General features: G+C 41.4%; 4 protein-coding genes, 1 long non-coding RNA gene and 8 other non-coding genes across 14 annotated transcripts; 10 read left to right on the top strand and 3 right to left on the bottom strand.

The window, feature by feature from the left end:
- The first annotated feature begins 19514 nt into the window (after nucleotides 1–19514).
- On the top strand, nucleotides 19515–44008 carry fcrl3 (Fc receptor-like 3). 2 transcript variants are annotated; one of them, XM_012969453.3, is made up of 9 exons: nucleotides 19516–19904; nucleotides 21316–21333; nucleotides 22351–22617; nucleotides 24485–24745; nucleotides 26332–26607; nucleotides 29435–29533; nucleotides 38954–39094; nucleotides 42344–42424; nucleotides 43827–44008. In XM_012969453.3, the coding sequence occupies exons 1-8, from the start codon at nucleotides 19853–19855 to the stop codon at nucleotides 42409–42411; spliced, it is 1182 nt and encodes a 393-aa protein (XP_012824907.1). In that variant the 5' UTR covers nucleotides 19516–19852; the 3' UTR covers nucleotides 42412–42424; nucleotides 43827–44008. The 2 variants fall into 2 exon arrangements, with proteins under 2 accessions (XP_012824908.1, XP_012824907.1); XM_012969454.3 differs by lacking the exon at nucleotides 29435–29533 and having other exon boundaries at nucleotides 19515–19904; nucleotides 43827–43858.
- Nucleotides 44009–50052: 6044 nt separating this feature from the next.
- Nucleotides 50053–70923, top strand: LOC105948220 (Fc receptor-like protein 2). Its single transcript, XM_018096587.2, has 13 exons — nucleotides 50053–50626; nucleotides 55049–55309; nucleotides 56402–56662; nucleotides 59528–59818; nucleotides 59974–60252; nucleotides 60407–60688; nucleotides 62277–62579; nucleotides 63444–63584; nucleotides 64383–64410; nucleotides 65654–65736; nucleotides 67259–67330; nucleotides 69634–69659; nucleotides 70711–70923. Exons 1-13 carry the CDS (start codon nucleotides 50491–50493, stop codon nucleotides 70816–70818), a joined length of 2271 nt encoding a protein of 756 aa, XP_017952076.1. The 5' UTR covers nucleotides 50053–50490; the 3' UTR covers nucleotides 70819–70923.
- A 17881-nt stretch (nucleotides 70924–88804) lies between these two features.
- LOC108648322 (Fc receptor-like protein 2) lies at nucleotides 88805–107237 on the top strand. The gene is made up of 13 exons (XM_018096589.2): nucleotides 88805–88847; nucleotides 95296–95316; nucleotides 95899–96159; nucleotides 96401–96658; nucleotides 97497–97778; nucleotides 97945–98235; nucleotides 100845–101147; nucleotides 103414–103551; nucleotides 104271–104298; nucleotides 104622–104704; nucleotides 105333–105386; nucleotides 106269–106294; nucleotides 106767–107237. Exons 1-13 carry the CDS (start codon nucleotides 88817–88819, stop codon nucleotides 106860–106862), a joined length of 1872 nt encoding a protein of 623 aa, XP_017952078.1. The 5' UTR covers nucleotides 88805–88816; the 3' UTR covers nucleotides 106863–107237.
- Nucleotides 107238–119752: 12515 nt separating this feature from the next.
- trnaa-ugc lies at nucleotides 119753–119824 on the top strand. Its single transcript has one exon. It is a non-coding gene; the product is annotated as a tRNA-Ala (tRNA).
- Nucleotides 119825–120275: 451 nt separating this feature from the next.
- trnan-guu lies at nucleotides 120276–120349 on the top strand. The gene has a single exon. It is a non-coding gene; the product is annotated as a tRNA-Asn (tRNA).
- Nucleotides 120350–121199: 850 nt separating this feature from the next.
- trnam-cau lies at nucleotides 121200–121271 on the bottom strand. The gene has a single exon. It is a non-coding gene; the product is annotated as a tRNA-Met (tRNA).
- A 1953-nt stretch (nucleotides 121272–123224) lies between these two features.
- On the top strand, nucleotides 123225–123296 carry trnam-cau. The gene has a single exon. It is a non-coding gene; the product is annotated as a tRNA-Met (tRNA).
- A 6995-nt stretch (nucleotides 123297–130291) lies between these two features.
- Nucleotides 130292–280135, top strand: LOC100495229 (Fc receptor-like protein 3). The gene is made up of 12 exons (XM_031891842.1): nucleotides 130292–130310; nucleotides 131180–131479; nucleotides 131889–132149; nucleotides 133017–133298; nucleotides 159302–159592; nucleotides 209647–209922; nucleotides 210226–210507; nucleotides 232210–232500; nucleotides 274497–274787; nucleotides 276479–276751; nucleotides 277941–278240; nucleotides 279373–280135. Exons 1-12 carry the CDS (start codon nucleotides 130292–130294, stop codon nucleotides 279549–279551), a joined length of 3045 nt encoding a protein of 1014 aa, XP_031747702.1. The 3' UTR covers nucleotides 279552–280135.
- trnay-gua lies at nucleotides 149004–149089 on the bottom strand. The gene is given in 2 exon segments: nucleotides 149004–149039; nucleotides 149053–149089. It is a non-coding gene; the product is annotated as a tRNA-Tyr (tRNA).
- trnan-guu lies at nucleotides 150109–150182 on the top strand. The gene has a single exon. It is a non-coding gene; the product is annotated as a tRNA-Asn (tRNA).
- Nucleotides 166703–168574, top strand: LOC116406658. Its single transcript, XR_004219725.1, has 3 exons — nucleotides 166703–166764; nucleotides 167229–167254; nucleotides 168294–168574. It is a non-coding gene; the product is annotated as an uncharacterized LOC116406658 (long non-coding RNA).
- trnay-gua lies at nucleotides 201351–201429 on the bottom strand. The gene is given in 2 exon segments: nucleotides 201351–201386; nucleotides 201393–201429. It is a non-coding gene; the product is annotated as a tRNA-Tyr (tRNA).
- trnan-guu lies at nucleotides 202233–202306 on the top strand. The gene has a single exon. It is a non-coding gene; the product is annotated as a tRNA-Asn (tRNA).
- Nucleotides 280136–288358: the final 8223 nt, after the last annotated feature.

The following is a 288358-nucleotide window of genomic DNA, read 5'->3' as shown; positions in this document are numbered from 1 at the left end:
TGCCATACTATGCTTGCCCTCCCCTGTCTATGTGTGCCATACTATGCTTGCCCTCCCCTACCTATGTGTGCCATGCTATGCCTGCCCTCCCCTGCCTATGTGTGCCATACTATGCTTGCCCTCCCCTGCCTGTGTGTGCCATACTATGCTTGCCCTCCCCTGTCTATGTGTGCCATACTATGCCTGCCCTCCCCTGCCTATGTGTGCCATACTATGCTTGCCCTCCCCTGCCTGTGTGTGCCATACTATGCTTGCCCTCCCCTACCTATGTGTGCCATACTCTGCCTGCCCTCCCCTGCCTATGTGTGCCATACTATGCTTGCCCTCCCCTGTCTATGTGTGCCATACTATGCTTGCCCTCCCCTACCTATGTGTGCCATACTCTGCCTGCCCTCCCCTGCCTATGTGTGCCATACTATGCTTGCCCTCCCCTGCCTATGTGTGCCATACTATGCTTGCCCTCCCCTATCTATGTGTGCCATACTATGCCTGCCCTCCCGTCTATGTATGCCATACTATGCTTGCCCTCCCCTGTCTATGTGTGCCATACTATGACTGCCCTCCCCTGCCTATGTGTGCCATACTATGCTTGCCCTCCCCTGTCTATGTGTGCCATACTATGCTTGCCCTCCCCTGCCTATGTGTGCCATACTATGCTTGCCCTCCCCTGTCTATGTGTGCCATACTATGCTTGCCCTCCCCTGTCTATGTGTGCCATACTATGACTGCCCTCCCCTGCCTATGTGTGCCATACTATGCTTGCCCTCCCCTGTCTATGTGTGCCATACTCTGCCTGCCCTCCCCTGCCTATGTGTGCCATACTATGCTTGCCCTCCCCTGTCTATGTGTGCCATACTATGCTTGCCCTCCCCTGCCTGTGTGTGCCATACTATGCTTGCCCTCCCCTGTCTATGTGTGCAATACTATGCCTGCCCTCCCCTGCCTATGTGTGCCATACTATGCTTGCCCTCCCCTGTCTATGTGTGCAATACTATGCCTGCCCTCCCCTGCCTGTGTGTGCCATACTATGCTTGCCCTCCCCTGTCTATGTGTGCCATACTATGCCTGCCCTCCCCTGCCTATGTGTGCCATACTATGCTTGCCCTCCACTGCCTGTGTGTGCCATACTATGCTTGCCCTCCCCTACCTATGTGTGCCATACTCTGCCTGCCCTCCCCTGCCTATGTGTGCCATACTATGCTTGCCCTCCCCTGCCTATGTGTGCCATACTATGCTTGCCCTCCCCTATCTATGTGTGCCATACTATGCCTGCCCTCCCGTCTATGTGTGCCATACTATGCTTGCCCTCCCCTGTCTATGTGTGCCATACTATGACTGCCCTCCCCTGCCTATGTGTGCCATACTATGCTTGCCCTCCCCTGTCTATGTGTGCCATACTATGCTTGCCCTCCCCTGTCTATGTGTGCCATACTATGCTTGCCCTCCCCTGCCTGTGTGTGCCATACTATGCTTGCCCTCCCCTACCTATGTGTGCCATACTCTGCCTGCCCTCCCCTGCCTATGTGTGCCATACTATGCTTGCCCTCCCCTGTCTATGTGTGCCATACTATGCTTGCCCTCCCCTACCTATGTGTGCCATACTCTGCCTGCCCTCCCCTGCCTATGTGTGCCATACTATGCTTGCCCTCCCCTATCTATGTGTGCCATACTATGCCTGCCCTCCCATCTATGTATGCCATACTATGCTTGCCCTCCCCTGTCTATGTGTGCCATACTATGACTGCCCTCCCCTGCCTATGTGTGCCATACTATGCTTGCCCTCCCCTGTCTATGTGTGCCATACTATGCTTGCCCTCCCCTGTCTATGTGTGCCATACTCTGCCTGCCCTCCCCTGTCTATGTGTGCCATACTATGCCTGCCCTCCCCTGCCTATGTGTGCCATACTATGCTTGCCCTCCCCTGCCTGTGTGTGCCATACTATGCTTGCCCTCCCCTACCTATGTGTGCCATACTCTGCCTGCCCTCCCCTGTCTATGTGTGCCATACTATGCCTGCCCTCCCCTGCCTATGTGTGCAATACTATGCTTGCCCTCCCCTGTCTATGTGTGCCATACTATGCTTGCCCTCCCCTACCTATGTGTGCCATACTCTGCCTGCCCTCCCCTGCCTATGTGTGCCATACTATGCTTGCCCTCCCCTGCCTGTGTGTGCCATACTATGCTTGCCCTCCCCTGCCTATGTGTGCCATACTATGCTTGCCCTCCCCTATCTATGTGTGCCATACTATGCCTGCCCTCCCATCTATGTATGCCATACTATGCTTGCCCTCCCCTGTCTATGTGTGCCATACTATGACTGCCCTCCCCTGCCTATGTGTGCCATACTATGCTTGCCCTCCCCTGTCTATGTGTGCCATACTATGCCTGCCCTCCCCTGTCTATGTGTGCCATACTATGCCTGCCCTCCCCTGTCTATGTGTGCCATACTATGCCTGCCCTCCCCTGCCTATGTGTGCCATACTATGCTTGCCCTCCCCTGCCTATGTGTGCCATACTCTGCCTGCCCTCCCCTGCCTATGTGTGCCATACTATGCTTGCCCTCCCCTGCCTATGTGTGCCATACTATGCTTGCCCTCCCCTATCTATGTGTGCCATACTATGCCTGCCCTCCCGTCTATGTGTGCCATACTATGCTTGCCCTCCCCTGTCTATGTGTGCCATACTATGACTGCCCTCCCCTGCCTATGTGTGCCATACTATGCTTGCCCTCCCCTGTCTATGTGTGCCATACTATGCTTGCCCTCCCCTGTCTATGTGTGCCATACTATGCTTGCCCTCCCCTGCCTGTGTGTGCCATACTATGCTTGCCCTCCCCTACCTATGTGTGCCATACTCTGCCTGCCCTCCCCTGCCTATGTGTGCCATACTATGCTTGCCCTCCCCTGTCTATGTGTGCCATACTATGCTTGCCCTCCCCTACCTATGTGTGCCATACTCTGCCTGCCCTCCCCTGCCTATGTGTGCCATACTATGCTTGCCCTCCCCTGCCTATGTGTGCCATACTATGCTTGCCCTCCCCTATCTATGTGTGCCATACTATGCCTGCCCTCCCATCTATGTATGCCATACTATGCTTGCCCTCCCCTGTCTATGTGTGCCATACTATGACTGCCCTCCCCTGCCTATGTGTGCCATACTATGCTTGCCCTCCCCTGTCTATGTGTGCCATACTATGCTTGCCCTCCCCTGTCTATGTGTGCCATACTCTGCCTGCCCTCCCCTGTCTATGTGTGCCATACTATGCCTGCCCTCCCCTGCCTATGTGTGCCATACTATGCTTGCCCTCCCCTGCCTGTGTGTGCCATACTATGCTTGCCCTCCCCTACCTATGTGTGCCATACTCTGCCTGCCCTCCCCTGTCTATGTGTGCCATACTATGCCTGCCCTCCCCTGCCTATGTGTGCAATACTATGCTTGCCCTCCCCTGTCTATGTGTGCCATACTATGCTTGCCCTCCCCTACCTATGTGTGCCATACTCTGCCTGCCCTCCCCTGCCTATGTGTGCCATACTATGCTTGCCCTCCCCTGCCTGTGTGTGCCATACTATGCTTGCCCTCCCCTGCCTATGTGTGCCATACTATGCTTGCCCTCCCCTATCTATGTGTGCCATACTATGCCTGCCCTCCCATCTATGTATGCCATACTATGCTTGCCCTCCCCTGTCTATGTGTGCCATACTATGACTGCCCTCCCCTGCCTATGTGTGCCATACTATGCTTGCCCTCCCCTGTCTATGTGTGCCATACTATGCCTGCCCTCCCCTGTCTATGTGTGCCATACTATGCCTGCCCTCCCCTGCCTATGTGTGCCATACTATGCTTGCCCTCCCCTGCCTATGTGTGCCATACTCTGCCTGCCCTCCCCTGCCTATGTGTGCCATACTATGCTTGCCCTCCCCTGTCTATGTGTGCCATACTATGCCTGCCCTCCCGTCTATGTGTGCCATACTATGCTTGCCCTCCCCTACCTATGTGTGCCATACTATGTCTGTCCTCCCCTGCCTATGTGTGCCATACTATTCCTGCCCTCCCCTGCCTGTGTGTGCCATACTATTCCTGCCCTCCCCTGCCTGTGTGTGCCATACTCTGCCTGCCCTATGGCACACACAGGCAGCATAGAGAGACACAATGCTGGATGTGTCAGAGGGTCTGAGGTGTGAACAGGAGAACAATGTGGGTGATTACAGCCTGAGCCTGAGGTGTGAAAAATGCAGGGGGAAAATAATAAAGGCATTAAAAGGTGTGAACAGTACAGGGGATTACATGATTAAACAATACAGGGGGGTTACAGCCTGAATCTGAGGTGAGAACCATGCAGGGGGGGGGCAGTTAATCTCAGTACTGATACCATTTAAAGTTTACACAAAGTTAAGCCATCAAAGCAGCCAGACAGGTGGGGGGCCACACAGAGGGGGGTCGCGGGCTGCAGTTGGACAGCACTGGTATACTGTATATACTGTCCGGGGGCCACAGTCTGCCAATGACAGTAAATAGAAGCAGATAATCCAACAAGGAAACCGTATATTGGTCCATACTTCCATCTCAGTATATTGTTTCACTAATTGCCAAGGTACAGTTGCAATAGTCAATAATAGTGATGAGCGAATCTGTTCCATTTTGCTTCGCCAAAAAATTAGCGAATCTTTCAAAAGATCCACAAAACAGCGGAAAATTCGCGAAACGGCGAAAATGCTGTGCGGCAAAAAAAATTGCCGACCGTGGCTATTATTTAGTTGTGCGGCTATTATTTTGTTGCCCGCGGCTATTATTTCGTTGCGCGGCTATTATTTTGTTGCGCGGCTATTATTTTGTTGCCCGCGGCTATTATTTCGTTGCGCGGCTATTATTTTGTCGCCCGTGGCTATTATTTAGTCGCAGGGCTATTCTTTTGTCGCCCACGGCTATTATTTCGTCACCCGCAGCTATTCTTTTGATGCCTGCGACTATTCTTTTTTGACGCCGGTGACAATTTTTGGGCGTGCGGCAAATTTTTCTGCAGCAAATTTTTTCATCCGTTTTGTGAAACGATCCGCCAATGGCAAAATGTGGAATTTCGCCCCAAATCCATGCCTGCCGAAACATTTCGCCCATCACTAGTCAATAATACAAATAAAAAATGGGGTTAATGTGCCCAATCTGTGTCTCCACCTGGATTCCAATCTCAAGAGTTCCAAATCTCTGTCACCCCCCCTCCTATTTGGAGGCAATTGGTCAATTATCAAACTTGTGGTAAAGAATGTTTGGCCTTTAGAAAGTGTTTTGCAATAGGTTGATCCACCTCACCGGGGGTCAGAGCGGATCTGATAGCGCCTGTGGTTGTTCCAGTTCAGTCAGTTAAATAGCTATACTTTTCCCCAAGCTGATCCCCCTCTCCTTTCAAAAGAACATTAAAGCAGTGGGTGCCGCCATCTTACTGGCCTTTCCCAGTCATCTCCAGAATTACTGTACTATACATGAATTAGTCTAAAGTGTTCAAATGTTAATTTACTGTGTATGTGCAACTGTAAGCCTCTGCCTCTTTGTGTTATTCTGTAGGAGCTGCAGCCAGACCGGTGCTTTCCTTCTCCCCAAACTGGGCCCCGATACTCACTGGTGATTCTGTAACTCTGACCTGTAACGGGGCCCGTCCTGCACAAGGGAATGAGAGATATACCTGGTACCGAGGCAGTAACCCAATACCTGGAGTGGAACAGCAGAACTATACTATCCAGGGGGCCCAGAGAGAACACAGTGGGAGGTACCAGTGCCAGAACGGTACCAGTGAGAGAAGTGCCCCCCTCCAGCTGACAGTTAGTGATGGTGAGCTACCCACCCCAGCTCTGAGAGTGCCCAGAAATGATAAGGAATGTGATGCTACATAGAAATGTCCCAATTCCCCATTTATTTCCCTATAGTTCCCTTCTCTTTATTGCACCAACCTCCCATCTGTATATCTATTTACCCAGTACAGCTGCCAGTTAGTGAGGGTGAGTTACCCACCCCAGCTCTGAGAGTGCCCAGAAATGATAAGGAATGTGATGCTACATAGAAATGTCCCAATTCCCCATTTATTTCCCTATAGTTCCCTTCTCTTTATTGCACCAACCTCCCATCTGTATATCTATTTACCCAGTACAGCTGCCAGTTAGTGAGGGTGAGTTACCCACCCCAGCTCTGAGAGTGCCCAGAAATGATAAGGAATGTGATGCTACATAGAAATGTCCCAATTCCCCAGTTATTTCCCTATATGTCTATGAAGATTTTCATTCATCCAGGTCATGGTATATCTAGTATAAATAAATCTAAAGCAACTGGACTTGTTTGGTAATCATTGAAGACGTTTCACTACTCATCCGAGCAGCTTCTTCAGTTCAACTGACTGGTATGGGAAGCCCTCAGCATATATACTCTTCCACTAATCCAATACAACTGACTGGTATGGGAAGCCCTCAGCATATATACTCTCCCACTAATCCAATACAACTGACTGGTATGGGAAGCCCTCAGCATATATACTCTCCCACTAATCCAATACAACTGACTGGTATGGGAAGCCCTCAGCATATGTACTCTTCCACTAATCCAATACAACTGACTGGTATGGGAAGCCCTCAGCATATATACTCTCCCACTAATCCAATACAACTGACTGGTATGGGAAGCCCTCAGCATATATACTCTCCCACTAATCCAATACAACTGACTGGTATGGGAAGCCCTCAGCATATATACTCTTCCACTAATCCAATACAACTGACTGGTATGGGAAGCCCTCAGCATATATACTCTCCCACTAATCCAATACAACTGACTGGTATGGGAAGCCCTCAGCATATATACTCTCCCACTAATCCAATACAACTGACTGGTATGGGAAGCCCTCAGCATATATACTCTCCCACTAATCCAATACAACTGACTGGTATGGGAAGCCCTCAGCATATATACTCTTCCACTAATCCAATACAACTGACTGGTATGGGAAGCCCTCAGCATATATACTCTTCCACTAATCCAATACAACTGACTGGTATGGGAAGTCCTCAGCATATATATTCTCCCACTAATCCAATCACAATGGCACTTTGTAACTCTTCAGAGAGGTGACATCTGAAACTCACAGAGGTGTGAATGCTGTGGAGTTACCCTGAAAGGATTACCAAAGTATCATGCAACTCTTCAAACAGGTGTTACTTGTTAGAGTTGCATGAATGGATGTGTGAGTTCTGAAACTGCCGGGGTACAGATGTTAGAACAGCATTGTATGTAGCAGACAGATGGTGTCTTACATTGGTGAGACAAAGCAACTGCTCTCCAAGCGAATGGCTCAGCATAGGAGGGCGAACTCTATAGGCCAGGACTCTGCTGTATTTCTACACCTAAAACACAAGGGACATTCTTTTGAAAATAGCAACGTCCACATTTTGGACAAAGAAGACCGCTGGTTTGAAAGAGGTGTAAAAGAGGCCATTCATGTCAAAGTGGAGAAACCATCCCTTAACAGAGGCGGGGGACTTCAACACCATCTGTCTGCTACATACAATGCACAAAAGGAATGTGATTCTACATAAAAATGTCCCAATTCCCCATTTATTACCTTGTGCTTTTCCTGCAGTGCAGATTAGTAACCAGTTCACTGTAGAGAAACTGCAGTTTTATTCTTTCCTAATTCCTGTTATAATTTCTGTAACTTTATGACAGTTTCCCGAGTCTGTGAGTAAATGTGAGTGCAGATCAGGTGACAGAAGGAGATCACATGACCATAACATGTGACACAGAGCTCAGCCCACACAGAGAGACTACAGAGCTGCAGTTTGCTTTCTACAGAAATGGGCACAATGTGCAGGGATTCAGTTTATCCAACCAATATGGAGTCCCCTCAGCTCAGCTGGAGGATTCTGGGAATTATACCTGTGAGGTACAGACTCCAACCGGCAGTGTGAGGAAGAGGAGCAACATGGCGCATATCCACATACAGGGTGAGTTGTCCACCTACAGCTGCCCAATGAGAGAGTGAGAGAAAAAATCAAGAAGATTCAATATCAGTTTGTTTTTGTTCATGGATTCTTTGCCTGAGCAATCCCTTTCATTACAATACAAAGTGCAAATATCAACTAAATCATATTTAAAATGATTTTTTTATGGTATTGCATTTGAAAATAAGGGGATTTGTTGTATAATTAGTATTATGAGCATTTACCATATATTTGGGAGTTAGTATTTTAATACTGAATAAGCTGTTGGTGCCTCCCACTCCTTCTGTCTCTTGAACAGATAAACAGTCTGCAATCTAATATACAGGTATTGGATCCATTATCCGGAAACCTGTTATCCAGAAAACTTCAAATTACAGTAAGAACAGCTCCCATCGACTCCATTATAAGCAAATATTTCTAATTTTTAAAATTGATTTCCTTTTTCTCTGTAATAATAAAACAGTACCTGTAATTGATCCCAACTAAGATATAATTACCCCTTATTGGGGGCAGAACAGCCCTATTGGGTTTATTTAATGGTTAAATGATTCCCTTTTCTCTGTAATAATAAAACAGTACCTGTACTTGATCCCAACTAAGATATAATTACCCCTTATTGGGGCAGAACAGCCCTATTGGGTTTATTTCATGGTTAAATGATTCCCTTTTCTCTGTAATAATAAAACAGTACCTGTACTTGATCCCAACTAAGATATAATTACCCCTTATTGGGGGCAGAACAGCCCTATTGGGTTTATTTCATGGTTAAATGATTCCCTTTTCTCTGTAATAATAAAACAGTACCTGTACTTGATCCCAACTAAGATATAATTACCCCTTATTGGGGGCAGAACAGCCCTATTGGGTTTATTTCATGGTTAAATGATTCCCTTTTCTCTGTAATAATAAAACAGTACCTGTACTTGATCCCAACTAAGATATAATTACCCCTTATTGGGGGCAGAACAGCCCTATTGGGTTTATTTCATGGTTAAATGATTCCCTTTTCTCTGTAATAATAAAACAGTACCTGTACTTGATCCCAACTAAGATATAATTACCCCTTATTGGGGCAGAACAGCCCTATTGGGTTTATTTCATGGTTAAATGATTCCCTTTTCTCTGTAATAATAAAACAGTACCTGTACTTGATCCCAACTAAGATATAATTACCCCTTATTGGGGGCAGAACAGCCCTATTGGGTTTATTTCATGGTTAAATGATTCCCTTTTCTCTGTAATAATAAAACAGTACCTGTACTTGATCCCAACTAAGATATAATTACCCCTTATTGGGGCAGAACAGCCCTATTGGGTTTATTTCATGGTTAAATGATTCCCTTTTCTCTGTAATAATAAAACAGTACCTGTACTTGATCCCAACTAAGATATAATTACCCCTTATTGGGGGCAGAACAGCCCTATTGGGTTTATTTCATGGTTAAATTATTCCCTTTTCTCTGTAATAATAAAACAGTACCTGTACTTGATCCCAACTAAGATATAATTACCCCTTATTGGGGCAGAACAGCCCTATTGGGTTTATTTCATGGTTAAATGATTCCCTTTTCTCTGTAATAATAAAACAGTACCTGTACTTGATCCCAACTAAGATATAATTACCCCTTATTGGGGCAGAACAGCCCTATTGGGTTTATTTCATGGTTAAATGATTCCCTTTTCTCTGTAATAATAAAACAGTACCTGTACTTGATCCCAACTAAGATATAATTACCCCTTATTGGGGGCAGAACAGCCCTATTGGGTTTATTTAATGTTTAAGTGATTTTTTAGTAGACATAAGGTATGACAATCTAAATTACAGAAAGATCCCTAATTCTGAAAACCTCAGGTCCCAAGTATTCTGGATAATAGGTCCCATACCTGTACTTGTTTATTTGTTCTCTACGTGTTCTTAAAATATTAAGTATAACTGCTAATGATTGTGTCTGTACTAATGATAAATATGCAGCCAACAGATAACCCTTTGTGTATCTCACTGGGATTATTACTACAGGTACGGGACCTGTTATCCATGAAATAACCCCAATAGGATTGTTTTGCCACTAATATGAATTTATATAGTTTAGTTATTATCAAGTACTGTGCTCTTTTATTATTATAGCAAAAAAAAGTTGTTTTATTTCCTATTTTTTGGGGGGCTCCTAGTAGTTATGGGTTGGCTCAAAGCATAATGATGATGGTCATTACCAACGTGCTATATGCTTTATTACTCTACGGATTCTACTCCACATCTGGCATCTAGTATGGTAGGTACCAACATTAAAACTGGTTGAAATAATATATTTAAGCTAAGGGATATGGGCAACCAGCTATTCCTAATAATGGAAAAGTAATAGAAAAAAATCTACAAAAATATATTGGTTAAGTATTAATTTTGAAGGAACAGTTTTCTTTAATCAACAATAAACTCACAACTGAATTAATTTTATTTCCAGAGCTATTTAGTGCCCCACATATAAATGTCAGCCAATACTATTTGATAGAAGGAGATCACATGACCATAACATGTGACACAGAGCTCAGCCCACACAGAGAGACTACAGAGCTGCAGTTTGCTTTCTACAGAAATGGGCACAATGTACAGGGATTCAGTTTATCCAACCAATATTTAGTCCCCTCAGCTCAGCTGGAGGATTCTGGGAATTATACCTGTGAGGTACAAACTCCAACCGGCAGTGTGAGGAAGAGGAGCAGTGAGTTGGATTTAGAGTTACAAGGTGAGAATTTAGAATGTGACATCCCTTCTCACTCATATTTGTATCACTTTAGGGTTGTCAGTATTTACTGGCCTACACCTGCTATAGCCTGTAAACTTTGCTGGTAATACCCTTTCCATGCGACACTGACATTACTGGGCGGGCCTATGATGAGGTGATCAGTGATTGGCCAATCGCCGTGTCAATCTTTAAGAACCCTGCCCTGTTTTCTGAATTGCGAAAACTGGGCAGGAAGTTTTGACCTGGGCAACCCTACTGAAAACCAGGCTGTCTGGGTCAAAATCAGGTGCAACCCTACACCCTATGCACCCATGTAAACCGGGATCTGCCCCAATCTTACCCCTTCATACTCCCAATCCATGCCTTTTCTGTAGGGATGTGCCGAGTCCAGGATTTGGTTTGGTATCCGGCCAGGATTCAGCCTTTTTCGGCAGGGTTTGGATTTATTATTATAACAAATCTTTTTTTAACCTGTGACTCCAGACTCTGTCACTCCATTTAAAGGATAAGTAGACCTTAAAAATGGAATTTAAAATAGCTCAGGGTGCTTTTAAAATGTTTGCAACCCTTTCTTGGCACACTGTGCAGGAATTGTGTTGCACTCACTTCTTTGGGCTGTATGTAATTGCTTACTACAGGAGATTGTGTTCCCCGGGCATAAGAGGGTACTGGGAACTGGGATTTTAGCGCAGTGCCGCCCCCTAGTGGACACTGAGGAGCACACCTCAAGGGGATTTCCACTAGGAAAATAATCACGCACAGTTTGCAGCAAAGATAAACTTTATATAACAGTTGAAATAAATCAATAACTGTAGGATGCAAATTATATTACCCTGCTATGGGAAACTGTGGTTTAGCCAAACCTGTAGCCCAGCAACTTAGCAGACCTTATGGTCTGACACACAGTGCCAGGCAGAGTACAGGTGCTGGTTACTCACTTGTGGGTTCTAGTCTCTCTATCTCTCTGGCTGGAAATGCAGCAAGGCTCATTTATAACCTGCTAGACCCACCCCTGATTTTTGACTCCAAAGTCAGGATCCTTTTCTCCCAGAAGTGCACTGGGGCTCCCAGTCAATGATGATGTCACAGACAGAAAAACAGGGAAAAAGTTCTATGATCCCTTACGTGTTCATTCATTTTTTTTTAGTTTCAGATCTGTTGAAATTGTTATTTATTGCCAATATAATGAATTTTGTAACAACAGTGACACCTGCTGGTCAGTTCCTGTAACAGTACAGACAGAGAGATATATCTTCAGAAGGAAAACAGAGAAGGGTTCTGATGTTGCTTAGGAAAGAGACCAGAAGCCTTAGATGCCATTTCCCATCTCCTTAACTTACCTAAACATTTATGTCCCTTTTTATAAAAATATTTTCATTAATATATAGAAGTGCAAGTCTTATAGATTGAATTCAGCACAATGACAATAGATACAGTATAAGAGCTTGATATAGTTGACTTTATAGTTGAGTTTATAAAAGGGAACCATAAGGCTCACATTAAATCCCTCGTTTCCATTGTGTTTGTGTTGAATTCACCCACCTGTCCCAGTTCAACTCAGGGTTCCCCCTGTAATGTACCAAAAAGAACGTAGTCACGGCTAGTACTGGTGCCTAGTTATGTAATATGGTCTGACTTCCACTTATTATTAAATAGAAGAAAGTAAGTAATGAGTGAACAAGGGTTACAATCTATGCTCCACAGGGAGCTTTTAGTTTCCCTTGAGAGAGCGGTTTAAGAAAATACCCCACCAAAAAGATTCAAATTCCTGTTCCCCAGGGCCAAACGATCGGATTATTATTTTTTTTACCTAAATGGTCCCCGATATCGCCCACCCGTAGGTGGGGATATCGGGGGAAGATCCGCTCGCTTGGCGACATCGCCAAGCGAGCGGATCTGCTCGTGTATGGCCACCTTAACTTGTAAGTGGCCGTTCAAATTTAATTGCTGATTGGTTGCTATGGACAACATCACTGGAGATGTTAGCTTACACACTATAATAAAAATGACTCTAAAATGTATTTTATGGAGATTCCCAACAAATAAAATACCTACAGTGCTACAATACAATATTTTCAAAATGCTTCAAAAAGAAGCTTACTTTGGACTGGAAGGCCACAACAGCCACTAACAGTAAGTTGGCCTCATAAAGGTATAGCTACAAAGATATCCTACAAATGAGTGTCAGGGGTCTTTTGAACAGCTGTGTGCTTAATATACATGGATTACCATGGTATGTGATTAATTAAGTGCATGAAGGTATTTATGGCTGTCACCTTGGCGCCTGTGGAACAAGCCCCTGACTGCATTGTGTGTGTCATAAGAGTCATAAGTAGTAATTTAATACCACCATCAGTGGTGTACTTCATTGGGACTTACCCCCGAGAGGCTGCTGTTGTGGGTTCCATGGTCCCCAAGGTGAGAGAAGAATTTATTTACCAAACCCTAGATGGGGACAATTAAGAATAGGGACTTTTGAATAGTGACCCTGGTGCTGTGACAATTAGAGCGCACTGCCAGGATAGTTATCAGTTGTGGTTTGCTGCAAAAGAACTCATGACATCGTTCTTTTACTTCTACTACTTTTACCACTGTTGTAGTTCAACAACACCATCCTCAACACCTCTTCCACCTAGCAAAGGCCCATCCTGTGGAACCCCAAGCTGTCACTAGCTGGGCATGTGGGCTAATCTAGCCAAAAATGGCTAACAATATATTGATAATGGGTGAGAGCAGAGGCCCTCTTGTTGCTGCCTATATGTACCCACTGTGGGCAACTGCAAATCACTTATTGGGTAAGCAGGGCATTACCCCACAGGCAATACAGTGCTACTTGTCTGCTTATTTGCATTTACAAAATCTCCTTAATCTAATTTTATAAAACCCCAGGGAACTCCTATGACCCAGGTGAGTAGGCCAGGGAGATGTATTGGCTCCCTGTCTTTGGGGCACATTTGCTAAAGAGCAAATTTCTAATACCTCCTGTACCTCCCACAAAGATTTTCTTTTTTAATGCTCAAATGATTATAAATAAACGTTATTATCTTAACCCGTTAATTGTTTGTGGTTCATTAAAGTCGTTAACATATCGATACTGTTTGTCCAGGTATTAAAGGAGACATTTTCTAAAAAGTTCATATTCAGTTATAATATTCATCCTCCCTCAAAATGTGAAATGTTGCAGAAAGAAAGATGTTTTGAAAGCATTTTACCTCCTAAAACTGTAAATATATCAGCGCTGCATACACAACCTCTCTAATCAGAAGCCAGAGTGAAATGAAAGGTGGGAGTGTCCTTCAGTCTCCCACAGGAAGTGGTCACAGCACTGACTGACAGGCTTTACTCAACAGTAGCAGGGAAAACCCCTCCCTCCTTCTGTGTCTCTCTGCTTGTGCTGCTGCTGGGGGGGGAGGGGCATGAGTAGAGCAGGAACAGAATGCCTGTGATGTTGCTAAGCCCCGCCCACCCTATGCATATTCACTGCACTTTAAGTAGCTGTTGCTCTGTTACTGAAGTCTATGAGGGCCGGTGGCCCCAGCCACATACTGAACAGTCTAAACTGGAAGCATAAGGTCTGGGTAGAGCACAGTTTTCAAGCAGTTATGGACATATTTGAACCCAAAGGTATTAAAATAAAAGCACTCTATTTTACATTATTTTACATAGTTTAGTGCATTGTAAACATGTATGGTATATATCCCCTTTAATGCACATAGAAATGTCAACCCCTGTGTTGCAGTTTGTTAGAAATAATGTATTAATGTTGTTGACTTTGTTCTTACTGCAGCCGACAAGAGAGCCTTCCTTTTGGTTCTGTGGGTATTTATGAATATAATTGGGCACTTTCCCCAAGTTCAGTCACATCATTAATAAATACACACACTGCCCTGTGTATAGGCACTGATTTCAATTAACACTAGCTCACATACGCTAGCGAATGTTCTCTGACTGATAGAGCCGCTAGGGAAAATTCACTAGGAAAAGTGAGCACTGGCAAAAATTTGCCGGCATTCACTCGCTGCTATGAAAATTAGCGTTTTATTGAATACGCGGATTCCTCACTAGTGATGAGAATTTGTTTTTGCTAGGCAGGGATTTATGGCGCTTTATGGGATTTATGGCAAAATAGAAACCCTAGGGACCCTAACCCACCCCATCTCCACCCAAACCCAGCCCACAGATTTGCCAGATTCCACCTATGACATCACTGAGGGGGCGGGGCAGGAACGTGCCTATAAATAGACGCTGCCAGACTTGGAAGTGGGGCTCAGTTAGGTCATGGGTGGGTAGGGAGGCAGAAGGGGTCGACCCATACCCACCTGCCCCACCCACAGGTAAACTCATGGGTTGTGGGCCGGCCTGCACATCACTGACATGCGTGTCCTTTTTTTTGACACGTGTGACAATTTGTTGACACGCACGACAATCTTTTTTTTTTCCCACTTCTTCATTTATTTTAGGAAGAACAGTTCCTTAAAGGGGACCTGTCACCCAGACATGAAAATCTGTATAATAAAAGTCCTGTTCAAATTAAACATGAAACCCAAATTCATTTTTATATTAACACATCCCAACCCATTATAAAGGCATTTAAAAATCACAGCTGTCAATCATATATTGCTTGCCCCGCCTCTATGCCTTAGGTATAGAGGCGGGGCAGACAATAACTTTAGCTTTCCATTCAGCACTACCTAGATGTCACTGCACATCTCACTTCTCCCCTCCCTCCTTACCATCGAATTGTGTAGCCAGTGCATGGGCATCAGGTCCCCCATTCGATCACATAAACAAGATTTTGGCAGGATACAAAGCTTGCCTTAATAACAGTGTCCACAAAATGGCAGCTGCCTGCTGGCTGTAACTGAGTAATTCCAAGACGGAAGGAAACAAGATTTATATTATTTATATAGAGTAAGTAAAGTTTATTTTGCTCAACTAACAATATAGAAAATAATTTGGACTTATTTCTTAGGGTGACAGGTCCGCTTTAAAGAAAAACAACTCTCCCAATAAAGACTTCTTTTTTTCCCTTATTTCTGATGGCAAATCTCTCGGATCAGTGATTCTCCTTGTTTCCATGCTGCATGGTAACCGAAATGATTTAATAAGGGAAGAAAAGGAGAGAAATAGGATTTGCTGTTTTGCAGTGACTGATACAGGCAATCATCTCCTGCACCACCAGTATTATCACTCTGGGTTGGCTGGAACTTGATGGATTCACAGGGAAAACAAACAAAAACAAACCTTCAAAGAACCAGTAACACCAAAAACTGATACTTATTCATTTGAAATACCAGTAATTTCTATTAAGTACATTGCAGTGAGTTTGATATCAGCTCTTGCAGGGGCGGGCCAAGCTGCCCAGGTGCCCTAGGCAACCTGGTCGGCCACCTCGCCCCTGCACCTTCCTCATTCGCACCCCCCCTTTGACGCGCATGCGCAGTTGAACGCGGGGGGGGGTTCGTGGTGCGATTTGATCATTGCCCCCACTGCATAAGGACAAGTGGCGGAGGCTGCCTGGCGCCCCCCAATCAGTGCGCCGTAGGCAGCTGCCTCTTCTGCCTACCCCTAGTTCCGGCCCTGAGCTCTTGTGTCTGAAGTTATCTTAATTACATATGAGTGTAGCCCACTTTAGTTGCAGTGCTGCTACTGCTGATACTTTTGGCACTACAGGAGCCCTGAGCCCTCGCTTACTTGGGGGACAAGTGTAACTTTACTTGATGGCTTGCCTCCACCCAGGGTAGGGACAGATTAAACTGTAACTCCCCTCCCTGAGAACTTGATACTGTACTGCAATCCTTAGTCAGGGACTCCCAGCACTCCCGGTACCTTGCCCCCTCCCTTTGGGGTAGCTGCTTACCAGGCAGTCAGGTTCCTCCTTGTATGAAGAGACCAGGACACTAGAATGATGCTTAACCAGTGGAACTTATTTATTACTTGCAGACAGACAGGCAGGTTACACAGGAGCACTCTTATATGTCAGGTTACACTCTCCTCCTTGGAGACCCTCTCTCCCTGGGGCTACTCGCGGTACTTCCCACCAAGTGATCCTCCTTGGGAGCTCCCCCCGGTACTCATGCCAGGAGACCCTCTCTAGGGCTCTCCCCGGTACTCCCACCAAGTGATCCTCCTTTGGGATTCCCCCCCGGTAATCACACCAGAAGACCCTCTCTAGAGCTCTCCCCGGTACTCCCGCCAAGCGCACACCCCCCTGAGACCTCACCCTGGTACTCACGCCCGAGCACCCACTGGATTAGGCAATCTCCTGATTTTAACACTGTTATCCCTGACTCCAGCTATGAATGCTGGGGGATCTTAATCCCTCTATCTCCTGTAGGGGCGATGTCTGCCCACTACTTAACCTGTCTCCCACTCCTAGAGTGGTCTACCACTTCCCAGATCTACTATCTAATACAGGCCCGTTATAAGCCTCTGTCCAGAGGGAGGTCCCGGGCTGGAAAACCAGCACATGGCTGCATTCCCTTATATAATCTAATGCACCACCCAGTGGCTGTTAACTGAAACTGCAGGGATACTCCCTGTTAACTAATTACCTCCCAAACCACCCTTGGGAGCCTGTGCTAGGGGAACCATCCTAGGAAGCCCAATTTTGGAGATCCCTACATGTAGATATTCATTTTTTTAAAAAAAATTGTTTTCTAGAAATGATGCAGAATCACAAAAAGTGGCGACTAAGTGATTGTTACTTTTAAATGCATAGAGGGCATTTTCATTTTCTCGTGTTGCTGGCCCCTTAAACAATACAGGAGAAAAGTAACACAGAATAAACCTTTGCCCAAAGACAATGGGAAGATGCTGGGCATCTCTATAGTTAAAAAATACATTGAGTGCAGCCCAATCACATATATATATATGGTGAAGGAACTGGGGTATATACACCCGGGTCAACGATTACTTAGGTACTTGTCTGATTTTCATTCATGGGCTTAACTCTTATGTTTAGTAACTTTTTAACATGATTTAGCTAGCATATCAGATTTTCATATTTTAGGGCTGATTCACTAAAGTGCATTCATTTTTATCGCACGCTTTTTTTGCGTTAAAATTGATGTGAAAATTAACGCGCAATTTGCTACAGTATTACCACATGCGTTAAGTTGCACATCGCATGCGTTAAATTTTGCGCTAACACATGCGTTAATTTTAACGAATACGTTAATTTGCACCCAGAAATAACACTAACGCATGATTCACAAACACTTAGACGCGCTAAATATCGCATTTGTCTGTGCGAAGATTAACCCCTACTTGAGGCAGGCGGTAATTATAGAAAAGTACAGTTAATGAGCTTTTGGCAACACAATAAGGACTTTGCAGTGGGATTTATTCAAATCTGTGTTGGCCCCAGAGAGTGATCGGTGACCCGTAGCAGGGCGTAGGGAGGCAGGGGCATGACAGCGATGGGGGGGGTAGCAAGCCACTCCCAGCTAGTTTGGGGATTGGTTGATTTGAATGGCTGTGGGTAAGGGTTATAAAAAGGGGGTCTGTGCTTTCCCGCTCTCTGTTCCATTTTAGGCAGTACAGGAGAACGCCCACCCTCCCTCCCCAAAATAGGTGAGTTGGTTTTATAGTTGGCTGGCGGGGTAGTTGAGTCCGGGAACCAATGGTGGCATGGTTATTGGTGGTTGGCACGCCTGGCACCTTAGGGGTAAGGAGGTGTGTCAGGAAGTGAGTTTGCTGAGGAGTAGGTGGTCCCGGGCTAGGATGGCAGCTGGCAGCGCTAGTGGCGTTGTGCAGTTATTGGTTTGTTGCGGTTGTTTGTTATACAAACGTTTAAGTTATCATATGTTCATGATATGTTTATTATACCTTCATATTATGTTTGATATGTTTATATATGTTTATGTTATGCTATTTGTTTATGGTATGTTTTAAATAAAACTTCAAATGTTAATAAATGTTCTGCGCCCCCTTTTCATCCAAAATCTGGTGTTCGTGTATTTCTTCTGGGATTGGAGGGATAGAAGGGATGGTGTTAGATTGGCAAGGGATGGAGTAAGTCCCAACGATGCGTCTGTCATGATGCAGCCGCCAGTTTGCAGGGAAATGGGCATTTTCAGAACGGTAGTTTTCCGAAAGTAATGACATGAGACATGACATGAGAAGCACTGCTCTATGGGTTATACCTTCAGTTCCCAGAGTTAACCAATTACAATTCTTTTTTAGTCTTTGCCAAAACACACATTGGCTTACTCTGATCCATGCTGAGCTCTCAGGGCACAATATGTGGATTATTTCAAAACACAGATAACTAAGGCCCAAGATAAATACACAAGGACAGGCTGACCTTCCCGCCAGTTTATAGTAAGATTATTAATACAGGCCAAAGGGCTCGTCAGTAAACAGCACAGTCATTTCACATCTCAAAAACACATTTTTAGAGAGGAAAATGGCATTTCTAAATTTGTGTTAGTCGTAGCCCCTTTCCCTGTAGTACCCAGGAACTAGCTGCTATCTGGGCTACAAATGGTTACTGTGCTGTTAGACATTTCTGCACAAGGGGAGCCCAATAACAATTGCCCTAAAGCAACTGAAAAAGAGCGTAGGCAGAGACTAATGGAGGTAGGGGCAGTCAGGGGGGCTGGACTGCTATGAAACAGGCGGGCTTTACACAAAAGGGTTTGTGTTATTGGAGGCTGGGGTCAGGAGGCGTGGCTATGGATGGAGGGCACCACAGGTGGAGGGCACTAGGACCCAGAGGAAGCTGCTAGGCAGGGAGCACAGTGGGGAGGGACAGATGGGGGAATTCAGGGAACCATCAGGGAACATCTGCTTTCATTTCCTCCCATATAAACATGGACTGGCACCCACCCAGCCTGCATGGAGACATATCAGCGACATGACTGACAGCCCCCTTGCTAATGGGTTTCTCATTGGTCAATGCCAAATATTAAGTTTGGGACAACAATTAAACAACTAGGGGGCAGTGGAATTGTTTTTAAATAATGTAGATACTTTCTATTTCTGATTTTCATCTGACATTTTTTTTCTTATTATTGGCCCTAAAGTAGTGTTGACGTCACTATTATCCCTCCCCCAAACTGAGGGGCTTCCAGGGAAACGAAACTGCAGGAAAGTTATATACTGAGAATAGGGACAGGTCTCCTTTATAGAATGGCAGGTACAATCAGCATGGCACCTCTGTACTTCGTCTTCTTCTTCCTCTGTGAGTATCGATTTATTGTCTTTTCTACTGTTTATCTGCCACAGTGTTTTCTGTTAGAAACCCTTACTTACCCTTATTCTATTCTACTAATTCCCCCCCGGAACTATAGCGGCGTGACTGTTACCCCAATGTTTCTATATATCTGTAACCTTGTTATGGGCTAAGGGGGCCCAGCCTGAAGGCCAGTTAGGGGGGGATTTGGGGTGAGTGCTTATTTGTGCCCTGGGTACCCCTGGAACTATAGCAGGGTGACTGTTCCCCCAATGTTTCTATATATCTGTAACCTTGTTATGGGCTAAGGGGGCCCAGCCTGAAGGCCAGTTAGGGGGGGATTTGGGGTGAGTGCTTATTTGTGCCCTGGGTACCCCTGGAACTATAGCAGGGTGACTGTTACCCCAATGTTTCTATATATCTGTAACCTTGTTATGGGCTAAGGGGGCCCAGCCTGAAGGCCAGTTAGGGGGGGATTTGGGGTGAGTGCTTATTTGTGCCCTGGGTACCCCTGGAACTATAGCGTGGTGACTGTTACCCCAATGTTTCTATATATATCTGTAACCTTGTTATGGGCTAAGGGGGCCCAGCCTGAAGGCCAGTTAGGGGGGGATTTGGGGTGAGTGCTTATTTGTGCCCTGGGTACCCCTGGAACTATAGCAGGGTGACTGTTACCCCAATGCTTCTATATATCTGTAACCTTGTTATGGGCTAAGGGGGCCCAGCCTGAAGGCGAGTTAGGGGGGGATTTGGGGTGAGTGCTTATTTGTGCCCTGGGTACCCCTGGAACTATAGCGGGGTGACTGTTACCCCAATGTTTCTATATATCTGTAACCTTGTTATGGGCTAAGGGGGCCCAGCCTGAAGGCCAGTTAGGGGGGGATTTGGGGTGAGTGCTTATTTGTGCCCTGGGTACCCCTGGAACTATAGCGGGGTGACTGTTACCCCAATGTTTCTATATATCTGTAACCTTGTTATGGGCTAAGGGGGCCCAGCCTGAAGGCCAGTTAGGGGGGGATTTGGGGTGAGTGCTTATTTGTGCCCTGGGTACCCCTGGAACTATAGCGGGGTGACTGTTACCCCAATGTTTCTATATATCTGTAACCTTGTTATGGGCTAAGGGGGCCCAGCCTGAAGGCCAGTTAGGGGGGGATTTGGGGTGAGTGCTTATTTGTGCCCTGGGTACCCCTGGAACTATAGTAGGGTGACTATTAAAACAACTGGACAGGAAATATGTCCAAAGGTGGCCATGTTAAGATCCTTCATTTTGGCTGACTTTCCCCCTATGTTTGAAGTAAATAAATACAGGACTATTGTTTCAAAGGGGAAATTTAGGCATTATAATACTCCTTTTAAAAATGTACAATATAGATAGAAGGCTAAATCCTTGTGTTTACCTCCGTGTTTACTTTTATTACAGTGGTTACAGCAAATGAAGGTAAGTGCTCTCAAAAATGTGAATTATATTAGACATTCCTTTGGCAATTAGTGATATCTCTATACAGGCATGGGACCCCTTATCCAGAAACCTGTTATCCAGAAAGCTCTGAATTACAGAAAGCACGTCTCCCATAGACTCCATTTAAATCAAATAATTCAGAATTTTAAAAACTGATTTCCTTTTTCTCTGTAATAATAAAACAGTACCTGTACTTGATCCCAACTAAGATATAATTACCCCTTATTGGGGGCAGAACAGCCCTATTGGGTTTATTTCATGGTTAAATGATTCCCTTTTCTCTGTAATAATAAAACAGTACCTGTACTTGATCCCAACTAAGATATAATTACCCCTTATTGGGGCAGAACAGCCCTATTGGGTTTATTTCATGGTTAAATGATTCCCTTTTCTCTGTAATAATAAAACAGTACCTGTACTTGATCCCAACTAAGATATAATTACCCCTTATTGGGACAGAACAGCCCTATTGGGTTTATTTCATGGTTAAATGATTCCCTTTTCTCTGTAATAATAAAACAGTACCTGTACTTGATCCCAACTAAGATATAATTACCCCTTATTGGGGGCAGAACAGCCCTATTGGGTTTTTTTTACACAGCTTCATATTTAATATTCTCATGTTCCAGTGTCTCTTTAATGCTGGATAGATATAAAATGCACAACCAGAAATGATAAATCCTACCTATGCATTCCCAGAATTTGTTGGGCAGTTGGGCCAATTTTGACCATACTTGCCTGAAAGTCTTTCCATGTATGGTAGGTTACAGGTTGGAACAAACAAATATAACAATGGAATGTGCCCATTCATATGTATGGGAACCACCGGTCAGGTCCATAGAACAATCAACTGGATGAAGTGGGGGACTGGCCAATGTATGTTGCCCCTATAGAGTGATTGAGAATTGGAGAATACAGTCGTCTTAAGTAAAGTGACCTGAATGTCCACAATGTGGGAAGAGCAACTGCAGGGCTTTTTCTTCTGTCCTGTTTCAGGATCTTCCATCAAACCCATTGTGAGCATTGATCCCAATTGGGCCACGATATTCACCAAGGAATCCGTAACTCTCACCTGCAACGTGGATCCCCCCGGACCTAAAGACCAGATCTATTACTGGTACCGAGATAATCAGATCGTCCCTATGTATCTTGGAACAAACATCGTCAAAATTGACCGTGCCAGTAAGGAACATGGAGGCAGCTATCAGTGCCAGACAGTTACCAGCGATAAGAGCGATCCTGTCAGGCTGCAAGTTACTAGTAGTAAGTAATAATGAGTATAAAACTGATATTTTTACCCCCCCAAAGATTATATGGTTGTTTTGGGTTGATCTGTCTATATTTGGAGTTCATTGATAGTTACAAGAAATGCATTTGTTATGGACTAATATATGGCATAATGGACTGCTCCCCTTCTTCTTCAGGGGGGGTATTTGTTCTCATCCAGTGGGATCTATTTAAGAGTGTGTGTAGTGGTGTGTAAGGTTCATTTGACAAAGGGCAACTATTCTCTAAACATGTAATGTTTAATGGATAAGTAAACCATAAAGGGGTAGTAAACCCAACCACAATGCTCTTCCACTACCCCCCTTAAGTTATCTATAGAAGTTGCCAAAAAACATAATTATAGATGCAATAAAGTGCGAATTCAGTTGACCAAAAACTGCATTGTCAATGCAAAATAATTGACCAATGAGAATGCTGATTCCCAGCACTTGCTGGTACCTTACATATAGAGATAATGATGGCATTTTCCCCTCATTATATGGCACAGGAATCAGACATGGGGATAAAGGGACAGACTTGTTCAGTGCTGGGAAACTGTGCTTATTGCTCCCAACTCCAATTGCAGGAACAGAGAACAGGGAGCCGGATTTACTCACATCAGCTGGGATTCTCATTGGGGGATTTGTAGTATTTTAAAGCAGTTACTGGCTGTGGAGATATGGGCAGGCGGCAGCCGGTTACATCACTAGTGGTGGGGATGGGGCATTGGTGACATCCGTGGGCAGGTCGGTGCTTTCATGGGGCGGGGCTATGATGAGGGGATGGGGCTATGGCATCAATTTGCCTGGTTTTCCTAATTTGAAAAACCAGGCAGGAAGTTTTGACCTGGACAGGCCTTCTCAAAACCAGGCTGTTGGGGTCAAACCCGGACAGGTGGCAACCCTACCTCAACCTTTATTTTATATTACATTATTCTGGAATTTGTAGTCCAGCAACAACTAAATAAAGCTTTTTCCAGACTGAAAAAAGCAAGGAACCAGGGCCCACCTATTTATACTTGAGGAACAGAACTTATACCTGAATCAATAAAAAGGTTCTACATGGTGAGGTTGGGGAATGCCTAGTCAGGTGATATTGTCTTGAGATACCATCAGGGGTGGGCCAAGCTGACCGGGCGCCCTAGGCAACCCGGAAGGCCAACTTCGTGCGATTAGATCGTCATTGCCTCCGCCGCGGCGACAAGCAGTGGAGGCAATAACAAAGTAGCACTAGGGGTAGGCAGGAGAGGCTCCTGCCTGGTGCCCCTCAATCATTGTGCCCTAGGCAGCTGCCTCTTCTGCCTACCCCTAGTTCTGGCCCTGGATACCATTAATGTATTTAAGAGCAGATTGGATTTTTAGAACATGCAAAGCATACAGGGCTACAGTGACTTTTAGGGCTGTAATTGTATATTATAAATATATATATATATTGTATTGTTTATAAAAAGAAGTCCACAAATGTGTTTGTATTAGGGTTTCCACCAATACAGGCTATTTTCTCTGGGCAGGGGGCGGGTGAAGAGGTGGGGCAGGGATATCATGGGGCGGGGAAAAGGTGGGGAGTGACATCACTGGGCAGGGCTATGACACGGTGATTGGCCAATTTCGGTGAGTGCTTCCTGGTTTTCCTAATTTGGACAACCGGGCAGGAGGTTTTGATCCATATGGTCCTGCCAAAAACCGGGCTTTCCGGGTAAATATCGGACAGGTGGCGACCCTAGTTTGTATGTTTGTGTATGTTTATGTGTGTCTTTGCTCTTGGATCAGGATTGGACTTTATATACATTAGTTTTTGTTCAAGGCAAAGTATCTATGACTTGTTTGTGAGTCAGTCACTTACATAATGTTACTTTTGGTTTCAGGTTGGCTCACACTAAAAGTACCTGGCATTCTATTTGAAGGGGATGAGTTATCTGTGGCCTGTGCAGGGTACCCTGGGTATTCTGCCAGAGACGCTGTGCTGTACCGGGGCAATGAGGTTATAGCCTCCTCCCCCTCTGAGGCTGTATTTCTGGTTGGAACGGCAAACATGGCAACGAGTGGCTCGTACAGATGTACCCGACAAGTGAAAGATGGCGTCATATATTATAGTTATTCTAGTGAAGAAATCATTTCTGTGAAAGGTAAACTTAGATAATTACCATTTGAAATACAGGTATGGGATCTGTTATCCAGAAAGCTTCAAATTACGGGAAGACCACCTCCCATAGACTCTAAGTCAAGTTCTGGAAGTAACATTGTGCCCGTGGTTAGAGCAGAAAGAGAGAAGATCCAATGGTGAGACTGGTTAGAATGTTCTTGTTTTGGTGCTGAATAAAGTTTTCAGTGGAGGGGTAAAGCAATTTTTCACTTTTGTCAAAATGGTCTCTTACAATACAGGAAACTAGTTATCCAAATAGTTCCAAATTATGGGGACACCATCCCCCCTTGACTCCATTATAAGCAAACAATTCAAAATTTTCAAAGTGATTTCACTTTTCTCTGTAATAATAAAACAGTACCTGTACTTGATCCCAACTAAGATATAATTACCCCTTATTGGGGGCAGAACAGCCCTATTGGGTTTATTTCATGGTTAAATGATTCCCTTTTCTCTGTAATAATAAAACAGTACCTGTACTTGATCCCAACTAAGATATAATTACCCCTTATTGGGGGCAGAACAGCCCTATTGGGTTTATTTAATGGTTAAATGATTCCCTTTTCTCTGTAATAATAAAACAGTACCTGTACTTGATCCCAACTAAGATATAATTACCCCTTATTGGGGCAGAACAGCCCTATTGGGTTTATTTCATGGTTAAATGATTCCCTTTTCTCTGTAATAATAAAACAGTACCTGTACTTGATCCCAACTAAGATATAATTACCCCTTATTGGGGCAGAACAGCCCTATTGGGTTTATTTAATGGTTAAATGATTCCCTTTTCTCTGTAATAATAAAACAGTACCTGTACTTGATCCCAACTAAGATATAATTACCCCTTATTGGGGCAGAACAGCCCTATTGGGTTTATTTAATGGTTAAATGATTCCCTTTTCTCTGTAATAATAAAACAGTACCTGTACTTGATCCCAACTAAGATATAATTACCCCTTATTGGGGCAGAACAGCCCTATTGGGTTTATTTCATGGTTAAATGATTTTTCATTAGACTTAAGGTATGGAAATCCAAATTACGGATCATTCTGGATAACAGCTCCCATGCTTGTATTTATTTCATGGAGGAAAAAATCATAACAGATTTTGGGAAAACATTGCATTTTGCTGAAAATTGAAATGATTACAATTTAAGCCAAAAAATTGAACCTTTTATATACATACCCTATAGTTTGTGACTGTGAGCCGGGACAGGGATCCAGCCATGAGTGCTGCATATAGATATGATTATCACATAATGCTCGTGCAATGGGAACCAAATTAATAATTTAATAAACGTTTTGGGCAAGATTCAAATGAGTAAAAAAACATCAGTTTAAGGTTTATTGAATCTGGGAAAATCTGGAACTGAATTAGGAGATAAGCTCCCATCTAATTAAAGTTTATATAACTCTTATAAAATATAAAGAAAACATGATAAAATCAGTTTATATGAAGAATTGTTATATGGACGCTATTCAGTGATTGGGTAATTATATCAATGCCAATAACAGGGATATTAATCAGTTTTATTTGACATGATTATTTGACAGTACTTTTTGTTTCTAGAGCTGTTCTCCAAACCAGTGATGAAAGTCAATCCAAATCATCTGACAGAAGGGGATCACGTGACCATAACATGTGACACAAAGCTCAGCCCACACAGAGAGACTACAGAGCTGCAGTTTGCTTTCTACAGAAATGGGCACAATGTGCAGGGATTCAGTTCGGTAAACACGTTCCATGTTCCTTCAATGCTCCTCCAGAATAGTGGGAATTATGCCTGTGAGGTCAGAACAAGAAACAACACGGTGAGGAAGAGGAGCGATGAGATCAAGGTGGCAGGTCAGCAAATCTTTACAGGCACCTTATTTTAAGGGATAGAATTTTTTTTCTCCTGCACCTAAAAAAAGTGCTTGTGAGGGGACATGATTACTCTGTACAAGTACATTAAAGGGGATTATAGGCAGATAGGGGGTTTCCTCATGAGGAGGGCAGTGAGGGGGTTGGGGAATGCCCTGCCGGGGGATGTTGGGTAGGGGGTTCCTCACGGTGAGGTCAGTGAGGGGGCTGGGGAATGCCCTGCCGGGGGATGTTGGGTAGGGGGATCCTCACAGTGAGGGCAGTGAGGGGGTTGGGGAATGCCCTGCCGGGGGATGTTGGGTAGGGGGATCCTCACGGTGAGGGCAGTGAGGGGGTTGGGGAATGCCCTGCCGGGGGATGTTGGGTAGGGGGTTCCTCACGGTGAGGGCAGTGAGGGGGTTGGGGAATGCCCTGCCGGGGGATGTTGGGTAGGGGGTTCCTCACGGTGAGGGCAGTGAGGGGGTTGGGGAATGCCCTGCCGGGGGATGTTGGGTAGGGGGATCCTCACAGTGAGGGCAGTGAGGGGGTTGGGGAATGCCCTGCCGGGGGATGTTGGGTAGGGGGATCCTCACGGTGAGGGCAGTGAGGGGGTTGGGGAATGCCCTGCCGGGGGATGTTGGGTAGGGGGTTCCTCACGGTGAGGGCAGTGAGGGGGTTGGGGAATGCCCTGCCGGGGGATGTTGGGTAGGGGGTTCCTCACAGTGAGGGCAGTGAGGGGGTTGGGGAATGCCCTGCCGGGGGATGTTGGGTAGGGGGTTCCTCACAGTGAGGGCAGTGAGGGGGTTGGGGAATGCCCTGCCGGGGGATGTTGGGTAGGGGGTTCCTCACGGTGAGGGCAGTGAGGGGGTTGGGGAATGCCCTGCCGGGGGATGTTGGGTAGGGGGTTCCTCATGGTGAGGGCAGTGAGGTTGGGGAATGCCCTGCCGGGGGATGTTGGGTAGGGGGTTCCTCACAGTGAGGGCAGTGAGGGGGTTGGGGAATGCCCTGCCGGGGGATGTTGGGTAGGGGGTTCCTCACATTGAGGGCAGTGAGGGGGTTGGGGAATGCCCTGCCGGGGGATGTTGGGTAGGGGGTTCCTCACGGTGAGGGCAGTGAGGGGGTTGGGGAATGCCCTGCCGGGGGATGTTGGGTAGGGGGTTCCTCACGGTGAGGGCAGTGAGGTTGGGGAATGCCCTGCCGGGGGATGTTGGGTAGGGGGTTCCTCATGGTGAGGGCAGTGAGGGGGTTGGGGAATGCCCTGCCGGGGGATGTTGGGTAGGGGGTTCCTCACGGTGAGGGCAGTGAGGTTGGGGAATGCCCTGCCGGGGGATGTTGGGTAGGGGGTTCCTCACGGTGAGGGCAGTGAGGTTGGGGAATGCCCTGCTGGGGGATGTTGGGTAGGGGGTTCCTCACGGTGAGGGCAGTGAGGGGGTAGGGGAATGCCCTGCTGGGGGATGTTGGGTAGGGGGTTCCTCACGGTGAGGGCAGTGAGGTTGGGGAATGCCCTGCCGGGGGATGTTGGGTAGGGGGTTCCTCATGGTGAGGGCAGTGAGGTTGGGGAATGCCCTGCTGGGGGATGTTGGGTAGGGGGTTCCTCACGGTGAGGGCAGTGAGGTTGGGGAATGCCCTGCCGGGGGATGTTGGGTAGGGGGTTCCTCATGGTGAGGGCAGTGAGGTTGGGGAATGCCCTGCTGGGGGATGTTGGGTAGGGGGTTCTGATGTTGTGATGGCAGATTCTGTTAATTCTTTTAAGAGGCTATTGTAATACTAAAATCTACAGATAGTTTTGTATGTGTATATATACATATATATTTTGCCCTAGGGGTCATTTGGAGTGGTTGAATCTGATGGACTGTTTCAGTGATTATTGTGCCACTGTTTTTAGCACACAATAGCTCACTTAGGGGTAGTGTGTGTGCCCTTCCCATTTTGTTTATTTTGTCTTTTTTCAATGCAAATCTGCCTCATTATATCTTCAATGACTGTTTCACTTGGCACAAAAAAATCGTGAAACCAATGAAAAATTTACCAAATGGCGAAATGTTTTTTTTCTAATTTTTATACCACATCAAATGAATTGGAGTCACTGTGTGTGGGTTTTTTTTTCTCATGTTGTTATTGGCACAAAAATAAATTTTTGGTGAGAAGTTGTAAAAATGCTAATGCCCTTTTCATATGGGTTTTTTTTCTGATGAAACAAAATGCAACCTGAAAATTCTAAAAGTGACATTTGTGTTTTGTTCAAAACAAAACACAAGGTAAAATTGTAGCACGGATCAACAAAAATTTTCACTGCTAATGGAAACAGCCAGACTGTACCAGAAACAGAAAACTTGCTCATCCCTACCAGTAACCCATAGTAATGAAATATTTGTGCTTAAGGGAGAAGGAAAGGCTACTAAAGAGTTAATCCCAAGCTGCAGGCATACCTTCAGTTCTCTCAGTAGTGCCCTTAAGTCTCCCCATATTTCACCTGTTCAGATGATCAGAAGCCAAACAGGAAGAAAAAATGCTGAGCTGGGTAAAGAAAGTTCCCATAATGCCTCGCTCCTGCACCTAGACCAAGACCGGTGTACATGCTCAGATAGTAAGACTGTGAGTCAGCTTCCTGGTGATTGGCTCAGATCCACATTCCTAAGGGAGGAGGGAGTTCTTAGTATTCTTGGGGGAGGGGAGAGAGGAGAGAGCTGTGTGTCTCTGGCAGAGGAAAACAAACAGACAAGAAATCCTGTTTCTTTTGATAGAGGACTCTATCAGCTTATGGCTGTATTTACATAGGCCTTTCTGATAAAGCTTACTTAGTTTTTACCTTTCCTTCTCCTTTAAATAGCTGGTGATTTTCCTTACTTTGTGCCTACTGGGGCATCACTTGATAGTTCCACGGATGAAGGAAGGGATGTCGGGCAGATGCCAGTGGTACCTGGCGCAGGTCAGTTTGGGATTTGGGGGGGTTAGATCAATGGATTTGGAGCACAAGGTCATTATATACAGTATCAATATTTTAACCTTGTCTTATACCTACATGAGTTATGAGTTAATAGTCCGTTATTCCCCAGGCATTTGTTCTCATTGTGCCTTAAACACAAAATACATGAGAACAAATACTTAACAAAGAAGTAGCATATTAATGGTGCACATAATATTTTGGTTTGGGGAAACAAATAAAGGTGCCCCAGTAGCCCCCCATGTTTTATTTATAGAATATAAATGTCCCACTATTCTGTATATATAGAATATAAATGGCACACTATTCTGTATATATAGAATATAAATGGCACACTATTCTGTATATATAGACTATAAATGGCACACTATACTGTATATATAGAATATAAATGGCACACTATCCTGTATATATAGAATATAAATGGCACACTATCCTGTATATATAGAATATAAATGGCACACTATACTGTATATATAGACTATAAATGGCACACTATACTGTATATATAGACTATAAATGGCACACTATACTGTATATATAGAATATAAATGGCACACTATCCTGTATATATAGAATATAAATGGCACACTATTCTGTATATATAGACTATAAATGGCACACTATACTGTATATATAGAATATAAATGGCACACTATCCTGTATATATAGAATATAAATGGCACACTATACTGTATATATAGAATATAAATGGCACACTATCCTGTATATATAGAATATAAATGGCACACTATACTGTATATATAGAATATAAATGGCACACTATCCTGTATATATAGAATATAAATGGCACACTATACTGTATATATAGAATGTAAATGGCACACTATCCTGTATATATAGAATATAAATGGCACACTATCCTGTATATATAGAATATAAATGGCACACTATCCTGTATATATAGAATATAAATGGCACACTATACTGTATATATAGAATATAAATGGCACACTATACTGTATATATAGAATATAAATGGCACACTATCCTGTATATATAGAATATAAATGGCACACTATCCTGTATATATAGAATATAAATGGCACACTATCCTGTATATATAGAATATAAATGGCACACTATACTGTATATACAGAATATAAATGGCACACTATCCTGTATATATAGAATATAAATGGCACACTATCCTGTATATATAGAATATAAATGGCACACTATACTGTATATATAGAATATAAATGGCACACTATCCTGTATATATAGAATATAAATGGCACACTATCCTGTATATATAGAATATAAATGTCACACTATACTGTATATATAGAGTATAAATGTCACACTATACTGTATATATAGAATATAAATGTCACACTATACCGTATATATAGAGTATAAATGGCACACTATACCGTATATATAGAATATAAATGTCACACTATACCGTATATATAGAATATAAATGGCATAAACTGGACAATGTGGAGTGCCAAAACAAATAAACCTTCTCTGCTTCTAGCTATAGACGCAGAGAAGGCATTTGATAGAGTTAAATGGGATTTCATAGACCTAGCCATATCAGCCCTAGGAATTAAGGACAGGTTTAAAGAAAAAATAATGGCAGTCTATACAACACCCTCTGCACAAATAAGGGTCAACGGCCTACTCTCAGATCACTTTGATATAAGTAACGGGACAAGACAGGGATGCCCCCTGTCACCCCTACTCTATGTTCTAGGTATGGAGTATTTCTTAAATGCCATTCGGCAAAACACAGACATAGCAGGACTAGAGATAGGCCAAACAGAATATAAAGTGGCAGCATTTGCCGATGATCTCATGTTAATAGTAACAAAACCGATCATAACACTACCCAATATTGTGAAAGAAATACAAAAATTTGGAGAAATATCCAACTATAAGATAAACATGGATAAAACTGAAGCTTTAATACTGAATTTACAGAAACGGGAGGAAAATAATCTGAGAGCAACCTTTAAATTTAAATGGCAAGCTGAAAGTATAAAATACTTAGGTATACAGATCCCAGCTAATCACCACAAACTATTTGAACTTAACTACAAACCACTCTTAGAAAAAACTCGAATCACCCTAAGAGAATGGAACCATAAGAGTCTATCATGGACAGGCAGGATCAATTCCATCAAAATGTCAATACTACCTAAATTTATATACCTATTCTCAACTGTACCAATAGTAATCCCCCAAAGCTATTTTACACAACTCAAGGTATTACTGGATACATACATAGGATAAGGTAAAAACAAAAGGATAGCAAGAGCAACACTACATAAACCCAAAACGTTAGGTGGGTTAAATATGCCAGACTGTGAATTATACTATCAGGCCAGTATTCTTTCCAAAATCATAGAGTACAATAAGGGCAACTCACTGATGCAATGGAGAAAAATTGAAAATGTATGGGTAGGAGGAATTCTGGAATCTCTGCCTTGGAGGAAAAAATTAACAATAACAGATCCAATCCAAGGAAACGGATTAATAGAAGCATGCATAAAAACATGGTCTGAAACCAGAAACAAATACAATTTATCCCCTTATCCATCCCCACTAATGCCTTTGGTCAATAATATTGAATTCATCCCCAGCACTATTGACAAGGGATATGAAACAGCATTTGGCCTAAGGGACCTAAAACTGGCACATATAATGAAATCAGCAAATGGGAAAGACCCAGCGATATACCAAAATAAAGCAAATTGGGCTCAAATTGACCACTGGAGATATAGACAAATTCTAGCATGGATGAAAACCCACTCACTAAGTGACACAACTAGATCTAGAGAATTGACAAAATTTGAAACATTATGTGCAATGCCCTTTCCCATACGACATAGTTTAGCTACCCTTTACAAAATACTAATAGAAGAAAAATACAAAACATTACCCAAATATACTAAGGCATGGGAACAAGACCTTAATATAACACTTACGGAAGAAGACTGGAAACAAATTTTCAGAACTATAACGAAAGGCTCAGTGAGCAGCAGATTCCAGGAATCCTCCTATAAACTAATTGCTAGATGGTACAGAACGCCAGTGATACTACATAAAATGGGACTGACACCAAACGATTTATGCTGGAGATGTAACCAAGCAACAGGAACACTAGAGCATTTATGGTTGACATGTACCAAACTTACCTCATTCTGGAAACAGGTGAAAGAGATCTGCGAAGAAGTCACGGGAAGCCAGATAAATACAGATGCTCCAGCGATACTCCTTTTTCATCGGTATGAACCTACAGACTGGACCAAAAAAGATCTCACACTGAAACTACTTATGACAGCTAAATCTACAATTCCAGTACACTGGCGTTCAGATAAAATACCTTCAAAAGAACAATGGTTTAAAGTAGTTAATGAGTTGTGCCTAATGGAAGAGCTGACAGCTTCTATTAGAGACCAATATCAGGATTATTTCGCAGTCTGGCTACCCTGGAAAGAATACATCAACAAAACATCACAAATTGAGAATAGGTAATATGAAAAGAGATAAAGACACCATAAACTAAGTAAACACTAGAACACAACCGAGATAGCACGAATAGAGATAAATATAGAAGGGAAAAATAACACACAACTACCGAATTTATAGGTTATTCTTTTTTTTATTTCTTTTTGGTTGTTATGTATAAAACTGCAATGTGAAAGGCAACAAATGTATAACATATGTATAAATATGGAAAGAAAGTATATGGAAAAGACAAGAAATCTAATGTATAACTGTACCTTTCTTTGATGTTAACACTCAAATAAAAGCTTGAATAGAAAAAAAAGATTAAAAAAAAAAAAAAGAATATAAATGGCACACTATCCTGTATATATAGAGTATAAATGGCACACTATCCTGTATATATAGAATATAAATGGCACACTATACTGTATATACAGAGTATAAATGTCACACTATACTGTATATATAGAATATAAATGGCACACTATCCTGTATATATAGAGTATAAATGGCACACTATACTGTATATATAGAATATAAATGGCACACTATACTGTATATATAGAATATAAATGGCACAATATACTGTATATATAGAGTATAAATGTCACACTATACTGTATATATAGAATATAAATGGCACACTATACTGTATATATAGAATATAAATGTCACACTATACTGTATATATAGAATATAAATGGCACACTATACTGTATATATAGAGTATAAATGGCACACTATACTGTATATATAGAGTATAAATGGCACACTATACTGTATATATAGAATATAAATGGCACACTATACTGTATATATAGAATATAAATGGCACAATATACTGTATATATAGAGTATAAATGGCACACTATACTGTATATATAGAATATAAATGGCACACTATCCTGTATATATAGAATATAAATGTCACACTATACTGTATATATAGAGTATAAATGGCACACTATCCTGTATATATAGAATATAAACGGCACACTATCCTGTATATATAGAATATAAATGGCACACTATACTGTATATATAGAGTATAAATGGCACACTATCCTGTATATATAGAATATAAACGGCACACTATCCTGTATATATAGAATATAAATGGCACACTATACTGTATATATAGAGTATAAATGGCACACTATCCTGTATATATAGAATATAAATGGCACACTATACTGTATATATAGAGTATAAATGGCACACTATACTGTATATATAGAGTATAAATGGCACACTATCCTGTATATATAGAATATAAATGGCACACTATCCTGTATATATAGAGTATAAATGGCACACTATCCTGTATATATAGAATATAAATGTCACACTATACTGTATATATATGTAGCCCACTTTTATGAACGTTTGTGGCACTACCCGTTGGAGCACGATACTTTGGCGCTACAGGAGTCCTGAGACCCCGCTTACTATGGGGGTTTACAAGGGATTCTCCCCTAAATGGCGTGCCTCCACCCAGGGATGGTCTTGTGGAACTATATTCCTCCCCCTGGGAAACGATCAGGATACAATGCCCCTTTGGGACCCACGTACTCCCGGTGCGATGTACTCACTCTTTGAGTTATTCCTTACCGGCGTAGTAGTGGTCCTCTGGGCGAGGTAGATATTCACAGCAGACACAGTTGTATATGAAAGGAATGCTATGGTTTATTCAGGCAGAGACCTCTCCAGGAGCAGCATATCATTTATACATATGGCAGGGCATATCTCCTTACTTCTCATTGAGAACCTTTTCCTGTTGGTACTACCTCACGGGTTTCCCAATGTGCTCCCATCTAGGTGCTATCCCCGGTACTATCGGTGAGACCCTCCCTTTGGAGTTCTCAGTACCCATGCTAGGAGTTACACCACAAGGACCCACACCGGTACTAGCGTATGGCACCCTCAGATCCGGACTCCTGGACTAGCGGGGACTTGATCCACCTACCTAGCCACTTAATGCCCTGCACTCCAGCAGATGTAATGCTGGGGGGTCTTAACCCCACTACCACTCCTGGAGGGGCAATATCCACCCATTCTAGCTTGGTGTCCTACATGACACTCCTAGAATGTCCTATTACAAGAAACTACTATCTAATAACTCTATCAGGGGAAGCTCCTGGTCCCAGGAGCTATCCCAGCCTAAGGTGGCTCAAGATGGCTCCCAGCACATGGCTGCAACCCTTTATATGGGCCTATGCACCACCCGGTGGCCATAACCCGAACTACAGGTATACTCCCTGTTAACTATGTAGAACCCAGTCATCCCAATGTCCCGGTTTAACTAGCACCAACCAGTGGCCTAGTCTAGGGGTGTCTGTCCTAAGGGCCCATTTTTGATAAACCCCTACATATAGAATATAAATGGCACACTATCCTGTATATATAGAGTATAAATGGCACACTATCCTGTATATATAGAATATAAATGGCACACTATCCTGTATATATAGAGTATAAATGGCACACTATCCTGTATATATAGAGTATAAATGGCACACTATACTGTATATATAGAATATAAATGGCACACTATCCTGTATATATAGAATATAAATGGCACACTATCCTGTATATATAGAGTATAAATGGCACACTATCCTGTATATATAGAATATAAATGGCACACTATACTGTATATATAGAATATAAATGGCACACTATACTGTATATATAGAATATAAATGGCACACTATACTGTATATATAGAATATAAATGGCACACTATACTGTATATATAGAGTATAAATGGCACACTATACTGTATATATAGAGTATAAATGGCACACTATACTGTATATATAGAATATAAATGTCACACTATCCTGTATATATAGAATATAAATGTCACACTATACTGTATATATAGAATATAAATGTCACACCATACTGTATATATAGAGTATAAATGGCACACTATACTGTATATATAGAATATAAATGGCACACTATACTGTATATATAGAATATAAATGGCACACTATCCTGTATATATATATAGAGTATAAATGTCATACTATCCTGTATATATAGAATATAAATGTCACACTATACTGTATATATAGAATATAAATGGCACACTATACTGTATATATAGAATATAAATGGCACACTATCCTGTATATATATATAGAGTATAAATGTCATACTATCCTGTATATATAGAATATAAATGTCACACTATACTGTATATATAGAATATAAATGGCACACTATCCTGTATATATAGAATATAAATGTCACACTATCCTGTATATATACAATATAAATGTCACACTATCCTGTATATATAGAGTATAAATGGCACACTATCCTGTATATATGGAATATAAAAGGCACAATATACTGTATATATACAATATAAATGTCACACTATCCTGTATATATACAATATAAATGTCACACTATCCTGTATATATAGAGTATAAATGGCACACTATCCTGTATATATTGAATATAAATATCACACTATACTGTATATATAGAATATAAATGTCACACTATCCTGTATATATAGAATATAAATGGCACACTATACTGTATATATAGAATATAAATGGCACACTATACTGTGTATATAGAATATAAATGGCACACTATACTGTATATATAGAATATAAATGGCACACTATCCTGTATATATAGAATATAAATGTCACACTATACTGTATATATAGAATATAAATGGCACACTATACTGTATATATAGAATATAAATGTCACACTATACTGTATATATAGAATATAAATAGCACACTATACTGTATATATAGAATATAAATGTCACACTATACTGTATATATAGAATATAAATGGCACACTATACTGTATATATAGAATATAAATGTCACACTATACTGTATATATAGAATATAAATAGCACACTATACTGTATATATAGAATATAAATGGCACACTATCCTGTATATATAGAATATAAATGTCACACTATACTGTATATATAGAATATAAATAGCACACTATACTGTATATATAGAATATAAATGTCACACTATACTGTATATATAGAATATAAATGGCACACTATACTGTATATATAGAATATAAATGTCACACTATACTGTATATATAGAATATAAATAGCACTCTATACTGTATATATAGAATATAAGTGTCACACTATACTGTATATATAGAATATAAATAGCACACTATACTGTATATATAGAATATAAATAGCACACTATACTGTATATATAGAATATAAATGGCACATTATACTGTATATATAGAATATAAATGTCACACTATACTGTATATATAGAATATAAATGTCACACTATACTGTATATATAGAATATAAATGGCACACTATAATGTATATATAGAGTATAAATGGCACACTATACTGTATATATAGAATATAAATGTCACACTATACTGTATATATAGAATATAAATAGCACACTATACTGTATATATAGAATATAAATGTCACACTATCCTGTATATATAGAATATAAATGGCACACTATACTGTATATATAGAATATAAATGTCACACTATACTGTATATATAGAATATAAATGGCACACTATAATGTATATATAGAGTATAAATGGCACAATATACTGTATATATAGAATATAAATGGCACACTATAATGTATATATAGAGTATAAATGGCACAATATACTGTATATATAGAATATAAATGGCACACTATACTGTATATATAGAATATAAGTGTCACACTATCCTGTATATACTGTATATGGGATTGCTAGCCTTATTCACTTTTAGAATTTTGGCGATACGTTTAAACCTCAATTCCTGTTAATCAATTACATTGTAGCATATTCATACATACCTCACAACTGTCTGCTTTTCGCGGGATAGTCCCGATTTTTATGCCTTATCCCGCTGTCCCGGAATTTCTCTTGAATGTCCCGCTTCGTCTGATGTTCTCTCTAAGGAGTTTGGGATATTTCGCCTTCTGTGCCGGAAAGAGCCGAAGTCGCAGGCAGCACAAGGATTTCCTACACCTGATGTTTTATTAAACTGGATACCTCTGACAGGCTAGATCAGGTTCCTCTTTGCTTAATGGCAGACCCAGAGCATTTTTCAGTATTTGATCAGTGCAAGATTATTGCAAACAGTTTGATTTCATGAGTTATATTACATTGTTTTAGGTTAAAAGGCCAGTCATCTGGGAAAATTCAGGACAGTAGCAACCAACAGGGGTGGGCCAAGCCGACCGGGCACCCTAGGCAACCCAGTCAGCCACCTCCGCCACCCCCCCCACCCCCCCCCGAACGGCGCCAAAGCGCGGGGCGGGGGGGGGGTGCGATCCGATCGGTCATTGCCTCCGCCACTATGACAAGCGGCAGGGGAAATGACGAAGTAGTACTAGGGGAATGGCAGGAGAGGTTCCTGCCTGGCACCCCCCAATCATTGCACCCGAGGCAGCTGCCTCTTCTGCCTACCCCTAGTTCCGGCCCTGGCAACCAACAATGAAAAAGGGTCTGTTTATGTAAAGTGGATGTGGTGTGTGGGTGTGACCACAAAGTGGGCATGTCCAATAACTACACACACCCACTGTTTTTGTCCCTTTTTCTAATTTTCAAATGTTGGGAGGTATGTATTCATGAGTGAAAGTAAGTTAGGATCATTTGAATGATGTTCAAAATGTTAATAATGAGAATAATGTTGAAAAAGATAATAACAGAGCCTTCCTATAAGGAAACAATGGGCAATGGCTCAGAACTGTACCAGATGGAGATGTTCTCTATACCAGTACCAGGCTGTCTTCTACTGGGGCAGTCATTGTTAAAAGTAACATTGTGCCATAACCATAACTTTACCTTTTGAATTATTATTATTTTTTGTTTTTTTAACTACCTATTCTATCATAACTAACAATATGTTTTATTTTCTTTTAATAGAGAGGAGCTACGCACCAATGGCGGTAGAAGTCACGATGGCTGTGCTGATATCCTCTCTCGCTGTGGCTCTCCTTGTCTATGTTTTTAAAAGGAAACTCAGCCCATATTTCTTTAACCATCACACTGGCCCAGCAAGCTCAGGTAACATCACATCATCACTCCCCTAGATGCAATGAGTTCTAAAATTTAAAAAGTTGAGAGAGCACTCTGATTATAAACACCATGTTTTAAACAAATAATTATATATGCACTCACACAAAGATGGAACACATGTTGTTTGGAAGCCCACTAATCACTATGGCACAACAACTGCATTCATTTTAAAAGGTGGGATAAGTATCCGCTTAAATGGACATTTTGGGGCCCATTTATCAATGTACGATTGAGTCTCAATTCAAAAAATTTGAATTTTTTCTACGTTTTAGAACTGTGCGTATTTTTTGCGATTTTTTTTTCCGTTAATTTCTGTGACTTTTTTGTACTTTCTGACAATAGCAAAAAATTTTATTTGTCGCGCCGAGTAGGAAAGTTTGGGATTGGAGCTGCAGAGTGCCATTGAGCCCTATGGGAGACTTTCCTTGGGCCGGGTTGGAGCTGCAGAGTGCCATTGAGCCCTATGGGAGACTTTCCTTGGGCCGGGTTGGAGCTGCAGAGTGCCATTGAGCCCTATGGGAGACTTTCCTTGGGCCGGGTTGGAGCTGCAGAGTGCCATTGAGCCCTATGGGAGGCTTTCCTTGGGCCGGGTTGGAGCTGCAGAGTGCCATTGAGCCCTATGGGAGACTTTCCTTGGGCCAGGTTGGAGCTGCAGAGTGCCATTGAGCCCTATGGGAGACTTTCCTTGGGCCGGGTTGGAGCTGCAGAGTGCCATTGAGCCCTATGGGAGACTTTCCTTGGGCCAGGTTGGAGCTGCAGAGTGCCATTGAGCCCTATGGGAGACTTTCCTTGGGCCAGGTTGGAGCTGCAGAGTGCCATTGAGCCCTATGGGAGACTTTCCTTGGGCCGGGTTGGAGCTGCAGAGTGCCATTGAGCCCTATGGGAGACTTTCCTTGGGCCGGGTTGGAGCTGCAGAGTGCCATTGAGCCCTATGGGAGACTTTCCTTGGGCCGGGTTGGAGCTGCAGAGTGCCATTGAGCCCTATGGGAGGCTTTCCTTGGGCCGGGTTGGAGCTGCAGAGTGCCATTGAGCCCTATGGGAGACTTTCCTTGGGCCAGGTTGGAGCTGCAGAGTGCCATTGAGCCCTATGGGAGGCTTTCCTTGGGCCGGGTTGGAGCTGCAGAGTGCCATTGAGCCCTATGGGAGACTTTCCTTGGGCCGGGTTGGAGCTGCAGAGTGCCATTGAGCCCTATGGGAGACTTTCCTTGGGCCGGGTTGGAGCTGCAGAGTGCCATTGAGCCCTATGGGAGACTTTCCTTGGGTCGGGTTGGAGCTGCAGAGTGCCATTGAGCCCTATGGGAGACTTTCCTTGGGCCGGGTTGGAGCTGCAGAGTGCCATTGAGCCCTATGGGAGACTTTCCTTGGGCCGGGTTGGAGCTGCAGAGTGCCATTGAGCCCTATGGGAGGCTTTCCTTGGGCCGGGTTGGAGCTGCAGAGTGCCATTGAGCCCTATGGGAGACTTTCCTTGGGCCGGGTTGGAGCTGCAGAGTGCCATTGAGCCCTATGGGAGACTTTCCTTGGGCCGGGTTGGAGCTGCAGAGTGCCATTGAGCCCAATGGGAGACTTTCCTTGGGCCGGGTTGTAGCTTCTGATGAAGTGGCGTTTGAGCCATGAAACGCGTAAAGCTGGGGGGTCTGAGTTTTTCAATATGGTTTTAATCCAAGTTTTGAATAAAGGATATTATTAGGGGCAGATTCACTAATCCACGAATGCTCTGAGAGTATTTTCGCCGACTTTTTTGTCGCTTGTGCAACTTTTTCGATGCTTGTGCGACTTTTTTGTACTTTCGTACAAAAATTTTGTGACTTTCGGATCTCCAATACAATATTATCATGACTAATGTGATTTTTTCGTAAGCATTTTGGTGATATTTGCGATCTTCAGAAATTTTCGTTTCCAATTCAAATTTTTCCCATTCAGGATTCAAACTCCTATTTGATGAATATGCCCCCTCTTGTACAAATACAGATATTGGGTCAGACTGATTAGAACTGCTTCTCATAGTTTCCCACCTGAAAACTCCACTAAAGTCTATGGTAAAATCTGTAATTTAATTAGGAGAACATTTCTAACCTGGCTGAGGATTTCTGTTTCAATCATTCCTTGACATACACATCCCTTAAGTATGATAGCAACTATATCTGAACATACACGGTGGTGGACATTAGATGCATATGTTCTTGGAATACATTTAGGAAAACCTATGAAATAAAGATAAAATTTAAATTTTCTCTGCTCCGGAATTTCAATAGAATGTATTTTATTGACCTCTATGGGTGAACAGTGCCCCATTCATTGAAGGTTTGAAATAAATATATTAATGATGGTATTTTAGGAATGAAAATTCTAGTCTAAGGGGCAGATTTACTAATCCATGAATCCGAAAGGGAAAAAATCGTAACGGAAATGAAAATTTTGCGACTTTTTCATCGCCGTCGCTATGTTTCGTATGTGTCGTGACTTCTTCCTCGCCGTCGCGACTTTATCTTTTTTTGCGCAACTTTTTCATCGCCATCACGAGTTTTTCGTATTGAGCGATAGTAAACGGCGGAAAAACCAATCTGATTTTTTTGCAATGGCATCAAAAAAGTAGCGGAAAATATACGAAAAAGTCGTGACGACGCTGAAAAAAATTGTGTGGCAAAAAAAATTGTGTGGCAAAAGTCACAAAAATACCAATCATTATGAAAAAACACATTCGGACGCCTTCAACTGTTCGTGGATTAGTAAATCTCCCCCTAAGGGGAATATAAGACTTTTTTGTATATTTTCCGTGACTTAAAAAAAAAAAAAAAATCGGATTGGGTTTTCCGCCGTTTACTATCGCTCAATACGAAAAAATTTCGCCGGCAACGAAAAAGTTGCGCAAAATACGATAAAGTCGCAACAAATACGAAAAATTGCGACTGCGACCAAAAAGGCGCACAATTTTCCTTTCCAATACGATTTTTTCTCTTTCGGGATTCGGATTCGTGGATTAGTAAATCTGCCCCTAGGAGTTGAGAAAAAAAATATTCAGTTTCAGTGTGAAATGATCTAAACGCTCTGAAATAAAAAAGCAAATAAAACTGATAAAATTTGATAGATATTCATATTTTAGCCTTTCAGAAAGAGTTTTAAACAGAGGCTAAGAAGTTATTCCCATTGGCTGTTATATTATTAGAAGATGCACAACAAGGACTATAATAAACTTGACTTTGCTGCTAAAATTATGTGTTTCTCTCTACATTATTGTAGCTTCAGTGAAAGCCAGTGAAAACAGAAAGGATATGAGTTCCAGGTACACTGATCTAACGGTGGTCTAACCAGCTCCAAAAGGTCAGTCCAACTCAAGTTCTGGAAGTAACATTGTGCTTATGGTTAGAGCAGAAAGAGAGAAGAACAATTTTTCAAAGTGATTTCCCTTTTCTCTGTAATAATAAAACAGTACCTGTACTTGATCCCAACTAAGATATAATTACCCCTTATTGGGGGCAGAACAGCCCTATTGGGTTTATTTAATGGTTAAATGATTCCCTTTTCTCTGTAATAATAAAACAGTACCTGTACTTGATCCCAACTAAGATATAATTACCCCTTATTGGGGCAGAACAGCCCTATTGGGTTTATTTAATGGTTAAATGATTCCCTTTTCTCTGTAATAATAAAACAGTACCTGTACTTGATCCCAACTAAGATATAATTACCCCTTATTGGGGCAGAACAGCCCTATTGGGTTTATTTAATGGTTAAATGATTCCCTTTTCTCTGTAATAATAAAACAGTACCTGTACTTGATCCCAACTAAGATATAATTACCCCTTATTGGGGGCAGAACAGCCCTATTGGGTTTATTTCATGGTTAAATGATTCCCTTTTCTCTGTAATAATAAAACAGTACCTGTACTTGATCCCAACTAAGATATAATTACCCCTTATTGGGGCAGAACAGCCCTATTGGGTTTATTTAATGGTTAAATGATTCCCTTTTCTCTGTAATAATAAAACAGTACCTGTACTTGATCCCAACTAAGATATAATTACCCCTTATTGGGGGCAGAACAGCCCTATTGGGTTTATTTCATGGTTAAATGATTCCCTTTTCTCTGTAATAATAAAACAGTACCTGTACTTGATCCCAACTAAGATATAATTACCCCTTATTGGGGGCAGAACAGCCCTATTGGGTTTATTTCATGGTTAAATGATTCCCTTTTCTCTGTAATAATAAAACAGTACCTGTACTTGATCCCAACTAAGATATAATTACCCCTTATTGGGGCAGAACAGCCCTATTGGGTTTATTTCATGGTTAAATGATTCCCTTTTCTCTGTAATAATAAAACAGTACCTGTACTTGATCCCAACTAAGATATAATTACCCCTTATTGGGGGCAGAACAGCCCTATTGGGTTTATTTCATGGTTAAATGATTCCCTTTTCTCTGTAATAATAAAACAGTACCTGTACTTGATCCCAACTAAGATATAATTACCCCTTATTGGGGGCAGAACAGCCCTATTGGGTTTAATAAATGTTTAAATTGTTTTTTAGCAGACTTAAGATACAAATTATGGAAAGATCCCTTATCCAGGAAACCCCAGGTCCCGAGCATTCTGGATAATAGGTCCCATACCTGTATATACTGTAGAAAGTGGTACTGATGCTGAGCTCTTACATATGACTCAAAAAAGTTTGTTTCTGCCCTTTTAAATATAATTTTGCTTTTCCTTTGGTGCAGGATGAGAACTGTGTCGTTTATGCCCCTATGAAGAAGAGAAAAACACTATCCTGGCATCCCAGGAGACTCAGTGCTGCTTCTTTCTTTATTTCTTTGGGTTTTTTTTTTTTTATTAAAAAGTTTTAATTTAAAGGTATTTTTCTTTGAGATACTGTAATAAAAATAAAAGAAGTTTCCTATTACTCTATAAGAATATTTAATATTATATAATACAATCTAGGGGGCTCATTTACTAACCAATCCAGAAATTGTTGCAAGGATAGTTGTGGGTGTCAAAAGAATAGTTGTGTGTCCAAAAATTGTCACAAGAGTAGTCGCGGACATCCAAAAAATTGTCGCAAGAATAGTCGCGGGTGTAAAAAGAATAGTTGCGTGTCCAAAAATTGTCACAAGAATAGTCGCGGACATCCAAAAAATTGTCACAAGAATAGTCGCGGGTGTCAAAAGAATAGTTGTGTGTCCAAAAATTGTCACAAGAGTAGTCGCGGACATCCAAAAAATTGTCGCAAGAATAGTCGCGGGTGTAAAAAGAATAGTTGCGTGTCCAAAAATTGTCACAAGAATAGTCGCGGACATCCAAAAAATTGTCACAAGAATAGTCGCGGGTGTCAAAAGAATAGTTGTGTGTCCAAAAATTGTCACAAGAGTAGTCGCGGACATCCAAAAAATTGTCGCAAGAATAGTCGCGGGTGTCAAAAGAATAGTTGCGTGTCCAAAAATTGTCACAAGAATAGTCACAGACATCCCAAAAATTGTCACAAGAATAGTCACAGACATCCCAAAAATTGTCGCAAGAATAGTCGCGGGTGTAAAAAGAATAGTCGCGGGCATCCAAAAAATTGTTGCAAGAATAGTCGCGGGTGTCAAAAGAATAGTCGCGCATCCAAGGATAGTCGCAGGCATTGATTTTTTTTCTGCTTGACATTCTTGCCATTTTGTGAATCTTTTGAAAGAGTCGCAAATTTTTCGGCAAAGCGAAATGGGACAGATTCGCTCATCACTAGTAGGGTGCGATTACCTCTTTTGAAATGTTGGAACTTGTGGTCAGGGTCACCAGTCCAAATTAGTGTGAAGGTCCAGACTCTGGAAGGGAAAGGATGATGGCAATCTAACTGGGGGTATTGACTACCCAGACATTTTAGGGGTGTAACAGTAGAGGCAATAGATCCAACTTAGGATCCAGGTGCGTAGAGGTTCCTGTAGGAGCCTCCCTAACAAAATAGTAGAAATCTTAATGAAAGGGAGTCAGACTGGTGACTGTAAAGGTCCCCATACACGCAAGGTCGCCAAGTGAGCAGATCTTCTCCCGATATCCCCACCTACGGGTGGGCATTATCGGGGAAAATTTAGGCTAATTCGATGGTTTGGCCCTTGGGTGCCCCGGTGGCCAGGTCCGACCCTAAAAAAACAGATAGTGTTTTTTATGGATTTCCAATGGGACTTGAACTGATAACAATACAACAATTACTGATTCAGAGGGGAACTAAGGATAAGCATCTGCACCAATGGAAAGGGACCTGCACTCTGAACAATCACTAGGAGAGGTGCCTCAATAAAGGGCTGTAAGTTACCGTGCAGAAACCACCATTTAGAATTTTCAACGCTTTTAAGTACAAGTGGGAAGTTCTGTTTTGAAGTTTGCTGCATATAGGGAATTGTGGTTTTAGCACTAAAAATCATGTTTTTTTACATGAAAAACTGAAAAAATGTGTGGTTTATTAAGCATAAATCCTAGGCAAATTGTAACCATATATATTTAATTAGTGGCTTTAGTGGTTTTTAGGGTTTTTTTTTTTATTCATTTGTACCTGCATGAAAATTCTTACAAAAAATAAAAATTGGAGGTTTTCAGATAACTTTTGTTTTTGTTCTATATTTTAATTTGTTTGTGCTTTTTCAATTTGCATAATTTAATAAGGGGCTTATTTCTCGATTTTCAAGTTTGTGAATTTAAGTTTGTTTTCCAAAATCAACTAAACTTGTATATCGAATGGTCACTTATTTATTAATAAGGAAAATTCTTCGAATAGAAAACTTGATTATCGTGATGGGTGAAAAAATAGGCAGGCATGGAATGGCGGGAAATTTCCACGTTTTGGCGTATTTTTTCAAAATTTGCCATGGAAAAATTCACCACACGTCCAAAAATTGTCACCTGCATCAAAAAATTTTCTTGCCCCAAAAAGAATTGTCTCTTTCATCAAAAAGAATTGTCTCTCATCAAAATAAAATTTTTTTGACACGTACATTTTCGCCGTTTCGCAAAATCTTTTGAAAGAGTGAAAAAGATTGAATAGAATTGTCTCTCGCATCAAAAAGGGGTCTCAGAGGTCAGTCTCCCCCAGCGAGTCAGGTCTGTCAGGCTGCTGCCTTGTGTTACACTGTTTCAGGGGTCAGTCTCCCCCAGTGAGTCAGGTCTGTCAGGCTGCTGCCTTGTGTTACACTGTTTCAGGGGTCAGTCTCCCCCAGCGAGTCAGGTCTGTCAGGCTGCTGCCTTGTGTTACACTGTTTCAGGGGTCAGTCTCCCCCAGTGAGTCAGGTCTGTCAGGCTGCTGCCTTGTGTTACACTGTTTCAGGGGTCAGTCTCCTTCAGTGAGTCAGGTCTGTCAGGCTGCTGCCTTGTGTTACAGTGTTTCAGGGGTCAGTCTCCTCCAGTCAGTCTCCTCCAGCGAGTCAGGTCAGTCAGGCTGCTGCCTTATGTTACATTGTTTCAAGGGTCAGTCTCCCTCAGTGAGTCAGGTCTGTCAGGCTGCTGCCTTGTGTTACACTGTTTCAGGGGTCAGTCTCCTTCAGTGAGTCAGGTCTGTCAGGCTGCTGCCTTATGTTACATTGTTTCAAGGGTCAGTCTCCCTCAGTGAGTCAGGTCTGTCAGGCTGCTGCCTTGTGTTACATTGTTTCAGGGGTCAGTCTCCCTCAGTGAGTCAGGTCTGTCAGGCTGCTGCCTTGTGTAACAGTGTTTCAGGGGTCAGTCTCCCCCAGGGAGTCAGGTCTGTCAGGCTGCTGCCTTGTGTTACACTGTTTCAGGGGTCAGTCTCCCCCAGCGAGTCAGGTCTGTCAGGCTGCTGCCTTGTGTAACAGTGTTTCAGGGGTCAGTCTCCCCCAGCGAGTCAGGTCTGTCAGGCTGCTGCCTTGTGTTACAGTGTTTCAGGGGTCGGTCTCCCCCAGCGAGTCAGGTCTGTCAGGCTGCTGCCTTGTGTTACACTGTTTCAGGGGTCAGTCTCCCCCAGCGAGTCAGGTCTGTCAGGCTGCTGCCTTGTGTTACACTGTTTCAGGGGTCAGTCTCCCCCAGTGAGTCAGGTCTGTCAGGCTGCTGCCTTGTGTTACACTGTTTCAGGGGTCAGTCTCCTTCAGTGAGTCAGGTCTGTCAGGCTGCTGCCTTGTGTTACAGTGTTTCAGGGGTCAGTCTCCTCCAGTCAGTCTCCTCCAGCGAGTCAGGTCAGTCAGGCTGCTGCCTTATGTTACATTGTTTCAAGGGTCAGTCTCCCTCAGTGAGTCAGGTCTGTCAGGCTGCTGCCTTGTGTTACATTGTTTCAGGGGTCAGTCTCCCTCAGTGAGTCAGGTCTGTCAGGCTGCTGCCTTGTGTAACAGTGTTTCAGGGGTCAGTCTCCCCCAGGGAGTCAGGTCTGTCAGGCTGCTGCCTTGTGTTACACTGTTTCAGGGGTCAGTCTCCCCCAGTGAGTCAGGTCTGTCAGGCTGCTGCCTTGTGTTACACTGTTTCAGGGGTCAGTCTCCTTCAGTGAGTCAGGTCTGTCAGGCTGCTGCCTTGTGTTACAGTGTTTCAGGGGTCAGTCTCCTCCAGTCAGTCTCCTCCAGCGAGTCAGGTCAGTCAGGCTGCTGCCTTATGTTACATTGTTTCAAGGGTCAGTCTCCCTCAGTGAGTCAGGTCTGTCAGGCTGCTGCCTTGTGTTACATTGTTTCAGGGGTCAGTCTCCCTCAGTGAGTCAGGTCTGTCAGGCTGCTGCCTTGTGTAACAGTGTTTCAGGGGTCAGTCTCCCCCAGGGAGTCAGGTCTGTCAGGCTGCTGCCTTGTGTTACACTGTTTCAGGGGTCAGTCTCCCCCAGCGAGTCAGGCCTGTCAGGCTGCTGCCTTGTGTTACACTGTTTCAGGGGTCAGTCTCCCCCAGGGAGTCAGGTCTGTCAGGCTGCTGCCTTGTGTTACACTGTTTCAGGGGTCAGTCTCCCCCAGGGAGTCAGGTCTGTCAGGCTGCTGCCTTGTGTTACACTGTTTCAGGGGTCAGTCTCCCCCAGCGAGTCAGGTCTGTCAGGCTGCTGCCTTGTGTTACAGTGTTTCAGGGGTCAGTCTCCCCCAGCGAGTCAGGTCTGTCAGGCTGCTGCCTTGTGTTACACTGTTTCAGGGGTCAGTCTCCCCCAGGGAGTCAGGTCTGTCAGGCTGCTGCCTTGTGTTACAGTGTTTCATATACCAGAGCCCCCAGGGCAGGGGATATAAAGGGACAGATAAACACTACTTCTAATATCAGTTATATATTAATAATTCAAAAACCATTATAGATTTCTAATGAATTTATGTTGCAGGGTTACTTAGAATTTTTTCTCTTTTATTAGGCAAAAAATTATATTCTCGTTTGACTTGTTCTTTAATAAAAAAGCAAGAAGAACAGACTTTTTTTTTGGAAAAAACAGCTGTCTGTATTCAGTGATCACTTTTGAAAACAAATGTGAGATTGTTGGTTTCTATTCACCTTTAGAAGCCACATTACTTACAGCTCAGCTTATTGGCTGTAGGAAGGAAATAGAAATTAAAAGAAGGAAATGAAGGGTGTTATTGTGTCCGTTGCTTTTGCATACAGGGTATAACTACCTGCAGGTACCATGTCCCTCCTGGGGCTGCTCATCTGCCTCTGTAAGTACAACTTTATTTTACTGTTTTATTTAGTTAGTCTCTAATCTGTACCCCCTATTGTAAAGTATAAGGATATTAGCAGTCACTGAGGGGTTCTGTGCCCATATAAAGGCACAAGGCTGCAGGCTGAGTTATACAGGGAACTCTGAGTATCACTCATGTATTATAAGGGATAATGTACCCCCTACTGTAAATGATAAGGATATTAGCAGTCACTGAGGGGTTCTGTGCCATATAAAGGCATATAAAGGCACAAGGCTGCAGGCTGAGTTATACAGGGAACTCTGAGTATCACTCATGTATTATAAGGGATAATGTACCCCCTACTGTAAATGATAAGGATATTAGCAGTCACTGAGGGGTTCTGTGCCCCCATATAAAGGCACAAGGCTGCAGGCTGAGTTATACAGGGAACTCTGAGTATCACTCATGTATTATAAGGGATAATGTACCCCCTACTGTAAATGATAAGGATATTAGCAGTCACTGAGGGGTTCTGTGCCCCCATATAAAGGCACAAGGCTGCAGGCTGAGTTATACAGGGAACTCTGAGTATCACTCATGTATTATAAGGGATAATGTACCCCCTACTGTAAATGATAAGGATATTAGCAGTCACTGAGGGGTTCTGTGCCCATATAAAGGCACAAGGCTGCAGGCTGAGTTATACAGGGAACTCTGAGTATCACTCATGTATTATAAGGGATAATGTACCCCCTACTGTAAATGATAAGGATATTAGCAGTCACTGAGGGGTTCTGTGCCCCCCATATAAAGGCACAAGGCTGCAGGCTGAGTTATACAGGGAACTCTGAGTATCACTCATGTATTATAAGGGATACTGTACCCCCTACTGTAAATGATAAGGATATTAGCAGTCACTGAGGGGTTCTGTGCCCATATAAAGGCACAAGGCTGCAGGCTGAGTTATACAGGGAACTCTGAGTATCACTCATGTATTATAAGGGATAATGTACCCCCTACTGTAAATGATAAGGATATTAGCAGTCACTGAGGGGTTCTGTGCCCCCCATATAAAGGCACAAGGCTGCAGGCTGAGTTATACAGGGAACTCTGAGTATCACTCATGTATTATAAGGGATAATGTACCCCCTACTGTAAATGATAAGGATATTAGCAGTCACTGAGGGGTTCTGTGCCCCCCATATAAAGGCACAAGGCTGCAGGCTGAGTTATACAGGGAACTCTGAGTATCACTCATGTATTATAAGGGATAATGTACCCCCTACTGTAAATGATAAGGATATTAGCAGTCACTGAGGGGTTCTGTGCCCCCCATATAAAGGCACAAGGCTGCAGGCTGAGTTATACAGGGAACTCTGAGTATCACTCACGTATTATAAGGGATAATGTACCCCCTACTGTAAATGATAAGGATATTAGCAGTCACTGAGGGGTTCTGTGCCCATATAAAGGCTTTTATTTACATAATGTAAGGACTTGTTTTGCAGGTTTTTTTAATGAATGACTGAATGAATGAATTACAACAATATTGGGTACCATATAACTATGTGAATGTGTTTCTTATACCTTAATATGTCAACTTTACTCATGCCAACAACTTTAATAGTGATTTGGCAGGATCTCCATCTACAAGTCCAATTCCAAAAAAACTTGGGACAATGTGTAAACAATTAATAAAAACAGAATACAGTGCTTCGATGGATTTAAGAAGGTCATTTAAGATGGGTGAGGTCTGACAAATCAAAATCTTAACTTTTCATCTTTTTGGAAATCGTGGTCCCCCTGTTGTCGGTGTATAGTTGAAAAGACAACATCCTTGATGGTAGGGGGGGTGCATATAACATATAATGCTGTGCATAATTCAATTTATCTCATCTTAAACATGCAATGTATAATATATATAATACATATTTTCTGTTTCTTACCTTTACCAGTCATGACTATGGAAAATGTAGGTAAGTCTCTGATTAAAGATTAATTTTTTTTATGTTATGTTTATATATTCATTTATACGTTGGTCTGCTTATATATATGTGTATCTGTGTGCCGACACTTCGAAATTTCTTGTCTTCATGAAAATCTAAGATTTATTTACATAGTTACACAGTTAAGTTAGGTTGAAAAAATACCAAAGTCCAAGTTCAACCCCTCCAAATGATTCCCAATATATATATATACACATATACAGTGGTGTGAAAAACTGTTTGCCCCCTTCCTGATTTCTTATTCTTTTGCATGTTTGTCACACTTAAATGTTTCTACTCATCAAAAACCGTTAACTATTAGTCAAAGATAACATAATTGAACACAAAATGCAGTTTTTAAATGAAGGTTTACGTTATTAAGGGAGAAAAAAAACTCCAAATCTACATGGCCCTGTATGAAAAAGTGATTGCCCCCCTTGTTAAAAAATAACTTAACTGTGGTTTATCAATTTCAATTTTCAATTTCAATATCAATTTGTGTAGTCACCCCCAGGCCTGATTACTGCCACACCTGTTTCAATCAAGAAATCACTTAAATAGGAGCTACCTGACACAGAGAAGTAGACCAAAAGCACCTCAAAAGCTAGACATCATGCCAAGATCCAAAGAAATTCAGGAACAAATGAGAACAAAAGTAATTGAGATCTATCAGTCTGGTAAAGGTTATAAAGCCATTTCTAAAGCTTTGGGACTCCAGCGAACCACAGTGAGAGCCATTATCCACAAATGGCAAAAACATGGAACAGTGGTGAACCTTCCCAGGAGTGGCCGGCCGACCAAAATTACCCCAAGAGCGCAGAGACAACTCATCCGAGAGGCCACAAAAGACCCCAGGACAACATCTAAAGAATAGGGATGTAGCGAACATCGCCAAAAATGGTCGCGGACCCGTTCGCGGACTTTCGGCAAAACTCGCGAATATTCGCGAACTTTGCGAACCCCATAGACTTCAATGGGAAGGCGAACTTTAAAACCTAGAAAAGCCATTTCTGGCCAGAAAACTGATTTTAAAGTTGTTTAAAGGGTGCCACGACCTGGACAGTGGCATGCAGGAGGGGGATCAAGCAAAAATTTATCTGAAAAATACTTTGTAAAAAAAACGGCAAAAAAAAACGCAAAAAAAAACGCCAAAAAATAACGCCAAAAAAAAACGCCAAAAAATAATGAAAAAAAAACGCCAAAAAATAATGCCAAAAAAAAAAACGCGGCGAACCCAAAATGGCGAACATCGCCGAAAGTTCGCGAATTTGCGAACTTGCGAACACCCGATGTTCGCGCGAATTAGTTTCGCCGGCGAACAGTTCGCTACATCTCTACTAAAGAACTGCAGGCCTCACTTGCCTCAATTAAGGTCAGTGTTCACGACTCCACCATAAGAAAGAGACTGGGCAAAAATGGCCTGCATGGCAGATTTCCAAGGCGCAAACCACTTTTAAGCAAAAAGAACATTAAGGCTCGTCTCAATTTTGCTAAAAAACATCTCAATGATTGCCTTTTGAGAAAATACCTTGTGGCCCGACGAGACAAAAGTTGAACTTTTTGGAAGGTGCGTGTCCCGTTACATCTGGCGTAAAAGTAACACAGCATTTCAGAAAAAGAACATCATACCAACAGTAAAATATGGTGGTGGTAGTGTGATGGTCTGGGGTTGTTTTGCTGCTTCAGGACCTGGAAGGCTTGCTGTGATAGATGGAACCATGAATTCTACTGTCTACCAAAAAATCCTGAAGGAGAATGTCCGGCCATCTGTTTGTCAACTCAAGCTGAAGTGATCTTGGGTGCTGCAGCAGGACAATGACCCAAAACACACCAGCAAATCCACCTCTGAATGGCTGAAGAAAAACAAAATGAAGACTTTGGAGTGGCCTAGTCAAAGTCCTGACCTGAATCCTATTGAGATGTTGTGGCATGACCTTAAAAAGGCGGTTCATGCTAGAAAACCCTCAAATAAAGCTGAATTACAACAATTCTGCAAAGATGAGTGGGCCAAAATTCCTCCAGAGCGCTGTAAAAGACTCGTTGCAAGTTATCGCAAACGCTTGATTGCAGTTATTGCTGCTAAGGGTGGCCCAACCAGTTATTAGGTTCAGGGGGCAATTACTTTTTCACACAGGGCCATGTAGGTTTGGATTTTTTTTCTCCCTAAATAATAAAAACCCTCATTTAAAAACTGCATTTTGTGTTTACTTGTGTTATCTTTGACTAATAGTTAAATGTGTTTGATGATCAGAAACATTTTGTGTGACAAACATGCAAAAGAATAAGAAATCAGGAAGGGGGCAAATAGTTTTTCACACCACTGTATATATGAGTGATGAGCAAATTTTTTCACCAGACATGGATTCTCAGCAAAATCTTGCGGTGTGGTTGTGTCCAAAAATTGTGCTTATCAAAGAAGTTGCATATTTCACACATTTTCCCGTAGTTTTGCACTTTTCGGTGAAGTGGAATGTAAGAGATTCGCTCATCACTACATATATATATATATATTTATAAGCCATGCATATCTAGTAAATTATAAATTCGATCCTTACAGACCTTAGCAATGTCATCAGTTATAATCGGTGCTTAGTGATGTCATCGGGATATAGTCGGTGCTTATTGCTCATTTCTGTCACATGACTCACTGAGCGTTCCATGATCTGTATAAGAGCAGATTGTATGGACATGTAACTCCTTGGTGACTTATAATATCCCTATATTGTACAACTGGGGGTACATAATTTTTTATAACACACAAGTTTCAGTGAGTCATGTGACTCACATGACAAAGCACTGATTATAACTGATTACATCTCTAAGCTCTGTTTGTAAGGATATCATTTAAAAGATTAACAGAGCTACCTATATACTCACATAAATATATAAACAGAACAATCATATTGGGTTTATTTAACGGTTAAATGATTCCCTTTTCTCTGTAATAATAAAACAGTACCTGTACTTGATCCCAACTAAGATATAATTACCCCTTATTGGGGGCAGAACAGCCCTATTGGGTTTATTTCATGGTTAAATGATTCCCTTTTCTCTGTAATAATAAAACAGTACCTGTACTTGATCCCAACTAAGATATAATTACCCCTTATTGGGGGCAGAACAGCCCTATTGGGTTTATTTCATGGTTAAATGATTCCCTTTTCTCTGTAATAATAAAACAGTACCTGTACTCGAACCCAACTAAGATATAATTACCCCTTATTGGGGCAGAACAGCCCTATTGGGTTTATTTCATGGTTAAATGATTCCCTTTTCTCTGTAATAATAAAACAGTACCTGTACTCGAACCCAACTAAGATATAATTACCCCTTATTGGGGCAGAACAGCCCTATTGGGTTTATTTAATGGTTAAATGATTCCCTTTTCTCTGTAATAATAAAACAGTACCTGTACTCGAACCCAACTAAGATATAATTACCCCTTATTGGGGCAGAACAGCCCTATTGGGTTTATTTAATGGTTAAATGATTCCCTTTTCTCTGTAATAATAAAACAGTACCTGTACTCGAACCCAACTAAGATATAATTACCCCTTATTGGGCCAGAACAGCCCTATTGGGTTTATTTAATGGTTAAATGATTCCCTTTTCTCTGTAATAATAAAACAGTACCTGTACTCGAACCCAACTAAGATATAATTACCCCTTATTGGGGCAGAACAGCCCTATTGGGTTTATTTAATGGTTAAATGATTCCCTTTTCTCTGTAATAATAAAACAGTACGTGTACTTGATGGTAACTAAGCTGCATGAATCCATATTGGTGGCAAAACAATCCTATTGGGTTTTCATGTTTAAATGTTTTTTAGTAGCTGTATGGTATGGTGGTCCAAATTGCAAAGAAATACCCTTTTTGGAAAACCCCAGGTTCCAAGCGTTCTAGGTTCCTACATCTATATTTAACAAGATGAGTTCCTCAACCAAATATATCTTTTTTTTTACACAGATGCACATCACGGCTGGTTTGCTTGCAATAGACAAAGTGTTAGGTACAGGAAATATAATTTAGTAAAACAGGGATTGCTCTGTATAAATATTGTGTATATATATATATATATATATATATATATATATATATATATATATATATATATATATATATATATATATATATATATATATACACAATATTTATATATATATATATATATATATATATATATATATATATCCTATATATATATCCTAAAATAAATTAAGGCCAACTTACAAATGGATTTGAATCTACTGATACAGTTGGTACATAGAACACACACAGCATTAAACTCCCTGGATATGGTCTGTGCCAAATGCTAAAGTTGAGTTTGCTCCATCTGTGCTTTGTGATTTTTAGTGATTTTTATTTGCTACTAGATTTCCCATCAGACTCAGTTATTACTTGTTCCATTGCAGGGGCTGCTGGCAGAGCCACAGTGAGCTTCTCCCCAAACTGGGCCTCGGCATTCACATCTGAATCTGTAACTCTGACTTGCAATGTAGCTCCCTCTGCACAAGGAGACCCCCCTTATTCCTGGTATAAAGATGGGGTACGGATGGGAATAAGGGAGCAGAACTATACAATAGTCAGTGCCCAAGTGAGTGACAGTGGGGAATATCAGTGTAAGTCCCGTAGCAGTGACCGGAGTGAGGCCGTTACACTGACAGTTAGTAATGGTAAGTTTAAAAGCACAGACAGTTCTTTGTGTATTGCCATTTTTCTAATGAATTTACTTATTTCTTAACAGTTTAATATGAAAATCCTTAGGATTTGGTAAAATTCCTTTTCCCTGTTGTAAGCTTGCAGCATCCATTTCAGGCACTTTTCTTCACATTTAAAGGAAAACTATACCCCCAAACAATGTAGGTCTTAATAAAAATATATTGCATAAATATGCAGGGTTGGACTGGGCCGCCGGGACACCGGGAAAAATTCCAGTGGGCCCTGGCCCTAGTGGGCCTTGGCAGGCCAGACCTGACCCTCGCTGGCGCTCCCTCTGCTCAACCGTTCCTCCTCTGACGCGTTACATTTACGCGCACTCAGGGGAGGACATCTGGTGGGGGACCCTGCGGGGGGTTAACTCAGCCTGCAGCCTTGTGCCTTTATATGGTCACAGAACCCCTCAGTGACTGCTTATATCCTTATCATTTACAGTAGGGGGTACATTATCCCTTATAATACATGAGTGATACTCAGAGTTCCCTGTATAACTCAGCCTGCAGCCTTGTGCCTTTATATGGGGGGCACAGAACCCCTCAGTGACTGCTAATATCCTTATCATTTACAGTAGGGGGTACATTATCCTTTATAATACATGAGTGATACTCAGAGTTCCCTGTATAACTCAGCCTGCAGCCTTGTGCCTTTATATGGGGGGCACAGAACCCCTCAGTGACTGCTAATATCCTTATCATTTACAGTAGGGGGTACATTATCCCTTATAATACATGAGTGATACTCAGAGTTCCCTGTATAACTCAGCCTGCAGCCTTGTGCCTTTATATGGGCACAGAACCCCTCAGTGACTGCTAATATCCTTATCATTTACAGTAGGGGGTACATTATCCCTTATAATACATGAGTGATACTCAGAGTTCCCTGTATAACTCAGCCTGCAGCCTTGTGCCTTTATATGGGGGGCACAGAACCCCTCAGTGACTGCTAATATCCTTATCATTTACAGTAGGGGGTACTTTATCCCATAGTGTTTATTTGTGTGTATTTGATGAAAAAATCAATATATGTCTTTCTACATTTTTAATTTCCAGGTTACCTCACCCTGAAAGTTCCCCCCTTTGTGTTTGAAGGGGATTATTTAGAGGTTTCCTGTGCCGGGTACCCTGGGTATGAAGCTGGGACTGCGAGACTTTACAAAGGAAATGATACAATGATAGGTTCCTCAAGCACTGGAAGTTTATGGATTGGAGCAGTAGCCATGGCAACAAGTGGTTGCTACACGTGTTACAGACGAGTAGTGCACCATGGCTATTCTTATGAGAAAAAGAGTGATGTGTATATATCTGTAAAAGGTAAAAACTTGATTTCTTTTTACAAACACAATCCTTCTGGGGTTCCCCACAATTGCTCCCACCCTTTGGGCAACCAGTTTAGTATTAACCCCTGGCTCACAGAAATAAACACAAATTCCTTGCCACTTACTTTATTAGCGTTCCTTCCTGAGTCCAGGGTTAATATTTAACTGATTATATTACCAAAGTCAAAAAAATTAAAACTATATATTTTTACATTTACACTTGGCAGATATTGGTTGACTTAGAATTAAATTACTTTTCTGTAACAAATATCCTATTTTTATGTTTTCACAAGACTAGAGAGCCATGAATAGGAGTGCGACCTGGCTGGTATTTTACCAACCTAGGTGGTAAAACACCTGCCGAGGCAATGTAGCTGCCAGTAACTCTGTAATATCCTAAATTCAGCCCCTGGCCCGCCCCCTTAACCCTCAATTCACCCAGACCCCGCCCCAAACTTACCTTTCCTCTTCCTTCTTCTTACCCGATTCTCCATGCAACGTCTGTGATGTCATATCCCCACCCCTTTGGTCACTGCCCACTCCCTCCCACATCGCAGCCCACCTCTTATGTTTCTACCCCCCCTGTTGGCCAGTAAATTCATATTAAAAAAGGGGCAACTGTAGCCATTAATGGAATTTGACTCCTGTTTATTCTACAGGGTTTATGTTACCTGCTGTGTAAAGGTCCCCATACGCGGGCCGATAGTAGCTGCCGATATCAGTCCCATAGACCGATTCGGCAGCTAATTGGGCCATGTATGGGCACTCCCGACTGGCCTGCCCGACCGATATCTGGCCTAAAATTGGGCAGATCTCGATCGGGCAGGTTAGAAAATCTAGTCGGATCGGGGACCGCATCGGCTCGTTGATGCTGTCCCAGGACCGACTTTGCCTATGCCCGTTATTATAAGTCGATACCCTGGATTCTCCTGATATCGCCCACCCTTAGGTGGGGATATCGGGAGAAGATCCGCTCACTTGGCGACATCGCCTTAACCCAGCTGCCCCCATTGCTACACGGCAGCTTATTACAAACTAATTACAAATTATCTAAATCCAATTTAAACAAGAATAAAATATGGCACTTGCCTGCAATCTAACCATGTCTGCAAGCAATCCACGCATGTCTGTTGGACCCACCTTCCTGGTTTACGTATTTTTAGTTAGATAGGAGGAACATGAATTTGACTTTAAACAAAAATTACATGTAACCCTATTTTGGCTACGGTTGTACTTTTAACACGCAATCACCTGCATGTGGCACTACAGGAGCCCTGAACCCCCGCTTATTATGGGGGACAGGTGTAATATAAATGAATGGCGTGCCTCCACCCAGGGTAGGTATAGGTAGAACTATATGTCTCCTCCCTGGGAAAACTCTATGAGGTCCTCCTTGGACCCGGACTCCCAGCAACTCCCGGTACCTTGCTCCTCCCTTGGGGTAGCTGCTTACCAGGCAGTTGAGGATCCTCAGTATATGAACCACCAAGGCACTGGTTAAAATGGTGAACCAGATGAACTTGTTTATTGATGCAGGCAGAACACTTCAGAGGATGTCACACAGACGGCTCAAGTCACACACTCTCTCTCTTTGGGCTACCCCCGGTACTCCCGCCGGATGCTTCCACCTAGGAACTCACCCCGGTCCACGCGTAGGGCCCCTTCACTGGGAACACTCCCAGGTGCTGACTTGGCTCCTCTTACTACTCACTACAGGCCCTTAACTCCAGCCATGAGTGCTGGGGGGTCTTAACCCCTCTCTCTCCTGTTGGGGCTATCGCTGCCCGTTCTCTCTAGCCTGCCTGTCACTCCTAGAGTGACCTGTTACAGTACCTCCTGTACTAGAACACAAGCCTGTTATACGCTTCTTTACAAGAAGCAGTCCCAGGACGAAGACCTGCTGAAACTGGGAGTCATTCCCTTTTATACTTTTAGCACAGCGACATCTAGTGGTGGCTGTTAACTTGCAGGGAAACTCCCTTTTCACACATAAACACCCAGGACCACCTTTAGGTGTCCAAATCTCATAAGGCCACCCTCATGGTGCCTGTCTAAAGGGGAACTAGTCCTGGAGGGGCCCAATTCTTTGGGGTCCCTACATACACAAAAATAAACAAGGGCATGGGATGCTCAGGTAAAAATGTTTCTTAGATACCCCTTTCACCATGTCATGGGTAGTAATGGGAAATATATAAACACATGGGGTGACTATTGACCTACACTACTTTGGTGTTTTAGGCAGGAGGTGTGCCTACGGCAAACAATATGGGACATATCAAACTGTAGAACTGGGCTTGCCACAGGTTGCCAGAGAGAAATTGTGCTACTCTCTATTCATTACAATGGGATTTTTAAATTAATATTTACGGGGGGTGAAATTCCTATATCAGGGTGAATTTTTGAATAATATATGCCCCACAAATACTATAGAAATCAACAGAGTGATGGAATTCCACTCTGACAAACTGTGGAGAGCTACATTTTCATTTAAAAAATAAAAGCAAAAAGAGGATGGAAGGGTGGAAGTTTGGATACACCATGTTATTAGTGATGAGCGAATCCGTCCCTTTTCACTTTGCTGAAAAATTCACTAAACTGAGGAAAAATTCACGAAACGTCAAAAAAATTACTGAAATGCGGGTACCCTGTGACTTTTTTGACACAATCGCGCTCTTTTTGACTAGACTGCTCCTAATTCTTTCGGTGAAACTCTGCATTGCGGTAAAAAAAATATGAGAATTGTTTTCATTTGCACCATCTGTAAAAAAGCCCCATGTCTTTATTGAATTATTAGGTGTCATACAATAATGACCAGTAGTTTTTATGTATTATTTTTTAACTTTCCTCTTTCCTTTCCTAGAGCTCTTCTCAAAGCCAAAAATATCTGTGAATTCAGGTTCCCTGGGTCAGATTAATGAAGGGGATCCAATTATGTTCAAGTGCGACACCAACCTCAGCCCACGCAGAGAGACTACAGAGCTGCAGTTTGCTTTCTACAGAAATGGGCACAATGTGCAGGGATTCAGTTTATCCAACCAATATGGAGTCCCCTCAGCTCAGCTGGAGGATTCTGGGAATTATACCTGTGAGGTACAAACTCCAACCGGCAGTGTGAGGAAGAGGAGCAACATGGTGCATATCCACATACAGGGTGAGCACAAATGAATAAGAAAATCACTTAGACTGGTAATATGCATGTATGTCCACTAACTCTTTGTATCAACTATAAGAATATGTATAAGAATTTTCATATAAAAATACAATCCATAGAAGAATATATAAATATATATATAATTTCTTTTCTAGAGCTCTTCTCTTACCCACAAATAAAAGTGAGTGCAGATCAGGTGACAGAAGATCACGTGACCATAACATGTGACACAGAGCTCCGCCCACACAGAGAGACTACAGAGCTGCAGTTTGCTTTCTACAGAAATGGGCACAATGTGCAGGGATTCAGTTTATCCAACCAATATGGAGTCCCCTCAGCTCAGCTGGAGGATTCTGGGAATTATACCTGTGAGGTACAGACTCCAACCGGCAGTGTGAGGAAGAGGAGCAGAGAGGCACAAATCCACATACAGGGTGAGTAGGAATATATATATTTTAAATGCTCTAATGCTGGTAAAATGCCTGAAAGTCCTCTGTAAATCCAGTCACTACGACTGAGAATGTACTAAAAGAGATTTTTTTTTAAATAAAAAAACATAAAAGTACAATAATATATTTTCTTTTGTAGAGCTCTTCCCTTACCCACAAATAAAAGTGAGCCCAAATCAGGTGAGAGAAGGAGATCACATGACCATAACATGTGACACAGAGCTCAGCCCACACAGAGAGACTACAGAGCTGCAGTTTGCTTTCTACAGAAATGGGCACAATGTGCAGGGATTCAACTCATCCAACCAATATGGAGTCCCCTCAGCTCAGCTGGAGGATTCTGGGAATTATACCTGTGAGGCACAAACTCCATCTGGGAGTGTAAAGAAGACAAGTGACCCAAAAAGTATCCAGATTAAAGGTGAGTAAAGCCTTGAGCTGTCAAATTTAGCAGTAATTTTCCTATGGAGAAATTCTCAACTAAATGTGGATGAGAAAGTACAGTAAATGGAAAAATGTTGCCAAAATGTTTTCCTTGTGTTTTTCCTACACCAGATATATTGGAGTCAACGGGTGTTTTTCTCAAATCAATTGCAATGGACATTTTATTCTTTAGTTTTTTCCTATGCAAAAAACATGTTCTAGTATTGCTATTGGCATTTTTTTTTGGTGCAAAAATAATTTTTTTTCTGGTAAAACAAAATGTATGGCAAAATTCTAGCAGGGATTTGCAACATTTTTTTGACACTGGCAAAAAATGAAATTTTGCCACAAAACTATACAAGGTGAAAAAGAGACCTTGTGTCCCTAATCTTTTTGTGCGCAAAACTATGAAAAGTTATGTCTTCTAAATGGGACAATACCAACTCTGTATAGTTTTATGTAGATTGCTGACTTGGATAGTGCAGTACATTACCCGATTTTCAAAGCACTGCTGCAGAAAACATTAAGTTTACCTAAAAAAACCATATACTGTATATACTCGAGTATAAGCCTAGTTTTTCAGCACCCAAAATGTGCTGAAAAAGTCACCCTCGGCTTATACTCGAGTCGGGTGCCATGGGTCCCTCTAGACTAGCACCCTCTGTCCTTTGTGTGCAAATTAGGCCCCCCGCAACCAGACCCTCCAGTGCCCTGGCCTAGGCTCCCACTAGCAATACTTATTCCCCCTTACATCTCCTCCGGGACCGGGTCTGCTGCCAGTTTGCCAATGCACAATGAGCGTGGCGTAGTACTCATATTGTTTTTGTTGACCCTCTTCTCCGCTTACAGAGCTAGTTTACTGTTTTTCTTTGAAATAAATATTGAAAAACATATACCCCACTGATGCCTTAATTAATGTAATTTTATTGGTATTTATTTTGATGAAACTTAGCAGTAGCTGCTGCATTTCCCACCCTAGGCTTATACTCGAATCTATACGTTTTTCCAGTTTTCTTAGGTAAAATTAGGTACCTCGGCTTATATTCGGATCGGCTTATACTCGAGTATATACGGTATTTTTGGAAGGTACACTTTCTAAATTCTCCAAATTTGAAGTTAATGGTAAAAAAATATATATTTTGCTACTCAAAACTACCAAACTGCATTTTACCTGCCATCGGTCACTAGGCTCCAAACTAAAGCATCATAAATTTGAATGGCATTGGTCCTCTGAATAGTTTTATGTCCAATGTGCACAGTATTACCAAAGTATGTGCCACAGCAGCCAACAAAATGACACAAAAATGTCATGGGCAAAAACAAGTAATCATGAACAATGAACAATCACTAAAATACATTAAAAATTGCTGAAATTAAACACAAAAACACCGGCAATAAACCACTGTGTTAAGGCAAAAAAACACAACAGAGAAAGAAAAAGTGAAATGAATGTGTGTACACATGGCAGAGTGAATCATTTGCTGTATAAAAAGTGCCATTTAGAAATAAAAAGTATACAATATAGAATCCCTTTAAAACTTGAATAAAAACTGTCATCATGTATGACAATCTTTATGTTCTAACAGAACCAGTGGCAGATGCCAGAATTACCCCCGGGGAGGATGAACTTGCAGTGATAGTAGAAGACAATCTGTGCTTGACCTGTTCTGTAGCAAAAGGCACTAATCCTCTGTTCCTTTGGATTTATAATAATGAGACGATTGGCCATGAATCAGTACTGTACCAGGTCCGAGAGTCTGGGAAAGTGATGTGTATAGCGTCCGCTCAGCTTCAACATGCTGGGACCTACTGGTGTCAGGTCAGCAACAAACTTTGGGACAACAGGATCTTCACTGTTACCAGCAACATTGTCACCATAAGCATCTCAGGTGGGTTCTGCCAGGGTTGGAATGGGGGTGCAGGGCCCATTGGAGCTGCCACCCCAGGGGCCACCGTTGTGGACCCCACACCTTCCAAGGGACGCTGCCCGCCCAACCCCCTCCCCTGAATGCTTGTACAATATAGTTACTTTTGGGTGTTCCAGAGGAGGGAGAACAGCAGCCACCAGGAGCTTTGGGGATTGGGTCTGGGCCACAAACTAGAATTTTCCACAAACTAGATTCTCAATTAATAATAAGCTGAAGTGATTCTATTGTGCAGAAGCCAGGGTCGGACTGGGCTGGTGGGGCACATGGAAAAAACCCGGTGGGCCCTGCCAGCTCAGTCTGACCTTGGGTTCTGCAGAATAGAATCATTTCAGTTTATTATTAATTGAGAATCTAGTTTGTTGAAAATTATTTAAAGAAAAATAAGATTGTGTTCGTTATCTCTATCACAATTTTTACACTGATTTGCTAAGGATGCACCAAATCCAGAATTGGGTTTGGAATTTGGCCAAGATTCTGCCTTTTTCAGCAGGATTCTGATTTGTCCATGCCTCTGGCCGAACTGAATCCGAATCTTTAAAACCATGTGACTTTTGTCACATAAACAAGGAAGCTGAAAAAAGTTTGCCACGCACACAGTGTGTGGTTGTGTTTAATGCTTAAATACTGTATGTCCAGTGCATCCCTACTGATTGCATTGTCTTTCCACAATCAGATTTTTTTTTTCTAAAAATTGTAGAAAATTTGTAAAAATCTTGCCACCTAAAACCTGGTAAACGTTTTATTTTTGTACTAATAAAGAGAAGAATATTTGGGGTACCTGTACTACTTTACTGACTAGATATGTCTTGTTCTGCCTCCCCAAAGAGAAGAGCCACACAGTGATGGGAATAGGAATCACACTGGCCTTCCTGGTTCTGCTTCTTGTTACTGCCATTGTGGCCTTCACATACAGGAGCAGGACGGCTTCATCCTTCACCAACTGTCGCTTTTTCCCAAGAAGCTCAGGTAATTAGCTGCAAAATTCTGCATTTCGCCACAGGCCATTTTTTTTTTTTTTAAAAACTGCTACAAAAATTTGGAGAATTGCTTCAAAAAAGTTGCAGTCAGATCAAAAAAGCTGCAGTTGTGGCAAAAAAAGTCACAATCTTGGCAAAAGCAAGAAAAAAAAACCCTGGTCACGTACATAAAAAAGTCAAGCAGTGGCCCCATTTCGTGAACTTTTTGCTGTTGCGCAAATTTTCTGGAGAAGCAAAAGGTGGACAAATTCACTCATCGCTCGCTACTGACTGTTGGGATTCAGGGCAGTTACTTTTTACCCATCTTAAGGGTGAAGACACATGGAGCTACTAGTAGCAGCTACTTGTAGTGGCTACTAAAATAGACAATGCTGATCATTTACTGATAACAGTCTCAACATGTGTTTTAGCAGAGGCAATTCTCAGTATTGTCTACGGCAGGGGATTTTTTGGTGTTTAGTAGCTCTGTGTGTCTTCACCCTAATGGTTACAGCAAATCAAAAACTTATAATTAGTGAAGAGCAAATCTGTCCCGTTTTGCTTCTTCCAAAATTTCGCGAAGCTTTGAAAAGATTCGTGAAATGCAGAAATTGCTGCTCGTCAAAAAAAATGACTTTTTGTGCAACAATTTCATTTGACGCACATCATTTTTTTTATGCTGCAAATTTTTGCACCCATTTTGTGACACAATCCATGAATGGCTAACCGTGGAAATTTGCCACCAATTCATGTCTGCCAAAAATTTTTGCTCATCACTGCCTTTAATATTGGTGTTGTTTGTTTTCAGGTGGCTCCATTACTAAAGCCCAATACAGGTGAGTTGCTAAAGACACACATATAAGTATAAATGAATAGTATTTCAAGCAACTGTAGGGACCCATACGGTTAATATGCCCCTACCATTTCCTATATCTTCCTGTTACTGGGCAAAGACCCATGTATGCAGTTTGATATTAGCATTCTGTGCCTTATTGGTTTATTGGTTTGCACTCTAATATAGTGTTTAGCAAAGGGGCTAAAACACTATGGCTGCATCTGTTGACCCAGGTGCAAGGTCCACTGAGCCCAGGATCAACAGGGCCCCTGTAAGCCATCTATCCTAGAGACGACATCGAAATCTAGTGATGTCAGGGAACAGGGATCCCGTGAACAAGGATTAGCAAGGACAGGATAACATCTGTTACAGCACTTTCTAGGAAAGTGAGATAGTGAGATTAGTTAGAAAGAGCAGTTTCTGGCTCCAACCAGGAGAGGTTAGCTGGAAGTATTCTTCCCTACAGGCACTGTTGCCTTAGTATAGGACCATGGTTAAGATGCAAGATTCAGGTTAGTTCCTATCCCTGATTCATAGTCAGCTGTTTGGGATCTTTAACAGCTACGGTATTCATCCTGAGGGTCTGAGATACTTGTCCAGACTACTCTCCATAGTGGTGCCATGCAGTTTGGCTGTCTTTACCCTGCCTGCTCTCAATATCCAAACCAGGAGCTTTTTTGCTCCAGATAATCTCCTCTATATGGGAATATGCTGTGACCTGAGCTAGCCACTGAATTTCCCTGGACTACAGCCAGTAATGCCAGAAGGTGATAACCTCACTGATCTCCTCGGAGGGGCCTCAAGCTGCCCAACTAAATAACAGAGTGACTATCAAAAAATCTAACTGAATTATCTAAACTGGCTCTCGTAGCTACCTCTTAGTGAGGTGAAGTCCAAGAAAGAAAGACCTCATGGTTTGAGCATCATTCCCTTATAGTGCAGAGCACCTCCACCTAGTGGTCACTGCTGAGCTGCAGAGGAAACTCTCTTTTAACCTGGAAAGAATAATTATAGTACACACACAATTAGGACCACCCTTAGGTGTCCATATCCCACAAGGCTGCCCACTGGTATGCCTGTCTAAAGGGGAATCCAGGTAAAGGGGCCCAAATCTTGGGGTCCCTGTATATACTTAAAAACTTCATAAAAATATGCCATCTAAAAGCTTTCAAAGTTAATGGGAAGCTGTCCTAGGCACTTTTTTGGTGACTACCATGATTTAACAAATGACACTGTATTTACAGGAGCAGTCAAAGAAAATATACTGAAGTGCAACAAGAGCCAAATGATGTGACACCCAGTGCAGGACAGCCAGAGTATGGCAACAGTGAGTCTACTTTAAAACAAATAGTTTACAAACTAAGTTTTGTCAAAGAATAATGAGTAATATTGCCCTTATTGTGCTAAAGTAATTGTCACATGTTGTGCTTATATGGAGGTTCCAGTTCATATGGCTGGGTTTTATGTATTCTCTCAAGGCCAGTATCCCACAAGACAAATCAGCATCACTTACCCTTTACTGAATAGCTCACATTTACTGTCCCACAGCTGTGGGACACCTAGGGCTAGGTTAGCCTTTTATTGGCTAACTGGGTAGGTAAAATTGTAAGCTTCCAGAGCACCAAGCTGTAGTTTTGCAGGATATGGCTTTCAAATGTTGGAATCTAAAGGACTTCTGTACACTAAGGGGCTGATTTACTAACCCACGAATCCGACCCGAATTGGAAAAGTTCCGACTTGAAAACAAACATTTTGCAACTTTTTCGTATTTTTTGTGATTTTTTCAGCGTCTTTACGAATTTTTCGTTACCAATACGATTTTTGCGTAAAAACGCAAGTTTTTCGTAGCCATTACGAAAGTTGCGTAAAATCGCCCGATTTTTTCGTAGCGTTAAAACTTACGCGAAAAGTTGCGCCTTTTTCGTAGCGTTAAAACTTAAAAGGTGCGAAGTTTCGCGTAAGTTTTAACGCTACGAAAAAAGCGCAACTTTTTGCGCAAGTTTTAACGCTACGAAAAATCGCCAGATTTTACCCAACTTTCGTAATGGCTACGAAAAACTCGCGTTTTTACGCAAAAATCGTATTGGTAACGAAAAATTTGTAAAGACGCCGAAAAAATCGCAAAAAATACGAAAAAAACGCAAAATACCGATCATTACGAAAAAAACGCAATCAGACTCATTTCGACCCGTTCGTGGGTTAGTAAATGTGCCCCTAATTCTGTGTTTACTAATGTACAGTATGTCCCTCTTATCTCCAATGCAAATTAGTAGCCCATGCTTGACTGCTGAGTGGGAACCTGCAGACCAACTATGGTCATTTTTAAAAAATAACCTATTATCCTACCTGTATAGTATTAGTTTTAATTATGAGAGGAAACACACAAGTTTGGGAAGAACATACAGAATCCCTTGCAGATAGTTCCAAAGCTGGAACTGGGCATCTAGCAAGACAGTAATAATGAGCCACCATGCTGCCTTTGCCATAGATCTAGAGCAAGAAATGTAGAATGGGTGTACTTTGTAACTTTGGAAATCTCTGCTTTATGTATTTGGGAATTACTAGGGCAGTAATAAGAACAAAAATTGTCCCAACGGTAAGTCCAGGAAAGGCCCAGGTGCTCTAAGTCTTCAGCTAGGGGTGCAAACAATCGTATGGATAGAGAGCAGGCAATGAGCAGTCTTCCAAGCCGGTATAAAAATAAATAAGTAGAAACATATTTATGTACAAGCAGAGGAACCCTGGCAACTGTCATTTTCATTCCATATTTTGTTAGTCCTTGACTTGCCATATAACCGTAGCATTTCTGCCCACTAATAAGTCTATGTAATTCTTTTTGTTTCTTTTAGTACTTACCCAAGGCACCTCCCATGGAAACAATGAGGGTTATGTTTACATAGATATTAACCATAAACCAATAGGTATGTCATTAGTTGGTTCATTCTGAATTTATTGATTCTTCACTGTATAACATTGATACACCCAGAACTAAAGACTTGAAAATGCCAGTACCATCATATTGTTCCAGTACCTACGCCATTCTCCAATAATCCTTTTTCTTTCTTCATACCATACTTTGTGTCCATTGTTTTGTGTAATGACGCCCCATGGGAGGCATCACTGTCAGATTTTATCCTAAGTCTTGGCTACAGTTTAAAAAGCCATGTGGTCGACACCATTGCCCTAAAGTTCTTGCCATGGTGTATTATGAAGAGGGCACATAGGTACAGTACAAAACTACTAAGACAGAAAGTAAAATTTCATAGTAAAATTAGTTAATTTCTTAGTAGTTTGCACCGTGCCGATGTGCCCTCCTCATCATACATCAAGAACTTTAGGTCATGTATAAATTTAGATATTTAGTTGTACAAACAAAAAAATTGTTACATCTCATAATATAACTAGTAGGGGACATGGCTTAACAATACGGGATAGTCTGGCAAGAAGTCACTGGGCATAGGCAAAGTTTTTTAGTACTTAAATTTGCAAGGAGAAAACTGCAACTTTTTTGAGATCCTTCTTTTGTCTCAAAACTTTAGAGGTTCAGACACAGGTTTTTGAGCAACAACTCAAAAAATTTGAGGGTTTTTTGTGACCTTTCTCACAGCAACTTTTCCTACTGGATTTTTTTAGTAAATGACAGTCGAGGAAATGAGTTTAGTCAAATTTAAAAAATGAGAAATTATAGAATTTTTGTAAAATGAACACATTCCTTTGGAGTTATGCTTAGAACAAGGTACCTACACTATGGGGCCCATTCTTTAAACAATTATGAGATAATTTCGTATTTTTTTCTAACGTTTTTTCTAACTTATAGAACATTTTGGAGTGTATGCAAAAAGTTTGAGTTTTTCGTGGTTTTCGTTAAATTTCCACAAAAAAATCGTACTTTGTGCAAAGAATACGAACATTTGGGAATTCGTTAACGCTTTTGGTTACACTTCTTTTCACCGGATCGGTCAAGTGCCATTGAGTCCTATGGAAGGCTTCCAAAGCCAGACATGAAAGGCATCAAAGCCAGAAAGGTTTTCATTGCATAACAAACTTTACGGCACGAAAATATTGTGACTTTCGGAATGCAATTCTGATATTTTCATACGAACAATAAAATGCATTTTCGAGACATTTTAGAACTTCAGAAATTACCGTGGTTACTCCAAATTTATATCATATTGTGTTTTAAGCCCAGACATCAAGGTGTTTTTTACTTGAATTGGATTATTAGAGCTAAAAGTTGCAGGGAAAAAATGCTGCAACTTTTTAAAAATTTACTAATTTTCTACATGCCTAAAAATGCATATCCAACAATTTGTTAAGTTAAACTTGCCAAGATCATGTAAAAGTCAATGGCAAGAGTCTTCTTTTCCTTGAAGATTCTACTATCACAAAACTTTAGAGGTTTTGGATTATAAGTTGTTGCTCAAGAATCAGCGCTAAAAATCCAAAACATCTAACATTTCGAGACAAAAAAAGGATCTTCAAGTAAAAGAAAGGGACATCTGCCATTGACTTTTACAGCGAAAAATCCGATTTGAGAAAAAAAAAAACTTGATGGTTAGTAAATGGGCCCCTAGGTGTAAAGTGGGCCGTGACATGCACTGTAGCTTTAAGACAATACACTAAGGGGCTGATTTACTAACCCACGAATCCGACCCGAATTGGAAAAGTTCCGACTTGAAAACGAACATTTTGCGACTTTTTCGTATGTTTTGCGATTTTTTCGGCGTCTTTACGAATTTTTCGTTACCAATATGATTTTTGCGTAAAAACGCGAGTTTTTCGTAGCCTTTACGAAAGTTGCGTAAAATCTTGCGATTTTTCCGTAGCGTTAAAACTTACGCGCAAAGTTGCGCCTTTTTCGTAGCGTTAAAACTTAAAAGGTGCGAAGTTTCGCGTAAGTTTTAACGCTACGAAAAAAGCACAACTTTTTGCGCAAGTTTTAACGCTACGAAAAATCGCAAGATTTTACGCAACTTTCGTAATGGCTACGAAAAACTCGCGTTTTTACGCAAAAATCGTATTGGTAACGAAAAATTCGTAAAGACGCCGAAAAAATCGCAAAAAATACGAAAAAATCGCAAAATACCGATCTTTACGGAAAAACCGCAATCGGACTCATTTCGACCCGTTCGTGGGTTAGTAAATCAGCCCCTAAGATTTTGCAAGCAACATTTTGTAGTTGTTTCAGAACTTAACGTCTAAAACATTTTTTTTTTTGCTTTAGGTTCCTCACCTCCTATAAATAAAAATGTGAGTATTTGTACAAATTATTATTAAAATTCAGACACAGATATTCTTCATAAGTGAACACATGAAAAATGTGAATGTAAAATATTGGTTTTTTTTTAGCTACAATAAGATTAGAGTGGATACCACGCTGTGGAACCAATTTGACTGTAATACAATTGTGAACCCAAGATTTGCCCTATTCCTATATAACTATAAGTTCACAGTTAAAGGGCACCTGTCACCATGAAATGGTTTCCCCCACCAGTGGTGCAAACTATTGTTTCTAACATCTGGAGTGCAAGGTTTTTAGCCTGGGAAACATTTTCAGGGCCTTTAACCTATCTTAGGTATTGTGTACAATGCCCCACACAGTGTGAAAAGTGCAAAATGTAGACTGCAATTGTCCATTTTCTTCCACGTTGCACACTGCGTTGGGAATTGTGCAAATAGCCACAAGACCTGCAGACCTTGCCTACCCCTAGTCCAGACCCTTATCCCTACTGCCCCCCTCCCCCTCACCCCCTCAGCCTTAACTTCTTTTCCCCATGTTCAGTGTGTCTGTGCACTCTCATGCGAATGCTTGGCCCAGCGTTGGCCCTGACCATTACTGCTCTTGTGCCGCTTTGTGCTCTTGCACCCAGGGCCGGATTTCTCTTTGGTGCGCCCCGAGGCCGCCCCTGTGGGAGTCCCCCAGTGCGCATGCGCAAACGTGCCCCCGGTGCGCATGTGCAAGCGCGCCCCCAGTGCGCATGCGCAAAGCGCCAGCTCCCCATTGCGCCAGCGCAAAGCGCCAGCGCATGCGCGAACGCTCTTTTTAACTCCCATACGGAGCAGTGGGGAGAGGTCCCGACTGCTCCGTATGGGAGCAAAATTAAAAAATGTTCTTGCGGCGGGGTGGCATGCCGCCCCTAAACTTCTGCCGCCCTAGGCCCGGGCCTTTGTGGCCTCTCTACAAATCCGGGCCTGCTTGCACCCAGAAGTAATATGACCCCCTTTTCTTTACATTTGATAGGAGGACAGCATGCACTACATTCTTTAACATAATAATTTCTTATTTTGTGTTTTTATTTAGGATGAAGGTTCTGTTGTTTATGCTATTGTGCAGAGTAAAGCCACCAGAACCTCTCAGAACCACGGGGAACCTGGTGCCACCATTTATGAGAACTTCAGTGCCAAATAACTTTAGGTACCACTTATTGGGCTTGGAGAAGTCTATGGGGCAGATTAATCAAAGTACGAGTTTGAATCCCAAAATGGGTAACATTTGGATTAGATTCGATAATTTCTGATGATTGGAAATGTCACGGAAATGCTTATGAAAAAATCATAATAGTCACCATCGTATCGTATTGGCGATCAGATGTAGAAACATGGAAGAAAAGACAATAAGAAAATAATAATAATTATAATAATAACTACAGAAGGAAGAACTTTTACAAACAAATCTTCCATTCAAGCAGTACCAGTAATGCCCAGCAGGAGGAAGAAACCCTGATGCCAATACAATAAAGGGGATCTGTCCCTTGTTCCCTCCATGCCAATATATTTATTGTCTATTAAATTATGTTTTTATTAAAAAAAAATACAATAAGCCTTTGCGTGTATTTACTTGTGTATTACTTGTTGCTGGACTACAGCTCCCAGCATGCCTCACCCTTCATTATATGTTAGATTATTCTGGGAATTGTAGTCCAGCAACAACTGTGTAAAGTTTGGTTGAGCCGTGCTGTGCAGCAGGGTTTAGTTCCCCTTTAAACAATGGGCCAGATTCAATTTACTGAAAAAATTTTGGGTACCTGGAGTCGGAGTCGGCAAAAAATGAACCGACTCCGACTCCGACTCCTACTAAATTTAAATGGGAATAAAAAAAATAAAGCAAGTTTAAATGTCCCAATTCACAAACAGTCATAATGAATTACTTCTCTGCTATAAGAATAAAGCCCAATGCACACAGTGCATAAACAAACACGTTGAGTGACCATGAAGCTTTTCATTGACTGTATGAATGTATAAAATACAATAGCATATTAAAAACAGAGGAGTCGGAGTCGGAAGTATCAGAAACTGAGGAGTCGGAGTCGGAAAATTTATCTACCGACTCCACAGCCCTGCTATATATTAGTGTAGTGGCACATTGGCTATGAGTATGCCTTCCTGTTCCCATGCTATATATTAGTGTAGTGGCACGGTGGCTATGAGTATGCCTTCCTGTTCCCATGCTATATATTAGTGTAGTGGCACGGTGGCTATGAGTATGCCTTCCTGTTCCCATGCTATATATTAGTGTAGTGGCACGGTGGCTATGAGTATGCCTTCCTGTTCCCATGCTATATATTAGTGTAGTGGCACGGTGGCTATGAGTATGCCTTCCTGTTCCCATGCTATATATTAGTGTAGTGGCACGGTGGCTATGAGTATGCCTTCCTGTTCCCATGCTATATACTAGTGTAGTGGCACGGTGGCTATGAGTATGCCTTCCTGTTCCCATGCTATATATTAGTGTAGTGGCACGGTGGCTATGAGTATGCCTTCCTGTTCCCATGCTATATATTAGTGTAGTGGCACGGTGGCTATGAGTATGCCTTCCTGTTCCCATGCTATATATTAGTGTAGTGGCACGGTGGCTATGAGTATGCCTTCCTATCCAGGTCATATATTAGTTTAGCAGCATGGTGGCATCAGTATGTCTTCCTGTCCAGGCCATATATTAGTGTAGTGGCATGGACACTTATGTCTTCTGCTTGGCTTGCTCAGGGAACAAGGTAGTAATGAGGCACAGGTTGCCCTGCTTGTCTCATTTTATGCCAATCACCCTCAGAGATGGTTACCATAATGGGTCAGCATATAGCCCAAAATCAGAGCTGTTTTGTTATTGCAGTACCCGTATACAGTAAGTGAGATTCTTGGAATTAGGTTACCCTTGTGGAGGGTTATCATTCTAGTAGGTCACCTTGGCATGATAGCAGCCATTTAAATCATTATGGGATAGAGTGCTACTAGCAGTAAAGAGGTCAGCATAAGCACATATAGGGCTCATGAATGTCTGACAGGGCCCATATGGTTTCTGCCTACAGTACTTTCTTCATGATGCAATTTTTTCTACCTTGTGGGTTTTATGTTGCATTATTTTATAGATACTGATATGTATAGAGGCCTGTTTCTCTGCTATGGTCTAATGCCGGGATCCCCAACCTTTCTTACACAGCCACAGTCAAGTGTAAAAAGACTTGGGGAGCAACACAAGCACCATAAAAGTTCATGGAGGAGCCAAATAAGGGCTGTGATTGGCTATTAGGGGCCTCTATGCACTCTATCAGCTTACAGGGGGCTTTATTTGGGAGTAAATCTTGGTTTTATTCAACCAAAAGTCAGGAATTCAAAAATAACTCCCTGGTTTGGGGGCACTGAGAGCAACATCCAAGGGGTTGGGGAGCAATTTGTTGCCCATGAGTCACTGGTTGGGGATCACTGGGTATCTTCCACTTGTATGAATTTTACAGCTGCCAAATGCCTCTAAATTAGTTTAGTGGAATTGTGGGAGTTGGTTCCCATGGTGTGTTAGGCACTGTCCACCAAACCAAATAGTTATGAGTTGGGGGTCACACTCACTGTTTGTGTTTCTTTGTGTAGCTCTGGGTCCTAGCAGGATCTTCTTACTGTTCATTCTCATTTGGATTTGAGATTGGCTGATCCTATGAGAAGTCTCTGATACATCACTAGGTTCTGCTCTTGGAGTCATTAGACAATGGATAGGTTACTGTGAAGTTCAGTAAAGTTATTGCAGTATCATCCAGAAGTCTTCCAGGGCCTAGTTTCCCTCCCAATTGGACATTAGCTTGCTATGCCCCGCATAGTGCTGATATGGGGGTACGACCAGGGAAAATTGTATCATACTTACCGTGATTTTCCTTTCCTTTCCATGGGACAGATTCGCTCATCACTAATGATAAACCTTTCCCACTGAATTGAATCTGCCCCATTGTGTGAAATCCATAGAAGCCTTTATGAAGTCACTTTTTATAAGATATCTATGGTTTAAATAATGCATGGAGTTCTGAGACACTGACTTGGGACAGTTATTCCCCTGAGGCACTATGGGTTCTGCTATAGATATTCTCCCACCACTTTCATTATTAACAGATATATTACACACTGAATGTTCTGTCTGTGTAAAGGAAATAAGTTGCAATTCACACTTGGGTTTGTTTGTTTGGCATCCTGTTCATCTTCTCACCAACGTCAGAGAAATGTCAAATACAAAAATTGGTGTAAAAACTCTGAGAAAGTGCTGCTGAGAAAGTGTGTGAGCAAAATAAAGGCACATAGGTTATATACAGCAGTAGCAAATGAAGCTTCATTAACAGAAGCCTGTTGTAAATGACCTATGGCCAGAAGGTATGGGAATTCCAAAATGGAACCAACCCAACTGCCTAGTTGGCATAATGATGTGCCAGCATCTTAACATGGGCACACGTGGAAAAGAGATTATCTCAATGCTCAGCAATGGGAGTTGAAACTGCTACAAATCATTTTCTGCATTATTAGGGGGCACATTTACTAAAAATTTGATCCTTTTTTTTAGAAATTCACATAAACTTAAGTCTTTGGATTGAAAATATTTGATCAATGATGCATTTATCAATATTCACGATCATTTGTAAGCGGATCGTATGAAACTTTGAGAATGTATTTATTTCTAGAGAAAGTATTCATTCTGGGGGTATAGTTCTCCTGTTAAGTTGCCCTTGAAAATGTGTGTAATAAAAAACAATTATGGGATTTACTTCTCCTTAAAAATGTGTGAAGGCTGTCACTGACTATTCTATTTCTTTGTGCTTTCCCATAGGAATCAATGGGTCTCAGCATGCTCAGTCATTCTCTGGCGTGCTTTTTTTGTTAGTTTAAAAAGGTCACATAATTTTTTTGAGAACAAAACAAAACAATTGTACACTGCCAAAAACACATACATAAATCTCAAAAACACAAATAAAAGAAAATACAAATAAGCACTCACCCCAAATGCCCCCCTAACTGGCCTTCAGGCTGGGCCCCCTTAGCCCATAACAAGGTTACAGATATATAGAAACATTGGGGTAACAGTCACCCCGCTATAATTCCAGGGGTACCCAGGGCACAAATAAGCACTCACCCCAAATCCCCCCTAACTGGCCTTCAGGCTGGGCCCCCTTAGCCCATAACAAGGTTACAGATATATAGAAACATTGGGGTAACAGTCACCCTGCTATAGTTCCAGGGGTACCCAGGGCACAAATAAGCACTCACCCCAAATCCCCCCTAACTGGCCTTCAGGCTGGGCCCCCTTAGCCCATAACAAGGTTACAGATATATAGAAACATTGGGGTAACAGTCACCCTGCTATAGTTCCAGGGGTACCCAGGGCACAAATAAGCACTCACCCCAAATCCCCCCCTAACTGGCCTTCAGGCTGGGCCCCCTTAGCCCATAACAAGGTTACAGATATATAGAAACATTGGGGTAACAGTCACCCCGCTATAGTTCCAGGGGTACCCAGGGCACAAATAAGCACTCACCCCAAATCCCCTCCTAACTGGCCTTCAGGCTGGGCCCCCTTAGCCCATAACAAGGTTACAGATATATAGAAACATTGGGGTAACAGTCACCCCGCTATAGTTCCAGGGGTACCCAGGGCACAAATAAGCACTCACCCCAAATCCCCCCTAACTGGCCTTCAGGCTGGGCCCCCTTAGCCCATAACAAGTTTACAGATATATAGAAACATTGGGGTAACAGTCACCCCGCTATAGTTCCAGGGGTACCCAGGGCACAAATAAGCACTCACCCCAAATCCCCTCCTAACTGGCCTTCAGGCTGGGCCCCCTTAGCCCATAACAAGGTTACAGATATATAGAAACATTGGGGTAACAGTCACCCCGCTATAGTTCCAGGGGTACCCAGGGCACAAATAAGCACTCACCCCAAATCCCCCCTAACTGGCCTTCAGGCTGGTCCCCCTTAGCCCATAACAAGGTTACAGATATATAGAAACATTGGGGTAACAGTCACCCCGCTATAGTTCCAGGGGTACCCAGGGCACAAATAAGCACTCACCCCAAATCCCCCCCTAACTGGCCTTCAGGCTGGGCCCCCTTAGCCCATAACAAGGTTACAGATATTGTAACACATTGGTGCAGCCCAAATCGAGATTAAATTGATGGTTCTTCACAGTAACCTTGTCCATGGCTGGAGCCCCCCTATTAATATGGGTACCTCTTTGGCATCATTCGCCAAAGAAACATGCCTTTTTACAGTATGTACCAAGGTATTTTTTCATTAACTTAAAAGAAATCTATCACTTTTTTGTTTAAAACAAAAAAGATTAGTTTACATCCTTTTTAAACCAGTGTCTGTGTTATTAGACTGACTGACATTTTGAAACTGACAGCTACTAGCACACAACTTCAACCTATTCAACCTGCTATAAATACACCTTACATATGAATTCCTGTTGCCCACAAATGTGCTCCTATCACTTCTGTGCTACTAGGTGGCAATATGCCAGTTCAGCAGCAATATTCTGCCTGGGGAATATCATAGTGACTTCTGTCTCAGTACAAGGAAGTCGGTGTTTTCTCTCCGCATACAGAGCAATGGGCCACAGAACAAGATGTGGTTACCAGCAATTGATATGAGTTTGACCATTGTGGTTCCTTCTCAGAAATCTATGGTTATTAGAATTTGAACAAGCAGAGTACCCAAGGCTATTGTGATACTAATATCTACAGTTAGTACTAGTGGTTGTATTTATAGTTTATGTATGTGCTAGTATAGATAGGTAAGTATAGGGTGTGGGTGCTGGGTTTACTTGGAAGGGTTGAACTTGATGGACTCTGGTCTTTTTTCAACCCTATGTAACTATGTAACCCTGGCCATTACACTTGATTGGGGGGGTGTCCAATGAACATTTTCAATGTCAATTGATATACTGCACCTTTAAAAAGCAACTTATTCCTATAAAGTCCCTTGCTAATTATAAGCATGGCAAATAGTGCTTGACAATATGTTTTGTCTATTCTTTTAATTAAAGGAGAAAGGTAAAATCACTGGGGGAGTGCCAAAATGTTAGGCACCCCCAGTGACAATAATCACTTACCTTATACCGGGTTGGTGTTCCTGTTTGGCGCACCAACCCAGTGATTTTTACCTTTCCATATTTTTCCAATTATTGGCAGTAAAAAAAGTGGGAATGGAAAATTGTTTTGTTTCCCTTGAACTCCCTCTATCGCTCTCAGTTTTGCCAGTTTTATTGAACTTTGTGCATTGCCTTCCACTCTTTGTATTTCCACAGGTTTCTTTGTTCTGCATGGAGCACAATGTACCTGTGGCCACACCCATGAATACAGGGGGAGGAGACTTGCTCAGGGATGTGGATAATGGCAGGGAGGGGCATAAGTTGTTTATGCCACATTATCATGTTGGTACCAGTATTAAATCTATGTTACCAATGCAAGAAGTCTGACTGGTAAAATGGGAGAGCTGGGGGTACTGGCACTGGGTATCTGAGGGAACAGGCCGGTACCGGGAGTAAATGTATGTTACTAATGCAAGGAGTCTGACTGGTACCGTGGGAGAGCTGGGGGTACTGGCACTGGGTATCTGAGGGAACGGGCCTGTACCAGGAGTAAATGTATGTTACTAATGCAAGGAGTCTGACTGGTACCGTGGGAGAGCTGGGGGTACTGGCACTGGGTATCTGAGGGAACGGGCCGGTACCGGGAGTAAATGTATGTTACTAATGCAAAGAGTCTGACTGGTAAAATGGGAGAGCTCGAGGTACTGGCACTGGGTATCTGAGGGAATGGGCCAGTACCAGGAGTGAATGTATGTTACTAATGCAAGGAGTCTGACTGGTAAAATGGGAGAGCTGGGGTACTGGCACTGGGTATCTGAGGGAAGGGGCCGGTACCGGGAGTAAATGTATGTTACTAATGCAAAGAGTCTGACTGGTACCGTGGGAGAGCTGGAGGTACTGGCACTGGGTATCTTAGGGAATGGGCCAGTACCAGGAGTAAATGTATGTTACTAATGCAAGGAGTCTGACTGGTAAAATGGGAGAGCTGGGGGTACTGGCACTGGGTATCTGAGGGAATGGGCCAGTACCAGGAGTAAATGTATGTTACTAATGCAAGGAGTCTGACTGGTAAAATGGGAGAGCTGGGGGTACTGGCACTGGGTATCTGAGGGAACGGGCCGGTACCGGGAGTAAATGTATGTTACTAATGCAAGGAGTCTGACTGGTACCATGGGAGAGCTGGGGGTACTGGCACTGGGTATCTGAGGGAAGGGGCCGGTACCGGGAGTAAATGTATGTTACTAATGCAAAGAGTCTGACTGGTAAAATGGGAGAGCTGGAGGTACTGGCACTGGGTATCTGAGGGAATGGGCCAGTACCAGGAGTGAATGTATGTTACTAATGCAAGGAGTCTGACTGGTAAAATGGGAGAGCTGGGGGTACTGGCACTGGGTATCTGAGGGAACGGGCCTGTACCAGGAGTAAATGTATGTTACTAATGCAAGGAGTCTGACTGGTACCGTGGGGGAGCTGGGGGTACTGGCACTGGGTATCTGAGGGAAGGGGCCGGTACCGGGAGTAAATGTATGTTACTAATGCAAGGAGTCTGACTGGTAAAATGGGAGAGCTGGGGGTACTGGCACTGGGTATCTGAGGGAACGGGCCTGTACCAGGAGTAAATGTATGTTACTAATGCAAGGAGTCTGACTGGTACCGTGGGAGAGCTGGAGGTACTGGCACTGGGTATCTGAGGGAAGGGGCCGGTACCGGGAGTAAATGTATGTTACTAATGCAAAGAGTCTGACTGGTACCGTGGGAGAGCTGGGGGTACTGGCACTGGGTATCTGAGGGAAGGGGCCGGTACCGGGAGTAAATGTATGTTACTAATGCAAAGAGTCTGACTGGTACCGTGGGAGAGCTGGGGGTACTGGCACTGGGTATCTGAGGGAAGGGGCCGGTACCGGGAGTAAATGTATGTTACTAATGCAAAGAGTCTGACTGGTACCGTGGGAGAGCTGGGGGTACTGGCACTGGGTATCTGAGGGAAGGGGCCGGTACCGGGAGTAAATGTATGTTACTAATGCAAAGAGTCTGACTGGTACCGTGGGAGAGCTGGGGGTACTGGCACTGGGTATCTGAGGGAAGGGGCCGGTACCGGGAGTAAATGTATGTTACTAATGCAAGGAGTCTGACTGGTAAAATGGGAGAGCTGGAGGTACTGGCACTGGGTATCTGAGGGAATGGGCCAGTACCAGGAGTGAATGTATGTTACTAATGCAAGGAGTCTGACTGGTAAAATGGGAGAGCTGGGGGTACTGGCACTGGGTATCTGAGGGAAGGGGCCGGTACCGGGAGTAAATGTATGTTACTAATGCAAAGAGTCTGACTGGTAAAATGGGAGAGCTGGGGGTACTGGCACTGGGTATCTGAGGGAACGGGCCAGTACCAGGAGTGAATGTATGTTACTAATGCAAGGAGTCTGACTGGTAAAATGGGAGAGCTGGGGGTACTGGCACTGGGTATCTGAGGGAAGGGGCCGGTACCGGGAGTAAATGTATGTTACTAATGCAAAGAGTCTGACTGGTAAAATGGGAGAGCTGGGGGTACTGGCACTGGGTATCTGAGGGAACGGGCCAGTACCAGGAGTGAATGTATGTTACTAATGCAAGGAGTCTGACTGGTAAAATGGGAGAGCTGGGGGTACTGGCACTGGGTATCTGAGGGAACGGGCCTGTACCAGGAGTAAATGTATGTTACTAATGCAAGGAGTCTGACTGGTACCGTGGGGGAGCTGGGGGTACTGGCACTGGGTATCTGAGGGAAGGGGCCGGTACCGGGAGTAAATGTATGTTACTAATGCAAGGAGTCTGACTGGTACCGTGGGAGAGCTGGGGGTACTGGCACTGGGTATCTGAGGGAAGGGGCCGATTCCAGGAGTGAATGTATGTTACCAATGTCTGACTGGTAAAATGGGAGAGCTGGAGGTACTGATGTTGGGGTGGAAATATGACGTGATTGGTGTTGCTGAAACTTGGTTGAACAAGTCACATGACTGGGCTGTTAATATTGGGGTTACACATTGTTTTGGAGGGGCAGGGGCAATAGAAAAGGAGGAGGAGTGTGTCTGTTCGTTAAGCAGGAATTAAAAGATCTAGTGATCTCTAATGGCCCAGAACGTATAGCAAATGTGCAAGTGGTTGAACCCCTGGGTAATAGTGTCCATAATGTTATTTCATTTGATGTTTGGTGCAGGAAACAAATTTACATGGGGGCAACAAAGACAATGAATTTAGAAAGGCAAATTTTACCCCCATAAGGGCAGCGCTTCAGGGCATAGATTGGGGCATTATGTTTTCTGATAAAAACACAGAGCAGAGGGCGGAGCCAACACCCGATGTGACTAGACGTCTCCTAAAAGAGCTCCGTGCAGGGGAAGCTTCTAAACACCTGGGGCAAAGCCTAACTCACGGGCAACCCACACCAAACAACCTCTAATCGACCCACAATATGGGCAAAGCAAAAAAGAAAGCGTCACCAATGAAAATGACAGCGTTTTACCCGAAAACAGGTTCGCAAGCAGACGCATACTCCTCATCCCAAGATGGCGCCGACTCTAACAGCAGCAGTCCGGTGCGCACCACAGAGGGTACAGGTACAGTAGCGCAAAGCTTAGCGACCACAAATACACAACCCAACATTACTCTGCCTATACTAAAAGACTTACTTACCTCACTTAGATCGGATATCCAGGCCGATTTTAAAAGTGCAATGGCGGAACTTAACCATGAGGTTAGGCAACTAGAGGGCCGCACCGACCACCTGGAAAATAAAATGGCAGAACTTGTAAGCTCCCATAACGAGCTCATAGACGCAAACAGCACATTAGAAAATGAAGTAAACAACCTAACAAATAAGCTGGCTGATATAGAGGACAGAAACAGGAGAAATAACCTCAGAATAAGAGGGGTACCGGAGCAAATAAAAATGGAGGAGTTAAACCACTACCTCACAGAAATGCTCCAAACTATACTGCCACAAGTAAAATCTGAACATATGCTAGTGGACAGAGCCCACAGACTACCCCGCAATAAAAATGCACCCCCCGGTGCACCCAGAGAAGTCATATTAAGACTTCACTTCTACCATGTAAAAGAATTAACGTTAAATGCCTTCCGCAATAAACCAGAATTGCCAGACAAATATGCTACACTCCAATGCTACCCTGATCTGTCTGCACATACTATGAAAAAACGCAAAGACTTTGCACAAGTAACAGCAATACTGAGAGAAGCAGACATACCATACAGATGGCTATTCCCAGTAAAGCTAAGAGTAGTATACAAAGACACGCCATACATAATGGATACTCCACAGCAAGGGAACCATCTGCTAAAACAGTGGTCACTATTACCTCCACAAGAAACACCGCAAAAACAACCACCAAAAAAGCAAAGACTTCAACAGGAATGGCAAACTAATAAAAACAACCACAAGAGGGCCCCAAATATAGGCACAATACTAGAGCAAGCTGACCAGGAAAACAACGAAAACACCTGAGCCTCAACACAAACTTAGAATGCTCACAGAACAATGCTATGACCCCATAAGGATACCATTTACGCTATCCTCCCCTGCACCAGCGTTAATAAGACTATCAGTCGCACCCCCCACCTTGGCTTGAGAGAACCAGAGAATAACTTCAGACACAAAGCAAAAAACTAGTGTCTACAATCAGGAACTGGTTAAAACCGAGCCACACTATACGATACCGGAGAAGTATTGTTGTAAATATGTTTAAATGTGTTATTAATATGTTTTCTTTACTCTCAACCCCCTCTACTCTATTTACCCTACCTGCTCCTCCTACCCCCTCCACCCATGCCTACACCAACATCTCCAACTATGCTGACAACAAGGAGCTCAATGACAGCGAGCACAAAGAAACCACCAACAGTCAACCGACCCCAGAACCGCGACAGACCAACACTCCCAAGGCCGGTGAGTACAACCTATGCACCACAAACAATCCACAACCATGGCATTTACAATAACCACTCTAAACGTAAATGGCCTGAACAGCCCCAACAAGAGATCCCAACTCATACACTGGGCCAAACGAGAAAAACCGAAAATTCTATGCATACAAGAGACTCACTTAATAACAGGGCAACCAACCAGACTCACAAATAAAGAATACCCTAACCAAATATATGCAAATAGTCCCATAAAGAAAAAGGGAGTAGCAATTTGGTTCCACAAGTCACTGACTCCACAAATAACCAAAGAACATCCTGACCCGGAAGGCAGATATCTTATTATACTAACGCAAATTCAAGGTCAACATTACACAATAGCCTCAGTATATGCCCCAACAACAAAACAGTCGACATTTTACCGGAAATTCTTTAGAGAACTAAACAAACTAAAGCAGGGACGCATAATAATAGGAGGTGACCTCAATATACCTCTACAACACCAAGTAGATACAAAATCAGAAAAACAAAAGAATGTGAGGCCAGAAACTTCTACCCATGCTTTAAATCTAAAGAAACACCTAAAAAACCAAGCCTTATACGACGCTTGGAGAGAATGCAACCCCAAAGAAAAAGACTTCACATATTTCTCCTATCCACATACAAGATACTCGAGAATAGACTACATAATGGTCGACAAAACCACTCTCCAGCAATTAACCAAAGCACACATTGGAATAAGAACCTGGACAGACCACGCTCCAGTTACAATCTCCATTAAACTCAGCCAAACAAACCCTTCAACCTCACATTGGAGACTAAACGAATCCCTATTAAATAACAAAACAATAGTACAAGAATGCAGCCAAATATTAAAAGAATACTTTTCACTGAACTCAACTCCAGACATCTCGCAACCTACTCTATGGTGTGCGCACAAAGCAGTCATTAGAGGTCAACTCATCAAAACCGCATCCCTAAACAAGAAACAAAGGGAACAAACAATGCTAGACCTTACTAAACAACTAAATGAACTGGAAACACAAAATAAAGCACAACCCAGGCCTCAGACAGCAAAACTAATCAGATCCACAAAGGGAAAAATCCACGAACTAGAACTAATCAAAATAAACTTCCAACTACGAAAACTGAAACTCAACTATTATACAAAAGGAAACAAAGCCTCCAAACTTCTAGCAAAAATTCTACAGTAAAAACAACAATCCCAATCCATAGACCACATACTGGATAACACAGGAGACAAAATCACAAACCCCAAAGCAATTGCAGACGCCTTTGCTACCTACTACTCAACTCTATACAACCTGGAAAAAGACCCAAACACTCCACAACCACTACAACAAGAAATACAAACCTTTCTCCTCAAAGCCAAGCTACCGCAAATATCCCAAGACCACCTCGACCTCCTAAATGCCCCTATACAACCAATGGAAATACAAACAGCAATACATACAACCCCAACAGGGAAAGCACCAGGCCCAGACGGACTCCCTACCATATATTACAAAACATTCCAAGCAATCCTACTTCCGCACCTGACTCAGCTTTTCAATCAAATCTTCCAACAAGGAAACTTCCCAGAAGAGATGCTAAAAGCCACTATAACCACCATACCTAAACCAGGGAAATCCCCCACTCAATGCCCAAACTTCCGCCCTATCTCTCTACTTAATTGTGACCTAAAGATCTATGCAAAAATACTAGCAAACAGAATAAAAGAGATATTACCCACAATAATTCACCAAGACCAATCAGGGTTTACAAAAGGCAGACAAGGTCCAGACAACACTAGAAAACTATTATCACTAATAGAAAAAGCTAACCACCAAAAAATGCCTGTAATACTGCTTGCCCTGGATGCCGAAAAGGCCTTCGATAGAGTCCACTGGCAATACATGACAAATACACTTAAAGCCTTCGGACTCCAAGGAAATATACTACACGCAATATCGACACTGTATTCCAAACCCACAGCACAAGTCACCAACATGGGATTCCTCTCCAATCCATTCCAGATAACCAACGGGACGAGGCAAGGATGCCCTCTCTCCCCACTAATTTATAACATAGTCCTTGAACCTTTAGCCAAAACAATCAGAGACTCTACAGAAATAACAGGAATCAAAGCAGGAGCAATTGAACACAAACTAGCACTATTTGCTGACGACATCATCCTAACCCTGTCAAACCCAAAACAATCAGTTCAAAATGCCTTCAAAATTCTAGAAAACTACAGCCAAATCTCTTACTACAAACTAAACATAACTAAAACACAAGCCCTCCCACTAAATCTACCCAAACCAGAGCAAAACAACTTGAAAAAAGACTATTCCTTCCAATGGAAACAGGAAACCCTAACCTACCTGGGAATTGAACTAGCAAACAATATCCCCAATACGTACAGCAACAACTACCCAAAACTATTAAAGCAAATACAGTCACAACTGGAAAACTGGAAACCACTATACATATCATGGCTAGGTCGAATGGCAGCAATAAAAATGATGATTTTACCTAAATTACTTTACCTATTCAGAACCTTACCTATTATGCTACCCCAAACTTTCCTCCGGCAGACCCAAACAACAATAGACACATTCATATGGAGCGGAAAGAAACCAAGAATAAAACGCAAATACATGCAACAGCTCACAAAAGAAGGAGGTTTTGGAGTCCCCAGTATAGAGAATTACTACAAGGCTGCAATCTTAGAACAATTAGCAATGTGGAACCTCTCCCCTGACCACAAACACTGGCTACAAATAGAACAGGAAAATATACAACCATTCACTCTACAATAACTAATGTGGTCCGAAAAACCTCTGCAATTAACAAAAGGCAAAACCATCTACCACACAACAATCACGGCACTAAAGATCTGGACCCAGCAAAAAACCAAAAAACATATCCATAACTTTCCAGGGAAACTCTCACCTCTTAACATACTAGAAACAAGGATTCCCAATCTATCCATATCTAACTGGAACCACTTAGGCATTTTAAATCTGGAACAACTGATAACAAACAACACAATGAAATCATACGAAGAACTACAAAAAGAATTCCAACTACCGAAACATGACCTATACAAATATCTCCAAATCCGCCATCTACTCACCCCCTACCTAAAAAACATACCAGACCAACAAACCGAATATGAGAAGTGGTGCCTCACCAAAGCAGGCAAAAAGAAAGGACTATCTAAAATATACCGCACACTACTATCCAGCGAAAACGATGAAAAACCAATACACATCCAAAAATGGGAAAAAGACCTCAATGCAACATTTACCCAAACACAGTGGCTCCAAGCAGCAAACGCAGCCTACAAACACTCCCAATGTACCAACCACATAGAAAACCAAAGGAAAATCCTCTACAGATGGTACAAAACACCCTCAATCCTTCACCAGATATACCCAACGACCTCCCCAAAATGTTGGAGATGCAATACAGAAAAAGGGACACTAATACACATCTGGTGGGAATGCCCCAACATTGCCCCCTTCTGGACAGCAGTCTCGCAACTTCTATATGACACAATGAACCTACACATCCCATTAACTGCACCACTAGCACTCCTTAACCATGGCATCCAGGACTTGCCCCAAGACTTACAAAAGCTCACGTTCCACATCCTAACCTCAGCCAGACTACTAATTCCCAGACTTTGGAAAACGAGCACTATCCCAACCAAAGAGGACTTAATCCACCTCACGGATTCCAACCTCACATATGAGCAACAAGCACCTCGACACTCCGAAAAAGCAACAAGCAAAGATAAAGCCACCCAACATATATGGCGAACCTGGACCAAAACAAACATGAACATCACTTAACCCAACAATTAAAACAAATAAGAGACATGGGACTGCACACAACGAACACCACCCATGCTAACCTTCCCTCGCCAATGGAAAAAAGGAAAAAAGAAAAGAACAAGAAAGCAAAAACCAAATCAGCAATAAAGAGACATCATTACTAGGCACGGAAACCCCCCCCCTCCCTTCTTCCTCTCCTCTCCAAACTCACCTCTATTACCTCTTTCAATTCTTTTACCCCAAGTTCGTACTGATGTATATCACATGCAAAGAAAATCAATAAAAATCGTTAGTTAAAAAAAAAAAAAAAAACACAGAGCAGAAATGGTTGTCATTTAAAATGATATTAAATCATTACTGTTCTCAATTTATTCCATTAATAAGAAAAAGTAGAAGTGTAAGAATCACCCTATGTGGCTTAACTCTGAGGTAAAGAAGTTAATAGGGAGAAAAAGGAAAGCTTTTAAGAAATATAAGTCAGAGGGGACAGTAGCTGCGTTTAATGATTATAAACACTATAACAAGTGTTGTAAAACAGCAATCCGGAAGGCAAAGATAGAAAATGAGGAGCGCATCGTGGCACAGGCCAAAACTAACCCCAAAAAGTTCAAGAATATTAATAAATAATAATAATAAAAGGATGCAGGTTGAGGGTGTGGCCCCATTGAGTTATAGTAACAATATGGTTACAGCGGATACAGAAAAGGCAGATGTGTTAAACCAGTTCTTTTCTTCTGTGTATACAGTAGGGGGAGCCAGAGGGCCAAGTCCCACCCAATAGCTGCACTGTTGCCTCAGCTCCAACTACACAGTGGCTGACACAGGATATAGTGTGTAACCCTTTCTTGGCACACTCTTGTAGAAGTGGATTACACTCACACTTTTCTGGGCTGTTACATATAATTTGGAATCCAGTAGCCTTGTGTGAATGGTACTGGGAATAACAGCACAGTGCCGCCACCTAGTGGACACACCTCAGGGAAATTCCACTAGGAAAGTAAATCACACAAGTTTCCAGCAAAGATTAACTTTATATAGAATTAAAAAAATGCAACGGGCATCTAATACAAATATAAAATCCTGCAGTGGGGACACTTGGGGACCTGTCTCACTAGCAGATAATACACACTGACTGTCTAATTGGCATAGTCCCTTTGTAAACACATTCCCTCAACTCTGGGTGGGATTAATAATGCACAGTTCAGTTAAATGCAGAATGTCCCTTCCCCAGAGCTCTTATACCCCAGGTAGTGCTACCTGCCCCAAATACCACCTTTGATTTAGTAGCTGCTCCCACATAGCAAGTACATGAACAAAACCTGCCCTCACACAGGGGCCCCACATTGTAGCCTTGCCAGTATCCTCCCTTTGGGGGGTCACTCACCGGGGGGCTCTCAGAGGCAGACACACTGGGGCTCACAGGCAGCTCTGCAGCACAGACACTCTCCTCTGGGCACTGGGCACCTCCTGGGTATCTAGCAGCCTGGCAGGGAACAGGATGTGGTTCTAGCTGCGGTTCTAGGCTTTCCTACTGGCCCAGCTCCACTCAGGATGAAGATGCAGCCAGTCTGATCTCCTGTACAATCTCTATCACTCTGGTTCTGGCTGGATCAGGGGCTGGGGCTCTCTTATTACCTGCTGGCCCCATCCTGGATTTTGGCTCCAAAGCCAGGCACTCCCTGGATCCTCCTTTTCTCCCAGAAGTGCACTGGGGCCCCCAGCCAACAGGATTATTCCTCTGCCTGTAACCGGGCTAAATGATGTCACAGGCAGAACAGGCTGATCCCCTACAGGTGCTTAAAGGGTTACACAAGATTAATGTGAACAAGGCACCGGGGCCAGATGGAATACACCCTCGGGTACTGAGAGAGCTAGGGGCAGAATTGCAGTGGCCCTTGTTTCTGATATTCTCAGACTCACTTTCATCAGGTATGGTACCTAGGGATTGGGGGAACGCGAATGTCGTTCCTATATTTATATAGGGAGTAAGATCTCAGCCTGGCAATTATAGGCCTGTAAGTCTGACATCCGTGGTCGGCAAGTTATTTGAAGGCTTGTTAAGGGATCACATAAAGAATTATGTAGTGGAGAATGGCATTATGGGCAGTAATCAGCATGGCTTTATGAAGGACAGGTCATGTCAGACCAATTGAATTGCTTTTTATGATGAGGTAAGTAAGAAGCTGGACAGTGGGGATGCAGTAGATATAATCTATTTGGATTTTGCCAAAGCATTTGATACCGTTCCCCACAAACGACTGCTTTCTAAGCTAAGGTCTATTGGTCTTAGTGAAGTCGTTTGCACATGGATAGAAAACTGGCTACAGGATCGGGTACAGAGGGTGGTTGTTAATGGCACATTCTCTACTTGGAGTAAGGTTCTCAGTGGGGTCCCTCAGGGTTCTGTACTGGGTCCACTTTTGTTTAATTTGTTCATAAATGACTTAGGGGAGGGTATTATGAGTAATGTATCAGTGTTTGCAGATGGCACAAAACTCTGCAGACCAGTCAATTCTATCCAGGATGTGACATCCCTGCAGCAGGATCCGAGCCAACTGGCAATCTGGGCAGCTAAGTGGCAGATGAGATGTAATGTGGATAAATGTAAGGTCATGCACCTGGGATGTAAAAATATGCAAGCCCCGTATACCCTTAATGGGACTGCACTAGGCAAATCCATAATGGAGAAGGACCTTGGAGTCCTTGTAGATAATAAACTTGGCTGTAGCAAGCAATGCCAGGCAGCAGCTGCAAGGGCAAACAAGGTTTTGAGCTGTATTAAAAGGGGTATAGATTCACGGGAGGAGGGGGTTATTCTTCCCCTTTACAGAGCGCTGGTAAGGCCCCATCTAGAATATGCTGTTCAGTTTTGGGCTCCAGTGCTCAAACGGGACATTATTGAGTTAGAGAGGGTCCAGAGAAGGGCAACTAAGCTGGTAAAGGGTATGGAAAGTCTCAGTTATGGGGAAAGACTGGCCAAGTTGGGTTTGTTTACACTGGGGAAGGGGCGCTTAAGGGGGGATATGATAACTATGTATAAATATATAAGGGGAGCATATAATAACCTCTCTAATGTTTTATTTACCAGTAGGCCCTTCCCAATGCACATTGGTGCTCGTGTTGCACACAGTTGGGTGTAATAACACAGGATACACAGGAAGTCTCCGCTCTGTAAATCTCACCCCATGTTATTAGCAGAAGAAGCAGAAATCACTAAATACAGAAATACAAAATGGGAAGTGAAAATGCCGTTTGTGTATCTGGAGCTTTAGCTTACGGGGCATTAGTTGGTGAGTGCCGGCTGTAGGCGCCATGTCGCTCCTGGGGCTCCTCGTCCTGCTCTGTAAGTACAAAAACTGAATAAATGTTGTCTTATTGTAAATAATCTTTAGCCCATGTACTGATTCAGCAAAAGGTCTAAGTACTGTAGGTAAATCCAATGTAATGATGCACTGATTGGACTTGGATCCCACAATGTGACAGCTTTCATTTCATTGTAAAAAATAATATCTAGATAAACATAATACCAAAGGCAAATGTTTGCTCCAGTTCTAGTAACCCATAGCAACCAATCAGCAGGTATCACATGTCCCATGTTTGGAGGCATGAAGTAAAACCAGTTGTACACATAGGGGCAGATTTACCAAGTGTGAGATTAGAATTTACCACAGAGAAACTCGCCCACTTTCTATTCATTCCTATGGGGTCTTTAGCAGTGTATTTATCAATGGGCGAAAGTTAGAGTTCTCCATTTGATAAATATCTTTTTTAAAAATCCCATAGGAATGAATAGAAGGTGAGTGAGTTTTTCTGTGGTGAGATCTATAAAACTGCCCCATAATGATTTCCAACCAATGAGCTGCGTAGGGTACATCGCCAAATAATCAAATACATTGTGAATAGTGCTGAGTGAATCTGTCCCATTTTGTCTTGGTGAAAAAATTGCAGAAAGGTGAAAAATACAGCTACCACGCAACCTTTTGATGTGATAACACATTTTTCAATGCAACCATAACTTGTTTGACACAAAGGCGACTTTTTTATGCAACCACAACTTCTTTACTGCACCAGTGACTTTTTCCCGCAATTTTTTTGTTGCAGCAAATTTACACAGCAGTTTTGCAAAAATTATATTCACTAATTGACAGTTTAAGAAATGTGAGATTACAAAATAAGAGTTAAAAATCCTCATGTATTATAAGGGATATTGTACCCCTTACTGTAAATGATAAGGATATTAGCAGTCACTGAGGGGCTCTGTGCCCATATAAAGGCACAAGGCAGCAGGCTGAGTTATACAGGGAACTCTGAGTATCACTCATGTATTATAAGGGATAATGTACCCCCTACTGTAAATGATAAGGATATTAGCAGTCACTGAGGGGTTCTGTGCCCCCCATATAAAGGCACAAGGCTGCAGGCTGAGTTATACAGGGAACTCTGAGTATCACTCATGTATTATAAGGGATAATGTACCCCCTACTGTAAATGATAAGGATATTAGCAGTCACTGAGGGTTCTGTGCCCATATAAAGGCACAAGGCTGCAGGCTGAGTTATACAGGGAACTCTGAGTATCACTCATGTATTATAAGGGATAATGTACCCCCTACTGTAAATGATAAGGATATTAGCAGTCACTGAGGGGTTCTGTGACCATATAAAGGCACAAGGCTGCAGGCTGAGTTATACAGGGAACTCTGAGTATCACTCATGTATTATAAGGGATTATGTACCCCCTACTGTAAATGATAAGGATATTAGCAGTCACTGAGGGGTTCTGTGCCCATATAAAGGCACAAGGCTGCAGACTGAGTTATACAGGGAACTCTGAGTATCACTCATGTATTATAAGGGATAATGTACCCCCTACTGTAAATGATAAGGATATTAGCAGTCACTGAGGGGTTCTGTGCCCATATAAAGGCACAAGGCTGCAGGCTGAGTTATACAGGGAACTCTGAGTATCACTCATGTATTATAAGGGATAATGTACCCCCTACTGTAAATGATAAGGATATTAGCAGTCACTGAGGGGTTCTGTGCCCATATAAAGGCACAAGGCTGCAGGCTGAGTTATACAAGGAACTAAGTCATTTTGGAGTTCTGTGACCATTTATAGGCATGAGGAAGAACGCTGAGTTTATAAGATAAAATGTATGGGATATTCATGGACCCTGTGTATAACATATCACTCAGTTATTACTAGACGCTGAGTATAATCACTCCTAGGAAGCACTGCTTGACACAATTATGCCACTTCAGACGCACATGACTGTAGGCGTAGCTACCTAGAGGGTCCCCTGCTCAGTCTCACACCCCTGGCACACAGGTCAGACTAGCATCACAGCACCCCAAAGCCCAACCAACACTCACAAACTCATATACAACTTGCTGCCACCACTCTCATACTTCTTACACTGGAGATGAGAGATGCCAAGCACACTGGTAGGAAAAGGGTTAATGTAAGAAACTGACACACACACTTTCCTTACCAGCAGTTAAAGGGTTAATCAGAATACAGCATGCAGAGGGCTAAGGCACTCAGTTACACACTCGGAGGGTAGGTATGCTTTAGAGCATCAAGGGCAAAAAATTTTATATTTAATATTATAAAAGGTATAACGGTGCATATGTAAAGATATTACAAAAAGAACATTCAGTAAAATAAGTACAAACAGTTTTTTAAAATAAAAAGGAAAAACTCAGAAGTCCTATACTGTACCAAGCTGAGTCCTTCTAGCCCTGGAGGCAGGGGGAAACCAATGGGATGAACCTCCAATCGAAATTGGTCCTCCCAGTGTAGTCAGAGGACCCCCTGAGTGTATGGGACTGGGCCATTAATATAATGTTCCTTATGGGAACATAATAGAAAGATGAAATTAGATTAATCAGTTCTAAATGATCCCACTTGTCCTATACAGACTAAACCTCACTACTGTGTGACCTGCCCCTGCCCAGATATTCCTATCTGACAAACCGAGTGCCCAAAGCCAGTCAGGTTTGGACTCATTTGACAGGCCATATTAAATTATGTATGTATGTATAACTTTATTTATAAAGCGCCACAAGGGTGCACAGAGCTGTACAATCTTACAATATACACAATTACTCACAAGGAGGACAAGTGTTATAATAAATAAATACAATAAATAAGTATAAATACACAGGGAGTAAGTGCCATGTGTTATGAGACACAGTAGGAAGGAGGTCCCTGCCCCGTAGAGCTTACAATCTAAGTGGTTGGGTAACATACAGGCACAAATTGGAAGGTAAGAGGCACCAGGTATGGGCATTTGCCCTTAAACGTAGGACTGGGCAAAATAATGTTTTAATTCCCCAGAAGGTACAGTGTGAGTTTTATCTTAAAGAGAGTGGGTGAGTGTTCCCTACGGAGGGATTCAGGGATAGAGTTCCAGAGGAAAGGAGCAGCGAGATACAAAGGGTTAAGATGAGAGAGCGCAGTGGGTGTGGATGGTGTAAAAAGACGGAGGCTCTGAGAGGAGCGGAGGAGACAACCAGGAATGTGCAGAGAGACCAGTGAGGGAATGTAGTGAGGAGCAGGGAGACCAGTGAGGGAATGTAGTGAGGGGCAGGGAGACCAGTGAGGGAATGTAGTGAGGAGCAGGGAGACCAGTGAGGGAATGTAGTGAGGGGCAGGGAGACCAGTGAGGGAATGTAGTGAGGAGCAGGGAGACCAGTGAGGGAATGTAGTGAGGAGCAGGGAGACCAGTGAGGGAATCTAGTGAGGAGCAGGGAGACCAGTGAGGGAATGTAGTGAGGAGCAGGGAGACCAGTGAGGGAATGTAGTGAGGAGCAGTGAGGGAATGTAGTGAGGAGCAGGGAGACCAGTGAGGGAATGTAGTGAGGAGCAGTGAGGGAATGTAGTGAGGAGCAGGGAGACCAGTGAGGGAATGTAGTGAGGAGCAGGGAGACCAGTGAGGGAATGTAGTGAGAAGCAGGGAGACCAGTGAGGGAATGTAGTGAGGAGCAGGGAGACCAGTGAGGGAATGTAGTGAGGAGCAGGGAGACCAGTGAGGGAATGTAGTGAGGAGCAGGGGAGGGAAGGGCTTTAAATGTTAGCAGAAGGATTCTGTAAGTTCCTTTGCTTAACAGGCAGCCATGCTAGAGAGCTTAAGTGAGGCTGAACAGGTTCCCTCTTAGGAGAGAGCAGGAGGGTCCTGGCAGCAGAGTTACCTCTAGTATAACTGGTATGGGTTCTGGGACAATAAATGTGTGTGAGTTTAGGTTATGGTGTGACCTCCACATCACCTATGATGGGTCCCAATTTGAACTCTTAAGTCACCCCCACGTGGGCTTCCCCTCCCCCACATGGCATGGCTCTTATCAGCCGGGGCTTAGAGCCGGGCATCCCCTCCCCCACATGGCATGGCTCTTATCAGCTGGGGCTTAGAGCCGGGCATCCCCTACCCCACATGGCATGGCTCTTATCAGCCGGGGATTAGAGCCGGGCATCCCCTCCCCCACATGGCATGGCTCTTATCAGCCGGGGATTAGAGCCGGGCATCCCCTCCCCAACATAGCATGGCTCTTATCAGCCTCTCTCTCCTTTCTTTCTTTCTTTCTTTCTTTCCTTCCTTCTTTCTTCTCTCTCTTTTCTTTCTTTTTTTTCTTCTTTCTTTCTTCTTTCTCTCTTTCTTTCTTTCTTTCTCTTTCTCTCTTTTCTTTCTCTCCTTCCTTTATTTCTTCTCTCTCTCCTTTTTTTTTCTTTCTTTCTTCTCCCTCTCTCCTTTTTTTCTTTTCTTTCTTTCTTCTTTCTGTCCTTTTTTCTTTCTTTGTTTCTTTTTCTTTCTTCTCTCTCTCTCTCTCTCCTTTTCTTTCTTTCTCTCTTTCTTTCTTTTTTTCTCTTTCTTTCTTTCGTTCTCTTTCTTTCTTTCTTCTCTCTCTCTCTCTCTTTCTTTTTCTTTTTTCTTTCTTTCTTCTCTCTCCTTTCCTTTCTTTCTTTCTTCTCTCTCTCTCTTTTTTCTTTCTTTCTCTTTCTTTCTTTTTCTTCTCTCTCTCTTTCTTTTTCTTTCTTTCTTTCTTTCTTCTCTCTCTTCATTTCTTTTTTCTCTATTTATTCTCTCTTTCGTCCTTCTCTCTTTCTTTCTTTCTTTCTTTTTTTCTCTCTCTCTCTCTTTTTTTCTTTCTTTCTTTCTTCTCTCTTTTCTTTCTTCTCTCTCCTTTCTTCTCTCTTAATTTATTTTTTCTCTTTCTTTCTTCTCTTTCTTTCTTTCTCTCTTCTCTCACTTTCTATCTTCTTTCTCTTTTCTTTCTGTCTTCTCTCTGTTTTTTCTCTTGCTTTCTTTCTTTCTCTCTTCTCTCTTTTCTTTCTTTCTTTCTTTCTTTCTTCTCTCTCTTCTTTTCTTTCTTTCTCTCTCTCTCTTTCTTTCTCTTCTCTCTCTCTTCTCTCTCTCTTATTTCTTTCTTTCTTCTCTCTCCTATTTTTCTTTCTTCTCTCTCTTTTTTTCTTCTTTTTCTTTCTTTCTTTCTTTCTTTCTTTCTTTCTTTCTTTCTTTCTTTCTTTCTTTCTTTCTTTCTTTCTTTCTTCTCTCTCTCTCTCTCTCTCTCTCCTTTCTTTCCTTATTTGTTTCTTTTTCTTTCTTCTCTCTCTCTATTTTTTCTTTCTTTCATTCTTTCTTTCTTCTCTCTCTCTCTCTCTCTCTTTTTTTTCTTTCTTCTCTCTCCTTTCTTTCTTTCTTATTTTCTTTCTTCTCTCTCTCGCTTTTTTTTTCTTTCTTTCTCTCTCTCTTTCTTTCTTCTCTCTCTCTCTCACTCCTTTCTTTCTTTCTCTCTCTCTCTTTTCTTTCTTTCTTCTCTCTCGTTTCTCTCTTTCTCCTCTCTCTTTTCTCTCTTTCTTCTCTCTCTTTTCTCTCTTTCTTTCTTTCTTTCTTTCTTTCTTTCTTTCTTCTCTCTCTTCTTTCTTTCCCTCTCTATTACTTTTTTCTCTTTCTTTCTTTCTCTCTTTCTTTCTTTCTTTCTTTCTTTCTTCTCTCTCTTTCTTTCTTCTCTCTCTCTCTATCTTTTCTCTCTTTTCTTTCTTTCTTCTCTCTCTTCTCTTTCTTTTTTTCTTTCTTTCTTTCTCTTTGTTTCTCTCTTTTTTCTTTCTTCTCTCTCTTTTCTTTCTTTCTTCTCTCTCTCTTCCTTTTTTTATTCTCTCTTTCTTTCTTTTTCTCTTTCTTTCTCTCTTCTCTCTCTCTTGTTTCTTTCTTTCTTCTCTCTCTCCTATTTTTCTTTCTTCTCTCTCTTCTTTTTTTCTTCTTCTCTCTCTCCTATTTTTCTTTCTATCTTCTCTCTCTCCTTTTTTTCTTTCGTTCTCTTTTTCTTTCTTTCTTCTCTCTCTTTTTTTCTTCTCTCACTCCTTTTTTTTCTTTTCTTTCTTTCTTCTCTCTCTCTCCTTTTTTTCTTCTTTTTCTTTTTTCTTCTTTCTCTCTCTCCTTTTTTTCTTTCATTCTTCTCTTTCTTTTTTCTTTCTCTTTCTTCTCTTTCTCTCCTTTTTTCTTTCTTCTATCTCCTTTTTTTTCTTTCTTCTCTCTCTCTCCCTTTTTCTTTCTTTCTTTCTTTCTTTCTTTCTTTCTTTCTTCCTTCTTTCTCTCTCTCCTTTTTTTTCTTTCTTTCTTTCTTTTTCTCTCTCGTGCAATCTCTCTCTTGCTCATCAATAGTGAGATAATAAGTTTACGAGTTGATATATGGCTAATTTATAATAAGCTATGTATAATTTAGAATGTTTCTAAATTTTACTGTTTAAAAAAACCCAGTGTATAATTTTTTCCTATCTTATATTTTTAACAGTCATGGCTGCAGAGAATGCAGGTGAGTTTCTGACTGTATATTATATATATGCATAGGTTGATTAGGTTGATTTGCTTTTAAACTCATTAGCTGGGGTATCGGGGCTTCTGTCGGCTGACACTCCCCCATTGGTGGCATTCCTTCCTGGTGTAAATGAAACTCCTAGGTCACAGCTATACTGTAAAAGGACACTTGTAGTAAAATTGCCACAAGGTGGAAATTTGGAGGCAGGTGCATTGTGGGCAAAAATTTAGACTTTTGTGTGTTTCTTGCACCAATGCTTTCTTTTCTACTTTTGTCATTTAACTTTTATTAGAGGGGAACTGTCATTTTAAAAAAAAAACCACTGTAGTCGATGTTTAAATAGTTTAAATAGTTTTAATAGTTTAAGTGTATTCAGCCAATATACTGTATATATCCCTAACCCAATACACTAACCCAATCTATCTCTTATCTTCCTCTCTATCTCTATCTCGTGGTTGTGCCAAATGCTTCAGTTAAACCTGTCCTGTGTGTAATTTTGAGCTTTTTGATGTGTTCAATCCTCTTTATTTGCTAAACAATAGTTTATTTCCATGTAACCAATAATGTGTTCCATTGCAGGGGCTGCTGGCAGAGCCACAGTGAGCTTCTCCCCAAACTGGGCCTCAGCATTCACATCTGAATCTGTAACTCTGACTTGCAATGTATCTTCCTCTGCACAAGGAGAGCCCCCTTATTTCTGGTATAAAGATGGGGTACGGATGGAAACAAAGCAGCAGAAATATACAATATTCAATGCTAAAAAGAGTGACAGTGGGGTATATCAGTGTAAGTCCCATAGCAGTGACCGGAGTGATTCTGTTACACTGACAATTAGTGATGGTGAGTATAAAGTGCAGATTTCAAAGGGTTCTTCATGTTAAATGTGGCTTTTTTTTCTATCAAAGGTCTTTATTAAAGATTTCAGTTTAATCATTTTCATTGTATTATTTTATCTTTCTATCGCTAACCCTAATACCCTAACCCTATCTATCTCTCTATCTATCATCTCTCTCTATCTCTCTATCTACAGTGTATTAGTTAGAATATATGTAATGAACAAATATCTATTTTTAATTTCCAGATTACCTCTCCCTGAAAGTTCCCCCCTTTGTGTTTGAAGGGGACAATTTACAGGTTTCCTGTGCCGGGTACCCTGGGTACAAAGCGGATACTGCTAAACTGAACAAAGGAAATCAGTTGATAGGTTCCTCACCCTCTGGGAATTTCAACTTTGGAAGAGTAACCATGGCAACAAGTGGCTCCTACATATGTTATAGAGCAGTAAAACACCATTTAATCTATTATAATCAAAAGAGCAGTGTGTACATTTCTGTGAAAGGTAAAAACCTTTATCGGTTCCTATACCAACAATTTATTGTGGGGATTTCATTAATTAAAAAAAACCTTTTCATAGATTCTATTTTTTTTCATAAGGTAACATCCTTCTCTTGTGATTGAGCTCAGTCTATTTACCAAAGTAAACATAGGAACATCCAGTGGAAATAAGCCTGAAACCTTCTTCTACAATGTGACCAGAAATAACCAATGTCACTTTCCCTGCCCATGCTGTAGGGGTGCCCACCTATTGCTTCATCCCCTTCCCCAGGCACCAAGCCCAGGGTTCTCCTATTGCTCTGTATCCCCACACATTCAGGCCAGAAGAAAGGATGAGTAAGAGAACATTCACGCTATGCTTAAATGATGCCCATATTGTGTAGGACAAAACCAGCACTTTGCTCTGAAGTTAGTAAATAAGACCTTAGGCCTCATTTATGAAGCCATTCAAGTTCATGTGCTCTTTCACCCCCACGGTTTGTAAATGACCCCTTTTGTATCTTTTACTGAATTATCAGATGCCCTAAATCAATGACATACAATAGCTATAGGTTTCTATTTAACTTGTCTCTTTCCCTTTTCTAGAGCTCTTTTCAAAGCCAGCGATATCTTCTGATTACATGAGTTGGATTATTGAAGGGGATCACATGACCATAACTTGTGACAAAAAGTTCAGCTCACACAAATTTCTTTATTTTTTTGTTAATTTTTTAATTGGGAGTCCTTCTGTGGTCTCTCAAACCTTCAATTTCCATTATGCTACTGCAATGTTTGGCAATAATAATCTGTAACATCATATTAATATTAGGACTTTTTTCAGAATCTTTTTTTTCCATTTCTAGAGCTGTTCAGTTCCCCACAAATAAAAGTGAGCACAGATCAGGTGACAGAAGGAGATCGCATGACCATAACATGTGACACAGAGCTCAGCCCACACAGAGAGACTACAGAGCTGCAGTTTGCTTTCTACAGAAATGGGCACAATGTGCAGGGATTCAGTTTATCCAACCAATATGGAGTCTCTTCAGCTCAGCTAGAGGATTCTGGGTATTATACCTGTGAAATAAGAGCTCAGTCTGGGATTGTAAACAAGAAGAGTGACCGAAAAAGTATCCAGATAAGAAGTAAGTAAAATCTTGAACTGCCACATATATGGGTTTCTTCCTATTGGAAAAAAATCTTAAAGAAAAAAATTATTAAAAAAGAGTAATTATTCAAGTTTGGTTCTGTAGATATTCATGTTTGGCATATAATGGTTTTGAATTCTGCATTTTATTTTAATTCCTTCAGCTAAGAAACTTGCCGGTGTGCGAGTGAGGCTGGAGCCGGCCGGGGGGCAGGTTATTGCTGGGGAGAAGTTGGAGATTCTCTGCTCAGTGGAAAAGGGGATGGGATTATTGCGTTATTCCTGGTGCAAACAGCCCACTCTCATCTGTAACACCAAAGAGGCTGCAGCTCCGGAGCAACGCTTTGTGGCAGAAAGTGTTTCTGAAGATTATGGAGGAGAATATCAGTGCATCATTACCAGAACTGCTACTGGGGAATCCATCCGAAGCGCCAACATCTCCATCTCTGTCCAAGGTACAAATTTTAGTCCATCAGGCTCAACCTTTTGCTACATACAGTATTATTAGACCCTGGTAAACCCATGTGTTCTAGCCACTCCTGTCTATTTAGGTGCCACAGTCCCACAATCTGATTGGGGTACACAAAGACCCCCACTCAGTTTAGTCCCTTACCCAAGAGCTCTTTAGTCCTTCCAAGTAGCACTACCTGTGGCAAAGTACCTCTCCCTTTGGATAGGCAGTTGCTCCCATGTATCAGGCACTCAAACACCTGTCCTTTCACAGGGGACTCATACTGGAGACTCACACAAAGGTAAAGGCATCCACGAGTAACTAAGCAGATATCTCCATTTATAGTCTGGAGCTCAATGCAAAGCAGAGCACACTCAGCCAGATACTCTCTCTCTGCTCTCCAGATCTGGCTCTGGCTGGCACTGCAGCAGGGTCCCCTTTATAACCTGCTGGCCCCACCTGGGGTTTTGTCTCCAAAGCCAGGCACTCCCTTGATTCTCCTTTTCTCCCAGAAGTGCACTGGGGCTCCCAGCCAATTGGATTTCTCTCCAGTCTGCAAATGGGGCTGGATGATGTCACAGATAGAAAAACAGGGGAAAAGTCCTCTGATCCCCCTGCATTTAGTTACTTAGTTATTTCTTGGTAGGTTGGCAACCCATTTTGAACCCTTGTATCATTCATTACACTTTTTATGGTAACCCTTTTGGGATAAAAAATAACAAAAGTGGTATAAAGGTGATACCTTTATTGGCTAACTAAGATACTCATATCAAGCTTTCAGAACATTTTAGTTCCTTTTTCAAGCTGATTACAATGAAGCTGTGCTGCTCTCTGATATATATACAACATTCAGCTCATGGATCAAATACCCAGAAAAAAAGGAATATCTGTGTGGAAGGTGTTAACAAAGTCATATAAACGGGGGGGGGGGGGCTGCAAGGGATTAACTGGCCCAGTGTCTCTACTAGTGATGAGCGAATCTGTTCCGTTTCGCTTCGCCGAAAAATTCGCAAATCTTTGAAAAGATCCGCGAAACGGCGAAAATGTCGTGCGACAAAAAAAATTGTCGCCCGCGGCTATTATTTTGTCACGCGGCTATTGTTTCGTCTCCCGCAGCTATTGTTTTGTCACGCGGCTATTATTTCGTCGCGCGCGGCTCTTGTTTCGTCGCCTGCGGCTCTTGTTTCGTCGCCTGCGGCTCTTGTTTCGTCGCGCGGCTCTTGTTTCGTTGCCCGCGGCTATTGTTTTGTCGCGCGGCTATTATTTCGTCGCCCGCAGCTATTATTTTGTCGCACGGCTATTGTTTCGTCGCGCGCGGCTATTGTTTCGTCGTGCGCGGCTCTTGTTTCGTCGCGCGGCTCTTGTTTCGTCGCCCGGGGCTATTATTTTGTCGCGCGCTATTGTTTCGACAATTTTTGGACGTGCGGCGAATCCATGCCTGGCGAAACTTTTCGCCCATCACTAGTCTCTACAGATGTTGGTATTTCTGGCTGGGTGCAGGCAGTTCTTAATCTATATAATTTGCCATAAATCCAAGGCCCAGGTTCAGTCCCTTCTCCAGAGAGTTGAAAGTTTTAATTAAGTTATACTCCCATACCTTCCTTTCATTCTCTGTTTTAAATTTTCCCTTAAGGACCAAGATTCTTAAATCATTTATGGAGAGGTGAGGGCTGTTAAAATGGTTCCCTACTGGTGTGTCCAGTTTATTTGTTATAGTAAAGCCAGGAGTATTTAGTGTAGTCAGGGTGAAAGCTATCATACATTAGATAAACCGTCTTATCTGTTGGTTTTTGATATATGGTGGTTTGTAAACTATTTTCCCTGATATGAATGGTTGTATCTAGAAAGTGAATGTGAGTAGGGGAGTAGTTCCATTTTAAATTGATAGTTGGGTGAAAGTCATGAAATTGTTTGTGAAACTGAATAAGTTCTTGTTCAGTACCGATCCAGATTATGAATATGTCATCTATGCAGCGGAGGCCTGGTGTTACAGGTGGAGAGAAAGTCCTCTTCTAGTTTCAGCATGAAAATATTGGCATATTGGGGTGCAAAGTGTGTACCCATATTGGTTCCCATCTTCTGTAGATATATTTCTTGCCCTAATAGGAAGGTAAACTCAATCAGTTGTATAACTGCATGAGATCGTAGGCCCTCCTTTCCAGAAATTCTTTGCAGGTGGCTCTACCATCTGTATGTGGAATGTTTGTATAAAGGGATTCCACATCCATTGTTGCCAACATGGTGCCCTCTGGGAGTGGCCCTATACCTGCAAGTTTGTTAAGCAGATCAGTTGCGTCTTGTAAATAGCTTGTTATACCCCTTACAATGGGTTTCAAGATCTGCTCTCCGGCAGAGTGCCAATCCCAGATACTATAGTCCATCCAGGGTTACCTTCTTTGTGTATTTTAGGAAGCATATAGAAAGTTCCCATGTTGGGAGTCTCTGGTATTAAATCAAACAGATCTGATTGTGTGGCTGGGAGTGTCTTAAGTTTCTGAGTTGTTTCTTATAGGCCACTGTGGGGTCAGTATCTAGTTTAGTATAATGGTTTGGGTTCAATTTGCATTTTTGGATTAATAACTCTGGGACTATGAAATCTTTATGTTCTAACAGAACCAGTGGCAGATGCCAGAATTACTCCCGAGGAGGATGAACTTGCAGTGAAAGTAGAAGACAATCTGTGCTTGACCTGTTCTGTAGCAAAAGGCACTAACCCTCTGTTCCTTTGGATTCATAATAATAAGACGATTGGACATGAATCAGTACTGTACCAGGTCCGAGAGTCTGGGAAAGTGCTGTGTATAGAGTCCGCTCAGCTTCAACATGCTGGGACCTACTGGTGTGAGGTCAGGAACCAACTTTCATCCAACAGGATCTTCACTGTTACCAGCAACATTGTCACCATAAGCATCTCAGGTGGGTTCCATGTATGGCAACATCCAACACTTGAATGGAACTTCCATTCCACTCATGCCTTGCTGCAAGGGAGCTGGTGATGCTACTTTAGTAAAAGAAGGTAAAAACAGTTAATTTAATCAGTAATCATTTCCATTAGCTACCAATACAGTGTTATCCTTTCTCTGAAGGCATAGTTGCTAGGAGTTGTCGCTGTTTATTTTTGCTGAATTAGCAATGCTAAATGCATTTTAGGGTTGGACATCAACTTTACACCCAGGTCCTGGGCTGGATGCCATTTTACCAAGGAAGTCTATAAGTCTGTAGTTATTGAAAAAAAAAATAGTAATTAAGCTTTGTTTGCCATAACAACAAAGAGAAAAGGTTTTCAGACTACTTAGTTGGCTGAGTACATGGCTGTATCCTTTGCTGTCCAGCAAATTCAATGTATAAAATTAGTATAAAATTAAACATTTTTGGACATAAGTTAAAAAAGTTTGAGAATGATGTACAGGTATGGGATCCCTTTTCTGGAAACCCATTATCCAGAAAGTTCTAAATTATGGAAAGGCCATCTCCCATAGAATCCATTATAAGCAAATAATTTTATTTTTAAAAATGATTTCCTTTTGTCTGTAATAATAAAACAGTACCTGTACTTGATCCCAACTAAGATATAATTACCCCTTATTGGGGCAGAACAACCCTATTGGGTTTATTTAATGGTTAAATGATTCCCTTTTCTCTGTAATAATAAAACAGTACCTGTACTTGATCCCAACTAAGATATAATTACCCCTTATTGGGGCAGAACAATCCTACTGAGTTTATTTAATGATTAAATGATTCCCTTTTCTTTGTAATAATAAAACAGTACCTGTACTTGATCCCAACTAAGATATAATTACCCCTTATTGGGGCAGAACAGCCCTATTAGGTTTATTTAATGGTTAAATGATTCCATTTTCTCTGTAATAATAAAACAGTACCTGTACTTGATCCCAACTAAGATATAATTACCCCTTATTGGGGGCAGAACAGCCCTATTGGGTTTATTTAATGGTTAAATGATTCCCTTTTCTCTGTAGTAATAAAACAGTACCTGTACTTGATCCCAACTAAGATATAATTACCCCTTATTGGGGGCAGAACAGTCCTATTGGTTTTATTTAATGGTTAAATGATTCCCTTTTCTCTGTAATAATAAAACAGTACCTGTACTTGATCCCAACTAAGATATAATTACCCCTTATTGGGGCAGAACAGCCCTATTGGGTTTATTTAATGGTTAAATGATTCCCTTTTCTCTGTAATAATAAAACAGTACCTGTACTTGATCCCAACTAAGATATAATTACCCCTTATTGGGGCAGAACAGCCCTATTGGGTTTATTTAATGGTTAAATGATTCCCTTTTCTCTGTAATAATAAAACAGTACCTGTACTTGATCCCAACTAAGATATAATTACCCCTTATTGGGGCAGAACAGTCCTATTGGGTTTATTTAATGGTTAAATTATTCCCTTTTCTCTGTAATAATAAAACAGTATCTGTACTTGATCCCAACTAAGATATAATTACCCCTTATTGGGGGCAGAACAGTCCTATTGGGTTTATTCAATATTTAAATGATTTTTAGCAGACTTAAGTTATGGAGAGCCAAATTACAGAAAGATCCCTTATCTGGAAAACCCAAGGTCCCGAGCATTCTGGATAACACGTCCTATACCTGTATTTTTATTTATATTTATTTTACCTTAAGTGCCAAAATAACTTGAAATGGGTTTTTTTTCAAGAAAAATTATACAGAATCTAGGTAGAATTGAGTCTAAAGCAACTGGACATTTTCTTAAACATTTCACCACCACTTTTCAGAAGAAGTCACTTGGATGAGTGGTGAAACGTCAAGAAAACTCTAACTCCAGTTGCTTTAGTCTTAATTTTAGATTAGATTCTGTATATCACGACCTGAATGAATGATAATAGATAGATTTGTATTTAATTGTATTATTCTGGCTTGCTTATCACTCTATTCATACCAGTGAAACCCCTGTCTGCCCATTAGGGTAAGTGGCTCCGGTAGACGTTCAAGACCCGCAGAACAAAACTTAATAATTAACAGAAATAATTAACCAACTGCAATCTGTCTCAGGGTAACACCAGGCTACATCATCCTAAAACGTTGTTTAGAAAGTGACTCGCCCAGCTAAGGAAGAATATTTTGGAAACATTTTGGATGCCTGTATTACTTAAATGGCTAATCATGTTTGTTCTTTCTCCCCAAAGGGAACACCTACAGGTATGTAGTGATGGGAATAGGAATCTCACTGGCTTCCCTGCTTCTTGTTACTGCCATTGTTGTCTTCAAATACAGGAGCACGATGGCCTCATGTTTCACCTGTTGCCATTTTCCAACAAGCTCAGGTAAAGTATAATTTATTGTACGTCTATATATTACATCACCAATTTAATATAGTTTTGCCATGAATATGTCATAAAATTGACCAAGAACTGATTTACTGTACTACAGCATATTCTAAATCCATCTTTACATTGGTGTGCTTATTAAATTTGTAATTGTATATTATTTGTTTACATGGCAGTTGTGTCCATCAGAATACTACTTCCTTATCCTACAGTCTCCATTTGATCCTGTCTCAATCTTGTCCTACTGTTTCCATCTTGCTCCACAGTCTCCATCTTGCCCTACTGTTTCCATCTTGTCCTACAGTCTCCATCTTGTCCTACAGTCTCCATCTTGTCCTACAGTCTCCATCTTGTCTTACAGTCTCCATCTTGTCCTACAGTCTCCATCTTGCCCTACTGTCTCCATCTTGTCCTACTGTTTCCATCTTGCTCTACAGTCTCCATCTTGCCCTACTGTTTCCATCTTGTCCTACAGTCTCCATCTTGCCCTACTGTTTCCATCTTGACCTACAGTCTCCATCTTGCCCTACTGTTTCCATCTTATCCTACAGTCCCCATCTTGTCCTGCTGTCTCTATTTTGTTCTTTTCTTTACAACTTGTCCTACTGTTCCATCTTGTCCTACAGTCCCTGTCCATATACTCAAACTTGCAATACTGTTGCCGTTGGCACCTACAGTAATAAAGGACATAAAATACTGCTGTCAATTGTTTTCAGGTGGCTCAGTAACTAAAGACCAAAATGGGTGAGTTACAGATACACAAGAATTAATGAATAGTATGTTATGTAGAATTAAAACTGCTATTTGTTTAATTTGCTTTCTTCCCATTCCATTCCTTTCTGGAATGTAATATTCTAATTCTAATGGTTATGGGCATTGAAACCACCAACCAGAAAGCAGGTTGATTTGTAACCTTCATTTCTGATGTTTTTAATTTGTAATTAAGACCCTCAACTATTATTTTTTCCTTTCATATGCACAAACCCCTGTCCATAGTAGCCAAATAGCAGTTTATACCTTAACAGTCTAAATCATACTAAAATAAATTGTTAATCATGATTTAATAGGTCTGATCCAAGACAACAAGTTGCTAACCTTTACATTCCAAATGATGGGAAACCTGAAGAAGAACAGCCGGAGTACGGCAATAGTGAGTTTGCTCTAAACTACATTTAAACTAATACTTTCTGCAGGATAAAAAGGTTTTATATTTGTCTAAAAACAATCCTGTATACTAGTGCCATGTTGGGAAAAAAAAATTATGCAGGAGTCTATTTGATGGTACTAGTGATACTGTGTGGCTATATCTGTTTCCTTTCTTGGCAAGAAGAGTACAGTTCTGCCTTGCTTTATGGCAGGGATTTTAGTAGTACTGTAAGGGTTAGAGCCACTGTACACCAAGATCTAATTGGCTCACTAACATTCACTGCCCTGCAGCTTGGATATATACATATGGCTGACAGTTAAAGCGCTAATGAGGCTTAGCCGAGGCAGGTAAATGGATACACTGAAAGTACATAAATAGGTAATGTGACTTAACAAAACATGATTAAAAGCAATTCAAATAATAATATTATCCTTTGCATGCAAATGCATTGGTTTATCAGGAGACCATGGGCAAAAGGGACAATTTTTGCTCCTCTTTCCTTTGTTTTCAGAATAGAATAATCTAAAAGGGCACATGCTATTAGACAAGCCTCATAAGAAGCAATGGGGGCAAGTTCTTGTGTTTTGACACCACTACATACCCACGTTACTCTTTTTTTTATTTCTTTTAGTCGTTATCCAAGATGGAGAAGATGAGTGTTACTATATGAACTATGATCCAACAGGTATGTCATCTTGCCATATATTTGGCAATTCTCATTGGTCACATGGATTGAAGAATATGAGTGTAGTTATTCTGTTGGTACATTCTTATTTCTCTAACTGCTGAAGGCTGCATGATATTCATAAACTAAGAGCTAAAGTTTAGACGTCTGTTGCACAATTTGGGCCTGGGACACCCTCTTTCCTGATCCAATACTCATAACCCATGATAATCATTTTCATTATTTGTTTTACCCTTTAGCTAATCAGATCCCAGAAGTCAATACATATTGGACTGGACTGTCTATTTGCTTATGTTTTTATCTAGGGTCCCCCCAGAAACCATTTAGTATTCTACATTTGTTTTATGGTAACACAATGGCAGAAGTCCATTATGTCTCCATTTATTGTCTATTTGCATTACACTAATAGTGGATGTATAATTATTTCCCTCTTGCCTTTTAGTCCTAGCTTCTATGAATGTGTTTCTAGTTAAACCATCATTATCCCCTTACGCAAAAGTGGAACTCAGGGCCCCCAAAAAATTTAAAATTAACATTTTGAGACTCTTTGGCACAGTCTTAAAGTATAATTACACAGATATACTGTATGATGACTACAAGAAATGTGCAATGAGCATATTAAACTGTATATTACATGCCAGTAAGATCATTGCAACATGAATAATGATCACATAAACCCCATATATGCCATTAAGATTACCGCAGGCATAGCTTCTATAAAAAGATAAAGTAATATAATATTAACATGGGTAAATGCCCTTAGCAAGATTTCAAAAGGAATTGTATAGTGGCCCTTAAATAGAGATGATCAAATGCACTGTGGCTACACAAGAAACATCTGTAATTGTTTCAGGATCTGATGTCTAAAACTTTTTCTTTCAGCTTCTTCATTACCAAAGAATAACTATGTGAGTATTTCACCAGGTCCATATTATTATTCTTGATGTTTAGATGTGAGTACAGCTAGGGATCCTTTTCTGTAAAATCAAAGTATTTGGCATGATTACAGTACTCTGAGGAGCCTGTTTGGTTGTGGCTGAAACTGGTGAAACAATCAATAAAAAAGCAACTTGTGTCAATAAACCCTGTTGAGATCCAAAATAGGATAGGTTTTTGACATCAAATCCCTTATACCCGATGCCCAATCCTTAATAAAGCAGACCCCAAGTGTTCCATTCTAGGAGAGCAGATAGCTGAGCCTCAGGGTGCTTCCTGGACATCAAGATGCAAAGGGCAAAAAAACAGAGTGCTTTGTTGCTGTTTTTCGCTCTTTGCACCTTGCCCAAGGCTTCTCCTCCCCAGTAAGGCCTCATGTGTTTGATGCATAATCATTTTGTTACTACTGGTGTGTGAAGTCTTATTATTTTGTATTTTATTCAGGATAAAGTTTCTGTTACTTACACTGGAGGCAAGTATCAATCCTCTGAAGAATTCCAGGATTATGAAGAGGACTATGAGAACTTCAGTCCCAAATAATTCATGCAAAGTTGCAGCACAATCACTATTACATTTTCATTTTACGACTACGGACCAGAAACCAATTTTTCAGTAGAATCAAACGAGAAAATAGAACTTTTTCATAGACTAATAAGTACTCTCCAGTTCTTCTGTTCTGTACTTCTGTAAGTAGTCACCTGGACATAAACAAGTCAGCAAGAAAGTTTTTGGATTTCTTCATGGTTTTTGGATTACTAAATAGCTGCCAAATAAGAACTCCAGGGTTCCCACAGTGGTTTGCATCAATAGATTCTAAGGGGTCTATTTATCAAGGTACGATTCGTTACGAATTGAAAAAATCTTATTTTTTCTAATTTTTCATACTGTGCGTATTGTCTGCGATTTTTTCGTTAATTTGCGTGACTTTTTCGTACTCTGCCAACAATTTACGCAACAAAATTGTATTTGTCACAACGAGTACGAAAGTTTCGGATTCATTCAAGCTTCGGTATTATGACTTTCCTTGGGCCAGGTTGGAGCTGCAGAGTGCCATTGAGCCCTATGGGAGACTTTCCTTGGGCCGGATTGGAGCTGCAGAGTGCCATTGAGTCCTATGGGAGGCTTTCCTTGGGCCGGGTTGGAGCTGCAGAGGGCCATTGAGCCCTATGGGAGACTTTCCTTGGGCCGGGTTGGAGCTGCAGAGTGCCATTGAGCCCTATGGGAGACTTTCCTTGGGCCGGATTGGAGCTGCAGAGTGCCATTGAGCCCTATGGGAGACTTTCCTTGGGCCGGGTTGGAGCTGCAGAGTGCCATTGAGCCCTATGGGAGACTTTCCTTGGGCCGGGTTGGAGCTGCAGAGGGCCATTGAGCCCTATGGGAGACTTTCCTTGGGCCGGGTTGGAGCTGCAGAGTGCCATTGAGCCCTATGGGAGACTTTCCTTGGGCCAGGTTGGAGCTGCAGAGTGCCATTGAGCCCTATGGGAGACTTTCCTTGGGCCGGGTTGGAGCTGCAGAGTGTCATTGAGCCCTATGGGAGACTTTCCTTGGGCCGGGTTGGAGCTGCAGAGTGCCATTGAGCCCTATGGGAGGCTTTCCTTGGGCCGGGTTGGAGCTGCAGAGTGCCATTGAGCCCTATGGGAGACTTTCCTTGGGCCGGGTTGGAGCTGCAAAGTGCCATTGAGTCCTATGGGAGGCTTCCAAAATCATGCATTGAAGGATCAAATGTTTTCCCGCTTTTTATGATTGTTCGAACATGAAAATTTTGTGACTTTTGGATCACCAATACTATATTATCGTGACTATTACGATTTTTTCATAAGCATATTCATGACATTTCCGATCATCAGAAATTATTGTATCTAGAGTTCAGTTCTTGGTGCTTTAGTTAAGTTTAAAATGTATATTTATGTGACCGATATCACCTCACACTCTGATCATGCTGCTTTCCTTTCTACTCATAAACCCGTAACTAAAGAAAGAAATATAAACCATACTGAAATAGGATGAGAAGACCAAGATCAGGAATGTTAGTTTCTGGTCAATGTGCTTTTCTATCTTTTGATGCCTCCTGGATGTACAGTAAGTCTATGCAAAAGGTTTATCATCTTTTGGCATTGGTTCCAATCAAAACATTCTCTATATATAGTGTTTATGTTCATCAGGGATTTCCCATTGATGTGAGTTCCTGATTTCACCAGTGAAAGATCAGTTTCTTATGCAGAATGGGAGCATCAAAGATTGTCAGTCAATGAGACCCCCGACCCTTCCATCTATGAGAACTTCCATGCCAAGTAACATCAGGCACTGCTATCTCTAATATTCTCACATCCCATCCCACTATATCAGCCGTACTGAAGATATTGTTCCCATAAAGAATTCAAATATTTCTTTCTCCTTATATTCTCCAACAGCTACATTTAAATGTATTTTTCCAACTTAGATCCCAAGGCCTTCTCACAGTGGACCATGTAGGTCATCAACCTGCATTGGTTAGAGACTTTGTATCCACCCACTTAGATTGTAAGCTTTATGGGGCAGGGGCTGCCTTTTTTTTCCCTCTAAACCATAAGCACTTAATCTTGAATGTAAATGTATTTTTGTGTTTATACTGTATCTACTATGTTATTGTGCTGTACTGAGCTGTATTGTATTGTAATATACATACAGTATGCCTATACATACATGGTACTATCCTCCTACATAGCTAAAAGAGCTGTTCCCATAAGCCCTAAAGAGAAGCTGAAGGGATGAACCTACCTTCCTACATATTTGATTTACATTCCCTACATAACTATGGACTAGCTAGAAAAAGATCTAGACCCTTCAGCTATACTATCAATTTATTGGAAGTACAGGAGTTGCTTCAAAAACAACAACATCTGGACTTCCCACTGCTTCTTTCCTTGTGTGACTGTACCAGTGGGCAGGTAAGTAAAAGGACTTATTACCAGGCAGAATATTTAGCTCATTTGCCCACAGGGTTGAGCTTACTGTACAAATGGCACTGACTTTGTTAATATACTATAGGGGATCACAGAACTCTTTCCCCTGTTTCTCTGTCTGTGACATCATCCCACCCAGATACAGACTGGGGAGGAACCTGATTGGCTGGATGCCCCAGTGCACTGTTGGGAGAGAGGAGGCGTGCCTAGGTTTGGAGGCAAAAATCAGGGGCCCAGCAGTTTATAAAGGGAGCCCCTGTTGGTTTGCCAGCTTTTGGAAGAGAGACCCAGAGTGAGTAGCCAGTACCAATTGTTGTGAGTTCAGACTGCAAAGAAAGAAGTCTGCTGGGCTGCTGGTGATTACAGAGGCCTCTGTGGAATCTCCATGTGTGTCCCCTGGTGGTGAGGGCAGGTATTGCTTGCTTGCCTGCTACATGGGAGCAGCCACCTTTCTCAAGGGGAAGGTAGCCAGGCCTGGATTTGTGGAGAGGCCACAAAGGCCCGGGCCTAGGGCGGCAGAAGTTTAGGGGCAGCATGCCGCCCCACCGCAACAAAATTTTTAAATTTGGCTCCCATACGGAGCAGTCGGGACCTCTCCCCACTGCTCCGTATGGGAGTTTAAAGGAGCACATGTGCACTCGTGGCTGCGAGGGGGGGGGTTTGTCGCGTGTTTGTGCATGTGCACTGGGGGGGCGCGTTTGCGCATGTGCACTGGGGAGACCAACAGGGGCGGCCTTGGGGCGCCCAGAAGAGAAATCTGGCCCTGCAGGTAGCGCTAACTAGGGGGACTTAACAGCTCTTGGGGAAGGGACTGAACTGAATAAAAGGGTTGGGGTATATCTGGATCCAAGTTGGGACTGGGCCAGGAGTGGATAGACTGCACGGGTTCCTCAGGCAGGATAATCAGTTATCCATAAATTTGTGTTTATACTATTTCAACAGTTATATAAAGTTATCCTTGCTGCAAAGTGTGTGTAATTATTTTTCCTAGTGGAAATCACCTAGAGGTGTGCTCCTCAGTGTCCACTAGGTGGCAGCACTGCGCTAAAATCCTAGTCCCAGTATCTTTTCACATTTAAGAGAACTAAAAAAAAAAAAACTACAAAATTTTTTACTACAAAAAGTTTCTTTAACCTCTATAAGTTCAGCTGATTAATTGAAGGGCTGAAATGAATAGATTAATAATGTATCCATAGGAATCAAATAGACTTCACAGATGGGGTTTTTTTGCCTTCCTCTGGATCAACTAGTAGTTAGGCAGGTTATATATAGGCATTATGGTTGAACTTGATGGACGTATGTCTTTTTTCAACCCAACTTACTATGTTACTATGTTACTACTCCACTAAAACAGATTTAAAACAGATTTTCAGATTCAGAGAGAAGGGTGTCCCATTGGCCATTGCATTATTAGAGAGCAGTGAGCAAAGCCAAGGCATCTTCTATCTTATTTTAGTGAAATAGACCAGAAACAGAATGGATATGATTAGACTTTATTATTATTATATGATTAGATCATTTCAGATGTTCTGGTGCTTAATAAAGTTTTCGTCCGTTAAAAACAATAGAATGTTATAAATGACTTCATTTTCTTATAGTTATATATGATTAAGTGCTGGGTAAGCATGAAACGCGTTAGGCCATGTTTGTAGGGGGTTACTTATATGTTTTTAATGTATTGAAATAAATTTGTTATATCTATTAAGTGCCTTTTTTTGAGACTTGTTTCATAGTTATTTCCCTCAGTGATCACTAGAGGGCGTTCTCTCTATGCCACAGTGATAATATTTACTTAATCGAGAACTGGTTCGCTACTAAATTCCTCTTTTTGAATTTTTGGCCACTTCTGTTACTTGTTTTTATTATTTTTACTATGATAATAGAAGAAGTAATGATAAAGTGTCAACTAGTGGTGATTGAATCTGTCCTGTTTAGATTTGCTGAAAAAATACAAAACTGCTGAAAAATTCACGTAACAGTGAAGTATATGAGACACAAGCCATTTAACCTGTCTGTATGTGCACAGGGCCTAACAGCGCCACCTAGTGACTGAAATAGAAATAACCCACTACTTAATATTTTGACCCCTTACACTTCCCCCTTAACATAGCAACATCCTTAATATTAATGTAGGAAAGTATTAACTCATCTTTATCTGGGTTTGTTACCCTTGCCCTGTGGCACCCTGGGAAATGAAGAATATGGCTAGCCCCATGGGAAAAACAGATTACAATGCAGGATTCTGCTGGAGAAGCTCTATTAACTGATGGGTTTGTAACAAACATGTTTTCCCATGACAATGTTCCTTGAAGAACTGCTGGGGCCCAACCCATTAACTCCGTGAGGGTCCAACCTGTGATCAAGAGTTGCTTGTTCAGAGTTGCTGGGAGTTGTCCCCTACCTGTTGGGGTTGAGTCAGGTATAAAGATAAACCTACAGGGCCTTCTGTGCACCAATCACAGCTCTCTATTTGCCTATAGCTCAAACTAACAAAAAAAACCCCACACACCTAACCCCTCCTACTACATCACTGTCTCTGCTTCCTTTTTGGAAGAACCCAGCAGTCCTGCCTTGCTTTATGGCAGAAACTCCTTATTAAGATTATCAAAACATATTTAATAAATAATTGTATGAATTATTATTAGTCATTTTGACCCAGGATCAGAGCTGCAACTTTGCCGTTTTGCAGTACGTGTGTATTTTCTAACTTAAAAAAAGGAATCTATCACTTTTTTGTTACAATGAAAAATAAATGCGTAGTTTATTTTAAAGCAAATATTACATGAAGTTGGGGCCAGCTTCTATGTTGGTAGCACCCAGACTGATGTACACTCTAACTACAACTTCAGCCTATTCGACCTTCCATAAATACATATTGAAAGAATTAAGCATTAATAATAGCTACAAATGTGCAACAACCCTTATTTTAGATCATCAGTAATAACCAGAATCAGCAATATTCTGCCTGGGGATTATCATAGTGACTTCTGTCTCAGTACAAGGAAGTCGGTGGTTCCTCTCCCTGCTCTCAGCATACGGAGCAATGGGCCACAGAACAGGAACCGGTTACCAGCACTTGATATCAATTTGGCCATTGTGGTTTCTTAGAAAGACATTAAATTTGCCCAGGAGCAGGAACCCATAACAACCAATAAGATGTTTGCTTTTAAACAGGTGACCAGTGACGTCTACCTGCTGATTGGTTGCTATAATTTACTACTCTTGAGCAAACTTAGTGCCTTTTATTACATAACCCTAAAAATGTTTAATGATTTATAAAGGGGCCTTTTATAGTATATACCTATACCGGTATGGGGCCTCTTATCCACTTTGAACCTAGGGTTTTCTGGATACCCAATAGTTACAGGAGTTGCTTCAAAAACAACATTTGCAGCACCTTGTGCCTCAACATCTGGACTTCCCAATGCTCTTTCCTTGTGTGACTGTACCAGTGGGCAGGTAAGTAAAAGGACTTATTACCAGGCAGAAAGTTTGGCTCATTTGCCCACAGGGTTGAACTTACTGTACATATGGCACTGACTTTGTTAATATACTATAGGGGATCAGAGAACTCTTTCCCCTGTTTCTCTGTCTGTGACATCATCCCACCCGGCTACAGACTGGGGAGGAACCTGATTGGCTGAATGCCCCAGTGCACTGTTAGGAGAGAGGAGGCGTGCCTAGGTTTGGAGGCAAAAATCAGGGGCCCAGCAGTTTATAAAGGGAGCCCCTGTTGGTTTGCCAGCTTTTGGAAGAGAGACCCAGAGTGAGTAGCCAGTACCAATTGTTGTGAGTTCAGACTGCAAAGAGAGAAGGCTGCTGGGCTGCTGGTGATTACAGAGGCCTCTGTGGAATCTCTGTGTGTGTCCCCTGGTGGTGAGGACAGGTATTGCTTGCTTGCCTGCTACATGGGAGCAGCCACCTTTCCAAAGGGGAAGGTACTCTGGGGCAGGTAGCGCTACCTGGGGGGACTTAAAGGAACAGTAACACCAAAAGATGAAAGTGTTTTAAAGTAATTAAAATATAATGTACAGTTGCCCTGCGCTGGTAAAACTGGTAAGTTTGCAACAGAAACGCTACTATAGTTTATATAAATGAGCTGCTATGTCAACACGGGGGCAGCCATTGAAGCTGGGAAAAAGGAGAAAAGGCACAGGCACATAGCAGATAACAGATAAGCTTTGTAGCATACAAGGTTTTATCTGTTATCTGCTAAGTAACCTGTGCCTTTTCTCCTGTAAATGGCTGCCCCCGTGGCTACACAGAAGCTTTATTATATAAACTATAGTAGTCTTTCTAAGGAAAACACACCAGTTGTACCAGTACAGGGCAGCATTACATTAAATAGTAATTACTTTTATACACTTTCATTTTTTTGGTGTTACTTTCCCTTTAAGAGCTCTTGGGGAAGGGACTGAACTGAATAAAAGGGTTGGGGCCTATCCGGATCCAAGTTGGGACTGGGCACCTAAAGGGACTGTGCCAGGAGTGGACAGACTGCACGGGTTCCTCAGGGCAGGATAATCAGTTATCCATAAATTTGTGTTTATACTATTTCAACGGTTGTATAAAGTTATCCTTGCTGCAAAGTGTGTGTAATTATTTTTCCTAGTGGAAATCCCCTTGAGGTGTGCTCCTCAGTGTCCACTAGGGGGAGGCACTGCGCTAAAATCCCAGTTCCAGTATATTTTCACATTTAAGAGAACTAAAAAAAAAAAAACTACAAAATTTTTTACTACAAAAAGTTTCTTTAACCTCTATAAGTTCAGCTGATTAATTGAAGGGCTGAAATGAATAGATTAATAATGTATCCATAGGAATCAAATAGACTTCACAGATGGGTTTTTTTTGCCTTCCTCTGGATCAACTAGTAGTTAGGCAGGTTATATATAGGCATTATGGTTGAACTTGATGGACGTATGTCTTTTTTCAACCCAACTTACTATGTTACTATGTTACTACTCCACTAAAACAGATTTAAAACAGATTTTCAGATTCAGAGAGAAGGGTGTCCCATTGGCCATTGCATTATTAGAGAGCAGTGAGCAAAGCCAAGGCATCTTCTATCTTATTTTAGTGAAATAGACCAGAAACAGAAAGGATATGATTAGACTTTATTATTATTATTATTATATGATTAGATCATTTCAGATGTTCTGGTGCTTAATAAAGTTTTCGTCCGTTAAAAACAATAGAATGTTATAAATGACTTCATTTTCTTATAGTTATATATGATTAAGTGCTGGGTAAGCATGAAACGCGTTAGGCCATGTTTGTAGGGGGTTACTTATATGTTTTTAATGTATTGAAATAAATTTGTTATATCTATTAAGTGCCTTTTTTTGAGACTTGTTTCATAGTTATTTCCCTCAGTGATCACTAGAGGGCGTTCTCTCTATGCCACAGTGATAATATTTACTTAATCGAGAACTGGTTCTCTACTAAATTCCTCTTTTTGAATTTTTGGCCACTTCTGTTACTTGTTTTTATTATTTTTACTATGATAATAGAAGAAGTAATGATAAAGTGTCAACTAGTGGTGATTGAATCTGTCCCGTTTAGATTTGCTGAAAAAATACAAAACTGCTGAAAAATTCACGTAACAGTGAAGTATATGAGACACAAGCCATTTAACCTGTCTGTATGTGCACAGGGCCTAACAGCGCCACCTAGTGACTGAAATAGAAATAACCCACTACTTAATATTTTGACCCCTTACACTTCCCCCTTAACATAGCAACATCCTTAATATTAATGTAGGAAAGTATTAACTCATCTTTATCTGGGTTTGTTACCCTTGCCCTGTGGCACCCTGGGAAATGAAGAATATGGCTAGCCCCATGGGAAAAACAGATTACAATGCAGGATTCTGCTGGAGAAGCTCTATTAACTGATGGGTTTGTAACAAACATGTTTTCCCATGACAATGTTCCTTGAAGAACTGCTGGGGCCCAACCCATTAACTCCGTGAGGGTCCAACCTGTGATCAAGAGTTGCTTGTTCAGAGTTGCTGGGAGTTGTCCCCTACCTGTTGGGGTTGAGTCAGGTATAAAGATAAACCTACAGGGCCTTCTGTGCACCAATCACAGCTCTCTATTTGCCTATAGGCTCAAACTAACAAAAAAAACCCCACACACCTAACCCCTCCTACTACATCACTGTCTCTGCTTCCTTTTTGGAAGAACCCAGCAGTCCTGCCTTGCTTTATGGCAGAAACTCCTTATTAAGATTATCAAAACATATTTAATAAATAATTGTATGAATTATTATTAGTCATTTTGACCCAGGATCAGAGCTGCAACTTTGCCGTTTTGCAGTACGTGTGTATTTTCTAACTTAAAAAAAGGAATCTATCACTTTTTTGTTACAATGAAAAATAAATGCGTAGTTTATTTTAAAGCAAATATTACATGAAGTTGGGGCCAGCTTCTATGTTGGTAGCACCCAGACTGATGTACACTCTAACTACAACTTCAGCCTATTCGACCTTCCATAAATACATATTGAAAGAATTAAGCATTAATAATAGCTACAAATGTGCTACTAACTCTACTCTTATTAATTCCATTAACCCATAACAACCAATAAGATGTTTGCTTTTAAACAGGTGACCAGTGACGTCTACCTGCTGATTGGTTGCTATAAGTTACTACTCTTGGGCAAACTTAGTGCCTTTTATTACATTACCCTAAAAATGTTTAATGATTTATAAAGGGGCCTTTTATAGTATATACCTATACCGGTATGGGGCCTCTTATCCACTTTGAACCAAGGGTTTTCTGGATACCCAATAGGATTGTTCTGCCCCAATAAAGGGTAATTATATCTTAGTTGGGATCAAGTACAGGTACTGTTTTATTATTACAGAGAAAAGGGAATCATTTAACCATTAAATAAACCCAATAGGGCTGTTCTGCCCCAATAAGGGGTAATTATATCTTAGTTGGGATCAAGTACAGGTACTGTTTTATTATTACAGAGAAAAGGGAATCATTTAACCATTAAATAAACCCAATAGGGCTGTTCTGCCCCAATAAGGGGTAATTATATCTTAGTTGGGATCAAGTACAGGTACTGTTTTATTATTACAGAGAAAAGGGAATCATTTAACCATGAAATAAACCCAATAGGGCTGTTCTGCCCCAATAAGGGGTAATTATATCTTAGTTGGGATCAAGTACAGGTACTGTTTTATTATTACAGAGAAAAGGGAATCATTTAACCATTAAATAAACCCAATAGGGCTGTTCTGCCCCCAATAAGGGGTAATTATATCTTAGTTGGGATCAAGTACAGGTACTGTTTTATTATTACAGAGAAAAGGGAATCATTTAACCATTAAATAAACCCAATAGGATTGTTCTGCCCCCAATAAGGGGTAATTATATCTTAGTTGGGATCAAGTACAGGTACTGTTTTATTATTACAGAGAAAAGGGAATCATTTAACCATTAAATAAACCCAATAGGATTGTTCTGCCCCCAATAAGGGGTAATTATATCTTAGTTGGGATCAAGTACAGGTACTGTTTTATTATTACAGAGAAAAGGGAATCATTTAACCATGAAATAAACCCAATAGGGCTGTTCTGCCCCAATAAGGGGTAATTATATCTTAGTTGGGATCAAGTACAGGTACTGTTTTATTATTACAGAGAAAAGGGAATCATTTAACCATGAAATAAACCCAATAGGGCTGTTCTGCCCCAATAAGGGGTAATTATATCTTAGTTGGGATCAAGTACAGGTACTGTTTTATTATTACAGAGAAAAGGGGATCATTTAACCATTAAATAAACCCAATAGGGCTGTTCTGCCCCAATAAGGGGTAATTATATCTTAGTTGGGATCAAGTACAGGTACTGTTTTATTATTACAGAGAAAAGGGAAAACTGGTGTCCGGATAAAGGATTCCATACTTCTATACACCTTTGCTAATAAGTAGCATGACAAAAAATGCTTGAATATGTTTTTTGACTATTCTTTTATTTTTTTTTTTTAAATCAATTGTTTCCAATTTTCGACTACTAGAAAGCAGTAATGGAAAATGTTTTCTTGTTTGCCCTCACCTCTTGACTATTTACTGGCTGCCTTTGGAGACGGGGGAGTCAGCTATATATCTTTATAACGAGACTAGGCACTAAAGTCTGCCGATGAAAAACATTGGCATCTCCATATGGTTGTGCCACTTTAGACAGTGGATTAAAAGCCAGATTCTAGGTTGTTTTGCTGCCTGCCAAAAAGGGATAGCAGAGGATGGTTTTGATCCATCGACCTCTGGGTTATGGGCCCAGCACGCTTCTGCTGCGCCACTCTGCTACGCGCTGGTTATACCCACCATTCAGCCTCAAAATCATTTGACTGAAACCCTCCTTTAATATTGGGTGTTGTTTGTCCAAAGTACATTTTGTCTATATAAATACATTCTATATACAAAAACCAATCCCCAGTGGACAGAATTAAAGTGTGAATATAAACACTGGCAAAAAATATACAAAATATATAGTACATCAGTCCTATGTGCAAACAAAAGGTATCATTTACATATTGGTACATCAGTCGGATCAGCATTTATTTATATGATGTATTATGTGTCTACGTGGTGTTGGACTGGGGTGTCCAGGATTCACCAGGGCTGCACCCCCTCATCTCAGTTGCCTTCTTCTCCACCGCTGCCAGCCTTCATCCCCACCCTGTGTGTAATGCACACTGCTAATATGATTAATGTGCTAATGTGGTTAATATGATAGAATTAAGATATAGGGGCTGATTCACTAAAGGTCAATAAAACGAGCGCTATTTATAGCATGCGCTTAAAATTTTATCGCTTCTTATTTTTTGCAACCTAATGCATGATTCACTAAAAAGACAGGAGTCATAATTAAGACGCAATGTTCTTTGCGTTATTTAACTTGTGATGAGCATTTTTATTGCGTTAATTCCCGCTGCGTACGTTATTTCCCGCTGTGTGTGAAATATTTCACCCCTTGCTATATTAGCGCACGTAACCATTACTTTCACAAAACTACTGTACTGAAAATGCCCATTTCCCTGCAAACTGGCGGCTGCATCACTCTGGGGCCAACACAGACTGAATAAATCCCACTGCAAAGTCCATATTGTGTTGCTAAAAGCTCATTAACTGTACTTTTCTATAATTACCGCCTGCCCCAAGTAGGGGTTCATTTTCGCATAGACTAATGCAATATTTAGTGCGTCTAAGTGTTTCTGAATCATGCGTTAGTGTTATTTCTATTCGCTAATTAATGCAATGTGAGGTAAATAAAACATTGCGGTTTTTTGCGCATGCGATATGCATCTTAACGCATGCGAAATGACTTTGATGATTTGGGACTTAATTATCGCATGCTTTTTAATGCAAAAAACGTGCAATAAGCGTTATTGACCTTTAGTGTATCGGCCCCATTGTGTTTTATTGACTTGTATGTTAATAAGGGGATATTAGGCATATTATAATGATGGGATAGGTTGGGAGATAATAGGAATAGCCTTAAGTTATCATATTAATGTTTTTTGTTTTGTTTTGTTTTCTTTAAAGCTCATTATCAGGAACAAAATGCCTAGAAATATCATTACATCAGTGTTGTGGTGCAGCATCACTACAGCACTATATTCCTCATTCATTAGGAAGACCTTCTGGTTAAAAACCTAAAACACAGCAGCCATTAGAGGGCGCCCTCTGTATCAGGCCAGACAGTATCCTCATCACTAGGGATAATGCAGCCTTGTGGGGCAACAAACAAATACGTGTGTGTGTGTGTGTGTGAACACTTTATAGACAAATTCAAAAAGTGGAAAGACCAGTAAATTGACTCCAGTTAAAACCTGCATATTATTGGAGAACGACTATGCTTGTTTCTTATTGGTTCAGGAATTTGATTGACAGTGTTGTTTCATAGAATGGATATTTTATCAGTTTTGTGGAACTGAGTATTCATTTTGTTGATAGAATGAATCCTGTGCTATAGAATCTTGCTTTCTGTCACACGCATCTATTTTTCATGAAAGTCTAGCTGGAATATGCTATTCAGTTACACCATTATATATTTTGTCTAAGTTTTGTTTTACATTATTCATTCTATAAGTAACTTCACACATAACTGTTTTTTTTGTATGGATGTTATACATTTGTGAGACATAATGCTTCTTAAAATTTACAGAATGGAGTTTGTAATGTAATAATATCTTTTTGTGCATAAAATTCTTCACGAGAAATATATCTTTAATATATTTTTTACCAGTGTTTATATCCACACTTTAATTCTGTCTACTGGGGATTGCTTTTTGTATATAGAATTTATTTATATAGACAAAATGTACTTTGGACAAATGGCACCCCGTACTTTAATGGCTTTAGACAGTGGATTGAAAGCCAGATTCTAGGTTGGTTTGCTGCCTGCCAAAAAGGGATAGCAGAGGATGGTTTCGATCCATCGACCTCCGCAAAATAGCTTCAGCCAGGCTTCGGGTGGATGTAGCTCAGTGGTAGAGCGCATGCTTTGCATGTATGAGGTCTTGGGTTCAATCCCCAGCATCTCCAACCTGGGGCTCTTGAAAGCAGGAGCGGGTCTCTCTTTTTATGTGCGTGTAACGCTTCAGTCACATTCTGTCTAGCGAGCCATCTCGGGAATGCCGTAAACGCTTCTTAGCCTCTCCTTCTTAAAGAACCAGTCCGCTTTCAAAGGACTTTAACCCACCGTCACAGATTTCAGTGCACAATATTTCCTCCGAATAACGTTTGCAGTCACTGTAGATTTGAAATATAGAGGGCAAACTCAGAGGTAGCCCACTCATTTTCTTGTCCCTTAAATGGAGCACCCTCTGCACCTACCCAGCCTATCCTACCGAGATACGGTTAGATGCCTCATTTGTGGCGGCAATCTTTGGTCATAATACATTGTTGTATGGTTGCGCCAGGTCAATACCTGCAGAGGGAAAACATTGGCCTTTCCATAGGGTTAAGGCGACACATGCTTGGCAGGGCAAGCGTGGTCTTTGTGGCGCAATCGGTTAGCGCGTTCGGCTGTTAACCGAAAGGTTGGTGGTTCAAGCCCACCCAGGGACGGCTCTCCTCTTCTGCTTCTGTGGAAAGATAAAGTCTAGCGACGCAAGAATGAATGGCGCCTGGCCTTCTGTTGCCGGAGCATATGGCAAAGCCTGCTGGCATGTAGCAAAGCTGAATGTTACTGCTCTTTGCTGGCTGCCTTTGGAGACGGGGGAGTCAGCTATATATCTTTATAACTAGACTAGGCACTAAAGTCTGCCGATGAAAAACATTGGCATCTCCATATGGTTGCGGCAGCGCCTGCAGGCTGCTTTGCCTCGTGGCCAGCTTTGTCACTGTCTTGTAATTGGTTGGCGCATTTCAGGTGTCATTTTGCTCTACTGGCTCGGTGGAAACAAAGGCTCCAGCAATACAAGGAGGATTAAGTGTGAGCTTTGTGCGCCACCTGCCAATTGTATACACGGTGCCTGCTGTGCTGTAGCGTGAATCTATCACAACCCCTGCTCTGATGGCGGCACCCTATCAAAAGAAGCGCACGCAAGCTCATCCCTTTCTTCTCATTCATTTCCTTTGCACTGAGATTCAATGTCGCCTAGAAATCAAGCGGCCTGCCACCATTCATCCTCAAAATCATTTGACTGAAACCCTCCTTTAATGGCTCTAGAGAGTGGATTGAAAGCCAGATTCTAGGCTGGTTTGCTGCCTGCCAAAAAGGGATAGCAGAGGATGGTTTCAATCCATCGACCTCTGGGTTATGGGCCCAACACGCTTCCGCTGCGCCACTCTGCTACGCGCTGGGTGCTGTCACCATTCAGCCTCAAAATCATTTGACTGAAACCCTCCTTTAATGGCTCTAGAGAGTGGATTGAAAGCCAGATTCTAGGCTGGTTTGCTGCCTGCCAAAAAGGGATAGCAGAGGATGGTTTCGATCCATCGACCTCTGGGTTATGGGCCCAGCACGCTTCCGCTGCGCCACTCTGCTTCTTGTTGGAAGCTGGCGAGAGGACTCCTCATTAGTTCACTCATAATCACATTGCTTTGCGCCTGTCAATGTGTTGCTTCTAAAAACAAAGGAATACTGTCGGGGTAAACTGTGTTTTTTTTATTCAAAATGCATCGGTCAACAAGGCTGCTCCAACAGGATTCTGCCCTGAAATCCATTTTCTAAAAGAGCGAATTTGGCAAGTTGTTGGGATATCACCCCCCTGGCTTGCTCTCTGCTATGGTCTAACTGGTATCTTCCGCTTGTGATGCATTTCACTTCTAGGAGGTGTGAATTTTACAGCTGCCAAATGGTAGTGGAATTCTGGGAGTTGGTTCCCATGGTGTGTCAGGCACTGTCCACCTCTGACCAAATGGAGATGAGATGGTCAGTTTGGGGTCACACTCGCTGTGTGGGTTTATTTGTGTAGGTCTGGGTCTTAGCAGGATCTTTTTCCCTTAGTATTACTGTTCATTCTCATTTGGATTTGAGATTGGCTGATCCTATGAGAAGTCTCTGATACATCACTAGGTTCTGCTCCTGGAGTCATTAGACAATGGATAGGTTACTGTGCCTTTATGAAGTCACTTTTTATAAGATATCTATGGTTTAAAGAATGCATGGAGTTCTGAGGCAATGACTTGGGACAGTTATTCCCCTGAGGCACTATGGGTTCTGCTATAGATATTCTCCCACCACTTTTATTATTAACAGATATATTACACACTGTATGGAAAGCAGCATTTGCTTTGTCTGTGTAAAGGAAATACGTTGCAATACACACTTGGGTTTGTTTGTTTGGCATCCTGTTCATCTTCTCACCAACGTCAGAGAAATGTTACAAAAATTAGTGTAAAAACTCTGAGAAGGTGCTGCTGAGAAAGTGTGTGAGCAAAATAAAGGCACATACTGTATGGAGATGCCAATGTTTTTCATTGGCAGACTTTAGTGCCTAGTCTAGTTATAAAGATATATAGCTGACTCCCCCATCTCCAAAGGCAGCCAGCAAAGAGCAGTAAGATTCAGCTTTGCTACATGCCAGCAGGCTTTGCCATATGCTCCGGCAACAGAAGGCCAGGCGCCATTTATTCTTGCATCGTTAGACTTTATCTTTCCACAGAAGCAGAATAGGAGAGACGCTTGCCCTGCCAAGCATGTGTCGCCTTAACCCTATGGAAAGGCTAATGTTTTCCCTCTGCAGGTAATGACCTGGCGCAAACATACAACAATGTATTATGACCAAAGATTGCCGCTACAAATGAGGCATCTAACCGTATTGGTAGGATCGGCTGGGTAGGTGCAGAAGGTGCTCCATTTAAGGGACAAGAAAATGAGTGGGCTACCTCTGAGTTCTCCCTCTATATTTAAAATCTACAGTGACTGCAAACGTTATTCGGAGGAAATATTGTGCACTGAAATCTGTGACGGTGGGTTAAAGTCCTTTGAAAGCGGACTGTTTCGTTATTGCCTAAAAATTGATAATAATACTAATCCCTGTGCTTCAACAAAGCCTGAGCTGAAAATTCGGTTATAATATCCTTGGCTGAGCAGTCTAAGGCGCTGCGTTCAGGTTGCAGTCTCCCCTGGAGGCGTGGGTTCGAATCCCACTTCTGACATTTGGCTTCTTGCTGCCAGACATGAATCTGGACTTTCAAACCACTTTAATCACTGACAGCCAAATAAGAATCTTACAGAAGGCGGTGCACCTGAGTTGATGACATATTTGGATGCTGCTGCTTTCCCATCCGTAATCCAACTAATTCAGCTATTGCCATTCCTCCCGAATAATGGATACTATTGCAAGTTTGGGCCAGCTCTCTCATCTCATTACACGCAAATACGAATGAGCAAGAATGGTGGAAAAATACACGCTCTCCCCTCTGCCGCACGGCGCCTTTTCCCTATGATTATGATTGAACTAATGAGGAGTCCTCTCGCCAGTATCTGACCAGAAGCAGAGTGGCGCAGCGGAAGCGTGCTGGGCCCATAACCCAGAGGTCGATGGATCGAAACCATCCTCTGCTAGTCCTTTTTAGGCAGGCAGCAAAACAACCTAGAATCTGGCTTTCAATCCACTGTCTAGAGTAATTAAAGGAGGGTTTCAGTCAAATGATTTTGAGGATGAATGGTGGCAGGCCGCTTGATTTCTAGGCGACGTTGAATCTCAGTGCAAAGGAAATGAATGAGAAGAAAGGGATGAGCTTGCGTGCGCTTCTTTTGATAGGGTGCCGCCATCAGAGCAGGGGTTGTGATAGATTCACGCTACAGCACAGCAGGCACCGTGTATACAATTGGCAGGTGGAGCACAAACAAACATTTGATCAATGATTTATTTATCAATATTCACAATCATTTGTAAGTGGATCATATGCAAATTTTGCAAATGTATTTATTTCTCGAGAAAGTATTCATTCTGGGGGTATAGTTCTCCTTTTAAGTTGCCCTTGAAAATGTGTGAAATAAAAAAACAATGTTGGGATTTATTTCCCCTTAAAAATGTGTGAAGGACAGGCTGTCACAGACTATTCTATTTCTTTGTGCTTTTCCCACAGGAATCAATGGTTCTCAGCATGCTCAGTCATTCTCTGGCGTGCTTTTTGTTAGTTTAAAAAGGTCACATAAATTTTTTCGAGAAAAAATGAAACAATTGTAAACTGCCAAAAACACATACATAAATCTAAAAAAAAACATAAGAAAATACAAATAAGCACTCACCCCAAATCCCCCCCAACTGGCCTTCAGGCTGGGCCCCCTTAGCCCATAACAAGGTTACAGATATATAGAAACATTGGGGTAACAGTCACCCCGCTATAGTTCCAGGGGTACCCAGGGCACAAATAAGCACTCACCCCAAATCCCCCCCTAACTGGCCTTCAGGCTGGGCCCCCTTAGCCCATAACAAGGTTACAGATATATAGAAACATTGGGGTAACAGTCACCTCGCTATAGTTCCAGGGGTACCCAGGGCACAAATAAGCACTCACCCCAAATCCCCCCCTAACTGGCCTTCAGGCTGGGCCCCCTTAGCCCATAACAAGGTTACAGATATATAGAAACATTGGGGTAACAGTCACCCTGCTATAGTTCCAGGGGTACCCAGGGCACAAATAAGCACTCACCCCAAATCCCCCCTAACTGGCCTTCAGGCTGGGCCCCCTTAGCCCATAACAAGGTTACAGATATATAGAAACATTGGGGTAACAGTCACCCCGCTATAGTTCCAGGGGACCCCAGGGCACAAATAAGCACTCACCCAAAATCTCCCCCTAACTGGCCTTCAGGCTGGGCCCCCTTAGCCCATAACAAGGTTACAGATATATAGAAACATTGGGGTAACAGTCACCCTGCTATAGTTCCAGGGGTACCCAGGGCACAAATAAGCACTCACCCCAAATCCCCCCCTAACTAGCCTTCACGCTGGGCCCCCTTAGCCCATAACAAGGTTACAGATATATAGAAACATTGGGGTAACAGTCACCCCGATATAGTTCCAGGGGTACCCAGGGCACAAATAAGCACTCACCCCAAATCCCCCCCTAACTGGCCTTCAGGCTGGGCCCCCTTAGCCCATAACAAGGTTACAGATATATAGAAACATTGGGGTAACAGTCACCCTGCTATAGTTCCAGGGGTACCCATGGCACAAATAAGCACTCACCCCAAATAGTACTCCTGTATAGTGCTCCTCTCCACCTCCTCTCTTACCGCTGACGCATTTCACCACTTCCGGCTTCCTCCTGATCACTCAGTGGAAAATTTACCTATATGAAGAGGTTCCTAACACTGCCTGAAATTAAGAGGTGGAAAAGCAGTCGTGAGCTACAAGCAAACCAATTGGATGCCATATAAACCCAAGGGGGTCTGTAAGTAGATTGGCAATCGGAAAGGGATATCACAACTGGGCACAAAAGGGGGATATAAGTAAAAGTCATCACTGGTATTACTATATTTTTTTTCTTTTCTTTTCCTCATAAGACCCCATTGCTCAGTCTAAAGCAGAAGAGGGCACTTTGGAGTATTTTATTGAACTGTTTACACTGGAGAAGAGGCCCTTAAGGGGGGACATATAATAACCTCTCTAATGTTTTATTTACCAGTAGGCCCTTCCCAATGACATTGGTGCTCATGTTGCACACAGTTGGGTGTAATAACACAGGATACACAGGAAGTCTCCGCTCTATAAATCTCACCCCATGTCATTAGCAGAAGAAGTAGAATTCATTAAATACAGAATCTCAAAATGGGAAGTCAAAATGCCGTTTGTGTATCTGGAGCTTTAGCTTACGGGGCATTAGTTGGTGAGCACCGGCTGTAGGTGCCATGTCGCTCCTGGGGCTCCTCGTCCTGCTCTGTAAGTACAACAACTGATGTAATGTTGCCTTATTGTAAATAATCTTTAGCCCATGTACTGATTCAGCAAAAGGTCTAAGTACTGTAGGTAAATCCAATGTAATGATGCACTGACTGGACTTGGATCCCACAAAATTTGACAGATTTCATTTCATTGTAAAAATAATATCTAGATATTTATTAGGAGGGAAACATAATACCAAAGGCAATTGTTTGCTCCAGTTCTAGTAACCCATAGCAACCCATCAGCAGGTATCACATGTCCCATGTTTGGAGGCATAAAGTAAAACCTGTTGCACGCATAGAGGCAGATTTAACAAAAGTAAGATTAAAATTTACCACAGAGAAACTCACCCACTTTCTATTCATTCCTATGGGATCTTTAGCAGTGTATTTATCAATGGGTGAAAGTTAGAGTTCTCCATTTGATAAATATCTTTCTAAAAATCCCATAGGAATGAATAGAAAGTGGGTGAGTTTTTCTAATCTCACATACTAATAAAACTGCCCCATAATGATTTCCAACCAATGAGCTGCGTAGGGTACATCACAAAATCGAATACATTGTGAATAGTGCCGAGCGAATCTGTCCCATTTTGATTTGCCGAAAATTTAGCAAAACTGCAGAAAGTTACAGAACAGTGAAAAATTAGCAAAATTGCACAACTCTCTCTTTCATTCTTTCTCCCTCCCTCTTTCTTTCTTTCTTTCTTTCTTTCTTTCTTTCTTTCTTTCTTTCTTTCTTTCTTTCTTTCTTTCTTTCTGTTTCTCTCTCTCTCTATTTTCTCTCTCTCTTTTTTTCTTCTTTCTTTCTTTTTCTTTCTATCTTCTCTCTCTCCATTCTTTCTTTCTTTCTTCTCTTTCTTCCTTTTCTTTATATCTTCTCTCTCTCTCCTTTCTTTCTTTTTTCTTTCTTTCTTTCTTTCTTTCTTTCTTTCTTTCTTTCTTTCTTTCTTTCTTTCTTTCTTTCTTTCTTTCTTTTCTTTCTTTCTTTCTCTCTCTTTCTTTCTTTCTCCCTCTCTCTTTCTTTCTTTCTTTCTTTCTTTCTTTCTTCTCTCTCTCTCTTTTCTTTTTTTTCTTTCTTTCTTTCTTCTCTCTCTCTCCTTTTTTCTTTTTTTTTCTTTCTTTCTTTTTTCTTCTTTTCTTTTTTTCTTTCTTTTCTCTCTCTCTCTCCTTTTTTTCTTTTCTTTCTTTCTTTTTTCTCTCATTCTATTTTCTTTCTTTTCTCTCTCTCTTTTTTTCTTCTTTCTTTCTTTTTCTTTCTATCTTCTCTCTCGCCTTTCTTTCTATCTTTCTTTCTTCTCTTTCTTTCTTTTTCTTTATATCTTCTCTCTCTCCTTTCTTTCTTTCTTTCTTTCTCCCTCTCTCTCTCTCTTTCTTTCTTTCTCTCTTTCTTCCTGTCTTTCTTTCTTTCTTTCTTTCTTCTCTCTCTTTTCTTTTTTTTCTTTCTTTCTTTCTTTCTTTCTTTCTTTCTTTCTTTCTTTCTTTCTTTCTTCTCTCTCTCTCCTTTTTTTCTTTTCTTTCTCTCTTTCTTTCTTTCTTCTCTCTCTCTCTATTTTCTTTCTTTTCTCTCTCTCTTTTTTTCTTCTTTCTATCTTCTCTCTCTCCTTTCGTTCTTTCTTCCTGTCTTTTTTTCTCTCTCTCTCACTCTTTCTTTCTTTCTTTCTTTCCTTCTTCTCTCTCTCTTTTCTTTTTTTTTCTTTCTTTCTTCTTATTTTCTTCTTTTTCTCTCTTTCCTTCTTCTCTCTCTCTTTTCTTTTTTTCTTTCTTTCTTCTCTCTCCTTATTTTCTTCTTTTTCTCTCTTTCCTTCTTCTCTCTCCTTTTTTCCTTCTTTCTTCTTTCTCTCTCTTTTTTTCTTCTCTTTCTTTCTTTCTTTCTTTCTTTCTTTCTTTTTCTTTCTACCTTCTCTCTCTCCTTTCTTTCTTTCTTTCTTTCTTTTTCTTTCTTTCTTTCTCCCTCTCTCTTTCTTTCTTTCTTTCTCTTTCTTTCTTTCTTTCTTTCTTTCTTCCTTCCTGTCTTTCTCTTTCTTTCTTTCTCTCTGTCTCTCTCTTTCTTTCTTTCTTTCTTTCTTCTCTCTCTCTTTTCTTTTTTTTTCTTTCTTCTCTCTTTCTCTCCTTATTTTCTTCTTTTTCCTCTCTTTCCTTCTTCTCTCTCCTTTTTTTCCTTCTTTCTTCTTTCTCTCTCCTTTTTTCTTTTTTTTTCTTTCTTTTCTCTCTCTCTTTTTTCTTCTCTTTCTTTCTTTTTTTTCTATCTTCTTTCTCTCTGCTTTCTTTCTTTCTCTTTGTTTCTCCCTCTCTCTCTCTTTCTTTCTCTTTCTTTCTTTCTTTCTTTCTTCCTGTCTTTCTTTCTTTCTTTTTGTCTCTCTTTCTTTCTTTCCTTCTTTCTTCTTTCTCTCTCTTTTTCTTTCTTTCTCTCTCTCTCTCTCTCTCTCTCTCTCTCCTTATTTTATTCTTTTTCTCTCTTTCCTTCTTCTCTCTCCTTTTTTCCTTCTTTCTCCTTTTTTTCCTTCTTTCTTCTTTCTCCTTTTTTCTTTCTTTCTTCTTTTCTTTCTTTCTTTCTTTGCTCTCTCTCTCCTTTTTCTTTCTTTCTTTCTTCTCTCTCCTTATTTTCTTCTTTTTCTCTCTTTCCTTCTTCTCTCTCCTTTTTTTCCTTCTTTCTTCTTTCTCTCTCTTTTTTTCTTCTCTTTCTTTCTTTCTTTCTTTTTCTTTCTACCTTCTCTCTCCTTTCTTTCTTTTTCTTTCTTTCTTTCTTTCTTTCTTTCTTTCTTTCTTTCTTTCTTTCTTTCTTTCTTTCTTTCTTTCTTTCTTTCTCCCTCTCTCTTTCTTTCTTTCTTTCTCTTTCTTTCTTTCTTCCTTCCTGTCTTTCTCTTTCTTTCTTTCTTCTCTCTCTCTTTTCTTTTTTTTTCTTTCTTTCTTCTCTCTTTCTCTCCTTATTTTCTTCTTTTTCCTTTCTTTCCTTCTTCTCTCTCCTTTTTTTCCTTCTTTCTTCTTTCTCTCTCCTTTTTTCTTTCTTTCTTTTCTCTCTCTCTTTTTTCTTCTCTTTCTTTCTTTCTTTTTTTTTCTATCTTCTTTCTCTCTGCTTTCTTTCTTTCTCTTTGTTTCTCCCTCTCTCTCTCTCTCTTTCTTTCTTTCTTTCTTTCTTCCTGTCTTTCTTTCTTTCTTTCTTTCTTTCTTTCTTTCTTTCTTTCTTTCTTTCTTTCTTTCCTTCTTTCTTCTTTCTCTCTCTTTTTCTTTCTCTCTCTCTCTCTCTCTCTCTCTCTCTCCTTATTTTATTCTTTTTCTCTCTTTCCTTCTTCTCTCTCCTTTTTTCCTTCTTTCTTCTTTCTCCTTTTTTTCCTTCTTTCTTCTTTTCTTTCTTTCTTTCTTTGCTCTCTCTCTCTCCTTTTTCTTTCTTTCTTTCTTTCTTTCTTTCTTTCTTTCTTTCTTTCTTTCTTTCTTTCTTTCTTCTCTCTCCTTATTTTCTTCTTTTTCTCTCTTTCCTTCTTCTCTCTCTCTTTTCTTTTTTTCTTTCTTTCTTCTCTCTCCTTATTTTCTTCTTTTTATCTCTTTCCTTCTTCTCTCTCCTTTTTTTCCTTCTTTCTTCTTTCTCTCTCTTTTTTTCTTTTCTTTCTTTCTTTCTTTCTTTTTCTTTCTACCTTCTCTCTCTCCTTTCTTTCTTTCTTTTTCTTTCTTTCTTTTTTTCTTTCTCCCTCTCTCTGTCTTTCCTTCTTTCTCTTTCTTTCTTTCTTTCTTTCTTTCTTTCTTTCTTTCTTTCTTTCTTTCTTTCTTTCTTCCTTCCTGTCTTTCTTTCTCTCTCTTTCTTTCTTTCTTCTCTCTCTCTTCTCTTTTTTTTTCTTTCTTTCTTCTCTCTTTCTCTCCTTATTTTCTTCTTTTTCCTTTCTTTCCTTCTTCTCTCTCCTTTTTTTCCTTCTTTCTTCTTTCTCTCTCCTTTTTTCTTTTTTTCTTTCTTTCTTTTCTCTCTCTCTTTTTTCTTCTCTTTCTTTCTTTCTTTTTTTTCTATCTTCTTTCTCTCTGCTTTCTTTCTTTCTCTTTGTTTCTCCCTCTCTCTCTTTCTTTCTCTTTCTTTCTTCCTGTCTTTCTTTTTGTCTCTTTCTTTCCTTCTTTCTTCTTTCTCTCTCTTTTTCTTTCTTTCTTTCTTTCTCTCTCTCTCTCTCCTTATTTTATTCTTTTTCTCTCTTTCCTTCGTCTCTCTCCTTTTTTCCTTCTTTCTTCTTTCTCCTTTTTTTCTTTCTTTCTTTCTTCTTTTCTTTCTTTCTTTCTTTGCTCTCTCTCTCCTTTTTCTTTCTTTCTCCTCTCTCCTTTATTTTTTCTTTCGTTCTTTCTTTTTTCTTTCTCTCCTTTTTCTTTCTTTCTTTCTTTCTTTCTTTCTCCTCTCTCCTTTATTTTTTTCTTTCGTTCTTTCTTTTTTCTCTTTCTCTCCTTTTTTTTCTTTCTTTCTTCTTTCTCCTTTTTTTCTTTTTTTCTTTCTTTCTTTTTCTTTCTTCTCTCTCTCCTTTTTTTTCTTTCTTTCTTCTCTCTCTCTCCTTTTTTTCTTCTAGTGAGATAATCAGTTTACGAGTGGATATATGGCTAGTTTATAATGAGCTGTGTATAATTTAGAATGTTTCTGAATTTTAGTGTTTAAAAGGTTCAGTGTATAATATTTTTTCTATTTTATATTTTTAACAGTAATGGCTGCAGAAAATGCAGGTGAGTCTCTGACTGCATATTATATTTTATATAGGGTGATTTGCTGAATCTCATTGGCTGGGGTATCGGTACTCAGTGTAGGACTGGCCCAGCAGGATACCATGAAAACTCCCGGTGGGCCCAGGTGTCAGTGGGCCCTCCAGCTCCTGACCATTTGGGCTGCTTCATGGCCATTCCGTATTTCTGAAAGGGAACAAAGAGGAGAAATAGATGGAGGAATAGATGCTAGCATATAAATAAAAGAGATTATGAGAATAAAGAGGTTTGGTGAGGAAAGGAGGAAAAGTAGTTTGGAGAGTAGGCCTATGGTGTAAGTTTTCTGGTGGCCCCTGAGGTCGCAGTGTGACACTGTCGGTGCTTCTGTCGGCCAACACTCCCCCATTGGTGGCCTTTCTTGGTGTGCATGAAACTCCTAGGGTCGCTGCTCTAATGAGACTTACTAATGAGTCTGTACTAAAATTGCCACGAGGTGGAGGCAGGTGCATTGTGGGCAAAAATTTGGCCTTTTTTGCACTATTGCTTTCTTTTCTACTTTTGTCATTTTACTTTTATTAGAGGGGAACATTCATTTTCATAAAACAACCACTGTAGTCATTGCTTAAATAGTTTTATAGTTTAAATGCATTTCTTCAACCAATATATATATATTTATAAATTTGCAGATGCAGGTACAATGGGAAAATAATTTGTGCCATCTGTGTTCCTGAGTTTATATTGTAAAATACATGATAAAAAGTTCCACTTGTTGTACAGAAGGCACTCAATATATATAATTTAATGGCTGTGCCAAATGCTTCAGTTAAACCTGTCCTGTGTGTAATTTTGAGCTTTTTGATGTGTTCCAATCATCTTTATTTGTTACTCACTAGATTTCCCATCAGACTCAGTTATTACTTGTTCCATTGCAGGGGCTGCTGGCAGAGCCACAGTGAGCTTCTCCCCAAACTGGGCCTCGGCATTCACATATGAATCTGTAACTCTGACTTGCAATGTAGCTTCCACTGCACAAGGAGACCCTCCTTATTCCTGGTATAAAGATGGGGCACCAATTGGAACAAAGCAGCAGAAATATACAATAGTCAGTGCCCAAGTGAGTGACAGTGGGGAATATCAGTGTAAGTCCCATAACAGTGACCGGAGTGAGGCTGTTACACTGACAGTTAGTAATGGTGAGTATGAAGCGCAGATTTTCTGATGGCGGCACAAATGTAGGTGTGGCACGCTTGTGTGGAGCGGCACGGGGGGGTGGAGGAGAGGTTTGTTCGCGCATGCGTGTGTGGGGGGGTGGCCTAGGGGCGCCGGGATTTGAAATCCAGCGCTGCTGATATCAAAGGGTTCTTCATGTTGAATGTGGCTTTTATTCTATCTAAGGTCTCTCTGCCTCTCTCTCTTTCGATGCCTCTCTACAGTGTATTAGCTAGAATATATATAATGATATTGCCTTCCTCTGGATCAACTAGTAGTTAGGCAGGTTATATATAGGCATTATGGTTGAACTTGATGGACATGTCTTTTTTCAACCCAACTTACTATGTTACTATGTTACTATGTTACTAAATATCTATTTTTAATTTCCAGGTTACCTCGCCCTGAAAGTTCCCCCCTATGTGTTTGAAGGAGACAATTTACAGGTTTCCTGTGCCGGGTACCCTGGGTACTATACTGATACTGCTAAACTGTACAAAGGAAATCAGTTGATTGGTGGTCCCTCGTCCTCTGTGAATTTCAACTTTGGAAGAGTAACCATGGCAACAAGTGGCTCCTACACATGTTATAGAGCAGTAAAACACCATTTCATTTATTATAATCAAGAGAGCAGTGTGTACATTTCTGTGAAAGGTAAAAACCTTTATCAGTTCCTATACCAACAATTTATTGTGGGGATTTCATTAATTAAAAAAAATCTTTTAGAGAAATCAATTTATTTTTTTCATAAGGTCATGTCCTTCTCTTGTGATTGAGCTCAGTCTATTTACCAAAGTACACATAGGAACATTCAGTTTAAATAAGCCTGAAACCTTCCTCTGTAATGTGACCAGAAATAACCCCAGCAGGTCTGTTGGAGCCAATATCACTTTCCCTGCCCATGCCGTAGGGGTGCCCACCTATTGCTCCATCCCTTTCCCCAAGCACCAAGCCCAGGGTTCTCCTATTGCTCTGTATCCCCACACATTCAGGCCAGAAGAAGGGATGTGTAAGAGAATGTTCATGCTATGCTTAAATGATGCCCATATTGTGTAGGATAAACAGATTTTTGCACTTTGCTCTGAAGTTAAGTAAATAAGACCTTAGGCCTCATTATGAAGCCATTCAAGTTCATGTGCTCTTTCACCCCCACAGTTTGTAAATGACCCCTTTTGTATCTTTACTGAATTATCAGGTGCCCTAAATCAATAACCAGCATTAGCTATGGGTTTTTATTTAACTTGTCCTTTCCCTGTTCTAGAGCTCTTCTCAAAGCCAGTGATATCTTCTGCTTACATGAGTTGGATTAATTAAAAGGGATCACATGACCATAACATGTGACACAAAGCTCAGCCCACACAAATTTCTTTATCTTTTTTTGTTAATTTTTTAATTGGGAGTCCTTCTGTGGTCTCTCGAACCTACAATTTCCATTATGCTACTGCAATGTTTGGCAATAATAATCTGTAACATCATATTAATATTAGGACATTTTTCAGAATCTTTTTTTTCCATTTCTAGAGCTGTTCAGTACCCCACAAATAAAAGTGAGGCCAGATCAGGTGATAGAAGGGGATCACATGACCATAACATGTGACACAAAGCTCAGCCCACACAGAGAGACTACAGAGCTGCAGTTTGCTTTCTACAGAAATGGGCACAATGTGCAGGGATTCAGTTTATCCAACCAATATTTAGTCCCCTCAGCTCAGCTGGAGGATTCTGGGTATTATACCTGTGAAATAAGAGCTCAGTCTGGGAGTGTAAAAAAGAAGAGTGGCGGAAAAAGTATCCAGATAACAAGTGAGTAAAATCTTGAACTGCCACATATATGGGTATTCTTCCTATGGGAAACATTCTTAATCTTTTCCTTTATTAAAAAAGAGTAATTATTCAAGTTTGGTTCTGTAGATATTCATGTTTGGCATATAATGGTTTTAAATTCTCTATTTTATTTTGATCCATTCAGCCCAGAATCTTGCCGGTGTGCGAGTGAGGCTGGAGCCGGCCGGGGGGCAGGTTATTGCTGGGGAGAAGTTGGAGATTCTCTGCTCAGTGGAAAAGGGGATGGGATTATTGCGTTATTCCTGGTGCAAACAGCCCACTCTCAGCTGTGTCACCAAAGAGGCTGCAGCTTCGGAGCAACGCTTTGTGGTAGAAAGTGTTTCTGAAGATTATGGAGGAGAATATCGGTGCATCGTTACCAGAACTGCTACTGGGGAATCCATGCGAAGCGCCAACATCTCCATCTCTGTCCAAGGTACAAATTTAGTCTATTAGGCTCAACCTTTTGCTACATACAGTATTATTACCTGGATCAGGCACACTTCTGAAGAAATTGGGCTGTGTCTGTTTCAGTAGGTTGAATTCCCTTTGCATGAAAGATACTGGGAACTGGGATTTAAGTGCAGTGCCGCCACCTAGTGGACACTGAGGAGCACACCTCAAGGGGATTTCACTAGGAAATAATCACACACAGTTTGTAGCAACGATGACCTTTATATAAAATATGAATAAAGCAAGAATAAAGCAAACTTTATGATAAATATTAATAGTAATCCTACCCTGGGGAACCTGTATGGTCTATCCACTCCTGGCACAGTCTCTTTAGGTGCCACAGTCCCACACTCTGATCTGGATACATAAAGACCCCCACTCAATTTAGTCCCTTCCTCAAGAGCTCTTTAGTCCTTCCAGGTAGCACTACCTGCAGCAAAGTAGCTCTCCCTTTGGATAGGCAGTTGCTCCCACGTAGCAGGCACTCAAACACCTGTTCTCACACAAAAGTAAAGGCATTAATCAGCAACTAAGTAGATCTCTCCCTTTATAGGCTGGAGCTCGATGCAAAGCAGACCAGGCACAGCCAATTACTCTTTCACTGCTCTCCAGATCTGTCTCTCTCTGGCTGGCACTGCAGCAGGGTCCCCTTTATAACCTGCCAGCCCCACCTATGATTTTGGCTCCAAAGCCAGGCACTCCCTATATTCTCCTTTTCTCCCAGAAGTGCACTGGGGCTCCCAGCCAATCGAATTTCTCTCCAGTTTGTAATGGGGCAGGATGATGTCACAGACAAACAGGGAAAAAGTCCTCTGATCCCCTGGGGGCATATTTATTATTCGGTGTAAAAAAAGGCAAGAAAATTCGCCACACATCGCCAGTCTTAGCCGCGTAAAAACGGCGTAAAATCAGGGTAATTTTTTTACGCTTTTTTTTCTTCCACCGGGACTTATGGAAAATAACGACGTAATATCCGGCGTTCAGACGGCAATCTTTTTCATTTTTTTACACAGCTTTTTACTCCGTTTTTTTGGCGAATTTGTTTTACACAGCATATTAAATATGCCCCTAAGTTACTGATTTATTTCTTGGTAGAAAGGTCGACAACCCATTTTGAACCCTTGTATCTTTCATTACACTTTTTATGGTAAAACCCTGGCTGTCATAGAGTATGACATATGCAGGTAGTAAATCTAATTTCCTTCTGATCCATAAAGCACTCATTCTAACCACTTGGTTGGAATTTCATAACTGGATGTTCCTTACTAGAAAGAAAATGATTTTTTGCAAATATAAAATCGGACATTCAATTTATTGAACCATAATGTGCAAATTTTAGTGTTAAAAAAACTTGAATTGTGAAAAAACTCTAATGTTGATAACTCTCCCCCATATGTATATCATTCTTATTAATTAACATTTTACCAGCTAGGCAAAGATGGGTAAGGGTGTAGAGTGTGCAAGAATCAGGTTTTGTCCCTATTAGTTGTGCCAAAAAAAGGGTTATCCAAGCCTCTGACACTTAGGGGTCCATTTATGATTGTCTGAGCATTAAAGCTTGGGCAATCATAAATGGGCCCCTAAGTGTCAGAGGAGGTTTGGGGCTGAAAAAAGGCAACCTTTGTAAGTTTGCCCTGACTAATGCAGCGTCGAGCCTGTTTCGCCCCTTTCCCCTCCCCCTGATTGCAATAAAACAACGGACAACTTATTTTGGAGAGAGAAGGCCGCAGTTGTTTATTAACAATTATTTAATATAAAGCAGCAATTATATAAACAACTATAACTTTTATTAAACTGTTTGAAAATCCAAACATTGAAGAGCAGTCAAATTACTTATACCTCTAAAGAGGTCTGACCCTGAGCCCAGGCCCAGAGCCTGTGTCCCGTCTCCTATCCGAGTCCCATTCTGGGATTAACCATTTTCCTGAGGACCCCAGGCCTACCCAGTTACCCACTCACTTTTCCAACTGCCCTTTTTAATTTCCTCTGGGGCTCAAAGTTGACCCCACCCCCCACACTGTGACTATTGGGAACCGGCCTATTAGGGAGGGAGGGAGGGATGCTGTCGTTCCTGCTCCTTCTCCCGCCGGAATCTGGTAAGTTCACATCTGGGGAGGTCCTGTTCTTTTCCCTGCCCTGCCTGTAACAGCTAGGATATCCTGTGGGGGAGGGAAGGGGGGATTGTCCTCCTAACTTAGTCAAGCCCTGCTTCCCTATCATTTCATTTGGGTCATTGGGCTCCCGGACAGGCTTTTGTAACAAAGTAAAACTTTGACACCTTAAAGCTGAGACCACTTTTCTTACTTATATACAGTCTTTATATGGGGGAAGACACATTGGGCACACAAAATTTCTAGGTAAAATCTGACATTGATATTTATCTATTTGTCTTAAGCTCTCCCATTTCTGCCGCTGGCATATATGGCTGACCATATCCCAGTGCTGTCCATTTGCTCTCATTCTGCTTTGATGACAATGTTTTTGTTTTACACGCTGACCATTTGAGTGCATGGAGTATTACATAAATTGTCCTGGATAGATAAACATTTCTTTTTCTTCTTCTCTGTAAAGTTAAGGTGGGCAAGCCGGAACTAAAGCTTAGTCCCACCAAAGTAGCTGTGGGGGATTCTGTGGATCTTCTCTGTGAGTCCAAGAGTGGATCTTTCCCAGTTGATTATCAGTTCTATCACAGGAATGATTCAATAGGGAAAGGTAAAGCTAAAAAGAAAGAAGAGGCACAATACCGGGTGACAATCACCTCCACCTCTATGGCTGGACCCTACTACTGTGCCTTGCAAAATGAATTCTCCAGCAAAATGCAACTCAGTGATGGAGTTAATTTGTCTGTGATGGGTGAGTGCTTTATCCTAGATACTTCCAGCCATAAACTCAAGAATTAAGCAATCTACACTAAGTTTAATGTTGTATTAAAAGCCCCCTAACTTTGCAACAACCTGTACAGAGATACCATAAATATACAACATCTTAAACAATTCAGTGTGAACATTAGCTATGAATGCTCACAGCCTGTACAGAGAGTATAGTTATTTGTTGTTATTAAGTGCAATTTAGAGGTTTGAGTACTTTTTACCATAAAAACTATATCTTAAGTGTGCTTGTAGCTTCACAGAGATACCATGAAATAATACCAGCATACTGTAGCATACTAACATATTGGTACCACTCAGTAAGTTTGGGGTGTATTGTGCTTTTTAAATTGGAGTTTAGGAACTAAGATTGTAAAACCTTAGGGCAGGAATCACTTTTTTTCTGCTTATCTTTATAACTGGCACTTTTTGGAGTTACTTGCACTTGCTCAGACGTAGCGGTAAATAAAAATTATATAAATAAGTAGAATTCTCAGGCACAGTAATATAAATGGCAGACACAAACAACTTCACATAATAAAGTTTTGCATTTATACTGACATCTTACACACCAGTATTTCCTAGGATTTGCATTTGTGGATTAATATCTCTGGGAATATGACAATCTTTATGTTCTAACAGAACCAGTGGCAGATGCCAGAATTACCCCCGGGGAGGATGAACTTGCAGTGATAGTAGAAGACAATCTGTGCTTGACCTGTTCTGTAGCAAAAGGCACTAACCCTCTGTTCCTTTGGTTTTACAATAATGAGACGATTGAACATGAATCAGTACTGTACCAGGTCCGAGAGTCTGGGAAAGTGCTGTGTATAGAGTCCGCTCAGCTTCAACATGCTGGGACCTACTGGTGTCAGGTCAGGAACCAACTTTCATCCAACAGGATCTTCAGTGTTACCAGCAACAATGCCACCATAAGCATCTCAGGTGGGTTCCATGTATGGCAACTCTCAACCCTTTCATTGAATGGAACTTCCATTCCAGTCATGCCTTACTGCAAGTGCTGTCAGGTTAATATATTGCCTATTGAGGGAGCTGGTGATGTTGTTCTAGCAAGAGATGTCGAAACAGTTCATTTCATCAATAATCATTTGCATTAGCAATTAATACAGTATTTTTCCTTTCTCTAAAGGCATAGTTGCTAGGTGTCATTGTTCTCTTGATTTGTGCTGGATTAGCAATGCTAAATGCATTTTAGGGTTGGACATCAACTTTGCACCCATGTCCTGGGTTAGATACTATTTAACCAAAGAAGTCTGTAATTATTGAAATAAAAATGAAGTAGTAATTAAGCTTTGTCTGCCATAACAACAAAGAACAAAGATCTTCAGACTTGTGAGGCTCAGGCCCCCTTAGAGTTCGTTGGTTGGTTGGATACATGGCTGTACCCTTTGCTATCCTATGGTTTCAGTTATTTCCAAGACCATAACTAAGTACTTACCCCTGGCCAAGGTTCAATTTAATAGACTTGTGTATTTTGAGAGGCACTGAGGGGGAAAATTTATTACATTTTGAATTTGTTTTTTAAGCAATATAAGAACTATTCATGGAAAAAAAATAATTGAGAATTCAAGTTTCTTCAAGTTTTCTGAATTCTTCAGGTTTTATCGAATGAAAATATCTATTGAAACCTGTTGATACATGATTGTAATTATTATAATAAGAAAGAAAATATTACAGGTATGGGATCAGTTATCCGGAAACCCATTATCTATAAAGTTCCGAATTACTGATAGGCCATTTCCCATAGACTTCATTATAAGCAAATAATTCTTGTTGTTGAAAAGGATTTCCTAATTTTCTTTAATAATAAAACAGTACCTGTACTTGATCCCAACTATGATATAATTACCCCTTATTGGGGGCAGAACAGCCCTATTGGGTTTATTTAATGGTTAAATGATTCCCTTTTCTCTGTAATAATAAAACAGTACCTGCACTTGATCCCAACTAAGATATAATTACCCCTTATTGGGGCAGAACAGCCCTATTGGGTTTATTTCATGGTTAAATGACTCCCTTTTCTCTGTAATAATAAAACAGTACCTGTACTTGATCCCAACTAAGATATAATTACCCCTTATTGGGGGCAGAACAGCCCTATTGGGTTTATTTAATGGTTAAATGATTCCCTTTTCTCTGTAATAATAAAACAGTACCTGTACTTGATCCCAACTAAGATATAATTACCCCTTATTGGGGCAGAACAGCCCTATTGGGTTTATTTCATGGTTAAATGATTCCCTTTTCTCTGTAATAATAAAACAGTACCTGTACTTGATCCCAACTAAGATATAATTACCCCTTATTGGGGCAGAACAGCCCTATTGGGTTTATTTAATGGTTAAATGATTCCCTTTTCTCTGTAATAATAAAACAGTACCTGTACTTGATCCCAACTAAGATATAATTACCCCTTATTGGGGCAGAACAGCCCTATTGGGTTTATTTAATGGTTAAATGATTCCCTTTTCTCTGTAATAATAAAACAGTATCTGTACTTGATCCCAACTAAGATATAATTACCCCTTATTGGGGCAGAACAGCCCTATTGGGTTTATTTCATGGTTAAATGATTCCCTTTTCTCTGTAATAATAAAACAGTACCTGTACTTGATCCCAACTAAGATATAATTACCCCTTATTGGGGGCAGAACAGCCCTATTGGGTTTATTTCATGTTTAAATGATTTTTTTTAGCAGACTTAAGGTAGGAGATCCAAATTACGGAAAGATCCCTTATCCGGAAAACCCCAGGTTCTGAGCATTCTGGATAATAGCTCCCATACCTGTACTACATTTAGAGGTAAATAGGAAAAAAACATTGAATTTTAAAATTCAATGCATAAAATTAAACCAAGCAAACATTTTTGGGCATAAGTTCAACAGTTCAAGAATGATGATGTATTTATATATATATATATATATTATTTTTTTTTTTAATATATATTTTATCTTCTTACGTGCTAAAATAACTTGAAATGGGTTTCTTTTAAGAAAAATTATACATTAGCTAGGTAGAATTGAGTCTAAAGCAACTGGACTTTTTGAGTTTTTCTTAAACGTTTCACCATCTTTTCAAAAGAAGTCACTCGGATGAGCAGTGAAATGTCAAAAAAACTCAAAACTCTAGATTAGATTCTGTAAATCATGACCTGGATGAATGACAATCTTCATAGACATTGAAAATGAGAAAGTGGCAGTTAAACCTCAAAATAATTTTAGCTAAATATTTCCATTAAAAATTTGCGATTGTTTTTTGACTTTTATATGATGTGATTTTGAAACATTTTGCTTTTCCATCTGCTTCTCCCTGAAATTTAAAAAGTTATATCTTGTCTAGAGTTTATGACCTTGTCTACCAATCCTGAAGCTAGATTTGTATGTAATTGTATTATTCTGGCTAGCTTATCACTCTATTCATACTAATGGCCTTTAGGGTAAGTGGCCCCGGTAGAAGTTCAAGACCCACAAAACAAAACTTAATAATTAACAGAAATAATTAACGAGCTGCAATCTGTCTCAGGGTAACACCAGGCTACATCATCCTGAAACTTTGTTTAGAAAGTGACTCGCCCAGCTAAGGAAGAGTATTTTGGAAACATTTTGGATACCTGTATTACTTAAATGGCTAATCATGTTTGTTCTTTCTCCTCAAAGAGAAAAGCTACAGGTATGTAGTGATGGGAATAGGAATCTCACTGGCTTCCCTGGTTCTGCTTCTTGTTACTGCCATCGTTGCCTTCAAATACAGGAGTAAGACGGCTTCATCCTTCACCAACTGTTGCCATTTCCCAACAAGCTCAGGTAAAGTACAATTTATTGTACGTCTATAAATTACATCACTGATTTAATATAGTTTTACCATGAATATATCATAAAATTGACCAAGAACTGATTTACTATATTCTGAATCCATCTTTACATTGGTGTGATTGTTATAAATATTTATTTATTTGTATATTTGTTTACATGGCAGTTGTGTCCATCTTGTTCTTTTCTTTCCATCTTGTCCTACAGTCTCTATCTTGCCCTACTGTTTCCATCTTGTCTTACAGTCTCCATCTTGTCCTGATGTCTCCATCCTGCCCTACAGTCTTCATCTTGTCCTACTGTCTCCATCTTGTCCTACAGTCTCCATCTTGCCCTACTGTTTCCATCTTGCCCTACTGTCTCCATCTTGCCCTACTGTCTCCATCTTGCCCTACTGTCTCCATCTTGCCCTACTGTCCCCATCTTGTCCTACTGTTTCTATCTTGCCCTACTGTCTCCATCTTGCCCTACTGTCTCCATCTTGTCCTGTCCTTTCCAACTTGTCCTACAGTCTCTGTCCATATACTCAAACTTGCAATACTGTTGCCGTTGGGACCTACAGTAATAAAGGACATAAAATACCACTGTCAATTGTTTTCAGGTGGCTCAGTAACTAAAGACCAAAACGGGTGAGTTACAGACACACAAGAATTAATGAATAGTATGTTATGTAGCATCAAAACTGCTATTTGTTTAATTTGTTTCTTCCCATTCCATTCCTTTCTGGAATGTAATATTCTAATTCTAATGGTTATGGACATTGAAACCACCAACCAGAAAGCAGGTTGATTTGTAACCTTCATTTTTTATGTTTTTAATTTGTAATTAAGAACCTCAACTATTAATTTTTAATCCTGCTTTATACCTCAACAGTCTAAATCATACTAAAAATGAATTGTTAATCATGATTTAATAGGTCTGATCCAAGACAACAAGTTGCTAACCATTACAAACCAAATGATGGGAAACCTGAAGAAGAACAGCCGGAGTACGGCAATAGTGAGTTTGCTCTAAACTACATTTAAACTAATACTTTCCACAGGATAAAATGGTTTTATATTTGTCTAAAAACAATCCTGTATACGAGTCTATTTGATGGTACTAGTGATACTGTGTGGCTATATCTGTTTCCTTTCTTGGCAAGTACAGTACAGTTCTGCCTTGTTTTATGGCAGTGATTTTTGTAGTACTGTAAAGGTGGCCAAACAGGGGCCGATTGTAGCTGCCAATATCAGCTTATCACCCCGTGTAGGGGCAGGAACGACTGACCTGCCCGATCGATATCTGGCCTGAAATATGCCAGCTATCGATCGGGCAGGTTAAAAGATTTAGTCGGATCGGGGACCGCATCAGCTCGGTGATGCGGTCCCCGATCCGACTGTGCCCATTGCCACCATTATAATTTGATTGTTTGGTCCCAGGGCCAAACGATCGAATTAGCCTACATTTGCCCGATATTGCCCACCCTTAGGTGGGGTTATCGGGAGAAGATCTGCTCTTAACGTGTATGGCCACCTTTAGGGTTAGAGCCACTGTACAGCAAGATTCGAATGGCTCATTAACATTCACTGCCCTGCAGCTTGGATATATACATATGGCTGTCAGTTAAAGAGATAATAAGGCTTAGCCGAGGCAGGTAAATGGATACACTGAAAGTACGTAAATAATAGGTAGGCTGAAACTCTAATGTGACACTAATTAACAAAACTTGATTAAGTGTAATTAGAATAATGACATTATCCCTTGCATGCAAATGCATTGGTTTATCAGGAGACCATGGGCAAATGGGACAATTTTTCCTCCTCTTTCCTTTATGTTTTCAGCATAGAATCATCCAAACAGTCACGTACTATTAGACGAGCCTCATAGGAAGTTATGGGGGCATGTTCTTGTGTTTTGACTCCATTATATACATACCTTACTCTTTTTTTTTAATTTCTTTTAGTTGTTATCCAAGATGCCGCTCATGGAAAAGATGAGGGCTATGATTACTATATGAACTATGATCCAACAGGTATGTCATCTTGCCATATATTTGGCAATTCTCATTGGTCACATGGATTGAAGAATATGAGTTTAGTTATTCTGTTGGTACATTCTTATTTCTCTAACTGCTGAAGGCTGCATGATATTCATAAACTAAGAGCTAAAGTTTAGACGTCTGTTGCACATTGTGGGCCCTGGACACCCTCTTTTCTGATCCAATTCTCATAATCCATGATAATCATTTTCATTATTTGTTTTACCTTTTAGCTAATCAGATCCCAGAAGCCAATACATATTGGACTGGACTGTCTGTTTGCTTATGTCTTTTATCTAGGGTCCCCCCAGAAACCATTTAGTATTCTACATTTGTTTTATGGTATCACAATGGTACAAGTCCATTATGTCTCCATTTATTGTCTATTTGCTTTACACTAATAGTGGATGTATAATTATTTCCCTCTTGCCTTTTAGTCCTAGCTTCTATGAATGTGTTACCCACTAAGTCTGTGGTTACAGCACTAAATATATATCCTTGGGTTTCTAGTTAAACCATCATTATCCCCTTACGCAAAAGTGGAACTCAGGGCCCCAAAAAAATTTAGATTAACATTTTGAGACACTTTCTCTTTGACACAATTTTAAGTAAAATTACCCAGATATGCCATATGGTCACTACAAAAAATGGGAAGTGAGCAAATTAACCCCAGACATTCCAGTGAGATCATTGCATAACATGAATAATGAACATATAAACATCACACATGCCAGAAAGGTTTTTGCAGACAATAGATATGGAATTACAGAGGCATAGCCTCTATAAAGTGATAAAGTAATATATAAATAAAGAATATATAATAAAGAAATTGTATAGTGGCCCTTAAATAGAGATGATCAAATGCACTGTGGCTACTCAAGAAACATCTATACTTGTTTCAGGATCTGACGTCTAAAACTTTTTTCTTTCAGCTTCTTCGTTACCAAAGAATAATTATGTGAGTATTTCCCCAGGTCCATATTAATATTATTGATGTGTTAGATGTGAGCACAACTGGGGGTCCTTTTCTGTAAAATCAAAGTATTTGGCACGATTACCAGTACTTTAGGGAGCCATTTTGGTTGTGGCTGAAACTGGTGAAACAATGAATAAAAAAAGCAACTTGTGTCAATAAACCTTGTTGAGATAAAAAATGTGTTTTTGACATCAAATCCTTTATACCCGATGCCCAATCCTTAATAAATCAGACCCCAAGTGTTCCATTCTAGGAGGGCAGATAGCTGAGCCTCAGGGTGCATCCTGCACATCAAGGTGCAAAAAAACAGGGTGCATTGTTGCTGCTTTTCGCTCTTGTCCAAGGTTTCTCCTCCCCAGTGAGGCCTCATGTGTTCAATGCATAGTCATTTTTTACTACTGATGTGTGAAGTCTTATTAATTGTATTATTTTGTATTTTATTCAGGGTAAAGTTTCTGTTGCTTACACTGGAGGCAAGTATCAATCCTCCGAGGCATTTGAGGATCATGAAGAGGACTACGAGAACTTCACTATCAAATAATTCATGCAAAGCTGCAGCACAATCACTATTACATTTTCATTTTACGACTACGGACCAGAAACCAATATTTCAGTAGACTCAAACTAGAAAATAGAACTTTTTCATAGACTAATAAGTACTCTCCAGTTCTTCTGTTCTGTACTTCTGTAAGTAGTAACCTGAACGTAAAGAAGTCAACAAAAGTTATATATATGTAGGTCATCAACCTGCACTGGTTAAAGACTTTGTACTCACTTAGATTGTAAGCTTTATGGGGCAGGGGTGGCCTTTTTTTCATCTTAACAATAAGCACTTAATCTTGAATGTAAATGTATTGTGTTTATATTGTATCTACTATGTTATTGTACTGAATTGTATTGTTTTGTAAATATACATATGTCTATACATACATTGTACAGGTATGGGATCCCTTACTCGGAAACCCATTATCCAAAAATCTCCGAATTATGGAAAGCCCATCTCCCATACACTCCATTTTAATCAAATGATTCAGAATTTTGAAACTGATTCCCTTTTCTCTGTAATAATAAAACAGTACCTGTACTTGATCCCAACTAAGATATAATTACCCCTTATTGGGGCAGAACAGCCCTATTGGGTTTATTTAATGGTTAAATGATTCCCTTTTCTCTGTAATAATAAAACAGTACCTGTACTTGATCCCAACTAAGATATAATTACCCCTTATTGGGGCAGAACAGCCCTATTGGGTTTATTTAATGGTTAAATGATTCCCTTTTCTCTGTAATAATAAAACAGTACCTGTACTTGATCCCAACTAAGATATAATTACCCCTTATTGGGGGCAGAACAGCCCTATTGGGTTTATTTAATGGTTAAATGATTCCCTTTTCTCTGTAATAATAAAACAGTACCTGTAATTGATCCCAACTAAGATATAAATAATACTTATTGAATGCAAAACAATCATGTTGGGTTTAATTAATGTTTTATTGATTTTTTTTTAGTAGACTTAAGGTATTGAGATCCAAATTATGGAAAGAACCCTTTTCTGGAATGCCCTTGGTCCTGAGCATTCTGGATAACAGGTCCTATACCTGTACTATCCTCCTACATAGCTAAAAGAGCTGTTCCCATAAGCCTTAAAGAGATGCTAAAGGGATGATCCTACCTTCCTACATATTTGATTTACATTCTGTAAATAACTATGGACTAGATAGAAAAAGATCTAGACACTGAGCCATACTACCAATTTATTACAAATGAATTTCTACATCATCAAATTTAAGCTGCCAAAGCATAAGCCCCAAAAACATGGAAGTTACAGGAGTTGCTTCAAAAACAACACTTGCAGCACCTTGTGCCTCAACATCTGGACTTCCCACTGCTTCTTTCCTTGTGTGACTGTACCAGTGGGCAGGTAAGTAAAAGGACTTATTACCAGGCAGAATGTTTGGCTCATTTGCTCACAGGGTTGAACTTACTGTACATATGGCACTGACTTTGTTAATATACTATAGGGGATCACAGAACTCTTTCCCCTGTTTCTCTGTCTGTGACATCATCCTGCCCGGCTACAGACTGGGGAGGAACCCGATTGGCTGGATGCCCCAGTGCACTGTTGGGAGAGAGAAGGCGTGCCTAGGTTTGGAGCCAAGAATCAGGGGCGGGCCCAGCAGTTTATAAAGGGGCCCCTGTTGGTTTGCCAGCTTTTGGAAGAGAGACCCAGAGTGAGTAGCCAGTACCAATTGTGTGAGTTCAGACTGCAAAGAGAGAAGCCTGCTGGGAATCTGTGGAATCTCTGTGTGTGTCCCCTGGTGAGAACAGGTATTGTTTGATTGCCTGCTACATGGGAGCAGCCACCTTTCCGTAGGGGAAGGTACTCTGGGGTACCCTGGGGCAGGTAGCACCACCTGGGGGGCTTAACAGCTCTTGGGGAAGGGACTGAACTGAATAAAAGGGTTCTGGATCCAAGTTAGGACAGGGCACCTACAGAGACTGTGCCAGGAGTGGATAGACTGCACGGGTTCCTCAGGGCAGGATAATCAGTTATCCATAAAGTTGTGTTTATACTATTTCAACGGTTATATAAAGTTATATACTTATATGTTTTAAATGTATTCTCAATCCTTTCTCCTTGTAGATTGTAAGCTCTTTTGGGCAGGGCTCCCTTCCCCTCCTGTATCGGTTACTGATTGCTTTATATGTTACTCCTTGTAGAGTGTAAGCTCTTTTGGGCAGGGCTCCCTTCCCCTCCTGTATCGGTTACTGATTGCTTTATATGTTACTCCTTGTAGAGTGTAAGCTCTTTTGGGCAGGGCTCTCTTCCCCTCCTGTATCGGTTACTGATTGCTTTATATGTTACTCTGTATGTCCAATGTATGTAACCCACTTATTGTACAGCGCTGCGGAATAAATAAATGTTAATAATAATAATAATGTATTGAAATACATTTGTTTTATCTTTTAACCCTTTCACTGCCAGCTGTTTTGTCCCAAAATTGAACATCTACTGCCAAGCCATTTTTAGACATTTTGCACTCATTACATTTGCTTCGGTTTCTTGACAAGAAAACCTACATGAAATAAAGCATGTTATATATTGTTGTTTCCGGAACGAATTGGGCTTGAACATTGTAATAAAATTTTTAACATTTTTTGGAGATTTAACACATTTTTTGAGTGAAATATGTTTAAAAAAAGTGAAATAAAGAAAAAAGTATTTTTATTTTGTGTTTTTTTTCCAAGAACGATTACTTTAACTTACAACAATTTTACTGTTTGTAAAAGCCCCGATTCTGCTGAATCCAAAAATACCAAATATGTATTGGTAACCCACTTTTTTCGTCCAGAAGACACCCCAATAATAAAACAGCATTTTGTGCAATTTTACATTGAAACAAAAGTGAAAAGGCCATCTCTATTTTAACATGGCATATCTTATGACAGAAATGGAATACCCCCATAAGTCACACATTTTTAGAAACTGCACACCTCTATATTTTTAGTTGTGGTGTAGTTTTTGCTCTAAATGCAGTTTCTGTCATACAGATACTGTAAAAACATATACCATATTTTTCATTTTTTTTTCTGAAACACTATCACAGTCACAAAGTCCAAAGTAAATTTGAGAATAAAAGACCAATGAAAATTTTCAAATGAAGGCAGGATAAAAAAGAACAAGTTATCCCGAGTAAAACAATACCTCACATGCATGGGTGCACATAAAGACACGGCCTCCAAACAGCCCAAAACAGGGGCAATACATAAGGGTAATTTCAGCTGGAAAATTTGGAGCTGCGCTCTAAGTGCACACCTTGCAGTTTTTCAGTCTAAACACCCCCTTACTTGTGAAATACCCCCACAAACTATATATATCACTAAATATATAAATATATATTTTCTGAAAGTGCACATCTGTAGCTAATCAGCAGCGCCATTCTTGCTTTCCTATATGCAGAGTTGTGGACGCAGTTCTTCCTAGAAATTTGCGGTTTGGCCTGAAAAAAAGAAAAAAAAGATCCAAAGTTAGACTTCTCCCTGAAATTGCCATAACAATGAAAAAAACCACTAAAATATCAATCTGCAAGTTGTTCTGAACAAAATGATACCCCACATGCATGGGTGCACCTAAAGACACGGCCTCCAAACAGCCCAAAACAGGGGCAATACATAAGAGCAATTTCAGCTTGAAAGTTTGGAGCTGCGCTCTAAGTGCACACCACGCAGCTTTTCAGTCTAAACACCCCTTTATCTGTGAAATACCCCCACAAACTATATTTTTTCTGAAAGTGCACACCTGTGGCTATTCAGCAGCGCCATTCTTGCTTTCCTGCATGCAGAATTGTGGACGCAGTTCACCGTAGAAGTTTGTGGTTTGGCCTGAAATAAAGAAAAAAAAAAGATCCAAAGTGAGATTTCTCCCCAAAAATGCAATAACAACTAAAAAAAACCTACCCAATTTAGCCCCAAAATATATTCTATTTACCTTTATCTGTTTATCTGAACATCTTTTGACTGTATAGTAAAAGTATAACGCAGAACTTAGAAATCAGAGTAATAGAGTAAAACAAGTACAACAGAAAATAAAGCACAATGCAGAACTGAAAAAGCAATGAAACACAAAAGCACTAAACAAATAAAATCAATAATATAAAATAAAACTGATCAAACAGTGATTAGTGTGTAAAGGCTAAAAATGGAAAATAGAATAAAGGCAAAGTATAAAATATGTATGTGTGCACACTTGCAAAGAAGTGTGTGTATGTGTGTGTATAGGTGTGTATATGTATGTGTAAGTGTATGCCTGTGCAAAAAAAAAGTAAAAAAAAAGTGGAAACTGCAAAAAAATTTAAATCAGCAAAAAAAAAATTGCAATTAGTGTAAATGGTGTAATGTGTGTAAATGGTGCAACGATGGTACCTGGGGGCAGGCAAGGCAGATCTCAAAGGCAGTCAGGCAGATCTCAGTGCTGGAGGGTCGCACGGGGCTGCAGGCAAGCTCCACGAGTGAGGGGGCGGCATTGAGCGAGTGCAGAGAACGCGCTTTCTAAATGGGAAACGTAGCTCCTACGTGCTTGGCATATAGCAACTTTTAATGCCAGCATATAGCAGCTACGGTGTTGGTAGGGAAAGGGTTAATGGCTCTAGACAGTGGATTGAAAGCCAGATTCTAGGCTGGTTTGCTGCCTGCCAAAAAGGGATAGCAGAGGATGGTTTCGATCCATCGACCTCTGGGTTATGGGCCCAGCACGCTTCCGCTGCACCACTCTGCTTCTGGTCAGATGCTGGCGAGAGGACTCCTCATTAGTTCACTCATAATCACAATGCTTTGCGCCTGTCAATGTGTTCCTTCTAAAAACAAAGTTGTTCAGAGGAATACTGTCGGGGTAAAACACGTTTTTTTCATTCAACTGCATTGGTCAACAAGGCTGCTCCAACGGGATTCTGCCCTGAAATCCATTTTCTGAAAGAGCGAATTTAGCAAGTTGTTGGGATATCACCCCACTGGCTTGCAGGGAAAACAGCTGGAAAATGTCCTTCGAGCCGGAATCGAACCAGCGACCTAAGGATTGCTTGATTAGACCTACAGTCCTCCACTCTCCCAGCTGAGCTATCGAAGGCCGGTGGACCCCTGCCTATCCGTGTCTTGTTAAAGGGATGGGGTGGAAGGGACTTCAAAGAGGCACCTAAGTGAACACCTTGCAAAGAGGTCTTGCTAAGTAGGGCTCTGTCAGAAAGAAGTTCTGCCTCTTCACTTGCTTCCAGGAATGACTTTGTTTCACAAGGGCAAGCTGTCCTTCTGACCTGCCTACATTCCTGGGGGTTATTGGCGTTAATAAACTCCGCGGTACAGAGTCTTGTCACCCTAGTTTGCCTATACACGCATGCCCTTTCAAGAGGGCCATAGGCATCTTGCCTGAATGGGGACTTGAATCCTGGACCCTCAGATTCGTAGAGCATCAGATCTTGATGCTCTACGAACTGAGATATCTGGGCCCTGCTCATTGTGTGACCGTGGCGCTCTAACCAGACTCATCTCTTAGGGAAAAGGTGAGGCATAGTAGGTGTAATATTCTTATTTGGCTGTCAGTGATTAAACTGGTTTGAAAGTCCAGATTCATGTCTGGCAGCAAGAAGCCAAATGTCAGAAGTGGGATTCAAACACACGGCTTCAGGGGAGACTGCGACCTGAATGCAGCGCCTCAGACCATTCGGCCAACCTGACAGCAGAAGGGGCATCCCAAAGGGCTCCTGCTGTCTGATTCTGTCGCAAGTATATCATAACCAAATAGTCAGCTCAGGCTTTGTTGAAGCACAGGGATTAATATTATTATCAATTTTCAGGCAATAAGGAAAACGGCTTCAGCCAGGCTTCGGGTGGATGTAGCTCAGTGGTAGAGCCCTCTAAATATAGAGGGAGAACTCAGAGGTAGCCCACTCATTTTCTTGTCCCTTAAATGGAGCACCCTCTGCACCTACCCAGCCGATCCTACCGAGATACGGTTAGATGCCTCATTTGTAGCGGCAATCTTTGGTCATAATACATTGTTGTATGGTTGCGCGAGGTCAATACCTGCAGAGGGAAAACACTGGCTTTTACATAGGGTTAAGGCGACACATGCTTGACAGGGCAGGCGTGGTCTCTGTGGCACAATCGGTTAGCGCGTTTGGCTGTTAGCCGGAAGGTTGGTGGTTCAAGCCCACCCAGGGACATCTCTTCTGCTTCTGTGGAAAGATAAAGTTAAGCAACACAAGAATAAATGGCGCCTGGCCTTCTGTTGCCGGAGCATATTATGGCAAAGCCTGCTGGCATGTAGCAAAGCTGAATCTTACTGCTAGTGATGAGAGAATCTGTCCCGTTTCGCTTCACTGAAAAATTTGCAAAACCTTTTCTTTGGGAGCACAATGACCGGGGGGCCGTACTCATGAATACAGCACTAACTGCACTATTTTTTCCGCTGCTAATTTTTGCGGCCGTTTCATGAATAAATCTGCCAATGGGAAACACGGAAATTTGCCACAAATCCAGGCCTGCCAAAAAATTTTGCTCAGCACTAAGCATTAGCACTTTAATCCCTTGCCCTTGGCCCTTAATGAGTTCTGGATAACAAAGCTTAACCTGTCTATTTGATGCACAACAAAACAAATTCAGCACAACGAATTTTTCTCCGTGGCAAATTTTCACGGAAGTTTCACAAAACAATTTGCCAATGGCGAAATGTAGAAATTCGCTGCGAATCCATGCCTCGCAAAACAATTCGCTCATCACTACTCATCACTAATTCCACACTCTCTTTTGGTTTGACCAGTAAACATTGTTAGGATAAAAGATATCTGTGAAGCTTTCCATTCATCCAGGTCATTTTATTGCCTTGTTCGATGTTCAGTATTTATCGTCTGGACTCTGGTTCTGGGGCCAGTTTAAATATGTAAGAGAAAACAGAAGAAGATAATTTAAGGGATGCAAACAAGCCTTTCAGCATAGAACACTGTACATCCCTATCTTATATTAAGGCACATATTCTAGTTACATAAATTTTGCAAAGGGAACTAAAACCCCATCAAAATATGTTAGCAAACATCTGTGACCTTTGTGTGAGAGTAGGGTCAGTGGGTGCAATAGTGTACTAGGTTTTTAGTAACCGCCTACTGCATATAATCTGTCATTAGCTGCTATCAGTTTAGTGCACTAAACCGGAACGGTTACTGTGGGTTACTGGGCCAATGCACTATAGTGCTTGTGTTACGCACATTTGCAGTTAATAGCAGAGAGGTACAAGCAGGAAGTCTCAGCTCTGTAAATCTCACCCTGAGTCCTTAGCAGAAGAAGTAAAAGTTGCTAAATACACAACTTCAAAATGGGAAGTTAAAAATAAGTTTGTGCATCTAATGATTTTGCTTTAGTTGGTGAGCGCCGGCTGTAGGTGCCATGTCGCTCCTGGGGCTCCTCATCTTCCTCTGTAAGTAACTTGTCTTATTTTGCTGCTTTATCCAATAGAAGGAACGTTGCCTTATTGTAAATAATATTTATCTCCCACTCAGCCCCTGTATGGATTCAGCAAAAGGTCTAATTAACCTTAGACCTTCAACTACACTTGCTAAATCCAATGTAACGATGCACCGACTGGACTTGGAGCCCCAAATGTGACAGATTTTATTTCATTCTAAAAAATAATAATAACTAGATGGATTATTAGAAAGGTAACATAATACCAAAAGCAAATGTTTGCTCCAGTTCTAGTAGCCCATAGTGACCAATCAGCAGGTAGCATAGTAACATAGTAAGTTAGGGTGAAAAAAAAGACACACATCCATCAAGTTCAACCATAATGCCTATATATAACCTGCCTAACTACTAGTTGATCCAGAGGAAGGCGAAAAACTCATCTGAAGCCTCTCTAATTTGCCGCAGAGGTGAAAAATGATAAAATTCACAAAACGCAACTTTTTTGTCACCGGCATCTTTTTTTGCAGCGACTGTGACTTTTTTTGGCACACAAAAAAATTTTCTGCTGCGAATTTTCACAGAAGTTTTGCAAAACAATTGGCCAATGTGAAATGCAGAAATTCGCTGCAAATCCATGCCTGCCAAAAAATACGCTCATCAGTACAATTCATCTAATAGTTCTCCATTCTCTCTTCTTTTGCATTCTCACTAGTGAGATAATCAGTTGATGGGAGGCTATGTGGCTGCTTTATAAAATGCTGTGCATAATTTAGTAATATACTGAATATACTGAATTTTTATATATTTTTTTTATCTTTAACAGTCATGGCTACAGAAAATTCAGGTGAGTCTCTGATATATTCATTATATATATATATATATATATATATATATATATATATATATATATATATATATATATATATATATATATATATATAAAAGATATGTTGATAACAATAACGCATTGACTGGGGTATCTGTGCTTCTGTTGGCCGACACTTAATCTTTGATGACATTCTCTTCTTGGTGTAAATAAACTGTAAAATAAGTGACAAAAAACAAAATTTTAGACAAAACTGGGTGAGTGTAGGACTGGCCAGACCAGGGGTGAGTGAGTGTAGGACTGGCCAGACCGGGGGTGAGTGAGTGTAGGACAGGCCAGACCGGGGGTGAGTGAGTGTAGGACTGGCCAGACCAGGGGTGAGTGAGTGTAGGACAGGCCAGACCAGGGGTGAGTGAGTGTAGGACAGGCCAGACTAGGGGTGAGTGAGTGTAGGACTGGCCAGACGGAGGGTGAGTGAGTATAGGACTGGCCAGACTGGGGGTGAGTGAGTGTAGGACTGGCCAGACGGAGGGTGAGTGAGTATAGGACTGGCCAGACCGGGGGTGAGTGAGTGTAGGACTGGCCAGACGGAGGGTGAGTGATTGTAGGACAGGCCAGACCGGGGGTGAGTGAGTGTAGGACTGGCCAGACGGAGGGTGAGTGATTGTAGGACAGGCCAGACCGGGGGTGAGTGAGTGTAGGACAGGCCAGACTGGGGGTGAGTGAGTGTAGGACTGGCCAGACCGGGGGTGAGTGAGTGTAGGACTGGCCAGACGGAGGGTGAGTGAGTATAGGACTGGCCAGACCGGGGGTGAGTGAGTGTAGGACTGGCCAGACGGAGGGTGAGTGATTGTAGGACAGGCCAGACCGGGGGTGAGTGAGTGTAGGACTGGCCAGACCGGGGGTGAGTGAGTGTAGGACTGGCCAGACGGAGGGTGAGTGATTGTAGGACAGGCCAGACTGGGGGTGAGTGAGTGTAGGACAGGCCAGACTGGGGGTGAGTGTGACACAGTTGGCCAGCTTGAATATATTGCAATATATGGACAAACAATCCCTGTTTTGCTTAAAGGGGAGGGCATTGCTTGGCAGCTTAATGCACAGAATGGGTTAATGCCCTATATATATTGATAATGTGGGAGTGCAGAGGGGCTCTTGTTGTTGTCTGTATGTACTTTGTGGTCACAGCCTCATTGCAGTTCTACAATTATTTCAAATTTATTGGTGAGTACAACTTTCCATTTCTTGCTATAGTTTGTGCCCAATGCAACTTGTTCCTCGTGTAATTTTAAGCTTTTTAATGTGTTCCAATCATCTTTATTTGCTACTCACTAGTGTATTTTCTACTGTAACCAAAAATGTGTTCCATTGCAGGGGCTGCTGGCAGAGCCACAGTGAGCTTCTCCCCAAACTGGGCCTCGGCATTCACATCTGAATCTGTAACTCTGACTTGCAATGTAGCTCCCTCTGCACAAGGAGACCCCCCTTATTCCTGGTATAAAGATGGATTATGGATCACAATAGGTCAGAACTATACAATAGTCAGAGCCCAACTGAGTGACAGTGGGGAATATCAGTGTATGTCCCGTAGCAGTGACCGGAGTGAGGCCGTTACACTGACAGTTAGTCATGGTAAGTTTGAGTTTTTTTATTTTGATTTATTATCAAAATAATAAATCAAAATTTATTCTGATTTTGCCACCAGCCCATTGACGTTACTGTACTTGGTGTGAGTAAAAGTTGTGCGATAGGAGTGAGAAAAACACCCAATGACTTTAATGCATTTGGAGTGAGAAAAAGCTTCAGAAAATATGGCCCTTGACTTTGTATATTTTTCAGCAGTTTTGCATATTTTTCACCAAAGAAAAACAGGACAAATTCACGGTTTGCAACTGATATTTTATCTCCCACCCAAATCTATTAAATAGCAGGGTGCAGCATCAAAAGGCACAGTCGCTCCCTGCCCTTACTGCCTGCCCTAGGGCCCTATTGCCGGCTGCACCCCCTGCCGCTCCCTAACTTGCATGTCTGGATGGTAATTCCAAAGTTTTGGGATGAGTTGGGGATGGAAGGGTGCCATGTACTATTCTGACTGACAGAGCCAGCAATGTATTTGTGGGAGAAGCCACGGGTCTTTGTGCTCCAAAAATTGAAAAGATTCCCAAGATTGAAATTGTACAGAAGCAAAGGGATTTAGTTTGGCATTTTGTTCTCATTCCCATATGGACAGAATTTCGCTTCCCAACGATTTGGACCGAAAACATTCCAATGCTTTATACATGGACAATTATTAGAAATGAATGGATAATATGCAGTAAAGCCTATGTACATTTTATAAATTGAGTCCTAAATTGCTTACTTTCAACTGCCATTTCTATACTTCCTGTGCCCTGCTTCCATCTGGGTCTGGCTGTCCTCCTCCCCATCTGTTATTCAGTTGTGTCTGGCTCTGCTCTTCTTACTCCTTTCCCCAGGGTTGGTTAATACTGTATTATTATTATTATTATTAACATTTATTTATAAAGCGCCAACATACCCCGCAGTGCTGTACAATAAGTGGGTTTCATAGATTGGACATACAGAGTAACATAAAGCAATCAGTAACCGATACCGGAGGTGAAGAGAGTCCTGCCCAAAAGAGCTTACACTCTACAAGGAGTAACATATAAAGCAATCAGTAACCGATACAGGAGGGGAAGGGAGCCCTGCCCAAAAGAGCTTACACTCTACAAGGAGTAACATATAAAGCAATCAATAACCGATACAGAGAGAGAGCCCTGCCCAAAAGAGCTTACATTCTACAAAATACATACAGAGTAACATATAAAGCAATCAGTAACTGATACAGGAGGGGAAGGGAGCCCTGCCCAAAAGAGCTTACACTCTACAAGGAGTAACATATAAAGCAATCAGTAACCGATACAGGAGGTGAAGAGAGCCCTGCCCAAAAGAGCTTACACTCTACAAGGAGTAACATATAAAGCAATCAGTAACCGATACAGGAGGGGAAGAGAGCCCTGCCCAAAAGAGCTTACACTCTACAAGGAGTAACATATAAAGCAATCAGTAACCGATACAGGAGGTGAAGAGAGCCCTGCCCAAAAGAGCTTACAATCTACAAGGAGAAAGGGTTGAGACACAAGGCGTGGGAGTACAAGTATGCTGGGTCCTTATGAGCAGGGTCGGACTGGGGGGTGAAGGGCCCATCAGGCCTGCCACCCCAGGGACCCCCACACCCCTAAAAGGACCCCCATAGTGGCCCCACACCCCCCAAGGGACCCCCCACTGCCCACCCAACCCCTCCTCCGAGTGCATGTATAATATAGTTAGTTTCGGGTGCAGCTGACGGGAGCTCCAGGGATCGGGTCTGACCACCAGGACCCACCGGGTTTTTTCCAGTTCCCCCATCAGCCCAGTCCAACCCTGCTTATGAGCCCTCTCCTTCAGCAGCACTGGGTGGGGAGGGCAGAAACGAATGGAGAGAAGAGAGGGCAAGAACAAGTGCAGTTAGAGAGGAAAAGAGGAGCAACAGAAGGCAATAGGATCGGGAAAATAGAGTACAGATCAGAGAAGAAAGGATGAGTATTTTCTTGGTTAAAAGTTTCTAGATGGGGGACATTCTTCACACCAGGGTGCTACATCCATCAAGGCTATTGTTATATAGCAAAGTAATTGTCCAATCCCTCTATTTTATATTAGGTAGGATGGAATTGATGACATAGCATTCAGACTGATTAATGGGTCTTTTTTGTCATTTATTTCCAGGTTACCTCTCCCTGAAAGTTCCCCCCTTTGTGTTTGAAGGGGACAATTTACAGTTTTCCTGTGCCGGGTACCCTGGGTACAAAGCGGATACTGCTAAACTGAACAAAGGAGATCAACTGATAGGTTTCTCGTCCTCTGGGAATTTCCACATTGGAAGAGTAACCATGGCAACGAGTGGCCCCTACACATGTTACAGACCAGTACGGCACGATGGCATGTATTATAATAAAGTGAGCAGTGTGGTCATTTCTGTAAAAGGTAAAAACTTTATCGGTTCTATACCAACAATTTATTGTGGGGATTTAAAGAGTTTACAAAACTACATTTTAGAGAATCTATTTATTGTTTTCATAAGGGAACATAAATCAGCTCTTGTCTATTTACCAAAGTGCCCACTGTAAAACCCAGTGTAAATAAGCTTGAAACCCGGCCTTCTTCTGCAGTGTGACCATGTCCAGAGAGGAGCAACATGTTGTGTTCATATTGGTGTAGTGTTTGCAACTGATGGTGGGCCCAGTGCATTATGGGTACAAAAAACAAACCAAATGTGCATATGTGCCCCCCCTGCCCCCTACCCACATTTAACTTGCTGTCTTTTAGAGGTACAACACATAAGGAGGCTCAGCCCCATCAGGCCCTGTCTTTACTTAGGGGCACATTTACTAACCCATGAATCCGAACCGAATTGGAAAAATTCCGATTGGAAAACGAACATTTTGCGACTTTTTCGTATTTTTTGCTATTTTTTCGGCGCCTTTACGACTTTTCGGAAATTGTCACGACCAATACAATTTGCGCGAAAAAACGTGAGTTTTTCATAGCCATTACGATGCGCTCATATCTTGTCGCGACTTTTTCGTATTGAGCGCTCAGAAGCGGCGGGCGAAACTTTCAGACTTAGCATGATTTTGGAAGCCTCCCATAGGACTCAATGGCACCCTGCAGCTCCAACCTGGCCCAAGGAAAGCCTCCCATAGGGCTCAATGGCACTCTGCAGCTCCAACCCGGCCCAAGGAAAGTCTCCCATGGGCTCAATGGCACTCTGCAGCTCCAACCCGGCCCAAGGAAAGCCTCCCATAGGGCTCAATGGCACTCTGCAGCTCCAACCCGGCCCAAGGAAAGCCTCCCATAGGGCTCAATGGCACTCTGCAGCTCCAACCCGGCCCAAGGAAAGTCTCCCATAGGGCTCAATGGCACTCTGCAGCTCCAACCTGGCCCAAGGAAAGCCTCCCATAGGGCTCAATGGCACTCTGCAGCTCCAACCCGGCCCAAGGAAAGTCTCCCATAGGGCTCAATGGCACTCTGCAGCTCCAACCCGGCCCAAGGAAAGTCTCCCATGGGCTCAATGGCACTCTGCAGCTCCAACCTGGCCCAAGGAAAGTCTCCCATAGGGTTCAATGGCACTCTGCAGCTCCAACCTGGCCCAAGGAAAGTCTCCCATAGGGTTCAATGGCACTCTGCAGCTCCAACCCGGCCCAAGGAAAGTCTCCCATAGGGCTCAATGGCACTCTGCAGCTCCAACCCGGCCCAAGGAAAGTCTCCCATAGGGCTCAATGGCACTCTGCAGCTCCAACGCGGCCCAAGGAAAGTCTCCCATAGGGCTCAATGGCACCCTGCAGCTCCAACCCGGCCCAAGGAAAGTCTCCCATAGGGCTCAATGGCACTCTGCAGCTCCAACCTGGCCCAAGGAAAGCCTCCCATAGGGCTCAATGGCACTCTGCAGCTCCAACCCGGCCCAAGGAAAGTCTCCCATGGGCTCAATGGCACTCTGCAGCTCCAACCCGGCCCAAGGAAAGTCTCCCATAGGGCTCAATGGCACTCTGCAGCTCCAACCCGGCCCAAGGAAAGCCTCCCATAGGGCTCAATGGCACTCTGCAGCTCCAACCCGGCCCAAGGAAATTCTCCCATAGGGCTCAATGGCACTCTGCAGCTCCAACCCGGCCCAAGGAAAGTCTCCCATAGGGCTCAATGGCACTCTGCAGCTCCAACCCGGCCCAAGGAAAGTCTCCCATAGGGCTCAATGGCACTCTGCAGTTCCAACCCGGCCCAAGGAAAGTCTCCCATAGGGCTCAATGGCACTCTGCAGCTCCAACCCGGCCCAAGGAAAGTCTCCCATAGGGCTCAATGGCACTCTGCAGCTCCAACCCGGCCCAAGGAAAGTCTCCCATAGGGCTCAATGGCACTCTGCAGCTCCAACCCGGCCCAAGGAAAGTCTCCCATAGGGCTCAATGGCACTCTGCAGCTCCAACCCGGCCCAAGGAAAGTCTCCCATAGGGCTCAATGGCACTCTGCAGCTCCAACCCGGCCCAAGGAAAGCCTCCCATAGGGCTCAATGGCACTCTGCAGCTCCAACCCGGCCCAAGGAAAGTCTCCCATAGGGCTCAATGGCACTCTGCAGCTCCAACCCGGCCCAAGGAAAGTCTCCCATAGGGCTCAATGGCACTCTGCAGCTCCAACCCGGCCCAAGGAAAGCCTCCCATAGGGCTCAATGGCACTCTGCAGCTCCAACCCAGCCCAAGGAAAGTCTCCCATAGGGCTCAATGGCACTCTGCAGCTCCAACCCGGCCCAAGGAAAGTCTCCCATAGGGCTCAATGGCACTCTGCAGCTCCAACCCGGCCCAAGGAAAGTCTCCCATAGGGCCCAATGGCACTCTGCAGCTCCAACCTGGCCCAAGGAAAGTCTCCCATAGGGCCCAATGGCACTCTGCAGCTCCAACCCGGCCCAAGGAAAGTCTCCCATAGGGCTCAATGGCACTCTGCAGCTCCAACCCGGCCCAAGGAAAGTCTCCCATAGGACTCAATGGCACCCTGCAGCTCCAACCCGGCCCAAGGAAAGTCTCCCATAGGACTCAATGGCACTCTGCAGCTCCATCCCGGCCCAAGAAAAGTCACCATACTGAAGCTTGAATGAATCCGAATCTTTCGTACTCGGCGCGAAGGCTACGAAAAAGTCGCGACTTTTCGCGCAAGTTTTAACGCTCCGAAAAAATCGGCAGATTTTGTGCAACATTCGGAATGGCAACGAAAAAGTCGCGACAATTTTCCGAAAAATCGCAAAATACCGATCATTACGAAAAAAACGCAATCGGACGATTGTGAGTAAGTAAATGTGCCCCTTAGTGTTCTAAGGCTGCTCTCTGCAATGAGCAATACATTTGTGATCCTAGCACTCCATGCAAAAAGCACAAAATCCTTTTGTGTCTCTACTTAATTGAATTAATTAATTATCAGGTGTCCTACATTAATGATCAGCATTATCTACAGGTTTTTATTTAACTTGCCTCTTTCCTTTTTTAGAGCTCATCTCAAAGCCAGAAATATCTGTGAATTCAGGTTCCCTGAGTCAGATTAATGAAGGGGATCACATGACCATAACATGTGACACAGAGCTCAGCCCACACAGAGAGACTACAGAGCTGCAGTTTGCTTTCTACAGAAATGGGCACAATGTGCAGGGATTCAGTTTATCCAACCAATATGGAGTCCCCTCAGCTCAGCTGGAGGATTCTGGGAATTATACCTGTGAGGTACAAACTCCAACCGGCAGTGTGAGGAAGGAGAGTGACCCAAAAAGTATCCAGATAAAAGGTGAATAAAGCTTGAACTGCAAAATATGTTTGTATTCTTTCTATGAGGAAAAAACTTGCTGATTCTATTTCTTTATTATTAACTTAATAATAATAATAATAATAATTTTAATTAGAAAGGGAAGTTTGAGAACAAACTTCATGTTGGGTTGAAAAACGTGAAGTCACTGAATGAAATCTGATCTGTTGTTGGCTCTGCCCACTTTTTCTAACCTTGGACCACAGTTATATAGTAAAAACCACTGTGCAAAGTTTGGGGACCCTGGTTTTAATAGTGTCTGCATGGCAGCAACTTAAATTTCCCCACTGAAAGTCAATGAGTGACATCTGATTGGCGGTTGGTGGCTCCACCCCCTTTTTCTAACCTGGAACTGCAGTTACCCAGTGACTAACTAATAGTTAAAGAATGGCAGCAGTTTAAATTTAAACCAATAAAAGTCAATAGGTAAATTGTGATTGGTGGTTGGTGAGTGTGCCCACTTTTTCTAACCTTGAGTTGAAGTCACCCAGTGACAAACTTAAATAAATAAATATTGTGAGAAAGGTAGCATTTTAAATTTAACAAAAAAAATTCAAGAGGTGAAGTTTGATTGGCTGTTGGTGGCTCCACCCACTTTTTCTAAAACATAAAAATCTAGTCCCCTAGTAGCCCTGGTGTTATTACTGTAAGAATGGCAGCAGGTTGAATTTCCCCATTAAAAATCAATAGTTAAAATCTGATTGGCTGTTGGTGGCTCCACCCACTTTTTCTAACTCTGAACCGCAGTTACCTGGTGACTAACTCTGCAAAGTTTGGGGACCTTAGTATTAATATTTAAAGAATGGCAGCAGTTTAAATTTAAACATCTGAAGTCTATAGGTTAAATCTGATTGGCTGTTCTTGGCCTTACCCACTTTTCTAAACTTGGAACATAGTCACCCAGTGACAAACTGTGCAAAGTTTGGGGACCCTGACATTAAAAATGTGAGAATGGCTGCAGTTAAAATTTCCCCACTAAAAACAATGAAAGAAATGTGATTGGCTTTTGGCGGCCCTGCCCACATTTTCTGACCTTGACTACAAAGTCACCCAGTGACTGACTGTGCAAAGTTTGGGAACCCTGGCATCAAACCAATAAAATTCAATAGGTGAAATCTGATTGGCTGTTGGTGGCCCCGCCCACTTTTTAAAAACTAAACCTGCAGTCCCCTAGTGACTAACTGTGAAAAGTTTGGGGACCCTGGTGTTAATACTGTGAGAATGGCAGCAGGTTGGATTTCCCCATTGAAAGTCAATAGGTAAAATCTGATTGGCTGTTTGTGGCTCCGGCCACTTAAAAAAAGCCCAACTTGAATACGTAATCACCCAGTGACTGACTGTGCATAGTTTGGGAACTCTGGGATCAAACCAATAAAAGTCAATAGGTAAAATTTGATTGGCTGTTGGTGGCTCCACCCACTTTTTCTAACCTTGAACCGCAGTTACCTGGTGCCTAACCCTGAAAAGTTTGGGGACCCCGGTGTTATTATTGTGAGAATGGCAGCAAGTTAATAGGTAAAATCTGATTGGCTGTTCACAGCTCCGCCCACTTTTGGGCATCCAACAATCATATTTTCATTCAGGCTGACCTCATGACTATGTGATTCAAGTTTGGGGAGTGTAGCCTCAAAGCTGTAAGTTTGGCAGCAGTTTCAATTTCCCCATAAAAGTCAATGGGTGAAATATGATTGGCTGTTGTTGGCCCTTTCCACTTTGGGGTCATCCAACAAAAGTCACTGTTTCATTCGGGGTGACTCCATGATTATGTTTTTCAAGTTTGGGGGGTGTAGCTTCAAAGCTGTAGGAGTGGCAGCAATTTGAAAATCTTCCCTGTCAAAGTCAATGGGAAAATTGGGGGGTTCAGAGCGGCACCACAAAAAGATGGGGGGCGGGATCACTTAGAAAAGCACAAGCAACCTGATCCACTATAGGGTGAAGAAGTGCGGGGAGTTTGGGTGTTGTACCCCTAAAACTGTAGGAGGAATAGCGTTTAGAAAATGGGGGGTGCTAAGAAGAAGAAGAAGAAGTGGAAGAATAAGTCGAAGAACTGTCTGTGGGGTTTTCAACCCAACACAATTATGTAAGTATCCATGCATGTAATGATTTCAATTCTATATTTTTGTTTTTAATCAATTCAGATCTAGTCCAACAGGTTCAGCCTTTCCTACATATTACTCCCTGGATCAGTTACTTCTTATTTATTTCTTGGTATAAAGGTTGGCCACTTATTTTGAATTCCTGTATCATTTATTAACACCTTATTAAGCTACTTCATTGGTTTTATAGCATATTTATCAAAAAATTCAAATCTTTAAACCTCGACTGCATAATGTAAAAGAAAATCTCAAACAAAAATCGAATTGTTCCATGCATTCTCAATGAGGCTTTACAATCTTGACTGTTTGAAATTGCACCTTACACTGGATTCTATAGAAGCTCTACAGGTTTTAGTTGTCAAACCTTTTCATTTGAATTTTTGTTTGATAAATCTTAATTTTTTTTTTAAACTAAAAAAAAATTGGAAAAAAATTCGAGATTATGTTTTTATGCTAGAATTTTCTCAAATATCGATTTTTTTTTAATAAATAACCTTCTCAGTATGATGTAGAGGCATTTAAATGATTTTAATACAGTTTGCAATCAATATGCATTCATTTTTGTGTAAAATAAATAAAAAAATAAATAATAATAAAAGTAAATGTAATAGAGAACATTCCCCTTGAGTTTTTAGTCAATAGTGGTTTGATATTTTCTTTTAAAGTGTTTAGTTTATAAGTTTAATACATGCCAGCCACGGACTAAGGAGCAATGTAATATACGTAACATAAACAGGGGTGAAAAAATGTCAAGCATTACGTTCAGGCAGTAAAATCTCAACTGTAGTGATGGGCGAATCTGTCCCGTTTTGCTTCGCTGAAAAATTTGCGAATCTTTCTAAAGATTCATGAAACGGCGAAAAATTTGTGACTATTCTTTTGATGCCCGTCACTATTCTTGCGGCAATTTTTGGATGCATGTCTATTCTTGCGACAATTTTTGGCTGCACGACTATTCTTGTGGCAATTTTAGGATGCATGTCTATTCTTGCGACAATTTTTGGGCGCACAACTATTCTTGCGACAATTTTTTGATGTGTGACTATTCTTGCGACAATTTTTGGATGCGCGACTATTCTTGCGACAATTTTTGGATGCACGACTATTCTTGTGACAATTTTTGGATGTGCGACTATTCTTGCGACAATTTTTGGATGCGCGACTATTCTTGTGACAATTTTGGGGTGCACGACTATTCATGCGACAATTTTTGGATGCGCGACTATTCTTGTGACAATTTTTGGCCGCATGACTATTCTTGCGACAATTTTTTGGATGCGCGACTATTCTTGTGACAATTTTTGGCCACATGACTATTCTTGCGACAACTTTTGGATGCACGACTATTCTTGCGACAGTTTTTGGATGCGCGACTACTCTTGCAACAATTTTTGGATGCTCGACTATTCTTGCGACAATTTTTGCCCGCATGACTATACTTGTGACAATTTTTTTGACGTGTGGTGAAATTTTCTGCGGCAAATATTTTCATCCATTTCGCGAAACAATCCGCCAATGGCGAAGTGCGGAAATTCACCGCGAATCCATGCCTGGCCAAACATTTCGCCCATCACTATTCAACTGTCTTGAATTTTTTTTTAAAAAAAAAGCTCATCATTAGACCAACTCTTTTATGCCAATTGGCATTGGAAGGAAGGGGCGGGCCAAGCTGACCGGGCACCTTAGGCAACCTCGCCCCTGCTCAAAACCAGAGCACAGCACAGACTAGGGGTAGGCAGGAGAGGTTCCCCCTACAATCGTTACGCCCTAGGCAGCTGCCTCTTCTTCCTACCCCTACTTCCGTCCCTGTTGGAAGGCGAGAGACAACTTTTTATGTTAGACCTGGGTTATATAGGAAGGATATAAGCCTGTATTTATAGTTAAACGTAGTAGCTGTAGAGACTTCATGGGCTAAAACACCCCAAAAACATGGTTGTTGCAGTCGGTGTCCTACAGTTTCAAGAATTTGCAAGACATTAACTTAGTACTTACCCAATTACTGGCGTTCCTACTAGTAATGAGGAAATTTTGTTGCCAGGCATGGATTCGCAGTGAATTTCTACATTTTGCCGTTGGTGAATTGTTTCGCGAAACTTCTGTAAAAATTTGCCGCCGAAATATTCGGGACACGGAATTTTTTTTGTCGTGCTTCAAATCAGGCACAGTCGCATCAAAATTGGGTGCAGTCATGTAAAAAAACCGCGGGTGACAAAAAATAGACGCGGGTGACAAAAGAGAAACGGGCGACAAAAAAAATTGCGTGACAAATGTGTTTCACGAATTTTCTTGCCGTTTCGTGAATTTTATGGCAAAGTTCATCACTAGTTCCTCCTGCTCCCAGATTCACTTTACAGTAAGGATTTAGTATGAAGGGGATAGAACGGTGTATTTTTAAGTGAGACTGGGAGGCAAAATTATTCAAATGTGATTTTTAGTTTTTGATGAGAAAATTTTCGAAAAATCGAAATTATGACATTTTTGATACTGAGATTTATCAAACAGGGAAAAAATAGCAGAAATTCAGCAATTTAAAACCTGTTGACAATAACAACATTCAATAATTAGAGTTATTACAGATAGAAAAATGCAGTTCTTTTTGCAATCAAGTTTTTTTTCCCATAACTTAAGTTTTTTTCATAAGTATTTTAGTGAGAGAAAAAAATCTCTTGAAAATTCCTACTAGGTGTTAAATATAATATACAGTAATATAAATATAATAAAAATATATTTTATATATATATATATATTATATACATTGAGTGGCAGTTAACCCTTTAAATAACTTTTATGAATACTCAGTGACAATTTGCTATTGTTTTTTGTGTCCAATCCGCCTCTCCCTATCCTGCTTAGGCCACCAATCCAGTCTTATTACTTAAATAACATTATGTCTTGTTCTGCCTCCCCAAAGAGAAGAGCCACACAGTGATGGGAATAGGAATCACACTGGCCTTCCTGGTTCTGCTTCTTGTTACTGCCATTGTAGCCTTCAAATACAAGAGCATAATGATGCCTTCATCCTTCACCAACTGTCGGTTTTTCCCAAGAAGCTCAGGTAACGACAGATTGTTCTAGTTGTTGGCTGACCCTTCAGTGGGTTTTTATGTCCTCCCAGTCTCAATAATGACATTATTTCCTTCTATGAATGACATAATAATTGTAATATTGCCCTGTCATGAATGGACAGAACTTACTTACTATATTCTAAATTACTATATTCTTTAAACGAGTGCTGTTTTCTAAATATGTAATTTATTGTACAGTTGCAAACTGCCATTGTTTACATGACTGTTTAGTCTATCAAAATACTGCCTCTATCATATCCTACTTTTATCATCTTTTTCTATTGTTGCCATCTTGTCCTACTGTCTCCATCTTGTCCTTCTGTCTCCATCTTCTCCTGCTGTCTCCATCTTGTCCTTCTGTCTCCATCTTGTCCTGCTGTCTCCATCTTGTCCTCTGTCTGTCTCCATATTATCCTACTGTCTCATCGTATCCTGTTGTCTTCATTGTTTCCTTATGTCTTCAAGATAAACCAGAAGGAAGGACACTCTTCCTGGTATAGTATGACTAAAATAGGTTTATTCCATAATAAAAGATACATTTACAGAATAGTAGAGATCAATTCGCTCATCATACAATGTTACAGCAGTGCACAGTGCCCGTATGTCTCCATCTTGTCCTAGTGTCTCCATATTTCCCTACCATCTCCATCTTGCCTCCTTGGTGCAGCATCTCACACTATTATGACCATTCTGGGCTACTATTTCCATCTCCTCCTATTTTCAGCATCTCTCACTATTAGGACCATTCTGGGCTACTGTTTCCATCTTGTTTTATTGTTTCCATCTTCCTCTATTTCAGCATCTCACATTATTATGACCATTCTGGGCTACTGTTTCCATCTTCTCCTATTTTCAGCATCTCGCACTATTATGACCATTCTGGGCTACTGTTTCCGTCTTGTTTCCATCTCCTCCTATTTTCAGCATATAACACTATTATGACCATTCTGGGCTGCTGTTTCCATCTTGTTTTATTGTTTCCATCTTCCTCTATTTTCAGCATCTCACACTACTATGACCATTCTGACCTACCTTACTTCCCACCTACAACTGTAGATCAGCAGAGTCCCACTATCTCAGTCCAGCTGTCCCAGCTTACAGTAAATAAATACTGGTATTATTTGTTTTCAGGTGGCTCAGTGACTAAAGCCCAGTACAGGTGAGTTATTACAGATTACACATTGAAGCACTTATGAAGAGTAACTTTAAAGAAAGTTGACTTTCATTTTTGTGATTTTATTTTAACTTAAATATTCATTTTCCTTTCCAACATCCAACCCCCTGTCTGGTTGCTAGGGTCAGTAAAAATCTAGCAACCAGATAGTAGTTATCAACTCCGATGTATGCCTCCATTGACTGCATTGTCAATTGTTAATTGTGATTTAACAGGGCTTGTTCAAGGCATCAAGCTAAAGAACAGCAAACGCCAAGTGATGTGACACCTGGAGCAGAACAGCCCGAATACGGAAACAGTGAGTTTGTTCTAAACTACATTTCATGTCCTACATGTCCATTGTCCAGTCAGGGGAGATTTCACCTCTCATAGACTACAAAAGGGTTCTTCTTGCAGCCTGTTGACATTCATGGGTAGGATGTATATTCTAAGCCTCTATTGCAGGGATGGTTTCTTTGTCAAATAACTTTGGAAGCCTACAACCTCTCAATCTTGGAATTACTAAGATAATGGCTGGGCAATATTGGCCAACTGTTTCCTTCTTATTTCCATCTTCTCCTATTTTCAGTATCTCACACTATTATGACCATTCTGACCTACCTTTGGAAGCCTGAAACCTTTCAATCTGGGAACTACTAGGATAATACCTGGGAAATATTGCTGGAATTGTCATTCCATATTCCCTATAACTAAGCATAGCATTACTGCCTACCTACATACCTACGTAACTCTTTGTATTTCTTTTAGTAGTTATCCAAGATGGCACACATGGAAAAGATATCTGTTATGCTGACTTAGATAATAACCATAAACAAACAGGTATGTTATCTTACAATATATTTGGCAATTCTCATTGGTCACATGGTTTAGAAAATGTTTAGTTCTGTTGGTACATTCTAATTTTTATAACAAGGCTGAAGGCTGCATTATATCTATAAACTAAGAGCTAAAGCATCAGACATGCCTTTGGGTGTGACTGGGAATGTAAGCTTCCTGGACAACTGGTTTCCTACTAAGCATACATTAACCAAATGTCTAAAATGCCACGCATATAAACACATACATATGTATGAAAAATAGTATTAAAACTAAGATGGTCATTTCTTACATAGAGGCATAGTCCATATAGAGAGATATAGATAATCAATATTAGCACGGGGATATAATGTAGGCATAATCCCAAAGGGAACTATATGGTGGCCTTGAATAGAGATGAGCCAATGCACTGTGACTAAGCAACTGTAAATGCTTCAGGATTTAACCCCCAAACATTTTTCTTTCAGCTTCTTCTTCACCAGTCAATAATAATGTGAGTACTTCAACAGGTCTATATTAATACTCTTGAAGTGTGAGGCATACAGTCGTCCCATTTCTTTATTACTATAAATTCTCCGTTAACTAAGATAATCTTTCAGTTTAATGGGAAAGGCGGTGGGCAATGCATAATTCATTCACAAATGCTCCATGTCTCCCATGTCCCACTGTTATAGGCACAAGGGCTAATGTACTAAGGGGTGCTGAATTATACCCCCTTAGGGTCCAAGACTTAGGGACTGGGGCAATGGACTTTACAGGCTGTGATGTGCATGAATCTACAGTACAGCACAAGGGAGCCCTATACTGCCCTGTACTGTATGCCAGACACAGCTGGTAAGTTTGGGCAACCCAATGTAACACTGCATTGTTTAAAACACAGGCAGCACATCATTAAGTCTTTGGGGATGATTTATTAAGGATTGGGCATCAAGGTTCAAGATTTAAAAAAAATGATCAATTAAAAAAAACCCAAGGTGAAAACAACCCGACCAAGACATTGAATTCCCCTTCCCCAGTGATCCCCCAACCAGCAACTCACAAGCAACATGTTGCTCACCAACCCCCTTGAGCAACAGTGGCTTGAAAGCGGATGCTTATTTTTCAATTTTGGACTTGGAGGAAAGTTGTGGAGGCATAAAGACCATGTGTACTGCCAAACAGAACCTCCTGTAGCCTGCCAATCCACACTGAGCTACCAAATAACCAATTACAGCCCTTAATGGTCAACCCTTAGAACCTTTTTGATGCTTGCATTGCTCCCCAATTTTTTTTATATTTAAAAGTTGCTCACAGGTAATAAAAGTTGGGAACCGTTGCCCTAACCCAATACTTGATCCTTTATAAATCAACCCCTAGGTGTTCCATTCTAGGAAGGCAAATAGCTGGGCCTCAGGGTGCATCATGCAAAGCAAGGTGTAAAGAGCTAAAAACAGGGTGTTTTGTGCCACTTTTTTGCACTTTCTTCTGTGTACAGTTAGTTTGTAGCTGCCGGTGTCTTATGTCTTATTAGTCTTATTTTGTCTTTTATTCAGGGTGAAGGTTCTGTTACCTATGCTGATGTAAAAAATAAATCCAACAGAACTTCCCAGAATTACGGGGAACCTGATGCTTCCATCTATAAGAACTTCAGTGCCAAATAGCTTCATGCACAATCATGGCAAAACCACTAGCACTTTTGGACATCCATGGCCCAGTAGCCAGTTCTTTCAGTTGACTCAAAAGAGAAAAATGAACTTAATCATTGAATAATAAGAACTTCCCAGTTCCTTCTGTTCTCTCTGACTATGTAGAAACATGGAAATAAAGAAATCTATTGAAATGTTTTATTACTAAAGAAGAAGTAAAAAGTTCAGCCCAATTTTTGTTTTAGAGTTTTCTGATATTCAAACTGCCAAGTAGCTCCAGGGTTCCCATAGCTGCTTGCGTCAATAGAAACAACATATGAAGTGACGCCATCTTGACTATGAACATTTTGACTGCAACACTGTCTAATTTGATAAATTGTACACTCTAGACAAGGGATCCCAAACCTTTTTTACTCGTGAGCCACAGATGTAAAAAGTGTTGGGGAGCCACACAAGCATGAAAAATATTCTTTGGGGGTGACAAATAAGGGCTGTGATTGGCTATTTGGTGATTGGCTATTTTCATTAATTGATTGATTTGTTCCTGGTGGTTGGATCTGAACAACTACAGGTGACTATCTCTCAAAAATGACTTTTATATTAATATATTACTAGAGGCAATCTGGCCTTATTTTTGGAAAATGAGAAGGGAGGCAATTTCATGTAATTAAGCTGGATCACCTTGCCTATTGGGGTGATCCTAATGTTATGGCAAGTCATTTTCAGGAGATTTTGTAACAATGGGTGACAAATCCTACCATGTGTCCTCGCCCAAAAAGAACCACTGGCATCCAAAATTTCTTTTGAAAATGTATGTAAAAGTTTGAGTTCATACTGGAGACCATTTGCCTCTACTATGGGGAGAGGGTTGCATATGGCAACAACATGTTAGTTACACTTTTCACTTAATTACCACTTGGAACATTCCGTACATACAGCTGAATTGTCTGCCGGAACAGACAACTTTAGTTTTGTAATTTGTAAGCCTACATTTTTGGTGCATAATTGGGCCATTTGGGGAGTAGGGGTTCCCGACATCTCCACACAGTTCATAATGTTGCACAGCTTTAATAAAGAAAATAGAAGACAAGCCACTTGCTGAATTATTCTTAGCTAAGAACCGACAAAGAGACTCTGTGGGGGAAAGAGGAAGGAAGGGAGAGAAAATGAGATGATTCACTTAACCATCACCCCGCAAAATCTATGGTGGACAAAAATAAAAATATGTTGTATTTAACAGGTTTCTGCTCACTATGAAAAAAAGATGAAGACTCAAGAGGAACTTGTGGTGTCTCACAGACTTCTTTATAGCTAGGAACCATTCTATTTTTATTTGGATGTTCACTCTTTCAGACCCTAGACTCTGACGCCAAGTATGCCCTGACCTATCCACTGACCAATGGCTGAATTGAGCTGAGCCATTTGTGTCCCTATCAGGTGGGTCTTGAAACTCTGACCCCTCTATTATATACACTGGATAAAAAAACGGATTAAGCACATTTGCCTTTATAACTAAACTAATTATATCTTTTTAATGGAACCATACTTAACCTTCATCAATTTACATTGATATACTTTTTAAAAAAATGTTTTGTTGCCACAATCATTCTTCATTTTCTATATTTGCCCTTCTGATTGCTGTTTTGCTTTATTTATATTCTCAGTGCCATAGAGAGAATGGGAAGTGGTTGCACTTGTGGTCAGTTATTGGCTATTGTGGTTCATTCTGAGAGCATGGCAGTATTTCAATTGCTGTTTGTGCCCTTGACAGGAATGTCCAGGCAAAAGTGTTACTTTTCAATTACAATTACATTTACAAGTAAGTTAAATATTGAACATGTTTAATCAATAATTACTGGGCAGTTGCTTGTATTTACATTTCCTTTCATTTAGCAATAATTTGTTTTTGGCTGGACGTTCCATTAATCGGCAAACAGCATCATTAATACAAATATTGATGGAAGTGGTGGGGCCCAAGGCAAATCAGATTCAAACAAAGCCCTTCAGCTGTAGGTGTTGGGATCAGCAACAACAACAACAACAGAATGGTCTGGGGTTGGGCAATGCTAATGTAAGTCTTACGGGGGCCATCTTGTCATTCTGTTACCATCTTTCCCCTACTCTGTCCTATGCCATTCACTCTTGCTGCCTACAGCTGCTGCCTGGTGGGACCCCTGGTTAGACCCCCTAAAGACTACACTGGCAGTGGAACAATGGGACCCTGTGGCCCTGTAACCCTCTCTTGGAATACTTCTGTAGATTAGGATCACACTTAAATTACAATGGGCGCTTACCTACTGGCAACCTGGTAACTCTTTGGAAATGCACTGGGAGATTGGGGTTTCACAATGCACTGCCTTGGTCTTATGGGCACTGAGGGATACATCTCAGGGGGTCCCACTAATACTCAGAGATTTTCAGCAATAATAAACCTTATATAGAAAAATAAAAATGCAACGGGCATCTAATGCAATTAACAATCCTGCAATGGGGATGTGGGGCTCTATCTGACTAACAGAAATGTATTCTGGTTGATTAATCATCTGAACAGCCCCAAAGTTTGGATCCAAATGGGATAAATAAATACACAGTTCGGTTCCCTACAATATGTCTCCAGACAGTGGTGCCGTTCATGCAAACAAGCCATTCAGATAAGGGTAATATAGATCCCGGCAAAAAGTAAAATAACCCTGGCATGATTACTGGTTGCGCCATCTTGTTTTTGGGCATTTATACATTCTCTGCCCTATTTTTTAATTGACCCTTTTTTATGTGCTAGCTTACCTTATAGGAAATGGATTTCTGATTGCAAATATTGGGGTGTTTAAGCTAATTTGGTGGTGAGGGGAAACATACTGTTTGTGCCCCTGGGGTAGTCAACTTGACAAAAAGCTGGCCATTGGGCTGTTGACTTTTGCGTTGTAATGACAAGCTGAACCATCTGCTGAAATTTAGTAAGTACAATGATTTTTATTCAATAAATGTGAATGGTTTTACACTTTGGGAGTGTGTCTGTCTTCTCTATTTTTATGTTTACAGAAGTGCTTTCTTTCCTCATGGTAGACAGTCTAGTAATACCATCACGATCATAGCAGGTGAATCCTTAAAGCAAAGGGCAAGGTCAACTAACTCACTACAGATGCAGCCAGCAAGTTTTCACATTTTGTATCACCATGTCCAGACACCATTTTTTAAATGTTAAATCCTGCCTCTAGATGGTGCTAGAGTGCAAAGACTTGTAAGCAAAACACAATGATAAACCCCATAGACCATGCGCCACCTGGTGGTGGATTTTGGTAATTTTTTCCTCTGTGTTAACTGAAAGAGATATAACATGACAATATGGTTAAGGAACTTGGTTGCATAAGCGCTGCGGAATATGTTGGCGCTTTATAAATAAATGTTAATAATAATCTGCATATTAGGGCTCATTTACAATGCCCCACACAGTGTGCAAAATGTCCAAAGACACTCGGTAATGACAGAGCTAGCTCCGCCTCCTGATGTTGACACTGAACACTGAATTTTTTATCCAGCACAGTACAAACCACAGTAGGGGGTGCAAGTGTCCCCAAAATGAGCTCTAAGGCACGTACTTTTTGTACAACCAAGTTGTTTTCCCAGTTGTGCCCCATCCAATCTGTGGATTAATTTATAGCTCATGGGTACTATGTTATAGGAGATATGAGCAACTGTAATGCATTTTGTCTGTGTGACCTTTGAGTAGTGAGAGTGAGTGGGTGCAATAGCACCCGGGGTTTGCAGTTCTCCCCTATATATAATCTGTCATTAACTGTCATCAGTTTAGTGCCCTAAACCAGAGCTGTTACTGTGGGTTACTGGACAAGTGCACATTCTCACATTCTGGACAGGTGCAAAAGGCTCAGTTTCTCACCCCATGTGTTTTGCAGTAGAAATCACTAAATACAGATCTACAAAATGGGAAGTGAAAATGCCGTTTGTGTATCTGGAGCTTTAGCTTACGGGGCATTAGTTGGTGAGCGCCGGCTGTAGGTGCCATGTCGCTCCTGGGGCTCCTCGTCCTGCTCTGTAAGTACAACTTGACTTATTTAGTATTTTATCCAATAGAAGGAATGTTGCCGTATTTTACAGCTTCATCACAAACTGAGCCCATGTACTGACAGCAGAAGGGTTAGAGTTCCAAATGCCCCGTGTGCCTGGGGCCTGGGGCCGTTGTGGGGCAGATTCACCCACAGACATCTGCACTAGTAATTATCTGGGGTATCAACTCATCTCCTGATTCCTCTCTCCCCTCACTGGGAATCCAATCAGTTTGTGGGATGCTGTATGGATACGTTATATAATGCTGTGTATAATTTACTATTTCTGACTTCAAAAATGCAGTGTATAATATTTATTTCTTTTCTCTCTATTATCTTGAACAGCCATAACTACAGACAATGCAGGTGAGTCTCTGATTAAATAATTAGTTTCACTAAACATTATATATACATATCTAATGAATTAGTGCCCCAACGGGAAAGAAATGTGTCCTTGTCCTGTAAGTTGTATCCTTAGAAATAACCAGGCCCGGATTTGTGGAGAGGCCACCAAGGCCCGGGCCTAGGGTAGCACAAATTTGGGGGCGGCATGCTTGAAATTTTGCTCCCATACGGAGCAATGGGGAGCTCAGATTGGAAATCCAGCCCTGGAGATAACAGCTGTGCCCCCTATCAAATGTATTTATTGTAGAGCAGGAAGAGCAGGAAAAAATGAATTAAAATATTTTGAGATGCATTGTGGGACTGCAAAGAGCTGCACCAGTAAGTGGTAGGTGCAGTTTATGGGGGGGGCAGGTGCAGTGGGCAAAGAATATGGCCCTTTGTGTCTAATTTGCCCCTTGCCTCCCATAATACATTAGCTCTTAACACTTTAGAGAAGAAAGAAAAACATTTTTTCTTAATTTCCCAGCTTATTTTGTTATACGGCTTTCATTTCAATTCAGATTCCATTAAAAGATTAATAATCCGTAAAAAAAATAAAATGTAAAATTGTTCAGGGTACTTTTCTAAGCACTTTTGCCATTTGCATTAATTATTTAATGTAAAGAATTTTGTAATAACAGCGCCACCTGCTGGTCAGTCCCTATAACTGTAGAGTCAGAGAGATATCCCTGCAGTGGGAAAACAGAGAAGGGTTCTGATGTTGCTCAGGGAAGAGATCAGAAGCCTCAGATGCCCTTTCCCATCTCCTTCCTGAGCAACATCGGAACCCTTCCCTGTTTCCCTTCTGAAGGGATATCTCTCTGTCTGTACTGTTACAGGAACTAACCAGCAGGGGGTGCTGTTGTTATAAAATTCATTATATTGGCCATTATTAAAAACTTTAATAGATCTGAAACTAAAAAAAGAGGCAGTTAATGTAAATTGTCAAAGTGCTTAGAAAAGCACCTTGAGCAATTTTACATTCAATGTTTTAAAGATTGGTTAAGTGTTAAGTTGGTGCATGACTGCTAATGTTGCAGATTGTTGTACAAGATAACTATTCTGTGCAATGCAAGATATTGCTCCGTCTGTCTCCCACAGTATCTATACACTGTAAAAAAATACTGAGACAAAATTACAGATGGAGCTGAATTGTGTGCACAGGATGAATGGGTGGGGCTGTGTGTGCCGAATGCTGCAGTTATACCTGCTCCATCTGTAGCTTTGAGCTTCTTAGTGTATCATCTAATTATGTACAGTAAGTTTGTTACTCACTAGATTTCCCATCAGACTCAGTTATTACTTGTTCCATTGCAGGGGCTGCTGGCAGAGCCACAGTGAGCTTCTCCCCAAACTGGGCCTCGGCATTCACATCTGAATCTGTAACTCTGACTTGCAATGTAGCTCCCTCTGCACAAGGAGACCCCCCTTATTCCTGGTATAAAGATGGGGCTCCAATTGGAACAAAGCAGCAGAAATATACAGTAGTCAGTGCCCAAGTGAGTGACAGTGGGGAATATCAGTGTAAGTCCAATAGCAGTGACCGGAGTGAGGCTGTTACACTGACAGTTAGTAACGGTGAGTATAAAGTGCAGATTTGCTGATTCTAGACAGTTCCAGAAAGTACTGCACTTTTTTCTTTTTTTTAATACAAAAAGCTCGCCAGGTTTAATTCTAAAGAAATAGAATAGAATAATCAGTGACAGCCTGTCCTTCACACATTTTCAAAGGGAAATTAATCCCATCATTGTTTTCTATTTCACACACTTTCAAGGGGAAATTAATCCCATCATTGTTTTCCATTTCACACACTTTCAAGGGGAAGTTAATCCCCTCATTGTTTTCCATTTCACACACTTTCAAGGGGAAGTTAATCCCCTCATTGTTTTCCATTTCACACACTTTCAAGGGGAAGTTAATCCCCTCATTGTTTTCTATTTCACACACTTTCAAGGGGAAATTAATCCCATCATTGTTTTCCATTTCACACATGTTCAAGGGGAAGTTAATCCCATCATTGTTTTCTATTTCACACACTTTCAAGGGGAAATTAATCCCATCATTGTTTTCCATTTCACACACTTTCAAGGGGAAGTTAATCCCATCATTGTTTTCTATTTCACACACTTTCAAGGGGAAATTAATCCCATCATTGTTTTCCATTTCACACATGTTCAATGGGAAGTTAATCCCATCATTGTTTTCTATTTCACACACTTTCAAGGGGAAATTAATCCCATCATTGTTTTCCATTTCACACACTTTCAAAGGGAAATTAATCCCATCATTGTTTTCTATTTCACACACTTTCAAAGGGAAATTAATCCCATCATTGTTTTCCATTTCACACACTTTCAAAGGGAAATTAATCCCATCATTGTTTTCTATTTCACACACTTTCAAAGGGAAATTAATCCCATCATTGTTTTCCATTTCACACACTTTCAAAGGGAAGTTAATCCCATCATTGTTTTCCATTTCACACACTTTCAAAGGGAAATTAATCCCATCATTGTTTTCTATTTCACACATGTTCAAGGGGAAGTTAATCCCATCATTGTTTTCTATTTCACACACTTTCAAGGGGAAGTTAATCCCATCATTGTTTTCTATTTCACACACTTTCAAGGAGAAATTAATCCCATCATTGTTTTCCATTTCACACATGTTCAAGGGGAAGTTAATCCCATCATTGTTTTCTATTTCACACACTTTCAAGGGGAAGTTAATCCCATCATTGTTTTCTATTTCACACACTTTCAAAGGGAAGTTAATCCCATCATTGTTTTCTATTTCACCCACGTTCAAGGGGAAATTAATCCCATCACTTTCAAGGGGAAGTTAATCCCATCATTGTTTTCTATTTCACACACTTTCAAGGGGAAATTAATCCCATCATTGTTTTCCATTTCACACATGTTCAAGGGGAAGTTAATCCCATCATTGTTTTCTATTTCACACACTTTCAAGGGGAAATTAATCCCATCATTGTTTTCCATTTCACACACTTTCAAGGGGAAGTTAATCCCATCATTGTTTTCTATTTCACACACTTTCAAAGGGAAGTTAATCCCATCATTGTTTTCTATTTCACCCACGTTCAAGGGGAAATTAATCCCATCATTGTTTTCTATTTCACCCACTTTCAAGGGGAAGTTAATCCCATCATTGTTTTCTATTTCACACACTTTCAAGGGGAAGTTAATCCCATCATTGTTTTCTATTTCACACACTTTCAAGGGGAAGTTAATCCCATCATTGTTTTCTATTTCACACACTTTCAAAGGGAAGTTAATCCCATCATTGTTTTCTATTTCACCCACGTTCAAGGGGAAATTAATCCCATCATTGTTTTCTATTTCACCCACTTTCAAGGGGAAGTTAATCCCATCATTGTTTTCTATTTCACCCAGTTCCAAGGGGAAGTTAATCCCATCATTGTTTTCTATTTCACACACTTTCAAGGGGAAGTTAATCCCATCATTGTTTTCTATTTCACACACTTTCAAGGGGAAGTTAATCCCATCATTGTTTTCTATTTCACACACTTTCAAGGAGAAATTAATCCCATCATTGTTTTCCATTTCACACATGTTCAAGGGGAAGTTAATCCCATCAGTGTTTTCTATTTCACACACTTTCAAGGGGAAGTTAATCCCATCATTGTTTTCTATTTCACCCAGTTTCAAGGGGAAGTTAATCCCATCATTGTTTTCTATTTCACACACTTTCAAGGGGAAGTTAATCCCATCATTGTTTTCTATTTCACACACTTTCAAGGGGAAGTTAATCCCATCATTGTTTTCTATTTCACACACTTTCAAAGGGAAGTTAATCCCATCATTGTTTTCTATTTCACCCACGTTCAAGGGGAAATTAATCCCATCATTGTTTTCTATTTCACCCACTTTCAAGGGGAAGTTAATCCCATCATTGTTTTCTATTTCACCCAGTTCCAAGGGGAAGTTAATCCCATCATTGTTTTCTATTTCACACACTTTCAAGGGGAAATTAATCCCATCATTGTTTTCCATTTCACACACTTTCAAGGGGAAGTTAATCCCATCATTGTTTTCTATTTCACACACTTTCAAGGGGAAATTAATCCCATCATTGTTTTCCATTTCACACACTTTCAAGGGGAAGTTAATCCCATCATTGTTTTCTATTTCACCCAGTTCCAAGGGGAAGTTAATCCCATCATTGTTTTCTATTTCACCCACTTTCAAGGGGAAATTAATCCCATCATTGTTTTCTATTTCACCCACTTTCAAGGGGAAGTTAATAACATCATTGTTTTCTATTTCACACATTTTCAATTGGAACTTAAATGCATTATTGTTTTCCAAGATGCAAGTGAGGAAAATGAGCACCAATGCTCCTTAAATGGCCACTGAAGCACTTTCTGGGATTCATGGAAATACACGTCTGTTTGAATTTCATGATTTTTTTCAAAAAAATGACAATATGTTCTTGAAAATTTCATAAAACTTTCACCAAACTACTCTGATTTTTAGAAAAAACTATGTTGAACATTTTACATAAAAATAACACACAATTAGAAAAAACTTTCGCATGATCAACTTACACATGATTGTGACTATTTATAAATGCATCATTGTTTGAATTGTTTTAATAAAAAACTCTCAGGAGTTTATGGGAGTTTCTAAAGAAAATCTGATTTTTTGTAAATCTGCCCTTAACCCTTTAAGTGCCAGCAGAATTTGACATTTCGGTTCCCCTCAGTGCCAGACGTTTTGTAAACATTCTGTGCTTTCTCAATTTAGGGGCTTTTACTGGGGGAAGGGTTAAGTTTAGGTAGGAAAACTATATATTGTTTTTTTCAGGAGAACCTGATCTTTCCAAATCTGCCTGAGTTTCTGTGTATTTCCACTTCTGGAACAAGATTTAGAGCTTGAAATACAAAAAAAAATGCTATTTTTCATGATATAGGGATTTATACCAGAAACATATTTCATTTTATGGACAAAAATTCAACTGATTAGGAAAGCCTCATGTCTCCTGAACGTGCCAATACCTGATATGTATAGTTTTATGGAGATTTCTGACTTCTATAGATCAAAAACTCCCAGCAGTAAATTACTAAATTTTCAAAGCATTACAGCAGAATACAGCATACTTTACATTCCAAAGCCAAAAATCCTGGAACATTACGTTTACCCCAGGAAACCACATATTTTTGAAAAGTACACATTCTGATGAATCCGAAATGGGTAACTATGTCTTCCAACTCCTAAGTACCAAACAGCAATGCTTTACTGAATTTAGCAGTTTCTATAAAAAATTATGAAAATTCTAAAAAAATCACCTCAAATCTTCCATGTTAAAGCATCATATCTCCCACATAACATTAGGTGTCAAGAAAACACACCCTAAATATGAAAGCCAAGGGTCCACTGAACAGTTTGATGCCCATTGTGCATAGGATCACCAATGTATCTGTCATTTAGAGATCCCAAAATGAAGTTAGTACATACAAATTGCCCTGGAGAATTCTTTAGCTACTGAAAATTCAACACGTTTACTGCATTTTCTGTGGGGTAAAAACACAAAAAATACATTGACCCCCCAAAACCATATGTTTTTGGAAAGTACACATTCGGGCGAATTCAAAATTGATTCCCATGTCTTTCTACTCCAAACTACAGAGTCGCAGTGCTTTCCCAAAATTGACGGTTTTGATGAAATACCTGAAAATCGCTTTCCACTTTCAAGCGCCTTATCTCCCACATAAAATTAGGTACCAAGAAAACACACCCTCAATATGAAAGCCAAGGGTCCACTGAACAGTTTGATGCCCATTGTGTATAGGATCACCGATGTATCTGGCATTTAGAGACCCCAAAAGGAAGTTAGTGCATACAAAGTGTATCCGCTGCAATATAAGCTACCTAACAGTATGGAGACCCTAGAAAACTATACATTTTCCGAAAGTACAAATTCTGACAAAACAAAAATGGGTAAATACATCTTTCTACTGCAAATTACCAAACTACAAAGCTATGCTACACAGAATGTTTTTTTAATGACATTTCTGAAAATCGTCACAAAGCTTGCATTCTACCTCATTATGTACCCCCACATTTTGTAACGTATCAACATAAAACTTTCTAAATATGAACGCCGGGGGTCTACTGAACAGTTTGATGCCCTATATGGATAGATTTACCAAACGATGTGGTGTACAGGGGCACCCAAGTAAAAATAGTGCATATGAATTTTCACATAAGGCGCTCCGGCTCATGCAGTTTTTGCACCCGGTATGTGTATTATGTGCCATAAGACCCCCTAACAGTATGGAAACCCTAGAAAACCATATATTTTCTGAAAGTACACATTCTGACAAAACAAAAATGGGTAAATACAACTTTCTACTGCAAACTACCAAACTACAAAGCTATGCTAAACAGAAGGGTAATTATGACTTTTCTGAAAATTGTCATAAAGCTTGCATTTTACCCCATTATGTACCCCCACATTTTGTACTGTATCAACATAAAACATTCTAAATATGAATGCCAGGGGTCTACTGAACAGTTTGATGCCCAGTATGCATAGATTTACCAAACTATGCGCAGTACAGGGGAACCCAAGTAAAAATAGTGCATATGAATTTTCACATAAGATGCTCCAGCTCATGCACTTTTTGCACCCGGTATGTGTATTATGTGCCATAAGACCCCCTAACAGTTGGAGACCCTAGAAAACCATATATTTTCTGAAAGTAAACTTTCTGACAAAACAAAAAAGGGTAACTACAACTTTCTACTGCAAACTACCAAACTACAAAGCTATGCTAAACAGAACTGTTTTTGTGACATTTCTGAAAATCGTCACAAAGCTTGCATGTTTCCCCATTATGTACTCCACATTTAGTAACGTACCAACATAAAACACCCTAAATATGAACGCCAGGGGTCTACTGAACAGTTTTATGCCCAATATGCATAGATTTACCAAACTATGTGGGGTACAGAGGATGCCAAATTGAAATACAGCAGACAAAATGTCCATGTGCAAAGACAAGTAACAAAGAACAATGTGAAATGCAATAAAATTTATAAAAATAAAAAAAAATCACTAAAATATATATATTTTTTTGCCCAATAATATCAGCGGTCAGAATAACAGATTGAGTATTTTGGCTTGGGCAAATAAGTTTTACAGACAAAGTCAAGCGAACAACAACTATGCATAACTGAAAATGCAATAAAATGGCTAAAAATGCACCAAAATCACAGAAAATGTAATAGAAACACCAAAATAATACACAAAAGGTATTGCGCAGTGCGATTAGTGAATACGCTATCCGCAATGGCAATAAAACATATTTTAAGGGAAGAATAAAAACGATGCCATAAAAAAAATACAAAAGTGTCTGTTTATACTAGGTAAAATGTGTTTTGTGTGCTTGTGTGGGTGTGTGCAAATAAGTATGAGTGCTGTAAGTGCTTTGAATGTGTGAAACCCCCCCAAAAATGTATGTGTGTGTAAGTGTGTATTAGTGTAATAAGTGTGTGATTGTGTGTGTATTTGGCACTTACCTGGGCAGAAGAATCTGGAGAGACACAGGAGAGACACAGGAGAGGCAGCTGCACTTAACGATCTGTGAGTAGGCGGTGCAGGAAGAGGGGGGGCCAGAGGGGGAAGCTGGGGAAGGGAGAGGCAGTGCAGGGAAAGCTACATGGATTGCAGGCTTTTCATATGGGGCCCCTGGGTGATCCCCCCTTGTTCTCATTGCCTAGGGGCTGGGGAACGAGCGGGGAGCAAAGGAGCGGCTTGAAAAGCCAAACAGGAAGAGAAAACTCTGAGCTGTGTAAAGAAAGTTCCCATAATGCCTTGCTCCTGCACAGACACCCAGACCAAGTGAACATGCTCAGTTAGTAAGACTATGAGTCGGCTTCCTGTGCTCAGATGCACATTCCTAAGGGGGGGAGTGAGTTCTTAGCATTCTTGAGGGAGGGGGTGCAGGAGAGGGGATAGAGCTGCATGTCTCTGGTACAGGAATTACAGACACAAGAAATCTTTTGACAGAGAAGTCAGTGCAGCGTTTCTGTGAGTGCTTATGGCTGTATTTACATAGACCTTTCTGATAAAGCTTACTGAGTTTTTACCTTTCCCTCTCCTTTAAGGGCAAAGAGTGTTTGAATGCAGGTACCAATAAAACAACTTGTGCCCATTTCAGAATGACCCTACTTGCACCAGTGATTCTAAATGACTTTTAAGGCTGGCAAAATGCAGTAAAGGCGGCACTGAGTGCAGATTCCTGTTTCTCTTAATGTCACAGTAAGTCAGTGTCATGGAACAACTTCACTCTCGCTATTGGCCCCTCAGGTTCCGGTTCCAATACGGCCTCTCTACAAACAGTGCAGCTCTGGGGCCCAGTTAGTGACACAGGGAATTGCTCCATAAGAACCAGAAGGTACATTAGTCAGGCCCCTTCCCTGGTCAGAGTAGGTTAGAGCCCATTATGGTCACTCACCCCTACTTACTTATAGGCCCAGTTCAACCCAACGGAGAACCAGGACTAAATACTGGACTCTGCATTCCCTGGGAACATTGGATGGATATTACAGGATAACAAATCTAGGTACTGGGTCTCATGGATGTAACACTATGTATTACAGATTAGTGTGCGGCAATAAAAATCTGTATATCATCTGTCTGTCTGTATATGGATCTATAAGGTAAAATGTATATAATGAACAATATTCAGTCTGATTAATGTGTCTTTTTAAATGTATTTCCAGATTACCTCTCCCTGAAAGTTCCCCCCTTTGTGTTTGAAGGGGACAATATACAGGTTTCCTGTGCCGGGTACCCTGGGTATAAAGCTGGGGATGCTAAACTGAACAAAGAAAATAATTTTATAGGTTCCTCAGGCAATGGGAGTTTCCACATTGGAAGAGTAACCATGGCAACTAGTGGCTCCTACACATGTCACAGAGCAGTACGGTACCATAGCCTGTATCATAATAAAGAGAGCAGTGCGGTCATTTCTGTAAAAGGTAAAAACATTATCGGTCCTATAAGAATTTTTTGTGGGAACTAAATGCATTAATAAAAAACTAAATTTAAGAGGATGTGTATATTTTATATGTATATTAAGATAATGGATTTCCAGTTTTAGAGTTTTTTTTTTACAGTGCAAATCAAGTTTAAACCTGATTAAAACGGCAAAAAATGGCATTCTTTCTGTGATTTGACCATGCTTGCAACATATTAGACCGAATATCCCCCTCCTGTTTTATGTCTTGTATTGTATAAGTAAAGGAGCATTGATCAGGCATAGTAAGAAAAATGAAAAGAACACAAATTGAATAACCCTGTGCCGGCCCCTAGGGCAGGGTGGGCTGAGCCAAAATAGTTCATCAGATTTATACCCTCCTCATGTGTAATGGGGTCGGTGGGTATATGTAACCATGTGGGGCCATTACTGACCCTGCTCCTTGTCCAGGGGCCATAACATGGCAAGTTCTTTTCATAGGACACACTGTACCCTTGTGTTAATCTTACTCCAGTATGTTCTCCTAAGTTCAAAGGCAGAAACCTGCTCTTTTTAATGTCCACACAGCACAAAAAGCTTCTTTACTTATCTCATTTTGGATCTTCATGTTATTATTACCCATACTTGCATTTGTTATGTTTTCCCACAGCAATTGGGGCAATTCTGATTATTTTGGAGCTGAGTTTAGACCATACAGACCATACAATATTAAAGTGCAGTGGGTCACTATGTGCCCAAGGAAGCCCTGTTCTTAACATCTGCCTTTCACCAGTCATCAAGCCCAAGGTTCCCATATAGTTACGGATCTGCGTTTTTTTTATTGGCCCAAAAGACAAGAGTGGAAAGGAAGGGCATAGGAATACTCACGCTATGCCCCATACTGAGTTGGACCCAACCTGCTCATTATTTATAAAGTGGAGAATGTTTTATTCCCATATTGGTGCATTGCTTGCACTGGGTGGTGGGCATGATGACGCCCTAATTCCAGGGAATCTGCTGCATTATGGGTGGGAAAAGAATCAAGCCGGTCACACAGTTTCTTACACTTTGCCCCATGCCAGAAGTTAGTGAATAGAGCCCCATGTTTTTACTGAATTATCAGGTGCCCTAAATCAATGACCAATTTTAGTTACAAAATATTATTTAACTTGTCTCTTTCCTTTCCTAGAGCTCTTCTCAAAGCCAGAAATATCTGTGAATTCAGGTTCCCTGAGTCAGATTAATGAAGGGGATCCAATTATGTTCAAGTGCGATACCAACCTCAGCCCACGCAGAGAGACTACAGAGCTGCAGTTTGCTTTCTACAGAAATGGGCACAATGTGCAGGGATTCAACTCATCCAACCAATATGGAGTCCCCTCAGCTCAGCTGGAGGATTCTGGGAATTATACCTGTGAGGTACAAACTCCAACCGGCAGTGTGAGGAAGAGGAGCAACATGGCACATATCCACATACAGGGTGAGCACAAACAATTTCTGAAATTGCAATTTCCCAATCCTCTTGTATAAAGAGTCACAGAAGTATTTTAGACCTAGGGATTTTTAAATAGAAAACATAGCAACATACTACATGCGGCTATACAGTAGTTAGTGATGCCACAGCCTGTCAGGGAGTAACTGGCCAATCTAAGGAAAAATGGATAATATATAGTGATGGGCGAAATGTTTCGCCAGGCATGGATTCACAGTGAATTTCCGCAGTATATTATATAGTAGAGGCAGTATATTTATTGTAAATTCACTCAGTGTGATTCCATTGTGTCTTTCAAATTCATTGCGTTTCTGAAAATGCTCTTGGAAAGGCGAGTCGCTTCTGTTGTCTACACCCCGGCACTTTAAGTTGCTGTTAAGTGTTGAAGCATCCAAAGTGGTGTGTGTGGGGGGGGTAAGAGCCGATTTATGTGTCAAGAATTTGTGTCTTTTCTATTCAAATTGTAACTACTCAAGATATTGTCACCAGCGCCAACATCTCCATCTCTGTCCCAGGTACAGATCTAGTCCATCAGGTTTAACCCAATTGACCACTTAGATAAACTATGGGTAAACTATAGTTACCGACAGACCCCTCTGCCCAGAATGCACCCTAACAGTAATTCGGAGATATTGTGTATTCAACTATGCTGAGTTGCTTCTACAGTAACTCAATGTTTGTTGACACTGGCTAATCCTCACTAATTGGGTTCCTCAGTGTCAGTTACTTTGTTACTATGTATGCTCACAATGGAGCTTGGCTGTAACCATTCCCTGCCTGTCTGCCATATGTGGAGCCACCTTTCAAGCAAGGTTAAAAAAAGAGCAGAGAGAGTTCTGTTTCCTGATATTTGGTACCTTTTTTATTTTCAGTATTTTGCTGTCCCCAGAACACTCCCATGTCCCTTCTCCTGATTAAAGAGCATGTCTTACCTTTTATGAACCACCAAAAATTATTTATTTTGCAGTTTCCACCTCTGCTAAAATAACCAAGCCTATAAAAGGGTTCTTCCCTGATGGTCTTCATCCTGAGGACTCTCCCAAGGAGGAATCCTTTTCTAAGGAGGTGTAATCCTGGATTACAGACACAGTAACAGAGGGAGTCAAATGGGCTACATGTTAGGAAAGATCTAGACCTTCTCCTAGCAAAGAGGTAGATGATTGCAGTTCAGGTTATCTTCTTCCATCTGGGATGGAACCCTCCTATTTCACGCATCCAATGGAATGTCTCATAGAGAATGATTTAAGGAAACTTTTCTTCACCACTGGAGTCTTGTATAGGCCTACTATGGCTTTTCTCGGGAGGTCAATGATAGAGGAACTTTTACAACTGATGAACAGGTGTGATGTTTAGATTTAGAGGCCAGTACTCCATCCCTTTTCCATAACATCTGAACCTCAAGGCACAGAAAAAAAACCCAATAGGGCTGTTCTGCCCCCAATAAGGGGTAATTATATCTTAGTTGGGATCAAGTACAGGTACTGTTTTATTATTACAGAGAAAAGGGAATCATTTAACCATTAAATAAACCCAATAGGGCTGTTCTGCCCCCAATAAGGGGTAATTATATCTTAGTTGGGATTAAGTACAGGTACTGTTTTATTATTACAGAGAAAAGGGAATCATTTAACCATTAAATAAACCCAAAAGGGCTGTTCTGCCCCAATAAGGGGTAATTATATCTTAGTTGGGATCAGTTACAAGGTACTGTTTTATTACTACAGAGAAAAAGGAAATCAGTTTTAAAATTCTGAATTATTTGATTAAAAAGAAGTCTATGGGAGATGGGCTTTCTGTAATTCAGAACTTTCAGGATAAGGGGTCCGATACCTGTTTAAAACTAAACCAAGCAAACATTTTTGGGCATAAGTTTAACAGTTCAAAAATGATGATGTATTTATAGATTTTTTAAAAAAAATATTTTACCTTATTAAGTGCCAAATAACTAGGTAGAATTGAGTCTGAAGCAATTCATCTTTTCAGAAGAAGTCACTTGGATGAGTGGTGAAAGAAAACTCAAAGTCCAGTTGCTGTGCAATTTGCATTTATGTAACTGTGAAAGTGAGAAAGTGGCAGTTAAACCTCAAAATAATTTTAGTAAAATATATCGATTGAAAATTTGTGATTTTGATTTTTATATGATGTGGTTTTTAAACATTTTGCTTTTCCAATCTGCTTCTCCCTGAAATGTAAAAAGTTATATCTTGTCTAGAGTTTCTGACCTCTTCTAAACAAAAGGAATTCTGGGAGTGAATTCCAAACAAACTCCTAAAAAAATGCCATTTACGTGGGTTTATCCTATAGGCTAAAGCTCACCCACTGGGTTTGAAAGCAGAAGCCAGGATAATAGCTGATCCCAGAATTCCTTTTGTTTATTTGCATCTGTATGAGGCAGTCTCCTCAACCTCAATGATTTGTTTGACCTTGTCTACCAATCCTGAGGCTAGATTTGTATGTAATTGTATTATTCTGGCTAGCTTATCACTCCATTCATACCAATGAACCACAGTCTGGCCTTTAGGGTAAGTGGCTTCGGTAGAAGTTCAAGACCCACAAAACAAAACTTAATAATTAACAGAAATAATTAACCAGCTGCAATCTGTCTCAGGGTAACACCAGGCTACATCATCCTAAAACTTTGTTTAGAAAGTGACTCGCCCAGCTAAGGAAGAGTATTTTGGAAACATTTTGGATACCTGTATTACTTAAATGGCAAATCATGTTTGTTCTTTCTCCCCAAAGAAAAGAGCTACAGGTATGTAGTGATGGGAATAGGAATCTCACTGGCTTCCCTGGTTCTGCTTCTTGTTACTGCCATCGTGGCCTTCAAATACAGGAGCACTTCATGTTTCACCAACTGTTGCCATTTCCCAACAAGCTCAGGTAAAGTACAATTTAATATAGTTTTGCCATGAATATGTCATAAAATTGACCAAGAACTGACTTACTATATTCTAAATCCATCTTTACATTGGTGCGGTTGTTAAATATTTATTTAATTGTATATTATTTGTTTACATGGCAGTGGTGTCCATCAGAATACTACCACTATTTCCTTGTCCTACAGTCTCCATTTGATCCTGTGTCCATCTTGTCCTACTGTTTCCATCTTGTCCTACAGTCTCCATCTTATCCTACAGTCTCCATCTTATCCTACTGTCTCCATCTTGCCCTACTGTCTCCATTTTGTCATGCTGTCTCCATTTTGTCCTTTTCTTTCCAACTGTTCTACTGTTTCCATCTTGTCCTACAGTCTCTGTCCATATACTCCATCTTGCAATACTGTTCCCTTTGGGACCTACAGTAATAAAGGACATAAAATACCACTGTCAATTGTTTTCAGGTGGCTCAGTAACTAAAGACCAAAACGGGTGAGTTACAGACACACAAGAATTAATGAATAGTATGTTATGTAGCATCAAAACTGCTATTTGTTTAATTTGCTTTCTTCCCATTCCATTCCTTTCTGGAATGTAATATTCTAATTCTAATGGTTATGGGCATTGAAACCACCAACCAGAAAGCAGGTTGATTTGTAACCTTCATTTCTGATGTTTTTAATTTGTAATTAAGACCCTCAACTATTCATTTTTCCTTTCTGATGAACAAACCCCTGCCCATAGTAGCCAAATAGCAGTTTAAATCCCGGTTTATACCTCAACAGTGTAAATCATGCTAAAAATAAATTGTTAATCATGATTTAATAGGTCTGATCCAAGACAACAAGTTGCTAACCATTACATACCAGATGATGGGACACCTGAAGAAGAACAGCCAGAGTACGGCAATAGTGAGTTTGCTCTAAACTACATTTAAACTAATAAAAAGGATAAAAAAGTTTTATATTTGTCTAAAAACAATCTTTTATACTAGTGCCATGTTGGGGAAAAAAGTATGCAGGAATCTATTTGATGGTACTAGTGATACTGTGTGGCTATATCTGTTTTGGCAAGTACAGTTCTGCCTTGCTTTATGGTAGGGATTTTAGTAGTACTGTAAGGGTTAGAGCCACTGTACACCAAGATCTAATTGGCTCACTAACATTCACTGCCCTGCAGCTTGGATATATACATATGGCTGACAGTGAAAGAGATAATGAGGCTCAGCCGAGGCAGGTAAATGGATACACTGAAAGTACATAAATAGGTAATGTGACTTAACAAAACATGATTAAAAGCAATTAGAATAATGACATTAACCCTTGCATGCAAATGCATTGGTTTATCAGGAGACCTTTGTTTTCAGAATAGAATCATCTAAAAGGGTACGTGCTATTAGATGAGCCTCATAGGAAGCAATGGGGGCAAGTTCTTGTGTTTTGACACCACTACATACCTACGTTACTCTTTTTTTTTATTACTTTTAGTACTTATCCAAGATGCCACTCATGGAAAAGATGAGTGCTATGATAACTATATGAGCTATGATCCAGCAGGTATGTTATCTTGCCATATATTTGGCAATTCTCATTGGTCACATGGATTGAAGAATATGAGTTTAGTTATTCTGTTGGTACATTCTTATTTCTCTAACTGCTGAAGGCTGCATGATATTCATAAACTAAGAGCTAAAGTTTAGATGTCTGTTGCACAATTTGGGCCTGGGCCACCCTCTTTTCTGATCCAATACTCATAACCCATGATAATCATTTTCATTATTTGTTTTACCCTTTAGCTAATCAGATCCCAGAAGCCAATACATATTGGACTGGACTGTCTGTTTGCCTATGTTTTTTTTATCTAGGGTCCCCCCTGAAACCATTAAGTATTCTACATTTGTTTTATGGTATCACAATGGTAGAAGTCCATTATGTCTCCTCACTACAAAATGTTTGGACACTACAAAAAATGGGAAGTGAGCAAATTACCAATCCACACTCACCAGCACACCCTGGCCTTTCCACTCTGTTCCACCTGGTGCACAGAACTTTTAGAGACGTCGGTAATCTCCACCACGATCCAAAATTGCACAAAATACCGGCACAACAGGATTTGTTTTAGCGGGATAAACCCTGCTGATTTTAATAGTAGCAAACCATGTAACGTTTCGGGGGCACGCCCCTTCGTCAGACATGTCTGACGAAGGGGCGTGCCCCCGAAACGTTACATGGTTTGCTACTATTAAAATCAGCAGGGTTTATCCCGCTAAAACAAATCCTGTTGTGCCGGTATTTTGTGCAAGTGAGCAAATTACCCCCAGTCATTCCAGTGAGATCATTGCATGAACATATAAACATCACACATGCCAGAAAGATTTTTGCAGACAACAGATATGGAATTACAGAGGCATAGCCTCTATAAAGTGATAAAGTAATGTAATATTAGCATGGGTAAATGTCCTTAGCAAAATAAATTGTATAGTGGTCCTTAAATAGAGATGATCAAATGCACTGTGGCTACTCAAGAAACATCTGTAATTGTTTCAGGATCTGATGTCTAAAACTTTTTCTTTCAGCTTCTTCCTTACCAAAGAATAATTATGTGAGTATTTCACCAGGTCCATGCTAATATTCTTGATGGTTTAGGTGTGAGCACAACTAGGGGGCCTTTTCTGTAAAATCAGTTTACCAGTACTCTAAGGAGCCATTTTGGTTGTGGCTGAAACTGGTGAAACGATGAATAAAAAAGCAACTTGTGTCAATAAACCCTGTTGAGATAAAAATTGGGTTTTTGACATCAAATCCTTTATACCCGATGCCCAATCCTTAATAAATCAGACCCCAAGTGTTCCATTCTAGGAGGGCAGATAGCTGAGCCTTAGGGTGCAATCTGCAGATCAAGGTGCAAAGAACAAGAAAAACAGGGTGCTTTGTTGCAGTTTTTCGCTCTTTGCACCTTGCCCAAGGTTTCTCCTCCCCAGTGAGGCCTCATGTGTTCAATGCATAGTCATTTTGTTGCTATTGGTGTGGTGTCTTATTTTGTATTTTATTCAGGGTAAAGTTCCTGTTACTTACACTGGTGGAAAGAAAAAAGCCCCCAAAGCTTTCCAGGATCACAAAGAACCCGATTCTTCCATCTACAAGAACTTCAGTACCAAATAATTCATGCAAAGCTGCAGCACAATCATTATTACATTTTAATTTTTACGACTACGGACCAGAAACCAGTGTCTCAGTAGACTCAAAAGAGAAAATTTAACTTTTTTTATAGAATAATAAGTACTCTCCAGTTTTTCTGTACTTCTGTAAGTAGTGACCTGGACGTAAACAAGTCAACAAAAGTTATAACTAATTTTTTGACTAAATAGCTGCCAAATAAAAAGCTCCAGGGTTCCCACAGTGGTTTGCATCAATACATACAAAGTGTATCATTCTGAGGCTGAGTGCTTGAAGTGATGTGAACCTGATTAGAAGAATGTTCAGCACAACTGCATCTGATTGGTGCAGAAGTGAAAGCGCAATTGACACAATTGAGGCAAATTTGTCAAAACGCGTGCAGACACATCTCTCCATCACAGCCGTAATTGCATGCTGCACTTGCTGAACTTGTAAATGAGCCCTCAGATCTTTGAGTTCAGTTCTTGGTGGTTTAGTTAATTTTAAAATGTTATATATATATAACTAAAGAAAGAAATATAAACCATACTGAAATAGGAAGAGAAGACCAAGATCAGGAATGTTAGTTTCTGGTCAATGTGCTTTTCTATCTTTTGATGCCTCCTGGATGTACAGTAAGTCTATGCAAAAGGTTTATCATCTTTTGGCATTGGTTCCAATTGAAACATTCACTGTATATAGTGTTTATGTTCATTAGGGATTTCCCTTTGATGTCAGTTTCTAATTTCACCAGTGAAAGATCAGTTTCATATGCAGAATGGGAGCATCAAAGATTGTCAGTCAATGGGAACCCCAACACTTTCATGTATAAGAACTTCCATGCCAAGTAACATCAGGCACTGCTATCTCTAATATTCTCACATCCCATCCCACTATATCAACCATACTGAAGATATTGTTCCAATAAAGAATTCAAATATTTCTTTCACCTTATATTCTCCAACAGCTACATTTAAATGTATTTTTCCAACTTGGATCCCAAGGCCTTCTCACAATGGACAATGTAGGTCATCAGCCTGCATTGGTTAGAAACTTGTATCCACCCACTTAGATTGTAAGCCTTATGGGGCAGGGGCTGCCTTTTTTTCTCCTCTAAACAATAAGTACTTAATGTTGAATGTAAATGTATTTCTTTATATCTGTTATTTTACTGTACTGAACTGTATTGTAAATATACATATGTCTATACATACATACATACAACTTCACCTATTTTTGTTTAACTGTTTCTGTAACTGGGAGAATGAGTGGCAGCAACATTGAAGGTCTGACACAGTGCCAGGCTGCCACATGTATGCAGTTGTGGAACAACAGTTCCCAGGTACTTACCTCTGTTGTGGATGTGAGTGAATTGCCACTTTAGAGGCTCGTGTTAGAGCACTAGAGGAACAAGTTGCAACACTGCATTCGATTGACAATCTTGAGAGGAGTCTCTTGCTTACTGTGCAGGAGCTAGCGGGGTCAGATAGTTTGGGGGGAGGGGAGCAGCGAAAGGATTATAAGGCAGTAAGCTGGGTGACAGATAGACAATCTAGTGTGGGGAAAAAGAAGAGGGAGGCTGTGCCAGGGTTTGCGCATCCCAACAGATTTTCCAGATTGTGTGAAGAAGATGGGAGTGTGAACTCTGGACTGGTGGTTCTAGAGGAGGCTGATCTCTCTAACAGCCGGGAGGCCAGTTTCTCTAGTAGTGGTGGGGAGGAGAGCAGAGCTAGGCCTAAACAGATGATGGTTATAGGGGATTCAATCATTAGGAAAATGGACAGGGTAATCTGTCAAGCGGATCGCTTCCTGGTGCCAGGGTTCGGCATGTGGTTGATCGGGTGACAAATTATTGGGAGGGGCTGGGCATGACCCGGCTGTCTTGGTACAAATCAGTACTAATGACAAAATTAACAGAAGGTGGAGGACCTAAAAGAGTGAGTTCAGGGATCTAGGAAAGGTCCTCCAATGTCATTTTTTCAGAAGTTTTGCCGGTGCCATGTGTAAGTTTAGGGAGACAGTGGGAGTTTAGGGAGCTAAATGCATGGCTAAAGTCTTGGTGTAGGATTCCTAGGGTTCCTAGAGCACTGGGCTGACTTTTCTTTGGGGTTCAATCTATACAGCCATGACGGATTGCACCCCCATTCTGCTAGGGGAGAGAATAGTTAGGAGGCTGGAGGAGTGTTTAAACTAGACAAGGGGGGGTGAGCTAGAGTTTTATGGGAAAGAAAGTGTAGACGGGGCAGTGGGATTAGCAAAGGGTTGTGGGGGAGGAGTTGGGGGGCATATAGTTTATCAGATAAGGAGCTTCCGTTTTTACAAGGGAAACAGTCTAATATTCACCTTAGCTCTAACTCTCCATTAGTTAATGTAAACATCAGAGGGAGAAGTAGTAATCTCCGCTGCATGCTGGCTAATGCGCGTAGCTTGTTGGGTAAATTAGGGGAGCTGCAGGCTATTGCATGTATTGAAAATTATGATTTAATTGGTATCACCTGGTGGGATGAAACATGGGCCTTGAATTTAAATGGTTATACACTTTTTAGGAGGGACAGAGGGAATAAAAAGGGTGGAGGGGTTTGTCTTTATGTAAAGTCAGATTTAAAGCCATGTAATAAAGACATTACCAATGGGTAGAAATTTCAGTAGGGCTGAAGGTCACAAAGAAAATGATCATTGGTGTATGCTATAAACCCCCCGTATAGATGAGGGGGATGAGGCCCAGCTACTGTTGCAAATGGAGGAGGCAGAAATTTTGAACTCTTATTTTTCATCTGTCTATACATCTGAGGAGCCAGCTAATGAAGGCTTCCCTTGTAATATACCCAGTTCTAGTAATTTAGCTACTGACACATGGGTCACTCAAGAGTAGTGATGAGCGAATCTGTCCCATTTCGCTTTGCCTTTAAATTCGCGAAACGGCGAAAAATTAGCAAAACGCATTTGTTGCGCTCTTTTTTCTGCCCATGGCTAATTTTTGTTGTCGCTCACGCTTTTTTGATGCAACCACACCCGGTTTGACGCACAACAGAAAAAAATTCCAAACGACGAATTTTTCCATGCCGAATTTTCATGGAAATTTGGCGAAATGCAGAAATTCGCTGCAAATCCATGCCTGGCGAAAAAATGTGCTCATCACTACTCAGGAGAAAATTCAGAAGAGACTTGCCAAGCCTTTTCATTAAATTTTTCAGGATTCGTTGAGGTCTGGCATGGTGCCGAGAGACTGGCGGATTGCTAATGTGGTGCCGTTATTTAAAAAGGGATCCCGTTCTCAGCCTGAAAACTATAGACCTGTTAGTCTGACATCAGTAGTAGGAAAACTTTTGGAAGGGGTAATAAGGGATAGGGTACTTGAATACATTGCAGTTCACAATACTATTAGTTTGTGCCAGCATGGTTTTATGCGTAACAGATCTTGGGGGGAATGTTCTTCCTAGTGATGGGGTAATGGCAGATTCTGTTAATGCCTATAAGAGGGGCCTAGATCAGTTCTTGAACAAGCAGAATACCCAAGGCTATTGTGATACTAATATCTACAGTTAGTATTAGTGGTTGTATATATAGTTTATGTATGTGAGTGTATAGATTGGTAAGTATAGGGTGTGTGGGTGCTGGGTTTACTTGGAAGGGATGAACTTGATGGACTCTGGTCTTTTCTCAACCCTATGTAACTATGTAACTATGGTACTATCCTCCTACATAGCTAAAAGAGCTGTTCCCATAAGCCTTAAAAAGATGCTGAAGGGATGAACCTACCTTCATACATATTTGATTTACATTCTCTAAATAACTATGGATTAGCTAGAAAAAGATTTAGACCCTTCAGCCATACTTCATTATGATAATTTATTACAAACAAATTTCTACTTCATCAAATTTAAGCTGCCAAAGCATAAGCCCCAAAAACATGGAAGTTACAGGAGTTGCTTCAAAAACAACACTTGCAGCACCTTGTGCCTCAACATCTGGACTTCCCACTGCTTCTTTCCTTGTGTGACTGTACCAGTGGGCAGGTAAGTAAAAGGACTTATTACCAGGCAGAATGTTTGGCTCATTTGCTCACAGGGTTGAGCTTACTGTACATATGGCACTGACTTTGTTAATATACTATAGGGGATCAGAGAACTCTTTCCCCTGTTTCTCTGTCTGTGACATCATCCTGCCCGGCTACAGACTGGGGAGGAACCCGATTGGCTGGATGCCCCAGTGCACTGTTGGGAGAGAGAAGGCGTGCCTAGGTTTGGAGCCAGAAATCAGGGGTGGGCCCAGGGGCAGTTTATAAAGGGAGCCCCTGTTGGTTTGCCAGCTTTTGGAAGAGAGACCCAGAGTGAGTAGCCAGTACCAATTGTGTGAGTTCAGACTGCAAAGAGAGAAGCCTGCTGGGCTGCTGGTGATTACAGAGGCCTCTGTGGAATCTCTGTGTGTGTCCCCTGGTGGTGAGGGCAGGTATTGCTCGCTTGCCTGCTACATGGGAGGAGCAAAGGGGAAGGTACTCTGGGGCAGGTAGTGCTACCTAGGGGGACTCTTGGGGAAGGGACTGAACTGAATAAAAGGGTTGGGGTCTATCCGGATCCAAGTTGGGACTGTGTCAGGAGTGGATAGACTGCAGGATTATCAGTTATCCATAAAGTTGTGTTTATATTATTTCAACAGTTATATAAAGTTACTTGCTGCGAAGTGTGTGTAAATATTTTTCCTAGTGAAAACCCCCTTGAGGTGTGCTTTTCAGTGTCCACTAGGGGGAGGCACTGTACTAAAATCCCAGTTCCCAGTATCTTTCACATTTACAAAGAGAACTAAAAAATCTCCTGTTTATGCAAGTATACAGCCCAAGGAAGTGAGTGTGCCAAGAAAGGGTTACAATACTATACACAAATGAGCAACAGTGCATTTATGTCTCTTCCAAACAAATGATTTAATGTGTAAAGTGTAACCAATGCCTTGTGGGATGTGATTTCTTCATGAACAAATTGGAGTCCATCCGCAATCAGATTCCCCCCTCTAATAATACAAACCAGCTCCTCCTTCCTCGGCCCCCTCTGTGTGTCTTAAATCATTTGGTCCCGTAACTGTCTCTGAAGTCTCCCGGCTTCTATTGTCAGCTCCTCTCACCACTCGCTCTCTAGACCCCATGCCTTCTTCTCTGCTCAAACACTGTGCTGCGGAGCTTACACTCTGGCTCTTACTCACATCTTCAACTCTTCTCTGACTTCTGTAAGTTTCCCCTCTTCATTCAAACAGGCCTGTGTCAAGCCTACCCTTACTACCATCCTGTCTCGCTTCTACTGCTTGCCTCCAAAATCTTAGAGAGTATCGTCTTCTCCCGTATCACTAACTTTCTTAACACCCATAATTTATTAGACCCGCTGCAATCTGGTTTTCGGCCTGCGCACTCTACTGAGACAGCGTTGTGCAGAGTTACAAACGATCTTCAGGTGCCAAAGGTCACTTTTCTGTACTAATCCTCCTAGATCTATTGGCTGCGTTTGATACAGTTTACCACTCCCTCCTGATGCAAATTCTGCATTCGATTGGTCTCCGTAGTCAGGCTGCATCCTGGGTCTCTTCGTACCTCTCTAACGTTCATTCACTGTCTCCTATGCTAACAAAACCTCATCTCCAGTTCCTCTTAATGTGGGGGTACCCCAAGGCTCTGCACTTAATGTGGGGGTACCCCAAGGCTTTGTACTTAATGTGGGGGTACCCCAAGGCTCTGTACTTTAGTCGTCCACGGCTATTCTTTTGTCGCGCGTGACAATTTTTGGACGTCGCCGCGAATCCATGCCTGGCAAAACATTTCGCCCATCACTACTTATCAGTTCATTTGGCTTTAGATATCATCTGTATGCTGATGATATCCAAATTTACTTTTCGACCCCTTCGCTAACAGTTGAAACTGAGACTCGCTAAAAGACAAAAATGGCCAATACTTATTTGTAAAAGGCAAACTAGCCAACATAACGGTCACACTAGCCAATGTTTATTTACCTAATCAAGGTCAACTAAAATTACTGGCAGAAATAGCCAACCAGCTTGAAACATTCACGGAAGGCCTGCTGTTACTAGGAGGTGACTTAAACCTCCCCCTGAATCCGCTAACGGACTCATCCTCCAATAAGCACAATATATCATATAAAACTTTAAAAAAGGTGAAAGCTATTTTTCATAACTTAAGGTTAATAGATACATGGAGATGTTTAAACCCTAAAGAAAGGGATTATTCACATTACTCCTCGGTGCACAATAGTTACGCAAGAATAGACTACATATGGATGTCTCAAAACTGGCTACATTACTTAAAAGCAGCCAATATAGAACAAACCACCATATCCGACCATGCCCCAGTCACAATATTATTTGAAATTCCTAATACCCTTAAATCAGAGTTCCTATGGCGATTAAATTAACATATATTTACCAACCCAAAGAATATAGAAACAATACAAAATCATATTAAGCAAGTTTTTAAAGAAAATGACTTACCTGATACGAACCCTGCCATTCTGTGGGAAACTCACAAGTGTGTTATGAGAGGCCATCTTATAGCTTTATGCTCTAAAATAAAAAAAGAAAGAAATAAAGAAATAGACAACTTAATCCAAGAAATAAGAACAATAGAAAAGACCCATAAACAATCTCTAGCAAAACAGACCTATCAACTTCTCCTATCCAAAAGAGTTCAATTGAAAGCCTTACTAGATATTAAAACTTACAAAGCCTATTTAGGCACTAGACAGCGTTTTTATGAGTATAATAGCAAATGCAACAAGTTTTTCAGCAACATTCTGAAAAGCAGACAAGACAAAACCCATATCACAGCGATAAAAGATAAAAATCAAAAAATACAGCAGAGTACAAAACAAATTGCGGCCTCTTTTCAGGAATTTTATCAAAAATTATATAGAATCAAAACAGGAACTAACTCTAGATCTGAAATAGACAAAATTAAACAATTCATATCTTCAGCACATCTCCCCCAACTATCTAAAGCACAAGCCTCAAAACTAGAAGAACCATTTACAACCTTAGAAATAAATAAAATTATAACTGAACTTCCAAATAACAAAAGTCCAGGCCCCGATGGATTTAGTGCTACCTATTATAAACAGTTTCAAACAGACTTAGTAAATTACCTTACTATGTACTTCAACTCAATTAACCTAGATCAAGCTTTTCCTAACCAAGCAAAAGAGGCACATATAACCATAATAGCCAAACCAAACAAAGACCCATTACTATGCGCCAGTTACAGGCCAATTTCACTGATCAATATTGATCTTAAGATTTATGCTAAGCTACTAGCCAATAGATAAGGCAAAGATAATACCTCCAGACTAATTTCCTTAATACACCACGCACAGAAGGCAAAAATACCAAGTATGCTCCTCACAACTGACGCTGAAAAAGCATTCGACAGGGTGTCCTGGGACTTCCTTAAATATACTCTGCTAGGATTCGGGTTAGGCGAACAAACAACTGGGAAAATATTAGCCCTATATTCTAACCCAACAGCCAGAATTAGAATTAACGGAACCCTATCTCCAATAATCCATATATGCAATGGTACCAGACAAGGGTGCCCCCTATCCCCCGTTTTATTTATTCTTGTTATGGAAACACTATTATCACATATTAGATTAAATAACGATATAACCGGGCTAAAAATAGGACACCATGAGCATAAAGCAATAGCCTTTGCAGACGACCTCCTCCTATTTATTACTAAACCCCATATCGCCCTACCAAATATAATGAATCTCCTGGAAAAATTTGGAGTGGTATCAAATTTCAAAATTAATGCTAGTAAATCCAAAGCACTAAGTATCAACTTGCCACCACAGGAACAAAAGAGGATAGCAGGAAACTTCCCATTTCAATGGGCCAAAACTTCAATAAAACACCTAGGAGCAAACATAGCAAAAGATCTTACATCCTTGTACCCTTATAACTTTATACCCCTCTCAACAGAAATTGAAAATACATTAAAAAAGTGGGAAAACAACAATAAATTATCTTGGTTTGGACGCATCCAAGTGATTAAAATGATAATCACACCCAAAATATTATACCTTCTCCAATTACTACCTATTAAGATACCCAAATCTTTCTTCTGTAAAATAAAAGCAATACTCTCCAGATTTATATGGAACAATAAAAAACCTAGACAGAAATACAGTAAGCTAATTTTACATAAAGACAGTGGAGGCTTATCAGTACCGGACATATATATGTACTATGTGTCTATTCATCTACAACGTATTCTATCATGGAAAACAGGTATAGAAAAAAGAAAAATCTGGCTCGAGCTTGAACAACACCTATGTAAAGTCCCTGTACAACCTGATTTGGGCTCTCTCCTCCAATATCCCACAAGAACTGCATTACCACCCACTAATAGGAGCTACTCTAAAGACCTGGTTAGAAATAAGAGACGAATGGGGAATATCCCCCCATCCATCTCCCAACACCCCATTACTAAACAACCTAGACTTCCCTCCAAGCCTAGAGAAAAGAACCTTTGATCATTGGGCAGAGACCAATAACAGAACAACAGTCCTAGCAGACCTACTATCTGCCAAAGGTTTACTACCCCTAGAAACAATACAGAAGTCTAGACATACTCGCCCAAGGGATATATGGTGTTATAGAGAACTACATCACTACTGTACCTCTAGTAACCTATCTAAAGCAATTAGAGAAGCCACATGGTGGGAACAAATGATGAACCTCTCGGGCAGAATAAAAAAAAACACTATCCATAATCTACAAAGGGTTAATAAAAAACTCTCTTTGTAGAGACAAAACCTTGGAATATAAATGGGAAACAAATCTAGGGATAAATATCAACCCCAAGACCTGGTTACAGATTTATAGATCTATGCACAAAAGCTCTATATCATCAAAAACTCAAGAAGCAAATTACAAATTAATCTCCCAATGGTATTATACTCCCATTAGACTAAATAAAATGTTTAGCAATGTATCCAAATTATGCTGGAGATGCCTTAACCAAAATGGCACATATAAACATATTTGGTTTGACTGCCCAAAAATTAAAACATTCTGGGCCAATGTAATGGAAATAGTACAGAGAACAACCCCACTCCACCCGAAGGTTAATCTTTCTGCCTTGGTAGTACTGCACTATGATTCTACAACAAATCAAGTGGTCACAAATCAGTTATTACTTTTCATGGTCCAAGCAGCAAAATCCTTAATCCCTAAGAAATGGCTCCAGAATTCACCCCCTACCATCTCAGAATGGTTCTCCACCATGGAAGAAATTAAAAAATTTGAAGAGATCAAGGCCATGAGACAGGGCACCTTTTCCAATTTAAGGAAAACGTGGGCACCTTGGAACAATACGTAGCAAAACCAACTATTTGATCACAGATTAAGAATTGATACAACAGCTATATTATTCTGCCTAAAAACCAATAAAGAAAGAATTACAAGAAACTGAGACTCAAATCTCTAACTGCCTCCTGGCTATCTCCAATTGGATGAACCAACGCCACCTCAAATTGAACCTAACAAAAACTGAACTAATGATCTTTCCGCCTAAGACTGGTCCTACCCCCCCTTTTCTATCTCTATTGATGGCACCCTCATCAACCCTGTCGATTCGGTGCATTGTTTGGCGGTGATCTTTGACTCCAGTCTCTCCTTCTCTGACCATATTAACTCCACTGTCAAAACCTGTCACTTTTTCTTACACAATATTGCCAAAATCCGTCCCTTTCTTTCTACTGCAACAGCTAGGCTGCTCATGCATGCTCTCATCCTATCCCGACTTGACTACTGTAACCTACTACTAACTGTCCTCCCTAACTCCCATCTCTCCCCCATACAGTCTATATTAAATACTGCTACCAGAATTCTCCTCCTCTCATCCAGGAGAGTTCAGGCCTTTCCCCTGCTAAAGTCCTTATCGTGGCTTCCTATTAAACAAAGAATATCTTACAAACTCCTTCTCTTAACCTTCAAAGCCCTCCATTCCTCTGCTCCTCACTCCATCTCTTCCCTTGTGTCTCCATATGTTCCTGGCTGACTCCTCTGCTCCTCACTACATCTCTTCCCTTGTGTCTTTGTACGTTCCTGGCCGACTCCTCTGCTCCTCACTACATCTCTTCCCTTGTGTCTCCGTACGTTCCTGGCCGACTCCTTCGTTCCTCGCAGAGCAATCATTTGTTTGCACCCCCCACTACTACTGCTGTTTCCCGCCTTAACCTTTTCTGCCTTGCTGCCCCTCACATTGGGAATGCCCTCCCTGATTTCCTCCGGAGAGAATCCTCCCTCAGTCTTTTTAAAACTAAACCTCCCTTTTGGAGCACTCGCCCAGCACCTGATCTGGGAACTGGCACTTATATTGTAATGTCACCCACTGTGACCTACAGCACTTATATTTGCCTATTTGTGTCTGTAAGTTACCCTCCCATATAGATTGTAAGCTCTACGGGGCAGGGACCTCCATCCTCTTGTGTCTTTAACTCTTACCCTCCCATATAGATTGTAAGCTCTATGGGGCAGGGACCTCCATCCTCTTGTGTCTTTGACTCTTATTGCAACTCTATCTTTTATTTATTTGTCTTTATTGTAATACTTTGTATTTATCTATTATCTTATTAACCCCCTGTTTGTATTAATGTATTCTACTGTACAGCGCTGGGTACATAAGTAGCGCTTTATGAATAAACATATACATACATACATACCACATGTGTCCTAATAGTGTAATCTTTGGTATAAAAGCCTCTTTGAATTTCTCTCCAAGAAGATGGTGTATGTTGCGAGAGAAAGTAAGGCAGACGGCCTCATTCACATACCCAGCACTAGTCAGGAACATTATCCTCAGCCATTAACATACAGATATTATCTTTCATTTTCATCCAAACTGACATTTTCTAACAAGGCCAAGAATTTCTATTTCATCACACAAAAGTTCTATCTAAAAAAACTACAAAAACTACAGTTCATTGAGGCCAGCTGACTAATTGAAGGGTTGCAATGAATAGATTAATAGTGTAGGAAACAAATAGTCTTCACAACTGCTGGAATGGAGAAACAAATCCATTAAAGCAGGTTTAACCCTTTCACTGCCAGCCAATTTGTCCTAAAAGCGAACATCTACTGCCAAGCAATTTTGAGACATTTTGCACTCATTACATTTGCTTACATTCAAGTGAATTGGGCTTGAACACTGTAAAAATATGTACTTTTTCAGGAGATGTAACAACAATATGTAAAAAAAAAATATGTTTTTATTTTGTGTTTTTTTTCAAGAAAAATTACATTTACTGACAAAAATTTTATTATTCATAAAAGCCCCGATTCTTCTGAATCCACCAATACCAAATATGTATTGGTATCCCACTTTTCTTGCCCAGAAGACACCCCAATAATAAAACAACATTTTCTACAATTTCACATTGAAACAAAACCGATAAGCGCATCTCTATGTTAACATGGTATATCTAATGATAGAAGTGAAAGACCTCCATAAGTTCGGTATTTTTTAAAAACTAAACATCTCTAGGTTTTTGGGTCTGGGGTAGTTTTTTGCTCTAAATGCAGTTGGCGTATACAGATCACTATGAAATCCAACAATACTTTTTGGGATATTTTTTTATTAAATGCCATCAAAGTCACAGAGACAAAAGGGAATTTGAGAAAAAAATATCCAATAAAAAAGTTCTCACAAATAAAACTGTACCCCACATGCAAGTGTGCACCTAAAGACGGGGCCACCAAACACCCCAAAACAGGGGCAATACATTTGCGCAATTTCAGCTGGAAAGTTTGGGGAGACTCTCTAAGTGCAAAACAACCCCTACCTGTGAAATAGCACCCACACACAATATTTTTCTTGAAAGTGCACACCTGCAGCTGTTCAGCGGTGACATCCTTGTTCTCCTACATGGAAAACTGTGGACGCAGCTCTTCATAGAAGTTTGCAGTTTGGCCTGAAATTAAGAAAAAAAAATCCTTCGAGCAGGAATCGAACCAGCAACTTAAGGATTTAGACCTACAGTCCTCCACTCTACCAGATGAGCTATCGAAGGCCGGTGGAATTTTCTCTCTCTGTGGCGCTTTAACCAGCCTCATCTCTTATGGAAAAGGCGCCGTGCGGCAGAGGGGAGGGCGTGTATTTTTCCACCATTCTTGCTCATTCGTATTTGCGTGTAATGAGATGAGAGAGCTGGCCCAAACTTGCAATAGTATCCATTATTCGGGAGGAATGGCAATAGCTGAATTAGTTGGATTACGGATGGGAAAGCAGCAGCATCCAAATATGTCATCAACTCAGGTGCACCGCCTTCTGTAAGATTCTTATTTGGCTGTCAGTGATTAAAGTGGTTTGAAAGTCCAGATTCATGTCTGGCAGCAAGAAGCCAAATGTCAGAAGTGGGATTTGAACCAACGCCTCCAGGGGAGACTGTGACCTGAACGCAGCGCCTTAGACTGCTCGGCCATCCTGACAGCAGAAAGCTACCACCCAAAGGGCTCCTGCTGTCTGATTCCGTCGCAAGTATATCATAACCAAATTGTCAGCTCAGGCTTTGTTGAAGCACAGGGATTATTATTATTATCAATGTTCAGGCAATAAGCAAAACGGCTTCAGCCAGGCTTTAAATATAGAGGGAGAACTCAGAGGTAGCCCACTCATTTTCTTGTCCCTTAAATGGAGCACCCTCTGCACCTACCCAGCCGATCCTACCGAGATACGGTTAGATGCCTCATTTGTAGCGGCAATCTTTGGTCATAATACATTGTTGTATGGTTGCACCAGGTCAATACCTGCAGAGGGGGAAAAAATGGCCTTTCCATAGGGTTAAGGCGACACATGGTTGGCAGAGCAGGTGTGGTCTCTGTGGAGCAATCGGTTAGTGCGTTCGGCTGTTAACTGAAAGGTTGGTGGTTCAAGCCCACCCAGGGACGTCTCTCTGCTTCTGTGGAAAGATAAAGTCTAGCGACACAAGAATAAATGTAAGTTTTCTGAAATGCAAACATCTTTAGATAAAATAAGAGAAGGAAACAAGCCTTTCAGCCTAGAGCACTGTACATCCCTATCTTATATTAAGGCACGTATTCTAGTAACAGAATTTTTGCAAAGGGAACTAAAACCCCATAGAAAGATGTGAGCAAACTGCGGTTCATTTTTTTTTCTCTCTGTGACCTTTGTGTGAGAGTAGGGTCAGTGGGTGCAATAGTGCACTAGGTCTTTAGTACCCCCTGCTGCATATAATCTGTCATTAGCTGCCATCAGTTTAGTGCACTAAACCGGAACTGTTTCTGTGGGTTACTGGGCCAATACACTATAGTTACATAGGGTTGAAAAAAGACCAGAGTCCATCAAGTTCAACCCATCCAAGTAAACCCAGCACACACAACCCACCCCTACCAATCTATACACTCACATACATATACTATATATACAACCACTAATACTAACTGTAGGTATTAGTATCACAATAGCCTTGGGTATTCTGCTTGTTCAAGAACTCATCCAGGCCCCTCTTATAGGCACTAACAGAATCTGCAGAATAGTTAACAGACTAGTGCTTGTGTTACGCACATTTGCAGTTAATAGCAGAGAGGTACAAGCAGGAAGTCTCAGCTCTGTAAATCTCACCCTGAGTCCTTAGCAGAAGAAGTAAAAGTTGCTAAATACACAACTTCAAAATGGGAAGTTAAAAATAAGTTTGTGCATCTAATGATTTCGCTTTAGTCGGTGAGCACCGGCTGTAGGTGCCATGTCGCTCCTGGGGCTCCTCATCTTCCTCTGTAAGTAACTTGTCTTATTTTGCTGTTTTATCCAGTAGAAGGAACGTTGCCTTATTGTAAATAATATTTATCTCCCCCCATGTACGGATTCAGTAACCTTAGACCTTCAACTACAGTTGCTAAATCCAATGTCCAACTGGACTTGGAGCCCCAAATGTGACAGATTTCATTTCATTGTAAAAATAATAATAATAACTAGATGATTATTAGAAGGGTAAAATAATACCAAAGTCAAATGTTGGCTCCAGTTCTAGTAACCTATAGCAACCAATCAGCAGGTAGCATAGTAAGTTAGGATGAAAAAAAGACACACGTCTATGAAGTTCAACCATAATGCCTATATATAACCTGCCTAACTGCTAGTTGATCCAGAGGAAGGTGAAAAACCCCATCTGAAGCCTCTCTAATTTGCCGCAGAGGGGAAAATGATAAAATCATAAAGTTCACGAAATGCATTTGTCGTGCAAGTTTTTTGTCACCTGCATCTTTTTTTGCAGTGACTTTTTGGAGCACAACGAATTTTCCTGTGGCAAATTTTCACGAAAGTTTTGCTAAACAATTTGCTAATGGCGAAATGCGGAAATTCGCTGCAAATCCATGCCTGCCAAAAAAAATTTGCTCATCAGTACAATCCATCTAATATTTCTCCATTCTCTCTCTCTTTTGCATTCTCACTAGTGAGATAATCAGTTGATGGGAGGCTATGTGGCTGCTTTATAAAATGCTGTGTATAATTTAGTAATATACTGAATTTTAGTACTTAAAAAAAACTTAGTGTATATTTTTTTTTATCTTTAACAGTCATGGCTACAGAAAATTCAGGTGAGTCTCTAATATATTCATTATATATATAGTGAGTGTAAGACTGGCCAGACCGGGGGTGAGTGAGTGTAAGACTGGCCAGACCGGGGGTGAGTGAGTGTAAGTCTGGCCAGACCGGGGGTGAGTGAGTGTGGGACAGGCCAGACCAAGGGTGAGTGAGTGTAAGACTGGCCAGACCGGGGGTGAGTGAGTGTAGGACAGGCCAGACTGGGGGTGAGTGAGTGTAGGACAGGCCAGACCGGGGGTGAGTGAGTGTAGGACAGGCCAGACCGGGGGTGAGTGAGTGTGGGACAGGCCAGACCGGGGGTGAGTGAGTGTAGGACAGGCCAGACCAGGGGTGAGTGAGTGTAGGACAGGCCAGACCGGGGGTGAGTGAGTGTAGGACAGGCCAGACCAGGGGTGAGTGAGTGTAGGACAGGCCAGACCAGGGGTGAGTGAGTGTAGGACAGGCCAGAGCAGGGGTGAGTGAGTGTAGGACAGGCCAGACCGGGGGTGAGTGAGTGTAGGACAGGCCAGACCGGGGGTGAGTGAGTGTAGGACAGGCCAGACCGGGGGTGAGTGAGTGTAGGACAGGCCAGACCGGGGGTGAGTGAGTGTAGGACAGGCCAGACTGGGGGTGAGTGAGTGTAGGACAGGCCAGACCAGGGGTGAGTGAGTGTAGGACAGGCCAGACCGGGGGTGAGTGAGTGTAGGACTGGCCAGACCGGGGGTGAGTGAGTGTAGGACAGGCCAGACCGGGGGTGAGTGAGTGTAGGACTGGCCAGACCGGGGGTGATATGTTGATAACAATAACGCATTGGCTGGGGTATCTGTGCTTCTGTTGGCTGACACTTAATCTTTGATGACATTCTCTTCTTGGTGTAAATAAACTGTAAAATAAGTGACAAAAAACAAAATGACAGGCCAGACCGGGGGTGAGTGAGTGTAAGACTGGCCAGACCGGGGGTGAGTGAGTGTAGGACTGGCCAGACCGGGGGTGAGTGAGTGTAGTACTGGCCAGACCGGGGGTGAGTGAGTGTAGGACAGGCCAGACCGGGGGTGAGTGAGTGTAGGACAGGCCAGACCGGGGGTGAGTGAGTGTAGGACAGGCCAGACCGGGGGTGAGTGAGTGAGTGTAGGACAGGCCAGACCTGGGGTGAGTGAGTGTAGGACTGGCCAGACCGGGGGTGAGTGAGTGTAGGACAGGCCAGACCTGGGGTGAGTGAGTGTAGGACAGGCCAGACCGGGGGTGAGTGAGTGTAGGACAGGCCAGACCGGGGGTGAGTGTAGGACAGGCCAGACCGGGGGTGAGTGAGTGTAGGACAGGCCAGACCAGGGGTGAGTGTAGGACAGGCCAGACCGGGGGTGAGTGTAGGACAGGCCAGACCGGGGGTGAGTGAGTGTAGGACAGGCCAGACCGGGGGTGAGTGAGTGTAGGACAGGCCAGACCGGGGGTGAGTGAGTGTAGGACTGGCCAGACCGGGGGTGAGTGAGTGTAGGACTGGCCAGACCGGGGGTGAGTGAGTGTAGGACAGGCCAGACCGGGGGTGAGTGAGTGTAGGACTGGCCAGACCGGGGGTGAGTGAGTGTAGGACTGGCCAGACCGGGGGTGAGTGAGTGTAGGACAGGCCAGACCGGGGGTGAGTGAGTGTAGGACAGGCCAGACCGGGGGTGAGTGAGTGTAGGACAGGCCAGACCGGGGGTGACTGTGACACAGTTGGGCAGCCTGAATATATTGCAATATACGGACAAACAATCCCTGTTTTGCTTTAAGGGGAGGGTACTGCTTGGCAGATTAATGCACAGAATGGCTTAATGCCCTATATATATTGATAATGGGGGAGTGCAGAGGGGCTCTTGTTGTTGTCTGTATGTACTTTGTGGTCACAGCCTCATTGCACTCCCGCATGTGTTCCAATCGTCTTTATTTGTTACTCAGTAGATTTCCCATCAGACTCAGTTATTACTTGTTCCATTGCAGGGGCTGCTGGCAGAGCCACAGTGAGCTTCTCCCCAAACTGGGCCTCGGCATTCACATCTGAATCTGTAACTCTGACTTGCAATGTAGCTCCCTCTGCACAAGGAGACCCCCCTTATTCCTGGTATAAAGATGGGGTACGGATGGGAATAAGGGAGCAGAACTATACAATAGTCAGTGCCCAAGTGAGTGACAGTGGGGAATATCAGTGTAAGTCCCATAGCAGTGACCGGAGTGAGGCCGTTACACTGACAGTTAGTAATGGTAAGTTTGAGTTTAAAAAAGCCATTTTTTTTAAAAGTTTGATTTATTATCAAAATAAAGTGAGAAAAAAGTTCAGAAAATCTGGCCATTGACGTCATAAAATTTTCAGCAGTTTTGTGTATTTTTCACCAAAGAAAAACAGGACAAATTCACTCATGGTTTGTAACTGGTGGAAGGGTGCCATACTGTGTATAAACTGAGTCTGAAATTGCTTTCTTTCAACTAAACTGGTAAAGGGGATGGAAGGGTTAAACTATGAGGTTAGACTGTCAGGGTTGGGGTTGTTTTCTCTGGGAAAGAGGCGCTTGCGAGGGGACATGATTACTCTGTACAAGTACATTAGAGGGGATTATAGGCAGATGGGGGGGTTCTTTTTTCCCATAAAAACAATCAGCGCACCAGAGGCCCCCCCTTTAGATTAGAGGAACGGAGCTTCCATTTGAAGCAGCGTAGGGGGTTCCTCACGGTGAGGGCAGTGAGGTTGGGGAATGCCCTGCCGGGGGATGTTGGGTAGGGGGTTCCTCACGGTGAGGGCAGTGAGGGGGTTGGGGAATGCCCTGCCGGGGGATGTTGGGTAGGGGGTTCCTCACAGTGAGGGCAGTGAGGGGGTTGGGCAATGCCCTGCCGGGGGATGTTGGGTAGGGGGTTCCTCATGGTGAGGGCAGTGAGGGGGTTGGGGAATGCCCTGCCGGGGGATGTTGGGTAGGGGGTTCCTCACAGTGAGGGCAGTGAGGGGGTTGGGGAATGCCCTGCCGGGGGATGTTGGGTAGGGGGTTCCTCACGGTGAGGGCAGTGAGGGGGTTGGGGAATGCCCTGCCGGGGGATGTTGGGTAGGGGGTTCCTCACGGTGAGGGCAGTGAGGGGGCTGGGGAATGCCCTGCCTGGGGATGTTGGGTAGGGGGTTCCTCACGATGAGGGCAGTGAGGGGGTTGGGGAATGCCCTGCAGGGGGATGTTGGGTAGGGGGTTCCTTATGGTGAGGGCAGTGAGGGGGTTGGGGAATGCCCTGCCGGGGGATGTTGGGTAGGGGGTTCCTCACGGTGAGGGCAGTGAGGGGGTTGGGGAATGCCCTGCCGGGGGATGTTGAGTAGGGGGTTCCTCACGGTGAGGGCAGTGAGGGGGTTGGGGAATGCCCTGCCGGGAGATGTTGGGTAGGGGGTTCCTCACGGTGAGGGTAGTGAGGGGGTTGGGGAATGCCCTGCCGGGAGATGTTGGGTAGGGGGTTTCTCACGGTGAGGGCAGTGAGGTTGGGGAATGCCCTGCCGGGAGATTTTGGTAGGAGGTTCCTCACAGTGGGGATCGGGTCTGGACACCAGAACCCACCGTGTTTTTTCCCAGTGCCCCGTCAGCAAAGTCCGACCCTGCTTATGAGCCCTCTCCTTCAGCAGAACTTGGTGGGAAGGGCAGAAAGGAATGGAGAGAAGAGAGGGCAAAAATAAGTGCAGTTAGAGAGAGAGGAACAACAGAAGGCAATAGGATTGGGAAAATAGAATATAGATCAGAGAAGAAAGGATGAGTATTTTCTTGGTTAAAAGTTTCTAGATGGGGGACATTCTTCCCCCAGGGTGCTACATCCATCAAGGCCATTGTTATATAACAGAGTAACTGTCTAATCCCTCTATTATATATTAGGTAGGATGGAATTGATGACATATTATTCAGATTAATGCATGTTTTTTTGTCATTTATTTCCAGGTTACCTCACCCTGAAAGTTCCCCCCTTTGTGTTTGAAGGGGACAATTTAGAGGTTTCCTGTGCCGGGTACCCTGGGTACTATGCTGGGGCTGCTAAACTGAACAAAGGAGATCAATTCATAGGTAACTTGTCCTCTGGGAATTTCCACATTGGAAGAGTAACCATGGCAACGAGTGGCCCCTACACATGTTACAGACCAGTATGGCACCACAGCATGTATTATAGTCAAGTGAGCAGTGTGTACATTTCTGTAAAAGGTAAAAACATTATTGGTTCTATACCAGAAATTGCTTGTGGGGGTTTAAAGAGTTTACAAAATTACATTTTAGACAATCTATTTATTATTTTCATAAGGGAACATAAATCAGCTCTTGTCTATTTACCAAAGTGCCCACTGTAAAACCCAGTGTAAACGAGCTTGAAACCCGGCCTTCTTCTGCAATGTATAATACAAAATGCCAGAGTGCACACCTTACCAGAACCTCAATCCAGGACGAGGTGCAGTACATAGGGGAATACCCATTCAGCAACTCCAAAATAAAATCACAAAAATGTCTGCACACTCAAAAATTGCAAAAAAGGAAAAATGTTTATTAAATACAAAGCATAGAAAAATCCCAACGCGTTTCGACCCAATAATGGGTCTTCATCAGGGCAAAAAAGTTTGGGCAGACATTGAGTGTGCATACAGCTTTGATTTTTGTTTTTTTCTGTAGTGTGACCATGTCCAGAGAGGAGCAACATGTTGTGCTGCATTGGTGTAGTGTTTGCAACTCATGGTGGGCCCAATGCATTATGGGTACAAAAAACAAAAAAAATGTGCATATATGCCCTCCCTGCCCCCATCCAACTTTAACTTTTACAGGTACAAAGCATAAGGAGGCTCAGCCCCATCAGGCCCTGTCTTTACTTAGGGGGAGATTCATTAAGACACAAACGCTTGCAACGTGCGTATTTTTGCAGATCCTTTGCGCGACTTTTTCGTACGCCCGTGCAACTTTTTCGTACTCTTGCACGACTTTTTCGGATGCTCGCGCGAAAAATTCAGAATAGTTCTGCCGCTGTTTACAATCATTCGGTACGAAAATTTGGTGACTTTCGGATCGCCAATACGATATTATCGTGACTAATACAATTTTTTCATAAGCATTTTCGTGATATTTGCGATCTTCAGAAATTATCGTATCCAATCTGAATTTTTTCATTCGGGATTCGAACTCGTATTTTAATGAATTGGCCCCTTAGTGTTCTAAGGCTGCTCTCTGCAATGAGCAATACATTTGTAATCCAGCACTCCATGCAAAAAGCACAAATCCCTTTGGTGTCTCTACTTCATTGAATTAATTATTCAACTAATTAATTATCAGGTAACCTACATTAAAGGAAAAGTAACACTAAAATTTTTTAAGTGAAAAAGCTATTCTACCCTGCACCAATAACTGCCCTATCCTGCAAACCCCTTAGTATTTTGAATGCTTTAAAAGAAAATACCTGTTAAAACTTGGCTTCCTGTGGCTTCCTGTCAATTGAACTAAGGAGATACGGCGAAGGAAGGAGTAGGAATCACTATGCGATGATCGATTGATCGAGTCTAGCCTTCCTTCTGTATAGGAAGGAGTCAAGCTAGACTCGATCAATTGATTGTCGCATAGTTGATGCCTGCTCCTTCCTTCGCCGTATCTCCTTAGTTCAATTAACAGGAAGCCACAGGAAGCCAAGTTTTATTTTTATTTAACTTGCCTCTTTCCTTTTTTAGAGCTCATCTCAAAGCCAGTAATATCCCTGAGTCAGATTAATGAAGGGGATCACATGACCATAACATGTGACACAAAACTCAGCCCACACAGAGAGACTACAGAGCTGCAGTTTGCTTTCTACAGAAATGGGCACAATGCGCAGGGATTCAGTTTATCCAACCAATATGGAGTCCCCTCAGCTCAGCTGGAGGATTCTGGGAATTATACCTGTGAGGTACAAACTCCAACCGGCAGTGTGAGGAAGAGGAGCAACATGGTGCATATCCACATACAGGGTGAGCAATGAGTAATGCTCAAAGTTGTTTCCTTTGGATTTAGTTGTGACTGAATCATCTGTTATCTTAAGCCCTATTATAAGGAAGGACAGACAGCCAATCAGGAAACAACTTTGAGTTAGCGGCCTCACTTAATACTGGAAGTTTATTTTTATTTATTTTTTTTAAAAGTAGTTTAATTCTGTGGTATAAATAAAAATTCACTTTCTTGTGATCTGTAGGTAAGCTAAAGGGAAGTAGCCTTCCCAAACAGAAAGTCAATAATTATTTAATGTGGTTTGATCTGTTTTATTTACGTTACAGAGCTGTTCATTCCCCCACATATAAATGTGAGCCAATACTATTTGCTAGAAGGAGATCACATGACCATAACATGTGACACAGAGCTCAGCCCACACAGAGAGACTACAGAGCTGCAGTTTGCTTTCTACAGAAATGGGCACAATGTGCAGGGATTTAACTCATCCAACCAATATGGAGTCCCCTCAGCTCAGCTGGAGGATTCTGGGAATTATACCTGTGAGGTACAAACTCCAACCGGCAGTGTTAGGAAGAGGAGTGACCCAAAAAATATCCAGGTTAAAGGTGAGTAAATCTTGAACTGCAAAATATGTTTGTATTCTTTCTATAGGGAAAAAACTTGCTGATTCTTTTTCTTTAGTATTAACTTAATTATTAGTATTATTATGCAAGTATCCATGGAGATTCTTTATTACCAAGATTTTCTCGAGTTATGGGAAAAAAAAGTAACTCAGTTTTAATAATTCCGCCTAGGAATCTAGAATCCCATAAAACAAGCTTGAGTTTCTAGATTGTGGAAATCCTTTGAAGGTTTGGGTGCAAAAAAAATAAAAAAAAACACCCAAAAAACAGAAAAATCCCCCAAACTTCGAAGTATTGTTTTCTCAAAAAAAAAAAAAAATTATTTCATATTTGCTAAAGTTGTTTTTTAAGTGATCACTAAGAAATGTCTGAAAATACACTGCATAGTTACAGCCCAGTTACACGAATAAAAATAACCATACATGAAAGGAGATTAGAAAATATGAAATAAATCTGATGGGACACCCGAAATCAATGGGAATCAAGAATGTGGGAATAGGTTCCATTAAAGACAACACAAAATGTAAATAATCAATTTATAGCATAATGATTTTATAAATGATTTCTTGTGCTATTAGTTCTGATTCGCTGCTGTAGAGGAAAACCTATAGTGGGTGCAGTATAGTTTGGGAAAATGGGAGAGCAATTCCAGCAAATATATTTATTAAATTCCGTTGTTATATTTTTTAAAAACTCATTAACTATGAACTACCTACGACTGCGCCAAAAGCCTTCCTAAAAAATGTTTTACTTCTTTACTAACGTTCAGATTTTTTTAATTTATCCGAAAAAAAACTCGAGAAAAGCCCCAACTTTTTTCCTGGGGCTTTTCTGAGATTTACTAGGGGGCACATTCATTAAAGTACGAATGCAAATCACGAAATCCGATCATTTCTGAGGATTGCAAAAGTCACGAAAATTCAGTTCGTTTGAATATGAAGATTTTGTACTTACGATTCGAAATTTTCGCATTGGAACGATCGTTCACGATTGGCGATACGAAAGCCATGAAATTATCGTATCCGAATGATCATAAACCTTTCTGACTTTGATCCTTCTGCGCATGATTTTGGAAGCCTCCCATAGGACTCAATGGCTCCAACTTGGCCCAAGGAAAGTCACAATACCGAAGCTTGAATGAATCCGAAACTTTCATAATTGTTGCGACAAATATGATTTTGTCACACAAATTATCACAAAGTACAAAAAAGTTGCGCAAATTAAAGAAAATATCGTCAAAAATACACAAAATTGGAAAACTTTAGAAACAATATGAATTTTTTGTAATTGGACCAGTCGTACTTTAATGAATCTGCCCCTAGGTGTCAAAATGGCAAAAAATCTGAATCCAACAATTCGTCACCTAAAACCTGTCGAGATCATGTAGAAGCCAATGGCAAAGGTCCTTTCCTTTTCTTTGAAGATCCTTGTTTTGTATGGAAACTTTAGAAACTTTAGATTTTCTACGCTGGTTTTTTGTGCTTCAATCCAAAAAAGTCGAGGTTTTGGTGTGACAATCCGAAAATTTCAAGCTTTCGCTGTGACACTTTGAAAAAGTCACAGTTGCTGTGACTTTTTCTCAAACACACTTTTCATGTTGGATTTTTTTTTAGTAAATATTAGACCTTTGAGGAAATGAGTTAGTCGAGTTTTAAAAGGTAAAAATATTGGAAATATAATACAGGTATAGGACCTGTTATCCAGAAATTTAAATTTTAGTTGTCACATACACAGTCATACACATTATGATATGCAGTGAAATGCTTAGACAACTACTACTGACCTCAAATTACAAAAAAAAATAAAAAAATAGAATAATATAGAATATAAAGAAGTTAAGAATAAAATTAAATGAAATACAATAATATAATAATTGAAATGTATGTAGTGCAATGTAGAACCATGGCCAAATTATTGGCATGATAATGTGCAAGAATTGCAGTTCAACTTCGCAGTGTGCGAAAAGTGCAAATGTGCAATTGTCCCACGTGTGCAAAATGAAAAGACTTAATCCCTGACAAGGGCTCCTAAAGGTTCCTAGATCCATGTGATGTTATTATGATTGAGAGCTTGTATGGCCTGCAGGATGAAGCTCCTTCTCAATGTCTCTGAGTTGGCCTTCAGGGAGCGGAAGCGCCTTCTTGACAGCAACATAGAGAACAGTCCATTGTCGGGATGACTGAGGTCTTTCACTATCTTCCTGGCCTTGGTCCAGTAACGTTTGTTGTAGATCGATTGAAGGTCAGGGAGCTTGATACAGATGATGCGTTCAGCTAATCGTACTACCCTCTGTAGGGTCAGAATGCTCGGGACCAAGGGTATTCCGGATAAGGGGTCTTTCTGTAATTTGGAATTCTATGGGAGACAAGTTTTCCATAATTCAGAGCTTTCTGGACAACGGGTGTCTGGATAAGGGATTCCCATACCTGTATATTGAGTAAATGTGCCTCATAGTGTTTCACATGTGCACAAACCCTGTGGATTTTCAGTCAACTGGATGCCCCTCCCAGTTATTTTGTGATGCCAAAGCCATGTGATAGCATGAAGGAGTGCCAAGTGTTCAGAGAACAGAGGTGTTTATGAAAAATATAAGGACGGATGGAATGCAGTCATTGGGGTGAGCCAGCTGGGTATATTGGGTGCACTGTTTGGCACAGCAGAATGATATCTCATCATTGGACCAACTCTTTGGTGCCAATTGGCATTGGAAGGCAAACTTTTTATCTTGGACCTGGGTTATATAGGAAGGTTATATAGTCTGTATTTATAGTTAAATCTAGTAGCTCTAGAGACTCCATGGGCTAAAACACCCCAAAAACATGGCTGTTGCAGTCAGTGTCCTACGGTTTCAAGAATTTCCAAGACATTAACTTAGTACTTACCCAATAACTGGCGTTCCTACTGCTCCCAGATTCACTTTACAGTAAGGATTTAGTATGAAGGGGATAGAACGGTGTATTTTTGAGTGAGACTGGGAGGCAAAATTATTCAAATGTGATTTTTAGTTTTTGACGAGATGTGAAATAATTTGGAAAAATCGACAATATGAAATTTTTGATACTGAGATTTATCAAATGGGAAAAAAATTTAGCAGAAATTCAGCATTCAAGCTATTTTAATTTTAGATTTTTTTAACAATTAGGGGCAAAAGCATCAAAGTACGAGTTTGAATCCCGTAATGGGTAAAATTCGGATTAGACACGATCATTTCTGATGATCGGAAATGTCACGATAATGCTTACAAAAAAATCGTAATAGTCACGATCCGAAGGATCGTAAACGGCGAGAAGACCTTTCTGACTTTGAACCTTCAGTGCAATCAAGTTTTTTTTCCATAGCTTAAGTTTTTTTTGTAAGTATTTTAACGAGAGAGAAAAAATCAAGTCTTGAAAAATCCTGCTAGGTGTTAAATATAATATAAATATAATAAAAATATATTAACCCTTTAAATAACTTTTATTCAAATATTCAGTGACAATTTGCTGTTGATCTTTTATTTTGTGTGTTTTTAAATGTCTCCAATCCGCCTCTCCCTATCCTGCTTAGGCCACCAACCCAGTCTTATTACTTAAATAACATTATGTCTTGTCCTGCCTCCCCAAAGAGAGGAGCCACACAGTGATGGGAATAGGAATCACACTGGCCTTCCTGGTTCTGCTTCTTGTTACTGCCATTGTGGCCTTCACGTACAGGAGCAGGACGGCTTCATCCTTCACCAACTGTCGGTTTTTCCCAAGAAGCTCAGGTAATGATAGATTGTTCTAGTTGTTGGCTGACCCTTCAGTGGGTTTTTATGTCCTCCCAGTCTCAATAATGACATTATTTCCTTCTATGAATGCCATTATAATTGTAATATTGCCCTGTCATGAATGGACAGAACTTACTTACTATATTCTACATTACTATATTCTTTAAACGAGCTGTTTTCTAAATATGTAATTAACTGTACAGTTGCAAACTGCCATTGTTTACATGACTGTTTAGTCTATCAAAATACTGCCTCTATCATATCCTACTTTTATCATCTTTTTCTATTGTTGCCATCTTGTCCTACTGTCTCCATCTTGTCCTTCTGTCTCCATCTTGTCCTTCTGTCTCCATCTTGTCCTACTGTCTCCATCTTGTCCTCCGTCTGTCTTCTTATTATCCTACTGTCTCATCATATCTTGTTGTCTTCATTGTTTCCTTATGTCTTCAAGATAAATCAGAAGGAAGGACACTCTTCCTGGTATAGTATAAGTAAAATAGGTTTATTCCATAATAAAAGATACATTTACAGAATAGTAGTGATCAATTCGCCCATCATAAAATGTTACAGCAGTGCACGGTGTCCTTATGTCTCCATCTTGTCCTAGTGTCTCCATATTTCCCTACTGTCTCCATCTTGTCCCTCTGTTGCCATTTTGCTGTATCTCTGCCTTGCCCCACTATCTCCAACTTTTCTAACTGAAGCCATTTTGTCTTCCTTGACCTATCCTGCTGTTTCCATCTTGTTCTTGGTTCTCTGTCATGCCCTATAACCTCCATATTGGGCTACTCTTTCCATCTTGTTTTCCTGTTTCCATCTTCTCCTTCTTTTAGCATCTCGCACTATTATGACCATTCTGGGCTACTGTTTCCATCTTGTTTCCATGTTCTCCAATTGTCAGCATCTCACACTATTATGACCATTCTGGGCTACTGTTTCCATCTTGTTTTCCTGTTTCCATCTTCTCCTATTTTCAACATCTCACACTATTATGACCATTCTGGGCTACTGTTTCCATCTTGTTTTCCTGTTTCCATCTTCTCCTATTTTCAACATCTCACACTATTATGACCATTCTGGGCTACTGTTTCCATCTTGTTTTCCTGTTTCCATCTTCTCCTATTTTCAACATCTCACACTATTATGACCATTCTGGGCTGCTGTTTCCATCTTTTTTTGTTTCCATCTTATCCTATTTTCAGCATCTCACACTATTATGACCATTCTGGGCTACTCTTTCCATCTTGTTTTCCTGTTTCCATCTTCTCCTTCTTTTAGCATCTCGCACTATTATGACCATTCTGGGCTACTGTTTCCATCTTGTTTCCATGTTCTCCAATTGTCAGCATCTCACACTATTATGACCATTCTGGAATACTGTTTCCATCTTGTTTTCCTGTTTCCATCTTCTCCTATTTTCAGCATCTCACACTATGACCATTCTGACCTACCTTACTTCCCGCCTACAACTGTAGATCAGCAGCGTTCCACTATCTCAGTCCAGCTGTCCCTTTTGTCACTCCTTACAGTAAATAAATACTGATATTATTTGTTTTCAGGTGGCTCAGTGACTAAAGCACAGTACAGGTGAGTTATAACCAATTGCATATTGAAGCCCTAATGAAGAGTAAGGTTGACTGTTAACTTTCATTTTGTGATTTTTATTTGAACTGAAGTATTCATTCACTCAAATATTCATTTTCCTTTCCAACATCCAAACCCCTGCCTGGTTGCTAGGGTCAGTAAAAATCTAGCAACCAGATAGCAGTTATCAACTCTGATGTATGCCTCCAATGACTTCATTGTTAATTGTTAATTGTGATTTAACAGGGCTGGTTCTAGGCATCAAGCTAAAGAACAGCAAACACCAAATTATGTGACACCCGGTGCAGAACAGCCAGACTACGGAAACAGTGAGTTTGTTCTAAACTACATTTCATGTTCTACATGTCCATTGTCCAGTCAGGGGGGATTTCACCTCTCATAGACTACAAAAGGGTTCTTCTTGCAGCCTGTAGACATCTATGGGTAGGGTGTATATTCTAAGCCTCTATTGCAGGGATGGTTTATTTGTCAAATAACTTTGGAAGCCTAAAACCTTTCAATCTGGGAATTACTAGGATAATACCTGGGCAATATTGCCCATATTGGGAAACTGTTTCCATCTTCTCCTATTTTCAACATCTCACACTATTATGACCATTCTGACCTACCATTGGAGGCCTAAAACCTTTCAATCTGGAAATTACTAGAATAATACCTGGAAAATATTGCTGAAATTTTCATTCCATATTCCTTATAACTAAGCATAGCATTACTGCCTACCTACATGGCCTACGTAACTCTTTGTATTTCTTTTAGTAGTTATCCAAGATGACACTCATGGAAAAGATATCAGTTATGCTCACTTAGATATTAACCATCAACAAACAGGTATGTCATCTTACAATATATTTGGCAATTCTCATTGGTCACATGGTTTAGAAAATGTTTAGTTCTGTCAATACATTCTAATTTTCCTAACAAGGCTGAAGGCTCCATTATATCTATAAACTAAGAACTAAAGTGTCAGACATGCCTTTGGGTGTGACTGGGAATGTAAGCTTCCTGGACAACTGGTTTCCTACTAAGCATACATTAACCATGTGTAAAATGCCACACATATGAACACATACATATGTACGGAAAATAATAGCAAAACTAAAATGGTAATTTCTTACACAGAGGCATAGTCCATATAGAGAGATATAGTTAATCAATATTAGCATGGGTAAATAATCTAAGCATAATCCCAAAGGGAACTAAAATGTAAGCTCTTGTGAGCAGGGCCCTCCCCCTAGTGTCTCCAATCCTCATTCTGTAAAGCACTGTGTAAAATGATGGCACTATATAAATAATAATAATAATAACTATACAGTGGCCTTGAATAGAGATGAGCCAATGCACTGTGACTAAGCAAGAAACACTATAACTGCTTCAGGATTTAACACCTAAAACATTTTTTTTCAGCTTCTTCTTCGCCAGTCAGTGATAATGTGAGTACTTCAACAGGTCTATATTAATACTCTTGATGGGCTAACAAGTCTAGATGATATTATACCTGGGGTCCTTTTTTGTAAAATAGCAGTATTTGGCATGATTAAGAGAGTGAATAAATAGTACTCTGCGGAGCCTGCCTATGTCTGAAATAGGTCAAAGTGGGAGGCATAGAATAGTCCCATTTCTTTATTAGTATAAATGCTCAGTTATCTAAGATAATCTTTCAGTTCAAGGGAAGGCTGTGGGCAAAGCATAATTCATTTATGAATGCTCCATGGCTCCCATGTACCACTGCTATAGGCACAAGGGCTAATGTACTGAGGGGGCAGAATTATACTCCCTTAGGGTCCAAGACTTAGGGACTGGGGCAATGGGCTGTACAGGCTGTGATGTGCATGAATCTACAGTACAGCACAAGGGAGCCCTGTACTTACTGTATGCCTTACAGAGCTGGTAAGTTTGGGCAACCCAATGTAACTTTGGGGCTGATTTATTGGGGATCGGGCATCAAGGATCAAGATTTAAAATTGAATTTAATTTACATTCAATTCCCCTACCCCAGTGATCCCCAACCAGCGACTCACAAGCAACATGTTGCTCACCAACCCCCTTGAGCAACAGTGGCCTGAAAGGGGATGCTTATTTTTCAATTTTGGACTAGGAGGCAAGTTGTGGAGGCATAAAGACCATGTGTACTGCCAAACTCAACCTCCTGTAGCCTGCCAATCCACACTGAGCTACCAAATATCCAATTACAGCCCTTAATGGTCAACCCTTAGGAACCTGTTTGATGCTTGCATTGCTCCATAATTTTTTTAAATGTAAAAGTTGCTCACGGGTAATAAAGGTTGGGAACTGTTGCCCTAACCCAATACTTGATCCTTTATAAATCAGCCCCTAGGTGTCCAATTTTAGGAAGGCAAATAGCTGGGCCTCAGGGTGCATCATGCAAAGCAAGGAGTCAAAAACAGGGTTTTGTGCCACTTTTCCACATTTTCTTCCGTGTACAGTTAGTTTGTAGCTGCCGGTGTCTTATGTCTTATAAGTCTTATTTTGCCTTTTATTCAGGGTAAAGGTTCTGTTACTTACACTGCTGTAAAAAAGGAATCCAAAAGAACTAAGAACCAAGAATCACAGGGAACCTGATGCTTCCATCTATAAGAACTTCATTGCCAAATAGCTTCATGCACAATCATGGCACAACCGCTAGCACTTTTGGACATCCATGGCCCAGTAGCCAGTTCTTTCAGTTGACTCAAAAGAGAAAAATGAATGTAATCATTGAATAATAAGAACTTCCCAGTTCCTTCTGTTCTCTCTGACTATGTAGAAACATGGAAATAATAAAGTCTATGGAAATTATTTATCACTAAGGAAGAAGGAAACAGTTCAGCACATTTTTTAGAGTTTTCTGATATTCAAACTGCCAAATAAGAAACAGTAGCTCCAGGGTTCCCATAGCTGCTTGCGTCAATAGAAACAACGTATGAAGTGACGCCATCTTGACTATGAACATTTTGACTGCAACACTGTCTAATTTGTGTGAAGGAACGATTTGATAAATTGTATACTCTAGACAAGGGATCCCAAACCTTTTTTACTTGTTAGCCACAGATGTAAAAAGTGTTGGGGAGCCACACAAGCATGTAAAATGTTCTTTGGGGGTGTCAAATAAGGGCTGTGATTGCCTATTTTCATTTATTGATTGATTTCTTCCCAGTGGTTGGATCTGAACTAGAGATGTAGCGAACTGTTCGCCGGAGAACTAATTCGCATGAAAATCGAGTGTTCGCAAGTTCGCAAGTTTGCGAACTTTTAGCGAAGTTCGCAATTTTGGGTTCGCCTTAGCTGGAGCCAAATTTTGACCTCTCACCCCAGAGTCAGCAGATACATGGCAGCCAATCAGGCAGCTCTCCCTCCTGGACCACCCATGGACCACTCCCTTCCATATATAAACCGAAGCCCAGCAGCCATTTTACATTCTGCCTGTGTGTGCTTGATGAGTTAGCATAGGGAGAGAGCTGTGCAGGGGTTTGAGGGAGAGTTTAGGTAGCTTTGCTGACTAGTGATCTACTTTCTACTGCTCTACTCCACTACTGCGGCGTTTTGTCTTTGCGTGTGAACCGGCTGTAACCTTTACACGACTTGATTGGCATGTAGACGCCGGACGTTTTAAAGCAGTTTATTACACAAGTTTAGAAATGTAGTGTGATTTCTGCCCTTTACAGCACAAAACGCAACGCTGTGTAAACAACGTATTTTTCAGAGACATTTTTGCCCTTGATCCCCCTCCTGTATGCCACTGTCCAGGTCGTGGCACCCTTTAAACAACTTTAAAATCAGTTTTCTGGCCAGAAATGGCTTTTCTAGGTTTTAAAGTTCGCCTTCCCATTGAAGTCTATGGGGTTTGCAAAGTTCGCAAAAGTTCGCACTTTTTTTGTGAGGTTCGCTACATCTCTAATCTGAACTACAACGGGTGACAAATTTCTCGAAAATGACTTTAGGATCACCGCAAGTAAAACATATTACTAGGGGTGATCTGGCCTTATTTTGGGAAAATGAGAAGGGAGGCAATTTCCTGCAAATAAGCTGGATCACCTTGCCTATTGGGGTGATCCAATGTTATCCTAATGTTATGCTATAGCAAGTCATTTTCAGGAGATTTAGTAACAATGGGTGACAAATCTTACTATGTGTCCTCACCCTAAAAGAACCACTGGCATCCAAAATTTCTTTTGAAAATGTATGTAAAAGTTCAAGTTCATACTGGAGACCATTTGCCTCTACTGTTCTATGGGGACCCAGCTGGGAGAGGGTTGCATGTAGCAATATGTTAGTTACACTTTTCACTTAATTACCCCTTGGAACATTCCGTTCATACAGCCACATTGTCTGCCGGAACAGACAACTTTAGTTTTGTAATTTGTAAGCCTACATTTTTGGTGCATAACCGGGCCATTTGGGGAGTAGGGGTTCCCGACATCTCCACACAGTTTATACTGTTGCACAGCTTTAATAAAGAAAAAGATTATAGAAGACAAGCCACTTGCTGACTTATTTTTAGCTGAGAACTGACAGAGAGACTCTGTGGGGGAAAGAGGAAGGAAGAGATAGAAAATGAGAAGATTCACTTAACAACCACCCTGCCAAATCTATGGTGGACAAAAATAAAGATATGTTGTATTTAACAGGTTCAACCAACTGTGAAGAAAGACTCAAGACTCAAGGGGAACTTGTGGTGTCCCACAGACTTCTTTATAGCTAGGAACCATTCTATTTTTATTTGGATGTTCACTCTCTCAGACCCTAGACTCTGGCGCCAAGTATGCCCTGACCTATCTACTGACCAATGACTGAATTGAGCTCAGCCATTTGTGTCCCTATCAGGTGGGTCTTGAAACTCTGACCCCTCTATTAAATACACTGGATAAAAAAATAGATTAAGCACATTTGCCTTTATAACTAAACTAATTATATTTTTTTAATGGAGCCACACTTAACCTCCATCTTTTTGCACTGATATACTTTAAAAAAATGTGCATGCGCATTTGCTTCTATCATCCGGCGCTGCGTGTGACGTCACTATGGCGCCAAATTTGAATTATTTAAAGCGGTTTCTGCAGCATAATGGTTGCCCAACGTAGGTTTTCCTCCTGTGAGTTCCTGGGTGTGTTATTCCTGTTCTGCTGATCTGTTTTGACCTCTGCCTGTCCTTGACCTTCCTGTACTGCTGCCTGAACCGACCTGAACACTGAATTTTTTTTATTATTTTTTTTTTGTATTTCAACAAGATCTTTATTGTTGTATACAGAGCAATTGTAACAGCATTGTTGTTCTATAATATATGAAATTATTAACAATTTTGTAGCATAAATTGTCTAAACCAGAGGGGGGGTAGGAGAAGAAGAGAGAGCCAGAGGAGAAGCTGGTCATAGATATTTCTTGAAAAGGGGAGAGCAAGAAGAGGCAGAGGAGGGCAGAATAACAAACTGGATGGCACTATTAAGGTAAGTGTAGTAACTTTTTGGTGTCTCGGCATGGCATTTCAAAGTTTACTGTTTCAGATTAAAGTCTATTATGAGAGTTTAGATAAGATACCCAAGGTTGCCAGTTTAAAACAAACTCCTGCTGTTTCTCATGTAAGGAAAAAATAATTTCTTCTATAATATATATATCATTCATATTTGAAATCCATTCCTCAATAGTGGGGGGGTTGTTATCCCTCCAGTGCCTGGAGATTAGTGAACAATTAATTTTTTATCCAGCACAGTACAGAGTACAGCAGGGGGTCCAAGTGCCCCCGAAATGAGCGCTAAGGCACGCACTCTTTAAACAACCAAGTTGTTTTCCCAGTTGTGCCCCATCCAATTTGAGGATTAACTTTTAGCACTTAGGGCTCATGGATACTGCGTTATAGGAGATATGAGCAACTGTAATGCATTTTGTCTGTGTGACCTTTGAGTAGTGAGAGTGAGTGGGGGCAATAGCGCCCGGGGTTTGCAGTTCTCCCCTATATATAATCTGTCATTAACTGTCATCAGTTTAGTGCCCTAAACCAGAGCTGTTACTGTGGGTTACTGGACAAGTGCAAATTCTCACATTCTGGATAAGTGCACATTAGTGCTTGTGTTTCCGTTTCTCACCCCATGTGTTTAGCAGTAGAATTTGCTAAATACAGAAATACAAAAGGTGAAGTGAAAATGCCGTTTGTGTATCTGGAGCTTTAGCTTACGGGGCATTAGTTGGTGAGCGCCGGCTGTAGGTGCCATGTCGCTCCTGGGGCTCCTCGTCCTGCTCTGTAAGTACAACTTGACTTATTTTAGTATTTTATCCAATAGAAGGAACGTTGCCGTATTTTACAGCTTCATCACAAACTGAGCCCATGTACTGACAGCAGAAGGGTTAGAGTTCCAAATGCCCTGTGTGCCTGGGGCCTGGGGCCGTAGTGGGGCAGATTCACCCACAGACATCTGCACTAGTAATTATCTGGGGTATCAACTCATCTCCTGATTCCTCTCTCCCCTCACTGGGAATCCAATCAGTTTGTGGGATGCTGTATGGATACATTATATAATGCTTTGTATTCAGCATTTCTGACTATTAATATGCAGTATATAATATTTTTATTCTCTCTCCATTACCTTTAACAGCCATAACTACAGACAATGCAGGTGAGTCTCTGATTAAATAATTTAATTCACTAAACATTTTATAAGCAGATCAATATATGTATATATTATCATTGGCTGAGGTATCTGTACCTTACCCTTTAATAGGATTCTGCACTTTGCACCGGTGGGAACTAGAGGTTTCCTGCAGTTCTGTATGTTGGGAGCAATAGAATAATCAGCAGCAGATACAGGGGAATAAGAAAGACAGAGCAATGATAAAGGGGGAATTGGCCTGGAACTTGCATAGTGAAAACCCATTAAAAAAAACAAAAATTGGGTTTTACTAATGCAATTATAGATTAGAATACATTTACTCTCTTGTTTCTGTACTTATTTGGTAAAAGTTAGTAAAATAATTCCCTTATTGGCAAATAAGCCAACATTGCCTATAATAGTAATAATTTCCCTATTAACGTGGAAATACAATGCAATCTATAGGGGATTCTGATGTGCAGGCTTATCATAACGTGAATCCCCTTGACAAAGGACTGTGTTCCGAAACGTTGGGGTTTTCTTAATCCACATGTGTCTGTTTTTTCTGTATATTACATTTTGTCCAACTGGTGGTATGTATATTATGCATTGTAATTGTATTTATTTTTTTTGTGAATATTTTCCATATAAAGAGCATTATATGTTAAACATACCATTTGCTGCCTTTTTGTGGTTAGTGTGCATTGAGTAATTGATTGAGGTGTTCTGATGTTGCTCGGGGAAGAGATGGGAAAGGGCATCTGAGGCTTCTGATCTCCTAACTGAGCAGAGCAACACTGTAATTAAACTTTCATAATTGAAAAAATAAGGATAATTATGAAGCCTCCAGTACAGTTTGGGTGCATCTTTGTATTAATGCCAGTTTGCTTTAAAATAATTGAACAGGTGGAGGTGAGTATAATGGTGCATCGCCCCTAATGCTACAACTGTATAGTATTGTATTCTGTACAATGGGGGGAGCTGTTGCTCCATCTGTGCCCTAGAGTAACCTGTAAAAAACACTGATACAAAATTTCAGCAGTTATACCTGCTCCATCTGTAGCTCTGAGCTTCTTAGTGTAACATCTAATTATGTACAGTAAGTTTGTTACTCAGTAGATTTCCCATCAGACTCAGTTATTACTTGTTCCATTGCAGGGGCTGCTGGCAGAGCCACAGTGAGCTTCTCCCCAAACTGGGCCTCGGCATTCACATCTGAATCTGTAACTCTGACTTGCAATGTAGCTCCCTCTGCACAAGGAGACCCCCCTTATTCCTGGTATAAAGATGGATTTTTGATCACAATAGGTCAGCAGAACTATACAATAGTCAGTGCCCAAGTGAGTGACAGTCGGGAATATCAGTGTAAGTCCCGTAGCAGTGACCGGAGTGAGGCTGTTACACTGACAGTTAGTGACGGTGAGTATAAAGCGCAGATTTTCTTATTCCAAACTGTTTGTTGTGCCGCACTTTTTCCTAAAAAACCAATGTAATTGCAGCCTCACAGGGAGCTGTACCTGCCACAATTGCGCTCAGTGCTTCAAATCAAAATCAGCTGCCCGGGCCTGTCGTGTGCACTTTTGGTGCTGAGATTGTTTCACTTCCGGCATTAGGAAAGTTGGAATTAGTGTGTGATTGTTTTGGTGCAAGTCAGGGTCAGACTGGGCCAGTGGGGCACCCAGAAAAATCCCTGTGGGCCCTGAAATTACTGCCATGTTCAGTGTGACAGGACCCCCCTAGTGTCAATAGGTGCAATTCTAGCGAGTGGGATGGCATTTCAGGGAGATTATTCGCCCGCAACAAGGGAGATTTGTCACAGGCAACTAATCTCCCTGTCTGTCATGGCCCTAAGTCAGTGTCATGGAACAACTTCACTCTCGCTGCTCTATTGGCCCCTCAGGTTCCGGTTCCAATACGGCCTCACTACAAACAGCTCTGGGGCCCAGTTAGTGACACAGGGAATTGCTCCATAAGAACCAGAAGGTACATTAGTCAGGCCCCTTCCCTGAATATAGAGAATATTATAGCCCTCAGGCTCCAGTGGCCATTAGTGTCAGTCACATTGAGACAAGAACCAGGACTAAATACTGGACACTGTGGCCCCTGGCAATGCTGAATGGTGATTCATTATGGGATAACACATCTGGGTACTGGGTCTCATGGATGCAACACCATGGATTACAGATAAGTGTGCAACAACAAAGAGCTGTCAGTGCCTTAAAAAAGGGGCACATTGTGTACCCTAATACTGGAGAGTTTATGTTAAAGTGGGTGAGATGTACAAATGTATATAAATGTGTCTATTTCTGTTTTGGAGGGAGGGAGATGGGTGGGAGGGGTTCTGGTTCAATTTTTTCAGCCTATATATAATTCTCACATGATGATAGATAGATAGATAGATAGATAGATGATAGATAGATAGATAGATAGATAGATAGATAGATAGATAGACAGATAGACAGACAGACAGACAGACAGACAGACAGACAGACAGATAGATAGATAGATACATAGATAGATAGATAGATAGATAGATAGATAGATAGATAGATAGATAGATAGATAGATAGATAGATAGATAGACAAATCACTATAACACAGTAGGTGAAGTCGTATCCGGTTAGTATCAGTGTGTAGGTTCTTCTCACAGAGTAGAGGCACTGTCACACCATCCACACTTTACAAATCCGCCATAAAATGTCACTGGAGAACCAAGTGAATCAATTGTAGTTTTTTTATTCTATACCACACAACATGTTTGGGATCCACTGATCCTTCATCAGGCACTCATACATCAGTGTGCAGAACCCAAATGGGCTTTTAAACCCCATAAAACTAACAAGTGTGTCGGCTCCATCATGTGGTCAGACGCATAGAAATACATACATCAAATTCCTCTTACTAAGAACTGCCATCTACTGGCCTCCTCTGATACTGCACCATAGCTCTTTTCTCACAGGAATATTCCAATACAATAATATCATTGCTATATAGTATTTAGCCATGGAGGAATTTGAGGTATGTATTTCTATGTGACTGACCACATGATGGGGCTGACACACTTGTGGGTTGTGTGGGGTTTAAAAGCCCATTTGGGTTCTGCGCACTGATGTATGAGCCTGATGAAGGATCAGTGGATCCCAAACATGTTGTGTGGTATAGAATAAAAAATGACAAGAGATAGATATCTAATCTGTCTGTATATGGATCTACATACAGTATATCAGGTAAAATGTATATGATAAACAATATTCAGTCTGATTAATGTGTCTTTTTAAATGTATTTCCAGATTACCTCTCCCTGAAAGTTCCCCCCTTTGTGTTTGAAGGGGACAATTTACAGGTTTCCTGTGCCGGGTACCCTGGGTACGAGGCTGGGAATGCTAAACTTTACAAAGGAAATGAGTTTATAGGTTTCTCAGGCAATGGGAGTTTCCACATTGGAAGAGTAACCATGGCAACAAATGGCTCCTACACATGTTACAGACTAGTACGGCACCATGGCTTGTTTTATCATCAAGAGAGCAGTGTGTACATTTCTATTAAAGGTAAAAACATTATTGGTCCTGTGACAGATATCTGCGGAGGACCGCGCTGTCTTTCTTTCTTTTCTGTCTTTTCTACCTTTGCTGGCCGACACAAACAAAAACAATCTCTTAATCTTTTTCTATGACTCCTCGTGTCTGTCCTACACCATTCTCAGCAATGAAACACATTTTTTTACCGCGTCCAACATGGTAACAATAGGGTTAAAAGCCACGTGGGAAAACTGCTGTTGGCAGATCCAAAACGCTGAAACATTTAAACATTAATTGAGCTCATATATATATAGAATAAAACCTTTAACTTGTCAATACGATGTGCAACACACTTTTGACAATAAAAGTGCAAACTTTAAACATTAAAAGTAAGATTTTACCTGAGTTTTCCAAATTGTTCAGTTTGCTCTGGGTTTGGTGAGACACAAAGGCGTGGCCTAATGATTGGCAGCTGGGCACAGCCAATAGCAGAGCTGGGAACTTGAACTTTGTTTACATGAGAATTTTCTTTTTTACCTTTTATCTGCGCAGACTCTTATGTACATGTACAGGTATGGGACCCATTATCCAGAATGCTCGGGACCAAGGGTATTCCGGATAAGGGGTCTTTCCGTAATTTGGATCTCAGTACCTTAAGTCTACTAAAAAATCAATAAAACATTAATTAAACCAAATAGGGCTGTTCTGCCCCCAATAAGGGGTAATTATATCTTAGTTGGGATCAAGTACAGGTACTGTTTTATTATTACAGAGAAAAGGGAATCATTTAACCATTAAATAAACCCAATAGGGCTGTTCTGCCCCCAATAAGGGGTAATTATATCTTAGTTGGGATCAAGTACAGGTACTGTTTTATTATTACAGAGAAAAGGGAATCATTTAACCATTAAATAAACCCAATAGGGCTGTTCTGCCCCAATAAGGGGTAATTATATCTTAGTTGGGATCAAGTACCGGTACTGTTTTATTATTACAGAGAAAAGGGAATCATTTAACCATGAAATAAACCCAATAGGGCTGTTCTGCCCCCAATAAGGGGTAATTATATCTTAGTTGGGATCAAGTACAGGTACTGTTTTATTATTACAGAGAAAAGGGAATCATTTAACCATTAAATAAACCCAATAGGGCTGTTCTGCCCCCAATAAGGGGTAATTATATCTTAGTTGGGATCAAGTACAGGTACTGTTTTATTATTACAGAGAAAAGGGAATCATTTAACCATTAAATAAACCCAATAGGGCTGTTCTGCCCCAATAAGGGGTAATTATATCTTAGTTGGGATCAAGTACAGGTACTGTTTTATTATTACAGAGAAAAGGGAATCATTTAACCATGAAATAAACCCAATAGGGCTGTTCTGCCCCAATAAGGGGTAATTATATCTTAGTTGGGATCAATTAAAAGGTTCTGTTTTATTTCTACATAGAAAAAGGAAATCAGTTTTAAAATTTTGAATTATTTGATTAAAATGGAGTCTATGGGAGACGGGCATTCCGTAATTTGGAGCTTTCTGGATAACGGGTTTCCGGATAAGGGGTCCGATACCTGTACTTGTAAAAATTGTACAAAAATAAAAAATGATTGGTGAACTTTGTATTAAATACTTACGAAAAAAAGCTTTGGCTCCTAGTTGTTGCTCTGTGCTGCAACCAAATACAATTGTAGAAATCCAAAAAATAGGAAAAAAGCTTCAGCAGATTTACTGCAAACCATTTATTATGGGTAGTGGTAACACAACATGTTTCCGGTCAATAGTGGTAAAGGGTATTGACCCGAAACATGTTGTGTTACCACTACCCACAATAAATGGTTTGCAGTAAATCCGCTGAAGCTTTTTTCCTACTTTTTGGATTTTGGCAGTTGTAAAAATTGTAATTATTGTTGAAATTTATATGTGTTTAATTTTAAAATGCATGATGTCAGTAAATTGCAAAGCATGCTGGGAGCCTTGGGTATAAAAGGCCGCTCCCAGTCAGCAAGAGTCAGTCTGGTTTTGGATTTCTGCAAGGAAAGACCTGTGTAAAGACTGCGCTGCTGTTTGATGCTGTGCTATACTGAGCTGTATAACGCTTTTGCCTTCTGCGTCAAGGAAATAAAGTCAACATTTCTTTGTCATGCAAGCTTCAGCTAACTCTGTGATAAGGTCCTATAGCAATTTCTTGTGGGCATGTAATGAGTTAATAAAAAACTAAATTTTAGAATATATAAAGGTAGTAGATCTCTCTGAGGCTTTATTACGGAAGGGCACAGTGCAAATAAGTGTAAACAAAATTCAAATTCAAATAAGATTTGCTGCACAGCGCTGGGGTATAATTCAATAGATGAGGCTGAAAAAAAGACACATGTCCATCAAGTTCAACCTTTTGGCCTAAGTGAAACCTGCATAACTGCAAGTTGATCCCCTTCTGCAGCCTCTCAAATTTGCCTCAGTTGGGGGGAAAAAAACTTCTTTCCGACTCATCAGGGCAATTGGATCAGTGTCTGAATTAACTTTCTACTTAAAGGAACAGTAACACTAAATAATGAAAGAGCTTTAAAGTAATAAAAATATAATGCACTGTTGCCCTGCACTGGTAAAACTGGTGTGTTTGCTACAGTAACACTACTATAATTTATATAATAAGCTGCTGTGTAGCCACGGGGGCAGCCATTCCTGCACTGGTACATTTGGGGTGTTTGCTACAGAAACCCTACTATAGTTTATATAAATACCCCGCTGTGTAGCCCCGGGGGCAGCCGTTCCTGCACTGGTACAGCTGGGGTGTTTGCTACAGAAACCCTACTATAGATTTATATAAATACCCCGCTGTGTAGCCCCGGGGGCAGCCATTCCTGCACTGGTACAGCTGGGGTGTTTGCTACAGAAACCCTACTATAGTTTATATAAATACCCCGCTGTGTAGCCCCGGGGGCAGCCATTCCTGCACTGGTACAGCTGGGGTGTTTGCTACAGAAACCCTACTATAGTTTATATAAATACCCCGCTGTGTAGCCCCGGGGGCAGCCATTCCTGCACTGGTACAGCTGGGGTGTTTGCTACAGAAACCCTACTATAGTTTATATAAATACCCCGCTGTGTAGCCCCGGGGGCAGCCATTCCTGTACTGGTACAGCTGGGGTGTTTGCTACAGAAACCCTACTATAGTTTATATAAATACCCCGCTGTGTAGCCCCGGGGGCAGCCATTCCTGCACTGGTACAGCTGGGGTGTTTGCTACAGAAACCCTACTATAGTTTATATAAATACCCCGCTGTGTAGCCCCGGGGGCAGCCATTCCTGCACTGGTACAGCTGGGGTGTTTGCTACAGTAACACTACTATAATTTATATAATAAGCTGCTGTGTAGCCACGGGGGCAGCCATTCAAGCTGGAAAAAAGGAGAAAAGGCACAGGTTACATAGCAGATAACAGATAAGTTCTGTAGAATACAATAGTGTTTTATCTGTTATCTGAATGGCTGCCTCCATGGCTACATAGCAGCTTATTTATATAAATTATAGAAGACTTTCTGAAGTAAACACACAACTTTTACCAATGCAGGGCAGCAGCACATTATATTTTAGTTAGTTTTATACACTTTCATTTTTTGGTGTTACTGTTCCTTTAAGAGTTCATTTTGAGTTGGTATTTTCTCACTTTCAAAAAAGCAGCATCCAATCCTTTCGCCAAACTATTTCATGAATCTGCTTATACAACAGCCATGGCATTAAAGATCCACAACTTTACAAGAAATCTTTACAGAGGCATTTTATAAATACATGTTAATAGTAATAATAATAATAATAATAATACATTTGTATATAAAAAAACAGTTCTTTAAAACAGACACCTGTTCATCCTTGTTTAAGTACATAAGTAAAACCTTAAAGGAGACATATCCTATAAAAATTAACAATGTACCAGTGAATTTTACTCCTCTAGATATAGAAGGATTGGGCTTAAAAAAGTTGAGTTTCAGACTGATTTATTGAGAAATTCCACCAAAACCCCACTAGCCCCGCCCATCTGTTCCACTATCTGCTGCCTGAATTCTCTGGGTGTGCAGGGGAGTCGCCAGCCCTCAGTACCCTGCACTATAAGATAGGAACCAATCAGCAGCTAGGCTGACCTGATAGGGAACTGAAGTCTGTCTGTGCTTGTGGGAGTGCAGGGCTGTGATTGGCTCTCCCCCTCCTACTGTGCTTCTGGCAGGGACCGTTAGGACACGCCCACTCTTCATTTCAAACACAGACAGGGACCTGAGAGGATCTATAGGGAGCTCCAATAAAGGGGCCATTGTTACAGATAGGGTTAATGTTTAGCCCAAAGGGAAACCAGCACCGTATATTATTCATAATTGCCTACAAAATTAAGGTTTTCCCATTTATCCAATATGTCTCCTTTAATTATAGAGAGTAGTGATGGGCGAAATGTTTCGCCAGGCATGGATTTGCGGCGAATTTCCGCGTTTCGCCATTGGCGGATTGTTTTGCGAAACGGATGAAAAAATTCGCCGCGGAAAAATTCGCCGCACGTCCAAAAATTGTCGCCAGCGTCAAAAAATTATTGTCGCGGGCGTCAAAAGATTAGCCGCGCGACGAAATAATAGCCGCGCGACGAAATAATAGCTGTGGGCAACTAAATAATAGCCGCGTGCGACGAAACAATAGCCGCGGGCGACGAAACAATAGCCGCGCGCCAAAAAATAGCCGCGTGCGACGAAACAATAGCCGCACAACGAAATAATAGCCGCGTGCGACAAAATAATAGCCGCGTGCAACGAAACAATAGCCGCGCGACAAAATAATAGCCGCGTGTGACGAAACAATAGCCGCGCGACAAAATAATAGCCGCGGGCGATGAAACAATAGTCGCGCGACAAAATAATAGCTGCGGGCGACGAAACAATAGCCACGCGACAAAATAATAGCCGCGGGCGACAAATTTTTTTTGTCGCACGACATTTCGAACAGATTCGCTCATCACTAATAGAGAGGTATTAGAAAGGTTATTTTGCAACATACAGTATAGTTATCATTTTCAATTGCTAGATACAGCACAAGAGGCTAAAATGGATGGTGAAATCATTTGTTGCCCTTTCCCAAGGTGTGCCATTTGTGTGTATTTGTGTGTGAGTGCCTTCATGCATCCCCTGAATCCCTTAACTCAAGAGTGAAGGACATAAATAAAAGAATAACAATCTCACCATGAGATATGGTATATTTTCTGCAATTTGACGATGTCTACAAAATATTGCACCAAATATCCCCACCCGGCTCATGTCTTGTATCTTTCAGTAGAGGAGCATGGGTGCAACTTGTTAAGAAACAAGGAATAACCCTGTGCCGGCCCCTAGGGCAGGGTGGGCGGAGCCAGAATAGTTCATCAGATTTATACCCTCCTCATGTGTAATGGGGTCGGTGGGTATATGTAACCATGTGGGGCCATTACTGACCCTGCTCCTTGTCCAGGGGCCATAACATGGCAGGTTATTGTTTAAAAATAAACAATTTCCCCATTCCCTACCTATAAGCACCATCTTTGTATATTATTATGGGACACACTGTACCCTTGTATTAATCCTGCTCTACTATTTACCCCTCAGTTCAGAGGCACAAACCTGATCTTCTTAATGTCCACCCACCCCAAAAAGCTTCTTTACTTATGTTATTGGGGATCTTTATGTTATTATTATCCGTACTTGCATTTGTTATGATTTCCCACAGCAATTGGGGCAATTCTGATTATTTTGGAGCTGAGTTTAGACCATACAGACCATACAATGTTAAGGTGCAGTGGGTCACTATGTGCCCAAGGAAGCCCTGTTATTAACATCTGCCTTTCACCAGTCATCAAGCCCAAGGTTCCTATATAGTTACGGATCTGCATTTTTGTTATTGTCCCAAAAGACAACCACTCGAAGGAAGGGCATAGGAATACTCACTCTATGCCCCATACTGAGTTGGACACAAAGCTCACGATTTATAAAGTGGAGCATGTTTTGTTCCCATATTGATACATTGCTTGCACTGGGTGGTGGGCATGATGGCACGGTAATTCTGGGGAATCCTCTGCATTATGGGTGGGAAAAGAATCAAGCCGGTTATACTTTGCTCCATGCCAAAAGTTAGTAAATAGAGCCCCATGTCTTTACTGAATTATCAGGTGCCCTAAATCATATAGCAACTTTAGTTAAAAAATATTATTTAACTTGTCTCTTTCCTTTCCTAGAGCTCTTCTCAAAGCCAGAAATATCTGGGAATTCAGGTTCCCTGGGTCAGATTAATGAAGGAGATCACATGACCATAACATGTGACACAGAGCTCAGCCCACACAGAGAGACTACAGAGCTGCAGTTTGCTTTCTACAGAAATGGGCACAATGTGCAGGGATTCAGTTTATCCAACCAATATGGAGTCCCCTCAGCTCAGCTGGAGGATTCTGGGAATTATACCTGTGAGGTACAAACTCCAACCGGCAGTGTGAGGAAGGAGAGTGACCCAAAAAGTATCCAGATAAAAGGTGAGCAAAGCCTTGAGCTGCCAAATATCTGAGTATTTTTCTTATGGGAAAAAATCATGAATGTCTTTGCTTTAGTACTAACTTAATTACATGAGATTTTAATTTTTAATTATTTGAGTAATGCCCTGCAGATATGCATGAATGTCACATCATTTAAATTTTATTTTGATCCATTCAGCCCAAAAACTTGCCGGTGTGCGAGTGAGGCTGGAGCCGGCCGGGGGGCAGGTTATTGCTGGGGAGAAGTTGGAGATTCTCTGCTCAGTGGAAAAGGGGATGGGATTATTGCATTATTCCTGGTGCAAACAGCCCACTCTCATCTGTAACCCTTTCTTGGCACACTCACTTATTTTGGGCTGTACATGTGCTTTAACGGGAAATTTGGTTCCCTTCGCAGATAAAAGGTCCTGGGACTGATATTTTAGCGCAGTGCCTCCCCCTAGTGGACACTGAGGAGCACACCTCAAGGGGATTTCCACTAGGAAATAATCACACACAGTTTGCAGCAAATATCAACTTTATATAACTGGGTGTAAAGGTAAAATAATTATAACAACAGTAATAACCCTGCTATGGGAAACCTGTGTTGGTGTTAGCCACTACTGGCTCAGTCTCTCTGGGGACTCAGTCCCACACTCCCCTCCTGGGGGGAAATACCCTTTCCCAGTTCAATCCTGGCAAAGTCCCTTTCCCAGAGCTTTTTCAGTTTCCCCAGGTGGTGCTACCTGCCCCAAACTACCTCTCCCTTTGGAATGGCAGTTGCTCCCATGTAGCCCCGAGAAACACCTGTCCTTACACAGGGGATACATACAGGAGACTCTATACCTTCCCTCAGATGGATCCCTCACTGGGGACTCACACAGGGACACACACAGGAGTCTCTATACCTTCCCTCAGATGTATCCCTCACTGGGGACTCACACAGAGACACACACAGGAGACTCTATACCTTCCCTCAGATGGATCCCTCACAGGGGACTCACATAGGGGACACACACAGGAGACACTATACCTTCCCACAGATGGATCCCTCACTGGGGACTCACACAGGGACACACACAGGGGACTCTATACCTTCCCTCAGATGGATCCCTCACTGGGGACTCACACAGGGACACACACAGGAGACGCTATACCTTCCCACAGATGGATCACTCACTGGGGACACACACAGGGACACACACAGGAGACTCTATACCTTCCCTCAGATGGATCCCTCACTGGGGACTCACACAGGGACACACACAGGAGACTCTATACCTTCCCTCAGATGGATCCCTCACCTTCCCTCAGATGGATCCCTCACCTTCCCTCAGATGGATCCCTCACCTTCCCTCAGATGGATCCCTCATTGGGGACTCACATAGGGGACACACACAGGAGACACTATACCTTCCCACAGATGGATCCCTCACTGGGGACTCACACAGGGACACAAGGGAGGCTCTATACCTTCCCTCAGATGGATCCCTCACTGGGGACTCACATAGGGGACACACACAGGAGACGCTATACCTTCCCACAGATGGATCACTCACTGGGGACTCACACAGGAGACTCTATACCTTCTCTCAGATGGATCCCTCACTAGGGACTCACACAGGGGAGACACACAGGAGACTCTATACCTTCCCTCAGATGGATCCCTCACTGGGGACTTACACAGGGACACACACAGGAGACTCTATACCTTCCCTCAGATGGATCCCTCACTGGGGACTTACACAGGGACACACACAGGAGACTCTATACCTTCCCTCAGATGGATCCCTCACTGGGGACTCACACAGGGACACACAGGAGACTCTATACCTTCCCTCAGATGGATCCCTCACTGGGGACTCACATAGGGGACACACACAGGAGACTCTATACCTTCCCTCAGATGGATCACTCACTGGGGACTCACACAGGGACACACACAGGAGACTCTATACGTCTATGAAGATTCTCATTCATCCAGGTCATGATATACAGTATCTAGTAGAATTAAGTCTAAAACAACTGGACTTTTCTGAGTTTTTTTCTTGAAAACGTTTCACCACTCATCCGAGTGGCTTCTTCAGTTTTGAACTGAAGAAGCCACTTGGATGAGTGGTGAAACGTTTTCAAGAAAAAAAAACTCAGAAAAGTCCAGTTGTTTTAGAGACTCTATACCTTCCCTCAGATGGATCACTCACTGGAACTCACACAGGGACACACACAGGAGACTCTATACCTTCCCTCAGATGGATCGCTCACTGGGGATCCGTAGGTGGTAAGGCATCCAACCGCAGTGTAGCAGATCTCTCTTTACAGGCACTCAAATCCTTCACACAGTCACTGCTTACTGGATGGTCTCTCTGTCTCAACTCTGGCAAAACAACAGGGGCTCCCTTTATAAACTACTGGGTCCGCCCCTGGTTTTGGATCCAAACCTAGGCACACCTTTTTCTCCCAACAGTGCACTGGGGCATCCAGCCAATTGGGTTCCTCCCCAGTCTGTAGCCAGGCTGGATGATGTCACAGACAGAGAAACAAGGGAAAGAGTTTGCTGATCCCCTACATTCTCCCCTTGGACAAACCGACAACATCCTTGCTTGCCATACCACCTTACACTTGGGCATGTTCAAGTTCAGTAGCCAGACAGATCTTCAGTGGAAATATTGTGCTTTATTTTTATCAAATGTGGAAAAAAACCTGGTTTTGCAAAGGTGCAATACAAACTTTTACCAGAAGGGGGGTCAACAGTAACCCTGCAAACACACTCCTGGAGCTCTATAACTGCCTCTTACAAAGGTTTTACACAGACTCCCAAAAGAAACCAGTCTGCAGCATTTATAGCCTCCAAACTGCTCTATGCTGCCCCCAGGTGGTCAGCATCTACTCTATAAATATTCATTCAGAGAGGCTGCCCACCCCTTTACGAAGTAGTTTCTCTGGGAGCTCCAGGTAAGGGCTTTATGAAACTTTACTTTATACAAGCAATTGCAATGTTCTGTATAGAAACAAAGTAGTTTTATGCACACACTTTTATATATACTTGTGGCAAAAGTTGCTCTCCACAAAACACTCCCATGTACTTTCTCCTGATCATGTCTTAGCTTTTATGAACCTTCACACAAAGACCAAAAATTCTGTAAAAACTTTATTCTGAAGTTTATTTTTTCCAGCTCTGCTAAAATAACCAAATCTAAAAGAGTTTCTTCCCTGATGATCTTCACCCTGAGGCCTCTCCCAAGGAGGAATCTTTTTCTATGGAGGTTAAATATTGGATTAAAGACACAGTAACAGAGGGAGTCAAACGGGCTACATGTTAGAAAAGATCTAGACCTTCTACTAGCAAAGAGGTAGATGATTTCAGTTCAGGTTATCTTAATAATAGGATAAACTTCCTGTAGCTAATTCCTCCTCTTTCAAACATCCAATGAAATTTCTCATAGAGACTGATTTAAGGAGACTTTTCTTCACCACCGGAGCCTTGTTTAAGCCTACTGTGGCTCAAATTTCAGCAGCTGAACAAGTTGATGAATCTAAGTATTTTTAAGACTGTTGAATCTAAGGCTTCTCAAGACTGGCTGCAGTTTTTTTCCTGAAGTCAGCTATTTATTCTGCTAAACTAGTAGGTCCAGACCCAGAAGGTGAGAACTACCAGATCTCCCAAAGCTCAATCTGAGACAACCTGTTCTGCTTTGATGTGTTTGTTTTAGACTCTGACCATTTCAGTTCATGCAGTATTAAATCTTTCCGGGCACATGAACATTTGTTTTTTTCTCCTCTGTTAAGTTAAGGTGGGCAAACCGGAACTAAATCTTAGTCCCACCAAAGGAGCTGTTGGGGGATTAGGTGGATCTTTCCCAGTTGGTTATCAGTTCTATCACAGGAATGATTCGATAGGGAAAGGTAAAGCTAAAAAGAAGGAAGAGGCACAATACCGGGTAACCATCACCTCCATCTCTATGGCTGGACCCTACTACTGTGCCTTGCAAAATTAGTTCTCCAGCAAAATGCAGCTCAGTGTGGGGGTTATATTCTCTGTGATGGGTGAGTGATTTAACTTCCAACCATAGACTTATCCTACACTAAGTTCAAATTTAGCTAAAAGCCTGTGCCTAAAAATTTTGCTAAAACCCTGTGCCAAGAGATACCAAAACAATGTATCATCTTAATTAATTCTTTAAGTATAACCCAGCGGGAACATTAGCCATGTATGCTCATAATAATTAGCTTTTTTAATTTAATTGAAGGAAATGAATGAATACTTAACCCCAGAATGAATACTTAACCAACAGATAGTTTATATTATCTTAAGTGACCTATTAACCTTTTTACTGCCAACGACGTATGGGATACATTGTGGCAGTAAAAGGGCTTAAATGCCAAAGACATGTCCCATACGTCGTTGGCATTTAAAGGCTGCTTTCTGCAGCGGTGGCATGTGCTGCCGCTGCAGAGAGTTTGTAGAGATGACAGCCCCCCTGGGCAATGAGCCAGGGGGGCTGTCATGTGGGTCCTGCGACACGATCGTGTTGCAGGACCCTCCAGGAAGCAGCAGACACGATCGCATTGTGTCTGCTGCTTCCTGCTTCCCCCCCTAATGCCGGCCCACTGCAGGCTGGAGGAGGAGGCGATCGGGTCTTCAGGACAGGTAAGGTGTTTGTTTGTTTTTTGCATTTACACACTTACATACATTTATACACACTTACATATATTTATACACACTTACAGCACACAATTTAGCAGGTTTTTTTTCTTCATTTTTCACAATTTTATACACTTATTTACACTCATATACACACTTACACACTGTCACACAACTTTTACACATGTACACACAAGTATACACAAACAATTTGTTGTTTTTTTTTTTGTTTTTTTCATTTTACCACTTTGTTTTTGGTTTCTTTTACCTAAAAACTGTTTATTTTGACAGCGTGACCATAGGATCAGATATTCTGACCACTAATTACACTGTCATGTGCATTATTTTGTTGTTTCACTGATTTGCACAATTTTTGTGGTTTTATCGCATTTTATCCCTGTATAAGTGTTTCCAATCTGTTTTTAACATAGCTAAAACTTTGGTGTACAAAAATAACTTTGCCTATTTTGAATTCATCAGAATGTGTACTTTCCAAAAATATATGGTTTTCTGGGGGTCTCTGTATAGTTAGGGGGGTTACGGCACATAATACACTGACAGGGGGCTCTGTATAGTTAGGGGGGGTACTGCACATAATACACTGACAGGGGGCTCTGTATAGTTAGGGGGGTTACAGCACATAATACACTGACAGGGGGCTCTGTGTGCAAAAGCTGAGTTGGCAGGCAAGAAATCCTTATGCGCTATTTTCATTTTGGGGCAGTACATACCGCAGACTTTGGTATATCTATGCATATTGGGCATCAAACTGTTCAGTAGGCCTCTGGTGTTCCTATTTGGGGTGATTTGCCTTTGTTAAGGCCCTCTGAATGGAGAGGGTGTCTTTACTTGCTGATAAGATCACTGATAGCGGTAAAAAGGACAAGAGTGATGTTGCACCTATCTTTGTAACTACCTATAGCAATCAGTTTTATTGAATTAGAAGGGTGATAGATAACTTAATACCTGTTCTATATAATGATCCACAATTAGCACAGATCCTACAAGGGGGTTTGTGGCACGGAAAGCTCCCAGAGTAGTAACAGTCCTATTGCAAGGCATTTTATACAATGTTGCGAGGCTGATCCTTCTATTTACAGATTCAAGTTATCGACAGGGTTTTCCCTGATGAAAGAGGTTCAAATGTGCACGATAGACTTTTGCGCCTTGAGGTGAAATGGATTTTTATTTTGGGTACTCGGCATCCTACTGGTCTAAATTCTATTTTTGATATCAGTTGCTATGTTTGATATAATTAGCCTGATATTTGATGACTTTATTCACTGCTTTTCACTCTAATTATCTTGATTTTATTTAAAGTCATTGCTGTGGGATATTATGACTTTTATCTCATGTGCTTATATACTTATTATTGACTTAATTTTACTGTGTAACTCTGTGTGGCTTGCTACATTGTACTTGATTGTATTGAATTTTCTCCATCTGTTTAAGAGTTAAATGGGCGGTACTGATGTCCTGCTCATCATTGTTATGTCACTATTTAAATGCTTTGTTGCTTGTGTTTGTCATGCCTATGATTAAGTGCACAACTGCACGAAACGCATCAGGCGTATTGTTTTTAAATGGAGCAATAAAAATCGAGTCTTAAGCAAGCCGCTGTGTCCGGTGCATTTGGAGCCCTTTTGCATATGCGTGATTTCGCCTTCCCCAGCTACGGGTTCGGGGCTCTGAGCACCCGAACCACTTTTGAACAACGGTGAGTTCTTTGGTATTTGGGATTTCACATTGTGAGAGCTGACTTGATGGTGTTGGGAATTTGACCTAGATCAACTGTGAGACAGATCCGGGGTTTATACAGTCGGATCTCTCCTTTATATTTGGTACGTTTAATTTATTTAGTTTCCCGACATTTGAGACACTTAGGTTAAATTAATTGAGTTATTTCTAAATTTAGTTACTACTATTTCTTTGTTTGTAGTGACTTGCCTTTGTACGCAAGAAATTGTGTGAGATAAATGTGGCAAATTGCAACATTTTTAGGCAATTTTCTGAAATGTCATAAAAACCAACAACTTTAGGAAAGCTCTGCAGATTGGTACTTTGGTGTAGAAAGGACTCTTTACCCTTGTTGGATTTGTCAGAATGTGTACTTCGCGAACTTCCGCCAAAAAGTGCGAACGTTCGCGAACTTTGCGAACCCCATAGACTTCAATGGGAAGGCGAACTTTAAAACCTAGAAAAGCCATTTCTGCCCAGAAAACTGATTTTAAAGTTGTTTAAAGGGTGCCACGACCTGGACAGTGACATGCCGGAGGGGGATCAAGGGCAAAAATGTCTCTGAAAAATACGTTGGTGAGACAGCATTGCGTTTTGTGCTGTAAAGGGCAGAAATCACACTACATTCCTAAACTTGTGTAATAAACTGCTTTAAAAAGTCCGGCGTCTACATGCCAATCAAGTCGTGTAAAGGTTACGGCCGGTTCACACGCAAAGACAAAACGCCGCGTTTACTGCAACGAAAAAAAACACAAAAAGCTTTAATGATACCGTCAAGTGAGCGAATAATAGTTTTTACTAGTTGCTTGTCACCTCCAGGACGTTTGTCCTGTTGGTCGGAATATTTCTGTAGTGGTGTGTTTAGCAGTCACCGTGCTTGTGCGCACGTGCATGGTCAGGCAGAGGTAATTCAATGTCAGTGAAGTGAACCAAAAAACACTGATTCTGCAGTGTGGGCCCAGGTTTGTCCTACTTTATTGATCACCTGTGGTGACCATAAAAGATACGATTTTGCCGCTGTTGCAGAACCCTGAAAAATCAGGAATGTGTACATTCCTGAAAAATTATGGGTTTTTTTGTCGCAGCCACTGAAGCACAGAGGACAGAAAAAATATGTTAGATAAATGTTGAAAAAGTTTGTTTTTTGTTGTCGCAGCCACTGAAGCCCAGAGGACAGAAAAAATATGTTAGATAAATGATATCACAACCATTCCCCAGGTGGAACCTTTAAAAAAACTAAGATAGCGTACCAAGCACAGAAGACAGAAAAAATATGTTAGATAAATGGTATCACAACCATGCCCCAGGCGGAACCTTTAAAAAAACTAAGATAGCGTACCAAGCACAGAAGACAGAAAAAATATGTTAGATAAATGGTATCACAACCATGCCCCAGGCGGAACCTTTAAAATAAACTAAGATAGCGTACCAAGCACAGAGGACAGAAAAACTCAGGATTTACCTGGCTTAAAATGAAACCAGTAGGATTTGCACCCTAGTTTGTACGGTGGCGGAGGAGGATGTTAAAGGACAGCTGTGTGTGGAGTCATGCAGAGTGCAGAGAAGGACAGCTGCATGGGGAGTCAGAACAAGTCTTCCGGCGTGCAGTAACCCTCTGAGATCCATGCCTCAAACCAGTAGGATTTGCACCCTAGTTTGTACGGTGGCGGAGGAGGACGCTAAAGGACAGCTGTGTGTGGAGTCATGCGGCGTGCAGAGAAGGACAGCTGCATGGGGAGTCAGAACAAGTCTTCCGGCGTGCAGTAACCCTCCGAGATCCATGCCTCATTCATTTTAATAAAGGTCAGGTAATCAACACTTTTGTGACCTAGGTGAGTTCTCTTCTCAGTTACAATCTCTCCTGCTGCACTGAAGGTCCTTTCTGAGAGGACACTTGAGGCGGGGCAAGACAAGAGGTTTATGGCAAATTGTGACAGCTCTGGCCACAGATCAAGCCTGCGCACCCAGTAGTCCAGGGGTTCATCGCTCCTCAGAGTGTCGACATCTGCAGTTAATGCCAGGTAGTCCGCTACCTGCCAGTCGAGGCATTCTCTGAGGGTGGATCCAGAAGGGTCCTGGCGCTGGACTGAAAAAACTTTGCATGTCTGACGTTACAGAGTGGCCAAAGTGCATTGTCCTTGCAGGTGTGCTCGTGGGAGGATTACCGGCACCTCTGCCCCTGGAATGTGGAGTGACATCACCCTTAAAAGCATTGTACATGTTTTGCAGGCTGGTTTGGAAATGCAGCATCCTTTCGGACTTGTGGTATGTTGGTAACATTTCTGCTACTTTATGCTTGTAACGAGGGTCTAGTAGCGTTGCAACCCAGTACAGGTCCTTCTCCTTAAGCCTCTTGATACGGGGGTCCTTCAACAGGCATGACAGCATGAAAGACCCCATTCTCACAAGGTTGGATGCAGAGGTATCCATCTCCCCTTCCTCAGTATCAAGGACTACGTCATCATCCACCACGGTCTCCTCCCCCCAGCCATGTACAAGACCAGGGCTCCCCAAAAGGTGACCACAAGCCCCCTGGGAAGCCTGCTCCTGTTGGTCTTCTGCCTCCACAAAGCCACCTTCCTCTTCTGACTCCACTTCTGACACCTCTCCCTGCATTGCAGCAGGTGCCTGGGCTCGTTCTGGTGATTCCGCCCAGAAATCATGCTCTTCATGCTCCTGGTCACGCTGGTCTACAGCGTCATCTGTCACTCATCGCACGGCACGCTCCAGGAAAAAAGCAAAGGGTATTAGGTTGCTGATGGTGCCTTCGGTGCGACTAACCATATTTGTGACCTCGTCAAAAGGGCGCATCAGCCTGCAGGCGTCGCGCATAAGCACCCAGTAACGGGGGAAAAAAATCCCCAGCTCTGGAGATCCAGTCCTACCACCCAGTTCAAATAGGTATTCGTTGACGGCTCTTTGTTGTTGCAGCAGACGTTCAAACATCATTAGCGTGGAATTCCAGCGAGTCTGGCCGTCGCAAATTAAACGCCTGACTGGCAACTTGTGCCGCTGCTGAATGTCAGCAAGGCGTGCCATGGCTGTGTAGGAACGTCTGAAATGGCCAGACACCTTCCTGGACTGCCTGAGAATGTCCTGCAATCCTGGGTACTTCGAGACAAACCGTTGGACTATCAAATTTAGAACATGTGCCATGCAGGGCACATGTGTTAAATTGCCCAGTCTCAGTGCTGCCAACAGATTGCTTCCATTGTCACACACCACTTTTCCGATTTTCAGTTGGTGTGGGGTCAGCCACCGATCGGCCTGTGAGTGCAGAGATGACAGGAGTGCAGATCCGGTATGGTTTCTGCTTTCCAGGCACGTCATGCCCAAGACAGCATGACAACGGCATACCTGGCACATCGAATAGCCTATGGGGAGCTGGGGGTGCACAGGTGTGGAGGAGGACACAGCAGCAGAGGAGGAAGAAGCCAAGTTAGAAGACGAGTTAGAAGATGAGTTAGAGAGCAAAGGAGGAGTAGAGGTGGTGGCAGACCCGCATGCAATCTGTGGCGGTGACACCAATTCCACTGTTGTTGAACCACACATTCCCTGCTTCCCAGCCATCACCAGGTTCACCCAGTGGGCAGTGTAGGTGACATACCTGCCCTGACCATGCTTGGAGGACCATGTGTCAGTAGTCATATGGACCTTTGCCCCAACACTAAATGACAGAGATGTGGTGACTTGGCTCTGCACATGCTGGTACAGGTGTGGTATTCCCTTCTGTGAAAAAAAATTGCGGCTGGATACCTTCCACTGTGGAGTCCACCAGCTGGTATGGTAAAAGCTGACGGGCTAAGAGTGCAGACAATCCAGCTGTCAGATGCCGGGCAAGGGGGTGACTCTGAGGCATTGGTTTCTTATGCTCAAACATGGCCCTCACAGAAACTTGGCTGGGGGCAGATGAGCAGGAACTGGTGGTCAAGGTGGAAGGTGGAGTGGAGGGTGGTTGAGATGGGTCAAGGACAGCAGAGGTAGAGCAGTAAAAAAATGCCACACTGCTGAGCCTTTTGATGCGGGCTTTCTAGCGGTAACAGTAGAAGTTGGCAGGTGCATTGGCTGGCTGACCACAGGTGCCGATTCATGTTGTTGCACTACTGTTCCCTGCGAGCTGTCCCTGCTTCTTCTAAGTCTTATTCTCTGCCTGCCTCTCTGACTCTCCGTCCCTCGATCTAAACTATCCTCCTCTTGCTCTCTTCTTCTGGGCACCCACAAAACATCAATCTCCTCATCATCATTCTCCTCAGATGCATCAATTTCTTCTGACAGCTCACAAAAGACAGCAGCAGCGGGGACCTCATCACACCTTATGTCCATCTCTGTTGAGATGAATTATGATATCTGGTGTAACGTCCTCATCTCCTTCATCTTCTTCTGGCAATAATGGTTGCGCATCACTCAGTTCAACAAACTCATGTGAAAACAACTCCTCTGACTCATCCAGTGAAGGAGGGGCGGCGGTGGTGGAGGAAGTGGTACGTGGGGTGTCCATAGCAGAGGAGGATGAGGATGTTGTGGCAAAGTTAGAAACGGTAGAGGATGGGGTGTGCTGTGTAAGCCAGTCAACTACCTCTTCAGCATTTTTGGAGTTCAGGGTAAGTGCCATCAGAACACTGGTCGATTTCCTAGGGCCACAGGATATCATAGCAGCACGGCCCCTAGTGCCTCTGCGTGGCGGCCTGCCTTTGCCTGGCATTTTTTTTATTTTTACAAAATAACAACAACTTGGGATGTAGTATTGCCGGTGGAAAAACGTCACTCAGGTGATGTTTCTGGACACGGAATTATTATTGTTATTTAGACAGAATGTGAAAAAGCTCACACAGCTAGGTGGCACTTGGTTGAAAAAGACAGTGGGCAACAACAAGGCCTGCAACGTATACAGTAGTGGATGTAGTATTGCCGGTGGAAAAACGTCACTCAGATGATGTTTCTGGACACGGTATTATTGTTATTTAGACAGAATGTGAAAAAGCTCACACAGCTAGGTGGCACTTGGTTGAAAAAACAGTGGCAACAACAAGGCCTGCAATGGCAATGTATACAGTAGTGGATATAGTATTGCCGGTGGAAAAACGTCACTCAGGTGATGTTTCTGGACACTGAATTATTATTATTATTATTATTTTTAGACAGAATGTCTAAATAAATATCTAAATATCTATATCTAATATATATATCTAATATCTAAATATCTAATAAGATAAATAAAAAAATAATAATAATAAAACAAAAGTGATCTCTGGTTGGTGCTGGTGGTGAACTACTAGGAGCAGCACACCAGTCCCCAACACAGCTAGACTAATAGCACTGGGCTCTATAAATTACAGTAGCAAAGTAAAAAAACACAAATAAAAAAAAATTATGTGTTAAACGGTGGTTAGTGCTTAGTGCACTACTCGGAGCAGCACGCCTGTCTCCAACACACACAGACAGAGCTGCAGTACACAATGAAAAGAAGAGTAACAGTAATCAGAAAATAAAAGCAGTCCTTACAAGGACTATTGGGTTACAGCAGATGATCAGCACAGGACAGCTGCCCACAGCAGCTACATACAGAGCAGTAGAAAGTAGATCACTAGTCAGCAAAGCTGCCTAAACTGTCCCTCAAGTCCCTGCACAAATCTCTCCCTATGCTATCTCTTCAAACACACACAGGCAGAATGTAAAATGGCTGCTGGGCTTCGGTTTATATATGGAAGGGAGTGGTCCAGGGTTGGGGGGGTGGTCCAGGAGGGAGAGCTGCCTGATTGGCTGCCATGTATCTGCTGACTCTGGGGTGAGAGGTCAACATTTGGCGCCAGCTAAGCCGAACCCAAATTGAGAACATACGCCGAAAGTTTGCGAACTTCCGGACTTGCGAACACCCGATGTTCACGTGAACAGTTCGCTACATCCCTAATCCTTATGTGCTATTTTCATTTTGGGTTCAGTACATACCGCAGACTTTGGTATATCTATGCATATTGGGCATCAAACTGTTCAGTAGACCTTAGGGGGCACATTTACTAAGCCACGAACGGGCCGAATGCATCCGATTGCGTTTTTTTTCGTAATGATCGGTAATTTTGCGATTTTTTTCGGCGTCTTTACGATTTTTGCGTAAAAACCCGATTTTTTTTCGGCGTCTTTACGATTTTTGCGTAAAAACGCGAGTTTTTCGTAGCCATTACGAAAGTTGCGCAAAGTCACAATTTTTTCGTAGCGTTAAAACTTGCGCGAAACGTCGCGCCTTTTAAGTTTTAACGCTACGAAAAAGGCGCGACTTTGCGTGCAAGTGTTAACGCTACAAAAAAATCGCGACTTTGCGCAACTTTCGTAATGGCTACGAAAAACTCGCGTTTTTACGCAAAAATCGTAAAGACGCCGGAAAACTCGCGTTTTTACGCAAAAATCATAAAGACGCCGAAAAAACGCAAAAAATACGAAAAAGTCGCAAATGTTCGTTTCCAATCGGAATTTTTCCAATTTGGATTCGAAATCGTGTCTTAGTAAATCAGCCCCTAGGTGTTCCTATTTGGGGTGACTTGCCTTTATCTGATCTTTATCAAGAAATGCGATTTTCTAAATGTTATATAAATCGTCAAACTTAGGAAAGCTTTACAGCTTGGTACTTTGGAGCAAAAATAAATGTTTACCCATTATAGATTCAGGGGAATGTGTACTTTCCAAAAATATATGGCTTTCTGGGTGAGTGTACTTTTTTGTAGCATTATCCCACATAAAGGATGTAAATGTGTTGATTTTGCAGGAGCTGAAATGACAGATCATATGGAGGTATAGTTACATAGGGTTGAAAAAAGACCAGAGTCCAAGTTCAACCCATCCAAGTAAACCCAGCACACACAACCCACACCTACCAATCTATACACTCACATACATAAACTATATATACATGTATGTTTCCATTGGGGCCCCTACATGCCTCATACTTAGGTAAACCTATACATATTGGGCATCAAACTGTTCAGTGGACCCCTGGCGTTCAAATTTAGGATGTTTTATCTCGGTACCTAATGCTATGTGGGAGATACGATGCTGCAAAGTGGAAGCTTTGAGGGGATTTTTGGAAATGTCATCAAAATTGCTAAATTTATAAAAGCTGTGTGGTTTGGTACTTTGCAGTAGAAAGACATGGGTACCCATTTTAGATTCGAGGGAATGTGTACTTTCCAAAAATATATGACTTTCTGGGGTGAGCATACTTTTTACTAGCTTTATCCCACATAAATGATGTAAAATTGTTGATTTTGCTGGAGCTGAAATAACAGAAATGATTAATCATATGGGGGTATGTTCCCATTGGGGCCCCTACATGCCACATACTTAGGTAAACCTATACATATTGGGCATCAAACTATTCAGTGGACCCCTGGTGTTTAAATTCAGGGTGTTTTATCTTGGTACCTAATGCAATATGGGAGATAAGATGCTGCAAAGTGGAAGCTTTGAGGGGATTTTTGGAAATGTCATCAAAATTGCTAACTTTAGAAAAGCTGTGTGGCTTTGTACTAGAAAGACATGGGTACCCATTTTAGATTAGAGGGAATGTGTACTTTCCAAAAATATATGGCTTTCTGGGGTGAGCGTACTTTTTACTAGCTTTATCCCACATAAATGATGTAAAATTGTTGATTTTGCTGGAGCTGAAATAACAGAAATGATTAATCATATGGGGTATGTTCCCATTGGGGCCCCTACATGCCACATACTTAGGTAAACCTATACATATTAGGCATCAAACTATTCAGTGGACCCCTGGTGTTTAAATTCAGGGTGTTTTATCTTGGTACCTAATGCTATGTGGGAGATAAGATGCTGCAAAGTGGAAGCTTTGAGGGGATTTTTGGAAATGTCATCAAAATTGCTAACTTTAGAAAAGCTGTGTGGCTTTGTACTTAGGACTAGAAAGACATGGGTACCCATTTTAGATTCAGGGGAATGTGTACTTTACAAAAATATATGACTTTCTGGGGTGAGTGTACTTTTTACTAGCTTTATCCCACATATAATGATGTAAATGTGTTGATTTTGCAGGAGCTGAAATGACAGAAATGACAGTACATATGGGGGTGTGTTCACATTGGGGCCCCTACATGCCACATTCTTAAGTAAACCTATACATATTGGGCATCAAACTGTTCAGGGGACCCCTGGCGTTCATATTTATGGTGTTTTATTTGGTTACTTTATGACCTATAGGAGATAAGATACTATAGACTGGAAGCTTTGAAGCAATTTTTAAAAAAAAAATCACAAATTTTGATAAAACCAATAACTTTAGGAAAGCATTGCGACTTGATAGTTTGGAGCAGACAGACAGTTGTGCCTATTCTGGATTCCCCATTATCTGTTCTTTCCAAAAATGTACAATTTTCTGGGATTTTCTGTTAGTGAAATTTTTGTCCTTGAAATCTAAAGTATGCAGCTTTCTGGAGCAGTGCTTTGGGAATTTGGTAATGTACTGCTGGGAGTTTGTGACCTATACAAGTCAGAAATCTCCATAAAACTATATATATTTGGTATTGGCACGTTCAGGAGACATGGGACTTTCCAAATCAGTTGTATATTCATGCAGTTAGTACTAGTGGTTGTATTTATAGTTTATGTATGTGAGTGTATAGATTGGTAGGTGTGGGTTAGGTGTGCTGGGTTTACTTGGATGGGTTGAACTTGATGGACACTGGTCTTTTTTCAACCCTATGTAACTATGTAACCATAAAATAATTTTTGTTTCTAGTATGTGTGTTTATATTATGGAAAATTTGATTTTTTTTGCATTTTTAGACATTTAGAAGCCTATATCTTGTTACAGAATTGGAATTACACAAAAATTCTACCATATTTTGAAAGCTTAGGTTGTTCTGAGAACAACGATATATTGTTTTCCTGGGTAAACTAAAAGTCCCCCCGAGGAAAGGCGCCTAAAGTGAAACAGTGCAAAATGTTCAAAAACTGTCTGGCAATACAAGTTCCGCTTTGACCAAAACGGCTGGCAGTAAAAGGGTTAAAGAATCTCACCAAATTGGAATATATACTGTATATCAATAAATATGGCCCTTACATCCTTTCCCTTGAGCCGCCATTTAGTGATGGGCTGTGTGCTCCCTCAGAGACCAGCTGATAGGAAGTCATGCAGCTCTAACTGTAACAGGAAGTAGTGTGGGAGTAAAAGGCAGAACTCTGTCCATTCATTGGCTGATGGGGCCTAGCATGTATGTGTGCCTTGGCTTGTTTGTGTGCACTTTGAATCCTATGATCCCAGGGGGCGGCCCTTAATTCTTAAAATGGCAATTTTCTATTTAGCTATAGATTACCCAACGGCACATACTACTAAAAAAGTATATTTATATGAAAATGGTTTATTTAGATGAAGCAGGGTTTTACATATGAGCTGTTTATGTAAAATATTTTTTATAGAGACCTACATTGTTTGGGGGTATAGTTCTTCTTTAAGTGACAAAAAAGGTCCTATATACCATGCAAATTATTCCAGCAAAAGTATTCTAAGCACAATTCAGTGGAAATTACCCCTATGTGTTCTTGTAGCCTCTTTACAATGATACCATAAAATAATTCCAACATATTGTAGTTCAGTGATCCCCAACCCGCGGCTCGGGGGCAACCTGTTGCTCCCCAACCCCTTGGATGTTGCTCTCAGTGCCCCCAAAGTAGGTAGTTATTTTTGAATTCCTGACTTGGGGCAATAAAAACAAGACTTACTACCAAATAAATCCTCCTGTAAGCTGATAGGGTGCATAGAGGCCCCTAATAGCCAATCACAGCCCTTATTTGGCTCCTCCATGAACTTTTATGGTTCTTGTGTTTCTCTCCAAGTCTTTTTACATATGACTGAGGATCACAAGTAAGAAAGGTTGGGGACCCCTGCTGTAGGTATTCAACCTCTTAATGTGGCCCCTACAGAGAGATTCTTGACTAAACCAAATGTAAAGGTCCATAGTGACCATTTTTAATTGAACTGATGTTACTGGTTCCGTGTGTATGTTTGTGCCCAAGTGTTCTACATAGGGTTGGTAGCACAATACTGTCCCTTTGACACCAAAATACAGTAATTAGTAGGAATATAAAGCTTCACATTTTAACATTGTACGTTTATACTCACACAACATCTTTTGTTTTCTGCAGTATTTCCTAAAATTTGTGTTTTGCTTCCTGCTCATTTAGATACGTAACTGTGGGAATATGAAATCTTTATGTTTTAACAGAACCAGTGCCAGTGGCAGATGCCAGAATTACCCCCGGGGAGGATGAACTTGCAGTGAAAGTAGAAGACAATCTGTGCTTGACCTGTTCTGTAGCAAAAGGCACTAACCCTCTGTTCCTTTGGATTTATAATAATGAGACAATTGGACATGAATCAGTACTGTACCAGGTCCGAGAGTCTGGGAAAGTGATGTGTATAGAGTCCGCTCAGCTTCAACATGCTGGGTCCTACTGGTGTCGGGTCAGCAACCAACTTTGGGACAATAGGATCTTCACTGTTACCAGCAACAATGTCACCATAAGCATCTCAGGTGGGTTCCATGTGAGGCAACTCTCAACCCTTTCCTTGAATGGAACTTCCATTCCAGTCTTGCCTTATGGCTGTCAGGTTAAGAGGTTGCCTACTGAGGGAGGTGGTGATGCTGTTCTACCAAGAAAGGTTATAGATATTTATAATCATATAATTGTTGTTTACGTGCATTTTGCTGGATTAGCAATACTGAATAGAGATGTAGCGAACTGTTCGCCGGCGAACTAATTCGCGCGAACATCGGGTGTTCGCATTCGCGAAAATTCGCGGACTTTTGCTGATGTTCGCCACTTTGGGTTCGCCGCGTTTTTTTTTGGCGCTGCGTTTTTTCGCCTTGGTTTTTCCGCCGCGTTTTATCGCCCATGCATATACATAGGAATAGCTTGCGTTTTTTTTTTTGGCGTTATTTTTTTGCGTTATTTTTTTGCGGTTTTTTTTTGCGCTTTTTTTTGGCGTTTTTTTTACAAGTATTTTTCTGAGAAGTTTTTGCCCTTGATCCCCCTCCTGCATGCCACTGTCCAGGTCGTGGCACCCTTTAAACAACTTTAAAATCATTTTTCTGGCCAGAAATGGCTTTTCTAGGTTTTAAAGTTCGCCTTCCCATTGAAGTCTATGGGGTTCGCAAAGTTCGCGAATATTCGCGAGTTTTGGCGAAAGTCCGCGAACGGGTTCGCGAACATTTTTGCGCGGGTTCGCTACATCCCTAATACTGAATGCATTTTACGTTGAACATCAACTTGGCTGGATCTTACCATGGAAGGATATAAGGCTTTATTCCTTATAACTACAATAATGAATAAAACTAGTAGTCATTAAACAGGGATCTGGAGGACTTTGCTTGCCATCTTAATGCAGAGCGGAAGTCATAGGTAGTGATGAGCGAATCTGTCCCATTTCACTTCGCCATAAAATCAGCAAGACACAGTTGTCACACGGCTTTTTTGTAGCCCGCATCTTTTTTTTATGCCAGAGTCTCTATTTGTCATTCGCGGCCATTTTTTACGCAACCACGCCCAATTTTGACGCAACTTTTTTTTGTCGCGCAACAAATTTTTCCGTGGCAAATTTTCATGGAAGTTTGCTAAACTATTCGCAAAATGGCAAAATGCAGAAATGCGCAGCAAATCCATGCCTGGTGAAAAAATTCGCTCATCACTAGTCATAGGCTCAGGCACCCCAAAAGCTAGTTGTGTCCCCCTTAGCAGCTGTAGCAGTTACTGTCATGTGGCTTCAAGAATTTCCAAGTAACTAGGCCCTCACTTCCTAACTGGCCTTCAAACTGCTTTCAGATTTGCTTTACAGTATCGATTTGCTAAAGGCTGAACTTGAGATGGACCGAGTTTTGAGCAACATTGAGAAACAAATTAATTAAATTTCAAATTCATATCTTTGACACAATATGAATACAAATCTGGTAAACATTTAAAAATTATTTTTTTTTTATAGTTTTATTAATTTTTTGGTGAAGCGAAACAGGGCAGATTCATCACTAATCATCATTCACACATCCTGCCGATCCATTATCTCCTCACTAACAGTCATAACAATAACTCTAAAGGGCACCAATTATAGGAAAATGATTTCCCCAACCAAAGGTTCAGGTTAATAGAGCGAAATCAGACATAATCACCACGGCCTATAATGATCAAAAATGTTATTTTCACATTTCTCTCGGTGTTGAGCATTGGTTATAATCACATGGGATTTTATAATCCTTTATAATTTCTGTTTGAGACTAATATTAAGTAAGAGATAATCCCATAGCACATGGGAATGAGATTGTGTGACTATATAAACCTTCTGAGGAACATTGTGCTGGATTGTTTTTGTCATTTACCAACATCAATTAGACTTTTCTCATTGTTATATTTTATACTTTTGTTCCCAGGCCGACACAACTACCTACTGCTGAATGTAACCAGACTAATATTGGCTCCCATTATATTCATATGGACTGTGTTCCTGATCTCTCACCATATAAAGTCACTGAGATCTACAGACCGGGCAGTGATGGAGGGAATGGAAATGAAACACATAACTGGACAATCATCTCTCCCACCATAAGGAATGAATACAAGTGTTTATATCAGGGACCTCATTACACCTTCTTATCTGATCTGATTAACTGACCCATAAAGGCAATGTATAGTGTATATAGTGCATCAATCCGCACACAATTCAATGTGCTCTAATAATGAAAGTGTTGACAGTTGCTAAATATATAAGGTTGTTTTGGTGTCAATTTGAGCTCACTGTGCATATGAATGGCATTAAAGCTAAGGGGTATCCAAGAGAACACAATGGGGAATTCCCAAGTGTTGCCCTTTAAGAACACAGAACTTAATATAAGCACAGGGCTATGTGCAAAGTACAACAACATGAGACTTTACATCATATATTTTTGAAGCCTGTTCCACTAATTGTTAATGAGTCACTTTATCTCAGCACCTATTTAAAAGGGAATAGAACATGTTTACAAATACTCTTGTATGAGATAACTGCAGGGTCATACTGGGCCACCGGGATACTGGTGGGCCGAGGCGGCCCGGACCTGATACCTGTTACTGGTCCCCCAGCCACCGGTGTCCTCCCCTGGCACGTTTCACTTATGTGCGTTCAGGGGAGGATATCTGGTGGGTGGTGGGGGACCCCGGGGGAGGGGGGATGCGGCTGGCAGGGGCACCTTCTGGGGTGTGGGGCCACTGGGGTGGCAGCTCTGGTGGGCCCTGCACCCCCCAGTCCAACCCTGGACAACTGTAATGTAGCTATATATTTTGTACAATATGATATACATTACAAGAAAGCCTCAGACCCTTGCATTATTATTTTTACATGATAGCTTCTGTAATTTTGCCGCTCTATGTTCCCCCTTTTCATTTTACTTCTGTACCAACTATTTCTTCACTCACTGAATTTGTTTTGTGGCAAATTTTTGCGGCTATGGGATGATTCCTGTTATCCAGAATGCTCAGGTTTTCTGGATAAGTGATCTTTCCATAATTTGGTTCCCCATAACTTTAAGTCTGCTAAAAATCATTTAAACATTGAATAAACCCAATAGGATTGTTCTGCCCCCAATAAGGGGTAATTATATCTTAGTTGGGATCAAGTACAGGTACTGTTTTATTATTACAGAGAAAAGGGAATCATTTAACCATTAAATAAACCCAATAGGGCTGTTCTGCCCCAATAAGGGGTAATTATATCTTAGTTGGGATCAAGTACAGGTACTGTTTTATTATTACAGAGAAAAGGGAATCATTTAACCATTAAATAAACCCAATAGGGCTGTTCTGCCCCAATAAGGGGTAATTATATCTTAGTTGGGATCTGTCACGGTCTCCCTGTGGAGACGCTGTGGAGTACCAGGAAGGTGGGAGCCTGAAGACTGGGTAACCCGGAGTGTAACCATAAGTCACAGAACTGGTGCCAGAGGCCATGTTGAAAATGCAGAACTTTAATAAACTGAGTGATGTAACCGAACACACAAAGAATATACAGACTGAATGTAGAACGGCAGGCAGAGGCAAAATCCAAAAACAGGCAAAAGGTCAGGGCAAGCGGCAGTCAAACGAAGTAAAGGACAGGCCAAGGTCAAAACCGGGAAATCAAGGCAGAACTAGGAAGGGCTCAGGAACAAGGCAGAAGGCAGAATCAGGACACGGAACTGGAGCTTGGAACCAGCGAGAACAAGGACACAGACACAGGAACAGGGAACACGAAGGCAGGGTCACGGGAGACAATTAATGACCAAGCAAGGGGCAATGGTCAGGGAAAGGCTTATAAAGGGAGAAGATTAGAAGATGGGAAACACATGAGGTTAATGAGGTGGGCGGAGGAAAGAGAGCAGACAGAAAGTAGGAGACAAGAGAAGAAACAGACAACCAAAAATGCCTCCAGTGGCTATAGAGGCAAATGCATGCTGTCAGGAACACCCCAAGTGGGGTTCGAATCCCGCTGATCCTGACAGGATCAAGTACAGGTACTGTTTTATTATTACAGAGAAAAGGGAATCATTTAACCATGAAATAAACCCAATAGGGCTGTTCTGCCCCCAATAAGGGGTAATTATATCTTAGTTGGGATCAAGTACAGGTACTGTTTTATTATTACAGAGAAAAGGGAATCATTTAACCATGAAATAAACCCAATAGGATTGTTCTGCCCCCAATAAGGGGTAATTATTAGGGATGCACCAAACCCATTTTTTTTGGGTTCTGCCAAATCCCAAACCAATTCAGAATCCTAATTAACACATGCTAATTAGGATCAGGAAGGGTTAAAATTTGATTTTGAATTAAAAATTGTGAAAAATATTCCACATTTTAATGCAAATAAGAATGTTTTAATAAATTTTGATCTGAATCTCATATAGAGAGATATGATTTAAGTGAAGAACAGAAGAATAAAGCATTTAAACTGTGGGTGCCGGCACGTATTTCCCAGAGGTTATCAATCCCTGTGAGTGCTCCCGGCACTGATACAGATGGGAATCTAATACACGGCACAAGAAGGGACCGGCTATTAATGCTTAATTATATCATTAATGGTAAAAATGTGCTTGATATAGAGGTGCTTAATAATCTCGAGACCTCTATAGATGATGATCCCTTTACATTTCTGGTTTTGTTTGAGCAAGTTTACAGACTGGTTATGGGTATTGGAGAAGATCAAGTTACACAGCAAATGATAAAAGCTTTTGTAAACAAGTTTAAATATCTAGATCCTGTAGCTAAGTTTTTTGATTGCAGTGTTGATACTCTTCAGAAATCAGCCTCACATATAGATAAGTACAGGAGACAGCTTATACTGCAGAACTCAGGCCCCTCAAACAGTCACGTGATAAGCGAAATATGCCAATCAAAGAAAGCAACGATAAGGGCATATATTTGCCATTTCTGCAGCCGGGTCGGGCATTTCTTCAAAAAATGTTATAAAAGACAGAAATGATTTAAAAAGCTAATTAAGGTTGATAAAGATTCTGAAATGAGGCATGAGCAAGCTCAGGTCTGTGCTGTTACACAGGCAAGGGAACCTGATGCACAAAATGGCCACTCCCAGGGTCCCATGAACAGACCAGTCTGTCGGTATAAAAGACCCAGGACTGAAGAGAAAAGGAGTTACTCATTGTTACTGAGAAAAGGAATAATCACATTATAGGGTTAGTGCTAAAGAAATGTTAGTACTTGTTCCTTAAAGGTTTGTAAACATTGTGTAAATGAATATGATTGGGTATATCAGTTGCAGGATGCCGGGGATTTACCCAAGCTACAGGGAGCCCATCTGGATTCAAATGTTTGATGAATATGGAGTAACAGAATGTAACAAGGAATTCCAGTAACTTGTTAAAACAGAGACTCCCATAACTGAGTACCGTACTTTTATTTGCCACTTTTGATGTTTGCTGACTGACTTCAATGCAAGATCATGAAAGGTGTGGTAAGAAATTCACTGGCAATGGCAGTCAAATACAGTACTATGAGCAAAGACTGTAATGAAAGATTTTTAAAATCAAACCAGGAGGCCGTGAATGGATGAGCAGGGGATGGAACCACCTATAGATAATAGGTTATTGTAATTCTCACTGTTTACCATCTCATTACATGATATTATATCAGTTGTCATTTGTGCAACGGACATTTGGAGCATTGCAAAGAATCCCTGGAAATTTATAGACTGGGTTTTCAAGGGCTCTCTCTCTCATTTTCTAGATTACATACAAATATTATGTTCTTGTCAAGTCAGTGTGTAAAGGGGAAAATATTAAATATTGGGTATTGGAAAATAGTTATATCCCAGGCCTGAATGGGTTAACATGTTACAAGTGTGCAACTGATTTGCCATTTACACTATCCCTCACATACCCCATTGTTCCTTATGTCTGGAATGTGATTAATAGGAAAAATATTAAACTTCTTAGGGGTAATACCGTGGGGGAGGGTTTTCCAACAAGGACATATATCAGTAACAAAAGGCTGGTCTTACACCTACACACACTCTCACACACACACACAGCCCTGACACACACATGCATACATTTTGTAATACTTTAAATGAATGCATACCTATACTATCTAGATTGTAAGCTCTACGGGGCAGGGACCTCCATCCTCTTGTGTCTTTGACTCTTACCCTCCCATATAGATTGTAAGCTCTACGGGGCAGGGACCTCCATCCTCTTGTGTCTTTGTCTCTTACCCTCCCATATAGATTGTAAGCTCTACGGGGCAGGGACCTCCATCCTCTTGTGTCTTTGACTCTTACCCTCCCATATAGATTGTAAGCTCTACGGGGCAGGGACCTCCATCCTCTTGTGTCTTTAACTCTTACCCTCCCATATAGATTGTAAGCTCTACGGGGCAGGGACCTCCTTCTTCTTGTGTCTTTAACTCTTACCCTCCCATATAGATTGTAAGCTCTACGGGGCAGGGACCTCCATCCTCTTGTGTCTTTGACTCTTACCCTCCCATATAGATTGTAAGCTCTACGGGGCAGGGACCTCCATCCTCTTGTGTCTTTGACTCTTACCCTCCCATATAGATTGTAAGCTCTACGGGGCAGGGACCTCCATCCTCTTGTGTCTTTGACTCTTACCCTCCCATATAGATTGTAAGCTCTACGGGGCAGGGACCTCCTTCCTCTTGTGTCTTTAACTCTTACCCTCCCATATAGATTGTAAGCTCTACGGGGCAGGGACCTCCATCCTCTTGTGTCTTTGACTCTTACCCTCCCATATAGATTGTAAGCTCTACGGGGCAGGGACCTCCATCCTCTTGTGTCTTTGACTCGTATCTTTTTGCAATTGTATCTTTTATTTGTTTGTGTTTATTGTAATACTTTGTATTTATCTATTATCTTAATACCCCCTGTTTATATTAATGTATTCTACTGTACAGCGCTGGGTACATAAGTAACGCTTTATAAATAAAGATATACATACATACATACATACATACATACTTTGTATTGTATTAGGAAGCTGTCAATAATGTTTTTGACTAGCTAAACAATTATATATATATAATTTATATTATATATATATTTATATATTTTTATAATATATATAAATATATTTATATTATAAATGTTATAATTATTCATAATTTAATAAATATTATAAAAAAACTCAAACAGCAGAATAACCACTCATGTGGGGGCCATTTGGTATAGAACAATATACAAACAGATATTTATGGTAGCAGTGTAACTCAGTATATGTGAGACACGTATAAATACATGTATAAATACAGCAGTGAGTAGAGCACAAACCCATATAACATAAGCTCCTCCCTCCAAAGATACCAGCTGACTCATATCTTTACACTGCAATATGCAGTTGCACAAGTTGCATAATTCCCCCACTGTAGTAGTGACCCTAATAAACTTTGTTAGGCTCCAATGTCTGTCCTCCTCCTAGCTGTAATATTGCACCAGTTAGCTGATAGGACTAGTTAGGGCTGGTTGTATAGTATGATGTGTAGTCCTTATGAGCAGTATCCTAGTTAGCTGTAGTTCAACTACAACATGAATGAGTCCTATGTGTCAACAAAAGGGATCATTTACATATTGATACTTCAGGGGGATGATCATTTATTTATATGATGTATTATGTGTCTATGTGGTGTTGGACTGGGGTGTCCATGGTCCATCAGGGCTGCCCCCCCAGGAGCCCCTCACCTCAGTTGCCAACTTCTCCACCACTGCCAGCCTTTACCCCCACCCTGTGTGTAATGCTCACCATGTACCCCCTTCTTACTCCTTGCAGGGGGGTGGTGTACCCAAAGTCGGGCTCATTGTTTTTTTTTTTCCTGTGGCTACATAATGTAGTAGTTGAACTGTAGATAAGCGCATTATTAAGAGACTGCTGAAAGCCTAGTACAATATTACATAATAATAGGAGGAAGCCAAATATTGGAGTCTAACTCATCTACAAATTTTTTTCGGGTCACTACTACAGCGGGGAAATTATGTAAAGTTGTGAAATATCATGTTGTAGTGTAATGATGTGAATCAGCTGGTATCCTTGGGGGGAGGAGCTTAAGTTAGATGGTTTATACTGTACTTACGTGGTGCATATCTCAGATTTACTGAGTTACATTGCTACTATAAAAATCTGGTGTATTAAAAAGGGGGGTTTAATGTGATAGAATTAAGATATTGGGCCTGATTCACTAAAGTGCGATTTAACGTGCGCTATTTATAGCGTGCGATAAAAATTTTGGCGACTTTTCGCACGATTCACTATAAGCATACTCGCACTTTTTTACGCGCCGTATTTCATGCGATAGGTTTGTATAGGCTATTTATCGCATGCGCTAATTGTCGCGACAAACCTATCGCATGAAATACGCGACAATCGGCAGCATAAAAATGGCGACATTTTGCCCTGGGAGAGCACAGAGTGCTAGAGAGGTGCTGTATAAAAGTTTATTTGCAAAAAAACCCCCCAAAATTTTAAAAATCTAAGTAAGAAAAAAAAGAAGTGCTAGAGATAATAAAATGGGGGGGGGGGCATTTAAGAATATTTAGCCAAATACTTAGGGGTCCGTTTGCTAAAGTGGCTTAAATTAAGTGGGAGATTTTAGACACAGAATAAATGGCAAATATGTTATGGGCACTTTATTAAACAGGAACAAATATAATATTGCAATTATTCTGGCAACAAAACATTGGATTGGCAGTTATCCCACTCGCCAGAAAATACGCTACGTACTAATTAGCGCAAGTTTTACTATTCAGCAAAATGGGCTAAAGGCAAAATTGTTGGCAGAATATTTGCAAACATTTAACCCATATAGCATATTGATGTGTTACTGATAAATGTAAGGGTGTAGGGGAAACTACATGAAAGTATAGAATACCATATCAAGGAAGGATAAATAATGACACATTACTCAGTTCAAAAGCAGAAAACTAAAAACTTTTACTTAAAATAATAAAATAAAAAAGGGGGGGAAAAAACTTAGGGCTTGCTGCCCTTGAGTTCCTCAAAGTCCCATCTTAGTTGGGCAACTTCCCCCCGGAGCTGAGCCAGCTCAGCCCTCATATTGTCCAGGTCCTCCTGCATGGACCGATGTGCTGGGCCAGGAGAACCTGGTGGCTGGCATCCGGGGGGCTGGGGGGGAACTCAAGGGCCGGGGAAAATGGGGGCAAACTGGGGGAGGAGTAAAGGGGGGATGTGTCCGGGGCCTCCTCGGCCTCGGCGGCCTCCTCAGCCTCATCATCCTTGGGGGCCTGGCTGGGTCCTGGGGCCTCTGGGGCCGGTGGTGGGGCCACATGTGGCCGGGCCGCTGGGGCTGCAGGTGGTCGGGCCGCTGGAGCCGGTAGAGCCTGCTGGGCCTGTAGAGGCTGGAGGTCCTGGGGTTGGGCCTGGGGAGGAGGCGCCAGCTGAAGTTCTGTGAAATAGTATTGTAAGATGTTATTTTGTGTAATATATTATATATATACATTCATACACCATCAAAAATAACGGGGCCCCTCACAACAACATTTTTGGGCCCCCCTCCTCCCACGCCCCCAATGGCCCCTCCCCCTGTGAACCCTCACATCAATACAAAGGACACACAGACATTGTTAGCCAGGGCCCCCTAAAGCATTTGTGGCCCTTCCCCAAATGACTCACACTATGGGCCGCTCCCTGCTGCTTCCCCCCTGCTTTAATCTTATTTATGCATATGTATTTGAAAATAGATGTGTATATATATATATATATATGTGTGTGTGTGTGTGTATATATATATATATACAATAGGAAGTGCTGGGAAGCTGCACACCATAAGGAACAATAACACCTGGGTGCCTGTGGCAAAACCAAATCTAGACAGGCATGGGGTGACGGCACACACAGGATTTTCACAAGGAGTCACAAAGATGTGAAATAATATTCAGAGGTTTATTGTGACCAACGTTTCAGTTTCTCACTGGCATTATGGTTGAACGTGATGGACGTATGTCTTTTTTCAACCCAACTTACTATGTTACTATGTTACTTTCATCATCCCTGACATTTCTGACATTTGTACCTTTAGTTCAAATTACTTGCTAAATCTTTTACTGAACGTATACAGTAAAAGCATAATAAAGTACAATAATTACCTTCTCTAATTTCAGTGACCAGTTCTGGGCTCCTGCACTTAAGGTCGGACCACAGCCGCCGGAGCTGGCGGGGGCCCACATCAAGGGCAAACCTGGCAAGCAAACCCTCTCTTAGCTCGCCCAGGATTGCCCTCTTCCTCTCGTGGACCCCTAAGTCCCCCGGCGGTGGGTGGTCATATCCTGCACGCAGGAACACGCTGATAATATAGCGCCTCTCCCCTGGTAGCAAGTCAGAAACCCCAGGCATCTCCTCTCAGTTTGGTGGCTGCAGGCTCATTGACACAAAATGGCCCCAAGTCGCACATGTCACTAGATTAAAAAATTGCCACAAAATGTCCGCGAGATTACAAAACCGTGAAAAAAAAATCGCCAAAATATACATAGTAATGTATTTTGCGTGACAAAATATTCACCGCTATAGTACTGTATATTTTGGCGACTAAATTTTTACCGCTATAGTACTGTATCTTAGTAGCGAAATTCCATACATGCCAAGACTTTAGTAAAATTGAGTAAAAAGACACAAACTTGAATAAATAACACTGTAAGTCCATATTTTATTGCAAAAACTCATTTACTGTACTTTTCTATAATTTTTCGCCTGCCTGTAGTAGGTGTTAATTTTCGCATAGCCGAATGTGATATTTAGCGCAGAAAAGTTATAGTGAATCATGCGATCGTATTCTTTTCAGCGCGGAAATTAACGCATGCGGTAAAACTAGCGCGAGAAATACCGCATGCGAAAATGGTGATTTATCGCACGCGATAATACTATGGTGAATCGCGCGCAAATTATCGCGTCTTTTTTACCACAAAAATACAACTGATATGGAAAGTCCCATGTCTCCTGAACGTGCCAATACCAAATATATATAGTTTTATGGAGATTTTAGAATAGGCACAACTGTCTGTCTACTCCAAACTATCAAGTCACAATGCTTTCCTAAAGTTATTGGTTTTTTATCAAAATTTGTGTAATTTTTTAAAAATCACTTCAAAGCTTCCAGTCTATAGTATCTTATCTCCTACAGGTCATAAAGTAACCAAATAAAACTCCCTAAATTTGAATGCCAGGGGTCCACTGAACAGTTTGATGCCCAATATGTATAGGTTTAACTAAGTTTGTGGCATGTAGGGGCCCGAATGTGAACATACCCCCATATGAACTGCCATTTCTGTTATTTCAGCTTCTGCAACATTTACACATTTACATCATTATATGTGGGATAAAGCTAGTAAAAAGTACATTCACCCCAGAAAGTCATATATTTTTGGAAAGTACACATTCCCCCGAATCTAAAATAGGTACCTATGTCTTTCTACTCCACAGTACCAAGCCGCAAACCTTTCCTTTGGCAATTTTGATATTTTTGGAAAGTACACATTCTGACAAATCCAAGGGTAAAGAAGACTTTCTACACCAAAGTACCAATCTGGAAAGCTTTCCTAAAATGAATGGTTTTTATGACTTTTCTGAAAAAGGCCTAAAATTGTTGCAATTTGCCATATTTATCTTACAACATTTTTTACGTATAATGACACATCACCCTAAATATGAATGCCAGCTGTCTACTGAACAGATTTACCAAAGTATTAGGTGTACAGAGGCACCCAAATGAAAATAGTGCATAGGAATTTTCTCAGCTGCCAACTCAATTTCTGCAAAAAAAGCCCAATGGCCGAGTATTATGTGCCGTTAGAACCCCTAACTGTACAGAAAAACCAGAAAACCATATATTTTTGGAAAGTACACATTCTGATAAAACCAACAAGGGTAAAGAGTCCTTTCTACACCAAAGTACCAATCTGCAAAGCTTTCCTACAGCTAGTTTTTGTTATGACATTTCAGAAAATCACATAAAAATGTTGCAGTTTGCCACATTTATCTCACACAATTTCTTGCAGACATAAGCAAATCACCACAAATAGGAACACCAGAGGCCTACTGAACAGTTTGATGCCCAATATGCATAGATATACCAGTCTGTGGTATGTACTGACCCCAAAATAAAAATGGCACATATGGATTTCTCGCCTGCAAACTCAGCTTTTGCACACAGAGCCCCCTGACAGCGTATTATGTGCCGCAACACCCCCTAACTATAAATAAAACCCCCAGAAAACCATATATTTTTGGAAAGTACACATTCTGAAGAATTCAAAATAGGTAAAGTAATTTCTCTACACCAAAGTTACACATGGCAAAGCTATGCTAAAAACAGATCAGGAACACTAATAAAGGGATAAAAATGCAATAAAACCACAAAAATTGTGCAATTTCAATGAAACAACAAAATAAGTCACATGACAGCGTAATTAGTGGTCAGAATATCTGATCTAATAGTCACGCTGTCAAAATAAATAGTTTTTAGGGGAAAAAAACAAAAAAGAAGAAAAATGAAAAAAGTTGTGTGACAGTGTGCAATTGTGTATATGAGTGTATATGAGTGTATCTAAGTGTGCAAAGTGGAAAAAAAAAACCGCTGTGCTAAATTGTGTGCTGTATGTGTGTGTAAATGTATGTAAATGTATGTAAGTGTGTGTAAAAGCGTTTATAAATAAAATCACACTTACCTGTCCTGAAGCACTGATCGCTTGCCTGGCCCTCCATGCTGCAGTCCTTGGGAGGAAGTAGGTCGGAGGTGGCTCTGGGGCAAAGGAGGAAGCAGCAGATGCGATGCGATCGCATCTGCTGCTTGTAGGTCGGTCCTGCGACAATCGCATCGCAGGACTGACCAGTGTAGAGAGAATCGCGTAGGTACCAATAACGTAGGTACTACGTTTTGCCACTTAACTGCTTTTTTTTAAAACAACTTAGTACCTACGTTGTTGGCAGTGAAAGGGTTAAAGCTCATTATCAGGAACAAAATCCCTAGAAACATCATTACATCAGTGTTGTGGCTCAGCATCAGTACAGCACTATATTACTCATCCATTTGGAAGACCTTCTGGTTAAAAAACCTACAACACAGCAGCCACTAGAGGGCACCCTCTGTAGCAGGCCAGACAGTATCCTCAGCGCTAGGGATAATGCAGCTTGTGGGGCAGAGCTGGCAACTTTTCATCTTGTTAAACAAATCCTACAAACAAATCCTTTTGTGTGTGGGGGTATGGGGGGGGTGTGGGGGGAGTCAACAATTTATAGACAAATTTAAACAGCAGGAAGCTCAGTAAATTGACTTGAGTTAAAACCTGCATATTATTGGATAATAAATATGCTTGTTTCTTATTGGCCCAGGAATTTGACTGACAGTGTTGTTTCACAGAATGTATAATTTATAAGTTTTGTGGAACCGAGTATTTATTTTGTTGATAGAATAAATTCTGTGCTATAGAATCTTGCTTTCTGTCACATGCATCTATTTTGTCATGAAAATCTAGCTGGAATATGCTATTCAGTTACACCATTATATATTTTTGTTATATATATTTTGTTGAAGTTTTGTTTTACAAAGTACATTTTATACATAACTGGTTTTGTTGTGTGGATGTTATACATTTGTGAGATAGAATGCTTATCAAAATTTACAGAATGGAGTTTGTAATATAATAATATCCTTTTGTGCAAAAAAATGATTTTTGTTGTCATTCTTCACTAGAAATGTATGTTTTGTATATATTTGTATATGTCCACACATTAATTCTGTGTACTGAGGATTGTTTTTTGTATATAGAATGTATTTTTATAGACAAAATGTGCTTTGGACAAATGGCACCCCATAAGGCACACGCGCCGGTCGCCTGGGGCTCCTTACAATAAGTCTATATTTTTAGTGTATAACTGGGCCATTTGGGGAGTACGGGTTCCTGACATCTCCACACAGTTCATAATGTTGCACAGCTCTAATAAAGAAAAAGAAAATATCTAAGAATAAGTCAGCAAGTGGCTTGTCTTCTAAGAACTGACAGAGAGACTCTGTGGGGGAAAGAGGAAGGAAAGGAGAGAAAATGAGATGATTCACTTAACAATCACCCTGCAAAATCTATGGTGGACAAAAATAAAGACTTGTATTTCAAAAGTTTCTACTGTGAAAAAAGATGAAGTCTCAAGGGGAACCTGTGGCATCCCGCAGACTTCTTTATCACTAGGAACCATTCTATTAGAGATCATCAGATCCAATATACTGTAACATGGCTCCTGGTTGGCTCCTCAACAACCTGTGATGTAAAGTTGCCATGCAATAAGTTTAAAAACGTCTTCCCATTTACTGCCCTGGTAGTATTGCCCCAGTCCATATCTGGGTAATTAAAATCCCCCATTATTATTACTTGCCCAAAACCAGCAGCCTTTTCTCTTTGCAACAGGAGATGCCCCTCTCCCATAAAACTGGGACTGCTGAAATAATTGGGTGATAGTTGTTTGTAAGTATGCTTAGTCTCTTCTGTCTCATAGAACTACTCTCAGAAAAATCCTTCAGAGTTCTTAGTGACTCCCTCACTACCCATTTCACACAGACTTTTGATGGGCCCATTCTTGGCGGATTTAAAGCCATACCATCTCTAAACACTCAGACCTGAAGCTTTAGTGATTAGCAAAATGTGCATCAGGCATTTCCTCTGCAGGGGGGTTTAGTTTGGTGGGACTGGGCCATTATGTTTATACCAGGGATCTATTGACTTAAGCGGCATGGTGTATGATTAATATGTGAGCTTACTGTAGTTACTACAATACATTTAAGGGCAAGAGGGACGCCAGGGGAAACTAGCGTTTAGGTGGCCATATACGCACTGATATTGCTGTTTCATACCATAATTGGTACATGTATGGCATACATTATGAGCCAACCAATATTGGCAAAAGCCTTGGATATCAGGTGTCTTCTCGATCAGGATCGGGTGCCAAAAATGTTGAGGTGCTGAATCATAAGATAGGGGAAGCATTTTTTTTTTGTTTCTACCAGCAAATCTGACGATTTAGCTCTGAATGTTGCAGGAAAGATCATGATTGTAACCTGTATGGCCATTATCATACTAGGACTGGAATTCCAGAGGTAATAAGGGTCAAGGTACAGCAAGGGACATGGCAGTGTCACAGACACGTCTAATAGAATCCAAAATGGGGAGCTCCTAGAACAACATTAAATGATTGGATCATTACCGTTATAGAGATGCTGAACCTTTAGGCTGGTGCAATCAGTTCAGTATATAAAATATGGCATTACTAACCATATTCATTTTTAGGGTTTAGTTTTCCTTTACGGAATCATATGACAATAGGGTCATTTACAAAGACCCCAGACAGAAATGCACATCTCTTACTGCTCATTCAGAGAGCACTTCTGTCTGGAGTCTGGCTGGCAGATTCAGCACAAGTACAAGGCAGTCTTGTCCTCAATGGCGGCCATAGGGCGGTGTTTCAGGTTTATACCACCCAAAAAAATCCCATCACATTGTAAAATGTAACGAGAAATCCTTCTGAATCAGTAAAATGATGCCTGTGCCATGCCATAGGGCCCCCTGCTTACAGTCAGTGTTTTACTCACGTTGCTCACTCAGTGCCATAGAGAGAATGGGAAGGGGTTGCACTTGTGGTCAGTTTGGCTATTGTGGTTGATAAACTGTTAAATATTGAACAGTTTAATCAACAATTACTGGGCAGTTGCTTGTATTTCCTTTCATTTAGCAATAATCAGTTTATGTGTGGACGTCCCATTAACAGGCAAACTGCATCATCAATAAATACAGTGATAATAAACCATCTGCAGCCAGCATTACATTTATGGGCGTTAGAGCTAATAACTGCAATTTATTTTGATGACAAACTAGTAAACATGATGCTTTGTGTGGAGAGCTCCATCCTGTGGGTGTCAGGGAGATGCCTATCATTTGAAGCTTTGTATAAAAATACAGTCCCCTTAGGGATACATATCAGGGGGTCCCACTAGGAAATAAAATACCCAGAGATTTTCAGCAATAATAAACTTTATATAGAAAGAGAAAAATGCAACGGGCATCTATTACAATTAATAATCCTGCGATGGTGACGTGGGCTCTATCTGACTAACAGAAATACATTCTGGTTGATTAACATAATCATCCGAACAGCCCCAAAGTTTGGATCCAAATGGGATAAATAAATACACAGTTCGGTTCCCTACAATATGTCTCTAGACAGTCGTGCCGTTCATGCAAACAAGCCATTTAGATAAGGGTTATATAATTCCTGGCATGATTACAGGTTGCCCCATCTTGTTGTTGGACATTTATACATTTTCTGCCCTATTTTTGAATGACCCTTTCTTCTACATGGCTTACCTTGCAGGAAGTGGATTTCTGATTTTAAATATTGGGGTATTTAAGCTAGTTTGGTGGTGAGGGTAAACACATGATTTTTGCCCCTGAAGTGGTCAACTTGACAAAAAGTGTTGGGCTGCTGGACTATTGGCCATTGGGCTGTGGACCTTTGCATTGTACTAACAAGATGAGCTACTGAAATATTGTAAGTGCAGTGATTTTGGGAGTGTGTCCATCTTCTCTTTTTTTATGGTTAAAGAAGTGCTTTCTTTTCTTATGAGAGACAGTCTAGTAATACCATCATGATCATAGCAGGAGAATCCTTAAAGGTAAAGGCAAGGTCACCTAACTCACTACAGATGCAGCCAGCAAGTTTTCACATTTTGTCTCACCATGTCCAGACACCATTTTTTGAATGTTAAATCCTGCCTCTAGATGGTGCTAGAGTGCAAAGACCTGCCAGCAAAACACAATAGAAAAGCCATCAACCATGTGCCACCTGGTGGCCAATTTTTTCCCCCCTGTGTTAATTGGAAGAGACCTAACGCGACAACATGGTAAAGGACCTTGGCTGAATCTGTATATTGGGGTTCATTTACAATACCCCACACAGTGTGCAAAATGCCCAAAGACAGGCGGTTATGACTATGACTTATGACAGGTTGTGCTAACTCCGCCTCCTGATGTTGTGTTGGCCGCTGAATGCTGAATTTTTAATCTGACACAGTATAGAGCACAGCAGGGGGGTGCAATTGCCCCCAGAATGAGATCTAAGGGCAGTACTATTTGTACAATTAAATTGGTTTCCCAGTTGTGCACCATCCAATAGCACGTAGGGCTCATGGGTACTATGTTATAGGAGATATGAGCAAGTGTAATGCATTTTGTCTGTGTGACCTTTGAGTAGTGAGAGTGAGTGGGGGCAATAGCGCCCGGGGTTTGCAGTTCTCCCCTATATATAATCTGTCATTAACTGTCATCAGTTTAGTGCCCTAAACCAGAGCTGTTACTGTGGGTTACTGGACAAGTGCACATTCTCACATTCTGGACAGGTGCAAAAGGCTCAGTTTCTCACCCCATGTCTTTAGCAGTAGAAATCACTAAATACAAAACTACAAAATGGGAAGTGAAAATGCCGTTTGTGTATCTGGAGCTTTAGCTTACGGGGCATTAGTTGGTGAGCGCCGGCTGTAGGTGCCATGTCGCTCCTGGGGCTCCTCGTCCTGCTCTGTAAGTACAACTTGACTTATTTTAGTATTTTATCCAATAGAAGGAACGTTGCCGTATTTTACAGCTTCATCACAAACTGAGCCCATGTACTGACAGCAGAAGGGTTAGAGTTCCAAATGCCCCGTGTGCCTGGGGCCTGGGGCCGTAGTGGGGCAGATTCACCCACAGACATCTGCACTAGTAATTATCTGGGGTATCAACTCATCTCCTGATTCCTCTCTCCCCTCACTGGGAATCCAATCAGTTTGTGGGATGCTGTATGGATACGTTATATAATGCTTTGTATTCAGCATTTCTGACTTTTCTTTTTATTTCAATGTATTTTATTTCAAAATAGGCAAAGGACATACAGGCTACTTTCCAAGTATCACAGTGTATACAAGAAAAGGCAAAATCGTAAAATAAAGGAGCTTTGTGGTAGGATAAAGATTGTGAACATAGGTTAATAAGTAGTCTGAAATGATACCATAGGGGGCCAGAGGGGCCACTCTGGGTCCCTTTCTTTTATGTTTTTTTAGAACTAGGTAACTGTAACTATGTACAAAGGACGGGTTATTTTGCTTTTGGTTTTACTGTGGGGATGCTGATCAATCAGGAGCTTTGTTACATTTCTGTGGTCGATGTCCACGGTGGTTTTCTTTTATATTTAGGGTTACAACGAGAGGAGGGAGGTAGGGTAAGCCTCTCCATATCTGTAGACAAGCCATGGCTCCCAAATTTTAATGAATTGTTTGTGTGAATCAGATAGGATACTAGACATTTTTTCCATAGTCATGATTCCATCAACTTTATTTTTGAGAGCTTCGAACGGAATTCGTTTCGCTTTCCATGCTTTCGCAATTCTACGTTTGGCTACCGTCGAGATAACTGTAAAACGTCAGGTTTATTACATAATAGGGCGATAGTTGGATGTTTAGGGACTGAGATCCCAAAAATAGAGTGAACCATAGTAAATATTCTTATCCAGAATCTCTGAGCTTTAGGGCAAGACCACCATATGTGGAACATCGAACCTGTTTGATCGCATCCCCGAAAACAGGTTGGGTCGGCTGTGGGCACAAATTTGGCTATACCGGCTGGAACAAGGTACCACCTAAGAAGCACTTTATAGTTCGCCTCCAGGAGGGAGACATTGTGTGAAAAGCCTTTAACCGTTAGCCATATAGATTCCCATTCCTCTAGTGCCAGGCTAGTGTGTATATCAGTTTGCCATGTTGTAATGTATGAAAGGCTTTTAGCTATTTCGTCTGGAAAAAAGACACTATACAATCGAGAAATCGAATTCCTGTGCGGTAAATAATATTTTTATTCTCTCTCCATTACCTTTAACAGCTAAAGCTACAGACAATGCAGGTGAGTCTCTGATTAAATAATTTAATTCACTAAACATTATATATACATATATTGATCTGCTTATAAAGTAATTGGCTAAGGTATCTTAGCCTACCTTACCCTTTAATAGGATTCTGCATATATTCCAATATATTGCATTTTGTAACATCAACGCCACCTGCTGGTCAGTCCCTGTAACTGTACAGACAGAGAGATAAACCTACAGAAGGAAAACAGGGCAGGGTTCCTATGTTGCTCAGGGAAGAGATGGGAAAGGGCATCTGAGGCTTCTGATCTCCTAACTGAGCAGAGCAACACTGTAATTAAACTTTTATAATTGAAAAAATTCAAGAGAAAATAAGGAAACCAATTTCTTAAAAATAATTATGAAGCCTCCAGTACAGTTTGGGTGCATCTTTGTATTAATGCCAGTTTGCTTTAAAATAATTGAACCGGTGGAGGTGAGTATAATGGTGCATCGCCCCTAATGCTACAACTGTATAGTATTGTATTCTGTACAATGGGGGGAGCTGCTGCTCCATCTGTGCCCTAGAGTAACCTGTAAAAAACACTGATACAAAATTACAGATGGAGCTGAATTGTGTGCACAGGATGAATGGGTGGGGCTGTGTGTGCCGAATGCTGCAGTTATACCTGCTCCATCTGTAGCTTTGAGCTTCTTAGTGTAACGTCTAATTATGTACAGTAAGTTTGTTACTCAGTAGATTTCCCATCAGACTCAGTTATTACTTGTTCCATTGCAGGGGCTGCTGGCAGAGCCACAGTGAGCTTCTCCCCAAACTGGGCCTCGGCATTCACATCTGAATCTGTAACTCTGACTTGCAATGTAGCTTCCTCTGCACAAGGAGACCCCCCTTATTCCTGGTATAAAGATGGGGTACAGATGAAAATAAGGCAGCAGAACTATACAATAGTCAGTGCCCAAGTGAGTGACAGTGGGGAATATCAGTGTAAGTCCCATAGCAGTGACCGGAGTGAGGCTGTTACACTGATTATTTCTCACGGTGAGTATAAAGTGCTGATTTTCTTATTCCAGACTGTTTGTTGTGCCGCACTTTTTCCTATAAAACCAATGTAATTGCAGCCTCACAGGGAGCTGTACCTGCCATAATTGCGCTCAGTGCTTCAAATCAAAATCAGCTGCCCGGGCCTGTTGTGTGCACTTTTGGTGCTGAGATTGTTTCACTTCCGGCATTAGGAAAGCTGGAATGAGTATGTGATTGTTTTGGTGCAAGTCAGGGTCAGACTGGGCCAGTGGGGCACCCAGAAAAAACCCTGTGGGCCCTGCCAGCCCAGACCGTATCCCTGTGGTGCTCCCCTGCCCAAAGATCCCTCTCCCTGCTGCTCCTCACTGAATAAACCCTGGAATTACTGCCATGTTCAGTGAGACAGAAGCCCCCTAGTGTCAATAGGTGCAATTGCACACAACTCAGCAGAAGGGGTATAACCAACACAATGGTGCAACTATAAGAGTGTGTTTGGATACAATTATCACTATTCATGCCCATTTTAGCATGATCACACATGTAGATGTGTTCCTAAGTGCCCCTTAACGCTTAAGGCAAAATGCAGTAAAGGCGGCACTGAGTGCAGATTCCTGTTTCTCTTAATGTCACAGTAAGTCAGTGTCACGGAACAACTTCACTCTCGCTGCTCTATTGGCCCCTCAGGTTCCGGTTCCAATACGGCCTCACTACAAACAGTGCAGCTCTGGGGCCCAGTTAGTGACACAGGGAATTGCTCCATAAGAACCAGAAGGTACATTAGTCAGGCCCCTTCCCTGAACAGAGAAAATTATAGCCCTCAGGCTCCAGTGGCCATTAGAGAACCAGGACTAAATACCGGACTCTGCATTCCCTGGGAATACTGGATGGATATTCATTACAGGATAACAAATGTAGGTACTGGGTCTCATGGATGTAACACCATGGATAATAGATAATAGATGACAGTGTGCAACCAGGCCTGGATTTGTGGAGAGGCCACATAGGCCCGGGCCTAGGGCGGCAGAAGTTTAGGGGCGACATGCCGCCCCGCCGCAAGAAAATTTTTAAATTTGGCTCCCATACGGAGCAGTCGGGACCTCTCCCCACTGCTCCGTATGGGAGTTTAAAGGAGCGTTTGCACATGCGCACGGGGGGACACCCACAGGGGCGGCCTCGGGGTGCCTCAGAGAGATATCCGGCCCTGTGTGCACCAACTAAAAGATATCAGTCCCTTAGAATTTAGAGAAGGGGCACATCATGTACCCTAATACTGTAATGTTTATGGTAAAATGGGGGGCTGTGCAAATGTACGTGTGAATATTTCTGTTTTGGAGGGAGAGTCATGGGTGGGAGGGGTTCTGGTTCAATTTGTGCAGCCTTTATTTAAGTCTCACATGATGATAGATAGATAGATAGATAGACATCAGTGTGTAGGTTCTTCTTACAGAGTAGAGGCACCGTCACACCATCCACACTTTACAAATCAACAATAAAATGTCACTGGAGAACCAAGTGAATCAATTGTAGGTTTTATTCTATACCACACAACATGTTTGGGATCCACTGATCCTTCATCAGGCATCCATACATCAGTGCGCAGAACCCAAATGGCCTTTTAAACCCCACACAACCAACAAGTGTGTCAGCTCCATCATGTGGTCAGTCACATAGAAATACATACCTCAAATTCCTCTTACTGAGTACTGCCATCTACTGGCCTACTGCAATAATGCACCATAGCTTTGTTCTCGCAGGAATATTCCAATACAATAATATCATGGGTATGACTATGAAGGTTTTCATTCATCCAGGTCATGGTATATCTAGTATAAATAAATCTAAACCAACTGGACTTGTTAAGTAATCATTGAAGACCTTTTACGTAAAAGCAACTTCTTTTTATTTCCCCCACGGGTTGGGGTTCTCACATATTCTAATGCCATCCACCTGAGGCTTGCACTATTATGCCTGTGTTCAAACACATGTTTACCCACTGGGGTTTGTGTCTTTACCTTATCCGGGTCATAACTAGTTACCTATCTCAGTATATTATACAATAAGTAACACCACTTAGTCACTACTATATAGAATGTACAATAAAAGATGTAAACCAGTAATAATCTACTAACTTTTACTAACTCCCTGTCACAATCATAATTGTGCACTTGGGCCTTATTAGCTGTCTACTATTGCCATGATGCGTTCCTTTGTTGCCAGCTAGCAGGTAACTTTGGTATTTAGTAGGAAACAATCCTTCAATGAGGAATCCCAACACAGCTTTACTTATCACTCTGGGATAGGTTAGCGCGGTCATGGTGTCTCAACACGCACCCTACCGCCTAACTGACCCTAGACCTGCTGCACCCACCCTAACCGCCTAACAACCCTAACCGCCTACACTGACTCTACCTGGCCGCACAAACCTGCTTCACCTGCCCTAACCTGCCCGCACCCAACCTAACGCTGCCCGCACCAACCTAACCTCCGCACCCAGCCAACCGCCACCCCAACTTAACCGCGCCGCACCAACCTAAGCCCACCACCCTAACCTCCTACACCCACCCTAACCCGCCCACACCAACCTATACCGCCACACCCACCTGAACCGCCACACCAACCTAAGCCGCCACACCAACCTAACCTCCTACCCCACCCTAACTGAACCAACACCCACCTACACAGACCCTAACCCCCTGCACCAAGCCTAACCCCTGCACCAACCCTAACCCCTGCACCAACCTAACCGCCACATCCACCTAACCTCCACACCTGACCTAACGCCCCCGCACCCAACCGTAACCTACCCGCACCCAACCCTACCCCCCTACGCCAACCCTAACCCCTCACCAACCAACCTCACTCACGCAAACCTACCCCACCCACCAACCCTTGACCGCCGCACCCAACCTGAAATGCCCATGTGGGAAAATGTATGTGGGAAAAACTATAAGGAAAGTGGACCAAATGGGGACTAACTAGTTATGACTAGGTAAAACACAACACCATGGTAAAGCTTTTGTTGATGCCAACATATGCGCAGTACCTGTAGCGGAATCATGATGTTTCTATGTGACTGACACTGATGGAGCTGCACACTGTTGAAAGCCCATTTGGGTTCTGCACACCGATATACTGTATGAGCCTGATGAAGGATCAGTGGATGTGAAACATGTTGTGTGGGTCTTAACTGTCTGTATATGGATCCACATACAGGATATCAGGTAAAATGTATATGATAAACAATATTCAGTCTGATTAATGTGTCTTTTTAAATGTATTTCCAGATTACCTCTCCCTGAAAGTTCCCCCCTTTGTGTTTGAAGGGGACAATTTACAGGTTTCCTGTGCCGGGTACCCTGGGTATAAAGCCGAGAGTGCTAAACTGTACAAAGGAGATCAGTTGATAGGTTCCTCGCCCTCTGGGAATTTCCACATTGGAAGAGTAACCATGGCAACGAGTGGCCCCTACACATGTTATAGATATGTATGGCACCATAGCATGTATCATTATAAAGAGAGCAGTGTGTACATTTCTGTAAAAGGTAAAAACTTTATTGGTCTTGTAACAATTTCTTGTGGGAATATAATGAGTTAATAAAAACTGCATTTTAGAGAACCTGTTTATTTTTATATATAAGGTAGTAGAAGTAAAAGAGTTTTTTTTCAAGGAAGGGCACAGTGCAAATAAGTTTAAACATATTATATTATATATTTTCTGCAATGTGACCATGTCTACAAAATATCAGACCAAATATCCCCCTCCCGGCTCATGTCTTGTATCTTTCAGTAGAGGAGCATGGATGCAACATGTAAGGAAACAAGGAATAACCCTGTGCCGGCCCCTAGGGCAGGGTGGGCGGAGCCAGAATAGTTAATCAGATTTATACCCTCCTCATGTGTAATGGGGTCGGTGGGTATATGTAACCATGTGGGGCCATTACTGACCCTGCTCCTTGTCCAGGGGCCATAACATGGCAGGTTATTGTTTATAAATAAAGTATTTCCCCATTCCTACATATAAGCACCATCTTTGTATATTATCATGGGACACACTGTACCCTTGTATTAATCCTACCCCAGTATTTACCCCTCAGTTCAGAGGTAGAAACCTGATCTTTTTAATGCCCACCCACCTCAAAAAGCTTCTTTACTTATGTTATTGGGGATCTTCATTTTATTATTATCGGTACTTGCATTTGTTATGATTTCCTACAGCAACTGGGGGCAATTCTGATTATTTTGGAGCTGAGTTTAGACCATACAGACCATACAATGTTAAGGTGCAGTGGGTCACTATGTGCCCAAGGAAGCCCTGTTCTTAACATCTGCCTTTCACCAGTAATCAAGCCCAAGGTTCCTATATAGTTACGGATCTGCATTTTTGTTATTGTCCCAAAAGACAAGAGTGGAAAGGAAGGGAATAGGAATACTCACGCTATGCCCCATACTGAGTTGGACACAACCTGCCCATTATTTATAAAGTGGAGCAAATTGTGTTCCCCTATTGATACATTGCTTGCACTGGGTGGTGGGCATGATGACACCCTAATTCTGGGGAATCCTCTGCATCATGGGTGGGAAAAGAATCAAGCCGGTCACACAGTTTCTTACACTTTGCACCATGCCAGAAGTTAGTAAATAGAGCCCCATGTCTTTACTGAATTATCACGTGCCCTAAATCAATGACCAACTTTAGTTACAAAATATTATTTAACTTGTCTCTTTCCCTTTCTAGAGCTCTTCTCAAAGCCAGAAATATCCGTGAATTCAGGTTCCCTGAGTCAGATTAATGAAGGGGATCCAATTATGTTCAAGTGCGATACCAAGCTCAGCCCACACAGAGAGACTACAGAGCTGCAGTTTGCTTTCTACAGAAATGGGCACAATGTGCAGGGATTCAGTTTATCCAACCAATATGGAGTCCCCTCAGCTCAGCTGGAGGATTCTGGGTATTATACCTGTGAAATAAGAGCTCAATATGGGAGTGTAAATAAGAAAAGTGACCCAAAAATTATCCAAGATAAAAGGTGAGCAATGAAATGCCTTGAAATGTCAAATATCTTCTTATGGGAAAAAAATCATGAATGTCTTTGCTTTAGTACTAACTTAATTACATGAGATTTAAATTTTTATTTAATTGAGTGTTGTGCTGCATGAATGTCACATCATTTAATTCTGAATTTTATGTTGATCCATTCAGCCCAGAAACTTGCCGGTGTGCGAGTGAGGCTGGAGCCGGCCGGGGGGCAGGTTATTGCTGGGGAGAAGTTGGAGATTCTCTGCTCAGTGGAAAAGGAGATGGGATTATTGCGTTATTCCTGGTGCAAACAGCCCACTCGCATCTGTGTCACCAAAGAGGCTGCAGCTCTGGAGCAACGCTTTGTGGTAGAAAGTGTTTCTGAAGATTATGGAGGAGAATATCAGTGCATCGTTACCAAAGCTGCTACTGGTGATTCCATGCGAAGCACCAACATCTCCATCTCTGTCCGAGGTACAGATCTAGTCCATCAGGTTCAACCCAATTGACCACTTAGATAAACTATGGGTAAACTATAGTTACCGACAGACCCCTCTGCCCAGAATGCACCATCACAGTAATTCGGAGATACGGTGTATTCAACGATGCTGAGTTGCTTCTACAGTAACTCAGTGTTTGTTCCAATTTGACATTGGCTCATTGGGTTCCTCACCCAACTGAGATTTATATTCAGGGGAATATTTTGAATGCTGATTTGATTTAATAGAATTACAGACCACTTTCCCTACATATATGCACTCTTTATATGAGGAGGTCAAATGGTTATTCCCTGGCCATCCCCTTGTAGCATCTTAACAACTGGTTATTTTCAACTGGATTATCAATCTTCAGCATCAGCGATGGCAGAAGAATAAATGTTTCAGAGAAACCTACAGAAGAATCACAGTCTGAAACATTTTTTTGTAAATGAAAGGCTAAGAACAGAAGTTACAGACAAGGGAGAGATTCCTTTTGTAGTGAAAGCTGGCAGGCTGGACATTCTAGTCTGTTCCAGACCTGGAAGGCTGGAAATATCAGATCTCCCAAAGCTCAATATGAGATAACTTGTTAAATGGTTTTCATCTTCATAAACCCTCCTTGATAGAGATTTACACAGATGCTTCAGCAGAAGGCTCACTGCCTTAGGCATTCAGCTCAAGGGTACTGATTTCCCAGGAGAATGTTATAGCCTCCTCCTCTTCCTCATGGTACCCTCTTCTCAGGAGGTCAATGATAGAGGAACTTCTGCAACTGATGAACAGGTGTGATGTTATCATTTAGGGCCCAGTAGTCCATCCCTTTTCCATAACATCTGAACCTCAAGGCATAGAAGTCAAAAGGGTTAGATTGGTAGAGCTGGGCTGTTCAAGTGAGGCCATTTCAACTCTTCTTAAGGCAAGAAATGCTTCCACTCTGCAGAGCAAAGTTGGATATTTCTTCTCACAATGACTCTTCTTTTGGTCTCAAGGTTTTACATGCCACATTCAAGTTTTTGTTCATTATTTGTATCCTTTTTCTTCCATTGCTTTATGGATTGCTTGGGTACTTACAGTACCTACTTGTTAAGATGCTATGAGGGGATGGCCAGGAAAAGAGAAAAATAATTTACCCTTATTTTCTTCTCCTGGCCATCTCCCACCCTGCTAATTGTTAAGTTTTATTTTCCAAAAGCTTTTACAAAGGCAGGGAGCAGGAATAGGGAGGGGGCTTTATAACCCCAGTCTTTTTCTTCTGTCATTGCTGATGCTAAACCAGTTGTTAAGATGCTACTGGGAGCAGGGCCAGGAAAAGAAAATTATGGTAACCGGGAACCAGTTTATTTATTTTCTGTACCATGGGGCATTAGACATTTCTAGATAAGATCTGACATTGCTCTTAAATTGTCTTCCTGCTTTTGCTCTGCTACTGCCCCAATGACAGTCTATCTCACTGATATGTAGAAGCACAATTGTGGTAAGCATATCTGGGTTATCATATTCCAACACTGTCCGTTGGTTTTCTATGTATGTGTTACTAATGTTATTGATTGATATGTAGTAGCTCTGCAGAGAATATTCTTGGTCTCATTCTGCTTTGATGTGTTTGTTTTAGACACTGACCATTTCAGTTCATGCAGTATTACATCTTTCCGGATACATGAACATTTTTTTTTCTCCTCTGTTAAGTTAAGGTGGAACTAAAGCTTAGTCCTACCAAAGTAGCTGTGGGGGATTCTGTGGATCTTCTCTGTGAGTCCAAGAGTGGATCTTTCCCAGTTGATTATCAGTTCTATCACAGGAATGATTCAATAGGGAAAGGTAAAGCTAAAAAGAAAGAAGAGGCACAATACCGGGTGACAATCACCTCCATCTCTATGGCTGGACCCTACTACTGTACCTTGCAAAATGAGTTCTCCAGCAAAATGCAGCTCAGTGTGGGGGTTATTTTGTCTGTGATGGGTGAGTAACTTTAACCTAACCAACCATACACTTATCCTACACTAAGTTCAAATTTTGTATGGAAATCCTGTTAATTTTGCTAACAGCCTGTGCCAAAAGATACCAAAAAAATGTATCATCTTAGATAGTTCTTTAAGTATAATCCAGTGGAAACATTAGCTATGTATGCTCATAATAATATATATATTTTTTTATTTGAATTAAAGGAAAGCTAGTTTATATTATGTTAAGTGGCCCATTAAAGAATCTCACCGAACTGGAATATATATATCTGTAAATATTGCCCTTTTACATCCTTTCCCTTGAGCCGCCATTTTGTGACGGGCTGTGTGCTCCCTCAGAGATCAGCTGACAGGAAGTGATGCAGCTCTAACTGTAACAGGAAGTAGTGTGGGAGCAAAAGGCAGAACTCTGCCCATTCATTGGCTGACGGGGCCTACCATGTATGTGTGCCTTGGCTTGTTTGTGTGCACTGTGACTCCTATGATCCCAGGGGGCGGCCCTTAATTGTCAAAATGGCAGTTTTCTTTTTAGGATTACCCAATTGCACATACTACTAAAAAAAGTATATTTTTATGAAAACATTTATTATTATAGATGAAGCAGATGAAGATGAAGACCTATATTGTAGGGGGACAGTATAGTTTTCCTTTAAGTGACAAACAAAAAGTCCTATATACCATGCAAACTATACCAGCTTAAGTATTCTAAGCACAATTCAGCAGCAACGACCCCTATGTGTTCTTGTAGCCTCTTCACAGAGATACCATAAAATAATAATAGCATACAGTAGGTATTTAACCTCTTTGGCCTGTACAGAGAGATTCAGTACCTAGAACTAAAGCTTGGCCAATCCAAATATAAAGGTCCATAGTGACCATTTTTTATTGAACTGATGTTGCTGGTTTCAATATTTTTTTTCTATTGATTTAATTGCTGTTATGTGATTTTGGGATAGTTTGTGCCCAAGTGTTCTACAAATGGATGGTAGTACAATACTGTCCCTTTGACACCAAAAATTTAGTAATTCATAATTTCATATACAGTAGGAACACACAGCTTCACATTATAATGTTTTATGTTTATACTCACACAACATCTTTTGTTTTCTGTAGTATTTCCTCAAATTTTAATTTCCTGCTCATTTAGATAGTAACTGTGGGAATATGAAATCTTAATGTTCTAACAGAACCAGTGGCAGATGCCAGAATTACCCCCGGGGAGGATGAACTTGCAGTGATAGTAGAAGACAATCTGTGCTTGACCTGTTCTGTAGCAAAAGGCACTAACCCTCTGTTCCTTTGGATTTATAATGAGACGATTGAACATGAATCAGTACTGTACCAGGTCCGAGAGTCTGGGAAAGTGCTGTGTATAGAGTCCGCTCAGCTTCAACATGCTGGGACCTACTGGTGTCAGGTCAGGAACCAACTTTCATCCAACAGGATCTTCAGTGTTACCAGCAACAATGTCACTATAAGCATCTCAGGTGGGTTCCATTTATGGCAACTCTCAACCCTTTCCTTGAATGGAACTTCCATTCCAGTCTTGCCTTACGGCTGTGCAGCAGGGTTTACAACTAGTTATGAGCAAATCTGTCCCAAATTCGCAAAACGGCATGAAAATTTGTGAAACGGGGAAAAATCCAAGAAATTCATTTGTTGCACACGGCTTTTTGTGAGTGACCGCTCCCAATTTGACGCTACCATGACTTTTTTTTAAGGGGACTGAATTTTTCTGCAGAGGTTTCGCCAAACAATTCGCCTCGCGGCAGCCACGTTTCACTGTTTTTTTACGGTTTTGCTAATTTTTTTAATAGCTTCGCTAATTTTTCTTTGAAGCAAAACAGGACAGATTCGCTCATCACTAATCATCATTCACACATCCTGCCAATCCATTACCTCCTCACTAACAGTCATAACAATAACACTAAAGATTTCCCCAACCAAAGGTTTAGGTTAGTAGAGCCCGATGTACTTAATATATATCTCTTGCAATAATACAGGTGAGTTTACACATGACACTAAGGGGCACATTTACTAATCAACGCACGCTCTGAATGCCTCCAAATGCGTTTTTTTAGTAATGATCGGTATTTTTGCGACTTTTTCATCGCTATCGAGACTTTTTTGTATTTTCCACGACTTTTTCGTCGCCATTGCGACATTTACGCATTTTCCGCGACTTTTTTGTCGCCATTGCGAAAAATCATACATAGAAGGATAGCGCCAGTGACGAAAAAGTAATGCAAGATACGAAAAAGTCGCGATCTTCAGAAAAAATCGTATCCAATCCGAATTTTTCCCATTTGGGATTTTAATTCGGGATTTAATAAATGTGCCCCTAAGACTCTTATACGATTGTCACTCAGTTGGGGGATTGCGGTAGGGCGGGTTACAACTTAACTTTTAAATTTTCCAGTGAAACGGGACAGGGCTAGGTGTTGAGCATTGGTTATAATCACATGGGATTTCATAATCCTTTATAATTTCTGTTTGAGACTAATATTAAGTAAGAAATAATCCCACAGAGATCGAGGAACATTGTGCTGGATTGTTTTAGTCATTTACCAACATCAATTTGACTTTTCTCATTGATATATTTTATGTTTTTGTTCCCAGGCCGACACAAGCCCCTCCCTCTGCTGAATGTAATCAGACTGATATTGGCTCCCATTATATTCATATGGACAGTGTTCCTGATCTTTCACCATATAAAGTCACGCAGATCTACAGACCGAGCAGTGATGGGGGGAATAGAAAAGAAACACATAACTGGACAATCATCTCTCCCTCCATAAGGAATGAATATGAGTTGTAAGAAATTGCTCATCTTGGGTGCCATTATTTGTATTATATACATATGTGTTTGTGGCTTTATACATATTTATGTGTTATACACAGTGTATAGGGGAGTTGTACTGACTACTAAAAACCAGTCGTCCAAGTCACACCCAAAGCCAAATTTACATAGCAACGGGATTTTCTGTCGATGGAGGTGGGACAGTACGGCTGCTACAGGAGCCATAAAACTCATTAATGTATGTGAGAAGCCTTCTCATCAGTTACTGAACAAAGGCAAGGTGTGGTTCTTATCATCCCCATCTGATCAGTTGGTATGTGGGGTGCAGTGGCTGAAATGGTGTAAAAAAAGGGGACTGGACAGTAGTCATGGAAGGAGGAGCATCTGGGGAGCATCCATGGAGAGCACCTTAGAACTGCATCAGAAGTGACCGGGGCAGGATGTGAGAGAGACCAGAGGAAGCCATGGTTAGAGAAAAGGAACCAGACCACCATGTTCTGTGTTTGTTGGTAGCGATAATGATGAAGACTTCATTATTAATTTGTAATTGAAAATAATGTAAATATATTGTTTTGTTTTAAATAATCCTTTAATTGTAGCATTGCTATTCAATATATTCATTTTAATATACACTTATTGGTGTAGATTATTTGTCTGCTTCTCCAATGAACCATAACCCTAGTAAGAGGGGTGATTATATTATAATATTATATTATTAATATATAATATATATAGTCAAAAAAATCTTACAGATAATGGCGAGCCAGGCAGGAGAGCAATGCATGGCATTTAATTCATATTTATAAGTGTATAATATTGTGTGGGAAATCAGTTGATTGTTTTCTGTTGTTTTGGTTCTTGTTTTGTTAAAAAAAATGGATGTTGTGTTAGTTAAAAAGATTGCCACGGTCACATACTCAGGGGAGATCATTAAGTGTATGCAGGGATCTCCAGATCCATGGGCTGGGGCGCAGGCGTATGTGACCAGGGCAATCCAAGAAAAGTGCATGTCAAGTGCATTGGTTTTTGCTGCCTGCTGGATAAAACTCTAGCGGTGCAGAAAGAGAATCTGGAGGAAAAGATTCGTTATTTGAATGATGCGATTGATTCTCTAAAATTTTCTTTTGAAAATGCTGCTGCTATGGCCATTAGCAACCAGCAAACAATGGCAAAAACAAGAAGGAGAATGAGCAGCTCAAACAGAGGCTGAGGGATGCAGAGGGCACCATTAAAAGTTTGGTTGCAACCTCCAGCAAAGTAGGCGCTGATAATTCTAAATGCATATCAGAGACTGTCAGGAGCAGCCACAGGTGGGTGGCTGGCAGGTAGGAGCCTATATGCTGTGTAATATGGATATAAAGGGTACCGTTGTTGTAGATAAGTATAAGGCATGTTGAGATGCAGAGACATTTATTGTAAGAATTGAGCGAGAAAATACAAAGTCCACAAAACGGGCCGTGGTCAGAGGCAGGCGGCAAACAATACAAGTCCGTAAAGCAGGCAGGGGGTCAGGACTGGCAGCAGGCAAGGAGGGTCCGAATAACTGGCAGTGGTCAGGGGCAGGCTGAAGACAGAGAGCAGTCAAATAAACAGGCCGAGGTCAAATACCGGGAGATCCAACAGAAGTCAGGGACAGGAGACGAGGAACAGGGTGGAGCGAACGGAACCAGGCAGGGGTCAGGCAGGTACAGTCACAGGAACACGGGCAGGTACAGGAGTCAGGCAGGTACGGTCACAGGATCATAAAAGGGCTTAATGAACAAGCAACCAGGGGTTGCTTCTAACTGGCTTATAAAGCCTGATAATTGTCCAATTGCAACCACCTGGGCTTACTAAGGGAGGAGGAGGTGACAAGTCTGAACAATGGAGCAAAGAGGGGTGAATAAAATGTTCGGGGTTGGATGCCCAAGGTCTCAAGTGGCTCAACGGAGTAATGCAGAACCTGCCTAATATAGAGTCCAGAGATCGAGTACAGGCAGGTCCTGACAGAGACTAAAGAGTTAAAGGCTCAGTTAGGAGCAAGAAGTCCTGTATCAGCTGTTAATGGGCAGAATAATACTAATAAGGGTAGAGATCTGTCTGCTAATGGTATAAAAGAAAGCAGTAGGAAATGTGAAACTGTAACTGAAAGTAATGTGGCTAGTCTAGAATGTACTAGTCATGTCAGGCCTTCTAAATTGATTACTAATTGTGCAGAGTACGGGACTGATAAACTGAAACAGAATAGTACAGACAAACAGGTTTCTAAACTTCTACAACCTAGGAAACAGCATGGCAATGAAAGGGTGTCTGCAGTAAAGGTTTCTCACCCTCAAATGCTAATAACAATACATTGTCCCTCACATACTGTATAAAAAACATACAGAAAAGAAATTGTTTAGTTGCTATGTGTGTTCCAGAGTTGGGCACATAGCCAGGTACCATGCAATATAATTATAGGAATAATAATAATTGGTACAGTGAGAGAGAGAACTGAAATTCCTCTAGGTGGGGATGCCAAAAGCAAAATAAAAGTTGAATACATGGGTTCCATAGCATGTTCTTAAAACTCAAAATGAAAGGATGAGTGAAGAGAACGTCTAAAAAATACATGGGATGAATTGGAAAGTCTCAAATTAGAGATTTCTCAAATGAAAAGAACCAAAACTAATGAAAACGGAGGTTTAATGAGGGGAGATTATTCCCAGCACTTGAATTTGTGCTCATTTCCCCCCTTCCCTGAGTCTGTTTACAGGTTAAACAAGAATGTAAATTCCAGAAAAGTAGAAGATTTTTTCCTGTTTCGTCCCTTCCCATTTATCGTTTGAAAAATTATAGAGGACCTTACCTATTTGTTCATGATTTTTGTGCACAAGGAGAAGCCTCTAAATTGGTTTGTGATGGAGTAAAATGGCTGCTGCTTTAGTTTAATAGGAGAGTTAAAACCACTGAGGCACAGTTAGAATTTTGGCTCCGGAATGAATATAACGGTTCAAAAAGCACATTGGGCCCCAAATGTAACACTTGTTTGGCTAGGATAGGGCAAAACCCGGGCTAGTAAATGGTATAGAGCATGTGTTACATGCGACACTTAATACTTAGGAGTGGGCCTCCGCTATATGGGTAGATTTACTATGGAGCGAGGGGTAGTTGAACTACAACTAACTGAGGTAGTGTGGTGCAATAGATATTAATGGATGCCAGAGGATTCTTTATGGTAAACTATAATACAGGTTTATTGGTCCAAGACACAAATGGTATGACAGGGTTGTCACATACTCACAAGCAGCAGATATGAAATATCATAATGGTAAATAGCAGTTGTGACTTTCAGGGACAGAATAGCCCAACATGGAGATGTACAGAAGTACTAGCTGAGAGCCCAGGATGGATGCCCTTTACTTGAACGGATCCCTTCCAGCCGACTGTGGTTCAGGGATAAGTACTGCCTGAGCCTTTGTCTTAACTGTGGTCCCTACAGCAAGGCATACAGAGCCTGGGGTAGGCTAAACCCTTAGAGTCTCCTTTGTTGGGGCTAATGGCTGCCCTTTCTAGCTAGACTGACTATGCTCACTTCTCCTAGAGGGTGCTGTTAAATAGAGCTGCTGTGCTGACTTGTTCTCATTCACGGGGCCCTGTCCCCGACTTTCACTAGAGAATAGAGTAGTCTCTAGGGTACAAATGGCTTCTGGGCCTATGTCCGGTCCAGGCTCAGATGGAGTTCTGCTCAGGACACAGCCTGCAGCCAAAAGAGGAAGACACTCCCTCCTGCCATACACTATATCAGTCTGAAGGGGGCGTGTACAACCTGACTAAACCTATTAGGGATAGTGTTTCAACTGTAACCTGAGTATAGAGGACTCTGCCCAATAACAGTACAGATGTGAAGAGGTAGGGAAGTAAAACCATAGGGCACTTAACCCTATGGGTCCCTACATTTATATTTATGGTCTGTACCTGTCCAAAACAACGAAACAGCTAAAACAATGATGCTCCTTACATCTATGTTGCTCTATTTTAGATGAAACTGAGGGGGAAATACTGATACAAAGATGACAAACATCTCACTAGTGATTTGGCTCAGATAGTGCTGTACACTTTAGTGTATTATATCTTTTTAATTTCCTGAAGTCAGTATTGGTTATGGTCACACCTATCCCTGAATTGAGGTGCTAATCCCAGCTACGCTGATTAATAAAATGTGCCACAGAGTTTCTCACCCCACCCCCCAAAATAATAAAGTATTTTTCTTGTGTGGTCTCTTTTATATGGTAACCGTGGTAAGCAAAATGTGTTGGGTGTTGCAAGGCCATGGGTTACTGCAGAGGCCTGAGATGGGACCCAGCCCAGACATGGGTGGAGCAGTGTCAGGTGGGTAAGTGGGGGGTACAGTGCACAGACAATGCAGCAAAACTTAAGCCTGTGTGAGTGTTATATCATTTGGGTTTCAGCACAAATACATATTACACATTAATGGGTGTCCCTGAATGTTATAACTTTTTTTGTATTTAGTGGGCTCTTTCCTTGTAAAGTCCTTTGCCCTCTATGTGGGGATTTGTAAGAAATTGCTCATCTTGGGTGCCATTATTTGTGTTATATACATATGTGTTTGTGTATCTATACATATTTATGTGTTATACACTGTATGGGGGGTTCTACTGATTACTATAAACCAGTTGTCCAAGTCACACCCAAAGGCAAATCCCCATATCAAAGGGTTTTTCTGTGAATGGCAGTTGGGCAGTATGTTGGCTACAGGAGCCATAAAAACTCATTACTATATATGAGAAGTCTTCTCATCAGTTACTGACCAAAGACAAGGTGTGGCTCTTATCAACCCCATCTGATCAGTTGGGATGGGGGGCAGTGGCTGAAAAGCTGCATGAAATATGGACTGGACAGTAGTCGGGGTGGAGTACCTAAGGGGAGCACCTGGGGGGGAAAACATCTGGGAACTGCATCTGAAGTGGCCAGGGCAGTATGTGAGGGCTACAGACCAGAGGGAAGCCATGATCAGCTGACTAGAGAAAAGGAACCAGACCACCATGTTCTGTGTTTGTCGGGAGCTATACTAATGTAGAATTTATTATTAAGCCATAACTGTATTTATTTATTATTTGTCTGCTTCTCAAAAGAACTGTGACCCTAGTAAGAGGGGTTATTAATATAATATTATTATTATATATATTTTAAAAATCTTATACCTGGCTGCTCCCACTGAGCAGGTAAGAGTGCTTGGTGAGGGGGGGCTTCTTATACCTATAGAGGAAGCAGACCCCACAGTCTGAGCCCCCCTGTGCAACAGGCCTGAGCTTTCCCTATAGTTACACCACTGAATCTACAGAGACGAGCCAATGCACTGTGACTAAACAAGAAACGCTCTGTAACTGCTTAACTTTTAAAAGTTTCTTTAACTTCTTCTCCTCCAGTCAATGATAATGTGATACTTCAACAGGTCTATATTAATACTCTTGATGGGTTAACAAGTCTAGATGACATTATAACTGGGGTCCTTTTCTGTAAAATAGCAGTATCTGGCAATGAATAGTACTCTGGGGAGCCAGGCTGGGGATAAAATTGGTCAAAATGGGAGGCATAGAATAGTCCCATTTCTTTATTAGTATAAATGCTCAGTTAACTAAGATAATTTTTTAGTTCAAGGGAAGGCTGTGGGCAAAGTATAATTCACTTATGAATGCTCCATGGTTCCCATGTACCACTGTTATAGGCACAAGGGTTAATGTACTGAGGGGGCAGAATTATACTCCCTTAGGGTCCATGCACAGAGACTTAGGGGCTGGGGCAATGGGCTGTACGGGCTGCTGGGCAAGGATTATGTATCTACAGTACAGCACTGACAGGCACAAGGGAGCCCTGTACTTACTGTATGCCAGACACAGCCATAAGTACAGGGCAACCCAATGTACCACTGCATTGCTTAAAACTCTTGTGCCATTCTTTTACCACCCACTTTAGACTTTAGACCCACACAGGCAGCACAACATTTAGACAAGTGCAACACTTAGGGGCCAATCAGGAATAGGTGCAGAACCAAATATAGACAAAATATACAGGCCAGATAGTAGAACCAGCAGGCAGAATCGAGGACAGGCCAAGGGTCAGAACCTCAGAAGGCAGGGACCAGGAACCGAACCTCAGAAGGCAGGGACAAGGAACAGAACCTCAGAAGGCAGGGACAAGGAACAGAACCTCAGAAGGCAGGGACAAGGAACAGAACCTCAGAAGGCAGGGACAAGGAACAGAACCTCAGAAGGCAGGGACCAGGAACAGAACCTCGGAAGGGAGGGACCAGGAACAGAACCTCAGAAGGCAGGGACCAGAACCTCGGAAGGCAGGGACCAGGAACAGAACCTCAGAAGGCAGGGATCAGGAACAGAATCTCAGAAGTCAGGGACCAGGAACAGAACCTCGGAAGGGAGGGACCAGGAACAGAACCTTGGAAGGCAGGGACCAGGAACAGAACCTCATAAGGCAGGGAACAGGAACAGAACCTCGGAAGGCAGGGACCAGGAACAGAACCTCAGAAGGCAGGGACCAGGAACAGAATCTCAGAAGGCAGGGACCAGGAACAGAACCTTGGAAGGCAGGGACCAGGAACAGAACCTCATAAGGCAGGGAACAGGAACAGAACCTCGGAAGGCAGGGACCAGGAACAGAACCTCGGAAGGCAGGGACAAGGAACAGAACCTCAGAAGGCAGGGACCAGGAACAGAACCTCGGAAGGCAGGGACCAGGAACAGAACCTCAGAAGGCAGGGACCAGGAACAGAACCTCAGAAGGCAGGGACCAGGAACAGAACCTCAGAAGGCAGGAACCAGGAACAGAACCTCAGAGGGCAGGGACCAGGAACAGAACCTCAGAAGGCAGGGACCAGGAACAGAACCTCAGAAGGCAGGGACCAGGAACAGAACCTCAGAAGGCAGGGACCAGGAACAGAACCTCAGAAGGCAGGGACCAGGAACAGAACCTCAGAAGGCAGGGACCAGGAACAGAACCTCAGAAGGCAGGAACCAGGAACAGAACCTCAGAAGGCAGGGACAAGGAGCACAATACCAGAGGCAAGATCACAGAAATGAGCTCAAGACAATGAGCAAGCAAGGTGCAATGGTCAGGGACAGGCTTATAAAGGGTCATGATTACCAGATACAAAACACATGAGGATAATGAGGTGGGTGGAGGAAAGGGAGCAGGCAGAGAGGATACAAGAGAATTGGTCAGATCCAACCTAAAGCACCTCCAGTGGCTCAGGAGGTAGATGCACAAAGCCAGAAATACACAAACCAATGTTTGAGTCCTGACACAGAGGTCCCTTCCCTTTCCTCACAGAGCCTTCTTTTGTCTCAAAACTTTAGACGTTTCAGATTTTTGATGCTGGTTTTTGTGGGAAACTCGAAAAAGTTGCGTTTTTGCAGGAAACGTTACCTGATACGATACCTGATACTTAATAAGTCAACCCCTAGGTGTTCCATTCTAGGATGGCAAATAGCTGGGTCTCAGGGTGCTTCATGCAAAGCAAGGTGTAAAGAGCAAGAACAGGGTGCTCTGTGGCAATTTTATGCACTGTATTCTGTGTGTAATCAGGTTGTAGCTGCTGGTGTCTTATGTCTTATATGTCTTATTTTGTCTTGTATTCAGGGTAAAGCTTCTGTTACTTATGCTGCTGTAAAAAAGGAATCCAAAAGAAGTTCCCAGAATCACAGGGAACCTGGTGCTTCCAGAGCTTCAGTGCCAAATAGCTTCATGCACAATCATGGCACAACCGCTAGCACTTTTGGACATCCATGGCCCAGTAGCCAGTTCTTTCCGTTGGCTCAAAATAGAAAAATGAACTTATTCATTGAATAATAAGAACTTCCCAGTTCATCCAGTTCTCTCTAACTATGTAGCAACATGGAAATAAAGAAGTCTAGGGAAATGATTTAGTACTAAAGAAGGAGGAATCGGTTCAGCACATTTTTATGGTTTTCAGATGACAAAATATTCAAAACTACCACATAACAAACAGTAGCTCCAGGGTTCCCACAGCAGCTTGCGTCAAGAGAAACGGTGCATGAAGTTTTTATAAATTGTACACTCTGCACCAGGGATCCCCAACCTTTCTTACTCATGAGTCACACTCAGATGTACGAAGTATTGGGGAGCCACACAAGCATGAAAAATATTTCTTGGGGGTGCCAAATAAGGGCTGTGATTGGCTATTTGGTAGCCCCATGGGGGCTGCTGGCCTGCAAGATGCTCTGCTTGGAGTAAAACTGTGTCTCTGGGCTTCCAAAACTCCAAGCCAAAAATGTAAAAATGGCACCTACTTTCAGGCCACTGGGAGTAACATTAAAGGGGGTGGTGAGCAACATGTAGCTCATGAGGAACTGGTTGGGGATCACTGCTCTAGACAGTATGAGCTAGTAGGAGCAGTTGTGTGCTAGACCAAGGATATTGTAGATTGGGTAGTACCCCAGGCAGCACCCACCAGACTGTAATGACCCCAATAGGTAGGTCCCACTGTAGACTGTAAAATTCTTGCCTCAAGCAACACTGAGAGATCCTGATACACTGCGGGTTAGTTGATACCTGAGTTAAGCATTTATTTTGATCTTCTTCTTCTCTCCTGTAAGGGCAATGGCACACAGTGAAATTTGTCTTCGGTGGTTGAATCTGTGCTATCATGGGTGACAAATCTCTCAAAAATGACTTGCTACATTAGGATTGCTGCAAGTAAATCACATTACTTGCAGCAATCTGGCCTAATCGTGGGAAAATGCGAAGGAAGGCAATTTCCCGCAATTAAGCGGATCACTGTGAGTAATT

This window comes from Xenopus tropicalis, chromosome 8 (assembly GCF_000004195.4).
Source record: "Xenopus tropicalis strain Nigerian chromosome 8, UCB_Xtro_10.0, whole genome shotgun sequence".
NCBI lineage: Eukaryota > Metazoa > Chordata > Amphibia > Anura > Pipidae > Xenopus > Xenopus tropicalis.
This window is presented reverse-complemented; position numbering and strand designations above follow the sequence as displayed.

What these genes read in the sequence shown, in the direction of transcription:
- fcrl3 (XM_012969453.3), top strand. Translation starts at nt 19,853, where the DNA reads ATGGCAGGTACAATCAGCATGGCACCTCTGTACTTCGTCTTCTTCTTC. An exon ending in CAGGCTGCAAGTTACTAGTA is followed by an intron (nt 22,618 to 24,484) that starts GTAAGTAATAAT and finishes TTTTGGTTTCAG; the next exon opens with GTTGGCTCACACTAAAAGTA. An exon ending in GCCAGTGGTACCTGGCGCAG is followed by an intron (nt 29,534 to 38,953) that starts GTCAGTTTGGGA and finishes TTCTTTTAATAG; the next exon opens with AGAGGAGCTACGCACCAATG.
- LOC105948220 (XM_018096587.2), top strand. Translation starts at nt 50,491, where the DNA reads ATGGTAGGGGGGGTGCATATAACATATAATGCTGTGCATAATTCAATT. An exon ending in TGTGTATATATCTGTAAAAG is followed by an intron (nt 56,663 to 59,527) that starts GTAAAAACTTGA and finishes TTCCTTTCCTAG; the next exon opens with AGCTCTTCTCAAAGCCAAAA. An exon ending in TATTAACCATAAACCAATAG is followed by an intron (nt 67,331 to 69,633) that starts GTATGTCATTAG and finishes TTTTTGCTTTAG; the next exon opens with GTTCCTCACCTCCTATAAAT.
- LOC108648322 (XM_018096589.2), top strand. Translation starts at nt 88,817, where the DNA reads ATGTCGCTCCTGGGGCTCCTCGTCCTGCTCT. An exon ending in CATGGCTGCAGAGAATGCAG is followed by an intron (nt 95,317 to 95,898) that starts GTGAGTTTCTGA and finishes GTTCCATTGCAG; the next exon opens with GGGCTGCTGGCAGAGCCACA. An exon ending in TATGAACTATGATCCAACAG is followed by an intron (nt 105,387 to 106,268) that starts GTATGTCATCTT and finishes TTTTTCTTTCAG; the next exon opens with CTTCTTCATTACCAAAGAAT.
- LOC100495229 (XM_031891842.1), top strand. An exon ending in AAAAAGTATCCAGATAAAAG is followed by an intron (nt 159,593 to 209,646) that starts GTGAATAAAGCT and finishes TTCCTTTTTTAG; the next exon opens with AGCTCATCTCAAAGCCAGTA. An exon ending in GGTTATTTTGTCTGTGATGG is followed by an intron (nt 276,752 to 277,940) that starts GTGAGTAACTTT and finishes ATGTTCTAACAG; the next exon opens with AACCAGTGGCAGATGCCAGA.